The 284,141-nt window shown below is 47.7% G+C and overlaps 8 protein-coding genes, 3 long non-coding RNA genes and 1 other non-coding gene across 21 annotated transcripts; 6 read left to right on the top strand and 6 right to left on the bottom strand.

Moving 5' to 3' along the window:
- The first annotated feature begins 22,125 nt into the window (after nt 1-22,125).
- NR2F6 (nuclear receptor subfamily 2 group F member 6) lies at nt 22,126-46,914 on the top strand. The gene is made up of 4 exons (XM_035120605.3): nt 22,126-23,361; nt 36,140-36,234; nt 41,340-41,864; nt 43,656-46,914. The coding sequence occupies exons 1-4, from the start codon at nt 23,087-23,089 to the stop codon at nt 43,928-43,930; spliced, it is 1,170 nt and encodes a 389-aa protein (XP_034976496.1). The 5' UTR covers nt 22,126-23,086; the 3' UTR covers nt 43,931-46,914.
- Nucleotides 46,915-48,245: 1,331 nt separating this feature from the next.
- Nucleotides 48,246-72,358, bottom strand: LOC118087287 (occludin-like). 2 transcript variants are annotated; one of them, XM_035119810.3, is made up of 8 exons: nt 72,065-72,358; nt 64,219-64,973; nt 60,958-61,116; nt 56,291-56,442; nt 54,320-54,529; nt 51,946-52,117; nt 50,846-50,887; nt 48,246-50,168 (listed from the first exon to the last, which is right to left on the bottom strand). In XM_035119810.3, the coding sequence occupies exons 2-8, from the start codon at nt 64,897-64,899 to the stop codon at nt 50,067-50,069; spliced, it is 1,518 nt and encodes a 505-aa protein (XP_034975701.3). In that variant the 5' UTR covers nt 64,900-64,973; nt 72,065-72,358; the 3' UTR covers nt 48,246-50,066. The 2 variants fall into 2 exon arrangements, with proteins under 2 accessions (XP_034975701.3, XP_034975702.3); XM_035119811.3 differs by lacking the exon at nt 72,065-72,358 and adding an exon at nt 66,858-67,142.
- On the top strand, nt 57,814-57,887 carry TRNAS-GGA (transfer RNA serine (anticodon GGA)). The gene has a single exon. It is a non-coding gene; the product is annotated as a tRNA-Ser (tRNA).
- LOC148685514 (uncharacterized) lies at nt 58,850-61,455 on the top strand. Its single transcript, XR_015950752.1, has 2 exons — nt 58,850-59,013; nt 60,822-61,455. It is a non-coding gene; the product is annotated as an uncharacterized LOC148685514 (long non-coding RNA).
- Nucleotides 72,359-74,397: 2,039 nt separating the features above from the next.
- OCEL1 (occludin/ELL domain containing 1) lies at nt 74,398-85,486 on the bottom strand. Its single transcript, XM_035119323.3, has 6 exons — nt 85,258-85,486; nt 83,002-84,242; nt 80,954-81,192; nt 79,832-80,003; nt 78,775-78,825; nt 74,398-77,200 (listed from the first exon to the last, which is right to left on the bottom strand). The coding sequence occupies exons 2-6, from the start codon at nt 84,109-84,111 to the stop codon at nt 77,081-77,083; spliced, it is 1,692 nt and encodes a 563-aa protein (XP_034975214.2). The 5' UTR covers nt 84,112-84,242; nt 85,258-85,486; the 3' UTR covers nt 74,398-77,080.
- Nucleotides 85,487-100,494: 15,008 nt separating this feature from the next.
- KCNN1 (potassium calcium-activated channel subfamily N member 1) lies at nt 100,495-173,718 on the bottom strand. 2 transcript variants are annotated; one of them, XM_035120689.3, is made up of 9 exons: nt 173,587-173,718; nt 140,844-141,293; nt 140,007-140,102; nt 136,240-136,658; nt 117,415-117,556; nt 114,985-115,095; nt 113,930-114,057; nt 105,815-105,884; nt 100,495-103,265 (listed from the first exon to the last, which is right to left on the bottom strand). In XM_035120689.3, exons 2-9 carry the CDS (start codon nt 141,210-141,212, stop codon nt 102,993-102,995), a joined length of 1,608 nt encoding a protein of 535 aa, XP_034976580.1. In that variant the 5' UTR covers nt 141,213-141,293; nt 173,587-173,718; the 3' UTR covers nt 100,495-102,992. The 2 variants fall into 2 exon arrangements, with proteins under 2 accessions (XP_034976580.1, XP_088529070.1); XM_088672944.1 differs by lacking the exons at nt 100,495-103,265; nt 105,815-105,884 and adding an exon at nt 108,481-108,941.
- On the top strand, nt 121,406-126,989 carry LOC148685515 (uncharacterized). Of its 2 annotated transcripts, none has more exons than XR_015950750.1 (2): nt 121,406-121,852; nt 125,498-126,989. It is a non-coding gene; the product is annotated as an uncharacterized LOC148685515 (long non-coding RNA). The 2 variants fall into 2 exon arrangements; XR_015950751.1 differs by lacking the exon at nt 121,406-121,852 and adding an exon at nt 121,855-122,030.
- A 10,098-nt stretch (nt 173,719-183,816) lies between the features above and the next one.
- CCDC124 (coiled-coil domain containing 124) lies at nt 183,817-200,067 on the bottom strand. The gene is made up of 5 exons (XM_035120521.3): nt 200,020-200,067; nt 196,635-196,811; nt 189,132-189,315; nt 188,317-188,431; nt 183,817-186,491 (listed from the first exon to the last, which is right to left on the bottom strand). The coding sequence occupies exons 2-5, from the start codon at nt 196,791-196,793 to the stop codon at nt 186,287-186,289; spliced, it is 663 nt and encodes a 220-aa protein (XP_034976412.2). The 5' UTR covers nt 196,794-196,811; nt 200,020-200,067; the 3' UTR covers nt 183,817-186,286.
- A 35,166-nt stretch (nt 200,068-235,233) lies between these two features.
- Nucleotides 235,234-235,994, top strand: LOC132592270 (uncharacterized). The gene is made up of 3 exons (XR_009557717.2): nt 235,234-235,369; nt 235,487-235,613; nt 235,768-235,994. It is a non-coding gene; the product is annotated as an uncharacterized LOC132592270 (long non-coding RNA).
- A 7,058-nt stretch (nt 235,995-243,052) lies between these two features.
- NDUFA7 (NADH:ubiquinone oxidoreductase subunit A7) lies at nt 243,053-247,346 on the bottom strand. The gene is made up of 4 exons (XM_035121065.3): nt 247,294-247,346; nt 245,801-245,850; nt 244,644-244,793; nt 243,053-243,285 (listed from the first exon to the last, which is right to left on the bottom strand). Exons 1-4 carry the CDS (start codon nt 247,342-247,344, stop codon nt 243,189-243,191), a joined length of 348 nt encoding a protein of 115 aa, XP_034976956.1. The 5' UTR covers nt 247,345-247,346; the 3' UTR covers nt 243,053-243,188.
- Nucleotides 247,347-248,073: 727 nt separating this feature from the next.
- Nucleotides 248,074-252,047, top strand: RPS28 (ribosomal protein S28). Its single transcript, XM_035119489.3, has 3 exons — nt 248,074-248,174; nt 249,390-249,523; nt 251,941-252,047. Exons 1-2 carry the CDS (start codon nt 248,088-248,090, stop codon nt 249,510-249,512), a joined length of 210 nt encoding a protein of 69 aa, XP_034975380.1. The 5' UTR covers nt 248,074-248,087; the 3' UTR covers nt 249,513-249,523; nt 251,941-252,047.
- Nucleotides 252,048-253,956: 1,909 nt separating this feature from the next.
- Nucleotides 253,957-282,770, bottom strand: KANK3 (KN motif and ankyrin repeat domains 3). Of its 7 annotated transcripts, none has more exons than XM_060275388.2 (11): nt 282,638-282,770; nt 271,283-271,366; nt 267,363-269,186; nt 266,260-266,359; nt 263,533-263,802; nt 261,204-261,294; nt 259,703-259,922; nt 258,035-258,177; nt 257,371-257,571; nt 255,386-255,485; nt 253,957-255,177 (listed from the first exon to the last, which is right to left on the bottom strand). In XM_060275388.2, the coding sequence occupies exons 2-11, from the start codon at nt 271,317-271,319 to the stop codon at nt 255,149-255,151; spliced, it is 3,015 nt and encodes a 1,004-aa protein (XP_060131371.2). In that variant the 5' UTR covers nt 271,320-271,366; nt 282,638-282,770; the 3' UTR covers nt 253,957-255,148. The 7 variants fall into 7 exon arrangements, with proteins under 7 accessions (XP_060131371.2, XP_088529072.1, XP_088529071.1 ...); XM_088672946.1 differs by lacking the exon at nt 282,638-282,770 and adding an exon at nt 281,779-281,920 and having other exon boundaries at nt 267,369-269,186; XM_088672945.1 differs by lacking the exon at nt 282,638-282,770 and adding an exon at nt 281,779-281,919.
- Between the last annotated feature and the right edge of the window lie 1,371 nt (nt 282,771-284,141).

Here is a 284,141-nt window from a genome sequence, read left to right on the forward strand (position 1 = left end):
TATTGGGTAGTTGTTTCTGTTTTGATTATATATTTTGTGGTTTTACATTTTGATTTTGTTCTCTGAACCACCCCGAGACCTCCGGGTATAGGGCAGATATAAATTCAAAAAATACTAATAATAATAAAGAGAGGAGGAGGAAGAGGCCAAACCACTGACATCCACCAGGGGGCGCCTTTGCACAAGTGTCAGTGCGCTGCGACTGATATCGTGCCAGTCCTACTCCATGTAGACCTACTGAAGTCAATGGGTTTAAGGATTTTAATGAATGGGCCTTGAATGAATCCTGTCCTCCGATTTCAGTAGGTGGATTCAGAGTGTGAACAACCTTCCACGCGATCCCCAGTTCGGTAGTTAAACCAGGAACCAAAGATTGTTGTTGATGGACATAGAGATTCGGGTTTAATGAGCGTGTGCTTGCTCCCCGCTAAGAGAATCCCGTAGCGATTTGCAATCAAGAGTCGGCAAGCGAAGACACAGAAATAAAACCACACAGACGTTGGCAAAAGCAGGTGAATACAGAAATACCAGTTGGTAGAGCGTGAGATTTTTCATCTCAGGGTTGCGGGTTCGAGCCCCATGTTGGGCAAAAGATTCCTGCATTGTAGGGGGTTGGGCTAGATGACCCTCGGGATCCCTTCAAACACTATGATTCTATGATTTTTTTTAACATCACACAAAACAGTTCTAACAGTTGGTGCCCCCCCTTACCTTCTGCCACTGTTAATTTATTTCTCTGGCAACCATACTGAGAAAAAACAGGCTTAAACACAACACCACACACACACACACACGAAAGCAGGCCTACTTAGAGTAGGCCCTAGAATTCTAGAACCATAGAATTGTGGAGTTGGAAGGGACCCCCAGGGGTCATCTATTCCAACCCCCCGCCATGCAGGAATCTCAACAAAAGCATCCATGACAAACGACTGCCTTAGGTCCATTTTTCTACTGTAAGTCAAGCTTTGCTGGATGAGACCCAATGCAAATAAAACACTGAAGTCAAGAGAAAAAAATAATAATAAATATACAAATAAATCAAACCCCTGGTTTGATTTTTTTCTTCTTGCTTCCTAGGAGTTGACCGACCCTTACCCTCCCTTCATAGCTCCTGACCCTTATCATCTGAATTCTCGGACAACCCCCTTCTCTCTCTCTCCCCACAACCCTCTTTTTTGAAAAAAAAAAAAGTTCACTGCTGTCAGCAAGATCAAAGGTGAGAGCCAGGGGTTTGATAAATATTCGCTAGACAACGGACTCAGTGACCCCCACAAAGGAGAAGTTTTCGAAACCAGACTCCTGGCTGGGTACCAAATCCAGGGGTCGTGGCCATACTGACCCCCCAAAAAAAAACCTAGTCTGCCTTTCTATCCCCTCCTCCCACGCTGCTAGACTCGATTCCCCCCTTCCGGGCTGATTTATCTTATGCTAATTAAAATTCCACGCACGCACCCAAATATAGGGAATCTGATCGCAGAGGTCAAGCTCTCCCCACCCACACCCACCCCAAATCGGGAGGTCAGGCCGAGAGTGAAGGGGTGGGGTGGGGGTTGGAGCAGGATGGAGGTCTTGGGAAAGCGTGTTTAAGATCTCGCAATAGGGACTGCCTTTCACATTCTTAATACACTCCCGATTCACATATTAAGATTTTCGAGGTCTGGAAGCCAAGCCTGATGAGGAACTGTTGAAGGAAGCTGGGTATGTTTAGCCTGGAAAAGAGGAGACTGAATGGAGATAGGAAGGCCACCTTCAAATATCTCAAGGGCTGTCATGTGGAAGGCGGGGGGGGGGGGGACGTGGCTTTATAAATGCAATGGCATGACGTAAATTTTAAAAATGGCACAGAGGATGATTGTGAGAGCATCACTTCAGGAATACCCTTCCCCTCTTTTCGACTGCAAAAGGCTTTCTCCCTCTGACGCTCCTTTTTTGCCCCCCTCCAGCCCCCTCCATCCTGCATTGTGCGGGTTGAGCTAAATGACCCTCAGGGGTCCCTTCCAACTCTACAATTCTCTGCTTCTACCTTCACCCTTGCAGGCAGCCTGAGCCCTGTCTGCCCATCCCCTGCCTTATTAAGGGAGTCGATATGTCTCTCTCCATCTCCCCTGGGTGTGGCGGCGTAACACAGATGTCAGGCAGGCGGGCTCTGCTCTCCCTCCTTGAAGCCCTTGATCGCTCAGGGGCTTTTAGAAATGTAATACTGGCTCCCAGTACGTTTCCGAGCACAGTTCAAAGTGTTGGTGCAGACCTTTAAAGCCCTAAACGGCCTCGGTCCTGTATACCTGAAGGAGCGTCTCCACCCCCATCGTCCAGTCCGGACACTGAGGTCCAGCACCAAGGGCCTTCTGGCGGTTCCCTCATTGCGAGAAGTGAGGTTACAGGGAACCAGACAGAGGGCCTTCTCAGTGGTGGCACCCGCCCTGTGGAACGCCCTCCCGTCAGATGTCAAGACAATATGCAATTATTTTACTTTTAGAAGACAAATGAAGGTGGCCCTGTTTAGGGAAGTTTTTAATGTTTGACACTGTACTGTTTTTAATATTCGATTGGAAGCCGCCCAGAGTGGCTGGGGAAACCCAGCCAGATGGGCGGGGTATAAATAAATTATTATTATTATTATTATTATTATTATTATTATTATTATTATTAACAATAACATATACTTCTTCTTTATTGCAATCTAATTTTAGGGTGTTCCAGTGGCCTACAGGGGTGTCCCTATTTTCTAGGGATAGTCCCGGATTTATAAAAGCCATTCCGGTTCCTGATTTGATCCCGGAATGTCCTGCTTTCCCTTAGGTAGGATGTCCCTAATTTCATCAGAGAAATGTTGGAGGGTCTGGAGCAGGCACCCCCAAACTCAGCCCTCCAGATGTTTTGGGACTACAACTCCCACCATGCCTAGCTAACAGTACCAGTGGTCAGGGATGATGGGAATTGTAGTCACAAAATATCTGGAGGGCCGAGTTTGGGGGTGCCTGGTCTGGAGTTATGCAATCCCCAAGCCAAGGAGATGAGTAACTAGACAACCTTTAGAAGACATCTGAAGACAGGCCTGTATAGAGACATTTTTTAATATTTAGTGTTTTATTTTATTTATATATGTTGGAAGCTGCCCAGAGTGGCTGGGGAAACCCAGTTAGATGGGTGGGGTATTACTATTACTATTATTATTATTATTATTATTATTATTATTATTATTATTATTATATGTTGATGACACAGCTCCCCTTGCCCTGCCTTTCCACCCTCCACATTTCCGCAATTGCAAAACTGTTTCTAGGATTCTGCTTTAATATTAATGCCACGTTTTAAAGGGTTGAAACCTTCCCCCCCCCCCCAGACCTCTGGGTGAAGGGCGGGTGATTATTTTAAATGACGATAAATAATCAATAATGATCAGCAATAATAAAAGTATTGATTATAAAATAAAATTAACCACTTCTTTAAGGAAATGTAAAATTCAACACTCTTTCCCCCGGCTGCTGACGTTAGGAAAAGCTTGATGAGAAATTCTTGGCTGTTGGGCATCACAAATGCTTCGTTTCTGTGCTGTTTTGTCTATGATTTTTTCCAAGGCGTCGCACAATGACATCGGCAAAACTCGTGTGTCTCTCTGGGACATTTCTGTAGGCCGTGAAATACCCTCTCCTCCTTTTTTTTGCATTTGCACATCCTCATTTATTAATCAAAACCAAACAAAGAAAACAAAAAATTAGTTGGCCTTTTCCGCATTCCCATGGCAGTTGCAAACTTTTGCATCGCCTGGGAAGGTAGAATGGTTAGGCAGCTTTTGGGAAAGGAATGCATGAGGAGGAGGAGGAGGAGGAGGAAGAGAAAGGGGGGGAGGGAATTATACATGGATGAACTCTGCATACAGGGAGGAATTGCACACAGACCATCATCCCTGCATGTCAGGATGGAATCTGGCTGCCGGTCATGTTTTCTTGATACTCCCTCTGCTTGGCTAGGGGGCTAGAGAAATCCATCTTCGAGGATAGAAGGGGGGACAGGACAAAAAAAGCTATTAATTTTCCTTCCTGCAAACATTCTTTGAAGCTTTTCATTGTCGCCAGCCAGGGTCCAAGTGTCAAAGGGCAGAGGATCGCGTGGCTTTCAGATGGAAATGTGGGCAGGGAAGCGTGTGTGTGTGTGTGTGTGTGTGTGTGTGTGTGTGTGTGAGAGAGAGAGAGAGAGAGAGAGAGAGAGAGAGAGAGAGAGAGAGAGAGAGAGAGAGAGATGATTGTGTGGTGAAACACACACACACACACACACCCTATCTTGATGGTCTGCAGAGAGTAGGGCAGTGGGTTAAATTTCGTTTCTGAGGGAAGGTGCAAAAATGCCAGCGAGGCTTAACTTTGCCAGTGCGCGAGAGCGGCAAAGAGCACCGGTTCTCCCTCTTCTCTTGGCTCAGGAGAAGCTCAGCTGCAGGGCCTGTATTGGGAACAGCTGCCTGGATCATATCCTTGCAGGCTAAACTGGTTCCAGCGACTTGCAACTGTAACTTAAAGGTAAAGGGGCCCCTGACCATCAGGTCCAGTCGTGTCCGACTCTGGGGTTGCGGCGCTCATCTCGCTCTATAGGCCGAGGGAGCCGGCGTTTGTCCGCAGACAGCTTCCGGGTCATGTGGCCAGCATGACAAAGCTGCTTCTGGCGAACCAGAGTAGTGCACGGAAACGCCGTTTACCTTCCCGCCGGAGCGGTCCCTATTTATCTACTTGCACTTTGATGTGCTTTCGAACTGCTAGGGGGGGAGGAGCTGGGACCGAACAACGGTAGCTCACCCCGTTGCAGGGATTCGAACCGCCGACCTTCTGATCAGCAAGCCCTAGACTCTGTGGTTTAACCCACAGCGCCACCTGGGTCCCTGCAGCGGACTTGCAACTGTAACTTAAAAGCACTTAAACTTGTGTTCCAAGCAGTTATGTGCAGCGCTGCAATCCCGCAGCAACAAGGCACTGCAGGTCCATTATCACTGTTAGGAAATATTATGGGGGGGGGTCACCCAAACGAGGCTTCATTTGGGAATCAAGATTGGCACAAATGCCCTCAAGGGGACCCCGTCTGATCCTACAACACCACTCTAGTATCGCACCAACACAAACCCCTCAAGATCAAGCCCTGTGTAATAAAGGCTCCCTTTCCTACCCTTTCTCTGTTGCCTGAGACTCTCTGTAACCATATTTCTTTATGAATGAATACCGTGTATCTGTATTTCTAAATGAAACCCCCTTTTGCGACTCTGGCCAAGGACTGATCTCATTTTTTGACAGAATTGCAAGCCTGGTAGATGAAGGGAATGCTGTGGATGTAGCCTATCTTGATTTCAGCAAGGCCTTTGACAAGGTGTCCCATGATATTCTTGTAAAGAAGCTGGTAAAATGCGGGCTAGACAATGCTACCATTCAGTGGATTTTTAACTGGCTGACTGACCGAACCCAAAGGGTGCTCGTCAATGGCTCCTTCTCATCCTGGAGAGTAGTGACTAGTGGGGTGCCACAGGGTTCTGTCTTGGGCCCAACCTTATTCAACATCTTTATCAATGACTTGGATGATGAGCTTGAGGGCATCCTGAGCAAGTTTGCAGATGACACCAAATTGGGAGGGGTGGCTAATACCCCAGAGGACAGGATCACACTTCAAAATGACCTTAACAGATTAGACAACTGGGCCAAAGCAAACAAGATGAATTTTAACAAGGAGAAATGTAAAGTACTACACTTGGGCAAAAAAAAATGAAAGGCACGAATACAGGATGGGTGACACCTGGCTTGAGAGCAGTACATGTGAAAAGGATCTAGGAGTCTTGGTAGACCACAAACTTGACATGAGTCAGCAGTGTGATGCAGCAGCTAAAAAATTCAATGCAATTCTGGGCTGCATCAATAGGAGTATAGCATCTAGATCAAGGGAAGTACCGGTAATAGTACCACTGTATTCTGCTCTGGTCAGACCTCACCTGGAGTACTGTGTCCAGTTCTGGGCACCACAGTTCAAGAAGGATACTGACAAGCTGGAACGTGTCCAGAAGAGGGCAACCAAAATGGTCAAAGGCCTGGAAACGATGCCTTATGAGGAACGGCTTAGGAAGCTGGGGAGAAGAGAAGGTTAAGGGGTGATATGATAGCCATGTTCAAATACATAAAAGGATGTCATATAGAGGAGGGAGAAAGGTTGTTTTCTGCTGCTCCAGAGAAGTGGACACGGAGCAATGGATTCAAACTTCAAGAAAAAAGATTCCACCTAAACATTAGGAAGAACTTCCTGACAGTAAGAGCTGTTCGGCAGTGGAATTTGCTACCAAGGAGTGTGGTGGAATCTCCTTCTTTGGAGGTCTTTAAGCAGAGGCTTGACAGGCATATGTCAAGAATGCTTTGATGGTGTTTCCTGCTTGGCAGGGGGTTGGACTGGATGGCCCTTGTGGTCTCTTCCAACTCTATGATTCTATGATTTTATGATTCTATGACTCTCAGGGATGCAGGGAACAGCCATAATCCTTTAAGCAAGAGGTCACGTAGCCAGGATGGTGCTCCTCTGCATATCCATAATGCATTCAGGTACCATCTCCTGCCATTCCCGACCCTCCAAAGCCAGAGGCAATACACACACCTGGACCCATTGTTCCCCCCCCCCCCGCCAGGTACTCAAGGATCCCCTCCCAGATACTTACTGGTACTTGCTTATCAATGTCCTGGGACATCGTGCATTGTTACCTTATGTTAATCCTGTTTACCTCCTGTTTACCTGTATGCTAATGCCCCTTGCACCTTCCCCTTTTCTGACGTTTTACCGTCACAAGTGATGTATGTATGATGCTTTCGATGTGCATTATGGGATGGTGGTGGGAACTTTTAAAAGTTCTTGCAGCCCTGTTCACGGTGTTGAGTCTAGTTACAGGTAAGTAGCCGTGTTTGTCTGAGTCGAAGCAAAATAAAAAAATTCCTTCAGTAGCACCTTAAAGACCAACTAAGTTTTTATTTTGGTATGAGCTTTCGTGTGCATGCACACTTCTTCAGAGGTGTTGAGTCTGGCATTGAACCTGCTGCAGAGTAATAAACCTTGCTGTTTGCTCCGGATCGTGGCTGGACTCCTTCCTTTTATACTCCGCAACGACCACAGGCCCTTGCCTGCTGAGCTGGGTGGCTGAGCATTCTCGCACCCAGAATTTTGCCCTAACAATCCCCGTACTGCAGGTCGGAAGACCGAGGCTGGGAGAGGGAACCTCAGAGCCTGGGGATTGGTGGTGGGACGACGATGAGTAGGCAGAGGGAGGAGACTGGGAAGAGGAGGTGGCAGAAGCTGTGGAGGTAACAGGGCTTAGTGAGTAGGGAGGGTCTGTGGCAGAGAGAAGTCCAGAATCGGAGGCAGAAGCTGAATCAAGAGAGGCCAGGAGGCAGAGAGGAAGTCCGTCTGGTGAAGAGTCATGGATTTCCTCCCCTCCTGCTGCAACCAACTCCCTTCCCGGCTGGTCTCCCAGAACCAGTAGAGACATAAAAAGGGCGGAGGAGAGGTTGGCTGCAGGTAGGCATAGTCTCTGATTGCTTGGGAGGAAACCCCTGGAAAGCAGGGGACTTAGATGGATGTGGGGAGGCGGAGAATTTCATCCTCGGCAACTGATCCATGGGGATGAGCTGCTCTGCGTCTGTGCAGATCGTACTTGCAAGGCGTGATTTACTTCTGGCTGGCTCCTGGCAGGGAGTTCCTGCCACACTGAACTTGAGCTCCTTGAAAACCCCGCCCCCAAACCCTAAATAAATACAAATATATTTTTTTGAGCTATTTTTATTGAAATTCGCCAAAATCAACACTTACGACATGGGTTGCCATACATCCGGATTTTCCGGGACATTTCAGCGATTTCTGCTGGGACACTGTTTCCGACGGTCGAATCCCGGCTATGTCTGGGGAATTCCGGGCATATGGCAACCCTCTTTAGCCCCCACAACAACCCTGTGAGGTAGGTTAGTCTGAAAGGCAGTGACTGGCCCAAGGTGAGATGGCCCATGTCCGAATGGGGGATTCGAACCCTCATCTCCAGGACCTAGCCTGAGGCTCTAACCATGACGCCTTAATCATGGCTCTCTTAGCTATGCTCACGATCCAGCATGGTGCTGTGACCAGAGAGTTGGATTGAGGGTCACTTGCCAGAAGTCATGGAACAGGAGAGGGCTCTTGTGTTCGAATCCTGCTTGCTGTTTTCCTGCAGATATCTCTTTGGGCACTGGGAGAAGAGTTTGCTGGCGATGTCTAGCCTGGGAAAGAGGAGACTGAGAGGAGATATGAGAGCCATCTTCAAATATCTCAAGGGCTGTCATGTAGAAGCGGGAACCAGCTTGTTTTCTCCTGCTCTGGAGGGTAGGACTCGAACCTGCGACAAGGAAGGAGATTCCGACTAAACATTCGGAAGAACTTTCTGGCGGCAAGGGCTGTTTGACAGTGGAACAGTCCTCCTCATAAAGTTGTGGACCCTCCTTCCTTGGAGGTTTTAAAGCAGATGTTGGATGGCCATCTGCCATGGATGCTTGAGCTGAGATTCCTGCATTGCAGGGGGTTGGACTGGATGACCCTCGGGGGTCCCTTCCAACTCTACCATTCTGTGACTAGGTGGGCCATTGGCCTGATCCAACAGCCATGCTTATCGTATGTCTTCCTCTATCTCTTTGGGGGTCTCCGGTCTCTGCCTCCTTCCTTCATGCATTCCCAGCCCCCTCCATTCCCCAGATATCTGCCCCTCCTCTTATTCGCACAGCACTCCTTTGTCTCCTTTCCTCCCCTAGACATCAGCCACATGGGCACACATCGATTGATCCCTGCCCCAAAGGCTATCTGTCTGTCTGTCCCAAACCCCAGTGATCCCTCATTCCACCCCCTCTGCAGAAGCCAGTCTCCCTGCGGACTCCCCAGCTCAGACACCACAGCCACCAATCCTTGAGAGATTGTTGCATCCTGACCCATCCCCATTCGCCACATCCTGGCTTTTGCGGGGGACGGAAGGAGGCGGGGGAGGTCAGTTCCCCATTGCCCTTCCTCCCCCCCAGTTCCCTTTGAGTTGCTTTCTTCCCCCCCTCCCCAAACAACACCCCCCTCTCCACAGTAGGTTTCCCAGGGGAACGTGGCCTGGCTCTCCCCCCCCTGCCCCATCCTGACAGCCGGGATGGAGGGTTTGACCCCCAGGTTGAAGGTCACTGCTCTCTGCTCCAGCTCCCTTTTCTGATTCAAATTGGGGGCAAGAGCTTTGTGTGGGGAGGTCAAGCTTGAGCAAGGAGGGGGGGCGCTGATGAAAAGGGGTTTGCGGTGGAAAAGGGGGAGGGGGACCAGTCCCCCCCCCAGCTTCTGCTCTTTCGTTCAGGCACTTCCCTCGCAAAGGTGGAGGAACCCACAAAATGGCCCCCAGTCCTTGTGTGGGGTGCCCTTTAATTGTGTCCCCCCCCAAAAAAATACAAGCAGCGATGGGTCACCTTGAAGTGCATGGATTTCTCTCTGGTAGGACTGGGAATGCCTCCAACATTTGTCCCAATGAAAATACAGTGGAACCTCGGTTTACGAATTTTCGGTTTATGAACGCCGCGGACCCATCTGGAACGGATTAATTCACTTTCCGTTACTTTCAATGGGAAAGTTCGCTTCAGTTTATGAACGCTTCAGTTTATGAACAGACTTCCGGAACCAATTGTGTTCATAAACCGAGGTACCACTGTAGTACTACTACTACTAATATTTTTATTTATTTATACCCTGCTCATCTGACTGGGTTGCTGCAGCCACTTTGGGCAGCTTCCAACAAATAAAAAAGAAAGAAAAGAAAACATGAAGCATGAAAAAACTTCCCTGTCCAGGGCTGCCTTCAGATGTCTTCTAAAGCAGTGTTTCTCAACTGGTGTTCCGGTTTTAAAAAATGAACAAACATGCAGACAGGCACTCCGATTAGTGGCACCTTCGGAGATTCTGAATCCAACTTTCAAGACATAAGATAAAGTCGGGGGAGAATGGATGTTCTGCTTTGAGCAATAGTCACAGCCGAGCAAAGGTTCTTGGGCCCAAGTTAAGAGCTCAGATCTGGGCAAGCAGATGGTGGCAAGGGAAAATTAGGGGAAAGTCTGCGTTAGAGCAATGAGCGGCAAGGTCTGGGTTGAGGCAAGTCAGCGGCTGAGGTGAAGCAAAGGTTTTCAGGTCCAGTGGTACCTTGGACAGCTCTGTAGAGCGGAGCAGAGCTCAGGTGTTGTTTCAGCACCAGCCAGTCTCAGGCTGAACCTTAAATAGGAGTTGTGGCTCCGCCTTCTGTGGGAGGGGTCTCTTCATTTTAAGAGTCCCACCCTTCTCCATGGACCCCCTCCACAGGAAGGTGGCAACACGAGAACAGGGTCTTTTCATTGGTGGCATCTCCCGCTTGCAGAATGCTCGCTCCAAGGAAGCTGGCCTGGTGCCATCGTTACATATCTTCGGGTGCCAGGCAAAAAGATTTATTTGCAGCCGGGAATATGGTTTTTAATCATCTGCGGCCTCCTTCAGTGGGCAGGATGTTTTCTTCCTGCTTTTAAAAAATAGGTGTGGAGGGCTCCCTGGTCCTGAATAGGGTAACTATGCCCCTGAATAATAATAATAATAATAATAATAATAATAATAATAATAATAATAATATTTACACCCCGCCGGGTCTCCCCCGCCACTCTGGGTGGCTTCCAACACACATGAAAATACATTAAAATATCACAGACTAAAAACTTCCCTAATCAGGACTGCCTTTAGGTATTTTCTAAATGTCAGGTACAGTGGTACCTCGGTTTAAATGCACAATTGGTTCTGGAAGTCTGTACTTAACCTGAAGCGAACTTTCCCATTGAAAGTAATGGAAAGTGGATTAATCCGTTCCAGACAGGTCCGTGGAGTACTTAAACTGAAAGTACTCAAACCGAGGCGTACTTAAACCGAGGTATGACTGTATCTCTCTGACCTCTGATGGGAGGACGTTCCACAGGGCGGGTGCCACTACCGAGAAGGCCCTCTGCCTGGTTCCCTGTAGCTTTGCTTCTCACAGTGATGGAACTGCCAGAAGGCCCTCGGCGCTGGATCTCAGTGTCCGGGCTGAACGATGGGGGTGGAGACTAGGCGTGCAGTCTGGGGGTCTCGCAGCTGTCCATGGAGGTGCAGGTCAGTTCTGCCTCCAGGGCAGATGTCTACCAGCTCCATCTGGTACACTGGCTGAGACCCTATCTGCCCACGGACTGTCTCGCCAGTGTGGCGCATGCTCTAGTTATCTCCCGCTTGGACTACTGCCATTGCGCTCTCCATGGGGCTACCTTTGAAGGTGCCTCAGAAACAACAACTAATCCAGAATGCGGCAGCTAGACTGGGGACTGCAAGAGGCTAAAGGATCTTCATTGGCTCCCAGTATGGTTCCGAGCACCATCCAAAGTGTTGGTGCTGACCTTTAAAGACCTAAACGGCCTCGGCCCTGAGGTCCAGCTCTGAGGGTCTTCTGCTGGTTCCCTCACTGCAAGAAGTGAGGCTACAGGGAACCAGGCAGAGGGCCTTCTCGGTGGTGGCACCTGCCCTGTGGAATGCCCTCCCGTCAGATGTCGAGGAGATGAACAACTATATGACTTTCAGAAGACATCTCAAGGCAGCCCTGTATAGGGAACTTTTTAATGGTTGATATCTTATTGTGTTTTTAATATTTCGTTGGGACCTGCCCCCAGTGGCTGGGGCAACCCAGTCAGATGGGCGGCATATAAATATTATAATCAGTGCTATTTTTCTAGAAAAATAGGTGCTGGAACTCACCATGAACACCTCCCTCATTCTCTTTTAATGGCAATGGCGCCCACCTGAGAGATGCAGGAACCAAGTTCTGGCTGAAAAAAGTTGTTGTTGTTGTTGTTGTTGTTGTTATGATTATCTCTTTTAATACGCATTATAAAATGAAACGGGAAATCTCACCACCCCACCTACACACTCCCTCTCATCCGTCACATTCAGGGGACCCCACAGCACACTCGTCCCCCCCCCCCGCCCCCCAGGCAAGGGAAAAAATCATTTCTGTAGCAAAGCAGAGGATTCAGTCACTCGTGGCTTCCCAGGACGCAAGAATATTTCAGATGCTTGGAGGAGCTGGGAGGAGAGAAAGAAAGAGACTCTCATTCCAGCGGCAATTCCAAAGTTTGAAACACCCCCCCCCACTCGCCTCTTTCTCCATCGCATGTGGCGACCTCTGCCCTCTTGCCTTGCAAGCAGAGTTAGCGTTTGACCTTCCTGGACTCTGGAACGCAGGCGAAGGAAGCGGGTGAGAGGCACCCAACAAAGGGAGGGGGCACCCACCCACCGGACTGGGCAGTTGTTGAGAAACATCTGTTTGGATATTGCCAAGCAGGGGGAAGTTGCTTGGGGGGGTGGGGGTGGACGGACACACCAGGCACTAGGACGAGGAATGGCAAGGAGCCGCCAGCAACCCTCTGCAGAACGAGGCCTGCCAATGCTCAGGTTTCGTTTTGCAAAATGGGCTCTTGGGGAGCAGAAAGAGAGAGTCAAAAGCCCTCTCTGCACGACCAGGCCGCTTTTGACAGCCGTGGCTTCCCCCAAGGAACCACAGGAATTGTAGGGTTCTTAGGAGACCGCTAGTGCCCTCCGACAGCTACAGTTCCCAGAGTGGTTTAATAACTGGATTTGAAGATTGAAAAAATACTGGTTTGCAGAAGATGGAATGGTTGGCTTTTCATACTATATTTAGTATAGTAAATATATAGGGAACCGGACAGGGAACCGGAAATATTTCTCTCTTTTTCTCCTTCTCTTTCACTTCTATGTTTCTTCCTTCTGCTCACATTCCTTTTTAGACTAAGTAGCTGTTTTATTTCAGTGTGATGTTATTATTAGAGACTCTCCTGGTGTCCCCATTTTCCAGGGGCAGTCCCAGATTCACTGAAGCCATCCTGATTTGATCCAGGAATGTCCCTCTTTCCTTTGTTGTTGTTTAGTCGTTTAGTCGTGTCCGACTCTTCGTGACCCCATGAACCAAAGCACGCCAGGCACTGCCTCCCGCACTTTGGTCAGACTCATGTTGGTGGCTTTGAGTACACTGTCCAGCCATCTCGTCCTCTGTCGTCCCCTTCTAATTGTGCCCTCCTTCCTTAGGATGTCCCTATTTTCATTGGGAAAATGTTGGCGGGGCTGGAGTTAGGCGACCCCCCCCCAAGCCAAGGAGATAAGTCACTATATGACCTTTAGAACAGTGTTTCTCAACCTTTTTTGGGCCACGGCACACTTGTTCTATGAAAAAAAAATCCCGCGGCACACCAACTCTGTGCCGCCCTATATTTAGTTTAGTTTGGAGGGGAGACGTAAAGCATGCCACTGAAGAACTGCTGCGCGGTAGCCAGGCGGACCCACCAGGCGCTCTCACCTGGGTTGGGGGGTGGCGAGGGGCCCTCTCCTCCCTATCTTTCCCTTTTTCCCTCACCTGGGGGGGGGCCTCCCTCCTTTTCCCCTTCTCCTGGGGCGGCTGGGGTGGCGACGGCTGCGGCGACGAGGCAGGGCCGTCGCGTGGTGGGAGGTCCTGGGCTTCGGAGCTCTTCCCGGCCGCAGGCGGGCTTGCTGGGGGGCTTTAGCGGCTCCCCTCTTGATCCGCCAGGCGATTCCGACGCCCACGCGGCTGCCGCGGAGCCCAGGGGTCCGTCGATCCTCCAGCCGGGCGCTTTCGGTGTCGCTCCGGTGGGGTCGCGGGGGGGGGGCCCTCCAGCGGCTCCCCGGTCGATCCGCCGGGCTCACTTGGCGCCCGCGTACCGGCGGCGGTGGTTCCGGCGGTCCGGAGGCTAGGCTGGCGGCACGGGCACGCTGGTCGCTCTCAGGAGCTTCGCACTGCCGTGCCGCGCGCCATCTTGCCTCGCCGGAAGTCCGTCAGCAATGCAAAGCGCCCTTTTCCTCGCCGCACGTCGCAGCACACAAGCCGGTGTCTCGCGGCACAGTAGTTGAACTGGCAGACATGAGGTAGTTCAGAACAGCCAATTTCCCTTTCAGTGGTTTGAGGTGGGAGAAGATTTATCTGAGCCACAACAGGACATAAACAAACAAACTGGTAGCAGCTAAGCTTTCATTCTCTGTGAAGATCCCAGGAAGTGGGAGGCAGGAGGTGGCCCACTAGGGCCAGTTTTCCTTAGAGTTGGTGCTAGAAGTGGGATGAAATTTATTGGGGCAACACTGAGACATAAAAGATAACCTGGTTTTCTGTCTGCAATGAGCCTTGAATTCCCAGTGAGAGTCCCAGGAAGTGACAGGCACAAGGTGGTCTGACAAAACCGGATTCCTTTAAATTTGGTGTCAGCAGTGGGATTTACTGGGGCCACACTGAGTCTTAAAAACGACCTGGCTCCCCACCTCTTGTCTTTTCGGATTCCAAAGCAGAAAATAGGCAGGGGCCTGAAGGAGATCCATGAAATCATGTCCTTCCATGCATGAAATGACGAAAGACTGGAGATTGAGGGGACTGGGGTGGGGGTGGGGAGTGAGAGAATGCAGACCTGTTTGAAAGCCAAAATAACAACAAGGACGGAGAGTTGGGGGGGGGGGGAGGGAGAAGGCAGAGGCCTCTTTTGTATTTCTGAATCCAGCCAAGCAGGCCAGGGCAGAAGAGCCCCCAAATTCCTTCAGAGATCAAACGCCCTTCGCCAGCTGGATAAGAGATGTCAAAACAAATAGGGCGTCTGGCTAGAGAGGAGGAGAGTCTTGGGGTGGGGTGGGGTAACTGGGCTCACAGTGGACAGATCCCGTATCCCTCCTTTGTGGCGCAGCTTCTGCGATGATGGGAAAGGAGTAGGAAGGAGAGGGAGAGAGTCATAAATCAGATGCTGGCAATGCTGCGAGGAGAACAGCCAGATGCTGGGGTGGGTGGGGCGGTGGGGTGGGGTGCCCCCAGCCCCCCTTTGCTATGCTCTTCCAGCAGAATTCTCCAGAAAGAAGTGGCCATGGCATTACTGCTGTTGAACCGAATCTCCCCGAGGCTCCTTCAGGAAATATCTGTGGTCACTGTCTTTGGGTGTCCCCCCCCCCAGTGTCTTTCTCCCTCTGTGCATTTTATAGAATTGTAGAATCATATGGGGACCCTGGGGATAATATTATAATAATTTATTATTTATACCCCGCCCATCTGGCCGGGTTCCCCCAGCCACTCTGGGCGGCTTCCAACAAAACATCAAAACACAGAAATCCATCAAACATTAAAAGCTTCCCTAAACAGGGCTGCCTTAAGATGTCTTCTAAAGGTCTGGTAATTGTTGTTCTCTTTGACCTCTGGTGGGAGGGCATTCCACAGGGTGGGCGCCACTACCGAGAAGGCCCTCTGCCTGGTTCCCTGTAACTTAGCTTCTCGTAGCGAGTGAACCGCCAGAAGGCCCTCGGCACTGGACCTCAGTGTCCGGGCAGAACGATGGGGGTGGAGACGCTCATAGAATCATAGAGTGGGAAGAGACCACAAGGGCCATCCAGTCCAACCCCCTGCCAAGCAGGAAACAGCATCAAAGCATTCTTGACATATGCCTGTCAAGCCTCTGCTTAAAGACCTCCAAAGGAGGAGACTCCACCACACTCCTTGGTAGCAAATTCCACTGCCAAACAGCTCTTACTGTCAGGAAGTTCTTCCTAATGTTTAGGTGGAATCTTCTTTCTTGAAGTTTGAATCTATTGCTCCGTGTCCGCTTCTCTGGAGCAGCAGAAAACAATATTTCTCCCTCCTCCATATGACATCCTTTCATATATTTGAACATGGCTATCATATCACCCCTTAACCTTCTCTTCTCCAGGCTAAACATACCCAGCTCCCTAAGCCGTTCCTCATAAGGCATCGTTTCTAGGCCTTTGACCATTTTGGTTGCCCTCTTCTGGACACGTTCCAGCTTGTCAGTATTCTTCTTGAGCTCCTTCAGGTATACTGGACCGAGGCCGTTTAGGGCTTTAAATGTCAGCACCAACACTTTGGATTGTGCTCGGAAACGTACTAGGAGTCAATGTAGGTCTTTCAGGACCGGTGTTATGTGGTCTCGGCGGATCATCTAGTCCAACCCTCTGCCATGCAGGAATATGCCGCTGTCCCGTATGGGGATTGAACCTGCAACCTTGGCATTATCAGCACCATGCACTAACCGATGGAGCTGAAATTAATAATTATGAATTATTCTTAATTAAATTTGCTTATTCTCTGTGAAATTTGCTTATTAATTCAATTTGTACGTTGCCCAATACCCACGGGTATTAGAGCATAAAACCGCAATAGAAAAGAAACACAAATTCCATAATAAAAATATTACGCATGCAGATTATTATTTGCAAGCACAATGTTATCAGGGCGGTTAAACACCATCCTGCTTCCATTTCTGAGCTAGATGGGACTTGGTGGAAGACAGTCCCCTCCATCCCTTCCAACACAGATGCGCAGGATTTCTGCCCGCAGAGGATGGCTGCTGAAACACTCAACTCCCTCCTGAAGGCTGTGCACTGATGGAGACAGGATACGTTGGTCCACTGCAACACAGCTATCTTAGAAGTATTTTGTAGCATGTTCTCTATATTGTAGAGAGTAATAGTCCTGCTCTGTTCTTCCTTGGTCTAACCCCACCTAGAGTCCTGTGTCCATTTCTAGGCGCCACAATCTAAGAAGGATGTTGACAAGGTGGAACATGTGCAGAGGGGAGCGACCGACATGATCAACCAAGAAAGATGATAAAGAGTCTGGAAACCAGCCTTATGAGGAACGGTTGAGGGAGTTGGGTAGGTTTCGCCAGGAGGAGTGATGAGAGCCATCATCAAATATCTCAATGTCTGTCACATGGGTGATGGAGCAAGCTTGTTTTCTCCTGTTTTGGAAGGTGGGACTTGAACCCATGGCTTCAAGTTACAAGAAAGAAGATTTAATATACGGAAAACATTTCTGACAGTAAGAGCTGTTCAGCAGTGGAACGGTCTCCCTCAGAAGGTTGTGTGGTCTGTCTTTCCTTTGAGGTTTTTAAGCAGTGGTTGGATGGCCATCTGTCATGGATGCTGTAGCTGAGATTCCTGCATTGCAGGGGGTTGGACTAGATGACCCCCGGGGGTCTCTTCCAACTCCACGATTCTATGTTTCTATTATGGCTTTTAGCCTCTTAAGAGTGGGTCAAGCAACTGGCAGGGCCATCATGGGTAGGACCATAAAATCAATACAATGTTAACAGCAAGTGGTGGCGAGATTCCTCTCCAGCAATGCGCAAGAATTTGGGAGTTGGTGTGAAAGTCCACAAAAGTATGTGTCATTTTTCTGACTCATCTATACAGCACACACACAGAGAGGGGGGGGAGGAGAGGAGTAGGAGTAGGAGGAATAATTTTGCAGACTTGTGTCCAAATTATTGTTTTAAAGGTGGCACACCAACTCCCAAACTCTGCCAGGTGGGAGCAAGATTCCAAGGGGTTCAAGATGCTTGTGTTTTCGTTGAGAATCAAGACACGGCAGAAACTGTAGTGACTTTAAGATATATGTTTTGTTCGTCAGACCAGGACCTGAGAGAGCCCATGGTTCAAATCCTCCTACTCAGCCATGAAGCTCACTTGGTGTGACTTTGGGCCGGCCAGCCACTCACTCTCAGCCTGGCCAACCTCACAGGGTTGTTAAGAAGATAGAATGGGAAGAGCGATGTATGTATGCCCCCTTTCCTTGGAGGAAAGACAGGATATGCAATCAGTCAAGGGTGAATATCTATGAATCATGAAGGCCTCATTGTGCAGGGCCCTAGAGAAACCACCAACCCACAGGCCTCACCTTTACCTACATTCATAGAATCATAGAATCGTGAGGGTCCCCATTGTCCTCTTTTCCAGGCTAAACATATTTCAGCTCCTTCAACCGTTCCTCATCAGGCTTCCTTTCCAGACCCTTGATCATCTTGGTCGCCCTCCTCTGCACACCTTCCAGCTTGTCAACATCCTTCTTAAATTGTGGTGCCCTGTACTGGACACGGGGCTCCAGGTGTGGTCTGACAGAGTGGGACTAGGACTTCCCTTGATCTGGTCACTCAATGCAGTCTAGAATAGCATTAGCCCCCCCCCCACTTGTTTCCATCCCAGGTCATTAGGAACTTTTTACATGCAAAGTGTGAGCTCTGCAGCCAAGCTCCGGCCATCCCCCTAAAGGCAGAGTAAGATTCTGGTCTTCATGGATCTGCAATAAATAGTTGCTTTAAGTAAGACCTCACCTGGAGTACTGTGTCCAGTTCTGGGCACCACAGTTCAAGAAGGATACTGACAAGCTGGAACGTGTCCAGAAGAGGGCAACCAAAATGGTCAAAGGCCTGGAAACGATGCTTTATGAGGAACGGCTTAGGGAGCTGGGTATGTTTAGCCTGGAGAAGAGAAGGTTAAGGGGTGACATGATAGCCATGTTCAAATATATGAAAGGATGTCATATAGAGGAGGGAGAAAGGTTGTTTTCTGCTGCTCCAGAGAAGCGGACACGGAGCAATGGATTCAAAGTACAAGAAAGAAGATTCCACCTAAACATTAGGAAGAACTTCCTGACAGTAAGAGCTGTTCGGCAGTGGAATTTGCTACCAAGGAGTGTGGTGGAGTCTCCTTCTTTGGAGGTCTTTAAGCAGAGGCTTGACAGGCATATGTCAAGAATGCTTTGATGGCGTTTCCTGCTTGGCAGGGGGTTGGACTGGATGGCCCTTGTGGTCTCTTCCAACTCTATGATTCTATGATTCTAAGAATTCAGGGCACTCCTTTATTCAGAGACCGAACTTTGTTCAATCTAGCTATGCAATGTCTGTAAGAACGTGCCTATAGGAATTTTCTGCCCTCTTTAACTGGAAGCATCAAGGGGTGTCCCCAAGGGCAGGGGGAGGTGTCAATGTCATTTTGCCATGATGCACACACCCTAGAAAAAGTCTGGCCTTTCCTCAAAGGCTACCTTTATATCACCACCTTAAAGTCTTAAGAGACTTCAGGGCTGCCCACATCTCCCTCCAGAATCTGAAGCCAGCACCAAGGTCACTCCCCCTCCTCCCTCTGCAGAAGCAGAGGCTTCTGGGTTGAGCTGACAGGGAATCTACAAAATTTATGTTCTGGAGGCGTTGGGTGCACGGTTGGCCCGGCCCTCCTTTTGTCTGGGCTGCCCACGCCTCCAGATTTATTTATTTTCCCCCTGACTCAGCAGGCTGTTGACCTCGTCTGTTTCCCAGCCGCGGATTTTTCCTCCGAGAGGCGGATGATCAAATACTTATATATGCCAGGGGGGAAGAAATATAGAGTCCAGGAAGTGGCTCAGATGTTTTTGTGGGAAATGGGTGAGCTCAGAAGGAAAAGTGCTTGGGAAAGCAAGGAACACATTCTTGAGTGCACCCAGAGCATGGGGCAAACTGGTTAGGTGCACTCCCCACCCTGAAAACCACCCCTTATTGTCTAGTATGGCTAATTCCATCTTCCTTATACACTTCATAAGTGTCTCCAGATTTTGTTGGGGGTATATCGCAAGAGCGCCTCAACTGCGCAATAATATCGGGGAAGCATTGGGGAAGAATGATGAATCAAGCAGAATTATATGCGGATGGTCCAGAATAAATCTGCCGCTAATGCACTATGGTTGGGTGGAATCATAGAATTGTAGTTGCAAGGGACCCCTGTGGGTCATCTAGTCCAACCCCCTGCAACGCAGGAATCTCAGCTAAAGCATCCGTGACAGATGGCCAACCAACCTCGGCTTAAAATCCTCCAAGGAAGGAGAGTCCTTCACCACCTGAGGAAAACCGTTCCACTGTCAAACAGCTCTCACCATCGGGAAATCCTTTCTGATGTTGAGTCAGAATCTCCTTTTTTGTGTGACTTGAAGTCACTGATTCTCCAGAGCAGGAGAAGACAAGCTTGTTCCTTCTTCCACATGACACCCCTTGAGATAGTTGAAGATGGCTCTCCTATCTCCTCTCAGACTCTTCTTTTCCAGGCTAAACATACTCAGCTCCTTCAACCGTTCTTCATAAGGCTTGGTCTCCAGACCCCTGATCATCTTGGTTGCCCTCCTCTGCACACCTTCCAGCTTGTCAACATCCTTCCTAAATTATGGCACCCAGAACTGGACACAGATGTGGTCTGACCAAGGCAGAGTGGTACTATTACTTCCCTTGATGTGGACACTAGACTTCTGTTGATGCAGCCTAGAATAGCATTCGCTTTTTTTGCTGCTGCATCACACGGTTGGCTCATGTTCAGCTTGTGGTCCACCAAGACCCCTAGATCCTTTTCATATGTACTGCTAGTAAGCCAGGTGTCCCCCCATCTTATATTTGTGCTGCTGAGTCACAGTTCTCATCGGATTATTAATCAATAAGGTGCAACTCTGTACGTTTGTGTATCGGGAAGAGCAGCAGAGTTCTACGGGGGCCTTGTCACCAGGTGGTGGGATGACAGGCCTCTTCCTGCAACCCCACCCTGAGTCCCCAGGGATGCATTTGGCTCGTCTGGCCTTGTCTGGCCTCCTGGAAGGGGGAGACACCTCCAGGCCAATCAATGCAGGCCCTGATTGATCGCCGCAAGAATGGCTGCCGGGAGACAGAGCAATTATACGCACACACTCACAGACGGGGAACCCTTTTTCATCCATGCCAAACGGTGGCCTGGGTGACCTTGTCCAACATCCGTTCTGGCTGCCGGATCTCGCCCCACCTGCCCAGGTGCTTTGTTCCACCTAAGAACATCCTTCCATACCCTCCAATGCCCTCCCGACAGATGTCAAGGAAGTAAATAACTATCTGGCTTTTAGAAGACCTATGCTGGACCGTTCTTAAGGACCCCTTCGGCAAATGAGACCTGAGGCAGGCCTCCCAAACGACGCTCTTAATCTCAGGGCCGTGGGTTTGAGCCCCACGTTGTGCAAAAGGTTTCCTGCACTGCAGGGGGTTGGATTAGATGACCCTCGGGGTCCCTTCCAACACTATGATTCTTTGATTCTAGGTAGGCACTAAAAATGTGCATGCTTGCTCTACGCTAGAAAACATTAAACCTGTGTTTGAAAACATCTGTGGTTGCGGTCCCATTTGTGCTTGCAGGCGTTTTAGAGGCATACAGGGTTGTCTGTGGACTGTCCGTAATGCGGTGTGTGCCAGGTAATGTGTGAAGAGGGGGACAGGCCGTGGCTCAGTGTCGGAGCGTCAACTGGATGCGTGCAGAAGATCCTTGGTTTAATCTCTGGCTTCCCCAGCAAAGACTTGCAGCCCGAAACTTCAGAGGGCCTTGATTTCTTGCTGAGGCTCAGCGGTACAGCCCCTGCTTTGTCTGGTGCTGGGTTCAAGTCTCCCCATCTCCAGGTGAGACTGGGGAGCTATTTTCTATTAAAGAAAGAAACAAACAAAAACATAGAAAGACAGCTTGCATTTTGGTTATACTTTCTTCCAGGCAATCACCAGCGACTATGGGATCATTATTTCCCGTTTCAGATGGGTGGGTGTTGTCTGTGTCCAAAGGTCTTTTTACCAGATTCTCCGGCCTCAGCACTTTCTGCTGAATCACCCAAGCAAGGAAGCAACCAGTTGACCCTTAAAAACCACACAGCTGTGTGAGGGGGAGTAAAGAGCAGAGCTAATTTTTCTGGCCCTCCATTTCAGGAGTGATTTTTCTTTGGGTTTAATTTTTTAGAATTATAGAAATGACACACTTTTCAGACTCTCCGCTTGAGCTTGACACCCTAGAGACCCCGCAGCCGGCTGCAGCAGGCAGTCCTGAGCTCCAGCAACATTTTTAAAAAATGTTGTACATCGCCCTGGGATCTTTTGATAAATTGTAAATAAATTGTAATACAGTAATAATGATGATGATGATGATGATGATGATGATAATGATGCAGCGCAATAACTCCAATTCTGTCGAAGGCAGCTCCTCCAGGCTCTGCCCATCCGTCCTGGCAGGGTTGTTGTTGTTGTTGCGAGGCTGGGAACCGGGAGAGCTAAAAGCCCTCGGCGCGCCCTGTCCGCTGGGTGGCGACGCGGCCCTCTGCGCGCGCTCAGAGACTCTCTGGCGCGCCTCGGGGCTGGGCAGGAAGCGGCGGGCGAGAGGGAGGCGGCCTCGGCAGGCGGGCCGGCCGGCGGAAGGGGAGGGCCGGCGAGGGAGGAGCGAGCCAGCAGCCAGGCACGGAGCGAGCGAGCGCCGCCGCGCCAGCCGCTCCAAGTCCTTCCTCGCCGGGGCCTGAACTTTGCGCGCTGCCGCGATGCGCTAAGGCATTTTTGCGCACGGCGGGCGCCCCCTTGGCAGCCTCCCCGGCCACAAATCGGCGCCCCCCGGCTCTTCGCAGGAAACCAGCCCCCCACCTGGAGCTCCCGAGAAGCCCTCGCACCTCTTCGCGTCGCGCCCGCCCGCCATGGCCGACGGGGAGCCCCGGAGCGCCCCCAACCCTCTCCGGAGCGCGCCAGGCAGGGCCCCCCAACCCTCTCCGCACGGGCGACCCTCCTGAAATCCCGCCCCGGAAAAACTTGCCTGGCTTTTTATTCCCTTTCCCTTTCCTCCCTTCTCCCCTCCTGCGGGAGTTTCTTTCCAGGACCCCCTTTTTAACAAAACCTTTCCAAAACTTGGATACCCCCAACCCCTCTCCAACACTTTTCCCCCCTCGATCTGCAAAACAACTTTGGGGAGGGTGTATTTTTTCAGGGTCCCAGTTCTCCCTCTCCTAAGACTCTCCCCAAACGCCATCCCCTTCTTGCCCCCCCCCATTTTAAGGAATATTTTTTACCAGCCCGAAGTGACCTGGATTTAACTTTTTTATCTCTCCCCCCCCCCGCTTTCCACCTTGAGCCCCCTAACCTGGGGGCCAGGCTGGTGACCGCTGACTCCCTCCTCGCACGAAATTGCCCTCCTGAAATTCCGCTCTGGGAGAAGCCAAGGCTTAATAAAAACAATAATCATAATGCTGTTGGTGATCTATTAAGGAGACATTTTTGTGCCTGACTTCAACGCCGCCGTCTGGAAGGAGAGAGCGCCCCCAACCCGCGGCTGGCGGCCGGAGCCGTGCTTGGCCCCCCCACCTCACCCCTCCGGCCCCCCACCACGGACACCCCCACCGCACCCCTCTCCCCCCCTGCGGGGCGCTATGGCCATGGTGACCGGGGAATGGGGCGACCCTAACGGAGGCGAGGCCAACGGCTTGGAGAAGGGCTACCCACGGCACTCCGAGGACGACTCGGCCTCCCCCCAGGGGGGCACCAGCGACCAGGAACCCCTCGACGACGACAAGCCGGGCATCCAAGTGGACTGCGTGGTGTGCGGGGACAAATCCAGCGGGAAGCACTACGGCGTCTTCACCTGCGAGGGCTGCAAGAGTTTCTTCAAGCGCAGCATCCGCAGAAACCTCAGCTATACTTGCAGGTGGGCCTGGATTATTACTATTTTTAAAATATCTTTTGGGGGTGGGGTGGCGGGGGGGGGGGAAAGGGAGCACACCTGTGCATCACCTCCATTCATCCATTTATTTAACACCGCATTTCTCTCTGAATTGCCCCCAAACCACCCCTTTTTCTCTCCGGCCTGGCCTTCCCTGAGAATTCGAGAAGTAGGGGTGCTCTGCCATGCATCAGACTGGGAGAAGGGGGTGCCCTTTCTGTTTGTGAGAAGGGGGTGCTGTGCCAGTTTGTGAGAAGGGGTTGCTCTCTCTATGGGTGAGGAAGGGAGCTGTGTCTTCCTGTTTATGAGAAGGGCATCCTCTGTCCATTTGCGGGGAGAGGGCGCTGTGCTCTCTGAGAAGGGGTGCTGGCTGACCCCCCGGGCCTCCTCTGGGGAGTCTGGGCCTTCTCTGGCTTTCCAGCCTTGAAGCCGCCTCAAAATCCAGGCCGCCTTTGGGGTCTGTTCCTCTGCCTGCTCCTTCTTGGATTGGGGCTTCTTGCTTTGAGACGGAGTCAGGGACACCTTTCGATTCCCATTGTTGGCATCCCTGGAGAGGTGGGTGCCAGGAAATGTGCCCCCCCATCTCCTGTTCCCAGTGCAGCGCTAGAACCCCCCCCCCACCGCCAACACACACTCCAAATTATTTCGGATTCCCTTTCCCAAGTCTGTATCCTATATCATTTCCTTTGTATGTATCCACTCCTTTTCCTTCAAGGAACTTGATTCCCTCCCTCCCTCTGCAGTCCTCACAACAACCTTACAAGGTTGGGAGATGGCGGGCGCATGGTGGAATTTGAACCTTGGTCTCCCAAGCCCTAGCCTAGCCCGACACTCAAGGCTCTGGTGAACCTGTGTAGTAGTCAGTCCCTGGTGAAAATTGGCCTTCCGCCTTGAGAGCGCAGCTTGGCTCGCTGACTCGAGCAACTTGCTGTCTGGTTTTGCAGTGCCCTGAGGTGTTTTGCTGGTCCAGGCGAGGTGGCCGGGGGGTGGCCCGCTCAAGTGCCACCCCTGCCTCCTTGACACCCCTAAATGCATCATTGCTTCTGGTGGATGTGGCCTTTGCTGGAGCATATAAACGCTTAAGCAGGCGCGTGGTTCAGAGTTGAGGGGGCTCTGTTATACTTTGGGTGTCCCCTTTTGAGAGGAGAGGTGACGAAAAGAACATTTTAACAACGCACGGCGCTTGTGTGTATGCAGGAGACCAAATACGGTTCCTTCTGATGTTATGTAGCAATCATAGAATCGTTGAGTTGGGACCCAAAGGTCATCTAGTCCAACCCCCTGCAGTCATTCCTGTGCTTTATGTTTCTGCAGGCGGATTGGGTTTTATGCAGCAGTCTTGCATTTTAAGGGTCATTGAATCGTAGAATTTTAGAGTTGGAAGGGTTATATAGTATCGTATCCTGGTCATTCTTATTTTTTAAAAATTGATTTTCCATGTGCTCTCACCCAGTGTTAGCAACTCAGATATATAAGCTAGGGGCCAAGTTGCTCCTTAAACCAAAAGTCTTATTTTCCAAAATGATGCACTGGCTGATGGAGGACAACCTTGGGCCTGGTTAAGAGCTTTGAGAATTTAAAAGAAGGAAAGTCATTTGATCCAAAGACAGTCCACACATCTATTGGCCTATTCCGACCCCTTTTTCTTAATGGTGACACGGACCATTCATAACGTAACCGTGAAAAGTGCAGTGGGGGAGAAGTGCAAAGACAAGCAACAACCAATCACTATAACGCTCTTCACTGCTCCTGCTCAGGCTGCACAGAAAAAGCGTTTTGGTTCCCGAAACTTAATTCCGATTGTGCAGATAAAATATAACAGATAGAATTATACAGGATGGGGTATTAGTGTGCGAAAAGAGTTCAGATCCAAGGATCTCCAGATGGAGGCTTTGCTCTCAGGCATCTTCGCTTGGTCAAAAGTGGTCGAAAGCCAGGTGCAAAATGCGCCTGGCTAATTTCTAACACTGGCTGGGGTGTGTCGAATCCCTTGCTTTACCCAAAGAGAGGTTGTGTGTGCGCACGTTTGCGTGTGTAGAAATCAGCAACTTTTTTTGTGGCTTGAGTGCTGTCTCAACAAAGTGAGAGCCCCTTCTGTTGCCCCACTCACTTTTTGCCTCTGGCCCTGCCCACCACGATCCCCCCCCCTCCAGGAGGTCCCCCCACACCTTCCCTCGGCCCCGGGTGTCAGTGAAACCGGCCAGCCGCAGGTTCCCTCTGTCCTCCTTAAGAGATTAAGCTTTGAAATTAAGCCTGGGAATGAGAGCCAGCCGTGGGATAGTGGTTAGAGTGTTTGGACCAATACTTACATGGGAGACCAGGGTTCAAATCTTGCTGCCCACAGCCCATGAAGCTCACTGGGTGACCTCAGGACAGTCACTGCCAAGGACTCTCCTTCCTAGCAGCGGTTGAATGGCCGTCTGTTAGGGATTCTTTACCTGCCATTCCTGCATTGCAGGGGGTTGGACTAGATGACCCTCAGGGGTCTCTTCCAACTCTACAATGCTAGGATTCTGCAATAATGCTAATGGTCTGCCTTGCAGGGCTGTTGTTGCAAAGATTTCAGCAGTCCTTGGAGTGCTGAGGAAGTGTTCGGAATCATAAACAGCATTTATTCTTTTCTCAGCTCCGCTTTCCAGGAATCCTTGGAATGAGATTTATTGCAAGAACTCTGGGACTAATCCTGAACGGTGTGTGTGTGTGTGCCTCGTCATCCCCTTTGTGACATCCATGAGTGGTAGTCAAGTCGGGGCTTGCGTGAATCGCCCATGTTGGGGCCTGTGGCGCTGTTGCGATAACCTTGGATTTTGCTCCATTAAAAACAAACGCTCAAGTTACAAGCCCTCAAGGCGGTTCAGAGTTGGCCGCCGCCACCCGCACTCAGTACTCTGCCCTTCCCCGTGAGTGGGAAAAAGCAGCCGATTTCACTCATGCCGTAGCCAAATCCTTGCCAAATTTCGCTGCAGCCCTCAGGGAAGAGGGTTTGGGTGTGAAATATTGCCTGCCTCCTTTAACACCTGGCCAGCTTTCTGATTTGGGAGTTGGGTTTTTAATCCTGCGGTTTAGGGCTTTCGCGTGTATGTATAAATTCTCCTTTGGGTGTGGACTTCCTGTGATCCGGAGCAGGTGATTCGAATCCAGTACCAGAGATTGACAGGTGCTTTCCCTTAGTTTGTGGCAGCCCATGTGCCCTCAAAAATCTGAATTTGGACTAGATGTCCCTGGGGGTTCCTTCCAACTCTCTACTTCGATGATTCTGTGATTCGGATCTAACATTTCTCTAGCAGTTGCAAATATGCTGCCAGACAGTGTTAGAAACTCAGATATATAATAAGCATGGGGCCAAATGGCTCCTTAAACTAAGGTTGCTGTTGCCAAAACGGAAAGCCTAGTTGCCCTTTTTGGGCCCTAAAGTCTCATTTTCCAAATGATGGACTGAATGTGATGGATTCTCAGTTAAACATCAGGCTAGTTCAGAGGACAACCTTGAGCCAGGTTAAGAACTTTGAGAACTTAAAGAAGAAAAGTCCCTTCATCCAGGGACAGTCCACAAATATTGGCTTATTCCAGCCTCTTTTTTTATCAATGGACCATTTTTTTATCATGGACCATTCATAACGTAGGAATATTCTTCCCAACGCTGAGCAGGGCAGTGGGGGAACAGAAGGCAAGTGACAACAGTTCACTCTAATGCTGTTCCCTGCCGCTGCTCAGACTGCACTGAAAAACCGTTTTGGTTGCTGAAATTCATTCCGATTGTGCCGATAAAATATGGCAGGATGGGGCCTTGGTGTGTGAAAACAGTCCAGATCCAAGGATCCGATCCCCCAGACGGGGGAGACGTCAGGCATCATCCTGGCAGCCAGGCATCTTCACTTGGTTGCAGGTGGCCGATAGCCAGGTGCAAAATGTGCCTGGCACCTGGCAAATTGGAGTCATAAAGAGTCATAGAATTGTAGAGTTGGAAGGGGCCCTGAGGGTCCTCTAGTCCAACCCCCTGCAATGCAAGGTTCTTGCATTAATCCACAAAGCCCAAAGTAACTCTGGCTCACCTTACAATCATACCTCGGTTTACGTATGCTTCGGTTTGAGTATTTTCAGTTTAAGTACTCCGCGGACCCGTCTGGAACGGATTAATCCACTTTCCATTACTTTCAATGGGAAAGTTCGCTTCAGGTTAAGTACGCTTCAGGTTAGGTACAGACTTCCGGAACCAATTGTGAACTTAAACCGAGGTACCACTGTATTTCTTCTGGCCCCCTTTTACAGGCATCTGAGCCTTGTGCCCTGTGTAACTCGCTGCCACTGGAGGCGGGGAAGGAATTGTGCCTGCCTTTTTTTTTTTGTTTTTTTTTTAATCTCCTAAAACGGGGTAGGCAACCTAAGGCCCGAGGGCCGGATGCGGCCCAATCACCGGCTCAATCCGGCCCACGGACGGTCTGGGAATCAGCGTGTTTTTACAGGAGTAGAATGTGTTGTTTTATTTAAAATGCATCTCTGGGTTATTTGTGGGGCATAGGAATTCGTTCACCCCCCCCCAATATATATATATATATATATATATATATATATATATATATATATATATATTCCAGGTGGCGCTGTGCGTTAAACCACAGAGCCTAGGGCTTGCTGATCAGAAGGTCGGCGGTTTGAATCCCTGCGACGGGGTGAGCTCCCATTGCTCAGTCCCAGCTCCTGCCAACCTAGCAGTTCGAAAGCACGTCAAAGTGCAAGTAGATAAATAGGGACCAGTACAGCGGGAAGGTAAACGGCGTTTCCATGTGCTGCTCTGGTTCGCCAGAAGCGGCTTTGTCATGCTGGCCACATGACCTGGAAGCTATACGCCGGCTCCCTCGGCCAATAACGGAAGATGAGCGCCGCAACCCCAGAGTCGGTCACAATTGGACCTAATGGTCAGGGGTCCCTTTACCTTTACCTTATAATCCAGCCCCCCACAAGGTCTGAGGGACGGTGGACCGGCCCCCTGCTGAAAAAGTTTGCTGACCCCTGTAAAAAGCTGTGTGAGTGAGATGGGCCTCCTCACTGTGGATTTTTTTTCTTGCTAACATTTATTTATTTATTTATTGGGGGGGTGGACTTATTTAAGCAAACATATACAGTCGGAATTCGAACAGCTTAGTCCTCGAATGTTTTCACTCCCGAACATCACAAACCCGTAAGTGAGTTCCGTGACTTCCAATTGGTTGCAGAAGCTTCCTGCAGCCAATCAGAAGCCACGCTTTGGTTTTCGAATGTTTCGTAAGTCGAACGGATTTCCGGAACAGATTCCGTTCGACTTCCAAGGTACGACTGCATACACTTGTAACAAAACCTCTTACGTATTGATTTTTTTGGGGGGGGGAACTATAAGCAGAAAGAGTTAAAAGTTAGTATTTTTAAAAATCAAAAAAACAGTTGAAAAATGACAATATATATTAATAATGTTGCTGTTGTTGAAATTTGTATACCACCCTAAACTTGCATGTCTCAGGGCAGTTCACAGGATAAAAAAGCGATCTAAAAACACGGAAAAACAAATTATAAACAAAAAGAAACCAAATAACTCATGGAAAGGTTAAGATTAGCGACAAAAAAGCAGTTTCAAACAGGTACTTAAAAAAGCATTCAGGAGGAGGTATTTAAAAATCGACAGTGTATTTATTTAAAGAACAAAATATCAACATAAAGCAGTTAAAACCTGTATTTTTTTATTTGATCAGATGATAATTACAATTGACCGTGTCTTATTTAGCAAAATTCTAAGCCCTTCACTGATGTTTTTATTGATCTGATTGCGGTTTTATTTGCTGTGCGCTGCATATACCACGCCACAGCCAATCACCGCCACCATCTCATTTTTTGGTTTTTTTTAAGCGCCTAGTCTTTCCATTGTGATGGCCGTAACCCAGGCTTAAGGTTGCCATTTGGCAATTCGCTTATATGCCTGAGTTTCTAACACTGCCTTGGAGAATTCCATCAAGGTCTGACCTTCTGCACTCAAAGCAGATGACCTAACCCCGTGGTTTCCCTAGCTTTCTTTCGGGCCAAGCCACCACCACCTCACCTCCATAAATGTCCTCCCCTACAAAAAGCAATTGTTCCGCTCAGGAAGATAATAACAGTGCGAAGAAAGTGCCGAGCGGCAGCAATTAATTGCGCGCTTATTCCAAATCCAATTAAAACCCCTTCGTTCAATTAATGTAACAAGGCGTAGGGACTCGCACCCGGTCCCCGGCAGCAAGGGCCTTTGTGTGACATTAGGAGGACTCGCGACTGCCTCTCGGGCCTCTCTCTTTGTGGCCGGAGTAATTGAACCCGTAATTTATTTATTTCCCTTGTATAAAACGGGGTGTGTTTGTGTCCCTGCCGTCTCCACAAGGGAGCCTTTCATGCCTTTTTTTCTCCCAACAGTTGGACGGCGCCCAAAGCCGGCCTTATTTGCCTATTTAACGCACGCTCCACTTTGGTGGCAAATGATCTGGCCCCCTAATGACATCATTAGTGGGACCATCGGCCTTGACAAAGCTTGGCCCATCAGAGTTCGTTCACATGGATATTGGTATCCGTACTCAGAAGCTGATTTCTCTGATTTGCAGATTTCTCTGATTTGCTGAAGGTTGAGAGATTCAGGGCAGATTTTTTCTATAATAATAATAATAATAATAATAATAATAATAATAATAATAATAAACCTCCTCTTCATTCGGCACATGGTTAAACTGTGGAACTCCCTCCCACTGGACCACGATGGCTACCCAAGTCCTCAGTTCATTGGCTTCAAATGACAAGGAAGGAAAGTTCCATAGTGAAACGGACTTCCTTGGAAGGTGGCGGAGTCTCCTTCCTTGGAGTTTTTAAAGCAGAGTTCGGATGGCCATTCTTGTCAGGGAACCTTTAGCATTGCAGGGGGGGGGGTTGGATTAGATGAGCCTTAGGGGTCCCTTCCAGCTCCACATTTCTGTGAAAGAAAAGGGGAAAGTGCAGAAGGAAGGGTGGGAGAGGCCTTGCTTAAGGCGCATCTGCGTTGCCAAACTCGAATCTTCAGATTGTACAGCTCTTTTGCCTTTTGCAGGTTTGAGGAGCGCAGCCCATCTTGTATCCATTTTAATTTGTATTGAAGGAATAATGCCAGTTCTTTACTTAATAATAGCAAGGCTCACCTCCTCTACGAACACCCCAACTACTGCTATACTGCCAATTTTACTCCTAGTGCTATCCGCCTGAGAAGCTAGTACAGGCCTTGCCCTTTTAGTCTCCACCTCCCGAACTCATGGAACTGATCACATAAAAACCCTAAACTTACTAAAATGCTAAAAATTATCCGTGGGGCGGGGTGGTTTTGCACCTTCACCTTTGCTCTGCCCCTTCTGTTGCATAGACTTTGGACCCGGCTGTTTACATCCCCCCCCCCGCCCCACTTTGTTCCAACGTGTGTAAAGGAGCCCTCTCCTGCCTCCCTGGTCTTTTTCTGCATATAAAATATATTTCTGTTTTTGCATATTTTTTAAAAAAATACCGTATATTTTTATTGAGAATTTTTTTATAAAGAAAAAGAAAAACAATAACATATCTTACCATGTTCAAACATTCAAGACATGCACACAAGAAAAAAGAAAACAAAAAATATTTACAAATCAAAATAATCTTTGATTCTAACTTAATTTCCCTCATGGACTTCCTCGTGCCCCCTATTTAGCGATTCATTGCATATCCTTTCGCGCAGGTTCTATTCATATTTTATATCCATAATTACCATTATCTCCTTTTCTTTAAACTTTAACATCCATTATATAATTCTATTCTATATTTTAAAAATATCTCCCTTAATTCTCAACCTGCAACATTCTCAACATGCACAATTGCTTATATTTCTCTTCATATATCAATTTTACAATATTTTTTATAATATACCGTATTCCAAATTTCTTCCATTCTTCTTCCGTCTTCTCCTCTCCCCGTTTCTGTCATTTATAGGCATCAAGGGTTCTTGTTTTTGCCCTTCTCTGCAAACCCGGAGTTTGCAGAAGTTTCTTGCTTGTAAGCAAATAAGTAAAAAATAAAGACATGGCATGTGAGGGAAAAGGGAGGGCAAAAGACACTGGAGGTGTTGCTGCTGACCTTGAAAGCCCTAAATGGCCTCGCCAAGGATACCCAAAGCAGCGTCTCCACCCCCATTGTTCAGCCCAGACACAGAGAGCCAGCGCCAAAGGCCTTCTGGCGGTTCCTTCATCGTGAGAAGTGAGGTTACAGGGAACCAGGCAGAGGGTCTTCTTGGTGGTGGCGCCCACCCTGTTGAACGCCCTCCCATCAGATGTCAAGGAAATAAACAACTATCTGGCTTTTAGAAGACACCTGAAGGCAGCCCTGTTTAGGGAGGTTTTTAATGTTTGATGTTTTATTGTGCTTTTAATTGGGAGCCACCCAGAGTAGCTGGGGAAACCCAACCAGATGGGTGGGGTATAAATAATCAATTATTACTACTACTACAGTGGTACCTTGGTTTGCATACATTTTGGGTTGCAAACACGTCAAACCCGGAAGTGTGTGTCCAGGTTTGCAACCTTTTTTGGGATTACAACCCATTTTTTATTTTTTTTATTACGGACAAATTTTTTTTTGGAGGCCCCATTGGCGAAAGCGCACCTTGGGTTACAACCTGTTTTGGTTTACAAACGGACCTCCGGAATTGATTATGCTTGTAAAACAAGGTACCTCTGTACTACTATGGAGGAACAGAATAACCCACATGTAAAATGTGGGTTATTTAAAGAAATTTACGTCCTCTGTCTTTAAAAGAAATTTAAAGAACCTTTTAATGAGGGTGAAAGAGGAGAGCGCAAAATATGGTCTGAAGCTCAACATCAAAAAAACAAAGTTTGTGGCCACTGGTCTCATCACCTCCTGGCAAATAGAAGGGGAAGAAAATGGAGGCAGTGAGAGATTTTACTTTCTTGGGCTCCTTGATCACTGCAGATGGTGACAGCAGTCACGAAATTAAAAGACGCCTGCTTCTTGGGAGAAAAGCAATGACAAACCTAGACAGCATCTTAAAAAGCAGAGACATCACCTTGCCGACAAAGGTCCGGATAGTTAAAGCTATGGTTTTCCCAGGAGTGATGTATGGAAGTGAGAGCTGGACCATAAAGAAGGCTGATCGCTGAAGAATTGATGCTTTTGAATTATGGTGCTGGAGGAGACACTTGAGAAGATCAAACCTATCCATTCTGAAGGAAATCAGCCCTGAGTGCTCACTGGAAGGACAGATCGTGAAGCTGAGGCTCCAATACTTTGGCCACCTCATGAGAAGAGAAGACTCCCTGGAAAAGACCCTGATGTTGGGAAAGATGGAGGGCACAAGGAGAAGGGGACGACAGAGGACAAGATGGTTGGACAGTGTTCTCGAAGCTACGAACATGAGTTTGACCGAACTGCGGGAGGCAGTGGAAGACAGGAGTGCCTGGCGTGCTCTGGTCCATGGGGTCACTAAGAGGCGGACACAACTAAACAACAACAACAGCAACAACAACATAGAATAGTAGAGTCGGAAGGGGCCCCTGAGGGTCATCCAGTCCAACCCCCTGCAATGCAGGAATCTCAGCTCAAGCATCCTTGACAGATGGTCCTCCAACCTCTGCTTAAAAGTCTCCAAGGAAGGAGAGTCCATAGCCTCCTGAGGGAGACTGTTCCCCAGCTCTCAATGTCAGGAAGTTGTTGGCCACCACCCTCCTCTGCACGTGTTCATGTGTACCAGTTTAAAATCATGAGGACTAGATCCCTGCTCCATTTCTAAATGAAAGGACCCTAGCTTAAGGGCTCAGTCCCCAATGGCATGTCCCCAATGCTGTGCCCAGGGTCCTGAAACCTTGGAGAGTCGCTGCCAGTCAGTGCAGGCAGTCTTAAGCTTCAGTGGACCAGCGTTGTGATGCGGTCTAAAGCGTCTTTCCGATGATAGGCCTCTTCCTCTGAGGCGAGGCAGTCTCGCCTGCCTTCCTGCTTTATCCCTCCTGCCCTGGCAACCCTCTCCCCAGAGCCCCTTGTCCGGGGCGGAGGGAATTTTTGGGATTCCTGACTCCTTTGCCTGCTCATGCGCATTGACCTGATGGGCCCCCGAAAGAGAGAAGTTGTCTGTGTGTGCATTTGGAGAAGAGAGAGGGTTGCGATTCTTTGCTAGTTATGGCCTACTTGAAATGAGGCTGCACTTTAAATTTTAATACTGTATTTTAATCTGTATTTTAATTAATTGTTTTTATGTTTTATTGTGGTTCTGTTGGTGTCAGCCGCCCTGAGCCCGGTTTTTGACTGGGGAGGGCCGGGTATAAATAAAAATTATATTATTATTATTATTATTATTATTATTATTATTATTATTATTATTATAGTACAGAAGGCAAGTGTCCAAATGGGATTGGGAGGGGGGCAGGAATTGGCAGGGGTTCATCACAACCAATGCGGAGTCCAGAATTCTCTTCTCCCCGTGGTTAGAAACTCGGATATATAGGCCAATCGCCAAGTGGCACCTTAAACCCAGGTTATAGTTGCCACAATAGAATGGCTAGGCACAATCCCCCCCCCCCCCGAAAAAAAGTGGGACGATGATGATGATGATTTCTATATCACTTTATATTTTAAAGAAAAAAAACATCTCAAAGTTGTTTACAACACATTAAAATATCCAATCAAACAATCCAGAATAAAACAAATTCAGGCTTCCAGGAAAATATTTCTGATTCTTCTCTAAGTGACATTTTGCTTCCAATTTATTTACTTATTTATTTACCTACCAGTGAGAGCTGGACCATAAAGAAGGCTGATCGCCGAAGAATGGATGCTTTTGAATCATGGTGCTGGAGGAGACTCTTGAGAGTCCCATGGACTGCAAGAAGATCAAACCTCTCCATTCTTCAGGAAATCAGCCCTGAGTGCTCACTGGAAGGACAGATCCTGAAGCTGAGGCTCCAAGACTTTGGCCACCTCATGAGAAGAGAAGACTCCCTGGAAAAGACCCTGATGTTGGGAAAGATTGAGGGCACAAGGAGAAGGGGACGACAGAGGACGAGATGGTTGGACAGTGTTCTCGAAGCTACGAACATGAGTCTGACCAAATGCAGGAGGCAGTGGAAGACAGGAGTGCCTGGCGTGCTCTGATCCATGGGGTCACGAAGAGTCCGACACGACTAAACGACTAAACAACAACAACAACCTACCTACTTAATATACAGGCATACCTCTATTACGTCTGCTTCAGCTTGCGTACTTTCAGGTTAAGTACGCAGCAGACCAGGAAGTGTTTACTTCCGGGTTCCGCCACGCGTGCTTGCGCAGAAGCATTATGCGCGCTTCGTGCACATGCGCTATCGCCACTCTGGATACATACTTTTCGGGGTGCTAATGGCACCCCGGAACGGATCAGGTACGTTTCCAGAGGTACCACTGTATACAGTAGAGCCTCCCCCTAGCAGAAGTGCTCTAGGAAGGCAGGGTGGTGTAGTGGTGAGAATGGCAGACTGGGACCCAGGAGACCAGGGTTCACATCCCCACTCAGTGATGGGGCTCACTGGGCGACCTTGGAGTCAGTCGCAGCCTCTTAGCCTACCTCTCAGGGTCGTGGTAGGGATTAACTGAGGGGGGGGGTGAACCATGTACTCCTTGGAGAAAAAGGTGGGAGATAAATGCAATAAATTAGCTCTTCTGCTTATCTGTTTAAGAAAGCTGGAGGGGCCAAGCAGGTGGAGATGTCAGTCGCCAGCCTGGCACCCATGTGGTTGCGATGGGACCCGCGCCAGTTGCAAAACGCGCCTGGCACCTGGCTAATTAATTTGACCATTTAGGTTGCCCTCTTCTGGACACGTTCCAGCTTGTCAGTATCCTTCTTGAACTGTGGTGTCCAGTTCTGGGCACCACAGTTCAAGAAGGATACTGACAAGCTGGAACGTGTCCAGAGGAGGGCAACCAAAATGGTCAAAGGCCTGGAAACGATGCCTTATGAGGAACGGCTTAGGGAGCTGGGTATGTTTAGCCTGGAGAAGAGAAGGTTAAGGGGTGATACGATAGCCATGTTCAAATATATGAAAGGATGTCATATGGAGGAGGGAGAAAGATTGTTTTCTGCTGCTCCAGAGAAGCGGACACGGAGCAATGGATTCAAACTTCAAGAAAGAAGATTCCACCTAAACATTAGGAAGAACTTCCTGACAGTAAGAGCTGTTCGACAGTGGAACTTGCTGCCAAGGAGTGTGGTGAAGTCTCCTTCTTTGGAGGTCTTTAAGCGGAGGCTTGACAGCCATCTGTCAGGAATGCTTTGATGGTGTTTCCTGCTCGGCAGGGGGTTGGACTGGATGGTCCTTGTGGTCTCTTCCAACTCTATGATTCTATGATTCTAATTTCTGATACTGTACCAAGGTAGTAATAGGAGATATTCCCCAAGTCCAAAACCCTGGAGATCCACTTCCACTCAGGGTTTATTTTTCTGTGGCTATTTGGCTAATGTTGTTTTATAGATTATAAATGCTGTATTGATGTGTCAATCATATAACACGACTTTTGCTTGAATGGTAGCACTTAGCTTGTGGTTTTTTTGTAAGCTGCTGCTTTGTTAACAGTTGCAAAATGCGCCTGGGGAATTTCTAGCACTGGGTGCCTTACAGGAGAGGTTTATCTTACTTTTATTTTTTATTTTTTAACAATATGTGCATTTCCTTAAAGGTACAGGACGGCTGTGTGTGTAAAGGCAGCTTATCTGATGATTTTTGTTTCAACCTAGGTCGAACCGCGACTGCCAGATCGACCAGCACCACCGCAATCAATGCCAGTATTGCCGCCTGAAAAAGTGTTTCCGCGTTGGGATGAGGAAAGAAGGTACTCTCCAGTTTTGGGGTGTGTGTGTGTGATATTTGGAGAGATACAAACTCCAAAGAGGAAGGCAGATATGTCTGTTAACCTTGTCGCTTGCAGGACCTTGAAAGCTGCTGAATTTATTTCGCGCTGCATCACACAACTCATGTCATCAGATGTATCACTTATTTTGGGGTTTATTTTCATCCTCATGTTTCTGCATCCCACCTTTCCTCCCAAGAGCTCTAAGTAGCACCCGTTGTTTTCCCCTTCTCCCCGTTTTTATCTTTACTACAACCCTGCGAGGTAGGTTAGGCTGAGAGGCAGCTGCTAGCCCCCAAGGAGAAAGCAAGAGAAAAGGAAAAGAAGGGGAAAAACTGAAGAAAGATAGAGTAGAGTAAAACGACTCCTGGCTCTCTGCAGCTCATACCTATGACAAACTTGTTGTTGTTGTTTAGTTGTTTAGTTGTGTCCGACTCTTCGTGACCCCATGGACCAGAGCACGCCAGGCACTCCTGTCTTCCACTGCCTCCCGCAGTTTGGTCAGACTCATGTTGGTGGCTTCGAGAACACTGTCCAACCATCTCGTCCTCTGTCGTCCCCTTCTCCTTGTGCCCTCTATCTTTCCCAACATCAGGGTCTTTTCCAGGGAGTCTTCTCTTCTCATGAGGTGGCCAAAGTATTGGAGCCTCAGCTTCACGATCTGTCCTTTCAGTGAGCACTCAGGGCTGATTTCCTTCAGATTGGACAGGTTTGATCTTCTTGCAGTCCATGGGACTCTCAAGAGTCTCCTCCAGCACCATAATTCAAAAGCATCCATTCTTCAGCCTTCTTTATGGTCAAGCTCTCACTTCCATACATCACCACTGGGAACAGAAACTTAGTTGGTCTCTAACTTAGTTGGTCTCTAACTTAGTTGGTCTCAAACTTAGTTGACCTCTAAGGTGCTACTAGAAGGATTTTTTTTTTATTTTTTGTTTCCACTACATCAGACCAACACGGCTACCTACCTGTAACATGCAGCTACATATGATATTCATTCTTTAAGTTCCAATCACTCTGTCTTCTGCAAACATGTATTTTGTCATAGAATCATAGAGTTGGAAGAGACCACAAGGGCCATCCAGTCCAACCCCCTGCCAAGCAGGAAACACCATCAAAGCATTCCTGACAGATGGCTGTCAAGCCTCTGCTTAAAGACCTCCAAAGAAGGAGACTCCACCACACTCCTTGGTAGCAAATTCCAGCAGAACAAAATTTAATTTAATTTTGTTCTGCTGAGCGCCTGGCGCAGCTCGCACCCAGTACCCTCTGGATGGCAGAAGGTGACTCCACTGGCAGGACTCTATAGCAGACGCTCTGACCTTTGGTGAAGTCAGCCAGCCACACCAAGACCCGACCTAAAAGAGAGTTGTGTCAGGGAATCGATGCTTAGGAGCTGCCTTACGCCAACAACGCAAAGAGGTCAAAAGCCTGGCACTGGCACGGATAACCCAGGGTCAAAGTGCCTGGCACCACAGGCCCCAGCTGGAACGCAGCAGAACCAGGGTTCAAAATTAGCCAGGAGCCACTTGCAACTGAGTGGAGATGCCCGGGAGCCAGGTTGCATAATCAGAATGAATTCCAGGAACCAAAATGCTTTTTTTCTGTGCAGCAGGAGCACCAAACAGCGTTACAGTGAGTTGTTGTCGCTTGCCTTCGCTTCCCCCACTGCCTTGCTCAGAGTTGTGAAGGATGTTCCTACCTTATGAATGGTCCGTGTCACCATTAAGAAAAAGAGGTCGGAGTAAGCCAATAGTTATGTCGATTGTCCCTGGACCAGGTGACTTTCCTTTTTTAAGCCCTCGAAGTTCTTAACCTGGCTCAAGGTTGTCCTCTGAACTAGGCAGATGCTTAACTGAGAATCCATCACAGTCAGTCCATCATTTGGAAAATGAGACTTGTCCCAAAACGCCAACTAGAAATTCCGTTTTGGCGACTGTAGCCTCAGTTTAAAGAGACATTGGCTTACGTATCCGAGTTTCTCTTTTTAAAAGACATGGTACATTTTACTTTTAATTTTATTTTTCAAATATATATTTCCACAAATTTCACACACACAGGTGAAACTCGGAAAATTAGAATATTGTTGAAAAGTGCATTTATTTCAGTAATGCAACTTATTATTTATTATTTTTATTTTTACAAATGCTTTCTTTTGGAAATTCCACAGTAATAAAACAAATAATTACAAAAATAAACATTGCTGTTATATTTCATTAATTCCATTCCATTTATAATTGACCCGCCTAACGACAAATAATTACAATTACAACAAATAAAGGCTTGACATATCTTGCTTTGCATGTCATGCATCTATCTCATATATTGGTTCCACCTTTTAAGTTGCATTACTAAAATAAATGCACTTTTCGACGATATTCTAATTTTCCGAGTTTCACCTGTATTGGCGACGGAAACCTTGGTTTTAGGAGCCATTTGGTGCCTAGCTCATATATAGTATCTTGTGTTTCTAAAACTGCTTGCGTCCTAGAAAGCCACATCAGTCTGTTTAGGTCAGAGCCAATGGGGGAGGTTGAGGACTAGCAGCGTGAGATGGCTGGGGAGGCAGGTAACCAGGTCCATACCAGTGGGACATGGTGTGGAGTCAAGAGGCCCTAGCTTTTACGGAGTGAGCTGCTTGCCTTCAAGGCTGCCGGAGGGCCCAGCGGGTCGCTGTCAAACCGGTAAAACAGGTGGTGTTTGTTTGGAGAGCGCAGGATTTACAGGCGGGTGAGGAAAGGAGCCTGCAGGCTGGCAGGTCATATGACTCAGTAGCAGTAAAGGTCACAGCTGGAGAGCCAAATACCATCTTGAGAGCGAGCGAGCAAGCACCAAATTATTCCTTTGTTTGGATTTTTGGCCCCGTTTCCACAGGTCTCATGATCGTGCCCCTCGCTCGCCACCCCCTCGGGTTTCTAAGGTCTCTGGGGGAGATCCTGCTTACGAGCTCCTCCCTTCATTGGGAACGGGACAGAGTCATAGAATTGCAGCTTTGGAGGGGCCCCCCCACGGGCCATCTAGTCCAACCCCCCTGCGATGCATTTGGAGAACCTTTAGCTGCCTTTGCTGGATCAGACCCCAGAAAGTTCCCTTTGGCCCAGAGGATCATGCTGAGCCAAAGATTCTGGCATTTGCAGGGGGGTGGGCAAGAAGCCCGTCAAGGTCCCTTCCAACTTTACAATGCTGTGATTCTGTGATTCCTGGGAAGGGAAGCTACTGCTTCAGCAGACAGCTTGTCAACATCCTCCTTCATTTGTGGCGCCCAGAATTGGACACAGTATTCCAGGTGTGGTCTGACCAGGGCAGAAAAGAGTGGGACTATTATTTCCCTTGATCCGGACACTAGACTTCTGCTGATGCAGCCTAGAATAGTGTTAGCTTTTTTTGCTGCTGCATCACCCTCTTGGCTCCTGTTCAGCTTGTGGCCCACCAAGACCCCTAGATCCTTTCCACAGGTACTGCTAGTAAGCCATGTGTCCCCCATCCTATATTTCTGCATCTGGTTCTGCCTGCCTAAGTGCAGAATCGGACATTTGTCCCTATTGAAATTCATTTTGTTAGCTTGCGCCCAGTTCTCCAACCCGCTAAGGTCATTTTGAATCTCATAGAATCATAGAATCATAGAGTTGGAAGAGACCACAAGGGCCATCCAGTCCAACCCCCTGCCAAGCAGGAAACACCATCAAAGCATTCTTGACATATGCCTGTCAAGCATCTGCTTAAAGACCTCCAAAGAAGGAGACTCCACCACACTCCTTGGTAGCAAATTCCACTGCCGAACAGCTCTTACTGTCAGGAAGTTCTTCCTAATGTTTAGGTGGAATCTTCTTTCTTGAAGTTTGAATCCATTGCTCCGTGTCCGCTTCTCTGGAGCAGCAGAAAACAATCTTTCTCCCTCCTCCATATGACATCCTTTCATATATTTGAACATGGCTATCATATCACCCCTTAACCTTCTCTTCTCCAGGCTAAACATACCCAGCTCCCTAAGCCGTTCCTCATAAGGCATCGTTTCCAGGCCTTTGACCATTTTGCTTGCCCTCTTCTGGACACGTTCCAGCTTGTCAGTATCCTTCTTGAACTGTGGTGCCCAGAACTGGACACAGTACTCCAGGTGAGGTCTGACCAGAGCAGAATACAGAGGTACTATTATTACTTCCCTAGATCTAGATGCTATACTCCTATTGATACAGCCCAGAATTGCATTGGCTTTTTTAGCTGCTGCATCACACTGCTGACTCATGTCAAGTTTGTGGTTTACCAAGACTCCTAGATCCTTTTCACATGTACTGCTCTCAAGCCAGGTGTCACCCATCCTGTATTTGTGCCTTTCATTTTTTTTGCCCAAGTGTAGTACCTTACATTTCTCCTTGTTAAAATTCATCTATTTGTGCATCTGGTTCTTCCTGCCTAAGTACAGAACTTGACATTTGTCCCTATTGAAATTCATTTCGTTAGCTTGCGCCCAGTTCTGCAACCCATTAAGGTCATTTTGAATCCCGATTCTGCCTTCTGCGGCATTAGCTACCCTCCCAGTTTGGTGTCATCTGCAAATGGGATGAGCATCACCTCAATTCCTTCATCCAAGTTGTTTATAAAGACGTTGAACAATAGCGGGCACAGGACAGAATCCTGCAGCACCCAACTGGTCACTTTCCCCCAGAATGGCAGGGAACCATTCATGAGTACTCTCTTTTCGGTCCGTCAACCAGCTACAAATCCACCTAACAGTTCCCTCGTTCAATCCACATTTCACCAGCTTCCTCACGAGAATATCACGGGGAACCTCATCAAAAGCCTTGCTGAAATCAAGATACGCTATGTCCGCAGCATTCCCTCGATCCACTAAGCTTGCAACCCCATCAAAAAAAGAAAGAAATGGGATTTGCCTGGCATGACTCTTTTTGATAAACCCATGCTGGGTCTTCGCAGCTTCCGTTCCTAAGTGCTCGCAGACCGACTGTTGAATTACCTGTCCTTTCCTTTTACCGGTCGGCAGGGGCACGTGGCATAGGGCCACCCTGTTGGCGAGCAAAGAACGCCCCCTCTGCCCGCCTTAACCAACTCTCCCTGCTTGCTTCCCGCAGCCGTCCAGAGGGGCCGGATCCCTCCCACCCACTCCAGCGCCAGCCCCAACGCCCTGCCCAGCGGCGAGTACTACAACGGCCAGCCCGTCTCGGAGCTGATTTCGCAGCTCCTCCGTGCCGAGCCCTACCCCACCGCACGCTTCAGCTCCCAGTATGCCCAGCAAGGTAGCGTGATGGGCATTGATAACATCTGTGAGCTGGCGGCGCGGCTCCTCTTCAGCACGGTGGAGTGGGCGCGAAACATCCCCTTCTTCCCTGACCTGCCCGTCTCGGACCAGGTGGCGCTGCTGCGGCTCAGCTGGAGCGAGCTCTTCGTCCTCAACGCCGCGCAGTCTGCCCTGCCGCTGCACATGGCGCCACTGCTGGCCGCCGCCGGCTTCCACGCGGCCCCCATGTCGGCCGACCGCGTGGTCTCCTTCATGGACCAGATCCGCATCTTCCAGGACCAGGTGGAGAAGCTCAACCGGCTGCAGGTGGACCTGGCGGAGTACAGCTGCCTCAAAGCCATCGCCCTCTTCACCCCAGGTGAGCACACCGGCCATTCCCGGCTGTATTGAGGCGGCTCGAGCGAGTGAGCCAAGCTGCATTTTTGGCTCTTGCCAAATTGCTGCTGTTTCTTCCTGGATTTGGAGGTTTTTCCTCTCTCTGAACGGAAATACTTTGTTGAAGTAAATCAAAATGCCATAAAATCACAGTAGTACTAAGAAGTAGAGCAGTAACAGCAACAACAATTTTATTGTATACCATTATTATTATATAATAATTATTATCATATACCATGTCTCATAGGATGGGCGTTGCGACTACTCTAGAGTAACGACTCTGCACGTTCTGGCCTTTTCATGCTTTTATTAAGTGCAGTCTATTTACAGTGATAGAGCTGTACAGGATACATCCTTCTGGTCCGAACCAGAACCCTGGAATAGCGCGCTCCGCGTCTTCTTCCAGCATAAGAGTCTGGGCACGCCAAATCGCCTTCCGCGTTTCCTCCTGCGTAATTCCGAAACCGGAGGGGAAAAGGGCCTCCTTTCCCTGTTTTCCTTCTCCCCCTTTTCCCCCTCCCTCTCTTCCTCTCCCACGTGGAGCAAGGGCTCTCCTATGCTGCCAGAGCCCCGTCCCCTCCCTTCTCTTTCCTCACTTGACTCTTCCCCCTCCCCGCTGGCACTACTGCTGGTGGGGGAGATGCTCCTCAGGATGGGAGGGGGCTCTCTGTACTCTTTGCCCCTTACACCATGTATAAGACAACCCCTATTTTTGGGTAATCCAATTTAAGAAAATGGGGGGAGATGGCCCATAGTTGTTGAGCTTTTTGGAGGGGGGGGGCAATGCTGAAAACCACTCGCCAGACTGACAAACTCTGCCAACCCCAGGCGTCACAAAAGCCAGAGCATCTGCCCGATTGCCACCAGCAGCCGGCAAGCGCATGCATGCACTATTGGCGCAGCAACAGCCAACCCCCAAAGCAGCCCTTGCCGCAGCCACAAATCACCCACCCAGTTGCCTCTGACAACCTCCTGCTTGTGGCAGAAACCAGTCGCGTCCCCCCCCCCGCACTATCCGTGTATAAGACGAGCCCCGATTTAGAACATTATTTTAGAGTAAAAAAAAACAAAAACCCTCGTCTCACACACAGAAAAGTACGGTAATTATTCTCATAATTGTGCAATTATAATTATTTGGTAATAATTATATAATATTATAGGGACGCGGGTGGCGCTGTGGGCTCCCTCTTCACCATTTCTCATCATGCATGGAGGCAGCGCCACCTTGTGGCGAGACAGAGTGCAAGCCTGCATGCCCAATGGCAGTCTATCTGGGTTCCTAAGGGTAATTGTACAGTGTGCAAAAAGGATGCTGGATTAGATGGGCCGCTCTCTTCGGCTTGATCCGGCAGCCAGCCTCTTCTGGTATCTTTGTGGAACCTCCATGTCCAGAGGCAGTCTATCTCGGTTCCTAGTTTCTCAGGGTTATTTAGCCACTGTGAGGACAGGATCGTGGAATTGTAGTGTTGGAAGCGGCTTGAGGGTCATCTAGCCCAGCCCCCGGCAATGCAGGAATCTTTTGCCCAACGTAGGGCTCAAACCCACCACCATGAGAGAGTCTCTACTGTCAGAGCCTATCAGGAGTAGAGGTGTATCTCTATCCCCCCCCCCCTGCAACACACACTTTGGCTTGATCCAGCAGCCAGGCCTGTCTTTGTGGAACCTCCAGGTCTAGAGGCAGTCTATCTGCATTCTTAGGTTCTGAGGGTTATTTGGGAACAGGAGGGGGGCCGGCCCAGGCTCTCACGAACGCTAACCATCTCCTCTGTTTCAGACGCCTGCGGCCTCTCGGACCCTGCGCACGTGGAGAGCCTGCAGGAGAAAGCGCAGGTGGCGCTCACGGAGTACGTCCGCTCGCAGTACCCCTCGCAGCCGCAGCGCTTCGGCAGACTCTTGCTTCGCCTCCCCGCGCTGCGGGCCGTCCCCGCCTCGCTCATCTCGCAGCTCTTCTTCATGAGACTGGTGGGCAAGACGCCCATTGAGACGCTCATCAGGGACATGCTACTCTCGGGAAGCACCTTCAACTGGCCCTACGGGACGGGGCAGTGAGGAGACGACGAGTGCGCGGAGTTGTCGGGAACCTGCTTTCCCGCCCCGCCCCCCCATCTGCCCTGCTGGTTCTTGCGGCCGCCACACCGACAGCCTGGATGTCCTCTGGCACCACCCGATTCCCCCGGATCGAGGCAGCGAACTCTGTGCAATTTTTCCCCGTTTCAGGGGGTGGGCTGGGGGGACCACCCCATCGGCTGTGACTGCCTCTACCCCCAACCCCAGTGCCAAGAGAGGGCCAGGGCGGGTGTCCATTGGGAATTTCTCCATTTCCGTTCCATTGCGGGCGCAGGAAATGTAGCGCCCTTGGTTTTGTTTTCCTGGTTTCGTTTCGTTTATCCACTCCGGCTTCAAGGAGACAGATGGTTCCCCCGGAGGCTTTGCTGGGGGGCTTCTGCCCCCCAACTTCCTTGATTCTTGGGCCTCAGAGAGGGGGGAGCCTGACCCCTCTCCTCTCACCCCCATTTCTCTTGATTCGCCTTCTGCTGCCTGATGCCCCTCCCCAGATGTTGTGGGGCACCCCCCAAGCCAGTGTGTCCAAGGAGTCTGGGGTGATGGGGAGCCCCAAAGCAGCGGTGGACCGTGACTGAGGTGGATTGGGCCCCCAGGGCGAATTTGCAAGCTGTTTAGCCTGGAAGTAAGCCAGATTTTCGCAATCGAAACAGGGAGGTGTTTTGAGAGAAAACCTTTTGTTGCAATGGGGTGAGGTGGGGGGGGGCTGTTACTTTGGGATTCACCTAATGTGCAAATTTCCCAGATGTCTGGGTGCAACCCTGCGTGGAACCAAGGCAGATAGGAGAATTTCCTTTCCCACAAGCAGAGAGCGGCTCTAGGCGCGTGCAGAAGGCCCCAGATCCAGCCTCTGGCATGTTCAGCTTAAAGGACCTGGGGGGGGGGGCAGAAGACCCAAGCAGTTGCTCCCCTAGGTTACGTGGACTCAGTATAACTTTCTGTGCTCCTGTTTAGATCTGCCTGCAATTCAGACGCATGAGGACTAGAGTCTTGATTCACTGCCAGTAACACTAGGACTAGAATCTTGCATTACTGTCGGGGTACTGCCAGCCTTCCAGGGTGAGGGCACAGCTCAGTGATGGGACACCCCCTCTGCACCCTGAATAATAACAATAATTTATTACTTATACCCCGCCCATCTGGCCGGGCCTCCCCAGCCACTCTGGGCGGCTTCTAACAGGATATTAAAAACACAATAAAACATCAAACATTTAAAAACTTCCCTAAACAGGGCTGCCTTCAGATGTCTTCTAAAAGTCAGGTAGTTGCTGTTGACATCTGGTGGGAGGGCGTTCCACAGGGAGGGTGCCAGTACTGAGAAGCCCCTTTGCCTGGTTCCCTGTAACTTCACTTCTTGCAGTGAGGGAACCGCCAGAAAGCGCCCAGAGCTGGACCTCAGTGTCCAGGCAGAATGATGGGAGTAGAGACTGTCCTTCAGGTATACTGGACCGAGGCCATTTAGGGCTTTCAAGGTCAGCACCAACACTTTGAATTGTGCTCGGAAATTTACTGGGAGCCAATCTAGGTCTTTCAGGACCGGTGTTATGTGGTCTTGGCGGCCGCTCCCAGTCACCAGTCTAGCTGCCGCATTCTGGATTAGTTGTAGTTTCCGGGTCACCTTCAAAAGGAGCCCCGCATAGAGCGCATTGCAGTGGTCCAAGTGTGAGATAACCAGAGCATGGAGCACTCTGGCGAGACAATGTGCAGGCAGGAAGGGTCTCATCCTCCGTACCAGATGGAGTTGGTAGACAGCTTCCCTGGACACAGAACTGACCTGCGCCTCCATGGACAGCTGTGAGTCCAAAATGACTCCCAGGCTGCGCACCTGGCCCTTCAGGGGCACAGGTATCCCATTCAGGACCAGGGAGTCCTCCACACCTGCCCGCCTCCTGTCCCCCCAAAACAGTACTTCTTGTCAGGATTCAACCTCAATCTGTTAGCCGCCATCCATCCTCCAACTGCCTCCAGGCACTCACACAGTGCTTGGCGTGCCTGAAGGGCCCCAATAGCTCCTCCAGGTCGTAAACGACCCCTTTGCCCCCGAACCCTGGAGAGAAGCTGCCAGCCAGTGTAAGGCAACATAGAGCTGGGTGTGGCTCGGACAAAGACACCTCCAATTGCTCCTGCTTTTATAAATCGGCTCTTGAATTAGACTCCATGAGGACTAGAATTTTACATTAGGGGCAAGGACCAAAACTCAGAAAGACCCAGGGGTCTCAAATGGGGTTATGCTGTGAGATGCCTCTTCCGGGGTCTCAGGGGCTCCTGGTCAGAGCGTAAAACACTGGGCTGGATAAACAAGCTACTTGGACAACAAGTGTCCTTGGTCGCTGGCAGGTTCCCGTCCGCCACAAAGACGAGCCACATTTTGACATGCTCAGCACCGTTGCCCCCTTACTTGTGATGGAAGCTGCCTGCCCCACTTCCTCCGTCCGCAGTGGGGGAAGTCCGCCTCGCCTGGGTGGCGCTCCCTCCATGTTTGTTGAAGATGCTATGCAAAATAGTTTTGAGCTGCATGCAATTTGAAATATACTGACGACTTTTAAAACACAGCGATCTTCCTCTTTTCGCAACGGGATTCCGGCTTCCTTTGCTGGTCGGATCAGTTTTGACTGAGACACTAAAAAACGAAAACAACCCCCCTGCTGCTGTTTTTCTCATGGATCATTCTCTTTCCTCCAGCCTGCAGACCTGCTCTAAGGATCTCCGCTTGGCCTGTGTGTCCTCTCAGTGACGCCAGTATGAATTGCCCTCAAACCCATTTTCCGGATGGGAAAAACTGAGACCAGAGGACTATTTCCCCCTGAATTATACATGTCCATGGGAGTGATGTGCCTCTAACTCAGGTCTCCCAGATCCAAAGTACCGGTTGTAATCTATGCAAGCTATCCCCACCCCGCCTACAAATTCTGCATCAAGGAAATTCAGATTCTGCGCTTAGAATAAAATTATGTTTTTGTTTTTTTAAAAAATGGTGAAAATCAGATGTGTTTTTTTTAAAATCCCAGTTGTATGATGTGAGGTTCCTGAAGAACATCCCGGGTCAGGAAGGGCACAGGTGAAGGGTAATAGAATTGTAGGGTTGGCAGGGGACCAAAGGGTCATCTAGTCCAACCCCCTGCAATGCAAGAATCACAGCTAACCCGAGCAGAGCCGGCCTGGCTGGGTGTGTTGAATCTGCCACCTGACCCACACTGGCCAATCCCATACCCCCGAGCATCAGAGGTAGACTGCGCTTCAAACTGGAGGCTCCATTGAACTACCATGGCTTAGAGCCGCTGCTACATTGCCCCTCTTATTCTTCAAGCCCCCCCCCCCTGTAAGCAAAGTTCTTAAGAGGAAGTTTTCCCAGGGTCTCCATGCAGAAATGGCCTGGTCCGATCTCCGAAGAGGCTGGACAGAGAACCACTGCCTGCCTGTGTTCAGTTGTGAGCACCTTCCTATATTCATGTCTGTAGCAGCCCTTAGCTCAGAACCATGAGTATAGCAGGAGGTCGTCGTCCCCCGTTCCATTTAATCCCAGGTTTATTCTCTGTCCGAAACTCACGGGCAGTAATGACCTAAGTGGACCCAATTTAAAACTAAAAACTATGCACTTTGAGGTCTCTCTGATTTCCACGGGAGTTTGGGTACCGCTCTTAATTAAAAGCCATAGAGAGAGAAATGTCCCCCAAAAGTTTCGATTCAGTGGGGCCCTTGGATAAAAATCCTACTCATTAATTCCCCCCCCCCGGTTCGTGGAAACCGGATTTGGGTGTCCGGATGGAAGGAGAGGGTGACTTGTGCCAACCAAAATGTCGAAAAGAGGGGAAGGAACGGCTGTCGGGTTTGATTTCGTTGCGGATGCCTCCTTTTCTGATTTGATGCACAGCCAATGAAACAATAAATATTGTTTTTTCTTAGGAAAAAAAAGGCAGGCAGTGGTTGGTTTGTGTTTCTTGGAGGGGAAAGGGTTTGGAGGGGGTGGGGAGAAGTGGCGTCACTGTTTTAAGACGATTCAGCACAGGTAAACTTTGCAGCACAAAGTTAAACTGTGGAACTCCCTCCCACAGGAGGCAGGCCAGGTGGCTTTAAAAGAGGATTGGACAAATTCACGGAGGACAAAGCTATTTGGAGACAGTGATGCTTCTGAACAACCAGCACTCCCACTTGCTAATTTTAATCCAAAGAAAGCCAACATCTTTTGGGGATCCTCTAGCTGTAATTGCAGGGTGGGGGGTTGGTCTGGATGACCCCTGGGGGACCCTTCCAGCTCTGCAAGTTGATCTCAAACGGCTACAAAACACACCTGGATCTCCACAGCCAGCATTCCCCACTTTTATTAAAGGAACTATTAAAAACGCACACATACACACAACTGTTTACCCCCCTCCCCAACCCCTCCGAAACCCCCAGCTTCCCCACACTCAAATGGATAAATCCCCAAACATGCATAAATGGGGGTTGTATATTTACAATGCTGAATGAGTCAGTAGATGGATCACTGGACGGTTCGCTTTGAACCTGCATCAATGGGAGTGAATATTCGGGAGTCTGCCGTCTGATTGCTGGGGGTGTCTCTCTGTTTTGGAATGGGACGCCCCCCCTACCCCCTATTCACACTTTGACTTCGTATTTTTAGTCTTGTGTGTGTCAATCAATTCCCCCAGGTCTGAGAGTTTTTCTCGCCGTTCGCTGCCGTGCCTTGCCAAATTCCCCCACTGAGTTGAAGCTTGGCTAAGCAAAACCTTTCTCTGGATTTTCTGTGCATGTGAAATCGCAATGCCACCCTGCTTTTTCGGACATGTGTCAAGAATGTTCCGTCCCCCCCAAAAAAAAAGTTTTATCAGCAGGTGCATTGGTGTGCGGAGATATGATGAAACTCCCAAGATGCTGGGGAACATTTGGAATTTCCTAAGGAAGGCCGCTGATGGGTTTCTCAGTACACCAGCTTCACTTGGGAAGGGAGAACCAGCTCTTTGAAAACCCGGCAGAAATGCTGGCAAAAGATTTCAGAATTATTCTTGGGTGCTGTTTAACTCCTTGCCGCTCAGGGAAGTGCGAAACACACAATGGCATGAAATCCTATCGTTTGGGGTGGGTGAGAGCTGATTCAAGATTCGCCTAATCATAGGGTTGTTGAGGTGGAAGCCACCCCTAAGGTCATCGAGTCCAACCCCCAGCAATGCAAGGATCTTTTGCCCAACATAGGGCTCGAACCCACGCTCTTATCAATTGATAATCCAGGCATGGGAGATCGGTGAGCCTCCATCTTCATCCCTGGGCTGCGTTCTGCACAAGCAATTCCTCGATGGCTAATTTTGTACAGTGCTTTTTAAAGAGCACAAGTTCAGGGTTGCAACCAACTATGCCTCCTTCGCGAAAGGGATGGGAATGGCCGACGTAGGACCATTGACTTCAGTGGGTCTACTCTGAATACATGGGCGATGGGAAAGGGTTGCGGCTCAAAGTCGGAGCACATGCTTTTCATGCAAAAATGTTTCTCAGCAGGCCTGGAGTAAGACCCCTGGCTGAGATGCTGCAGCATCGCTGCTGCCAGTCGGTGTAGGCTACACTAAACTAGATGGGCTGTAGTGGCTTTGCTCATGTTAAGGTGGCTCCCCCGAGAGCTTAAGTTACAGAGCACCCATTTTGCATGCGGAGGGTCCGGGTTCAATTCCTGGCATCCCCAGGCACCTGCCTAAACCCCTGGAGAGCTGCTGCCAGTCAAAATAGGCAATACTAAACTACATGTACTTCCATGGCCTGTCTTGGGAGTGGGGGGAAGGCAGTGCCCGGTGTTCCTTGGGCTTAGCTGGGAACAACCCACGGTTTTTAAAAAATCTTTGGCACCCAAAATAAGAAAGTGCTCTATCTAAATGAGGATTTGTAAGTTCTTTCTCTTCTTCCTGGCTTCTTTTTGCTATGCATGTTCAGAGTTCCAGGATCCCAAGAAAATGGAGTTGCTTTTTTAAAAAATGGTTTTGCAAAATTGGCACGGGAATGGATCAAAGAGGTCATCTTGACATATGTACAGCTCGAAAGAAAGCATCCCTGCTTGTCTTGTTTTGGGGTTCAAATTCTGCAGAAAACGGGAGCGTTGACCGCGCCCCCTGCAGCCGCCTGCCTCGCTCCCCTCTCCAAGTTACGCCCGACTCTTGTCGTAGTCGCTGACCATCCGCTTGATGTGGAAGAGCTTGTTCCGCAGAGACTTGCTGTCCATTTTCTTGCTCTGGTAGTCGGGAGTCTGCAAGGCGTGAATTTGCAAGGAAAACGCGTTAGAAAACAGAACACAATTCACGGTATTCTCGCTCGGGCCGCAGATTCAAATATATTTCTCAACCCAGCTTTTCACAGGATGGTAGAGTTGGAAGAGACCTTCCAAGTGTCATAGAATTGTAGAGTTGGGAGGGACCCCTGAGGGTCATCTAGTCCAGCCCCCTGCAATGCAGGAATCTCAGCTAAAGCATCTGTAGAACCAAATTCCAGGAGGCCACCAACTTGGGTGGATTCAGTTTCTTAGGAGTATTTGGCCACTGTGGGCGCTGGCCTATTGTGGGTGCTGAATCCAGCAGCCAGCTTTTCTGACGTTCTAATGGAGCCTCCAGGTCCAGATGCAGTCTATCTGGATTCCTAGGTTCTGAGGGGTATTTGGCCACTGTGAGGACAAAAACAAAGGCTCTCTTCTCTCCCCCACATCCTCCTTTAGTGCACAAGGGGCCTGTGGGTGTTTAGGGGCAACACACAAATCTGGATTTGGCCCTAAGAAGCGTAGATCAGGAGTGGTGAACCCACTGTCCTCCTGGCATTGCTGGCCTCCACCTCCACCATTCGCTGACCATTGGGCATGCTGGCCGCTCCAACATCCAGAGAGCCACAGCTCTTTCCCTGGCCCCTTTCGGGAGACAGAAAAACGTCACTTACGCGCTTCAGGTCCTTCAGGCGGTTGTATTCTTCAGCCACCCCCTGCGGGAGAAAGATGTCAAAGTCAGGAGAGTCTTGTATATGGAACCTCCCTGTTCATGAGCAGTTTATCTCAGGGTATTCCTGAGAATGCACTCTCGGTCCCTCTCTGTTTTCACTGTCCTGAGTTCAGCTCTCCACATTTCCACACCAGTCTGCAATCATTATTATTCTTAAGCAGGCATAGGTAAACTCGGCCCTCCAGATGTTTTGAGACTACAATTCCCATCATCCCTGACCACTGGTCCTGTTAGCTAGGGATAATGGGAGTTGTAGTCCCAAAACATCTGGAGTTTGCCTATGCCTGTTCTAAAGGGAGCCCCGGTGGGAAGGTGTCCGGTCCCAGTATCCCTGGTAGAGCACAAGACGGTTCAAGCCCCACGTTGGGCATTACAATTCTTGCATTGCAGGGGGTTAGACTGGATGACCCTTGGGGTCACTTCCAGCTCTACGATTCCTCCCGCTCCACACATTTCCGCAAAGCAATTTCACCCAACAGACCCTGTTTCGCAGGGCATCCTCCCCCTGCATAATCCACCTTTGCCGTTTTCACAAATATACAGGTGAAACCTGGAACATTAGAATATCGTTGAAAAGTGCATTTATTTCAGTAAAGCAACTTATTATTATTTATTTTTCTTTTAATTTTTACAAAGGCTTTCTTTTGGAAATTCCACAGTAATAAAACAAATAGTGACAATAATACAAAAATAAACATCGCTATTAACATTTCATTAATTACATTGCATTTATAATTGACCCGCCTAACAACAAATAATTACAATTACAACAAATAAAGGCTTGACATATCTTACTTTTGCATGCCATGCATCTATCTCATATATTGGTTCCACCTTTTAAGTTGCATTACTGAAATAAATGCACTTTTCGACGATATTCTAATTTTCTGAGTTTCACCTGTACGAATTTAGTCATTGTCTGCATTTATATCCCTACCTTTTCTGTCTCCGCAGAGCTGAGTGCTGCCCATATTGCCTTCCTTCCTTATTTCTACCCACAATCCTTTGCTCCGGGTGCAGTGGGGGGGGGACACAACCCACCTGGTACTGCAGGCTGTCTTCCGGCAGATGGTCCAGCTGTTTGCTCAGCTGGTTGATCTGGTCATTGATGGCGTCCATCTCGGCACACAGCACCTTGTACCGCTTGAGGTCGGCGTCAAACTCTTGCTTGTAGTCCTGGCGGACGCTGTCTGACGTGATTGGGGGATACAGGCTATGGGGAACGGAAGAAAAACCCACACGGTGTGGGAATGGTAAGGAATGCCTTGCTTTTAAAATATACCCTTGGCCATATTGTGGTGTGACGACTAGGGTGACGACTTTTTTACAACCTCATTTCCCTGTATCATAATTTGATGAGCTTTCATTAAAGATTAGATAAAATCTTACTCTCAAAGAGATTTGATAAAAAAAAACTCACGCACAAAATGATTTTAAAATTTTTTTATCAGTTTTTTGACCATTTTTGAAGTCACTGTAAGCAGATATAAAATTGAACCCAAGCTTTAGAGTCACATATATACAACATTATATAGGGTCATCAAACACACAAGGAAGCTTTTTTTAGCTGCAGTAACAGTATAGACGCCGCTAGAGGACGATGTTTTGCTACCTCTCCTGTAGGTTCTTTTCCCAGCATGCCCGGCAGGGTCTGCTGGCTGAGTTTTGAGGTCCCAAAAGGGGGCTTTTACCTTGCGCAGGTGTGACATTTCTATACCCTATGTTGCTAAGAACACTCCCCATTGCGGAATGTGGTGTTGTGTCCAAATTTGATACGAAATATATATAGAATTGTTAATACAATTTTATGAAATGGTAAAACAACATACAAAAATTTTAAAAATGGTTTGTGCGTGACCTTTTTAAATATTTCAATGGAATATACCTCATTTTAGGCATTAATAGGCAAAATTTCATCCATTTGTGCTACAGGAAATAATTTTTGAGGAAATAAAATGAAAAAGTCATCACCCTAGTGGCGACCCTTTTGAGGACAGCAAAGTGTTTGCCAGCACTGAGGAAAACTTTCAATTTAGTTCCTTCCTTCCCTTGAAGGGGACACACTACTACTAATTTTATTATTTGTAGCCCACCCACCTGACTGGGTTGCCCCAGCCACTCTGGGCACCTTCCAACACATATAAAAACATCAAGAATCCAGCTTTATAAGCTTCTCCAGAAGGCCTCAGGGGTAGGGCTGGGAGAGATGCCCCTGTCCATGAAATCCAGGGCAGCTGCTTCCAGTTAGCATAGACCAGGCATCTCCAAACTTCGGCCCTCCAGATGTTTTGGACTACAATTCCCATCTTCCCTGACCACTGGTCCTGTTAGTTAGGGATCATGGGAGTTGTAGGCCAAAACATCTGGAGGGCCGAAGTTTGGGGATGCCTGTGAGAGACAATATTGAGCTGGTTGGACCTGTGCTCCAACAGCTTCCTATGTACATACCCTCCAACTCCCGGTAAGAAAAAGACGGGATCAGCAGCGGCGCGGCACCGGAAGTCACTTCTACGCATGTCTGGAAGTGACTTCTACGCATGTCTGTTCCGGTGCCGCTCTGCCTGATTTCCGGTGCCCAGACATGGGTGGAGCGGCACCCGAAATCGGTTCTGCGCATGTTCTGAGCCTCCCTGGCAGATAGGAAATCTGGGGGATTTACGGGATTTTTCTCTATTCGGGATAACAGCGGGAAACGGGTTTAAATACGGGGGTTTCCCGCGAAAAAACGGGAGACTTGGCAGCTATGCCCATGTTCATCTGAAGAGCAGACGGAGCTCAGCACATCATGGCTAGTACCTGTAACATCACCAGCTCAACCTTCTCTCACCCACCTTGACCTCCAGAGCAATTTTGTCACTGGTGGAAAAGGGGGTTGAAGGTGTGCAATGAACGACTGTTCATATAACCAGTGATAATAATAATAATATTTATACCCCGCCCATCTCCAGGCGGCATACAGCATAATATAAAAACATAAGGAAAACAGCAAGCATAAAAAACCTCCTGATACAGGGCTGCCTTCAGAAGTCTTCTAAAGGTTGTGTAGTTACTCATCTCCTTGACATCTGACGGGAGGGTGTTCCACAGGGAGGGCGCCACCACCGAGAAGGCCCTCTGTCTGGTTCCCTGTAGCTTCACTTCTGCCAGTGAAGGAACCGCCAGAAGGCCCTCAGAGACGGACCCTGGTGTCCGGGGTGGAGACGCTCCTTCAGGTATACAGGGCCGAAGCTGTTTAGGGTTTTAAAAGTCAGCACCAACACTTCGAATTGTGCCTGAGAATGTACTGGGCGCCGGAAACATCACTGGAAGGAGCCTCAACGATGACTTGGAATGGAAGCCCAGTGGCAGGTTAATTTTGGCGTCGTGCTGGGTGCTGCTGAAATTCGAAACCCCCAAATAAGATATTGCGGCTCACCTCTTCCAGTCATCCTGGTCCCGCTCGTCTCCGGACTCCACGGCCGTGGTGTAGTCGGTCTCGTACTGCGATTCCTCGAGTTCGGGGTTCCTCCTCCGCCTACGCCCTTTGCGGCCGGAGGGCTTGCTGGCGCTCTCCCGCGCGTTCTCTTCCAGCGTGCTGGAGCTGAAAGTCCAGGCGGGGTTGGCTGTCTGCGCGTAGGAAGGCGGGCTGGAGAGGAGACCCCCCATGGTTACACGTGGGTAAAGCTGGAGTCAGCTGGGAAACGGCAGCTGCCCTTTGGGGACTCATAGGGCAGAAGGAAGGGAGCTTGACAGCAGGGGGCGCCAGCGCTTACGACAGGCTTGTTAGCAATTTAACTCCTCCGAGGCTGCATTTTGTGATGAGTGGAAATCACATGGTCTGTCTGAGAGGAAGCGTGAGAACTGGATATAGTCCTATCTGTATGTATTATGTGATGTACTTTCAATTTTGCCTGTTCTCTCTCAGAGCTGGATGAGAGAGAGCACCATGATTCTGTGTCTGTGTAATATAGTGTAAATAAATAGTTTAGAAACGGTGGCTGCCTTTGGGGACTCATAGGGCAGAAGGAAGGGAGCTCGACAGCAGGGGGCGCCAGAGCTTACAGAGGCAAAGCCAATTTAACTCTGCTTTCGTTCCCATCCCATACCCTCCAAGTGTCCTGATTTTCCAGGCACTGTAGCAGAATTACAGAAGCTGTTCTGGTATGCGATTTGATCCAGGAATGTCCCGGTTTTCCTTGCTCGTCCCCTCCACATCTCGGAAAGCAATTTAAAGTGGGGGAGAGATCAGATCGCCCCCTCCTGTCCTTTTTGGAAACATGAGTATTTGTGTGTGTGTGTGTGTGTGTGTGTGTGTGTGTGTTTGTGCAGGTGCAGAAACAGAGTCCTATTTATAATGATAATATAATAATAATATAATAATAATTTATTATTTATACCCCACCCATCTGGCTGGGTTTCCCCAGCCACTCTGGGCGGCTTCCAACCAAATATTAAAAACAGTACAGCATCAAACATTGAAAACTTCCCTAAACAGGGCCGCCTTCAGTTGTCTTCCAAAAGTAAAATAATTGAATATATTCAATTGAAAATAATGAAGTTCCTGCACCAAATGAAGGAAATCTTGAAGCTGGCATACGAAGTCCTTCCTATAATTTTGAAGGGACACTGTAACAAATCCACGACACATTTCATTGCAATGCTTCCGCAGCCAGCCAATTATTAGGAAACATGTGGAGTGTTGATCCCTTTATTGTAAATGGAGCCTCACACTGCCTACTCGGAAATAAGTCCCACTGTATTCAATGGAGCTTACTCCCAGGTAACTGGGTAAAGACTGTGCTGCACCCCAAAGCATTTTTACTCAGAACTAAGTCCCACTGAGTTCAAGAGGATTTACTCTCAGGTATGGACATGATCATTTTCACAGTTTCCGTTGTTCTTTGATATCGTAGAATCGTAGAGCCAGAAGGGACCATGAGGGTCATCTATCCCAACCCCCTGCAATGCAGGATTCTTTTGCCCAACGAGAGACTCAAACCCACGACCCTGAGATTAAGAGTCTCGTGCTCTACCCACTGAGCTACCCAGCTAATAATGATAACAAATCCTACAAGTGTTTTTTAAGCGCAGAGTTAAACTGCAAGCGGGACCTGAACCCAAGACCTGAACGCACTCCCTTCCTGTGCCTGCGATTCAGAAGCATCGCAGCTGTGACGGCACAGCCCTCGATAGCCCCCTCCTCCCCCATGACTTTGTCCGATCCTCTTTTACAGCCATCACGATCGGTGGCCGGTTGCTGCCTCCTGCGGCAGAGAGTTCCACAGTTTAACACTGCGTGTTTAAGCCCGTTACTCCGCCACAAATCAAGCATTATGCAAGAGGGAGAAAAACAAATCTCTAATCTTCACAATGCACCACTCAAAGCAACTCCATTTTCTCTGCTCACCTGCTCTGGCTTTCACCTGGGTAGTAGCCATTCCCGGAGACCTTGTAGTTGTAGGGGCTGGCTGGAGCATGTGTGGGGCTCATCGGCTTTTCGGAGTAGTTCAGGGTCGCTGTCTCATCATGGGTGCTGGTCCCGTCGGTGACATTCTTCACCTGCGAAAGGAACGAAAAGCGTTGTTTTGGTGCCAGCTGAAACCTTCCCCTGGACCGGGGACCTTCTGGGACGTGGTTTTGCCTCTTGGGTAAGCACGGGCGAATAATTCCAAATTTCCACATTTCTCTGCCACAACCTGGTTAGAGCGTTGGACTAAGGAGCTGGCAAACCAGGGTTTGAATCCCCACTCGGCCAGGTCTCCCTGGGTGACCTGGGTGGGAGCAGGCCCTGACTCTCATCCTAACCTACCTCACAGGGTTGTTGTGGGGATCAAATGAGGAAGGGGGAAACCATGATATAAAATAAAATTATACTTGCTGCTTCTGGTTTGTTTTTTTAATAAAAAGTTGTCATGAAAATTCACCGCAATTTTGGTGCAGATTCCTCTGTATCCAGACACTTGTTTTTGCAAAGCAAGTTCCCTAATACAATGCATTTTTTAAAAAATTGTTTAAAAATGCACTCTTAGACACACTTCCCCTTCTGTACAGGTTACTTGGCTGTGGAACCGCATGACAAAATCTGGAGAGGTGTGGATTTGCCCCTTGTAATTCTCAACAACCCTGCAAGGTGGGTTAAAGGTGACAGGGACTAGTCTGCATGGTCAAACTCTGTCAGGGATTCTTTAGCTGCAACGCCCGCACTGCAGGGGGTTGGACTGGATGACCCTTGAGGGTCCCCTCCAACTCCACAACCCTGCTTTTTCTTCCTGCTTTTTAGCTGCTTCTTCCGTGCCAGGGTCTGATTGCTCAGCAATGACTTCAACTGGGGGGGAAGAGGGTGCAGCTGCTTCTCCCCGTCCGTCCCCCCCGCCCCTTTTCCTCCTTTCCTTCCGGGCTTTTTTACAGAGCGACGACCCCCTGGGGCTCCAGAGGCTTCAAAGGATCTCCTGCCAGTCTAAGGAAGCCGTCTGTCAAAGCGGAATCATGTTGCAGAGAAGACCCAGTGGGACCAAGGGACATTATTCAGGCCCCATCTGCCCTATTGCATTTAAAGAAGCATTGTGCCACTTTAAACATGGCTCCCCCCCCCACCGCAAACAATCTTGGGAACTGTAGTTTCCTTAAAGGGTGCTAGAAGACTCCTCTTCTGCCTCCCAGAGCTACAGTTTTTAGAGCGGTTCAACCACTGCTTTTTTTCTTTAACAATATATTTAGGGGTTACTCTCATTTTGACTCAAGAAAACCACCATTTTATAGTTCAATTTGGGATAAATTCAGTAAATGGACAAAAGTACAAAGGTTCACCAAAAGTTTTGGGGTCTGCATACTCCTGTGTCCCCCTCCCCCCCCAAGAACAAAAGCCCTCGGTTCAACCGCCAACCCCTCTCCTTAGGGAGCTCTGGGAATTGTCACTCTGTCAGGTGAAGAGGCCCGATAGCTCAGTCGGTCAGAGTGTGGTGCTGGAAACGCCAAGGTTGCAGGTTCGATCCCCGTATGGGACAGCTGCATATTCCTGCCTTGCAGGGGGCTGGACTAGATGTCCCGCAGGGTCCCTTCCAGCTCCACCGTTCTGGGCGAAACCAAGCCAGAGGTACATTTTCAAAGGCCGCAGATCGCCAGATCTTCCAGCAAAGAGCGTGAAAACGAACGACATGTGAAGTCTGTTCTGCCTGCCTGCCCTTGAGTTCTGAAACATCTTTGACACATGCGACCCCTTTCCTTGCATCCCTGACTCCCTGCTTATCTCTGCCCCTGTTGTACAAGGAGTCACAGGATGTCTCGATGCATTCTTTATCTGTTCCTTGTCCCCGTGGGCATCCTTGAACTCCCTTTGCCAGGGAGGAAAGAGTTAACAGGCTCCTTGCCCACTGGACTCTGGGACTGAGGCCCTTCCCCAGAAAATGAGGTGGAATGATCTTAAGGAAGTCCAGGGGACCTGGAACGAAATATCTCAACAACAGTTGCTTTCAATTTCTTTCTTTTGACCCCCAAGTGCTCAGTAGAAGCTGTCAAAATCGGCAGTCATTTGAAAACTAGGAAATTAAATTTAAAAAATCAACATCAGGGAGTACCTTTCATGCGGTTAATGAGTCTATTTTGCAAAATTACAAAGAACGAACCTTTTGCATTTTTTTAAAAAAAATCTAAACTAAAGCAAGTTTTCTTGAAAACTTTTTCAGCACTTCCTTCTCAAATTCCTCCTTTGCCCCCCCCCCATGCACACTCAGTAAGGATAGCCCATCGAGGTCTTTACTCTCTGCAATGTACTGAATGACCGCTCTACGGTACAAGCAGTGCATGGCTGAGAAAGTATTCTGATTATTTCTACTGAGCCTGTGGTAAATTGCAGTCAAACATAGCTATACACAAGCACTAGTTAGTGCATGAAGGGGTTAAGACCACAGAGGTAGACTTCCTAGACTCAGCTTCCTATCCAATGAGGGACGAAGTGAAGCCTTCTCTTCCTGTTCCCCATCTCTCACCGAACTGACCAAGGCAGATGTGCCTAAGCGAGCTCCAAGCTTTGAGCATCCGTTTGAAGCTCTCCTTCTGTATCTTCTACCCAGGAGTATTCTGCCTGTGTTCTCCTTGCTGCTGCTTGGATGAACGCGCAAATCTGACGTTTTTGTAAGTAAAGTGTTTTAAATTTACTTAACTGTTGTGGTCTGTTCATTGCAAGAGGGGTAGAAAGAGAGGAGCGCTGTTTGCATGTATCCAAACATGATATGAAAAGGGTTTAGTATTCCCATGCTATACAGCTTTTGTGAGTTTAAACACTGCTCCTGCTGGTGAGTAAATTGAGCCCTGCGTTATGAATCCAGGCACCTAACTAATCCTTTTGTCATTTACCCCCCCCCCCACTTGTTTCACAAGGATTCACTATTTTCTTCCCCTAGAGCCATTGCGGCCGCTAACCATCAATACCCCTCTCCTCCTCCGATCCTCTTAAAAGCCATCTAGCTTGGTGGCCATTTCAGCCTCCTGTGGCAGGGAGTTCCGCAGTTTAACTATGACCTGCGAGGTTTATTATTGTGCTGTGAACAGTGGGGACAAGGAGGCTTTCCCACCCCTCCATCATGAGGGCCACATTCACTTGAGGAAATCTTTCTGGGGGGGCCACTCAGCAACTCACTGCCTGGAATTATTTCCAAAGGAGATCCCTGGGGGAGAGCAAACTTGTGGCACTCTGCATGCGAGGCGGGGGCTGTACCATTCGAGAGCTATGGTACAGGCCTCTCTGCTTTGGTTTGGCTGATCTACACGCTCAAATCCTGACTCAGTACTCTTGAGGCTGCAGAAGTTTGAGGTCCACCTTGTCCAGCAATTTGCTGCAAGGATCTCAGCAACCCGGGGGGGGGGGTGTCTTCCGTCTCCCCACCCCTCCTGAAATTGGGCAGAGGTTTCTCATACTTGCTCTTTGCTTTGGGGGGGGGGGTACCCCAAACTGCAGGGTGTTTGGCAGACTCGAATTCTCAGAGCATGAAATTGTGTGTCAAATGTGCATCGGGGGCCTGGTTAATCATTGACGCAACCGAAACCAGCGGGTATCGCAAGCAAATAGCGCACAGCGAGAGTCTCTTTCAAACACATACAGATTTCCCTCCCTGTTGAACGTCGCAGGCCAAAATCTCACCTGTTGATGCCTTTGCAAAACAATTTAACAAGAGGTGGTGATGTCCAGCGATTTGCATGGTTTTTTTAAAAAAAGGACTGGCTTTCAAAGAGGGCGTCTCTCCCAGCCCTGCTTGGGGGTTGAACATGGGACCTTGTGCATGATTGACTGTGGAGCTGTAACCCTACCTTAAAATAACATAAGCTTCTAGTCCTCATGTGAGATTTAATAGGAACACAAAAAGCTGCCTTCTGCCAACCCACCCACTGGATCTATCTGGCTCAGCCTCGCTGATGAAAGCTGTTGAATTAGCTTTCCAGCGGTCACATGCCACTGGTGGGTGGGGACAGAAGGGAAAGTGGGCGGAGCAACGAAGCTAAATATCACCTTTGGTTTCTGCAAACACACAACTCTCACTCTCACTCTCTCTCTCTCTCTCTCTCTCTCTCTCTCTCTCTCTCTCTCTCTCTCTCTCCTCCATCCAGGCCAGCAAGGGGAAAGATCAAAGTTCAAGGATGCATTTCTAGCCTGGGAAAGAAACTCAAGAGGGCTGGGGAGGGGTGTGGCTGGAGGAGGTTTCTGAGGGCCAGATGGAGAGATCAGGAGGGCCACATTTTAAAGAGCAAAAGAGCCGCCCGCCTAACAATGCTGCTGTGGCGGAATGGGTCAGTGCATCTTGCTGCTGACCAGAAGGTTGGTGGTTTGAGGCCACCCAGGAACGGCTGTGGGTAGGATTCCTGCATTGCAGAGGGTTGGACTAAATGACCCTTGTGGGTCCCTTCCTCCAAATATACAATTCTCTGGTTCTCTGGTTCCTTTCCAGCTTTTCAGTTCTATGATTCCTGGAGGCCCCCTCAGCAACAGGCCTTGAATTCTCCACTGTCCTTTGGAAGAGGAAGGAGAGAGAGAGAAGGGGGTTGTGGAAGAGCTCCTCGGCCCCGACACAGCCCCACACTCACCCATTCCTCCACGTTGGGTCCTTCCTGGAACGCCAAGGGCTTGTCCCAGTAGATGTTGGGCTTCCCGTACTGCCAGATCTTCTGACGCGTCTTGTGGGCAAAGAAGCAGATGACGCAGAGGAGGATCACAAGGATGAACCCACAGACGATGGCGATCGCCTGGTTTTTTGCGTGGGGTGGGGGGAGAAGCCAGGGAAAAGAGTGTTTATAGCATCAAACATCAAGGTTTTCAGGCCTGGGAGATATAACAGCACATTGGTCTCTGAGCATGTGCAGAGCGCATTTCACCCCCCCCCCATATTTGGGATGCACATAGTTTTTGGAGACGTGACTATTCTTCTACTTGCTAAAATGTATACCCCACTTGATTGTGAAAAAACAAAGCAAATCTCAAAGCAGCGCACAAAAAAGATGCAATTAAAACATCAATAATAATAATAATAATAACCTAAGACTTTCAGGGAGTTAAGATGACAATAAACTAAAAACAGATTAGAACTCGCATCAACTTCTCTGAATATATGGGCAGGCTTTTCTAAGCAAGAATGTTTTCAGGCACCGAAAGGAGCACAGCAAAGACGCTTGCCTGAAATCAATCGGCAGGGAGTTTCAAAGTTAGGCTGCTGCTGTACTCAATAGCCGAGTACTTACAATTGTGAAAGGTATTTTATACGGCACCAGTAATAGGGTTGGTTCCGCAGAATGAAGTGGCCAAGGGGGCAAATATGGGGCGAGGTGACCTCACAGGTAAACGAAACGAGGCGATGACTCATCGGAATGTGAGAAGCTCCGATTGGACCAGAGTGTACCCACTGCGATTGGGAGGATGGAAGGCAAAGGAGCCCAATACTAGGCGGAGCCAGTCAATGAAAGGCGGAGCCAGAGCCTGCGGAGGGCGGAGCCAAATGACACTCATTTTCTCCCACTCTCTCCCAAGTCCTTCCAGGCCGAAGAGGAGGGAGCGGATTGGCTGAGAGCAGACTCGTGGGACACAGCCCCATTCGCCCTAAATGGCTCAGCTCCATCTGGACTGTGCGTAACTACTGGGCGACCCACGAGTCCCCCATGGCCATTCGCCCTGCATTGGGTGAGGATCGCACCCAGGCGCTCTTATCTTATCTGCCCCGCTGGGCAGTTTCTGGGTGTGCCCAATTTAATGGACCGATTGTTTTGCTGCCCAGCCCCGAAACCGACCTCTGCGATTTGTCCTTTTGCTTTGAAACAAAATAGGTCCCTGGTGTTTGCTTTTAAACCAGCCTGCCTCTTTTTCCTGGGGCAGCACCTCTGAGCAATACAGAAAAGCGACAGAGCAGAGGCAGCTGGGGCAGAAGTTATCAAGGCCTCCCCACATACCCAACTCGCCCCCATCCTTTCTCCCTGGGAATCTTCTTCCAGGCAGAAAAATGGGCTTCTGAAATCCTAAAGGTGCCATCCAAGCAGTCATGAGGTCTAGCAACCTGCCTGAATCAAGACGAGCACCAAAAGACTGAGGAGAATGAATGGAGGGGGAACCAGCAGCCCCAGCCAGCTGTCCCCAGTGGTCAGGCATGATGAAAGAAGACCAGGCATATCTGGAGGGCATCAGGGTCAGGGAAGTTTGCTTAGAGCAGGGATGGAGGCTCTCCAAACGTCTTTGGACTACAACTCCCAGAACCCCCTGGGTCCAGCATGGCTTGTAATCCTGGACGAGTTAATCCTCCATGGGCCAAATTGGATCCCCTCTCTGGTCTTTTGCTCACACCAGCTAATAATAATAATAATAATAATAATAATAATAATAATAATAATTTATTATTATTTATACCCCATCTGGCTGGGTTCCGACAAAATATTAAAATACAGAAATCCATCAAACATTAAAAGCTTCCCTAAACAGGGCTGCCTTAAGATGCCTTCTAAAGGTCTGGTAATTGTTGTTCTCTTTGACCTCTGGTGGAAGGGCATTCCACAGGGCGGGTGCCACTACCGAGAAGGCCCTCTGCCTGGTTCCCTGCAACTTGGCTTCTCTCAACGAGGGAACAGCCAGAAGGCCCTCGGCGCTGGACCTCAGTGTCCGGGTAGAACGATGGGGGTGGAGATGCTCCTTCAGGTATACTGGACTGAGGCCGTTTAGGGCTTTAAAGGTCATTCTGCTAGGAACTATAATTACTATTATTACCGTAGCTAATTTTATTGGTTGCTGCTTCTGCTTCTTTTTTTGCCGTGGCGACTCACAGAACGACTTACAAAAAACAACAACACACACACCTTAAAAGCGGGGTCGGGGGGGGGGGAATACATCAAAACAACCCACCCACTCTAAAGGGCCATGTAGATAGCTAAAAGCCCAAGGCCTGTGTGAAATGGAAGGATTTTGTTAGGTCCTTGAAGATACAGTGGTACCTCGGTTTAAGTACACAATTGGTTCCGGAAGTCTGTACTTAACCTGAAGCAAACTTTCCCATTGAAAGTAATGGAAAGTGGATTAATCCGTTCCAGACGGGTCCGCGGAGTACTTAAACTGAAAGTACTCAAACCGAAGCGTACTTAAACCGAGGTATGACTGTATCTAGCATTGTGTCAGGGACTGGCTGGATCCAGAGGAGGGGTGGGAGGCACCAGCTGGGGAACCCCCAAGGGAACCCCCAGGGGAAGAAGGCTCAGAAGCCAGGGGATTTGTGGTGGGACAACAACAAGTGGTCGGAGGGAGAAGCCACAGGGAGAGGAGGTGTCAGAAGCTGTAAGGGGAACAGGGTTTCATGAGCAGGGAGGTTTGGTAGCAGAGAGACGTCCAGAACCAGAAGCAGGTTGGAGAGGACAGGTGCCAAGTGTCAGAGATGAGACAAGCTGTCAAAGAAGTCCGGGGTCTCCCCCTCCTGCTGCAACCAGCTCCCCTCCCCTCTGCTCTCCCAGAACCAGAAGAGGCGTGAAAAGAGCGGAGGAGAGATAAGCAAGGGGAAGAAGTCTCAGATTGCTTCGGAAAGACCCAGGAGGAGAGGAGGAGGAGATGACTTAGACAGCGGTGGGAAGGCGGGGACCTTCAGTTCTTGCAACTGACCTACTGGGAAGAGCTGCTGTGATCACTAGGCCTGCGCCGTTTTGGTTTCTTTGAATGAAAGAGTTCACTTCTCTGAGGGTGGTGTTTTTTAAAATTGCTGGCCTGACTCTGGCTGTTGACGGGATGGCGCCAGGCAAGCCACTCCGGGGAGAGTGTCCCACAAGTGGGGAACCTTCACAGGAAAGGCCCTGTTTCCATGTTGCCGCCCTCGGGACCTCCCTTACCTCCTGAGGGTCCACTATGCAGTAGTGGTAGAGGTATTGGTTGGTGTAGAGCCCCGTGGTGTAGACCGAGTTGCACATGGCCAGCATGGGGTTGACGTAGTAGTTGCTGGACATCTGAGCCCGCGGGTTGACCCCCACGACGTAGACGATAGAGGCAATCAGCATGACGAACGCCATGACAACACACAACACCAACACCACCAGGTAGAACCTCCGGGAGCGAGAGCCGCTGGACTTGGTGAGGCTGGTGATGGCGAGCGCCAGCAGGGCGATGAAGCAGAGGATCGACATGGCGAGCATGAAGCCGTTGGCCGAGCGCGGGTTGGCCATGCCTCCGTAGTACCCCATGCCCATCCCGCTGTAGGTGCCCCCGCCGTAGACTCCCATGCCTCCGCCGTAGTAGCCACCCATCGAGCCCCCGTAGAGATTGCCATAGCCGTAGCCGTACTCCCAGGCCAGGGTGGAGGCCACGCAGCCAAAGATGGTGACACAGAGGAGGGCCCCCACGCCCTCCAGGATCCTCACGATCCCGGGGGGAGAGTTCCACTTGTAGAAGTGCTGCGGGACGTCCTCGATGTAGTAGGAGCCCGGCGGAGGGGAGTGGATGTCGTAGCCGTAGTCCTCACCGGGGGGCCCATAACCGGTGGGCGGGCTGTTGTAGGGCTTCTTGGTGCTATACATGCTTCGGGGTGGGGTGGGGGCTGGCAGCCAGAGCGCCACGGACCTCTGGGAAGGACCTTCGAGCAGGAGGAGACCTGGAGAGGAATGCAAAGGGATATGCTGAGCATCTCTCAGAGCTTTTCATTTGGGCAAGGCGATTACCAAGGCATATTTGAATACATAATAATAATAATAATAATAATGACAATTGATTACAAAAGTGTATTTGAATACACACCCTAAATAATAATAATAATAATAATAGATTATTTTCCAGCAGGAACTCGCTGGAACTCAGGTGGGTGCCATTGCCCTTATAAGAGAAGGAGGCATTCATGGTGAGTTCCGCCATCTCTAGAAAATTATAACTAATAATTATAATTATAATAAATAATAATAATAATAATAACCCATCTGACATGGTTGCCCCAGCCACTCTGGGAGGCTCCCAATGAAATATATACAGTGGTACCTCTACTTACGAATTTAATGCGTTCCGAACGCACATTTGTAAGTCGAAAAAATGTGTAAGTCGAATCCCATAGGAATGCATTGGGAGAAAAAATTCGTAAGTCGAAGCAACCCTATCTAAAAATTCGCAAGTAGAAAAAATCCTATCTAAACTGCATCCAAGATGGCGGACGGAGCTCCATTCGTAAGTAGAAACATTCGTAAGTAGAGTTATTCGTCAGTAGAGGTACCACTGTATATGTATGTATTAAAAGGTGGTGGATTGATTATTTATTATTTGTTCCCTGGCGTAGTGAGGTCAACAAGGTTGGTGGTTTGAGCCCACCCAGGGCAGGATTCCTGCATTGAAGCGGGTTGAGCGAGATGATCCTCTGGACCCCTTGCAACTCTACATTCCTATGTTTCTATTAAGGAAAAAATCGCGAACCGATGTGGAAACGTGGGCAGCTGAACTTTCATGAGGGAGAAATGCCCTTATGGAAATTCACCCGCGTTTTAGCATATGCAATTTTGCTTGGCGGACACGTTTTCTTTCTGCAAAGCAGTTCCCTGCTACTCTAATTCAGGCACGTCCAACAAGTAGATCGTGATCTACCGGTAGATCACTGGACGTCTGTGGTAGATCACTGGTATATCACTGGCTCCCCCCAAAGAAGCTCAACAACTTTGGCTCCCCTAAAAATACTCAACATTTTAGCCCTTCACCCCCCAAAACAGGGCTTTCTTCCCGCCTCAGAAAAGCTCAACAACTCTGACCTGAACCCCTAAAAAACAGGGCTTTCCTCCTCCCTAAACAACTTTGACCTGAACACCCCAAAAGGGGGTAGATCACTGCCAGTTTTTAACTCTGTGAGTAGATCGCAGTCTCTTCGGAGTTGGCCACCCCTGCTAATTCATCTTTTGGTTTCCACACACATACAATGCATTTTTGCACACCTCGCTTTGCTGCAAATTTGGAGAGGTGCATCTTCTAAACGACGGTGGTGTTGCTGTTCACGTATTGTTTCAAAAACGAGGTGAGCTGGTGGCCCTTTGAATGCAAACTGAATCAGGTCCCTCCTCTCATCCCCCAATCCCTGCTTGGAGATGCCAGAGATCAAACTTGGGACCCTTTCCTCCCCCCGAGACCCTTCAGGCACTGGCCATTGCCTCCCCCCACCCCCACAGCATAGAGCATTGGTCAGACTAAGACCTGGGAAGCCAGGGTTCAAATCCTCCCACTTGGCCATGAAGCTCACTGGCCCACAGCTGCAGTGCTAGCCTACCTCACAGGGTTGTTGTGGGGATTAAACGAGGAGAGGGAGAAAACCATGCCCAGGCCAGCCCAACTTCTTGGAGAGAAAGAAAAAGGTGGGAATACACATGCAACAAATAAACGAACGAAAATCCTGATCGCTGAGCCTGATTGTTGCAAGAAGGGGGTCAATTATCCCCTCCTCCTCCTCCTTTCCCTGCGGCAGCTCAGAGCTCCCCAGCCTCACAAAAGAATTGTTTGCAGTTTCTCTTACCCCTGCCAGCCGTCCTGCTGGTGACCTCAGCCCCAGAGCACCAGTTGGGCCGCCCCCTTGGGGTCCCTTTCCTTCCTCTCTCTCCAGCACCTGGATCTCAAAGCCGTTCCTTGCGAACACAAAGCGAGACACTGAAGCCCAGCTCTCGCCTTTCACCTGCTAAATAAATGATCCACTTGCTCTTGTTTGCGTGCCCTGCTGTCGTCCGCCCAGCGCATGGCAGGACAGGAGTAGTCTCTGAATGGGACAAGACTTCCTCCCTAGGGACTAGCAGCCGGCGACACCTCCCAGCATTCAGAAGTTCCTTCCTCTCTCTCTCTCTCTCTCCTCTAACCCTCCACCAATGGAAGGAGGCACAAAAGACTGAATCCTCGAATTCGGCCTCCGGACAATTTGTTTTTTGTCAAGCGAAGCTGTGCAATTAAATGCCGTTTGCAAAATTGTAGCCAAGGCCTTAAGGCTGGTTGTGGCAGCATCCTGTCCAACATTTAAGCAGAGGCTTGACAGCCATATGTCAAGAATGCTTTGATGGTGTTTCCTGCTTGGCAGGGGGTTGGACTGGATGGCCCTTGTGGTCTCTTCCAACTCTATGATTCTATGATTTCTCTGATGGAAATACAGTGGTACCTTGGTTCTCAAATGCCTTGGTACTCAAACAACTTGGAACCCAAACACTGCACTGCAAACCTGTAAGTAAATGTTCCGGTTTGCGAACTTTTTCCAGAAGCCGAACATGCTCTGTTTGGAGTGTTAACACTTCCGTTTTGAGTGTTACGCTTGAGGTCTGTCTGTTTTTGCTATTTATTTTGCATTTTTGTTTTTGAGGCTTTTTTTGTGAATGTGTGGAACCCAGTTTAGCTACTGATTGATGGATTGATTGATTGGAGTACATTGATTATTGCTTTCATTTTATGAATCAATGGTCTAGTTAGATAGTAAAATTCATGTTAAATGGCTGTTTTAGGGGTTGTTTTTAAAAGCCTGGAACGGATTAATCCATTTTGCATTACTTTCTATGGGAAAGCGCACCATGGTTTTAGAACGGACTTCTGGAATGGATTAAGTTTGAGAACCGAGGTACCACTGTAGGGATGTCCTATCTACACCAGGAAGCTCCTCCTGGGTTTGATGTCCTGGCGCACATGGATGTCATCTACACATCAGCCTCGGTCAAGTTGAGCCAATGGCAACCTCTCCACCTCACCTACCTCGCAGGGTTGTTGTAAAGAAAAAAATAACGTGCGAGGGAAGGGATCGTGTGCAACACCTCCCACAGATAAACAGAATTGAAATAAAATTTTAGCAGTAAGCTGGCTTGAGTCCCCGTCAAGGAAAAAGGTGGGTAATAATAATAATAATAATAATAATAATAATAATAATAATAATAATAATGGTGGAAATTGTGGGGATGGTCAGAGAAAGAGAGCAGAGATGAGGGGTGTGCGTGTCTCACTTTGCCTGCCCGAAATGTTAGAGGGTATGTGAATTTGTCTAAAGGTAAAGGGACCCCTGACCATTAGGTCCAGTCGTGACCAACTCTGGGGTTGTGGCGCTCATCTCACGTTATTGGCCGAGGGAGCCGGTGTACAGCTTCCAGGTCATGTGGCCAGTATGACAAAGCTGCTTCTGGCAAACCAGAGCAGCACATGGAAACGCCGTTTACCTTCCCGCCGGAGTGGTACCTATTTATCTACTTGCACTTTGACATGCTTTCAAACTGCTAGGTTGGCAGGAGCTGGGACCGGGCAACGGGAGCTCACCCCATCGTGGGGATTCGAATTGCCGACCTTCTGATCGGCAAGCCATAGGCTCAGTGGTTTCACCCACAGCGCCACCCACACCCGTGTGAATTTGTCTACTCCTCTTTTAATATCGCCCAGGTTGTTGGCCATCACTGCCTCCTGTGGGAGGGAGTTCCACAGTTTAACCGTGCTCTTCATGCACTTTCTTTTACCTAAATAAAAAAATTCCTTCAGTAGCACCTTAAAGACCAACTAAGTTTATATTTTGGTATGAGCTTTCGTGTGCATGCACACTTCTTCAGATACACTAGAAACAGAAGTGTCAGACCCTGCCTTTTACCTGCCTTCATTCTTCCAACATTGGATGCCCACCAGCTCTGGTCTCCTTACTATTCGCTTTCTCCAGGCCCCACACAATTTTGCATACTTCTATCATGTTCCCACTCACCTTTTGTCTAAAACTAAAACACTGCCAACTTTCTTCATAGGGGAGTCTCTCCATTGCTGCCTAAGAACAAGCCCCACTGAATTAAATATGATTTACTCCTGAGTAGACGTGGTTAGGGCTAAGGATGGATCTGTTGCTTTCGGTCCCGGTCCCCCCCGTTCCAAAGGCTACATTTCTCTCCCTGCCTTGAGGCTTCCAATTGACTGGCGTCTGGGATTTTTCAATTTGAGAGAGAGAGCACCGAACATATCCTCCACGAATGCAAACTGGCGATAAGGAATGTTTCTTTTCAGACCTTGCAAGCTGGGCTCTCCCCGACCGCCTGGCCGAGACCAGAGTTCCCAAAAGGCAACAATAATTTATCAGAGAAGGGAGCGATTTGCCAAACAATGGGTGCATTTCTGGGAGCTTGAGATACGCTCCCTGAGCTTGTTTGCAGGCTGCATTCCTTGCTGTTGCACGCTTTACCTTGCGTATGTGCATACATGGGTTTTCTAATTTAACTATTTTTAAAAGATGCCCCCCGTTCTGCTTTGCGGCCCTTGGATTTCTGAGCTGCTTGCAAGCTTTGTGGTTCAGCATCAAGTTTGGCAAAAGCAAACGAGAAAAGGATAAATCAAAACTCCCCACTTTAAAAAGTCGCTCAGAGCGAAGAAGGGGCAAAATCGGATTTTGGGCGGCTGCAACTCAAGAGCGTGGGTGCTCTGTTTAGGGATTGTATAAAGCACTTTCCCTGATTACTTTCAAGCTGGAGTCTCTCCCACTGATCTAGGGTCTTTCGCCCTAAAGAGAAATCAAGATTCTAGTCCTCACTGAGTTTAACTAGGGCTCTTTGCCCTCCTACACTGACTGGCAGCAGCTTTCCAGCATTTCAACTCAGTTTGTGATATATTTTTATAAGTCATTGTGAAAACTCAGTGGCATTTTTTTAAAGCACGAATTGTTCCTAATATACATATTTTGGATGCAATTTCTGCCCCATAGACACATTCCCTTAATTAAGGGAAATGAATTCCCTTAAATACTGTAAGGGAAAGGAATTCCCTTAAATAAGGGAAAGGAATTCCCTTAATACAGGCATCCCCAAACTGCGGCCCTCCAGATGTTTTGGCCTACAACTCCCATGATCCCTAGCTAAGAGGACCAGTGGTCAGGGATGATGGAAATTGTGGTCCAAAACATCTAGAGGGCCGAAGGTTGGGGATGCCTGCCTTAATAGAATGAATTCTAATGCTTTTTTTAAAAAATAAAAAAAATCTTTGGTACATTTTGCCCTCATCATATACACATTTTTACATGCATTAGTCAGCTGGAGAAGGAAAACTCTGGTCCTCAGCCTCTGATGCCTTGCAGGATCACTTCAGAAAAATAAAAGGCAAAGGAGTATACCACCACAAATCCAGAGTGGAGTCCCTAAAGTGTTTAGATGGTGCCAAGGTGGTGCCAAACATCTTGCTCTGCTTTCCTTTGGACCCCATCAGTGAAGCCAAGAGGGGGGTCTTCTCACTGGGGCAGCCCAGGACCTCCAGACACATGGCCCAGACTTGCACCCCAGGGACATCACTTGGGTGGTTTGAATTCACCCCCAGAGGTGCACTCCATTGTCTCTCAGATGCCAACAACAGCAACAATTCAGCTGGAGAAGTGCATTGCAAAATTTGGAGGTGTGAATTTTTCCCCCAAAGCAATTAACCCATATTAATTGCCTTCACATTCGCACAAAATTTTACTCATGTATAACATTCCCTTCATTACTTTCAATGGGTCACAGGAACGTGGGTCCTTGGGCCCATCAACCTCAGTATTGCCTGCCACTGACTGGCAGCAGCTCTCCAGGGTTTCAGACAGAAAGTCTCCCCCAGCCCTATCTGGGGATTTGAACTCCGGACCATGCGAAACAGGTGTTCTGCTTAGTTCCCTCGGATGCCCCCCCGAATTCAGATCAAATCAAATTTATTAAACGGTCACAGACCAGCTTCTGCCCCCCGAATTGTAGCATTATGAGAGGGGCAGGAAACACATCACTCTGACCACTAGGGATCGGTGAGGAATCTCAGTTTGTATTTAAACAGGAACCTACTGAAATTTCGCTTTTTTAAAAAAACGCCTGAACCGAATCACAGCTGCCCTTCAAAATTAAAAACCTATCCAAATTTTGCAATGCGGCTCTCCGGCCAAGGAATGCCCCCCCGCCCCCTGCCCCCCCCCGCCCCAAAGTCACATAGGAGCTTATACATCTACATTCATATATTAGTGAAAGCAATATACCCAAATGCCATTGTCTATGGGTGCCATTTGAATTATGCCATTTGAATTATGGTGCTGGAGGAGACTCTTGAGAGTCCCATGGACTGCAAGAAGATCAAACCTCTCCATTCTTAAGGAAATCAGCCCTGAGTGCTCACTGGAAGGACAGATCCTGAAGCTGAGGCTCCAATACTTTGGCCACCTCATGAGAAGAGAAGAATCCTTGGAAAAGACCCTGATGTTGGGAAAGATGGAGGGCACTAGGAGAAGGGGACGACAGAGGACGAGATGGTTGGACAGTGTTCTCGAAGCTACGAACATGAGTTTGACCAAACTGCGGGAGGCAGTGCAAGACAGGAGTGCCTGGCGTGGCGTGTTCTGGTCCATGGGGTCACCAAGAGTCGGACACGACTAAACAACAACAACAACAACATGTTGGGTGCTCTACCACTGGGTCGATTTCCCTAAAAAATAAAGCAAGGTCCTAGTCCTCACTGTTCTAAGCAAAGGGCTGGTTTGAACAGGAACCTAGGAAGCCTCCTTTTGCTGAGACAGACCCATCTAACCCAGCATTGTCCACACTGACTAAGCTACACCCTTATTGGAAAGCGTCTACTCTTGAGTAGGGCTTAATGGCACGCCCCCTCCGTGCACCAGGACCCGCAAAGTTTTAGCTGCAAAAAGCAAACCCTCCCTTTCTGGATCCTTGCGTCAAGGGTGGGGAGGGCAGGAGGGGCACCCACGAAACAAGTTATTTCTCTTTCTCTTACCTGGATTTTCCTCCCTCCTGGATCCCTGGCCGGCGCCTATTCCCTTGCCTCCGGGAAGCTCATGATTGCAAAGGTTACCTTAATCACCACAACTTCCTGTTACCTTTGGAGCAGTGAGTCATGTGACCCTCTCCCCCCCCCAGAAGGTGTTGGCTGCAGAGGTGCCCCCACCCTGCCCGCAGCTCCCCAAAGCACACACCTTTCTATTTATTTTCTAACCCCTTTCTTCGCTCCGGATTAATCATTGCCAGCTCCGTGCAGTTGTTAATCTGTTCCAGTGTGTGTACAACACCCCCCCCACCCCTTCCCCCTCCCCAGAAACACTCCTTGCCTGCTTTCTCAAGCTCCGAGCCAACTTTTCAGACTCCCGAGTCGTGCTTGGTACAAGACGGGACGCAGGAAGGCCTGCTGCCAAAGGAGAAGGGATTTAAATCTCCACTCCCTCGCCAGACTGTTTTCCAGGGCCCGGTGCCAATTCCAGACCTCACTGGGTTCTGCTTCACCCGCTTAAGGTGACCCTGGCGACCCAATTCCACCTTTCTGTCTCTGCAAATCGGTCATGGCAAAGGTCTGCTATGTTGCCAAACCACTGCCCAGTTGTTATTCTTCCTCCCCCCCCCCCAAAAAAATGTGTTGTCGAATAATGCGACTGGATTCCAGGCTTCTTAATCCCCTGAATGCTTGTTCCTTGCAAGGCGTCAGCACCACGACAGGCCGGTGGGGTCCCGGAAACCTGCGTCAACGGGAGCAATTTGTGCGCTTAACGTTTAAGTGCCCAAAATAATACAATAATTTATTACGGTCAAAGACCAGAAATGCCCCCAAAATGCACCCTAGGATTCGGGAGCCTCCCCAGGTGCAATAAGCACTCTCAGGATTGGATCGGATTTGTTTTCTTTTGTGGTACATTGTTTGTTTGCTTGCTTTTTTAAAAAGTGGTTTACCAAAAGGGATACAGTGGTACCTCGGTTTATGAACACAATTGGTTCCGGAAGTCTGTTCATAAACTGAAGCGTTCATAAACTGAAGCGAACCTTCCCATTGAAAGTAATAGAAAGTGGATTAATCTGTTCCAGACGGTCCGCGGAGTACTTAAACTGAAGCGTCCATAAACTGAAGCGAACTTTCCCATTGAAAGTAATGGAAAGTGGATTAATCCGTTCCACAGAGTACTCAACCTGAAGCGTACTCAACCCGAAGCATGGGTGTAATTGGTTCCGGAAGTCTGTTCATAAACTGAAGCGTTCATAAACTGAAGCGAACTTTCCCATTGAAAGTAATGGAAAGTGGACTCATGACCTCCGGCTGCCGCGGCCATCGTAAAGAAGCACGGGATAGCCTCTCGGGGAAAAGTGAATTAATCCGTTCCAGATGGGTCCACGGCGTTCGTAAACCGAAAATTCGTAAACCGAGGTGTTCATAAACCGAAGTTCCACTGTAAAACTATAAAACTATCACAATAATTTAAAACGAACAATAAAAATTTCATGGCATTTGAAAAGTTACCCTTTGCTTTGATCAGCGGAAACGGCACTTTTAATGTTAATACACACAACTGCATCAGTAAGAACTCAATAGTTTAGTTTAGCAGCAATGTAGAGCATGAGATCTCGGGGTCATGGGTTCGAGCCCCACGGTGGGTGAAAGATTCCTGCACTGCAGGGGTTGGACTAAATGACCCTCAGGGTCCCTTCCAACTCTACAATTCTATAATTCTATGACATCAGGCAAGCACCTTCCCTATATTCCTTTCGGCGCCTGCTGAAGACGTTTTTATATAGACAAGCCTTCCCAGATGTTTAGAAAGTTTGTCAGAGTTTTAATTTGTTATCTTGTTGCGATTTTAAATTAAGATGGTAGATATATATTTTTGGGTATTTTTTTTTGTAAGATGCTTTGAGGTTTCCCCACCCCCCCAAGCAAGTGGTATATAATTTTTATGAAATAAACAGGACCATAGAATTGTTGAGTTGGAAGGGACCCCAGAGGTCATCCAGTCCAACCCCCTGCAATGCAGGAATACGTAAAACAAAATAGCAACAGACTAAAAACAAATTCAGACTCGAATCAACTTCCTAAGCTTCTGTACAGGCCTGTCTTAACAAACATGGCTTTTTTTAAAAGCAGGCACCAAAAGGAGTACAGAGAATGTATCTGACTGATATCAACAGGCAGGGAGTTCCAAAGTGTTATTAATATTATGAAGAATCAAGTACAATCCGGTGCAAGTGTCTGTGACAGCAGATGCTCTGCAAGGAGTCCTCACAGAAAGCAAACCGTGCCCATCACCTTTTGTATTTTTTTGTATTTGTTTTAATAATTTTTTAAAAATGTATTGATTAATTAAAATTTAATACAGTCTCTACAAGAAAAACAGAATAATATACATAGCATTGAATTCATAGCATCATTTTAAGGTAAAGGTAAAGGGACCCCTGACCATTAAGTCCAGTCGTGGACGACTCTGGGGTTGCGGCGCTCATCTTGCTTTACTGGCCGAGGGAGCCGCTGTTTGTCCGCAGACAGTTTCTGAGTCATGTGTCCAGCAGGACTAAGCCGCTTCTGGCGCAACAGGACACCGTGACGGAAACCAGAGCGCACAGAAACGCCGTTTACCTTCCCGCTGGAGCGGTACCTATTTATCTACTTGCACTTTGACGTGCTTTCAAACTGCTAGGTTGGCAGGAGCTGGGACTGACTGAGCAACGGGAGCTCACCCCGTCGCGGGGATTTGAACCGCCAACCTTCTGATTGGCAAGTCCAAGGCTCAGTGGTTTAGACCACAGCGCCACCCGTGTCCCTTAGCATCCTTTTACACAATCTTAAAACGTAGGTTCTCCACAGACACGTTTGCGAAATGGGTTGGAGAAATTTGCCTTTTACTTCCCTTAAGTAAAAAAAGAAAGAGGGGGGAACAGGTTTCTTTAGAACACCTTTTGCGACCCTTCTAAGCCCAGTTAGTCACTCTGAAATAGCCACGTCCCAGATATTGTGGTGCTCAGCCTCAACGCCTTTTGCATGAGAACACGAGCTAAGCTTCGTCTGGGAACCTGGTTTCTACTGAGTCAGAGGCTCAGAGCTGCCCACACTGACTGGAAGCAGATCTCCAGGGTTCTGAGCTCAGGGGTCTCTCCTGGAGATGTTGGTGGGCAGAGGGGCCGTCTTCTCCAGAGGACTGGGGAGGGGGGCACGCAACATCTCGAGGAGCCAAGGAGCAGAGCTGAATGCCCAATAAAAATGGAGGGAGCCCGGCCCCCTCAAAATAGAATCATAGAATCATAGAACTGTAGAGTCGGAAGGGACCCCCAAGGGTCATCTATCCCAACCCCCGGCCATGTGGGAATCCCAGCTAAAAAACAAGAGATATAGAATCCTTCTGAATGGTGCAGGTTGGCAGCTTCTGATACATTAAAGCAGGGGTAGGCAAACTAAGGCCTTCTCAATCCAGCCCGCAGATGGTCCGGGAATCAGTGTGTTTTTACATGAGTAGAATGTGTCCTTTTATTTAAAATGCATCTCTGGGTTATTTGTGGGGCATAGGAATTTGTTCATTCGCCCCCCAAAAAATATAGTCCGGCCCCCCACAAGGTCTGGGGGATGGTGGACCAGCCCACAGCTGAAAAAGGTTTCTGACCCCTGCATTAAAGCGTAATGAAATATTATAATAATAATAATAATAATAATAATAATAATAATAATAATAAATTCAGAGGTCTGAAACTGCAGCGGACTCCCCCCTCCTAATAATGGCGGCTTCACAGCCAACATGGGAACAGGGCTCCACCGACTGAGGCCCCTTGCTCAGGAAGGAGGCCCCCCAGGGCCTTTGTCAAGATCATTCCCTACCCGTAAACTCTGTGACTTCAAGGCTGGAATGTGCCTTCTCTGTGGGGCACCAGCTTTGAAGACGGAGAGAGAATTTTGGCAGGGGAGGAATGGCCCCTGCCAGGGCTCTCTGCCAAGGAAGGTGGCGGCGTTCTGTTTTCCAAAGGCTGGAAAGGTAGCTTTCAGCTTTGAGCTTTTAGCCCTTCCCACGATTCCTGAGACAGCCTCTTTCCTGAACATAACAAATGCCAGCCAAACCTTCCCTTCAAAACTAAGCCCCTACAAATAAAGATGCTAGTCCTCTTGCTTCTTAATCACATACTGCGCCCAGTTCTGAGCGCCATGATTTAAGAAGGATATTGGCAAGCTGGAAGGTGTGCGGAGGAGGCAACCATGCCTGATGAGGAATAGTTGAAGTTGCTGGGGATGTTTAGCTTGGAAGAGAGGAGACTGCGAGGAGATATGAAAGCCACATGGAAGAGGGAGCAAGCTTGTTTTCTCCTGCTCCGGAGGGTAGGACTCGAACCCATGGCTTCAAATTACAAGAATTGAGATTCCCACTAAACATCAGGAAGAACTTTCTGACAGTAAGAGCTGTCTGACAATGGACCAGACTCCCTCAGGAATGGACTCTCTTGTGGAGTCTCCAGTAGCGGTTTAGTCCCGCTAGTTATATGACCCGGAAAGCTTTCTGTGGACAAACGCCGGCTCCCTTTGCCTGAAAAGCAAGATGAGCACCTCACCCCATAGTCACCTTTGACTGGACTTAACCATCCAGGGGTCCTGTACCTTTTACCTTACCTTCCTTGAAGGTTTTTAAGCAGAGCTACGATGGCCATCTGTCATGGATGCTTCGGCGGAGATCCTTGCATTGCAGCGGGTTGGACTGGATGACCCTTGGGGTACCTTCCAAATTCTATGATCCCCAGAAATCGTCATCCTATTTGGAAAACCTCAGAGCAGGTGTTCACTTTTTTATTTTCGAGCAAAAACTTAGGAACGCTAACCAGTTTGGCCCCCATTCCTCCTTGTGGGATGTCCAGGGGTTTTGCAAGAGACCAAGGAGGAGACCTTGACCACCCCTGTAAACAAAAAATGAAACAAAAAACCAGCACCCAAGGGATGCTATCATTTCCTTGCAGCAGAAACTCCAAGTCAAAGATGCAACTAGGAGGCATTTTCACACACTCTTTAGAAGTATACAGAGCCCTCGCTGGTCTTCTGGTCGTAGGCTTGTATCTGTGCCTTGATGTGGGTGAGCTTCCTCTTGAGATATTTGCAGCGCTCCTGCTTCTCCAGGAAAGCCGGTTCCTCAAATTTGCAGGGTGGGCAGAGAGATGGGGAAAACAGAAATGCGTCAACATGCATTTGCAATGTGAATCAAATACCCACCCAATTTTCCAGGGACAGTGCCCGAGTTAAGAAAGCCATCCTGGCTCCAGGTTTGATCCCAGAATGTCCCTATTTCCCCCAGCAGTGCCAGGCTTGGGGAGGAGGATGAGACAGCTACGGCTGCGAGGGGGCACCCCCTTGCCTCTCCGTAGCCACTCCTGCCAGCTCTTACTCATGCTTTCCCCCAAAGAATCCTGGGAACTGTAAAGGTAAAGGTAAAGGGACCCCTGACCATTAGGTCCAGTCGTGACCGACTCTGGGGTTGCGCGCTCATCTTGTGTTATTGGCCGAGGGAGCCGGTGTACAGCTTCCAGGTCATGTGGCCAGCATGACAAAGCCGCTTCTGGGAAACCAGAGCAGCGCACGGAAATGCCGTTTTCCTTCCCGCTGTAGCGGTACCTATTTATCTACTTGCACTTTGACGTGCTTTCGAACTGCTAGGTGGGCAGGAGCTGGGACCGGGCAACGGGAGCTCACCCCATCACGGGGATTCGAACCGCCGACCTTCTGATCGGCAAGCCCTAGGCTCTGTGGTTTAACCCACAGCGCCACCCGCTTTCCCCCCAAAAGAACTGTGGTTAGGTCAGAGTCCTCTCACAGAGCTACATTCCCATCGTTGCCTGGGAAAGTGGGATTGACTGTTAAACCACTATGGGAATCGTAGCTCTGGGAGGAGAAATGAGGGGTCTCCAAGCAAATCTCAGCATCCTTAACAAACTACAGTTCCCACCAGGGCTGCTGGCAGGGAGGAACAGGGAGTACGCATGTACTGGGCCCCATTCCAGCAGGGCCCCCAAACTGATAGCCCCCTACCCCACATTGGGCAAAAGATTCCTGCATTGCAGGGGGTTGGACTTGATGACCCTTGGGGTCCCTTCCAGTTCTACAGTTCTATGATTATTTATCTTTCAATCAAATACCTGAAGGGCTGTCACATGGAAGATGGAACAAGCTTGCTTTCTCTTGCCCTGGAGGGGAGGACCTGAACCAGTGGGTTCAAGTTACAAGAAAGGAGGTTCTGAATAAAAATTTGGAAGAACTTTCTGGTGGTATGAGCTGTTTGGCAATGGAACGGTTTCCCTCAGAAGGTGGCAGACTCTCCCTTCCTTGGAGGTTTTTAAGCAAAGGTTGGATGGTCATCTGTCAGGGATGATTAAGTTGAGGTCCCTGCATTGCAGGGGGTTGGGCTAGATGACCCTTGGAGTCCCTTCCAACTCTACAATTTTATGGCTCTATTAATTAGACATTTCTAAAGAAAGTTATAAAACAAAAGGTGGAGAAAACACTAATGCTTTGGCACTTGGCGGGCAGCACCAATTGGCATACGGTGTGCCGGGCTCAGGAAATCCTGCTGCCACAATTGGTCGTCAGGATTCTTTGAGGGAAGCCATTGCTGTTTAAAATGGTGTGAGACGGCTTTAAATAGGAGTTAGGAATCCATTTGCAGCCTTAGGGAAATCTTGAAATGATGCTCACTTCTGACTTTTATTTACCTCCTTCTTGCTTTGGTAATCTCTCCACACAGTGGAAACCCGGCTTTCCTCCTGCAGAGAGAAGAGAAGCATTAAAAACCCCTCACTGAAACAAGCCAGCAAATCTCAGAATCATTGCTCCAAGCTAAGGAGGGACGGGTCTCTCAATTTGGTTTTTCTTCCCCTCCACAAACTTAAATTCAGCTCTCCTCATTTGCAACAACAAGCTGCATTATATTTATTTTTTTAAAGACTTCATGAAAGTTCACCATCATGTCAGTGCGAATTTTGCATGCAATTTCACCTCCTATGCAATTTTCCACCAATACAACGCATTTGCAGTATGTTATTTTCATTAATAAATTCATGCTTGTGGCCACTTTGCTCCAGTAGATACACTTCTGTCCTCATTATTTGTCTGGAGAACTGCATTGCAAAATTCAAATGGGGGTTGCTGTTCAATGTAGTTTGCTCTTTGCAGTTGCAAACTTAAGGCCTGGTTAAGGCTTGTTGTTTATATAAAGGTAAAGGTAAAGGGACCCCTGACCATTAGGTCCAGTCGTGACCGACTCTGGGGTTGCGCGCTCATCTCGCATTATTGGCCGAGAGAGCCGCTGTTTGTCCGCAGACAGTTTCCAGGTCATGTGGCCAGCAGGACTAAGCCGCTTCTGGCGCAACAAGACACCGTGACGGAAACCGGAGCACACAGAAACGCCGTTTACCTTCTCGCCGGAGCGATACCTATTTATCTACTTGCATTTTTGACGTGCTTTCGAACTGCTAGGTGGCCAGCATGACAAAGCTGCTTCTGGCAAACCAGAGCAGCACATGGAAATGCTGTTTACCTTCCCGCTGTAGCGGTTCCTATTTATCTACTTGCATTTTTGACGTGCTTTCGAACTGCTAGGTTGGCAGGAGCTGGGACCAAGCAACGGGAGCTCACCCCGTCACAGGGATTCGAACCGCCAACCTTCTGATCAGCAAGCCCTAGGCTCAGTGGTTTAACCACTGCGCCACCTGGGTCCCTTGTTGTTTATATATATATATTAAAAATGCATCAATGTGTATTAAGAACTACCTCCTTGTCCTGATAGCGGCGAGGAAGCTTGGAGAGCATCGCCTCCAGTTCCTTGAATTTTCCCAGCGCTGTGCGGACTTCATCGTACAGTTCCTTGTATTCTGCATACTGGTCATTGAAGACGGCTTTGTATTTTTCACGCTCATCCCTGCTTCCGATGGCTGGGTACTTTCTACGCCATGCAGCGAAAAGTCAAGAAGGAGAAAAGAAATGGGGAGGAGAGTCAAAGCCAAACTCAGAGTAGACCCACTGAATGAACACAATTCTCTTTGGCTTGGTTGAAGAGTAACGTTTTTGCCTGGGACCTAAAAATATATAATGAAGGCGCCACATGAACCTCCCTGGGGAGAGCATTCCACAAGTGAGGAGCCACTGCAGAAAAGGCCCTGTTATCGTGTTGCTGCCCTCTAGACCTTTTGTGGGACAGGCACACAAAGAAGGGTCTTGGAGGATCTCAGGGGGTCTGGGTACGTTCATATGGAGAGAGGCACAGGTGGACGAAGACTTTCCACGGCCCGGGGTGGCACCGTGGGCATGCACCCGGGGGGGCGTCGACCCATGCAGCACGCGTGCACAGGAAGCGCATGACACATGGGCAGGAAGCATGCGCTGAATGCAGCGGCTCCACTGGGGATGTTTGCCGGTGGCTCCGCTCCGCTGCGTAGCGGGGCCTCTCTGCGATGGCAGTTGCGCCGCGGCAGCGGCGGATGTCATCGGTGGAGGTGAGGAGGGGGCGCTGCCCCCCCCCTGAGTGGAGCTTGGGGCGCCCCACCTCTATCGCCCCTCCCTTGCTACACCCCTGGAGAGAGGTGATGCTTGAGGAATTGCAGTCCTGAGCTGTTTAAGGCCTTATAGGTCAAAAGCAGCACTTTGAATTGGGCCTGGAAGCTCATTGGGAGCCAGTGCAGTCAGACCAGGATCAAACCGTCTTGGCCAGGTGATCATCCTGGCCACCAAATTCTGCACCAACCGAAGCTTCTGAACCGACTTCAGAGACAGCCCTGTGTTGTAATCTAACCCAGAGGTTCCTAGAACATAGACAACAGAAGTTAAGATATCCCTGTCCAAATAGGGGTGCAGAAAAACCTTCTGTGGATTCCTGGACCATTGCTGCTTACTTACGACACATAGTCTGGGACGATGTGAGGTTTGGGGTGATGGCCTGTCGGAATGGCGAAGTTGAACACCTCTGGGTCCTCGCCCTTCTCCGAGAACTCAACATGTCTTGCAACTTTCTCCGTGGGATTAACTTCATCCTGGTCTATAACTTGCTGAGGCACACCTCGTAAGAGGATGGGCTTTTGCTGAGACGAAGGGAAGGAGACAAGGCGAGAGGGAGGCTCGTAGTTCATTTGCCCAACCTTCAAAGGGGAAAGAGAGCGTTGTGGACATCATTATCGTTGAGGGACTCATCATGTCATGAGCACAAGAAACTGCCTTTTATTTACAAAGTTACTGATTGAACCCCAGCACCAACTCTTTCCAACGGACAGCTCTGAGACACAGCCTGGAACTTTAGAGGACCAAAACTTAAACTCATTAGAAGAAGATGATCAAGAGGAGCTCTATATTTTGAACGAAGTGCAACCGGTGGGAGAGGCTGCACGGGACCTGCGCCATAATAAAAGAGCTGTATTGGACTCAGATTTCCAGGAACTGCTTCTCTCAGTGAGAGAGGGAGAGCGGGTTCCTGGCAACAACAACCAAGCTGTGTCAAAGAATAAAGAGGTGGCCTGGATTCAAACCTCCTTAGTGAGAGAAGGGAGGTGAGATCCAGGCGAAGGACTTGTTAAATGGGGGGATAAGAAAAAGAAAAAAAATAGAGGGGGGTTGGCAGAGGGGGTGCTGGATGGAAGAAGCTGGGCTGGAGTGGGTGAGAGATGGAGTGGGTTGAGACATAGTGCAAATAAGGGATGGATAAAATGGTTTGGAATCGGACTGCATACAGGAGTTGGTTTGGGATTTCCAGGGGCTGGTCACCGGGCGGAGGAGGGGGGATTTTAGAACAGTGGATAAGTGAGATGTTAGAATGTTAACTGTATAAGTTAGAATAATTTTAGTGAACAATTAAGAGGCTAAAGGGAATAATTAGAGTAATAAGAAATTTGTTATGTGGTGTAAGTAATTTTTTGTACAAGGAACATTTCGTACAAAGATTACCATGATAAAGGACAAAAGTGGTAAGGACCTAACAGAAGCAGAAGACATCAAGAAGAGGTGGCAAGAATACACAGAGGAATTATATCAGAAAGATATGGAGGTCTCGTACACCCCAGGTAGTGTGGTTGCTGACCTTGAGCCAGACATCTTGGAGAGTGAAGTCAAATGGGCCTTAGAAAGCACTGCGTAGAAGCAACTTCCAGGGCCGCTCTGACCATGTGTGGGCACCGGAAATAGGGCAGAGCGGCGCCGGAAGTCGCTTCTACGCATGCTGGGTGGCCCTCTTGGTGACGGTCACATGGCGGCAGCCATCTTGGTGACGGCCGCCACCATACGGCCACCACCAAGATGGCCGCCGAGCATGCGTAGAAGCGACTTCCGGTGCCGCTCTGCCCTATTTCCGGTGCCCACACATGGGCAAAGCAGCACCCAAAATGGAGGCTCCCTGGCAGGTAGGATATCCAGGGGATTTCTGGGATTTTTCTCCATTCTGGAGAAAAGCGGGAAACGGATTAAAATCCGGGGGTTTCCCGCGAAAAACGGGGTACTTGGCAGCTAAGGTTCAGTGAATCCTGCCCATTGTGTTTTGCAATACACATACATACATACATACATACATACTTACATACATACGCAGCTGGAGCATAGAACCATAGAATTGTAGAGTTGGAAGGCAACCCAAGGGACATCTAGTCCAACCCCTTGCAATTCAGGATCAACACAAGCATAGGAGCCAACTCCTAGGAGCTGAGTTCCCTTTGCCTCCCCCCCAAAAAATATTTGAGGGGGCAGGACCCCCCAAATTTGATGGGCATTGACATTCAAATGATGTGGGTGTACCGTGTCATGTGATGCATTATGTGGGGTGGGACTTACCTGCCCCCCAATATTTTACAGCTGCCTTTTTTGACTCTCTTGTGGGTCATAACTCTTGACCGTTCTGGAGGCCATGACTATCATAAGGAGCCTCTTCACGCCAACGTTGCCTTCTCCCAATGGTGGGGTCTTACCAGAGCTCTTGCGTTCTTCCGGACAACTTGATGCCTCCACATCCTGAGACAGACGAGGGAGCCGACCAGATAGAGTAGCGTGGTGAGGAAGAGGAAGGCGACGGCAGCCACTTGCCCCCCTTCGACTCGGCACAAGGCGACAATGAGCGGGTTGTTGGCAAACACAGAGTAGCAGAGTCCGCCCCGGTTGACGTCATGGACGTAGGCGATTGCAGCAGCCATGTACAGGAGGGACATGACAAGGTTGAGGCCAAACTCTGCCAAAGGCCACCAGTGGGAATCAAGAAGGATCGTCCTGTAGTACATGGTGACCCCGAGGCCTAGCAAGATCACCGTCACCAGCCACACCAGGCTGACCACCACCAGCACAAATGGGGTCATCGGGCCATAGTAATTGTATCCATACCCTCCGCCCAAGACACCGTTGTAGGGTAGAGAGTTGCCACCATAAAGCGCCGACCACTGGTAGTCCTTCTGGATGTAAGCGGCTGTGCAGGCAAAGACCATCCCTCCCAAGATCAGCTCCAGGCCTGCCATCAGCCTCAGGAGGCCAGGCCACGACTTCATGTAGGAATATTTGTGGTCGTAGGCCTCCAACTTCTCCTTATAGCTGGGTGGACCACTCGACAAAGCACCCTGGCTCACAGCAGTCAGCGTCTTCCCAGGTGCCAAAGGGGTGGCAGAAGCTGAGAGGGGTTCCTTACAATCGTTCCCATTGACAGTGGAGCTCCCCTCACCATCGAAGGTGGCTCTTTGAGGGTGCTCGGAAAACTGGGTGTGCTTGAAGTCTTCTGGAGTGTAGGTCAAGAGAGAAGTCTCAGCCCAGGGCTGTCTCTGCCAGCGGTGGAAGAAGTTCTTCCAAGATGGAGGAATGAAACGTCTAACGGGCTTCAAGGAAGATGGCTCTTGGTCCTGAGGTGAGCCAATGAAAGCCGGTTTGGCTGATGGAGATGAGCAGAAGCCATCTGAAGACCTAGAACCCGATGACTTCCCAGAATCCTCTGACCAGGTTCCCACTGGATGAAGCTGCCTGGAGGTGTTTAGAAGTTCCTCCCCTCCATCCATCTCAACAGGCCTCTTCTCTCTGGCTGGTGTCTCCTCAGAGCTCATGTCCTCCAATGGCCGGCAGAGAAAATCTTATCTGCAGCCTCCTATGGGCACCTCTAGTGTGGGTGGTTGAGGGGCGTCCCCCATTCTCCTCTGTGCCGTTTTGCCAAGTCTGGTGGTTGAAAGTTTGGGAACTGAAGGTGGAAGAGAATCAAGTGTTTCAGAATAAACGGGGTCCTTTTTTTTTTAATAGAGAAAATCGACAGCAGTTTAGTTTTTACAGCAATGTAAGGCGGTGAGAGGAGAGGTCCACAGGACTTCAGGAAGGAACTATACCACGTCAATGAGATCTTTTATGCCCCTCCCACCTTAAGACTCTAACCCAACAGTGCAGAAACTAATCTGTACAAGAAGTGATGTCACCTTCAAGAAATGTTTTGAACAGGTTATTTCCTTCAATGTAACTTAAGAGCTTAACATGGCGGGTACCCCCCCCCAGAATGGTTTGAGGTGGTACAGTCCCTCCCTGAAATGACCACACTCCGTTTTTCCAGCTTCCCTTGATCCTGTCGATTGATGCATAGTTTTCAGACCCACCTCATTCCTGTAGTTCTGAGTTGTTTTAAACTGTCTTTTAACATTGTGTTTTGATTTTTGTAACCCACCCTGGGAATATGGGGTGAAGGGTGGACAACAACAACAACAACAACAACAACAACAACAACAACAACAACAGCTATTTTTCTAGAAAAAAGAGGAGCTGGAACTCACCACGAACCCTTATAAATGGCAATGGTGCCCACCTGAAAGGAGCTGGAACAGAAATCCAGTGAATTCTGGCTGGAAAAAAGCTAGAAGAAGGAGGAGAAGGAGAAGGAGAAGGAGAAGGAGAAGGAGAAGGAGAAGGAGAAGAAGTCTCTCCAGTGGTGAGACTCCATTAGCCAACAAGGGTCATTCTTGTCCATCTCAGGCATTCTCAACACCCAAATCCTGCTTCCGCAAGCAGTCATCTGGTGCCTGGAAAGGTCACCTACTGAATCCCCCAAACCCTTGCATTGTTTTTTTTGCTACCCCTTCTTTTCATCTCCCTTGCGCTTGCTTCCCAACAAACCCCGCACACCCAAGGCGTTGGCCCTTGTCCACAATCTGGATGGAAGTTCTCGATCGTCACACATCTCCCCCCCCCCCCACAGATGCTTTGCACTGTACCTTCAATGGCCACGAAGTCTGCAGCATAGGCTGCCTTCCAGAGAGGGGAATCTGGCTCGGCTGGGTTCAAAGCCTCCGTCAGAGGATGCAGGTCATTTCCTCCGGCTGGGCCCAGCGTGGTCTCCAAAAGATGTGGGGAATGGATCTCGGTCGGCCTCTGCTGGGAAGTTACAAATGACCACGGGTGGGTGGGGGAATTGCTCTGCGGCGTACAGAAAGCTCTAGGCTACAAACCCAGCATGATATCAGCCCCTGGCATGGTTAAATATTAACTGTGGAGCGGGCAGGAGGAGAGAAATCTCACACACGGATCGAGTTATTAGTAAGGCTAGATACCCAGCCGGCTGTCTGTCTTGCGACAGATGTCCAATGGCTCGAGCTACAGGGTCGCCTGGAATAATGGTCGCTGATATCTATCAGGCAGGATATAAAATAGAATAAACAAGGGATTTGCCTATATTTTCACGTGGAAAATGCAGGAATCTTTTGCCCAGCGTGGGGCTCGAACCCATGACCCTGAGATTAAGAGTCTCATGCTCTACTGACTGAGCTGTCCCAGCTGCAAGGTAGGAAGAGGCGGGCCAGGCAAATGAAGGGCCACCCTCTCCTGCACCACTTCTCTCCCAGAACCAGAAGGGGACTGAAAAGGGCGGAGTAGAGGGAGCTGCCATGGGGGCGCAGTTCCCAACGGGGGGGGGGGGGGAGGTACATAAATTGGTGGAGGGAGAGTGGTCCCCACTTGGTGCAACTGCTCCCCAGAACATGGACCTGGGAACAGCTGCCTAGACACTAGATTGGTGTGCTGTAGAAGCAACTGTATATGTTATTTTAGGTAAAAAAAAAAATTCTTAACTATCTGCCGTGTGCATTCCGTTGGCTTGGAAGTTCCCTTGAATTCTAATGATGGGAGGGCTTTTTCAGAATATTTAAAGAAATATGGTCTGTTGAATTCCTGAGCAGGATCTGAACTATCAGCAACAGAAGGAATTAGAATAGAAAAAAATTCCTTCAGTAGCACCTTAAAGACCAACTAAGTTTTTATTTTGGTTTGGTCTTTAAGGTGCTACTGAAGGAATTTTTTTTCTATTTTGTTTCGACTCAGACCAACACGGCTACCTACCTGTAACTAGAAGGAATTAGAGGTTATTGTATGGTGGTTATGATATAAGAGACAGAAAACTGGGTGCAGCAAGGGAGAAAAATTAAAAACGCCACGGAGAACAGGAGGGGAAGTCGGAAAAAACAAAAGGAAAATTTATTATGTTTTGGTGTGTATGTGCGATTTTTTTGGGGGGGGGGGTTTCATAAAATATAAAAACGAAATGAATTCTGATGCCTTCTGCTTGTGAAGATGCAGGATTACAGGTGTTTTGAGTAGAACCCAGTTCACTGTACAAAAGTGAAATTCACCTGTGGTGTCCTGCCCACTTTTTCCTCAGGCCCCACCCACCTCTAACATGTGGCTCCCCAGGCTTCCCATGTGACTCCCCTCTCATGCTTCCCCCACTGGTCAGAGTTAAAGGACACATCCTGGCAAGGCGGCTGCAAGAGGCCAGGCGAAAAGGCTCTGAGGGCCACATTCTGACCCCCAACCCTTGCCTAAGGCTCGCCATCTCTCGGTCTAGAATGGTGTTTCCCAAAGTGGGCGATACCACCCTGTGGTAGTGGGGTGTGTGTGTGCTGGAACCATCCAGGAGGCTGGTAGTCACCTCGGGTGCAATTCGCGGGCGTTGAATAGAAATAATGGGGTGGTGGAAGCATAAAAAAGAGAAGAGAATTTTGAAAAACCGTCCGTACATGTTTCATCTGTTGTGTAACGCTTGCCGATGTAATGTAGAGTTAAAGTCGCAGTAATTCTTTTCCAAAATAAGTTGATGGCTGCACAGCAGGTTCATAATCCTTCTCTTAAGGATTATTTTTAAGGTTATTCATAATGTTCATTTTAAAATGATCCTTTGCTGTCCTAATTTTCGCATGTAATGTGAATGTTGTCAGGGTTGATTTTAATAAATAATTTGATAATTTCAAACTTCAAGGTCTTTCTTTACTGTGTTTTAGGACGTGGGTAGAAAAATAGATGCATAGAAGAACGCAAATTTGTCACTGCATCTTTCTGCTTGTTCTCATAAAGAAGGTAGATTTCGGGGCGGGGGCGGGTGCTGAGTACCAGTAATTCTTTTTTTCCTGAAAATGGGGCTTTTGGAACCTCTCGTCTACAGGAAAAGGCTGTTCTGATATGGTTAGACCACGAGATGGCAGAAAAGAGGCAGGGAAAAGCCTTTCCAACATACTGTACCAGCCTCAATGAAGATCTGGAGGATTAAATTCTACAGCATCCTTTCCCTGGTCTCCCCTCTCTGTGAGTTTGGAGGAATTCCCACTCTTACCACAATAGGCCACAAGGGTGGGGAGAATGTCTGGAGAGACCTCTAAGGTCCCATTCATCAAAATGGCCACCAATTTGGCTTAACCATGTCTGGAAGTAGAGCAAAGTGTTACACATTGCCATCTGTATAGCAGCCTGCATCAGGCTGGTGCCCTCCAGGTGTGGCTGGGCTTAGGAATGGCGGAGTCTTGGAATAAAAGACTCATAGAAGTTGGAAGGACCCCAAGGATCATAGAATTTTACAGAGTCGGAAGGGAACACGAGGGTCACAAAACTGAGAAGATCTATAATTGAGAAGATCCATTGGGGGCTCACCAAATTTTGGGCTAGCACGGGGTGCCATATTTTGAAAGACTGGCAAAGTCCGCCCTTGCCCTGAGTTTTGCTGAAACTCGCCTAAACTAAAAGCGAGACCGGGGAACACTCTACGAGCAAATAAGAGAAATGAATGGAAAGTTTGCAGCCTAAATAAATGACCAACCCTACTTTTCCATTTATCTTTCAAACGTTTTATTTAATTGTCTGCCTAATACAAAAGTATTCATATCCCCACAGCCGAGCCCTTAAAAAGGGGTCCCCAAAATGGCTTACATGAAATATAAAAGACAGAAACAACCCCCCCAAGACACACACAATGACCATGACAACGAAAGTGCTCCATCACACATGTTCTCTTGTTCTAATCATTACAACGGTCCTGCAAGGTAGGCTGGTGCTATCATTCCCATATTATGCTCAGGGGAAACAGAGGCTGAGAGCGCGGCTTGCCGATGTGGCTCCTTTCCAGGTGTTGTAGATCATAGCTCGCATCATCCCCTGCCCAGGTGCCAGGGATGATGGGAATTGTAGTTCAAAGCCTCTGGAAGGGGTAGCAGATCAGACAGCCACCCTAAGCCCCGTTTACCTGGATGTTAGGTAAAGGTAAAGGGACCCCTGACCATTAGGTCCAGTCGTGACCGACTCTGGGGTTGCGCGCTCATCTCGCATTATTGGTCGAGGGAGCCGGCGTATAGCTTCCAGGTCATGTGTCCAGCATGACAAAGCCGCTTCTGGCAAACCAGAGCAGCACATGGAAACGCCGTTTACCTTCCGGCTATAGCGGTTCCTATTTATCTACTTGCATTTTGATGTGCTTTCGAACTGCTAGGTTGGCAGGAGCTGGGACCAAGCAACGGGAGCTCACCCCGTCACAGGGATTCGAACCGCCGACCTTCTGATCAGCAAGCCCTAGGCTCAGTGGTTTAGCCCACAGCGCCACCTGGGTCCTACCTGGATGTTAGCCCCACCAAATTCAGTAGGACGCGCTTCTGACTGAGTCGGCACGGCTAAGATTCAACCGTGAGGCTTTTCTGATCTCTGGCTCATCTAGGGACGCTCCCTTGACATTTGCCTCAGATTTTGGCGTCCCAGATGATCTGGCCTCGTTTCTAAAGTGGAACAGGCCTGGTACTTCCTTTCTTCGCTGTTTCCAGAGTTTCTGTGTGTGCCTTGCTTCCAACCACGTCCGGTAATTTCCTGTCCGGTTCATCCCTCCCTTCTCCATGCACACTGACCGTGAAACACTAACAATGAAGCAATCTTGATGCAATTGTGCGCTGCTCTTTTTTTGGGGGGGGGGTTGATTCTCCTTTTACTGACACGCAGGTGCAGTCTGAGCACACTAGAAAACCGCTGCCCCCAAAACCGTCTCAGTGCAACGGCACTCGCGCCTCCTCTGCATTGCCTTCGGTGGAAGGGATGCAGATAAACTGGGGGTGAGCTCAAAGACGCACTGGTGCCACTTTTGATTCGCTGCATTTCTGAATTGTGGAAGCGCTGAATGCATAGCAGGGCAAACTCTCAAGAACAGCAAAGGGACAAAACAGGCAACTGATTCCCCGCCCCCAATGCTACATCCAGTTTTCAAAATACAGTAACTATTTTGTGACACAGTTTGCAGGAAAGAATAAAAATGTGAAGGAAAATCTCCTTGACGTATCTAAGAATAGCCCTATGAACTAAACCACAGTGGTAAATGCTAAATTCTGTAAAACTCTGGATGGGGCGGCATTTCATATGATTTTTTTTAAAATGTGTGAGGGACAGGGGATATCGCGAAGTCCCTCCCCTCCTGAGTTCAAGCCCATCCCCGAGCACAGGGGAAAGCAGAGAGAGTTCCGATGCCAGTGGGGAAGCAGGAAGTCGGGGCCGAGGCTCAGGCAAGGTAGAGGAGCCAGGGTCCAAGGGGGGACAGGAAGGGGCGAATAAGGGGGGGAGACCCATCCCCCCAACTCCGGAATTACGCAGAAAGAGGAGGGGAAAGAGGATGGGTCTGCCAAAGCTTTTGTGTTGGAGAAAGACGCGCCAAAAGCCATTAGGAGGTTCTGAAACCGACTGACCACATCACTCCGTGTAAATAGCAATGACTTCAGCACTGTAAATATGCAGCACCAATAAAAGGATAAAATGCAGAGCTGCGTAGCGTCGTTACTCTGAAGTAGTCCACTCCGGCCACTGTGACAGCAACCTCCTAATCCTTTTTTGGGCTACTTTGGAGTTGCCGGGATGAGCGTGTCAGAGGCGGAGAGATGGCGGCAGATCGCGGAGCAAGCCCAGCAAGAACTGCAGCAGCTGTCGCTGCAGGCGCAGGGGGAATTGAAGGCAGCTAAAGAAGAGACTAAGAAGGTCCAGGACGACCGGCTACAACTTGCAGAACAGGTGAGAGCGCTACAGGAAAGAGAGCAGGAATTAAGGGCGGTGGCGGTAGACCTCCAAAACAAGCTGGATGCAGAGAAAAACAAGGCGGGAGGGGCACCCCAAGTCCAAGTGCTGCCAGGAAGGAGAGCCGGGACCCTAGTAAGCAAGTTCAATGGAGACCCGAGGGAATATCAGGGCTTTGAGACTGAGATTGTGTATGCTCTTGAGCTGCACCACGATGAGTTCCCTGATGATGAGCACCGGGTAGCGTTTATTGTGGAGCACCTTACCGGGGCAGCCAGGGAGTGGCTAAGACCGTTAATCGCAACAAGGAATCCTTGCATGAAGAATGTCAAACTTTTTCTAGAAGGTTTGAAAACGATGTATTCGTCCGATAGTCATATGGACCAGACTAAGGAGGAACTTCATAATTTACGCCAAGGAAATATGACAGTTCGCGCGTATTGGGCGAAATTCACCATGCTGGTGCACAGATTGGGGTGGGAACTAGAGTCACCCCCAATGCAAGCGGCGTTCTACTTGGGGTTGCATGAGGAGGTGAAGGATGAGCTCTCGAGAGGTCCAAAGCCCAGTAATATGGATCAGCTGAGCAAAGCGGCTCTGGCGGTGGGGGTGAGACAGGAATCCCGGTGGAGCGACAAGCAAGCAACGCGCGCAAAGCGGGCTTGGTTCCCACGGTCGCAGGAGAAGCCACTCCCCCAACAACCCTTTCAAGCCACGCCTGGGGCCAGCCAGGACCAGGAACCCATGCAGATTGATAGCGCGCGCGCGCGGGCTTTTCAAACCCCAGCGGCGCCAAGACGCAAGGAGGGAAGGGGTGGGAATTGCTTTCTCTGCAACTCCCCCCAGCATCTCGTCAGAGACTGCCCACATCGCAGGGAGTGGCAAGGAAAGGCGGGAACGGTTGTGCCCTCCCCCACTGACGCAGTACCACAGCAGGGAAACGGGAAAGCCTGGCTGCAGGAGACAAGGGGCATCAGCCAGGCACAGTCAGCAGACAACAGCCCCAGCCCACCCACCCGCACAGAGAGGAGCAGAGCCAGCCCACCCCTCCCAGAGCAGGAGTGGTTCTAGAAGTGACGCTCACGCTCCCAAATGGCTATCCATTGACGGTCCTCGCCCTAATTGACAGTGGTGCCTCAGCCAACTTCTTCTCGAGAAACTTTGCAGAAGAGCACCAGATCCAGCTTCTGCAGCTGGATTTTCCTCTGCACGTGGCAACCATTGATGGCAGAGAGCTGCTGGGAGGGGCCATCACTCATCAACCCCCCCCATGAGAATGACGGTGGGAAGGCACTCAGAGACACTGGCATTCAACGTCACCACCATCTCAGACCCCCCCATCGTCTTGGGCATGAGCTGGCTGGCGCGCCACGACCCCTCCATCAGTTGGCACCAGAGATGCATCACGTTTGGGTCGGACTTTTGTCTGGAACATTGCATGCAGCACCAACCAGGGGAGGGGCCTCCAATAGCCACGGTGGCCACCATGCACGTCAAAGGGGGTGAGGCGATACCCAAGCCGTACTGGGACCTGCAGGAGGTCTTCAGCGAAGCGGAGTCCGACCACCTACCCCCGCACAGGCCTTTTGACTGCCAGATCAACCTGGTGCCAGGGGCAACTATACCCCCAGCCAAGCTGTACGCCATGTCAGACCAGGAACTGGAGGATCTGCGCGCTTTCATCGACAAGAACCTCAAGCGGGGGTTCATCAGAGAAAGCAAGGCAGCAGGGGGCAGCCCGGTCTTCTGGGTGGACAAGAAAGACACGCAACAGCGCCGTCTTGTGGTGGATTTTAGACGGCTGAATTCAGTGACAGAGCCAGTGGCTTTCCCCATGCCCAGAGTGGATGATCTCCTGACAGCGGCACGCAGGGGCAAGATTTTCACCAAGCTAGACCTGAGGGGGGCGTACAACTTGATCAGGATCCGGGAAGGCGATGAATGGAAAACCACGATGTTCACGCCTCTGGGCTCTTTTGAATATCTGGTGATGCCCTTCGGGTTGCAAGGGGGCTCAGCATGCTTCCAGGCCTTCATGCACCACGTCCTGGGGTCCCTCCTCTTCAGGAAATGCTTGGTCTTCCTGGATGACATCCTTATCTACTCCGATGACCCAGTGCAGCATGTGAAAGATGTCAGGGAGGTGTTGCAGCGCCTGAAGGAGAACCACCTGTATGTGAAGCTGGAGAAGTGCAAGTTTCACACCAAGGAGGTGGACTTCCTGGGCTACAAGCTGTCAGACAAGGGGCTGGCGATGGACAAGGACAAGGTGCAGGCCATCCTGGACTGGCACAGCCCCAGGACGCGCAAAGATGCCCAACGCCTACTAGGCTTCGCCAACTTCTACAGGAAGTTCATCAAGAACTTCTCTCGCGTTACGGCTCCCATCACTGACTGCCTGAGAGGCAAGCAGAAGTTCAGGTGGACACCAGAGGCGCAAGCAGCGTTCGAAAGCCTCAAGAGGGTGTTCGCCTCAGACCAGAACCTGTTCCACGTGGTTCAGGACGCGCCCCTACGCGTGGAGACAGATGCTTCTGATAAAGCTGTGGGCGCCATTTTGTTGCAACTGGACGCCAACAGAGAGTGGAGACCCTGTGCCTTCTTCTCCAGGAAGTTGACCCAGCCAGAGCGAAACTACACGGTGTTTGATCGGGAACTTCTTGCGATCCACGCTGCGTTCCAGCACTGGAGACACTTCCTGGTGGGCGCCAAGCACCCCATCCAGGTGTGCACGGACCACAAAAACCTGGAGTTCTGGAGAACTGCCAGGGTGCTCAACCAGCGGCAGATACGGTGGGCAGAGTTCTTCGCGAACTTCAACTTCTCCATACACTACATCCCGGGAGAGCAGAATGTCAGGGCGGATGCCCTCTCCCGCAAGCCAGAGTACATGGAGGAGGAGGCGCCACCGGCACCCAGGCACATTTCCCCCCCGTCAGCATGGTCCTGCGGAGCAGCAGTGGTGAGCGAGGCAGAACTCACAGCACTGACGGCAGCGGATGAATTTGCCAACCGCATCTTCAGAGAACTGAGAGGGGGGGGGAGCAGGCAAAAGACTTTGCAGCACGCAGGGGGCTGCTTTTCTACAAGGGTGCACTGTACCTGCCCACCACCCAGCTTAGACGTACGGTCCTCAAGCAGATGCACGACAACCCAACGGCGGGTCATTTTGGGAGGGACAAAACCGCTCACCTAGTCATGAGACACTTCTGGTGGCCAGGGGTGCGGGAAGATGTTCGAGACTATGTACGGGGCTGTGACACCTGCCAGCGGGCAAAGGTGGTCAGAGCAGCGCCAGCAGGATTGCTGGAGCCCTTAGCCACACCACACAGGCCGTGGGAAGTGGTGTCCATGGACTTCATCACAGATCTGCCTTCTTCCAGGGGCAAGACCGCAGTGTTGGTGGTGGTGGACCTCATGTCCAAAATGTGCCACTTTATACCGTGTGCCAGGGCGGTCTCTGCAGAAGAGACAGCCAAACTGTTTGTTGACCATGTATTCCGACTGCATGGATTACCTTTAAGGGTTATTTCGGATCGTGGCCGCCAATTTGTTTCCAGGTTCTGGAGGCGGCTCATGAACCTCCTGCAGGTGGAGGTCAGCTTGTCTACGGCTCGGCACCCGCAGACCAATGGACAGGCGGAGAGGGTCAACGCCATTCTGCAGCAGTACCTGAGATGCTACGTCAGCCAGCGGCAAACGGACTGGGTGGATCGCCTGCCACTGGCAGAATTTGCCTACAACAATGCGGTGCACGTCTCCACAGGGGTGTCGCCCTTTAAGGCCAATTACGGGCGCGACCTCAGATCTTTCCCAGAGAGGGAGGGGGAGGAGGAGGAGGAGGGCCCACAGGCTGAGGATTGGGCAGAGGAACTGGAGACGGTGCACCAGCAGCTCAGAGAACACTTGGAGAGAGCCAAGGAAGCGTACAAGAAGGGGGCAGATCGCCACAGGCGACCGGGGGAGGTCATTAGGGTGGGGGACAAAGTTTGGTTGTCCTCGGAGGGCCTTCCCATCAGAGGGAGGTGCAAAAAGCTGGCGCCCAGAAGGTTGGGCCCCTTCACGGTCACGCAACAGGTCAACCCGGTGGCATACAGGCTGGCACTGCCAGAGGACATGAGGGTGCACCCAGTGTTTCATAGATCGCTGCTGTCGCCGTACAGGGAAAGCAGCAGGCTCCGAGGCAGCGAACAAACCCCTGAGGGAGGGGGGGAGAGGGAAGGCAGGGAGCAACTCAATGAGGCCACGGCCATCCTGGACTCAAGGTGGGGGGTAGGGGGCCTGGAGTACCTCATGGCATGGGAGGATGCTCCACCGTCGCAGAATGAATGGGTCCCAGCCACTCAGATACAGGAGGAATTCCTGGTAGAAGAATTTCACGCCCTCTTTCCCCATAGACCCAAGCCCTGGCACATGGAAAGGGAGGGGGAGGGGGAGGAAGCACGGGAGAGCAGTTCACCATGGCGCTGGGAAGCGGAGTTTGAGGAACCAGAGGATGAGGTATGGGTGTCACCGAGATCCACCCAGTCAGAGGAAGGAGCAGATTGGCAGAACATTTTTACCCCTACCAGCTCTGACGCCACGGACTTTTTGGGATTCCCGTCCTCCCAGGCGGAAGGGGGGGGCTCGCAGGACTGGGGGGAGGTGTTCACACCAACGGGCTCGGAAGGTACTGAGTTCTTAGGCTTCCAGTCGTCACCGACACCTGGGGGGGACCTGGGGAGGGGTGAAGGAGAGCTTGGGAGGGGGGTGGATGTGAGGGACAGGGGATATCGCGAAGTCCCTCCCCTCCTGAGTTCAAGCCCATCCCCGAGCACAGGGGAAAGCAGAGAGAGTTCCGATGCCAGTGGGGAAGCAGGAAGTCGGGGCCGAGGCTCAGGCAAGGTAGAGGAGCCAGGGTCCAAGGGGGGACAGGAAGGGGCGAATAAGGGGGGGAGACCCATCCCCCCAACTCCGGAATTACGCAGAAAGAGGAGGGGAAAGAGGATGGGTCTGCCAAAGCTTTTGTGTTGGAGAAAGACGCGCCAAAAGCCATTAGGAGGTTCTGAAACCGACTGACCACATCACTCCGTGTAAATAGCAATGACTTCAGCACTGTAAATATGCAGCACCAATAAAAGGATAAAATGCAGAGCTGCGTAGCGTCGTTACTCTGAAGTAGTCCACTCCGGCCACTGTGACAAAATGTATTTTGTGTTTTCATATTATGGATTTATGTTGTAACCGGCCTGAGACCTGTAGGTATAGGACAGTATACAAGTTTAATAATAATAATAATAATAATAATAATAATAATAATAATAATAATAAATCAGTGCTTTCTTTCTAAAAAAAAAAGTTTAGGGGTACTCTCATTTTCCTACTCATATTGAAATACTGCCCTTCAATGAGGCCAAATTTAGATTCACAAAATGTTTAGGGGTATGCGCACCCCTGCGTATCCCCAGAAAAAAAGCACTGAGGAGAAGAGGAAGAGGAAGAGGAAGAGGAAGAGGAGGAGGAGGAGGAAGAGGAAGAGGAAGAGGAAGAGGAAGAGGAAGAGGAAGAGGAAGAAGAAGAAGAAGAAGAAGAAGAAGAAGAAGAAGAAGAAGAAGAAGAGGAGGAGGAGGAGGAGGAGGAAGAGGAAGAAGAAGAAGAAGTTGGTAGCCCTTAATTGCCAAAACAGCTTTTCACGGTCTCTCTCTCTCTCTCTCTCTCTCTCTCTCTCTCTCTCTCTCTCTCTCTCTCTCTCTCTCTCTCCCCTACCCTCTCTCTCACACACGCAGCCCAAGCAAGCATACAGGTCCAAACAGAATTCTTCCTCTAAGAATCATATCCAAATTCTTCCCAGTTCTTTTTAGAGGACCCTGGTCAGTTTTGACTATTTTTTTTGGAACATCAGTTTATCCGCAGAGCTGGCAAACTCCGAGATGCCAAACGAGTGCAGGGATCGCCAATATGGCATCTTCCCAAAATGGTTCGACTACAACTCCCATCAAATGGCTTTAAAAGAGGATTAGACTACAAATCCACAGAGGAGGAGGAGGAGAGGCCCAAAGAAGGCTCTTGGTCCTGGCCATGATGGCTGTGCTCTGCAATGCTTCTGAAGACCAGGCGCTCTGCACCACACGAGGGGAGAGTTGCTCCTGTGGTCGGATCCTGCTTGTGGGTTTCCTACAGGCATCTGTTTGGCCACTCTGAGAAGAGGATGCTCACCTAGTTCAAAGTGGTGGTTCCCTAGAAACCTGAGGCCTTTCTGTTAGGTATAATTGGACCACAGCTTCTGAAGGAATTGTTTCATTTGTTTATGTATTCCGTGGCGGCGGCAAGAATAGTCTATGCAGAAAAAATGGAAAGAACAGGAAGCCCAACGAAAGAAGAATGGCTTATGAAGATGACGGGATACGCTGAGATGGTTAGACGAAGTGTGAGAATTAAAGAACAGAGCGAAGAAAACATTTCTTGAAGAACGGCAATGTTTTGTGGAATATTTGGGGAGGGAAATCACGGTTATGTTAAAGCGTATGCTTGATGGTTGGATGGGAAGTCAACGGAGATATGTATTCTGATGGTTGTGTAAAAGAATTTGTAAAATTTGAAAAGTTAATTTTAAAAAAATTTTTAATATAGACGGGCCCTTGGCCTGATCCAACAGGCTCTACTCATGTTCGTACAGACTGCACTGATGTGTCTACTCCGGAAAAAATTTGTGCACCTTCAGCCTTGGCGAAAAGCTGTGGATCATTCAGGGCTTCTGTTTCTCAATGGTGTTCTTGTGCTTTAGGAACCTCGGAAACTGGCTTATTCAGAGATGCCCTTGTTGCATCCAGCTCAAGCACCGCCTGCCCTGTCTGAGTGGCTACAGTTTTGGACAAGAGCGTCTCCCAGCCCCAGTGGCGCTCAAGCTCCTTGCACGGAGGGCAACAGGTGGGCTTTGCTGTGCCTCTGCGGCAGTCGCTCCTAATGGAGGTCCATCTGCTGGTTGCCGCGTTCTCCCTCTCAGCCCAGCAAGCATTTCATTATTAGCCTGGCAACGCAGGGCCTTCTTGGTAGTGGCATCCTCCCTGTGGAATGCCCTCCCTTCAGATGCCAAGGAGATAAAAGAGCTACACAACTTTTAGAAGACATCTGAAGGCAGCCCTGTATCAGGAGTTTTCTAATGCTTGATGTTTTTAGATGCTGCAGGCCGCCCAGAGTGGCTGGAGAAACCCAGCCAGATGGGCGGGGAATAATAATAACAATAACAATAATAATAATAACCATCGCCAGTTATATTAATGGTTGTTCATTGCACACCTTCACCCCCTTTTCCACCAGTGGCAAAATTGCTCTGGAGATCAATGGTGGGTGAGAGAAGGTGGGTTGGTGATGTTACAGGTACTAGCCATGATGTGCTGAGCTCTGCCTGCTCTTCAAATGAACACAGGAAGCTGTTAGAGCACAGGTCCAACTAGCTCAATATTGTCTCCCCCACCCCTGTTTGTTTGTTTAGCCGTTTAGTCGTGTCCGACTCTTCGTGACCCCATGGACCATAGCACGCCATGCACTCCTGTCTTGCACTGCCTCCCGCAGTTTGGTCAAACTCATGTTCGTAGCTTCGAGAACACTGTCCAACCATTTAGCATTGGCTAAAAAAGCCAATGCAATTCTGGGCTGTATCAATAGGAGTATAGCATCTAGATCAAGGGAAGTAATAGTACCACTGTATTCTGCTCTGGTCAGACCTCACCTGGAGTACTGTGTCCAGTTCTGGGCACCACAGTTCAAGAAGGATACTGATAAGCTGGAACGTGTCCAGAAGAGGGCAACCAAAATGGTCAAAGGCCTGGAAACGATGCCTTATGAGGAACGGCTTAGGGAGCTGGGTATGTTTAGCCTGGAGAAGAGAAGGTTAAGGGGTGATATGATAACCATGTTCAAATATATAAAAGGATGTCATATAAAGGAGGGAGAAAGGTTGTTTTCTGCTGCTCCAGAGAAGCGGACACGGAGCAACGGATTCAAACTACAAGAAAGAAAATTCCACCTAAACATTAGGAAGAACTTCCTGACAGCAAGAGCTGTTCGGCAGTGGAATTTGCTGCCAAGGAGTGTGGTGGAGTCTCCTTCTTTGGAGGTCTTTAAGCAGAGGCTTGACAGCCATCTGTCAGGAATGCTTTGATGGTGTTTCCTGCTTGGCAGGGGGTTGGACTGGATGGCCCTTGTGGTCTCTTCCAACTCTATGATTCTATGATTCTATGATCTCGTCCTCTGCCGCCCCCTTCTCCTTGTGCCCTCCATCTTTCCCAACATCAGGGTCTTTTCCAAGGATTCTTCTCTTCTCATGAGGTGGCCAAAGTATTGGAGCCTCAGCTTCACGATCTGTCCTTCCAGTGAGCACTCAGGGCTGATTTCCTTCAGAATGGATAAGCTTGATCTTCTTGCAGTCCATGGGACTCTCAAGAGTCTCCTCCAGCACCATAATTCAAAAGCAACCATTCTTCGGCGGTCAGCCTTCTTTATGGTCCAGCTCTCACTTCCATACATCACTACTGGGAAAACCATAGCTTTAACTATACGGACCTTTGTTGGCAAGGTGATGTCTCTGCTTTTTAAGATGCTGTCTAGGTTTGTCACTGCTTTTCTCCCAAGAAGCAGGCGTCTTTTCATTTCTCCCACCCCTACCACTGGGTATTTGAGCCTGAGACCTTCTGCATGTCAAGCGGATGATTTGCCACTGAGCTACGAACCTTTCCCTGAGGGGGGAAGCCTATACTGTAAAGCTGGATCATTCTTTTCCAGGACTCGCACTTGGGGCAGAAAATGGTCCATGTGGTTGGGGGGGATTTTTTTTGTTTAGGTTGGCAAAAGCTCTTTTCAAGGATACTTAAAAAACATGGAAATCTCCAGTCTTCCTTTCCAAGTGGGTCACTGTGTTAGCTCACGACAAAGAATAACAGGGGCTGCTGCAAATATGATGTAGAATAAAAGGCGAGGTGTGTGAGCCCCCTGAACCTTGGTGTCACAAGGGGCAAAACTGAAATTTGAGACCCTAAGTCAGCCACTACTCCCTGTTTATAAGTAGTCTACCACTGACGCTGGAATGAGTTGAGGACAACAGGAAGGGTGGGCTACTGCCTTCATTTCCCCTGAGGCCACTTTGGAAGACAGGATTCTAGAAGCCAAGCCTGATGAGGAACGGTTGAAGGAGCTGGGTATGTTTACCCTGGAAAAGAGAAGGCTGAGAGGAGACATGAGAGCCATCTTAAAATATCTTAAGGCAGGCATCCCCAAACTGCGGCCCTCCAGATGTTTTGGCCTACAACTCCCATGATCCCTAGCTAACAAGACCAGTGGTTGGGGAAGATGGGAATTGTAGTCCAAAACATCTGGAGGGCCGAAGTTTGGGGATGCCTGTCTTAAGGGCTGTCACATGGAAGAGGGAACAAGCTGGATTCTCCTGCTCCAGAGGGTAGGACTTGAACCCATGGCTTCAATAAACAAAGAAAAGAGATTCTGACTAAACATCTGGATGAACTTTCTGACAAGAGCTGTTTGACAGTGGATTTGGACTCCCTTGGGAACATACTCCCTTGTGGACTCTGCTTAGTTGAAGGTTTTAAATCAGATGTTGGATGGCCATCTGTCATGGATGCTTTGGTTGAGAATCCTGCATTGCCGGGGGTTGGATTAGATGACCCTTGGGGGTCTCTTCCAACTCTACCATTCTGTGATTCTATTATTCCAGAGCAAATGGCCCTTTGGTCTGATGCTGCAGGACTTGTCTTTCAAAAAAAAAAAGGGAGTGGGCAATATCACAGAGCAGGAAAGGTCTTGCAATGGTTGCCAGCTGTTTCACCTGAGTGGAGCCTCTGCATCCAGAGAGAGTCTACCTTGAGATAAAAGGGGAGGTCTATCACTTTTGTGAGCCTCCCCAAATCCCACCGGGGGCCTTAAGAAGACTGATGTGGGTGTGCCTTGCCCCACGCCAGGAAGTCTTGCCATATGTTCTCTAGGTAGCTCAGCAGCAGACTCTTAATCTCAGGGTTGTGGGTTCGAGCCCCATGTTGGGCAGGTTTCCTGCATTGCAGGGGGTTGGACTAGATGACCCTCATGGTCCCTTCCAGCTCTGTGATTTCCCTATGATTCTATGTTCTTAAAGCTATCCTTAAAAACCAATCCCAATTTGAAATCAAGAGAACCTTTAATAGAAAAAACAAAACAAAACATCATCCTCCGCGCTTTTCTGATTCTTATAAAATAGGTCGGGTTGCAATCCTCCCCCCCACCAAATTTCGGCCTCTCCCCACCCTCCCCGCAAAACACACACACACTCACTCAAGATCGATCGATCGATCGATTCAAGAGCTAAAGAAAAAGCACAGTGTTTTAAGAAATCGAAACGGAAGTCTTCGAAACGGAAGCAGGAGGAATGTGTTTGTGTGCGTATGAGAGAAGGGGAGGAAACAGGGCGGTTAAGATTACAAAAAGAGGAGGAGAACCCATGTTTGGAAGACCCCAGAAACATTTTGTGCGTCCACTGAGTCACAAAGGCAGAAGGACACCAGAGCCCCACACCCTCTGCTTTCTGCCCAATGACCTTGTATTGGAGACAGGACACATGAGACTCCCCCAGTTCAGATCGGATGGGCTGATTTCCAATGTAACATCGCTTCAACTGCCCACGTGCAAAGTGCTTCTGTCATTCCCCCTTTATATTACATTTGGAATTGCATCAGCGAAAGCTCCCTTTGGTGTGTTGGTACCACAGATTTTATAGGACCTTATAGGAGACAGTGAGCTTGCTTGTGGTGAGTTAAGGAGAGGCCTGTAGCCTTGTTATTTGATTTTACAGCTTTTTCAAACCCAGAAGCCGTTCACTCTATTGCCGGGGGAAAGTGGAATGTTCTGTCTCTCTCCGACATTAGATTCCACCACCACCCCTCTCTTTTCACTGTCTGTCACCTTACTTTTTAAAGAAAGATTTAAGTAATAACAAAAGAACCATTTAAAAGCTGTTAAGAGATCTGCTATTGTGCGGTTGTGAGGATCCGGTTAGGAATTGTGTGCCACTATTGATGACACAGGCACTAGCCAATAGGTGCCTGGTAGGTCATCTCCGTGGTGTAGTGGCAGTTGCCAGTGTCCAGTGCCTGGGGCACATGCAACTGCAACCCCACCCCCGAGCAAACGGGGTCACACTGAGCCGCCTGCCCGCCCATGCAGCGGGGAGCCCAGCCAGCTGACGCAACCCTTGGCAGGCCCAGAGGAGTCCCGGGCCAGGCCACACTGGGGTTGCCTGTGGGGGGGGTGCCTTGTTTGTGCCCCCTCAAAAATTGTGCGCCTGGGGCAAATGCACCCCTGGCACCCCCACGCTACACCCCTGGGTTGGCTCCCACTAAGTTCTAGACCTCTTGAAACGAATGGGCTTGCTCCTTAATTTCCGTGCGTTTACTCTGAGCCGGATTAACATTAGATACAGCCCACAATATTTATTTCTTTATAACAGGGGTGGAGAACCTCTGGTCCAGGGGATGGATGTGGCCCTCCAGGCCTCTCCATTTGGCCCCTGGAACTCTCCCCTCATTGACCCTCGTTCTGCACCTTGCTTGGGTGTGTTTTTTCTGCCTAGGATGCATCCTGATGTCTTGGTGACAGGTGGAGTGTGCGTAGAAACCAGCCAATTGCATAAAAGTAAACTTTGCACCAATTGCTCTATCCACTCCAACCCCCCCCCCCCCGGCCTCACCCAACAGTGGCATGTGGCCCCTGGAAGCCATCCCAGCAGCAAATGGGGCCCTCAGGATGAAGTCTCTGCTCCTACTTTAAAACAGGTCTTAGTCTTTCTTCCAGGAGACAGAATGGGGTTTGGAAGGAGAGCAGCGGGGGGGGGGGGAGCACACACGTGCCACTCAGACCCCCTTGCACTTATGTATGGCTCCAAAACATGTTAAATCCATATATAGTTTTATGAGAAATGGGCATTTGACAGCATTTCTCTCCAGTTTGGGAAGAGAAAAGGCAAACGAGCAAGTGGAGTGGGAGACTGTCGCCTGAGAGGTCCCCATTTGGAATCAAAGGACGATAGAACCGTACAGTTGGAAGGGAACCAAAGGCCCATCTAGTCTCACCCCTTGCCAGGCTGAATGTTGAGACCGTGGCGCAAGATGGCTCCCGTGGAGGGCATGGCTAGGGACCAAACAGCTGACGTTGGAAGGGAGGGAAGGGATTCTATTTTTCTTTCTTTTTTAAGAGATTGTTGTGAATTTGCACAATTTCTACATGGGATTCCCCTCCCACCCAGTGCTATTTTTCAAGAAAAAGAGGTGCCGGAACTCACCATGAACGCCTCCCTTGTTCTTTTAGAATGGCAACGGCGTCCGCCTGAGAGGTGCCGGAACTGAGTTCCAGCAAATTCCGGCTGGGGAAAAAAAAAAGCCCTGCTCCCACCCTCTCCTTATACAAACAAACAAAAGGAACATCCCCAGCTTTGCATAATGTTACATTGGAACCGGGTTCGGAATCCGTTTTCTGTGCCCGACAAGTCTTCCACGGCACGGGCCCATCTCAGCGGACTTGGGGAGGTCTGTGTACAGGGCTTTCCAGAAAAAAGCTCAGAGGGGAATCGGCCACACAATGGCCATATATGAGTCCATGGGTGCCCCCGGTGCGCGAGCCCGCCCCCCCTGGATCACCCGCTGTCCGAGGATGTGTGAGGGGCAGTGGAGGGAGACTTCCGCCGGCGGGTGGGAGTCCAGCAGGAGCGTTCGGAGCTGTTGGAGGTGCCGCAGGTGCGGGGCAGAGCCCGCTGCTGCTGGCGTATGGCTTGGCTGACGAGGCTGGGGAGCGCGTGCAGAGTCAGGCCCAGCATGTCAATCTTCCCCTCCAGGGCACTGATGCGCTTCTCGAGGTCCTCGTTGCGCTCCTGCAGCTCTGACACCATGTCGTACATGACGTTCTGCGTCTGGCGGGAAGGGAGAGGAAAGGGGGAAAGGGTTGGCGGTCGCTGCACCGGAAGAGAGTGGGGCAGCTCCAAACTTCCTCCTTGCCACCACCACCCGGCCCCACTTATTTATAGTAATACAATAGAATAATTTATTATGATGATTATTTATACCCTGCCCATCTGACTGGGTTGCTCCAGCCACTTACAGTATTTCTCTGCACATTCTGGGAGACCAGGGGGAAGGGAGCTGGTCACAGCAGGAGGGGAAGACCACCAGGACTCTTCATCAGCCTGAATCATCTCTGCCTCTTGGCCTCCCTCCTCTCCAGCCTCTGCTTCTGCCTCCGATTCTGGACTTCTCTCTGCCACAGACTCTTCCCCGCTCACCAAGCCCTGTTACCTCTTCTGCTTTTGACACCTCCTCTTCCCAACCTGCTCCTTCTCCATCTGACCACTCATTGTTGTCCCACCACCAGCCCCCTGGCTGGCTCTGAGCCTTCTTCCCCTGAGGGTTCCCTAGGGCGTTCCCCAGCTGGTGCCTCTCATCCAACCAGTCCACGACCCTCCCTCCCTCCCTCCCTCCCTCCCTCCCTCCCTCCCTCCCTTCCTTCCTTCCTTCCTTCCTTCCTTCCTTCCTTCCTTCCTTCCTTCCTTCCTTCCTTCCTTCCTTCCTTCCTTCCTTCCTTCCTCTGTCCTTGTTCTGTCCACTTTGGGAACCAATTCCAGCTCAATAATATTTCCACTGACAGCAGGTAACAGCTCTCCAGGGTTTCAAGCAGGGGGACATTCCCAGACCCTTCCAATATCAGGGATTAAACCTGAGAGCTTTCCCCTGTAGAACAGACTCTGCAACTTCCCCTTATAAATAAAGCAAGAGCCTAGTAGTCATGATTCTGAATAAAGGGGCTGGCTACCTTTGAAATGGATTGCATTGAGCAGGGGTCGGCAACCTATGGCCCATGGGCCACAAGCAGCGCACGGGGGTCGTTTAACCGGCCCACGAGCCACCCCCGAACTGAGCCGCCCGCTTGGCAAGTATAATAATAGTAATAATTTATTATTTATACCCCGCCCATCTGGCTGAGTCTCCCCAGCCACTCTGGGCAGCTCCCAATTGAATATTAATACAGCATTAAATATTAAAAGCTTCCCTAAACAGGGCTGCCTTCAGATGTCTTTTAAAATTAAGATAGTGGCTTATTTCCTTGACATCTGATGGAAGGGTGTTCCACAGGGCGGGTGCTGCTACCGAGAAGGCCCTCTGTCTGGTTCCCTGTAACCTCACTTCTCACAATGAGGGAACCGTCAGAAGGCCCTCGGCGCTGCTCTAAACTGCAGCACCAGAAATTGCGTCTGTGCATGTGCAGACGCCAAAAAACGTGTCTACAATGCGCTCTACGTGGGGCTACCTTTGAAGGTGACTCGGAAACTACAACTAATCCAGAATGCGGCAGCTAGACTGGTGACTGGGCGCGGCCGCCGAGACCACATAACACTGGTCTTGAAAGATCTACATTGGCTCCCAGTACGTTTCCGAGCACAATTCAAAGTGTTGGTGCTGACCTTTAAAACCCTAAATGGCCTCGGTCCAGTATACCTGAAGGAGCGTCTCCACCTCCATCATTCTGCCCGGACACTGAGGTCCAGCACCGAGGGCCTTCTGGCGGTTCCCTCGTTACGAGAAGCCAAGTTGCAGGGAACTAGGCAGAGGGCCTTCTCAGTGGTGGCGCCTGCCCTGTGGAACGCCCTCCCAACAGATGACAAAAAGGAAAACAACTACCAGACTTTTAGAAGACATCTGAAGGCAGCCCTGTTCAGGGAGGCTTTTAATGTTTACTAGATTATTGTGTTTTATTCTTCTGATGGAAGCCGCCCAGAGTGGCTGGGGAGACCCGGCCAGATGGGCGGGGTATAAATATATTATTATTATTATTATTATTATTATTATTATTATTATTATTATTATTATTATTAAGGTAAAAGGTAAAGGGACCCCTGACCATTAGGTCCAGTCGTGACCGACTCTGGGGTTGCGCGCTCATCTCGCATTAGTGGCCGAGGGAGCCGGCGTATAGCTTCCAGGTCATGTGGCCAGCATGACAAAGCCACTTCTGGCAAACCAGAGCAGCACACGGAAACGCCGTTTACCTTCCCGCTGTAGCGGTTCCTATTTATCTACTTGCACTTTGACGTGCTTTTGAACTGCTAGGTTGGCAGGAGCTGGGACCAAGCAACGGGAGCTCACCCCGTCACAGGGATTCGAACCGCCGACCTTCTGATCAGCAAGCCCTAGGCTCAGTGGTTTAACCACAGCGCCACCTGGGTCCCATTACTACTACTACTACTACTACTATTATTATTATTATTATTATTATTATTATTATTATTATTATGCAGACGCTGGACATCGCGGAAATCACAGAGTGAACTGGCCCAGGCGAGGTAAACCTTGCCGACCCCTGGCATTGAGCATCTACCGCAAACCTTGGGTGATAACACCCAAGGTTATTACTTCAAGCAGAGACCCAAACATTGCTTGATGTTTCCATCACCCAGGCGTGGCTCACCTTTGACAAATCCACGAGGGTGTTTGCCTGGTCGTTGAGCTTCCTCTGTTCCATTTTCACGCTCCTCAACCTGGAAAGCAAAAACGATAACGGGAATTAAAGATGAGGGGAGGCGGGCAGGGCATTGGGGTTGCACGAAGCAGCGGTCTGCAGGTGGAACAGACAGGAGATGAGAGAAAGAGATTCCACCACCACCGTAGACAGACATGCACACAATTCCAGATCCCGCCTTGCTGGATCCAAACACACGCACACCCACGCATGCAGGGAGCCAATGACACGAGACCATTGGCTTGGGTGGAGACAGCTTAGAGAAGAGCCCTCTCTCAGCATGGAGTGACCCTCCACCTCTAGGTTTTCGGGGGACTGGCCAAGACCTTCCTGTCTTAGCTGAGCCTTGGAGGTCAGCCACTCAGCTTCTGAGAAACCCTGTTGGGTTTTCATCCCACTAGAAAATTTAGAGACCCCCCTTACCACTTCCAGGGAATTGATGCTGCTTTTAAATATTAGTCTGATTCACCTTGAGAGCTGTCTTCTGGGCTTGCATATTGGTTTGGGGGCATGGATCAGGTCATTAAAATGCAAAGTGGATGGATGTCTCTTCTAAAGCATCTGGAAGGATTCAGGGCAGGGCAGGTTCTGCAACCACATCTCCTCCCGGCTTGTCTCCCAGAACCAGGAGAGGCATGAAAAGGGTGGAGAAGAGGTTGGCTGATGACAGGAGCAGTCTCTGATTGCTTGGGGGTGGAAGCCCTGGAGAGGAGGGGGTGGGAACTTTCAGTCTTGGCAGCTGAATTTTATGGAGGAGGACCACCGGAGATGAGCTGCTCTCCTCATCAGGCCTGGAACTCAGCCAGGTCTGTGGAGATGGTGTTTTTGCTAATTGAGGTGTTTGGGGATAACATCCATAAAGAATTGCAGAAACTACTAAAAATCTCTTTTAATAAAAAACCAGAAGCTTATCTTCTGGGGATTACAGGTCTGGATTTTACTCAAGAAACGAAGGATATCTTCTTATACAGGTGAAACTCGAAAAAATTAGAATATCGTCGAAAAGTGCATTTATTTCAATAATGCAACTTAAAAGGTGAAACCAATATATGAGATAGATGTATGACATGCAAAGCAAGATATGTCAAGCCTTGATTTGTTGTAACGGTAATTATTTGTCATTAGGCGGGTTAATTATAAATGGAATGTAATTAATGAAATGTAATAGCGGTGTTTATTTTTGTTTATCTTTGTATTATTGTAACTATTTGTTTTATTTCTGTGGAATTTCCAAAAGAAAGCATTTGTGAAAATTAAAGGAAAAATAAAAAATAGTAAGTTGCATTACTGAAATAAATGCACTTTTCGACGATATTCTAATTTTCCCAAGTTTCACCTGTAAATCCACCTTTGAACTGTGTGGTTACTGACCGGCACATTCCTGTGACAGTCTGAAGGATGGATTCAATGGACCTTTCCCAGCCTGGCTTATCAGGAAATTGGGAAGGCAAGGGTGGGGCGGGAGAGAGAATCATCTCACATTCCCTGAGTCATTTGAAGATGCTCACGCTAGTGTTTACAGTCCTTAAACGACTCAGGTCCCAAATATTTGAGAGACTGTGGACTCTCATGTGTTAAGAACATAGTAAGAGGCCATAGGGGACCATAGAGACCAACCAAATGCCCATTATGGGAGACTCTCAACCAGGACTCAAACACAGAACCAACTTTCCCTTCTCGTGGGTTTCCAGTATTACTGTCTAGTATTACTGTCTAGGCCAGTGGTTCCCAACAGGGGGTCCGCGAGCTATGCCAGAGGGGTCCGCCAGATGCTATTAGAATAAAAAATATATTAAATATATTTCGTATGATAACAGATTTTTTTGTTTGGGCCGCTTCCTGCATGAGCAGAGTCTAGCGCAAAACTAGAATTAGATGAGGCAGTAGTTCTGCTGTATGCTGTTAGGTGGCGCTTTACAAACACTACTGTTTTGCAAAGAGGCAGCGCGCACATTCTACTAACGCTCACCTCCCCAAGATGCTTTGTGCACGTCGGCTTCATTTGTGCGCTACTGCGCAGGCACCCTGTCTTCTCCATTCCCCTCCTTCCTCCCTGGACTCTTATAAAAAGACTCTTAATTTGGCTCTCACTTTTTAATTTTAGGATTAGGAATTAATGGGGGTCCTTGTCACAATAGCAGCTCGATGAGGGGTCCTCGAGAAAATTTTCTTGGGAACCCCTGGTCTAGGCAGTGCATAGCCATTGATGCTAGTGGAAAACACAGCAGGGGTTGCCCTTTGGCCTGCAGAAGTTTTTTTTTGGAGGGGGTGGCAGTTTGGGGAGGAAGATTGCCTTCTCTGTGGCAGCCCCTACACTGCGTAGCTCCCTCCCCACAGAGATCTACAAGGCACCTTCATTGCCCAGCTTTTGTCACATGCGGAAAATGTGCTGCATTATCCAGGCACCCCAGTTGCAGTTTTGATTGGGGTTTTTTAATGTCGCGTTTACATGGTTGTGGCCTGCGGAAGGGAGGGCTACAATAATAATAATAATAATAATAATAATAGCAATAGCTAAAGGTAAAGGACCCCTGGGTGGTTAAGTCCAGTCAAATTCGACTATGGGGTTCAACGCTCATCTCCGCTTTCAGGCCGAGGGAACTGGCATTTGCCCACAGATAGTTTTTCCAGGTCATGTGGCGAGCAGGATTAAACTGCTTCCGGCACAACGGGACACTGTGACAAGTGCCAGGGTGCACGGAAATGCTGTTTACCTTCAGAATAATAATAATAATAATAATAATTCAGATGGGATCTGCCAGGCTGTGATGGGCAGAGCAACGATGACATTGGCTGGAGCAGTTTAATAATAATAACAATAATTTTATTATTTAGACCCTGCCAAGCTGGCTGGGTTCCCCCAGTCGCTCTGGGCTGCTTACAGCACTTATGGAAACATAGTAAAACGTCAAACATTAAAAACTTCCCGATACAGGCAGGAGGGTCCATGTGGGTGCTGTGAGATGGAGACATAATGACGCTCCCACTTATGGATGGGTCCAGAAAGCCCTCCCGTTGCTTGGACTCTAAATCAGAGCAACGTCGCGAGACACAGGCAAGATGGAAACAGCTTGTGCTGAGAGATGGGAGGGAAGAGAAACACAGCATTTGCAAGTTGGCAGAGGATTGGCATGCTACGAACCCCCAAATTTCTGACTCTCTCTCTCTCTCTCTCTCTCTCTCTCTCTCTCTCTCTCTCTCTCTCTCTCTCTCTCTCTCTCTCTCCTCTCTCTCTCTCTCCTCTCTCTCTCTCTGTCCACATTTCAAAACGGAGAGAAATTTGGGTTAGCCGAGGGCTGGCCGGAGTGAAGCGAGGTTGGGATGTGCACCTTTGCGTGCGTAACTTGGGCATGCGTGTGTGTCTGAATGGGGCCGACATTGTGGCCTCCCGGAGGAGTGGAGACAAAGACGGGCAAACCATGCATTCAAACAAAAGTTTTGGCGGAACAGTAACTTACTTCTGGGCTCTGCAAGGGCGGGGCAGGGTGGAGGAGGGGGGAGGGAACAGAGACAAAACAACAGCACAGGTTTAAATAAACATGAGAGAGAGGAAAGCGGGGGGGGGGGGTTCACACCGCCAGACAGATACCGCCGTCTCTGCTCCCCAGAACCCACAGATACCCACCCCGGAGTGGTCAAATTGTGGGTCGAAGTTATGAAGATAGCCAAAAGCCCAGCACACACCTGGCATATACAAATGGGGGGGGGGCATTGCCAGCGACTCCCTGTTATGCACAGGAACATAGGAATTCATCTTATACAGAGCCAGACCCGCTTCCCCAGTCTATCTAGTTCAATATTGCCTGCACTGACTGACAGCAGCAGTGGCTCGCCAGAGATTTCCATCTCTTACATGGAGACGACATGCAGACCCTCCAAGTGTCCCTATTTTCCAAGGACAGTCCTGGGTTTACAGAAGCCGTCCCGGTTTCTGATTTGACCCTGGAACATAGCTGTCAAGTTTTTCCTTTACTCGCGAGGAAGCCTATTCAGCAGAAGGGAATTTCCCTTAAAAAGGGGGAGAACATGACAGCTAGGCCCTGGAATGTCCCGCTTTTCCTTAGGATGCCCCTGTTTTCATCGGGGAAATGTTGGAAGGCATGAGATTGAACTTGCATCCTACTGTATGGAAGACTGCTGAGCTTGGGGGACCAAGTAAGATTCTGGTCCTTTGTTCAGAAAGGAAGTTGCGTTGCCTTCCACCGAGCCGTCTAGGTCAGTATCATCGGCACTGGCTGGCTGAGCTGGGAAAAGCACAGAACTCTTGAGAGCGCCACCCATCCCGGTTCTGTCAGTTTGGTGACACCTCTATCTCTCTCTCTCTCTCCCTCACCCACCCACCCAATGGCCCGACATTACTGATAACACACTGCATGTAAAAACACTGTAAAAGAAAGCCAGGGACCCACAATTTTGTCGCCTCAAGTTTATTTTGACGGCACAACCCCCTGCAAGTTCACACACTCTGGTTGGCTGACAAACCATCTCGTCGTAGATCGCCTTCGACGCAAGGGGAGGCGAGGGAACCTCAACGTGCAAGGAGTATTTTGGTGCAATTGTGCGTGCCGTCACACCAGAACATCTCCCTCTCCTCCCTATGTTGCATCGATGCACACAAGCAGATGGTTAACACGGATATGGGAGGGGGATTTGAAAAACACAAATGATTTGAAACACATGGAAGTCTGTTTGGCCAAGGCGGCAGCTGCCCATGACCGAAAATCTGGCAAAGGTGCTGTCCAGGGTCTTGGAAGGTAAACAGAAGAAGATGCCCTTCTAGACTTGGGATGTTCGGAAATCTAGATATGGGGCATGTTGTTGTTTTTATCAGATCCACTGACCATGATGCAGAGGAAGCTTGCAATCCTTGTCTAATGTCACTCAACCACCAGCAATATTGCCTTACCCCAGATACAGCTATACTTTTCCAAACCAAGTCTGAAGTCTCCTATGTATATTTTGCTCTGAGAGGCTTTGTTTGGTCAGAATCGAGGACAGTATATAGTTCCAAAGTTAACACTAAATACTAGACCCTCGAAGTCCCCCTGTTTTCCAGGGACAGTCCCAGATTTACAGAAGCCGTCCCGGTTTCTGATTTGATCCCGGAATGCCCCGCTTTCTCTTAGGACGTCCCTATTTTCACGGGAGAAATGTTTGGAGCGTGTGAAATGCATAACTTCTGGTAAATGAGCCACCATAACCACTAGAGAGCCGTGAAAAATTGTGTCCCGGATTTCTTAGATTCGTCTTCTCGTGTACTATCTGTGGGATGTAAAACTAGGTGCAGTCAAGTCACAATATTTCCTAGAGTGACCACATGGAGGGACACCTGACCTTCCTGCCTGACTTCCTGCCACTGATCTGGGACGGACTTCCTCTGCATGTAATAGAGATGGGCGTTACCTGTCCAGGTAAAATATAAGGAAAGGGCAGCGGCCATGTTCTCTCTCTTCTGACTACACACTCAAGCTGACCACATCTTAGTGAGAGATTCTCTCTTGGCTTCCAGCCAAGAGAGGAGAAAATGGAGTCTCAATCCATATGATTGGACTCCACATGTATATATATTACTTTTCTAAGCAAGCCTGCCTTCTGAGATTGTGCTGTTAACTCAGGATGTCTCATGAGTAAACTATTTCATACTTTTAAAGAGCACTGTGTTGTGTCTTTTCTTTTAAGAGGGATCCAAGGGAAAAGTACCAGGAATATATATATTATTCTAGAGGCTTTAGCAAGCCTGAGCAACCGTTTCTGCTGTGTCTCAAAGGGGAATGTAACTCTGCTAAGTTTGAAGCTTGCTAACACAAGCTAGGATAGGATATATTAAACAATATCTCCTCATCCACATCCCTGAAGATTCCCAAACTATCTGAAACCAAAGGGACACATTGCTTACCCAGATGTGATTTTACTTTTTTTAAACTCTCCCACCCCACTATTAGTGGTTCATGCAAACCACTCTTCTGCTTTTTGTATCGTAGAGGTAGGGGGCCCTGGGGGTGCATTTGTGGAAGCAAGTAGGTGAGCCCCCCCAAAAAAGTTTGGGAACCGTTGCTCTACATTGTTATATTTGGATGAACCTAACATTTCCCAATTCCCATGAAAGTTATGGTTTCTCGAGTCTTCTCCAAGGGAGCGATAGGAATACCTAGATGTGGACAAGGCCAGTATGTGGCTCCAAATCAAAGTGGCGCAGACTGTGGGGTGTAAAATCACAGAAAGCAGTCAAATACAACACTTCCTGTTTGCCCAGAGTGGACACTCCAACCAGGAGGACTTCCTGTGACACCTGGTCTGGAGCCTCCCCCCCCCCCTGTGTGTGACCAGGTAGATGGGTGTGACCCTAAAAAGGTAAAGGACCCCTGACAGTTAAATCCAGTTGCAGATGACTCTGGGGTTGTGCTCATCTTGCTTTACAAGCCAAGGGAGCCGGCGTTTGTCCGCAGAGTTTTTTCCAGCAGGACTAAGCTGCTTCTGGCGCAACGGAACACTGAAACCAGAGCAGCGCACGGAAACGTTTACCTTCCTGCCGGAGTGGTACCTATTTATCTACTTGCACTTTTTGGCGTACTTTCGAACTGCTAGGTTGGCAGGAACCGGGACCAAGCAATGGGAGCTCACCCCGTCACGGGGATTCGAACCGCCGACCTTCTGATCGGCAAGCCCAAGACGCTCAGTGGTTTAGACCACAGTGCCACCCGCATCCTAGGTCCTAGGCATGACCCTAGGAGACCCCATAAAAGGGCTGGTCACGCAGCCATCTTCCTTCTCTTGCTTCTCTTGATGCTGTTCTTGTGATGTATTTTTGCTGTCTGCTGGCTCTCAGCCAGCAGCACGTGGGCTCAATCCCCATATGAGATAAACTCACACTCTCTTCTGTAACTACAAGCTAAAGCCTGCCTTCAGGATCATACTGTGAACTGAATGTAAGTAAACATCTTATCATTACAGTCATACCTCGGTTTAAGTACGCCTCAGTTTGAGTATTTTCAGTTTAAGTACTCCGTGGACCCGTCTAGAATGGATTAATCCACTTTCCATTACTTTCAATGGGAAAGCTCGCTTCAGGTTAAGTACGCTTCAGGTTAAGTACGGACTTCCGGAACCAATTACTGTACACTCATACCTCAGGTTAAGTACGCTTCAGGTTGAGTACTCCGTGGACCTGTCTGGAACGGATTAATCCTCTTTCCATTACTTTCAATGGGAAAGTTCGCTTCAGGTTAAGTATGCTTCAGTTTACGTACTCCATGGACCATCTGGAACGGATTAATCCACTTTCCATTACTTTCAATGGGAAAGTTTGCTTCAGGTTAAGTACGCTTCAGTTTACATACTCCACGGACCATCTGGAACAGATTAATCCTCTTTCCATTACTTTCAATGGGAAAGTTCGCTTCAGGTTAAGTACGCATCAGTTTACGTACTCCACGGACCATCTGGAACAGATTAATCCACTTTCCATTACTTTCAATGGGAAAGTTCACTTCAGGTTAAGTACGCTTCAGGTTAAGTACAGACTTCCGGAACCAATTGTGTTTGTAAACCGAGGTACCACTGTACTTTTAAAAGAAGTCTGTTGTGTCCTTATTGTTTTAAGAGCGAATAAAGGGGAATTTACCAGGATCAAACCCAATCTGGACAAGCCAGATTGGACTGCTTAAGTAAAGAGATTCGAAGGAATCTACCAGCTAGTTTCCTGCCGTATACCGGGGAATGTACTCTGCTACTGACTCACTAGCGTGAGTGAGGAAGGGAATTATTTAATCAATATATCCTCTCCTACTATCCACAACATTCCCACACAGACCTCCGATATGGGTAGGTATCTTATAACAACCCAATGCCTCTCCCTTCTTGCCACCCCCAGCTAGCAGCAAATTTTTGCAACGATTGAACAGTGCATCGTATTTAGTGGGGCAGATTCTCCTCCTTTCGGGCAGGGACCCCCAAGTCAGGGAGAGACCTGGACAACGGAACAGGGGGATGGAGGGTGGGTGGGTGGGAGCAGGAAGCAGCAGGCACTGGGGGGGGGATTGAAGCAGGTAAACATGTTTGACTTACTGATGGATGGCTTGGAGGAACTTACGCTGGTGTTTCCGTACTTTGGCATGGTCAATCTTCCTCACCAGCTTGGTGTGCTTGTAGATCAGCCACGTTTCCCTGAGTACGTTGGCGGCAGAATTCTTCACCTGGGGCGGTTGAGGAGGGGAAGGGGTTAAGGAGGAAAGAAAAGGAGATGAGCATCAGACAGGCGGGAGAAGCCTGAGGAGGTGAGCGGCGCTCTTCCAAAGAAGAGGCTCTCTGGAGTTCGTGACGCCACAGTCTCTTACCAATCCTACCTTGCTCCCATTGTGATAGCTCTCGATTATCACCAACCAATCCAACTTTGACCCCATGGAGGTTTGTTTGTGATGATGCTAAGTTGCACCCCTGTCTTAAGAAAGCTTAACTATTCGGTCTTTTAGTGTGGCAGCATCTACACTTTGGAACTCCCTGCCTTTGGATATCCCTGTACCCATTTTGGAGCCTGCTAAAGAGATTTTTGCCATCCAGATATTTAGAAAGGTGGTGCAAGTTTTAATCTCTTTTTAGTTTATTTATAACTTTTTGAAAGTCTTAAATCATTGCTATTAATTTTCCTTATCGGACAAGTGTGTGTGTGTGTGTGTGTGTGTGTGTGTGTGTGTGTGTGTAAACCGCTGTGAGGTTTTTTTTTAAAAAAAAAACAAGCGGTGTGTGCATATTATGAAATAAATAAATATTACTGTTTTCACAGTAATTCTTGATTCTCTGAATGGCCGCTACAAGGAATTACCTTTGGAACAGCAATCCTGTGAGTTTTATAAAACGGTTGTTCCTTGCATTATCCTCTAAGTAAAGATCTTCCGTGTAGAGACCCATTGAAATTCGTGGTCCTCAGGTTCTCATGCCCATTGAATTCAATGGGTCTACTCTGAGTATGACCAGCGTTGGAGATGACCCGCGGAAAATGGATTGGGCCAAGTTATTCATGTCCATGACCTTCGATGGGTTTACTCTTGAGCAGGACAAGGGCTGACTACCACCCACACTCTGCCTATGTTGAGGATCGGGGCCGAGGGCGCTGCACTTCTTACCCGCTTTGATAGCTGCGTATCCATCATGAAGTTGTGGACGTGCTTTTCCGCTTTGGTCAGTTCGAGCTTCCGGGCGACGACGGCAACCACGAGAGCTGTACAGCCCGCCCCCTGCAAGACGAGGAAGAGGGTGGGTTAGAATAGGGACAGCCAAACCGGTTGGATGCCTGCCTGTCGAAGGAGAAGGAAGAAGTGAGCCATATGCAAGGTGTGGGATGGAACACTGGGGCAGACAAGTCACAAGAGTTCCTAGAGTGTCCACTAACAGGAACTTACCTGGAGGGACACCTGATTAAGTTCCTGTTCCTAAAGGCATGCAAATGAGGTGGTTTAGCTGGGACAAAGCCTCTGACCAGCAGCCACACTCTCTCTTAGCTACTTCCTCCTTCGATGGGAACACATCTCCAGAGAATCTCCAGTTAGGATGGTTCTCCCTCTTGGCCTGCAGCCAAGAGTGAGACCAAATGGAGCCTTACTTTACTAAGTAGTCTCCGCATGTATATACTTGTAACTTTTCTAAGCAAGCCTGCCTTTCTGAGATTATGCTGTTAACTCAGGATGAAACTGTAAGTAAACTCTATCTTATTTTATAAACACTGTGCTGTGTATTTCTTTTAAGAGGGACAAAGGGGAACTTTGCCAGGAAGTGTAATATTGAAGTATAAAGTATAATATTGTTATAGAGGTTCTAGCGAACCTAACGCACACACTTTGCTGCGCACAAAAGGGGAATGTCACTCTGCTGATATTGGAAGCTTGCTAACACAAGCTTGGATAGGATCTATCTAATAATATATCCCAATCCACATCCCTAACATTCCCACACAAGGACACTGCAGTGTGCTCCATATTTTCATTTAAGTTAGTAACACGCCACTCAATTACCAAAATCTCTAAGGGGTGGACTTGTATTTCTAAGCAGTGGTTCATAGTCTGGGAACAATTCTGGCTTCTAGCAGAGGAGGAGGCAGGAGAGGAGGGGGCCCAAGAGGCAGCAATGAGTTCGGCTGCTGAAGAATCCAGGGGGTCTCCCCCTCCTGCTGCGACCAGCTCTCCTTCCCCCGGTCTCCCAGGGCACTCCATAAAATGAACAGAGCGCGTTAGAGCTCGGATGTACACCAGATCCAGGGCAGATCTACACGCATGGTTTTTAATGTTAAGGAAGCGTTATGGAATGGTTTTGATACCTATATGGAGACATGACGTCCTACTTTTAACATTCATAGGGCGTTATTAAAATGTGACACTAGAGGGTGTTGGAGAGCAAACAGCAATGACATTTGGGAAACAGCGTTTTGAGGAAGGAAGGAAGGAAGGAAGGAAGGAAGGAAGGAAGGAAGGAAGGAAGGAAGGAAGGAAGGAAGGTTTTAAAAAATAATCCAATTTACAAGTATGCCCTGTGATGTTCTTTATGCATGCCACTACTGTTGCCCATGTTTTGTTAGCCCAAAAATGGAAAACGAGCGAGGTCCCAACCAAAGAAGAAGAATGGCAACTAAAACTGATGGAATATGCGCAGCTTGCAGACCTAACGTATAGAAAAAGAGAACAAGAAGAACATTCATTTAAAGAAGATTGGGAAATGTTTATTGAATATATGGGGGGAAATTGTGTACACTTGAAGACGCTGGCAGCATTAAGAGAAATCCAACAGTGTAAATACGTTTTGATGGAAGTAATAATGGAATACTGAATGGTTTAGTTTATATAATATATGCAGGGATTTATGCTATGCAAAATGAACCATGGAAAGAGAAGAAGGGAAGTCATTGGTATTTTAAGGTTGTTTAAATGAATATTCTATATTGTAAAACAGAAAATTTAATAAAAATTATATAAACAAAAACAATCCATTTTACAAGTATGCCCTGTGACGTTTTAGAACGGTATATCTAATGACAGGTCAGTGTCAATCCAGCCTCAGTTTGCAACTGCTTGAGAAAAACCCTGGAGAGGGTTTAGATCAGGCATCCCCAAACTTCGGCCCTCCAGATGTTTTGGACTACAATTCCCATCATCCCTGACTACTGGTCCGGTTAGCTAGGGATCATGGGAGTTGTAGGCCAAAACATCTGGAGGGCCGCAGGTTGGGGTGCCTGGTTTAGATGGTTGTGGGAAGGTGGGGGCCTTCATTTCTTGCAACTGCCCCATTGGGGCAAGACCTACTGGGGAGAGCTGCTTGGATCATCAAGCCTGCGCTTTTTTGAATAAAGAGTTAACTTCACAGACACCATGTTGTTGTTCTTTAAATCGCTGGCCTACACCTGAAATTAAAGCAAGGCAGTCTCTGAAAGGCAATCTGAAAGGCATGGCATGAAAGGAAAGAGGTACAGGGAGGGAAGAGGAAAAAAGAAGACTTACAAGCTGAAAGGCAGAACACACAGGGAAGGAAGAGCAGGGAAAGATACAGGTGGCAGAGTTGTACCTTACCATAATCCCAGTGAGCAGGCAGACTCCTTTCCCGCAGTAAGTGTGCGGGACCATGTCCCCGTAGCCGATGGAGAGGAAGGTGATGGAGATCAGCCACATGGCCCCCAGGAAATTGCTGGTCACGTCTTGCTTGTCATGGTATCTGGGCCGAAAAAGAGTAAAAGGAGAGGGGGGGGAAGTCTCCATCAAAACCTTCTTGGCTTCTTCCCTTCCGCCCTTGGCTTGCCCCACACATAACCGGAGTGGGTGAGCGTGGGGCTACAGTAGGATCCCCCCCCCCTTACACAAGTGCCCAATCTCTGCCCACTGCAGGCTGCCACAGAGGATGGAAGAGTTTTGCATTGGACTGGGTGCATTTCAGTTGTAATTGGATGGGAACTTGTTGATTTTGGTTTCTCATTTTAAATTCAGCTCTCCTCATCTGCCCAGCGATATATGTATATCCTCGTGAAAGCTGGTCAGCATTTCTGTTGCAAACTTCTCCTAATATACAAATGTTTGCATGGGGTTTGACTAACAGACACGTTTTCTTACAAAGCAACGTTTTGTAATATGATCGGACCTCAGGTTATTTTCACCCAAAGCACACACTGCCCTAATTTTTCTGCACAGAATATTCAGTCGGGCAACTGCATTGCAAAATCAGATAAGTGCAATTCCTGCCCTGCCCCCCTTTGACGGATAGCTGTTATTTCACATTGCGTATTTGCTCCAGGACTGTGAATGAAGCGTTGGTCTTAGCCAACAGTGGTTTGGAAGTTCAGTTTTGCAGACCCGGGGAACCCCCCCTCCCCCCCTTCCCGCCCATATTTTGCATTGATTCTAAATATGGCTTCTCATTCCATCCCTGTGGCAGCCTCGGAGCATTAGCAGCAGAATTCAAAGTGTCCATTCCTGCATTCTCAAAGCTGTGGTTGCGAGATAGCTCTCTGGGTTTCCAAGCAGAGAACTCCATTGGATGAACACCCGCTAACTTCTTCTTTTTTTGCAGCTCAAAGACTGAAGGGTTTTGTTTGTTTCGTAAAAAAAAAAATAAGTCAAGATTCCTCTTTGGGTACAACACTACTTCCCCCCCCCCAACCAGTATGTTTGATTCTTTTACTTCCACTCTCTTTGAAGCTGGATCCTAGGCAAGTTTACTCGAAAGAAAGTCCTACTGTTCCTTCTCCTCCTCCTCAAATTACTGTTTCAATCTGGGTCATCATACGCAAGGGAATATTCCATAAGAAACATTTCAGCTAGGAATAATAATAATAATAGGTAAAGGTAAAGGGACCCCTGACCATTAGGTCCAGTCATGACCGACGCTGGGGTTGCGCGCTCATCTCGCATTATTGGCCAAGGGAGCCGGCGTATAGCTTCCAGGTCATGTGGCCAGCATGACAAAGCCACTTCTGGCAAACCAGAGCAGCACACGGAAATGCCGTTTACCTTCCCGCTATAGCGGTTCCTATTTATCTACTTGCATTTTGATGTGCTTTTGAACTGCTAGGTTGGCAGGAGCTGGGACCAAGCAACGGGATCTCACCCCGTCACAGCGATTCGAACCGCTGACCTTCTGATCAGCAAGCCCTAGGCTCAGTGGTTTAGCCCACAGCGCCACCTGGGTCCCATAATAATAATAATAATAATAATAATAATAATAATAATAATAGCCTGTTGGATCAGGCCAGTGGCCCAACAGCATCCTGTTCTCACAGTGGCCAACCAGATGCCCCAATGAGAAGCCTGCAAGCAGGATCCGAGCACCAGATCTGTCTCCCCTCCTGCAGTTTCCAGCAATTGGCATTCAGAAGCATTGCTGCCTGCAGAGCGGTCCTGGCTAGTACAGCCCTCGATAGCCCCCCTCCTCCATGAATCTGTCCAATATTCTTTTAAAGCCATCCAAGTTGATGGCCGTCACCGCCTCCTGTGGCAGGGAGTTCCACAGGTTAACTGCACTGCGTGAATAAGTTCTCCATCGTTCCTGTCCTGGATCTCCCGACATTCAGCTCCGTCGCGTCCCCACAAGGTCAAGTGACCTTTACAGATGTCGTCTCATATATTGTCATCACAATCAAGCCAGGATTGCTGGTGGGGTTGTGAGCTTTGAGGAACATTCTCCCCATCTTTAGCGGAAATTCCCTCAAGTCTCATTATTCTGCCCCCCCCCCCCAAAAAAATACCAAGAAATCTCTAAAGGTTTCAGACCAGCTGCTCAGGCTTTCCCTCAACTGAACATGTCACAGAACAGCGGAATCATAGAGATGGAAGGAAGCGCGAGGGTCAACGGCTGGCAATGCAGGAATCTTTTTGCCCAATGTGGGGCTCGAACTCATGACCCGAGATAAAGGTGGCATGAACGCTTGTCACTTTGAAGAGGTTTTGACACGGCTGCAGCTAGGATTTTAGGAGCCCGGCAATGGAAAACCTCGAAAAATCGGCATTCTGCTGTGTGGTAAATAAGAACTTATGGGCTTTAGCTAGGCGGGGGGGGGGAGAGGAATACATGCAAACTGTGTGTTTCTTTTGGAAGATCCAGAATGCTTTTAGGTCAAGCTGATAGGTGTGCAAAGGAGGGCAACCAAGGGTCTGGAAACCATACCTTATGAGGAACGGTTGAAGGAGCTGGGGATGTTTAGCCTGGAAAAGAGGAGACTGAGAGGAGATAGGAGAGCCATCTTTAAATATCTGAAGGGCTGTCACATGGATGATGGAGCAGGCTCGTTTTCTCCTGCTCCAGAGGGTAGGACTCGAACCCATGGCTTCAAGTTACAAGAAAGGAGATTCTGACTAAACATCAGGAAGAACTTTCCGGCAGTAAGAGCCATTTTACAGCGGAATGGTCTCCCTCAGGAGGTTTTGAACTCTCCTTCCTTGGATGTTTTTAAGCAGAAGTTGGATGGCCATCTGTCAGGGATCATAGAATCATAGAGTTGGAAGAGACCACAAGGGTCATCCAGTCCAACCCCCTGCCAAGCAGGAAACACCATCAAAGCATTCTTGACATATGCCTGTCAAGCCTCTGCTTAAAGACCTCCAAAGAAGGAGACTCCACCACACCCCTTGGGAGCAAATTCCACTGCCGAACAGCTCTTACTGTCAGGAAATTCTTCCTAATGTTTAGGTGGAATCTTCTTTCTTGTAGTTTGAATCCATTGCTCCGTTTCCGCTTCTCTGGAGCAGCAGAAAACAATCTTTCTCCCTCCTCCATATGACATCCTTTCATATATTTGAACATGGCTATCATATCACCCCTTAACCTTCTCTTCTCCAGGCTAAACATAAGCTGAGATTCCTGTATTGCAGGGGGTTGGCCTAGATGACCCTCGGGGGTCCCTTCCAACATTACAATTTTAAGATTCTGTGATGTAACACTTCTGGGTTGTTAAGAAAGGCTGCTTTGTTTTGTTTCAACCAGCGGCTGTTGAGTGCCAATCCTGAGCAAACAGACCTACAAGCCAGAAAGGAAAATGGAGAGAAAAAAAAACCCTGTGAATATTTGTAGGGTCCTGGGGGAGCAGGGAAATGTCAACAACGCTTTGCAAAAAAAAAGAAATAGAAAGAAAAGGGCCTTGCAATTTAACGCCCGACTCAAACGCACACAGCAAATTAGCGCTAATGTGAGATGAGTGGAGTGATACTCGCCAAGGGATTTATTCTGCCGAGCTGAGCGTCACTCCTCTCCGGAGACTGGAGAAAAGCAAAGGAGCGTTTAAAGCTGCGCAGAATAGTTTTGAAGCGCTATGGGGGTGTGAGAAAGACTAAGACAGGATGTGCCTCAAACTCAGTAGAATAAAACAGGATGCCTGTCAGCTCAGTAGAATAAAACAGGATGCCTGTCAGCTAAGTAGAATAAAACAGGATGCTGTGTCAGCTAAATTAGAGTAAAAATAAGGAAGTATAGCCCATGCTTCCTAATAAGGTTAACTTAGAATAGCGAGTGTAGATTGGTTAATGTATAGAAATGTGTCTTACTCTGATAAGATAGATTGTAAGCCAAGCCTCTAAGGAGGGGCGGCAGAAGTAGGGATATAAGCTATGTTTGTGCATTGCCCTGGGCTCTTCGCACCACTCAGGTCGTGGAGCCCGCCTTTGCAAACGCGTTACAATAAAAAGGAAGTGGTAAGACTTATCTCGGTGTCTCCTTGTCTGATTGCAAGTCCACGTAAGGGACTTCTCACAATTTTGGCGCCCAACGTGGGGCCCTCGACGGTCTGCACGGCGGGAATCTCGGAAGAGGGTCAGCCGGCACTCCGTTCTTTTCGGAGAGACCCACTGTCCGGACCCCGTGGTGACAGATCCCGAGGGCTGAACGACGGAGAACCGATTTAAGTGGGTCTAAGGGAAGTAAGAGAAAGGAAACGGTCAGGGACCGTTGCAGTAAGCGACTGCCTTGCCCTGCAGGGACGCCTGCCAGTTCACCAGCCACCGAGAAGGAGGCACTGGACTGAAGGGGGTGAGTATTGTGTGATTTCCTGAGAAGGGAAAGAGAAGGGAGAAGGGTGTATTGCATTTGGAGTACATGTGTTTTTGTAGTTAAGGAAATAAGGTGTTGGCCTGTTTTCGCGGATGAGCGGAGTGACAAGGAATGGAGCCGGCTGAAGGAAAGAGACTGTCTCAACCCCGCAGGATGGGTGAGTAAGGGACCCCGCAGCAGAGGTAGGGGCAAGAGGCCTGATCAGCCTCGTGGAAGTGGTCTAGTAGGCACGCAGTAGAGGTAAGATGTGACCGAACCATCCTTCCATAGGGTAAAGGTAAAACGCGTAAGGTAAAAATAAAAATAAAATAAAAAAATAAAATGAAAATGAAAATGGGAAGGTAAAAGGGAACCAGGTTAGGTTGGGAGGCTGTTTGTGTGAGGCGCCTATATGCATGCAGTGTGAAAGAGTGGGGGACCGTAGAGGAAACCCAAAACTGAGTGTGGGTCTCTGCCTTGGCAGAGACCGGACTGGGCAGTAGTGCGTTTCCTGCGTGTGGGCGACCACCCAGGCCACGAAACCCAGGTGCGAGTGTGTGAGTGCAGTGAATAATTGAGGTGAAGGGAAAATGGGGGGAGGCTCATCAACCCCAGTGTATAAGAGTTTAATGGAACAAGCAAATTCCTTAAAATGAAGAAAAGATATATATATATATGGTTATATGTTACATGTTGTCTGTTATGTGTGTTTGTTAAGTATATGTGAGTCTGTTCTTTGTGTCTCTGTCAAAAGGCCAGACAGAAACCCATAAATAATTAGAGAAAAATCCAGCCTGAGAGTCTGTATGTTAGAGATCTCTGTTTTTCTTGAAGTAAATAAGAGCTGTACTCAAGACTGAAAATGTTCAAGGGATTTGTTTAAATTTGGCCATAATATCCACAGATAGTTATAATTGCAAGCTTGCTCTAAAATTTTTAGTTTAAAGAAGCCATGTTGGACCTGATCAATCTTAAACATGGCAATGTGAGAATGAGGTGTGCAAATGTTTTGTTATTTGAAAAGGGCTCCAAAATAGAGTCTTCCTCTAAGTGGTAGAAAGGAAAGGAAAGAATTCCTGTATGTGTTAAACTGTATTCTGAGAGGGGGATTGCCGCCCTTGCAATTAAAGAGGAAATAAATTTGGAGCTTATGGGGAATGTTTAGTTGGAATTGAGTTTATGAGAGAGCTAATTTACTGTCATGTTCTATTCTACTTTGAAATGTGCTGTGAATTTAGCCTAATGTTTTCAATATGGCGTGCCTTCTAGGAAAATATTATTAAAGGTAGAGGTTCCATAGCCAGCAATTGTCTACCTGAGTTCGTTTGGGCAGAAGGGCTCCTACAGTCTCTGTGAGAGCAGCCAGGATTTACTAATAAGTAAACTTACTCCCAAGTAAGTTTCCTTTCATGGGAAAGCTGAAAGGGAGGGGGGGGGAAAGTATTGCTAGGAATTCCATTTAGTGTGAAAAGTACTCACCCCTTCTCAGTTTCTGTATGTGCTTATTTAACCCTTAAGTTACTCCTATCCTTTACGTTAGGCATACCATGCAAATGAGGATGATTCTTCTCTAGAAAATTCACCCAACTTGGGTATCTTATGTGTTATAAGCATCCCTTAGACTTTTTAGTTTAAGGAAGTAATTTCTGTCTTGAACTGTTTATCTTAAGGGTTGTTAAAGGCTTCTATATAAATATTGGTATTTTTATCTTCCCCTTCTTCTTTTTCCTAGTACACTTGTGTGTTTGCATGATAGGGCATAGCCTGGGATTCCTTTCCCAGTTTTATGTCTGTATTTAAATGTATGTGTCTCTCTGGTAGCACAAATCTTGCTGTGAACCCTGTATTTTAGAGCAGTGGTTCCCAATTAGCTAATTACTGAGGACCCCCTATTTTTCAAAAGCCAAGCCACGGACCCCCTACTTTTGAAATTTTTGATAACTCTATGGTAGTTACCTCTGCAAAGCAAGTTTTTGAACAAAATGTGGGGTAGCTCCTAATAAGCAATGGATTTTAGGGATACTAAAAAAAACAGACTAGGGCTGGGTGATAGCTGGTTTTCAACATCATGGTATATCAGCAGCTTAGCATCATGATATCCTGATAAACCATGATGTGTGCTCCCCCCAAATATGGACCAGGCGGTGGTAGAGGGTGGGGGGAAGTCTAACAGAGACCTCACCCCCCCCTCTTCACCCATGATACACCGCTGAGTGAAGCCGTAGTTGCAGTCTGTCCCTCATGCTGGTCCTGGGCAATGTATCAGCCAGGCCTAGTGGGGTTGAGGGAAGGAGCAGCCACAGAGGTCGGATGAAGGAGGTCAGGATATGCAGTGGTAAAGGAAGATGGGGAGGCTATAGAAAGCGGGGCGCTCCCCAACACTTGGTCAGCTCAAAAATGTGAAGTGATGGCATTGACTCGTGCCCTAGAATTAGCAAAAGGATTGGATGTAACCATATGGACAGATTCAAGATACGCGTGGGGAGTAGTTTATACTTTTGGCAGGACATGGAGGGAGAGAGGTTTTATTAAGGCGGATGGGAAACAGATTGAGCACGTAGCCTTGTTAGAACGGTTGCTAGAATCTCTGATGGGGCCTCGAAGGATAGGCATTGTACACATATTAGCTCATACCAAAGGAAACAGGCCGGAGGAACAGGGAAATGCTTGAGCAGACCTCAGGGCCAGGGAGGCAGCAGAAGGGGTACCGAGGAAAGAAGTGATTCAGCAGTGTATTTTGCGGATACCAGTTGTGGATCCGCAGGATTTAAAGAATCTCGCCTTCACCCCGAAGGAAAAGGGATACATGGAAAAGGAAGGATGGGAAAGGAAAGGAGATGGATGGGAAACCCCAGAGAGGCAGATAGTCCTTCCAAAATCGGCTATGTTGAATATATTGGAGAAAATACATGAGGGAAGCCATTTGGGCACTGAGGGAATGATTAATCTGGTAAAACCTTTATATTGGAGCAGGGACATGTGGCCCATGGCGCACACTATTGCATGGAAATGTTTAATATGTCAGAAGGTTAATAAGGCCCGAGCCAGAAAGACAGAAAGGGGCGGGCGACCGTTAGCGGTGTGGCCATTCCAAAGAATACAAGTAGATTTTACTGAGTTACCAGAAAGGGGGGGGCAAAAGTATTTATTGGTGTTCAAAGATCACCTAACTGGATGGGTTGAAGCCTTCCCTAGCCGCAGAGCCACGGCTCAGGTGGTCAGCAAAGCTATTTTAGAGCATATCCTTCCCCGCTATGGAGTAGTGGAAGCAATGGATTCAGATAGGGGAACTCATTTCACCCAATTGGCAATGCAAGTAGTGATGAGGGCGGTAGGAATCACGTGGAACTTTCACACCCCCTGGCATCCTGAGAGTAGTGGGAAAGTGGAACGGGCAAATGGAGAAATCAAGAAACACTTGACCAAGCTGTATCTAGAGAATGGGTTGCCCTGGACAAAGAATCTCCCCCTGGCCTTATTGAGAATGAGGGTGGCACCTCGGAAGGATACTGGCTTGTCCCCGTTTGAAATGATGATGGGCCACCCCTATCTAGCTCTCCTAGGAAACCCTCAGATTGAATTTAGGGATCAGTTCACCCAGAAATACCTGCAGTCACTGTCCCAGTCTTTGTTATCCTTTCACAGGCAAGGCATACTAGCACAGAGGCCCCCACTTTTGGAGCAACAGCACAGCTTCCAACCTGGAGACCTGGTCCTGATAAAAGCGTGGCGAACGGAGAAACTCACCCCGAGCTGGGAGGGCCCATACCAAGTCCTACTTACCACTGAGTCAGCAGTACGGACCAGAGAACATGGATGGACCCATTACCACCGGGTAAAAGAGCTCCACCTGAAAGTTGGACGGCAACGACTAGTCCAGATGACCCGCTGAAAGTGACACTCACTAAATCAGGAACCAGGATCCAGCAGGACACACCGAGACTGTAAAGCAAATGTGTTTGTTCTGTACTTGTGTGTGCTTTTTCGAATGTTGTTGTTGTGCTCATTATGAGGGGTGCGTGCAATGTGTGCATTGTTCAGAGGAATGTAATGTTATTTTCATGGAAGACATAATCCTTCAACACTGTAAGATAGCATTAGGAGGAAAGGTCCAGTGTGAGCTGGCAGAGAGTCCAACAGTGCGGCAGGCATTGGAATATCTGTCCCCCGAAAGGGCCCCATTCTTTCTGAGTAAGAGGGCAAGGTTGTGGTTTGCTTTGATGCCTGTGCTGCCATAGATAAGGGCCAGGGACCTAACGGGAGAGCTGGAGTTTGGTGTGGGAATCACGGATGGGAACAGTCCTATCTGCAGGAACGGAAATATCTGTTCAAGCGCATCCAGGGCAGCAATATGGGAGGGAGTCCACACACAGCCCACCTATAAGAGACCTAGCGGATAAAATAAAAAAAAAAACAGCACATGTCCCAGTACAGACCTGGGAAGGGTGGGACATGTCCTGGTTGGAGAAGTTTTTACCCAGTGGATGGTTGCGAGGAATCCTTTTTGCATTAGCAGGACCCCTTGTGATTTTAATCCTTTTCTGCTTTTGTATGCCCTGCTTGCTACAATGCTTACAGTCAATGATGGAAAGAATGATGGATAGGACAGTTCCCCCTCGCATAATGATGCTAATGCAGGCTTATAAGTCCCTCCCAACAGGTGCGCCAGAAGGAAGTCTAGAGGAAGATGAGGAAAGTGGACTAGGCCACGAACTACTCTGTGAGTTTGAGACAAGATACAAAAAGAGGGGGGATTGTGAGAAAGACTAAGACAGGATGTGCCTCAAACTCAGTAGAATAAAACAGGATGCCTGTCAGCTCAGTAGAATAAAACAGGATGCCTGTCAGCTAAGTAGAATAAAACAGGATGCTGTGTCAGCTAAATTAGAGTAAAAATAAGGAAGTATAGCCCATGCTTCCTAATAAGGTTAACTTAGAATAGCGAGTGTAGATTGGTTAATGTATAGAAATGTGTCTTACTCTGATAAGATAGATTGTAAGCCAAGCCTCTAAGGAGGGGCGGCAGAAGTAGGGATATAAGCTATGTTTGTGCATTGCCCTGGGCTCTTCGCACCACTCAGGTCGTGGAGCCCGCCTTTGCAAACGCGTTACAATAAAAAGGAAGTGGTAAGACTTATCTCGGTGTCTCCTTGTCTGATTGCAAGTCCACGTAAGGGACTTCTCACAGGGGGGATGGGGGAAAGTGTGACTTAATTGCTCGTGGTGCTAATTAGGATTGCTATTGATTCGCTTGAAGGTGGCAACCCCATCAGGGCAGGAGCCCAGGGCTCCTCTCACCAGAGTGGGCAAGGAATGTGCCGGCCTTCCAATGTTGCAGAAATGGGGTTGGTATATTCAGAAGAAATGGGAAATAATGTATCTGTCCTGACCAGACAGAAGTACAGTACTGTTTGTGGGGGACAGGAGGCGGGCAGGTGTGGGGGACTCCCTGGTCCTGAGTGGGGTAATTGTGTCCCTGAAGGATCAGGTGTGCAGCCTGGGGGGCATTTGGGACTCACAGGTCCATGGAAGCACACAGGTCAATTCTGCGTCTGGGGCAGCTGTCTGCCAGCTCCATCTGAAACCCTCCCGGCCTGCTCCGTGTCTTGCCAGAGTGTCCCATGCTCTGGTTGTCTCCCGCTTGGACCACTGCAATGCAAACTCTGTGGGGCTACCTTTGAAGGTGACTCGGAAACAACAGCTACGGTAATCCACAATGCGGCAGCTAGACTGGTGACTGGGAATGGCCGCCAGGACCATATAACACGGGTCCTAAAGGATCTTCACTGGCTCCCAGCACGTTTCTGAGCACAATTCAAAGTGTTGGTGCTGACCTTTAAAGCCCTGAACAGCCTTGGCCCTGTAAATCTGAAGGAGCGTATCCACCCCCATCGTCCAGCCCAGACATGGAGGTCCAGCTCCGAGGGCCGTCTGGTGGTTTCCTCTCTGCAAGAAGTGATGCTACAGGGAACCAGGCAGAGGGCCTTCTCAGTAGTGGCACCCGCCCTGTGGAACGCCCTCCCATCAGATGTCAAGGAAATAAACAACTAAATGACTTTTAGAAGACATCAGAAGGCAGCCCTCTATCGGGAAGTTTTAAATCAGGCATCCCCAAACTTCAGCGCTCCAGATGTTTTGGACTACAATTCCCATCATCCCTGACCACTGGTCCTGTTAGCTAGGGATCATGGGAGTTGTAGGCCAAAACATCTGGAGAGCCGCAGTTTGGGGATGCCTGTTTTAAATGTTTGAACTGCTTTGGCCCCATATGCCTGAAGGAGCGTCTCCACCCACATTTTTGATGACTACCCTATCTGCTCTCAGTCTCGTCTTTTCCAGGCTAAACATACCCAGCTCCTTCAACTGTTCCTCACAAGGCTTAATTTCTGCACTCCTGATCATCTTGGTTGCCCTCCTCTGTACACCTTCCTGCTCAAACGAATTTTTTGGGGTGCGTGGAAGCCATGAATGTTTAAAGTGGTGCTTTAAAAGGATTGTATGAATGTGGCCTAAATCAGAAAGGTTCATTCAGTTCAATGAGTGTGACGAGTCTTTAATACAAGGGATCCCTGCTGGATCAAACCACCTGGCAATCCAATATTGTAAATAACTTCTGATACCCTTGAGCTTGCATGCGAGACCTGCTTGTTCCAGCGATTACTATTTGGAGATAGACTGTTCCTGAACAAGGAGGTTCTATTTAGACACCATGGCAACCAGCATTAGACTCCTCCTCTTCAAAAGTCTACCAATTTCCACTAAAATAAGGCCCACAACTATGCTCTCTGAGTTTTGAATTGTTAAATTGTACGGCTTTTCCGAAGAGATCAATTCAGCTTGGCAAAATTTTATCCGATCACTTGTGTCTGTAATCAATGCACAAATTGCAGTGTCCCCTTGCAAATACCTATCTGCCTGCTGCCCGCCCCGGCACTTCTATAGCTGACTAATACAGTGGCCACAGCCACATCTTGTGGCACTGAGTTCCGCAGGTGAACTGCGTGGCCTGAGTAAAGAAAGTTCACGGTTTTCAGCAAAACCCTTCAGTGCAAATCTCTGCAGGCAAAAAAGGAAGGGGGTGGGGAGAGAAGGAAAGGAAAAGAAAGAGAATAACCTCCTCCCCGACCTTGGAAAAGAGCTGGCATGGAGCATGGTGGATTTCAGAAGATGCACTGGAAGTTAGCGGATAAGAAAGTGCTCTGGAGTGGCATGCAGGGAGTAAAACTGGGATAGAGGAATGCGAAAATTTGCCCCCGGAAGGGGAAAAAACTAAAGGAACAGAGAGAGACCCAGACAAGCCTGACTACGCCAAGCAATGTTAGGAGGAGGAATTTAGGATTGCTGCTTTTTCTTTCTTTCCATGCACCCTGCACAGCTCGAGCTAGTGGACCCCCCAGCCCTTCTCCCTCCCCAGCTCTGCCCCATAGGTGTATCCAGCTCTCCTTGCCCAGGGAAGGGTAGCGGCGGTTGTGAACCCTTGAACATTTTGCTTGGAACATTGGGAAAGGATGCGAGGGGGTGGCGGGGGAATCTGTAGAGTTGGAAGGGGGACCCCCAGAGGCATCTAGTCCAACCCCCCAACTGCAATGCAGAATGTGCATTGTGGGAAAGCTGGCTGCTTCCCAGGAAAGGACTTTCAACGGCGCTATGTTGCTTTCACTAGATCGCTTTTGCTAGCTTGCAAAGATTCAGTTTAATATCGTTCTCAGTTCCATTATAGTTTAATTGCTTTTTTTCCCCCAACTGCTATCTTCGATAGATATTTAGCTCTCTGCATTTTCTCTGTGTTGGTTTTAATTTCCGTGCGCTAACTAGAGTCCCGGTCCCAGGGGAAAAGGTGGGCTATAAATAATGATGATGATGCTTTAGTTGCGATTCCTGCATTGCAGGCGGTTGGACTAGATTACCATTGGGGGTCCCCCTTCCAATTCTATGATTTGATGATGATGATGATGATAAACAGGGGTGGCATGATTTAATTCCTGCATTGCCGGGGGTTGGACTAGATGACCCTTGGGGGTCCCCCTTCCAATTCTATGATTTGATGATGATGATGATGATGATAAACAGGGGTGGCATGATTTAATTCCTGCATTGCCGGGGGCTGGACTAGATGACCCTTGGGGGTCCCCCTTCCAATTCTATGATTCGATGATGATGATGATAAACAGGAGTGCCAAAATTTAGCCGCCTGGCAGTTCTGTCTCTCCCCCCAACCCCCGAAATCTGTGATTCCTGCATGGCAGGGGTTGGACTAGATGACCCTAAGGGTCCCTTCCGACCCTGCAGCTCTATGATTCTGTGAAAAGCGGGCATCACTGGGCCAGGAAGGGATCGAAGTCTCCTCTGGCTCTCCTCTGGCAGTGGGTGTGCATGTGTGCTTGAATCACGCAGCCTTCTCGGTTCCCTTCATGGGTGAGTGTGGCCTGACTCACTGCTTCCTCGTGCAGAGAAAACCAGCAGCCCCGAAAAAAATCCATGGCACGGCTGAGCTCCTGAAGCCCAGGGGCGCTTCTCCATCTTGGCATCTAAGGGGGTTCTTCCTCAGCCACCAGCCACCCATCCTGCTGCACCAAGAAGAGAACGAGGGTGCAGGAGACAGGCTCCCCCCCCCTCCTCGCTCCCCTCTCAAGGTTGAACGCCGGCCTGGCAGTGTGATAAATTTCCAGGAAATGACATCGACGCCTCGGGACAGCTTAAAGGCTGAGGATTTATGGGGGCACCAGCTTCTGTGGACGAAAGGCCACTTTGTCGGAGGTGGGATGGGTTTGGAGGAGGTGGGCAGGAAGGGGGAACTGGGTTTTAGCCAAGGTTTGCCATGCTCAGAGTAGGCCCATTGAAATTGAGGGATGTGACTACTCTTCCCCTCCTGCAGTTTCCAGCATCTGGTATTCAGGGCTCAGACGCTGGGCATAGCATTGCCATCATGGCAAGGAGCCAGCAATTGCCATCTCCTGCTCTGTGATTCCCCCCCCCCCTAATCCTCTTTTCATAGACTCGTAGAGTTGGAAAGGATCCCAAGGGCCTTCTAGTCCAGGCATCCCCAAACTTCGGCCCTCCAGATGTTTTGGACTACAATTCCCATCATCCCTGACCGCCGAGACCACATAACACTGGTCCTGAAAGACCTACATTGGCTCCGAGCACAATTCAAAGTGTTGGTGCTGACCTTTAAAGCCCTAAATGGCCTCGGTACAGTATACCTGAAGGAGCGTCTCCATCCCCATTGTTCTGCCTGGACACTGAGGTCCAGCGCCAAGGGCCTTCTGGCGGTTCCCTCACTGCGAGAAGCAAAGCTACAGGGAACCAGGCAGAGGGCCTTCTCGGTAGTGGCACCCACCCTGTGGAACGCCCTCCCACCAGAGGTCAAAGAGAACAACAATTACCAGACCTTTAGAAGGCATCTCAAGGCAGCCTTGTTTGGGGAAGCTTTTAATCATAGAATCATATAATCATAGAGTTGGAAGAGACCACAAGGGCCATCCAGTCCAACCCCCTGCCGAGCAGGAAACAGCATCAAAGCATTCTTGACATATGCCTGTCAAGCCTCTGCTTAAAGACCTCCAAAGAAGGAGACTCCACCACACTCCTTGGTAGCAAATTCCACTGCCGAACAGCTCTTACTGTCAGGAAGTTCTTTCTAATGTTTAGGTGGAATGTTTAGGTGGAATGTTTGATGGATTTCTGTATTTTAATATTTTGTTGGAAGCCGCCCAAAGTGGCTGGGGGAACCCGGCCAGATGGGCGGGTTATAAATAATAAATTATTATTATTATTATTATTATTATTATTATTATTATTATTAGTCCTCTTAGCTAGGGATCATGGGAGTTGTAGGCCAAAACATCTGGAGGGCCGCAGTTTGGGAATGCCTGTTCTAGTCCAACCCCCTTGCAATGCTGGAATCTCAGCAAAAAGCATCCGCGACAGATGGCCGTCCCACCTCTGCCTATAAACCTTCAAAGGAGGAGAGCCGAACACCTCCCAATGGCAACCGTTCCACTGTTGTACAGCCCTTGCAGTCAGAAAGTTCTCCCTGATGTTTAGCTGGAATGTCTTTTCTTGTAACACGAATCCCTTGCTTTGGTCCTGCCCTCCAGAGCAGGGGAAAAGAAGCTTGCTCCCTCTTCCATGTAACAGCCCTGCAGATATTTGAAGATGGCCATTGTATCTCCTCCCAGCCTCCTCTTTATTGGGCTACCTTGGGTATCATTCCCTCAACCGTTCCTCATAAGGCTTGGTCTCCAGACCCTTGATCATCTTAGAATCATAGAATCATAGAGTTGGAAGAGACCACAAGGGCCATCCAGTCCAACCCCCTGCCAAGCAGGAAACACCATCAAAGCATTCCTGACATATGGCTGTCAAGCCTCTGCTTAAAGACCTCCAAAGAAGGAGACTCCACCACACTCCTTGGCAGCAAATTCCACTGCCGAACAGCTCTTACTGTCAGGAAGTTCTTCCTAAAGTTTAGGTGGAATCTTCTTTCTTGAAGTTTGAATCCATTGCTCCGTGTCCGCTTCTCTGGAGCAGCAGCCACCCTCCTCTGCACACCTACCAGTTTGCCAACATCCTTCTTAAATGGTGGCGCCCAAAATTGCACCCAGGATTCTAGGTGTGGTCTGACCAAGGCAGAATAGAGCAGTACTGTTCTTTCCTTGGTCTGGAGACTTGACTTCTTGTTATACAGCCCAGAATAGCATTCACTTTTTTTGCTGCTGCATCACACTGTTCACTCATATTCAGCTTGTGGCCCACTAAGACCCCAGATCCTTTTCACAGGTACAGCCAGGAATCCCCCATCCTGTATTTGTGCACCTGGTTCTTCCAGATGGATAAGACCGAAGAAATATATCCTCTCTTAGCTTCTATACACATCCCTACAGCCAGCCAGGCAAGAACACCGGAGGGAGGGAGCGAAGCAGTGGTGAGTGATTAGAGCGGTCCGAGGAGAGGAGGATGTGGCCTGGAGGGAGTCCTGAGGGTCAGACAGAGAGGCACTTGTCCCCCAGGCCTAAGGTTCTCTGCCCTTGCAGTAAGGTTTCCTAAGCTGATGGAAATCTATCATTATCTAGTGTTCTGAAAGGTTTCATCATGATGCAGTTTTGAAGGGAGAGGGTCCGGGACAGATCCTTCAATGCACACTTGCACACATCACAAATGAGGGAGATGGGGCCGTGCAAAATTTAGACGCGAAGGCCAACAAGGGCAAGATCTTGCATGCATGCGTTGTTTCCTCTTGAGAAAGAAAGACAGGTCTTCTAGGAATGCAAACATCTTAAGATGGGAGGGGGTGGCTGGTGAGAATTTTGGAAGATATAAAGCTTTGGGGAGGAGTAGATTTTCTGGACGGGAAGGTTGAGGTGGTGAAGTGAAAAGGAAGGAAGGAAGGAAGGAAGGAAGGAAGGAAGGAAGGAAGGAAGGAAGGAAGGAAGGAAGGAAGGAAGGATAGACAGACATATGGATGGATGGATGGATGGATGAATGGATAGATCAGGCACCCCCAAACTGCGGCCTTCCAGATGTTTTGGCCTACAACTCCCATGATCCCTAGCTAACAGGACCAGTGGTCAGGGAAGATGGGGATTGTAGTCCAAAACATCTGGAGGGCCAAAGTTTGGGGGTGCCTGGGATAGATGGACAAAGTTTCCTTCCGAAAGCTAGATTAGCTTTGGGATTCTGTTCAAAGTTCGCAACCACCACCAGCGCCCAGGGTTTCCTCTACCCCTGACCCCCCCCCCACAGCCGACAACCCCAAACTGCCAATCCCGCGAGCTGCAGCTAATCTTAAATTCTGAGCAAGTCTTGGCCTCCGTGCAAGGGTTGCATCTACCCGGCTGCTAGCCAATCGGAACTCACAGTTTGTCCCTATGAGAAGCGCACAGCGGTTTCGAGAGGAGGGAAAACAACAACAACAACAACAGCACGTTATTGAGCAGTTTCCAGCCCGGAGGAAAAAACAGGGCAAAAGGTCCAGAAAGCAAACAACACACACGAATGGCACAGAGACGAACGCGGGGGGGGGGGCTGCTGGAAAGTGTGGGGTGCCCCCCTGGGTCCAACACAGCCGAGGGAAAAGCCCAGATCTGGCACAACGAGGGAGGGATGAATCTGTTTCTGTTTTCCCTCGATTTCTCCCAAGTCTTAAGCTCAGTTCTCCAAGCATTTGATGCCTGAGTTGCGTGCTTCCAGGACCTTATTCCTGTGACCATAATCAGATTTAACTGTTTTTAATCAGATGTCAAACAGATAAACAATATATGACTTTTGGAAGACATCTGAAGACAGCCCTGCACAGGGAAGATTTTAATGATTGAGCTTTTATTGTGTTTCTAATATTTTGTTGGGAGCTGCCCAGAGTGGCTGGAGAAATCCACTCAGATGGGTGGCTAATAATAATAATAATAATAATAATAATAATAATAATAATAATAAATATAAATTTCTGAATATTAAATGGCTGGCACCTGCCCTGGAACCTGCTGGTGAGGGGCAGGAAAATAAATAAATACTACTAATATACTGCTAGTAGTAATAGTTTTTTTAAATCTTGTTTTTAATGCCCTCATGGCAATTTGCCAATACCCTAGGGCAAATTTCTCCTCATGCGCATTTTCTTAAATGCCATTTTTGCCTGATCCAGAAACGTTTTTGAGAGGACTTTCCTGCAATATTAATGCATCTTATTTATTATTTTCATTAACTTTTTCTTTCCCCCCTTTTGCAGGCATTACTTGGCTGGAGAGCTTCGCTGCAAAACTGCGATATGTGCAAATTTTGAAGGATAGTTCTGTGCTCATGTTTGCTTACTGTTTCCAAAAGGGTGAATTAGATATAGGCTTGCATTAAAATCCTAACAGCACCAAAATTCCTCCCCTGACCCACTCTGCAACATGGGCTGGCTGTTCATTTGAAAATAGGCTGAATATACTGTATTGAAATGTGCCAATTCACCTCAGCTTCCATCTGACAGCTTTGCCTGCTATTTTTGAACAGCATCAAAAAAATTAATCTATGGGACAAACTTGGGGGGGGGGCTTTCCTGTAATTGCATTGCTTTAAACTGTTTTTAATATTGCATTTTAATATTACTGTTGTGTGTTAATTGTTATAACCTGCCCTGGGACCTTTGGGAGAAGGGTGGTAATAAATTGATATATGATGAAATAATAATAATAATAAGTTTGATTATACCAAAACAACAGCAACTCTGAAGCTGGGATTATGGGGACAGAACCCCCCCCCCCCCAAAAAAAAGAAGATTGTTGATTTTTTAATGTATGTAACTACAGCAGCTAGGATTCTTTCTGCACAGAAATGGAAAGAGGAAGAAGTTCCCACCGTAGAAAAGTGGATAAAATAAGTGATTGACTGTGCTGAACTAGAAAAGCCAACAACTAAAATAATAGAACTTAAGGCCGGCTGCTTTATGGAATTATGGAAGCATTTTTCCAGGATATTCAAAGAAATATTATAATTCAATGAATTCGCAATCAGGATTTGAACTAGGAGCAACAGAAATAATTAGGCATTATTGTATTGTGGTTATGATATAAAAGATGCAGCAATGAGATAGAATGAAAACCCCCTACAGAAAATGGAATGCAATGTTGATAAAACAAAAGAAGAAATTAATATGCATTGGAACTTTACGTGAAATTTGTGGACATTTAATTTTATTGCAGGCATCCCCAAACTGTGGCCCTCCAGATGTTTTGGCCTACAACTCCCATGATCCCTAGCTAACAGGACCAATGGTCAGGGATGATGGGAACTGTAGTGCAAAACATCTGGAGGGCCGAAGTTTGGGGATGCCTGGATTAGATAGATGATTAGATAGATAGATAGATAGATAGATAGATAGATGATAGATAGATAGATAGATAGATAGATAGATAGATAGATAGATAGATAGATAGATAGATAGATATACTGCGTCTACTCCTACTACTAATGATAGTGGTATTATTATTATATTTTGCTTGTGAAAATGCAGGTCTTTGAGTGAATTAATGCCTTATTATCCCTTTGCAGCCACGCTGCATCTTTGTACTTCCAGGCTGTGATACTTTCTGGTTTGCATTTTTAAGTCTTCATTATTCCACACGGCCTTTTTTTCTTTTTCGTTATGCTTGCATTTGGATTTTTGGGTTAACAAATCAGTAAAAAGCAAAAGGAAGCGGGTGGGGGGGATGATGGGATTTCTCCATCCTGGAGAAAGCGTAGAGACTCGAACTCAGCACCAAGGAAACCCAACGAGCTCAATGGGTGCAGGAACCTGGTTTTCCCCTCGGCTGCGGCAGGGGGCACCAAAGACCCCCCTTGGCGAGTGCCATCCTTTCCCCTGCTCTGCCCTCCTCGGCGGGAGTAGAAGAACCGGGACTTACCTCTCGCACACACGGACGGTCCAAGCGGCGATGATCCAGGAGGAGATGCTGAAGACCAGGAGGACCGTCCCGGGGCAGATGGTCATGAGGGTCTTCATGACGAAGCGGGTGTTGAAGTTGATCTTGTTGAGGGCCCCGATGCTCCGCGAAGAGGCGTCGGTGAAGAGCTTGCTGTGGAGGAGCATGACCCGCCCGATCAGGTAGAGGCGGAGGAACATGGGGATGGAGAGGATGATGTCCACGTCGGTGTTGGCCTCCGAGGTGGCGTACGTGAACGCCAGGCGAGTCGTCCACGTGAAGAAGTATTGGCCCGGGATGGGGTGGATGGCGCAGACGAGGAGTTCCAACGTGATGAAGAAGATGCGCTCGTAGGTCATGGCGATGCGCCAGTCGTCCGCTCCGTTGTCCACCATGAACAGCTGCGAAAAGGGAGTGACGGCGTTCAGGCCAGGTTTGCGGGGTACACCCGTCATGGTCCAAAACAAGGAAGGTGGGCACTTGGCAAGGGCTCTTCCCAGCCAAAGAAATGCACATGGCAGGTAGCCAATTCTGGATCTTACTTAATGGTGGCTCTTGAGTCTTTTATACCTTTTATGTGTTTAATATAGATATTGATTAGCAAAGTTTTATGGATGATTGCTTCCCCCTCTTATGGTTCTATTGTCTAAAAAAAGAAAAAAGAAAAGGACCCCTGGACGGTTAAGTCCAAAGGCGACTATGGGGTTGCAGTGCTCATCTCGCTTTCAGGCCAAGGGAACTGGCGTTTGTCCACAGACAGCTTTCCGGGTCATGTGTACAGCAGGACTAAACAGCTTCTGGCGCAATGGGACACCGTGATGGAAACCAGAGCACACGGGAATGCTGTTTATCTTCCCACCGGAGCGGTACCTATTTATCTACTTGCACTGACGTGCTTTTGAACTGCTAGGTTGGCAGGAGCTGGGACCGGGCAACGGGAGCTCACCCCGTTGCGGGGATTCAAACTGCCAACCTTCCGATCAGCAAGCCCAAGAGGTTCAGTAGTTTAGACCACACCACCACCCACGTCTAAATTTTCTAAATTGTCTAAATTATGCCAATAAAGGCTGAATTAACAAACAACAACAACAACAACAACAACAGATGATTGATAGGTGTTAAATAGATATCCCCCCCACCAAGAGTGACACTTACAATTTTGTGATTCAGATTGAGGGGCATTGGCATTCCTCAACCTTTACCTGCTACTCCCCCCAAATAATAATAACTGCAAGACACCATGCTCTTCTTTCTATGTGTTTGAGACGCTCGCATTCATCACAATCCCATTGATTCGTTTGCTAAGGGCAGAATCCTTCCACCACTCACCCGGGAGTGAGACCCATTGAATTCCGAGGGATGTACAACTAAACAGGTGTGGAAAGGATGGAGCCGTAAATCAGGGTGGGACCAGGAAGGGATGGATGATCAGCTCATTAAAAAAAAAACCTTTAACAGGTCTGGTCGTGCAAATTTTGGGCACACACAAGCATGAAACTCAAGGGATCTTAAGAACACAGAAACTGGGATGGAATAATATTGTTTAGTGTAATGTGGTTTTCAAGGTCTGCTTGGCACCTAAGAATGTTGAGTTTCGTCGAGTGCAGAGTTGTGCTCTCTCCATCTATCAGTGAAGGGCAGAGCAAGGTCAAAGACCCTCTCAGCCCTTGAGCCAGGATCTGTTCGTTTCAGGGCCCACCTGCTTCCCCTTGAAAATGTCCTCCTCTTCCGCCTCACCTCTGCGGGGCTGAGGGCCAGTTCCTCCGTCCTCTGACGCAGCCCATAAAAACATTTTAATGGGAAAACTCTCCCTGCTGTTCAACGGCGGGTGCTAGATGCCTGTGAGGTGTCGCGAGCGGGCGCCTCTCTGTTCGGCGACGGCACTGGCGCCAGCTGGGGCTGCTCGACTGAGTAATGGCTCCAGGCTCCAGCAGCCCCAAAGTCAGGCCTGCCCCATCTGTTCCTCGTTCAGAGGAAACAGCGGCGGCACCCAAAGCAAACCCTCCCAGATTGCTCCCACTACCTATAGATGAGCAAATCCGTCTATGCTACAACTTCTCAGTTTCTCCCATTCAAGACCCTCCCAGTGTCCCTATTTTCTAGGGACAGTCCTGGATTTTCAGAAGCCATCCCGGTTTCTGATTTGATCCCGGAAAGTCCCAGTGATGTCCCTATTTTTATTGGAGAAATGTGGGAGGGTATACTGTTTTGCTCGCTCCATTTTAGCATCCTTGAAAACCACCGCCACCTTTCTCCTAATACAGGCAGGTTCCTGTTGCCATTTTGCTTAGTATATTGTTTCATAGAACTATAGAGCTGGAAGGGTCCCCAGAGGGTCATCTAGCTCAACCCCCTGCAATGAAGGAAAGACAGAGATTGTTGTTGTTGTTGCAAATGACTGTCGCAGACAGCTTTCCTCCATCATGTTACTAGAGTTCTACGGTGTTGTCCAAGGAAGAGCTGGGTGTTGGACAATTCAGGGTAGGAGGAAGAAAATGCTTCTTCACACAGACACAGGGCATAGTTAAACTGTGGAACTCCTTCCTGCAGGAGGCAGTGATGGCTGCCAACCTGGATTGTTTTAAAAGAGGATTAGAGAAATTCACAGAGGAGAAGACTACCAATGGCAAGCCATGATGTTTGCTGTGTTGCTGTCTCCATTACGTTGGGCAAAAGATTTCTGCATTGCAGAGTGTTGGACTAGATGACCCCCGTGGTCCCTTCTAACTCTGCAATTTAAGAACCCTGGGTTATACATATTCAATGCCAACCATACTCATGGTAGACCCGTTGAAATGTCTAACAATTGGGTGAGGCCACCAGGCATCAACTCCAGCTAAGTTTTCCTGTGATTTCATGATTCTCCCAAGCGTGGCATACATAAAGGTAAAGGTAAAGGGATCCCCGACTATTAGGTCCAGTCGCAGACGACTCTGGGGTTGCGGCGCTCATCTCGCTTTATTGGCCGGGGGAGCCAGCATACACCTTCCGGGTCATGTGGCCAGCATGACTAAGCCGCTTCTGGCGAACCAGAGCAGCACATGGAAACGCCGTTTACCTTCCCGCTTGGAGTGGTACCTATTTATCTACTTGCACTTTGACGTGCTTTCGAACTGCTAGGTTGACAGGAGCAGGGACCGAGCAACAGGAGCTCACCCCGTCTCGGGGATTCGAACCGCCGACCTGATTTCATGATTCTCCCAAGCGAGGTATACATACAAAACCCTAAATGTCTCAGGCCCCTTCCTGGCAGATCAGCAGAGGAGGCCCTCTTGGAAGTTCCTCCGCCCTCAGAGGTTTGGGGGGTGGCAGCCCAAGAGAGGGCCTTCTTTGTGGCGGCCCTAAGGTGTGGGACTCCCCATCCCACCCCTGGTGTTTCTGGTGTCTACATTGCACAGCTTCCAAAGAATCCTGAAGACACACCTCTTTAACCCTGGCTTTTGACATTTGAGGCTCAATCAGCAGAGCATGGCACTCCTGATCTCAGGGTTGTGGGTTCGAGCCCCATGTTGGGCAAAGGATTCCTGCATTTCACGGGGTTGCACTAGATGACCCTTGTGGTCCTTTCCAACTCTACAGTTTGTGATTCTGTTTTTAGGACCCATCTTATTCCTGGGATAGCAAGTTGTTTCGATCCATTTTTAACATCGCGTTTCAATTGCTCTTGGACTACAGGGAGGAGGGCAAGTAAACAACAATAAGATATTTTCAGCCTTCGTACAAAACCTGCTCGGCGGTTGGATTCTCACCTGGATCTCTCTCGCATGATACATGATGATGAGCCCCAGGAGGATCATCGTGGACAGGCTGATGAGGCATTTGAGGGCGAATGAATATGAAGACTCCTAGAGGAGCGAACGGAGAAGAGACATGGTGCATTGTTAAACTGTGGAACTCACTGACACAGGATGTGGGGATAGCCACCAACTTGGATGGCTTTAGAAGATGATGCAGGGCGGCAGGGGAGGGGGAATCTACAAGGGAGAGGGCTATCAACAGCAGCTATGTTCCACCCCCTACATTGGAATAATACCAGTTTCTGGGAATCACATGTGAAGAGAGTTGTGCTAATTTTGTGGCTTCCCTCCTAGGCTAGGCCAGATGAGCCATTTTGAATTCTGATTCTGCCTTCTGCAGCATTAGCTACTCCTCCCGGACTGGTGTCATCTGCAAACTGGATAACCAACCCTCCTCATCAAATTTTAATTAAATCTTTTAATTATGTATATTAAATCATATTATAAATATATTGCAAACACTTTAATTCATGATGTGAAATTTTAATTCAGAGGCATGGACCAACGGGTTCTGTGTTGGAAGTTCACCTGCAGACCACTCGGTATGAAAAGTTGGACTACCCTGGACTAGAATTCCAGCTTGTCGATATCTACATTAAAGTGGGGTGCCCAGAACCGAAGATGCGTCTCTTTATCCTTTGACACCTGGTATGCATATCATTAGGATCTACCTGGTTTCTGTAAGTTGTTTTGAATTGCTTTATTGTTGCAGCCTGCCCTGGGACATTAGGCCAGGTTGCAAGTTGTAAGAATAATAATTCACAATAATAGGAATCTGGAGCCCCTTACCTTGGTGTAGACCCCCCACGATAGCTCCGTCTCTGTCACCATGACCACGATCCCAAACATCCCAAAGATCAGGGCGTAGTCGCTCAGCCGCTTCCTCTTCTCGAACAGCGCCCTCCGGTGGCCCAGCCGGTAGCCAATGTTCTGGTTCTTCTTGTGGCTGCGTGGCCTCTCCTCGGCCTCGGGGTCGTCGTCCAGGTGGGGGTCCGACCCCTTGCTGCGCTCGGACTTGGAGACCACCACCTCCAGGCCGGAGTCGTGGAAGGTCTGCAGGGGCTGGGTCTCGGCGTCTAGGTCGTGGAGGTTGTGGCGGGAGGAACTCAGGCTGCTGAGGGGCCGAATGACGCCGCCGTTGTATTTGCAGCTGTTCATGGCTATCTCGGCGAAAGGGCTGGGCTCGCTGACCGTGCTCCTGGACCCAGCATGGCTCAGAATTTGGGAATCAGCATTCACCTGGAGAGAGGAGGTGCCAGCAGTGAATCGCACTGTGCAAGTTGGAGTCAATCCTTTACTGGCAAAAACACAATCTGCAGAGGGGCGTCAGGCCTAATGAGCACAGCAACCCGTCTCTGATAGGTCTTAGCTCTATGAAGCAGTTGCTGAGAGTGAAGGTCCCTGTCTCCCCTCAGCTGCCTAAGCCCCTTCTTCTCCAGGGCTTTCCCCAAGCAATCGGGGACTGTGCCTGCATGCAGCCAACCTCTCCTCTGCTCTTTTCATGCCTCTCCTGGTTCTGGGAGACAATGGGTGAGGGGAGCTGGTTGCAGCAGGAGGGGGAGAAATCCATGACTCTTCCCCAGCCAGATCCATCTCTGCCTCTTGGCCTGCCTCCTCTCCTGCTTCAGGTTCTGCCTCTGATTCTGGACTGCTCTCTGCCACGAACTCTCGCTGCACACTAAGCCCTGTTACCTCTCCAGCTTCTGACACCTTCTCCCCACAGGCCTCTCCCTCTGGCCACTCACTGTTGTCCCACCACCACTCCCTGGGCTCTGAGCCTTCTTTCCTTGGAGTTCCCCCAGTTGGTTCCCCCCCCCAATTCCTCTGGCTCCAACCAGCCAGTGGCATTGGGGTTACTGGTTCCTATTAACCTTATGAAACCTGGAGACCTGATAATATATAGGAGAATTTTCCCCGAGCAATTGGAGCCTGTGCCTGTTTGCAGACCATAGCCATTGTGATCAGCAGCCATCGATAGTCCTCTCCTCCATCATGAATTTGTCCAATCCTCTTCTAAAGCCATCCAAGTTGGCGGATGTCACTGCCTCCTTTCCCCCCAACTCCATTTTATTAAGTTTCAACATTTTTAACACAGACAGTCAAAACACAGTTTCGCCTCTTCTCTTATTTTTGTCCCCTTCCCTGTTTTCCACTGAGTTGTTTTTTCTCCCCTTCTGCTGCTTATATCTACCAAATCAGACCCACAATATTATACTCGAATCACTTCGGCTGCTCATAGCTCAAATCCTGCTTGTGAGTTCATCATACTACAAAATTTCTTTAAGTAGTCCAATAGAGAGAGAGGGAGGGAGGGAGGGAGGGAGAGGGGGGGCACCAGTTCTTCCATAAAACACTCATCATTAGATTCTCTTAATTTTGTTGTTGGTTTTGCCAGTTCTGCAGGTGGCTGCCACTGCCTCCTGTGGCAGGGAGTTCCACATCTCAACTCTAATGACCTTAACAGATTAGACAATTGGGCCAAAGCAAACAAGATGAATTTTAACAAGGAGAAATGTAAAGTACTACACTTGGGCAAAAAAAATGAAAGGCACAAATACAGGATGGGAGACACCTGGCTTGAGAGCAGTACATGTGAAAAGGATCTAGGAGTCTTGGTAGACCACAAACTTGACATGAGTCAGCAGTGTGATGCAGCAGCTAAAAAAGCCAATGCAATTCTGGGCTGCATCAATAGGAGTATAGCATCTAGATCAAGGGAAGTAATAGTACCACTGTATTCTGCTCTGGTCAGACCTCACCTGGAGTACTGTGTCCATTTCTGGGCACCACAGTTCAAGAAGGATATTGACAAGCTGGAATGTGTCCAGAAGAGGGCAACCAAAATGGTCAAAGGCCTGGAAACGATGCCTTATGAGGAACAGCTTAGGGAGCTGGGTATGTTTAGCCTGGAGAAGAGAAGGTTAAGGGGTGATATGATAGCCATGTTCAAATCTATAAAAGGATGTCACATAGAGGAGGGAGAAAGGTTGTTTTCTGCTGCTTCAGAGAAGCGGACATGGAGCAATGGATTCAAACTACAAGAAAGAAGATTCCACCTAAACATTAGGAAGAACTTCCTGACAGTAAGAGCTGTTCGGCAGTGGAATTTGCTACCAAGGAGTGTGGTGGAGTCTCCTTCTTTGGAGGTCTTTAAGCAGAGGCTTGACAGGCATATGTCAAGAATGCTTTGGTGGTGTTTCCTGCTCGGCAGGGGGTTGGACTGGATGGCCCTTGTGGTCTCTTCCAACTCTACGATTCTATGATTCTGTGCTCTGTGAAGAAGGTCTTCCTTTTATCTGCCGCAAATTTTCCAATGCTCACCTTCATTGGATGTCCTCGAGTTCTAGAGTTATGACAGAGGGAGCAAAAACGGTCCTCTACAAATATTCTGCCTTCCATGTGTTATTTCCTCTATCCAGCATGAGCGATGTAGCTGGTTCAGTCAATGCACTGGCCCAATGGACTGACTCAGTGTACTACCTTCTTATGTTCGCTTTGGGCAGGCACCCAATTTACCCATCCATGGACGCCCTTACCCAACCCCTTCCCCCAGTCGTGAGCATTTAGCGGCTATGGGAGGGTCCAGTGTGCCAATCAGCCATCGCACCCGCTCTGCCAGGCTGCAATTGTACCTGCCGCGTCCTGCTTTTGTGATGGCCCCCCTCTCCCCTGAGATGGCGGCTTTGTTCCCCTGCCAAGAGGTTCCTTACAGCTTCGGCGCAATGTTCCCGGTGTGGCTAATTACACCCTGCGGGGCTCAAAAGCTTTGGCACCAATATTTTCCCGTCCTGACGCCCTCCGAGATGTTCCCAGGACTGGCAGGCTAATTGCAAGGCAAGGTGACTCAGTGGCTCCCAAGGAAGGGAAGAGAGGGAAGGAATAAGTGTGTGATCTGAGAGATGGAGCCGGCTTGTTTTCCTCCTGCTCTGGAGGGTAGGGCTCGAACCAATGGCTTCAAGTTGCAAGAATGTAGATTCCAACTAAGGACCAGGAAGAACCTCCTGACAGTAAGAGCTGTTCAACAGTGGAACAGGACTCCCTCGGGAGGTGGTGGACTCTCCTTCCTTGGAGGTTTTTAAGCAGAGGTTGGATGGCCATCTGTCAAGACTGGGGCCTTGCAAGAAACGACCAGCTCATTCCTGAGTTATGACTAGAGGTGGAAGGATCAGAATGAAAGAACACCATTATTACTTATTCCTTTTTTATATATGCCCTTCTCCTCCGAGGAGTTCAAGGTGCTGTAGATGTTTCTCCCCTGCCTGCTTTGCAAAATGTTGCTGCTGTGGTCGACCACTGAGCCTAGGACTTGCTGATCAGAAGGTCGGCGGTTCGAATCCCTGTGACGGGGTGAGCTCCCGTTGCTTGGTCCCAGCTCCTGCCAACCTAGCAGTTCGAAAGCACATCAAAATGCAAGTAGATAAATAGGAACCGCTACAGCGGGAAGGTAAACGGCGTTTCCATGTGCTGCTCTGGTTTGCCAGAAGCGGCTTTGTCATGCTGGCCACATGACCTGGAAGCTATACGCCGGCTCTCTCGGCCAATAATGCGAGATGAGAGCGCAACCCCAGAGTAGGTCACGACTGGACCTAATGGTCAGGGGTCCCTTTACCTTAGCATCGGAAAAGGTTCAAGAAAGGACAACCCAAATGATTGAGGGGATGGTGGAGTTTAGATGGTACATGATAGAGGATTACAAAATCATACATCACATGGGGAAAGCAGATAGAGGGGTTCTCTCTCTCTCTCGCTCTCTCTCTCTCTCTCTCTCTCTCGTGTAACTTTAGAACTCATGGCCATACAATGAAGCTGAATGTTGGAGGATTTGGGGCAGATAAAAGAAAACACTTCTTCACACAGTGCATAGTTAAACTATGGAACTCAGTCCTGCATCAGGCAATGATGAGCAGCAGCAGCAACAACAACAACAACAACAACAATAATAATTCTACCCCACCCATTTGACTGGGTTGACCCAGCCACTCTAGGTGGCTTCCAACATATATACAAACATAATAAAACCTTTAAAAGTTTCCCAATACAAGGCTGCCCTTGTATGTCTTCTAAAGGTTCTATAGCTCCTTGACATCTGATGGGAAGGCATTCCACAGGGAGGGTGCCACCACCGAGAAGGCCCTCTGCCTGGTTCCTTGTAACCTCACTCCTCGCAGTGAGGGAACCACTAGAAGACCCTCGGAGCTGGAACTCAGTGTCTGGGCTGGAAGATGAAGGTGGAGACGCTCCTTCGGGCATACAAGACAGAGGCTGTTTATAGGGCTTTAAAGGTCAGCACCAACACTTTGAATTGTGCTCGGAAATGTACTGGGAGCCAAAGTAGGCCTTTTAGGACCGGTGTTCTATGGTCCTGGTGGCTGCTCCCAGTCACCAGACTGGCAGCCACATTCTGGATTAGTTGCAGTTTCCGAATCACCTTCAAAGGTAGCCCCACATAGAGAGCATGGCAGTAGTCCAAGTAGGAGATAACGAGGGCATGCACCACTCTGGTGAGACAGGGAGCAGGCAGGCAGCGTCACTACCACAGTTCCAGATGGAGCAGGATCCTCGTAGAGCAAGAAAATGGTAGGCACATTGACTACCATGCTTGCAAAGTTCTCCCCCCCCCCCCAATGCATCTTTCACAGGCTGGTTTGGAAGTTGTTTCATCTACTTCAGTATTGTCTACAGACCGGCAGACATTGAATGTGGCTTATTCTGCATGCAAGGCAAATGCTTTGCTGCTGAGTTATGACCCTTCCCTCAAAGAAAGATGCTAGTCCTCAATGTTCGGGGGTGGGGCAGACCTATATTTTGGGGGGCCCTGAAGCTCAAACTGTCATCGGGTCCTCTCCTCAACCGGCAATGAAATCTGGGCAACTACTGAAACCATCTTCTTCAAGGGGGTTGTTCCATAACATTACCACAGCTTTACAACATCTAGGCTACTGACGCCAGACTGTTGAAATATATGCAGCAAAAAAAATCAATACATTTGACTCAAACCAACGTGGCTCTAATTGGGTCTATGAGGGCCCCCCAAATTAACCCTTTACCTTGTGGGGGGCGAGCCCCATGTTGGGCGAAAGACTCCTGCAGCACAGAGGGTTGAGCTAGAGATGGCCCTTGTAGTCCCTTCCCAACTCTACAGTTCTATGATCCTATGGCCCTGAGCTCCCCAGAAATACTGCAGAACTTTCACCCTTCCTAGACTTAATTCCTTCCATCATTTCTAGACTAATTCCTTCCTTAATTCTCAGCTTGTAGGTGCCAAGCTAAATCCGTCTGGCTCAGGGGTGTTTCTGAATCCTTCTGATTTATCAATAGATCTTCTTCTTCTTCTTCTTCTTCTTCTTCTTCTTCTTCTTCTTCTTCTTCTTCTTCTTCTTCATTGTTAAAACAGAAGATCACAGAATTGTGGAGTTGGAAGGGATCCCTGAGGGTCATCTAGTTCAACCCCCTGCATTTCAGGAATTTCCCCCCAAGGTGGGGCTTGAAACCACGACCCTGAGATTAATAGTCTCACGCTCCTGCCGACATAGCTGTCCTAAATGTTAGGCCCATTGAAATTAAAAGACAGAAGTCAAACCTGCTGGATCAGGCCAATAGCCCATGTGGCCCAACATCCTATTCTAACAGTGGTTAACCAGTTGCCCCCATGGGAAACCCAACGAGCAGGACCTGAACCCAATACCTGCTCTTTCTCCCCTCCTGTGGCTTCTAGCAGCTGCTATTCAGAAGCATTACTCTCCTCTGGCCGTGGAGACAGAGCAGAACCATTGTGGCTGGTAGCTATCAAAAGCCTTCTCCTCTTCTACAAATTTCTCCAATGCTCTTTTAAAGCCATCCAGTTTGGCGGCAGTCCTTGGCCCCTGCAGGAGTGAGTTCCATAGTTTAACCTTGCCTAATTGATCACAAGACACAGCACATGCATGTGATGTAGCCAGGATTTATGTTAGGGGGCAGGCCTTATTTTTTGGGGGGCAGAACCTCAGTTAAGTATTTTTAATGATTTACTTGATTTAGGGGGGCAGTTGCCACCTTCCCTCCTTGACTACGCCCATGGGAACACGCACATCATTTGAATGGCAATGGCCATCAATTTGGAGGGCCCTGACCCCTCAATTTTTTTTTTGGAGGGGGCGTTGACCTTGGCCCCTAGGAGTTGGTTCCTACCAGAGGCAGAGAGCCTCCTGTCTCCTCTCCTCTTCTCACGTAGAGACTGGGGGCTGCAACAGAAGACTCTCCTGCTCCCCATCTCCCAGGGAGAACAAGAGGAGAGAAGGAACCTTTCCAAGAGAACTCTCTGCTCTGAAATCCTCTCCTTGGCCTCACCCCCTTCTTCCGTATCAATGAAATCATCTACGGATCCCTGGTAGGCAAAGTTCTGGTCTGAATGGGATGGATCACGTGCGCGCGCACAGAGTGCCTGGGGGTCGTTTTCCCCACCCCACAAATTGCGGGTTTCTCGCAGGTGTTGGGACTCGGTGGGTGGGTCATTGGCCTGGTTCCTTCTGAGCTTCTTAAATAACAGGACCCCTGTCGCAGCACTCCTTCCAAGGAACGGAGCCTTGCTATGCATACTTTTTAAAATAATACTAAAGCAATGGCACCCGACTATTAAGGCTGATAGGGTTTCTAGAGTGGAAAGGACTCTGCAGTTACTAAACAAAATGAGGTGGGTGGTGGTATGAAACCCAAATATGCCGCCCGCCCCCCCTCTCTCCGCACACGCACACACGGAGGCAGAACTTGGACATCAATGAAATTGCAGCGAAAGGAATCGCTGAGGTGAGATCCTCCTTTTCTCAACCCCCTCCTCAAATTCTGCAGCAGTCTCCACACAGGTGCCAGAGACACCGAGATGGTGTTGTATGTTGTGTTGCGTGTGTGTGTTTTTAAAAAACACAAATAGTACCCCCCCCTTTAAAAACACAAATTGGCTGACCTTCCACCGATGGATGGATTATTATTATTTTTTGTGATGTTGGTGTTTGGGGGTTGGATGATGCCTTGGTTTATTTATTTCTCTCATGGCTATCGATCCACTTTCCTAGGATGCTACAACACCGCACGAGGACGGAGGGAGTCGGTCCCCTATCCCCACCCTACAGATATACAGTATGTAGGTGCCCAGAAAATGGATAAAGGCAATTTAAAAAGAAGAAACGCATCAGAGGAAGCAATGAAACCGAACGCGCCATCTGCAAAGGAACGATTCATTAAAATATGGACATGTTGGACAATATATATATATATATATATATATATATATATATATATATATATATATATATATATATATATATATGCAATTGCAAATTATTGCTTAGGGGCCGGTGAGGTCGGGTCTTGAAGTTGGGATTCTGACCAGCTACAAAGGGAGAATTCAATAGTGTCTGTACCTATGCATATATCGAAGGCGAGCATCAGATGAGGCAGAACGATTAAACAGAATAAATACGCATGGAGAGAGAGAGAGAGAGAGACAGAGAGAGACAGAGAGACAGAGAAGGATCATGCATATTAATTGGTTAGGAGCAAATGGGATTGGGTCTTGAAGTTGTGCACCAGGTTACAGAGAACACACAGGCTGCAAGGGGACAATTGAACAGCATAAACATGCATTCGGGGAGAGAGAGAATGAATGCATTTTAATGTCTAGGGGCAAATGAGTCTTGGAGCTTGGCTACGGTCTTATGCGGGGGGGGGGCGGGGGGGCGGGCAGGGGTGCTCAGCTACTTATAACGATGGGGACTCACTTACTGGGGGGGGGAGCTGCCCATCCCTCCTCACAGCCTGCAGCCGTGACTCTTGGATGCGTGGCTAAGAACGTAGATCCCCCCCCCAAAAAAACTGCCACCTTCTTCCATACCACCAACACCAAAGGAGAGGTTTCTTTTTCGGGGGAGGGCTGGTTTTACCTTCTGCGAGCCGAGTGTTCCTGGCGGCTGCTTCCCGGAGCGGCTGTGGCCAAGGCTGCCTCCAGGAGCCAACTTTCCCTGCAGAGGCGAGCGCCCAGGCAGAGCCCGCTCCTCGCCCGTCGGCGGGCACCAGCGGCACCCGGGCGCGCTCCGGCGCTGCCCTGCGTTTCCCGGCGCTGCGGACGAGCACGGCTGGCGGGGGGGAGGCGGCGGCGGCAGTAGCCGGGGGGCTGCCCAGTGCCCGGGCCCCGATCCGGGCCCCGATCCGGGCCAAGCGCCGCCCTCCTCGTGGGGGCAGGGGGAGTGCCAGCCGGAGGACACGCGGCCGGGGTCCCGGGCCCTCTGGAGCAAGGGGTAGAGCGAGAGGAAGACCAGCTGGCTGGGCGAGGGCCGCCCGGGGGCCAGAAGACGCGGGTCCGGGGCCGCGCCGGGCCGTACAGCGTCAAGGGAGCTGTCCGGGTGCTGAAACGAGGGAGCAGCAGCCCGGACCGCAGAGCGGCCGCCGCCTCTGCCGCTAGCGCGCTGCTGCTGCGGCGGCGGCGGGTGGTGCTGAAGGACAGCTCCCGGCGCCTGCCAAGGCATCTCCCGGGCGCCGAGTCAAGCCCCTCTCGCCCGCCTTCCGCGCCACCCGCGGCTCCCCTCGCCCGGCTCTCCGGCGGAATCCGGGAAAGGAACCCTCTCCTCCCATTGGTGGGCTCCCTCCCCCAGCCCCTCCCCACCCTTCGCGGCGCAGACCACCCGCCTCCCCTCCACTGCGCCGCCCCTTCGACTCCTCGCCCTCCCTCCCTCCCCCTCCTCTTTCTTTCTCTCTCTTTCTAGGTTCATACACGCCGGTAATCCGGGGTAATTACTCTTGGCGCAGGACGGCGGCTTTCTCCGCTCAGCACGGAGGGAGAAGGATTCGTCTGCCGTCGTCCCTTTCTAGACTTCCAATGGGGAGGTTTTAGGCTCCAAGGGGGCAGAGCGCCTTATCCCTCAGGTTCGTGAGGACTGGGTTTGTCCTCTGTTTTTAAGGGGAGGTTCCCCGACTCGCCGGTACAGGCAGTGGCGTGGCGTAGCAGAAAGGTTCCAGGTTCAATAATAGGAATCCTAGAATTGTAGAGTTGGGAGGGACCTCGAGGGTCATCCAGGCCAACCCTCTGCAATGCAGGAATCTCAGCTCAAGCATCCATGACAGATAATGCCATCCAACCTCTTCTCAAAAGCCTCCAAGGAAGGAGAGTCCACTATCTTTTGAGAAAGTCCGTTCCACTGTTGAAAAGCTCTCACTGTCAGAAAGTCCTGCCTGATGTTTAGTCAGAGTCTCCTTTCTCGCAATTTAAAGCAATGAGTTCCAGTCTTACCGTCCAGAGCAGGAGAAAATAAGCTTGCTCCATCTTCCATGTGGCAGCCCTTGAGATATTTGAAGGTGGTATCTTCTCTCAGTCTCAGGCTAAACATACCCAGCTTCTTCAACCGTTCCTCATAAGGCTTGGTTTCCAGACCCTTGATCATCTTGGTCTCCCTCTTCTGCACACCTTCCAGCTTGTCAACATCCTTCTTAAATTGTGGTGCCCAGAACTGGACGCAGTATTTGAGGTGCTAGATTTGAGGCAATCTCAAAGGTTACACTTGCACCGTGTATGGAAAATGAAAGAGTCTGGGTTCACAAACACAAACACACAAGCCTAGCTCTTTCTTCGTGGAACCTGTGGCTGGGGGTTTGCCGTATTTTCCTGGATATGACTGAGTACACCTCCAAACCACACACACACACACACACACACACACCCCTTTAGAAATGTAGCATGTCAAGGAAAATAAGTTTCCAGTTGGCTTTTTCTGGGTGAGGAATATATAGTTAAATACAGGAGCGTTCAAATTCTCTACCCGCATGCAGACAGACCTAGCATGCCGGAGAAAAGAGGTCTTGCCTATTCATCACCTCCCTGACATGCTAGCTTTCTATGTTGCAAGGGTTATACATGGACAAGCATGCAAACTCCCTGGCAGGTGTCAAGCAGGTGGGTTATAGTCTAGCTTTCCAAAGAATGTAGGAATGAAAAAAGAACTCTTGGTGAGGCATTTCGCTACTGCACGCCAAAGCCAACGTTTCTTTGTTTTTGGGGGGGGGGGCATTAATGTGTCAAAACGAAGCAAAGAGAGTGTTGTGTCAGAAGAAGGGAACATATTCCTGCTTCTCTGGGTAGATTTTTGTGGGGTTTGGTGGTGCTGATGGAAAACCAACGTGACATTCTGTACCCAATGCTTTCCATTAAACACCAGAACATCAGAAGAGCTTGGCTGCAGGATCAGGCCATTGGCCCATCTTGTCTAGCATCCTCACAGTGACCAGCCAGATTCCCAGTGGGAAACCTGCCAGCGGCACCACAGCACAACAACAAACACAGGACACGCTGCCACCAAGGCCGGGATCAGTTAATTAAACTAATGGGATACTGTTAATCTTCCTAGGCTTGTTTTGAGTTTTCAGGATTGATTGAAACAAATACAGAAAATATTTATATTTAAATTTTTCTTTGTCCCCCCCCCCCAAAATTTTCAATGAACGGATTATGGATAAACAAGGTAGACAAAAATACCTATATTAGGTAATCATGTTAGAAAGTTATGTTAAAGTAATCAAGATAAGATAAAGCAGGATAAGATAAAATCTAAAAAAGGAAAGTGATGTTTAAACAATAGGAAGTCAATTTTTAAAAATTTTCTTTTTGCGTTTTTTCCTTTCCTTTTTGTATTTTTGATATATTTGCACCATATTCTTTCTTTGTATTTGATTTCCTTTGTAATTTTGTATTTTTAGTTTCCTTTGCATTCCTTTCTTTGTATTATTTCTGGACTTATTTTGTAATTTTTAAAGTATGCAAATAAAGACTTACATAAGAAGAAGAAGAAGAAGAAGAAGAAGAAGAAGAAGAAGAAGAAGAAGAAGAAGAAGAAGAAGAAGAAGAGGAAGAAGAAGAAGCAGCAGCAGCTGTGGTGGAGTCTCCTTCTTTGGAGGTCTTTAAGCAGAGGCTTGACAGGCATATGTCAAGAATGCTTTGATGGTGCTTCCTGCTTGGCAGGGGGTTGGACTGGATGGCCCTTGTGGTCTCATCCAACTCTATGATTCTATTATTCCATGATTCTAAGCTGCCAGCAGGTGACAGCAGCCACAATCCTGGAAACGGTTTTGCCTCGCCAGTTAAAGCAGGTGAGGGGAGCCGAAGGGTCTGAACCCCTCGGTGAGTTAGGGGCTTCCCTGTGTGTGAAGACAGGCTGTGGCAGACAGAGCAGACAAGACCAAGAGTGGCCCAATGGTCAAGAAGGTGGTTTCTGCCCTTGCTGTAGAGGGGAGTGAGGGGCAGTTGGGGCTCATCCACCTGGGAAGGGAGCCCACCTAGGCATAGCTGTCAACCCTCCCTTTTTTTGCAGGAAACTCCCTTATTCCAAGCCACAGCTGTCAATCTTCCCTTTTTTTTGCTGGAAATTCCCTTATTGCAGTGCCGTTTCCCACTGCTATCCTGGATTGTTAGATATACCATAGACTGTCCCCAGGACAGGTGAGGCTGCTGAGCCCTTATTTTCAAATCCGAAAGTTGACAGCTATGCACCTAGGAGAAGGAAAACTCTGGCCCTAAACCTCCGCTGCCCTGTGAGATCTCTCCAGGGAAGCAAAGGCTCAGGAGTAAACCCTACACAAATCTGGAGCGGAGTCCCTAAGGCGGTTGGACCGCGTCTTGTATGCATCCTTCTGGCAACTCCTGCAGCCCAGCTGGTGCCAAACGTCTGGCTCTGCTTTCCTTTGGGCCAAGAAGGGGGTCTTGTCATCTGGGCAACCCAGGACCTCCATGCACACTGCCCGGGCTTGCGCCCTGGGGAGGTCACTTCCATGCTGCTAATGCAGGCAGAGGCACACCCCACCATCTCTCAAGGCAGACAGATGCCACCTGAATATTGCATGCTCATGACTGGCGGGCAAGCTGGGATGGCATTTGTGGACTTTGCAAATCTCCTTTCGGATCTGTCTAGCCACTGGTGTTCTGAAGACAACTCATGCTATAGGAGTATAGCATCTAGATCAAGGGAAGTAATAGTACCGCTGTATTCTGCTCTGGTCAGACCTCACCTGGAGTACTGTGTCCAGTTCTGGGCACCACAGTTCAAGAAGGATACGGACACGCTGGAACGTGTCCAGAAGAGGGCAACCAAAATGGTCAAAGGCCTGGAAACGATGCCTTATGAGGAACGGCTTAGGGAGATGGGTATGTTTAGCCTGGAGAAGAGAAGGTTAAGGGGTGATATGATAGCCATGTTCAAATATATAAAAGGATGTCACATAGAGGAGGAAGAAAGGTTGTTTTCTGCTGCTCCAGAGAAGCGGACATGGAGCAATGGATTCAAACTACAAGAAAGAAGATTCCACCTAAACATTAGGAAGAACTTCCTGACAGTAAGAGCTGTTCGGCAGTGGAATTTGCTACCAAGGAGTGTGGTCGAGTCTCCTTCTTTGGAGGTCTTTAAGCAGAGGCTTGACAGGCATATGTCAAGAATGCTTTGATGGTGTTTCCTGCTCGGCAGGGGGTTGGACTGGATGGCCCTTGTGGTCTCTTCCAACTCTAGGATTCTATGATTCAGCCTTCTTGCGGATATAACAGAAGGCTGCCCATGACACAGTCTGCCCAATTCCAAATCTGGAAACTGAAGTGGGCCACCCTTAGTCCAGTGGCTGCCTCCCTTGCTCTGCCAATACGTGTGGGTTTCTTCTTCTTCTCCCATGCAAAAAGAAACAATGGACTTTTGGGGGGTGGGAGGGGGCATGGAAAGTCTGTGGCCTAGAGATAAGAAACCTTAAAGTCCGTCCAGCAAGTGCAAAGTCAGAACGCGTTATTAGGACCGAAGCACCTGGAAATGCAGGGTGGGTTTTTGACAAGGGGAGGGGGGAGTTCCTGGAAAAATTGTGCACACAACAAAACACCCTGCTTTGTGGGCAATAAAACAAGGAAGGAAGGAAACCGCCCATTCTCCCTTGTGGGTTTGATGATAATATCTGGCTGACCTTACTTCTATGGGTCACACCAGGTTCCTGGACTAGAAGGATGTTGACAAGCTGGAAGGTGTGCAGAGGAGGGAGACCAAGATGATCAAGGGTCTGGAAACCAAGCCTGATGAGGAACGATTGAAGGAGCTGGGTATGTTTAGCCTGGAAAAGAGGAGACTGAGAGGAGATATGAGAGCCACCTTCAAATATCTCAAGGGCTGCCGCATGAAAGAGGAAGCAAGTTTGTTTTCTCCTGCTCTGGAGGGTAGGACTTGAACCCATGGCTCCGAGTTACAAGAAATGAGATTCCGACTAAACATCAGGAAGAACTTTGCAGCAGTAAGAGCCATTTGACAGTCTCCCTTGGGAGGAGGTGGGCTCTCCTTCCTGGGAGGTTTTTAAGCAGGGGGTTAGACGGTCACCTGTCATGGATGCTTCAGCTGAGATTCCTGCATTGCAGGGGGTTGGACTAGATGGGCCTTGAGGTCCCTTCCAGCTTTACAATTCTATGATATAACTCTCTGCTACTGCTTCTGAGTTTCCTTTCGGGGCATCTGTGACAACAACGTCCATGAGCCCTCTATGGCCTGATCCTGTGGCCAAGCTCTGACAGTCTTGTATGGAGCCTTCAGCAGCAGAGGCAGTCTACCTCGATCCCTGCATTGTTGTTGTTTTGTTGCGCTTCAATCCTGTGAGAACAGGACCACTGGGCTGATCCAGCCAAGCTTTCCTTATAAGCTCTTACTACAAACAATCAACCAAATGCAAAGACAACTGGTCAACAACAACAAAAGCATTCATGAGCAGCAGCAGCAGTTTCAAAAGCTGGTTTTTTTGTGTTGTTGTTTCAATAACGTGTTCAATTGCCAGCAGAATGCAAATAAAGAGGGAGCTGAACTCTTGCCGCAGTGAGTTCCACAGGCTGGGTGCCACCTCAGAGAAAGCCCTCTCTTGCTCATTGCCACCAACTGTACAGTTGACCAGAGCTGAGGCCAACAGCTAGGACCAACTTGGGGTGAGCTGTCCCTGAAGGTCTCCACAAAACACATATCCCTGTCTCCTCTCGGGGTCTGCCCCAATATCCAAAACCCATCCTTTGACATTCAGCAAGGTACGGTTTCAGTTTCGGGGCAGCTGGCATGGGACAGCATTGGGGAGCTGGAGCAGCGTGACAGACGGCAAATTTCTGGGCTCCGCCTTTCACCCCAAAATAAATTAGCAAATAGGCAGCAAACTGCCAGTGCAGAGAGAAAAAGTCCACCTCACTAGGCCAAAATCCTGGTTTTCTGCCTGCAGTCAACCCTTTTCCCCCAGGAAGCCAACAAGCCCTTCTTAGCTCTTCCCCCTTGCCATTCCTTCCCTAGCACCTGCTGTTCTCTGACAGACTCCCATCGCAGTGGGAGAAAAACTCCAGAGTTCTTTAAACCTATGCACTGCGTGTGTGAGGAAATATTTCCCCTTCGCTGGGTGATCCCTGAAGAAGAAGAAGAAAACCACTTTCTCTGATCATTGCTTTGTCCTCCTAACTTGCCTTTTTTCTTTCCTTCTGCAAACAAAAAAAGCCCTCATCTCCTCACAGGGAGTTTGTTTCCAACGCCTTTGAGCATTTTCACCTGCCCTTTCCTGAACCGACTCTGTGGCTCTGCAATATCAGATCAGGACTGCAGAACATAGCATTATGAGCGCAGTGAGACCACAGATTTATAGAAATGCTTTGCAATATTGGCTGTTCGGTTGTTCGGCCTCTTTCCTAGCAAACCCTAACATGGAACTGGCTTCTCTCCCCCCCCATCCTTAAATTTGGAAATCTCCCCCCCATTCCATTTTTATGATTTGCTAAATACCCATAAAAAGCATTAATAATGTTACATCAGGTTGAAAGCAGCATAAGGTTGAACATTAGCAGTAAAGGTACGGTTCCAAAAGCATTGCAAAACAAAACAAAACCCACTTCCCCAGAAACCTGTTAGGTTTATTTATGTGCATTATTGTGTAATAGGTTTACTGTACTTAATCATTGTTCCCATAGACCAGTGATGGGCAACCTTTTGAGCTTGGTGTGTCAAAATTCGCCAAAAAACTGAGCATAATTCGGGTGGTGTGTCACTTGGAGGAAAAAAACCATAATTTCACGATATTTATAGTTTAAATAACAAAGATGTATAATTGTAATACAGAACTGTATTTAATAAACCAAAAACTAATTACTTAACCAAACCAAACCAAAAAAACCTTATTTATCACAAAGTGCCCAGAGTTGTTGAGCTATTGGGGGGAGCTGCTGACCAAAGTTTTGGAGGGTTTTTTTGGGGGATGCAAAAGTTGCTTTGCTTTTGGGGGGGGGAAAGAGAACAGAAATAAATGACGAATAATACCTTCGCTGGAACTAACAAGCAGCACCGACATAGTCTGCCAAAGGGCCAAAAAACCCAGCACAGAACAGGTTAAAAAACGAACGCTGTTACACCCAATCGTCGTCTGCCAAAGCGCCAGAAAAAACAGCACAGAAAGGGTTAAAAAACCAATCTCTGGCTACCAGCAACAACAACAACAAAAGGATCCAGGTTTTAACAGCGGAGACAAGCTGTAGCGTGAGGAGGAGGGGGAGAACAAATGGGGGAAAACAACAACAACAACAACAACAACAACAACAACAACAACAACAACAACAGCGCAAATGGGCCGATGGGGCGCGTGCCAGCAGTGAGGGCTCTGCGTGTCACGTCTGACACACGTGTCATAGGTTCTCAATCACTGCCATAGACCATATCCCACCCCACCCCCAAACCCATTAGCATACAGATATACTCTGCACACATCCTCCCAATTGTTACTTATCTGGGATGGCTCAGTTCGTAAAGCATGAGAATTAATCCCAGGGTATTAATCTCAGGGTTGTGGGTCTGAGCTCCACGTTGGGCAGAAGATTCCTGCATTACAGGGGGTTGGACTAGATGAGCCTTGGAATCCCTTCCAAATCTGAATCTAACCAAGGCCTTTGGCTAACCAAGTAAGTTAAACAAAAGATCAACAAAGCCAGACTGATACCCAGAGAGAACTTGCTGCAAGACAGACCCAAAAGAGAAAATAACAGAACACCACTAGTAGTCACATACAGCTCCCAAGTTAAAACAGTTCAATGCATCATCAGAGATTACAACCTCTCCTAGACAACAACAGTTCTCTTTCTCAAGCTCTGGGAGGAAGACCTTTCATTGCCTACAGACAGCCGCCCAATCTTAAACAACTCCTCACCCACAATAATACCACCACCAGACTTAACATAAACACTGTTACCAGAGCCTGCAATAAACTCAGATGCCAACTTTGTTGCCATATACCCCCATACAACACCATCACTGGACCCAACAACATCAAACATAGCATCTCAGGCCTATTTAATTGCTCATCTTCTAACATTGTGTATGCCATCAAATGCCAACAGTGCCCTTCAGCTCTCTGTATTGGACAAACAGGACAAACTCTACGCCAAAAGGATAAATGGACATAAATCTGACATCAGGAATCACAAGACAGAGAAGCCAGTAGGAGAACACTTCAATCTCCCAGGATCTCAAAGCAGCTGTCTTATTACAAAAGAATATCAGAAATAGACTTGGTTACAGGTAGGTAGCCGTGTTGGTCTGGATCGAAGTAAAATAAAAAAATTCCTTCAGTAGCACCTTAAAGACCAACTAAGTTTTTATTTTGGTATGAGCTTTCGTGTGCGTGCACACTTCTTCAGATAAATAGAAATAGACTTGAAAGAGAAGTTGCTGAATTACAACTTATTGCTAAACTGAAAACTATGGAGAGACCTGGTCTGAATAGAGATATTGGATTATGCATACTATCCCATGCTTTTTCCTGTAGGACTAATTGAGTCAATCACCCATCTCCTAATACCCTTCTGAGAACCTGGAAGGAAAACAAGCGAGGGGGAGAGCGGATATTAGGGTTCCTCAAGGGTATGCGATATCCCAACACATCAGAAATAGTAGCCTAGAGAGATTTCCAAAGTATTTGTACCCCCGAGCAGTTGCAATGATTCTCAGCACTCTGAAAGAACTACACATCCCAGGATTCTTTGGGGGGAAGCCATCGCTAGGATACTTATTCAGATGCAGAGTGCAGACGAGGCCTCAGTTTTCCCCCTTGTAGAGCAGGAGTATGGGCACAAACCTACAATGGGTTGGCTCCTCCTGTCAATGGTTCTGGCACCCCTGCCATCTAAGAATGCCTTGGCTAGTAGCTCAGCTGGTTAGCGCGTGGTGCCGATAACACCAAAGCTGCAGGTTTGATCCAGCTGCATATTCCTGCATTGCAGGGGGTTGGACTAGAGGACCCTCAGGGACCCTTCCAGCTCTACCATACATTTCTATGGTTCTTGCCCTGAAATGTCTGACAGGGCACAAGCCAACCTGGAGCAAAATTATAGGATTATAAGATTCTGCATCCACAAATGGAGAGAGCCAGGTGGTCATTTGTGCCCCCACCCCACCTTGCTTTCTCGTTTCCTCTCTGCTGTGATGCTTAATTACTTTTCCTTAATTTATTGTTACGGCGGCACAGGCTTGAATATTTCATGGGGTCGCTTCCCTGCTCTCCCGGCTGCTGCACCGCTGGATAAATTACTCTTATTAGCCTGATTAATCTGCTTGTCCCTGGGGAACGAAAAGGGTTAAGGCCGCTAAAGGAACTCTGGTTCCTTTCCATTCCACTCGTAGGAACAAAGGAGAGCCTGCTGGTTCAGGCCAATGGCCCGTCTAGTCCAGCATCCTATTCTCTCAGTGGCTAACGGAAACCCACAAGCAGGATTCGAACACAAGAGCAGCTCTCCCCTCCTGTGGTTTCCAGCAACTGGGATTCACTGACTGTGATGGCAGAGCAGAGCCATCTGGGCTGGTAGCCATCGATAGCCCTCTCCTCCCCCACAAATTAGCCCAACCCCCTTCCAAAGCCATCAAGATCGGTGGCCGTCGCTGCCTCCTGTGGCAGTGAGTTCCACAGTTTAACGATGCACTGCATGAAGAAGGACTTCTCTTTACCCGGTGGCAGACCTACATTTGGGGGGACCCCTTCGCAACAAGCAACAAGGTCTGGGTAACCACCGTTACTTTCTTAATGGGGTTGTTCCATGACAGACTGCCATGTACTACTAGTAGTAATATCCTGTTTCTCCTAAAATAAGACATACCCATAAAATAAGCCATAGCAGGATTTCTAAGCATTTGTGCAATATAAGCCATACCCAGAAAATAAGACATAGTGGTAGGCGCAGTTCTGGAGGGCCCCAAGGAAGAGGCGAGGCCGGACGCGTAATAAAAAATAAGACATTCTCTGAAAATAAGCCACTGTGGGGGTTTTTAAGGAAAAATAAATATAAGACTGTGTCTTATTTTCGGAGAAACACGGGTAGTAGTAATCTACAGTGGTGCCTCGGTTTAAGTACACAATTGGTTCCGGAAGTCTGTACTTAACTTGAAGTGTCCTTAACCTGAAGCGAACTTTCCCATTGAAAGTAATGGAAAGTGGATTAATCCGTTCCAGACAGGTCCGCAGAGTACTTAAAGTGAAAATACTCAAACCGAGGCAGACTTAAACCGAGGTATGACTGTACATCATTTCAGATTTTGATTTAAATTGCTGCACTGGGTTATCTCACATGTCAAGGTGTTAATGAAAAAATTCTTATGCCTTATATTTTTCAAGTTATTGGGGGGGTGGGGTGGATGAAAATCAGGGGAAATGCACTTTTTAAAGTAAAATTTTAAAGCCCTGAAGCTTAAATTACATTCTTTTCATAGCAGATCCACCCCTGATTTTACCTGTCCTGAATCTTCCAACATTCAGCTTGCCCACGAATTCTGGAGCTATGAGAGATGGGGGGGGGACACTTTTCCCTGTCTGCTTTCTCCTTGCCGTGCGAGTTGGAAGTTGACCCAGCAGGCTTTCTCGCGTTCTTACGGCCTCTCAGCACTCTCAGCAAACTACAACTCCCAGGATCCTGGTGGGGTAGGGGAGCCATGCCTGCTTCAAGCAACGCCAAAGCACTTGAAATGGAAGTTGTGGATCTGGTCGAAGTTTCAGCCTCATAGGATTGCAGATGTTGCTCATTTTGCTGGGCAAAAGATTCCTACATGGCAGGGGGGGTTGGACTAGATGACCCTTGGGGGGTCTCTCCCAACTCTATGATTCTGTGGCTGTATAACCCAAGAGCATGGAAAAGGGGTCAGCAAGGCCTTTCTGGTGGGGCTGCTTTGGCCCATGGCCCCCACACACTCCAGAAACCAGGTCACCCCAACCTCGGCTGGTTCCCTCTCTGCTCTGTGACTAGGTAAATATTTCATTCACCAGCACTTAAGGAGTCGTTCCCCCTAATAGGTTATATTGATGCCAACACAAAAGGAGGTGCCTTAAATCTTTTGCTCTCTCTGGGAACGCCAATAAACATATCTGTCTCTCCGGGAGAATTTACGCCCGCCCCCTGGGCAATGGAGGGCGATTAAGGGGAGAAGGTATAGGTGCCAGGGAGACTCAGAGCCTGAGTTTCATCAGACGAAAACGGGGACCTCCTTGTAACACCCAACACCGTTGCTCGAGAATCCTGGACCAACATTCAGATTTGCTGGATGCCCAGCAGTTCTAGTGTTAGGGGACACCCAGGGTGTGGATGGCGCTGTGGTCTAAACCACTGAGCCTCTTGGGCTTGCCGATCAGAAGGTCGGCGGTTTGAATCCCGTTGATGGGGTGAACTCCCTTTGCTCTGTCCCAGCTCCTGCCAACCTAGCAGTTCGAAAGCACGCCAGTGCAAGTAGATAAATAGGTACCGCTGCGGCGGGAAGGTCAGTGGTGTTTCTGTGCATTCTGGCACTCGCCACAGTGTCCCGTTGCGCCAGAAGTGGTTTAGTCATGCTGGCTACGTGACCCGGAAAACTGCCTGTGGACAAACGCTGGCTCCCTCGGCCTGAAGCAAGATGAGCGCTGCACTCTATCAGGGCCGGCTCTAAGGCAAGGCTGGGTGGCGCAATGCGCCAGGGCGCCGGGCCGCCAGGGGGCGCTGCGCTGCTGTGCCCGCCAGACAGCCACGCTGGGAAACGGGGGGGCGCCGGAGGGATCTTCGCGCCACAGCGCCAGATATGCTTAAGACGGCCCTGCACCTCATAGTCACCTTTGACCGTCCAGGGGTCCTTTACCTTTACCTAGTGTTAGAGGAGAGAGGGGAGAGGTCTGTGTCCTCTCTCTGTGTCCACAGACACACAGCTGCACAACCTTTGTGGCAGTCACAACTAGCACACACCCTCCAACATTTCTCCAATGAAAATAGGGAGGTCTTATTCAATATAATAATGATAATAGTAGTATCAACAACAAACAACAACAACAACAAGTTTTATTTATACCCAACCCCTCTGACTTGGTTTGCCCAGCCACTCCGGGTGGCTTCCAACATACAGTGGTGCCTCGCTTAACGAATGCCCTGCTTAACGAAATTTTCGCTTAACGAAAGGTTTTTTCTAGCAGAGGTTGCCTCGCTAGACGAATTCGTTTTCATAGGAATGCATTGAAATTCAATTAATACGTTCCTATGGGCAAAAAAAATTCAAAAAAAATTCAATGCATTCCTATGGGATTCGCTAGACGAATTTTTTCGTTATAAGAAAAGACCCATGGAACGAATTAAATTCGTCTAGCGAGGCACCACTGTATATAAAAACATAAACATGAAACAGGGCTGTCTTCAGATATCTTCTAAAAAGGTTGTCTAGTTACATATCTCCTTGGCTCAGAGGTCGGATAACTCCAGACCCTCCCACATTTCTCTGAGGAAAACAGGGACATCTTAAGGAAAAGCAGGACGTTCCAGGATCAAATCAGAAACTGGGACGGCCTCTGAGAATCTGGGACTGTCCCTGGAAAATAGGGACACTTGGAGAGTTTGCCAGGGGTTGCCAGGTCAGGAACATACCAGACGCTCAGATTACAGGACCTAAACAGGAGCATTTAAAATTCTGAATTTTTAAACGCTTGCAACCCTCCCTGGGACCCGCTCGCGAAGGGCATGTAAAAGATTTAACAAGGGGGGTGAGGATAAAATGCTAAAATATGTTTTTTAAAATGCAATTTGGAAATGCATGTGATATTGGGCAGAAAATGAGGGTGGGTAGGGAAGCAGTGGGGCAGGGAGTCGGCTTTTAAATTTGATGTCAATGTGGTAATTTTTTTTTAAAGTAATAAAAATATAATTGGCCAAACAACAACAACAACCAAGAAGAACAAGAAACAAAACAGTTTAATAATAATCGGACTTTCCCTGATGCCACCTGCCCCCAGGAGGAAATACTTGTTTTTCAAGAGACACACACATCGCAATCTGCCGTGTGCTGCAACACTTTGGGACAGCTTTCCCTCTGCAACCCTCCTTCCCAGGGTATGCACAGAAAGGTCAAATGTTCTTTAAATAGGAACTCAGAACAGGATGAGCTTCACCAGAGTATGGCTGACTAAGAAGGAATTAATTCCACATGGGGTCCTCGATCCTCCCCTCCGGGAATGGCCAGGCCAGACAGAGAAAAGACACCATGCAAGACGCAACGGCAAGCCAGAGTCTGCCTGGCCTGGCCTTGTGCTCAAAGGAGGTGGTAGAGTCCTGAACCAGGAAGGAGGACTCTACCACTTTTTTTAAAAAAAAATGTTTCATTTCTCATCTTGAGGCATTGCACTGTTTTGTTTTGTGATGTCGGCGGGCTCAAGGTCACACCTGGTGAGCTTGAGGGCAGAGTGGGGGGATTTGAACCCTGGTCTCTCCCAGGTTCTAGATTGACACACTAACCACTACACCACTACTGGAGAAGTCCAGAAATAAGCGGCAGAAGCTGAAGCATGAGAGGAGGGAGGCCAAGAGGCAGAGATGAGTCCACCTGGTGAAGAGCCACGGGTGTCTCCCCCTCCTGCTGCGACCAGCTCCCTTCCCATCTTGTCCCCCAGAACCAGGAGAGGCATGAAAAAGGCGGAGTAAAGGATGGCTGCATGCAGGCACAGTCTCTGGTGGATTGGGAAAGACGTGGGAGAAGTGGAGACAGGCAGTTGTCATGGACTGGCTGGATGCAGAAGATTGGTGGGAGGCACCAGCTGGGGAACCCCCAAGGGAACCCCCAGGTGAAGAAGGCTCGGAGCCAGGGGACTGGTGGTGGGATGACAATGAGTAGTCAGAGGCATAGCTGCCAAGTTTTCCCTTTTCTTGCGAGGTAGCCTATTCAGCATAATGGAATTTCCCTTTAAAAAGGGGATAACTTGGCAGCTATGGTCAGAGGGAGAAGACTGGGAGGAGGAGGTGTTGAAAGCTGAAACGTAACAGAGTTTAGGGAGCAGGGAGAGTCTGTGGCAGAGATTCAGAGGTGGGGGGGGCAAGAAGCAGAGATGAGGCAGGCTGCTTCAGAAGCCGGGGGTCTCCCCCTCCTCCTGTTTCCTGCTCTCCCCCCCCCCCCCGGTCTCCCAGAACCAGAAGAGGTGTGAAGAGGTGTGAGGAGCAAAGGCAGATGCGACGGCAAAGTCTCAGATTGCTTGGAAAGGAGGAAAATTGAGGAGCTGTGGGAAGGCAGGGACGGACCTCCAGTCCTTGCAACTGCCCCATTGGGGCAAGATCTACCAAGAAGAGTTGCTGGGCCCACTAGGCCTGGCCTCCAGAACTGTTTTATTTCTGGGAATAAAGAGAGTTAACTGGCGCTGTGTGAGTTATTGCTGACATGCTCTGACACCGAACCTGACTGTTTCGTGGGGGAGCATACCTCGAAATAGGCAGGGGTAAGGGGGGAGGAATAGTGGGACAGGTGACGGGGTGGTCACTTTTCGGCCTTCCTGTTGTCACTTTTGTCACTCCTGATGTCACTTTTCGGCCTTCCTGTTGGAGCAGCTGATTGGCTGCGTCTCAAAACAGGATGCTGGGCTCAAGGGCTGGAGGAGCTGATCCCAGAGGGCTCTGCCAATGCCCTGGTAAAAATAGTTCGCCGAGGTACCACCATCCAAAGTCACCTGTTTGACAGCCTCAAGCTTCTCTCCTGTTGAGCCTGCCAGACGTATGACTCCGGGCTGCGTTTATCGAGTCATAGAGCTGGACGGGACCCCCCAGGGTCATCTAGTCCAGCCCCCTCAAATGCAGGAATCGAGGCCAAAGAATCCCTGACAGGTGGCCTTTAAAAAAAAACAAAGGTTGGAAGGGACCCCAAGGATCATCTCTAGCCCATTCATTAACTCCCACCAACACTGGCAAAGCATGTCTTTATAATGACCCTGGGACTGTTGGGAGTTGTAGCACAAAACCTCTAGCTGGCGCCCAGTTTGGAAGCCTCCTTTGGGAGTCTGGCCTTCCCGTTCATTTTAACCAGATTTACATGCTGCCTGATTGCGACTAAAGCTCAAAGCAGTTTGCAAGAAACACTCGAAATTAGTAACAAAAACCTGTAATTAAAACAATTAGAATCAGCTAAGGATAGCAAGACAGGTTGAGTTTGGGAGTTTGTGTTATGAGTTATCACGGATTGTGGCCAGCTACATTTTACGCAGAGTAAGCCCACTGAAATTAATGGATCTAAGCGAGTCAAGAATGTTAAAAAAAAAAAAACCAACAGGTTAAGAGCAGACAGAGACTGAAAGAAAATGAAACTGCACACAAGTTGGAAAGAAGAATGAAAGATTTAAATTACTATAACCTCACTTGCTGTCATTTGATATAATTTTGTTTCATCTATTTGCAGGAGTTCGTAAAGGGACAGCCGAAGGACGAGGAATTTGCTTTTAAAAACAAAAGACTGTCAATTGGAGATAAATCTGTAAAAGAAGCAGCACGTAGAGAGGGATAAATTGGAACACATCTGAGAGAGTGAGAAACCAGTTTTGAACGAATTGTACTAAATTAATTTTAATTTGGTTTCGACGTGTTATAAATTTGAAAATGAATAAAAAAAAATATTGGCAGGGGAAAAGGGGCCTGAGTTCACTGCTTTCCTCTTCCCTCCCTGTCCATTTTTCTTGTGTGTTGCGTCAGTTTTAGATTGTACGCCTGTGGGGGCAGGGACTTCCTTGTTCTAATTGATTGCATGTGAGCTGTTCTGGGAGCCTTTCTTGATGAAAGAGGGTAAAAATGCTCCAAATATAAATAGTAATAGCCTGCGTGGGTGTAGCACAACCAGGTCTGGTCTGGCCCCACCAGATAAACCCACAGACAAAGGTCACCTTTCTCGGGGGGGGGGGCAGGCGGAGATTGCTGCCCAACACTCCCACCCCAATGCTAGGAGTGGGTCCCGGCTGGGAGTCCCCGTCCCCGTCAGCTTTCCAGAGCCTCTGCCAAATCCTGCATGGCTCTGATCTAAACCATCTGCCAGCCATTCATTCCCAAAACAAAGGAGCGCGCTATTAATAAACCCCTCCGAGGAACGTATTGTAGGGCACAAACCCTAGGAAAACACACCCAGCCTGCATTAAGTTTTTTCTTTGCAAATGCATTTCTGTTGTTGTGGTGGTGGTGGTGGTGGTGGTGGTGTTTTTAAAAATCTTGTACGCTTTCAATATACAGTAGCAGGGCAGCAAGTACAGTAGCTGTTTCTCAACTCAACACCAGGTTTGAATCTCCTCCTTCAAGCATTCGCTGGGGTTTTTGTTTGTTTGCTTCTCAAGCTGGCCAGGGAACGGAAGCTCTGAGGCATGTACAAAGTGCTTTCCGTCTCTTATGACCATTGGCTGCTGCTCCATACTGAGTCACAACTGTTTTGACCATCAGGATAATCTACAGTTCATAGAATCACAGAATCCTAGAATTGGAAGGGACCCCCATGGTCATCCGGTCCAGCTCCCTGCAATGCAGTCCGTCCGTCCGTCCCCCCCATGTGGGGCTCAAACCCATGACCCTGAGATTACGAGTCGCATGCTCTACCGAGTTCACATCCAAAAAGGCCCTTGAAGCCAGCTTCCCAGGAACTTCCACCTTATAACTGAGTCAGACTAATGAGTCTATCGAGCCCAATATTGCCTACTCTGACTAGCAGCATCTCTCCAGGGTTTCAGGCAAGGGGTATTCACAGTTTTACCTGGAGAGAGTGCAGGGCATTGAACCTGAGGTTGCCCTACCACTGGGCTACAGCTCTTCCCTTAGAAAGTAACATTCTAGTCCTCATTGTTAAACAGGAAGCTGCCTCAGGGTGAGTCAGACTGTTGGTCTGCCCAGATCAGCACTCTTTACATCGACTGTGGTTGGAAGCCTAGCTGGACAGCTCAGTCCGTGGATCGTGAGGCTCTTAAACTCAGGGTTGTGGGTTCAAGCCCCACATTGGGTAAAAACATACCTGCATTGCAAGGGGCTGGACTAGATGGCCCTCGTGTTTCCTTCCAACTCTACGATTCTCTGCAGGTTTTTAGGCAAGGGAGTCCTTTCTCATCCCAGGCTGGAGATGCCACCCAACCGATGTGCAAAGCAGGTGCTCCGTCACTGAGATATTAAGCTTCCCCTAAAAAACTAGAGTAAGTTTCTAGTCCTCATTGTTGTGAACTATATATGGGAATGCAGGAAATGGGCCTACACCACAGCCAGACTTCCTGGCCTACCTAGCTGAGGAGCGTCCGCACTTTCAGACTCAGAGGCCACTCCCAGCACAAGCTGGAGACACCGGGAACCAAACCCTGGGCTTTTTGCATGCTAAGTGCTCCGTCCCTGAGCTACAGCTCAGAAGCTTCCCTGTGAATTTGGACCTCGGCAACCTCACATTCCGGTGCTAAAAGACCCCAGCCGTGTCCCGAGCGAAAAGACCACAAAAGCAGGCGGCAACAAGCACCCCAGGGCCCACCCTCCAAATCTGCTGTTTGCAAGAGGCGCGTTGCCACCCACAAGCCTTGAATTCCTACTCCCCACCCCCCCACCCCCCGCAGAAGAATCCTGCTCCTCAACTTAGGACTATCACGTTTCTCGACTTGCTCAAATGCCTTATGCATTTGGATATAGGGTTCCCTTGCCCTTTGGTGAGGCCGGATGACAGAGTAGTTTCTCCAAAATAAATAAATGTCACCCGATTAGTATGTGTTCGTGTGAAATGAAATGGGGGAGGGGGAGGGGGAGGAAAGCCACAAGGCAAATCCCCCCCCCCCGATAGTCCCTCTTGCCAAACCTGCAAGCTCTGGCACGCTTGGGAGGTGCGGAGGTGGGAGTCTGGGTCCCCGCAGAAAGAAGAGCATTGTCAGGTGACGCTTCCTCTGTCCTTAGATGGAGAGAGAGAATTCATGCCAAAATGCCATCTTTTGGCAGGGTGGCCCAGGCATGGCAATGGCCCAGGCCTCTCCAGCCCAACACTGGCCTCCTATCTTCAGGGAAGAGGTGCAGTGCCGTCGCCAGGATCGGGGCCAGTGGGGGGGGCAACAAGCCTCCCAGATAACACTGATTTGCCCCACGTAGGACCTCTGGCTTTCAAGCTTGCAGAAGGCCACAGAATTGCAGGTGTCAAGAAGGTTGCTAAAATTATCAAACTTAGCTGAGATGGCAAGGCTGGCGTTTTTAATCAGAGTAATAATAGTAATAATTTTATCATTTGCACCCCACCCATCTGCCCGGTTTGCCCCAGCCACTCTGGGCAGCTTCCAACATATATAAAAACACCATTACACATCACACCTTTAAAAGCTTCCCTATGCAGTAAAATCACTGTCAAATGTTTACTAAAGATTGGGAACTCCTTATAGACTTCTTGCGTGAAAAGGAAAAGGAATTTACAGTGCCTAGGCTTGCGGATTGAAGAAAATATTGGTTTATAGAAAGTGGAATTGTTGGAGTGGATGTTTTGAATACTTTTCTATACATAGCTGACAGACAAAGAATCAGAAGTTCATTATCTTTTTTTATTATCTCTTTCTTCTTCTTTCCCGCTCCCCTTTTCCTCTTTTGGTTTGATCAGTGTTTTAACTGATTTCTTAAGAAATGGATATTTGATATATAAACCTTCGTATGTTTTCTTTCAAACTTTAGTAAAATTGGTTGGCGGAAAAATGTAGATGGACTCCCAAGTCTAACTTCCATAGAATCATGGAATTGTAGAGTTGGAAGGGACCCTGAGGGTCATTTAGTCCAACCCCCTGAAACTTAGGAATCTTTCACCCAACGTGGGATTTGAACCAATTACCTTGAGAATAGGAAAGGTGGAAAGAAGAAACAGCTCAAACAAAAAAGGATTGGCAATTAAAATTGATGGAATATGCAGGAATGGCGAAACTTACTGGAAGAATAAGAAATCAAAAAGAGAGACTTTTTTATGACCGAGTGGAGAAAATATATTGACTATTTGAATATATAAAACGTTAGCAGGGTTGACACAAACTGGTGCAGCCAGAGATAAATAAAAAGAATAATAATGAGATATTAGTATTTGGATATAAATTTGATATGCAGTAGAGGAAAGATATAAAATATGTAATGGGGAAGGAAGCTGAAAGAAATGTAGATTGTTTTCGTATACATTTGCTTTTCTTTGTTAAAACGTACATAAAATGAGAGACTGAGAAAGAAAATTTTTAAAAAAGAGAGAGAGAATAAGAGCTCATGCTCTACCAACCGAGCTATCCATTGTTTCCAAGAGAGCTGAGATGACCCTGGGTAGAAACTAATTGTTGGAGTATATAACATCTCCCTAATTTTCACCCTCTACACAATTTTCATCCCTACTCATACCCCGTGCTTGAACCGACAGCCCTGAGATTAAGAGTCTCGAGCTCTACCGACTGAGCTATGAGTATTATGCCCCTTGCCTGAAGCCCTAGAAATCCACAGCTACCTGTCAGGGTAAACAACAGTGAGCAAGATAGGCCCGTGGGACCCAGGTGGCGCTGTGGTTAAACCACTGAGCCTAGGGCTTGCTGATCAGAAGGTCGGCGGTTCGAATCCCTGTGACGGGGTGAGCTCCCGTTGCTCAGTCCCAGCTCCTGCCAACCTAGCAGTTCGAAAGCACATCAAAATGCAAGTAGATAAATAGGAACCGCTACAGCGGGAAGGTAAACGGCGTTTCCGTGTGCTGCTCTGGTTCGCCAGAAGTGGCTTTGTCATGCTGGCCACATGACCTGGAAGCTATACGCCGGCTCCCTCGGCCAATAATGCGAGATGAGCGCGCAACCCCAGAGTCGGTCACGACTGGACCTAATGGTCAGGGGCCCCTTTACCTTTTTAGATAGGCCCACAATCTGACTCGGGGTAGGGAAACGCTCCTGTTTAAACAAGCCCTGTTTGGGAATAATGAGGACTGGAACTTTATTTTCAGTGGGCTGTAACTCAACAACAGAGCTGCTGCAATCTACGAACTGCCCTACAGATGAAGGGTGACATACAAATTTAACAAATAATAATGATTATATCAACAACCTCAGATATGCTGATGACACAACCTTGATGGCAGAAAGTGAGGAGGAATTAAAGAACCTTTTTAATGAGGGTGAAAGAGGAGAGCGCAAAATATGGTCTGAAGCTCAACATCAAAAAAAAAAAACTAAGATCCTGGCCACTGGTCCCGTCACCTCCTGGCAAATAGAAGGGGAAGAAATGGAGGCAGTGAGAGATTTTACTTTCTTGGGCTCCATGATCACTGCAGATGGTGACAGCAGTCACAAAATTAAAAGACGCCTGCTTCTTGGGAGAAAAGCAATGACAAACCTAGACAGCATCTTAAAAAGCAGAGACATCACCTTGCCAACAAAGGTCCGTATAGTTAAAGCTATGGTTTTCCCAGTAGTGATGTATGGAAGTGAGAGCTGGACCATAAAGAAGGCTGATCGCCGAAGAATTGATGCTTTTGAATTATGGTGCTGGAGGAGACTCTTGAGAGTCCCATGGACTGCAAGAAGATCAAACCTCTCCATTCTGAAGGAAATCAGCCCTGAGTGCTCACTGGAAGGACAGATCGTGAAGCTGAGGCTTCAATACTTTGGCCACCTCATGAGAAGAGAAGACTCCCTGGAAAAGACCCTGATGTTGGGAAAGATTGAGGGCACTAGGAGAAAGGGACGACAGAGGACGAGATGGTTGGACAGTGTTCTCAAAGCTACCAACATGAGCCTGACCAAACTGCAGGAGGCAGTGCAAGACAAGGAGTGCCTGGTGTGCTCTGGTCCATGGGGTCACGAAGAGTCGGATACGACTAAACGACTAAACAACAACAACAATGATTATGATGGTACATGCAGAACATCCCAGCTTCCATCTCCACGTAGGACTGGCTGGGTGGGCTTGTCCATGTATCAACAAATGGTCTGATTCAGCATAATAAAGCTATTCCTATTTTCCTACGTTTCACTGGGACTACAGAGAAACTTAGCCATCCCAGATGCGTTCAGGTGCCAGGCCATACCTTTAAATGGTGCATCAACAGAATACTTTAGCATTGCCTGTGTGTGTGTGTGTGTGTGTGTGTGTGTGTGTGTGTATACACATAGTCAAAATAGTTGGTCTTCTTATATATGATCTTGGCAGCTCACATAGTAATTGCAATTCAGGGGCAGACAGCCCCAAATCTTGAGGCCTTGGGAATTTGCACTACTCTGAATTTTGCAACCCAGTTCTCCAGCCAAGTAGTGTGTTCAGAAATGATGCTTTTGTCTATACTAAAAGGCTGGCGAATTTTCACAGGGAGTTTTTAAATAATAATGGTGATGTGGAAATGAGGAGAACCAAGACTGGGGGAAATGAGAAACTGAGAGTTACGGATATCAACGTTCTCTTTAAAAACAATCATTTTGGAGTGGGCTCCCCCTCCCCAATATCCTATCAGTTTAGGGAGCTGTAAAACTCACACTGAGGGCTGACAGCTTTTTTGGAGAGAGCGATAAAATGCTTTTGATGGTTCTGAAGACGTCATGGAAGATGCTTTCCATTTGCCTTTGCAGGGTCTGTGTGTGACGTGGAAATAATGATTATTTATAATGATTTTATTGTTTATACCCTGCCCAAATGTGACCACCCAAACTCCTGCCACTAAGGTTGGCTGGTGCGACATCTATCTTGCACAATCCACTCTTGTGTTTTAGGGAAGCATCTAGATAGAAATTTATAAAAAGCAAGAGCCGCTCGACCTTGGGCTCTCTGCAGAGAGCTTTTTCTGCCTGTGTGAGTCAGGGTGGGGCCACCCAGGAGGCCCAAGAATGGTTGCCTGCGACGCCATGGGGCAGCCTTGCACCCTAGGGTGCCAATGACATCAAGAAGCAGCCATGCCTCTCCACAGAGCAGTTTTCCAACTTAAATATCTGTTGTTGCTTTCTTTTTTAAAAAAATAAATAAATAGGTGCTGTATTGACTGAATAAGAGAGGGCTTGGATAATCTTACACATGGTGCCGGGAAAAACAGGAAAAAGAGACAGAGAACTCCTCAGATGTATTGGGGGGCAAGTAATTATTAGACAAAGAAATCAAGACTTGGTGCGTGCAGCAGCGGTTGGATGCCCCAACAGAGCTAAGATGGACCAATTTTCTGCATCTAAGCATCTAACCCTTTAACCTTACAGTGCAAGAAGGAAGATCTTGCAATAGTTAAGGCGTTTCTAATGTATGTGAACTGATCCTGGTAAAGGAAAACATGTTCAAGGACAGACGCCTGCTAACCGGACCAGGCCCACTGCAGAGTTGGAAGGGACCCTGAGGGTCATCTAGTCCAACCCCCTACAATGCAGGAATCTGCAGCTGTCCCATACAGGGATCGAACCTGCAACCTTGGCGTTATGAGCACCATACTCTAACCAACTGAACTCTGTCCAGGGCAGAGCCAAAGCAGATTGACAGCTGCATAAAATTCAGCTTGGGGAGGTGGGAGAGAGGCAGTCAGGCAGACCGCAGGCAGCAGGGCCAGCTCCCCTGCCTTTAAAGGGATGCATGTGACCTGGCAGCCGTTCCTGAACCAAAGGAGGCCTGGGAAGTGGTCCATTGGCCAGAGGCGCAGGCATCCAGCCCCCTCCAATTCTAACTCCCCCAGCCATTTTTCCTCCTTCGCACTGCATCCCGAACTCTCTCTCCCCACACTACTTCACAAGCCCCCAAAGCAGCTTCTCCCCTTCATATCAGGTGCAGAAACAGAGACGGCCTGGAGATCTGAGGTGCCTGCATGGAATGAGAATACGGGTCTTGGATAGGCAAGGAGATGGGGGATGGGCTTTGGGGCCGAGGTGACAATATTTTCCCAGGTATTTGCCCAAGCCTTCCAGGGAACCACGTGCCTGAGTGGCAGGACACCCGCTCTGCATGCAGAAGGTCATAGGTTTGCTCTCCACTGGAACCTCTCCAGGCAGGAAAGAGCTTTTCCCCCTGAAACCCTGGAGAGCTTATGCCAGTCAGTGCCAGCAACATGGAGCTAGGCCAATGCGTCTGACTTGGGCCAAGCCTGCATCTTACATTCCTTGGAATCGGGACCTTCCGATTCCAAGGCCACTGAGCCATGGGCCCTTCCTCCAAAACCAAAATGGCAGGAACACAGGAAGCTGCAAAAATCTTGAGTCTGTCTCAGTTATTGTCGTCACCGGCTGGCCAGGTTTCAGATGCGGGTTTTCTGCCACTGGGAACTGAACCTGAGACCTTCTTCAAGCAAAGCAGGGGCTCTATCTGCTGAGCCACAGCCCCATTTCCTCCTAAAACTTACTGTTATATTCAGATCAATGAGGACTAGACCTTCTGATTTGTGATTTGGATACACACCACACCATATCTCCTGTGGCAGAGAACACACATTGCATGCACAAGTCCTGGGAAGAATCTTCAAACAGCAACCCACCCCCCCTCCTTAAATCAGCCTTGTATTCAAATTCATGAGGACTAGCTCCTTTTTTTCTGTGCTTGGGAAATGAACTGCGGCTCAGTGGCAGAGCACGCGCGATGCACACAGATGGGTTCATAGAATCACAGAATGATTGAGTTGGAAGGGAACCCCAAGGGTCCTCTAGCCCAGCCCCCTGCAATGCAGGAATCTGGACTGAAGCCTCAGTGACAGATGGCCATCCAACCTCTGCTTAGAAACCTCCAAGGAAGGAGAGCAGGCAACATCCTGAGGGAGGGAGACCTTTGCGCTCCAGGGTTCAAGGAGATGGGTAACTATATAACCCCAGATGTCAAGGAGGAGACAAGAAGATATCTGAAGTCAGCCCTGTATAAGAACGCTTCTTAAGGTTTAATGTGAAGAAGAAGAAGAAGAAGAAGAAGAAGAAGAAGAAGAAGAAGAAGAAGAAGAAGAAGAAGAAGAAGAAGAAGAAGAAGAAGAAGAAGAGATCTCCAAAAAGGGCGAGGTGCCCATCCCCTCCTTAAGCCAGCCTTATCTTCGGATCCCATAAGGACTACAACCTTAGGAAACGGACCCTCGAGCCATGCCACTTTTGCGCGCAGGAGACCCAGTCCTGGACATCTTCAAGCAAAGACGCAAACACACCACCTAAAACACGCCACCTGAGCTGGAGGGAGCCACGGCAGACCTCCCCGGTTTGCTAAACCAGAACTACTGGACTTTTCGGAGACGTCCAGGCTGCCACACCGAGGCTTCCCCATCCCTGCAGGGAGGGCGCAACTGCCACACCGGAGGGGGGAATAGAGGCGCGCACTTACCCGGAGGAGGAGAAGGGAAGGCGAGCTGCTCCATCTCTCTTCGTGTCCTTTTTGGAAGGAGAGACCGAGGCGCACCTGCCTGGGCGCCTGGTTCCTGAATAACTGCACCTCTCTCCTCCTCCCTCTGGGTCCAAAAAGAGCCCTTCTATAAATACACAGACAATATAGCTCCTGGGAGGGTGGACTGGGGTGGGGGGTGTCCGCCTGACACCGCCCTGCCTGGCGCTCCCTTCGCCAGCGAAGGACAAAAGCTGCCAGCCCGCCTCTCTCTCTTAATTGGAGCAGCGCGGCTCCCTGGCAGAGAGGGGGATCCCTAGATGATGGAAGAGGAAGGGAATCCGCTCCTGGAAGACGGGGAGAGGCGCGGGGGGGGGGGGGAGAACCAGGCGGAGCTGCTGGTGCGGCTGTCTCCCCCCCTCCCCCCAAACACACTCCAGTCACCTTCCCAAACGGAGACACCCGAAGCTGGGTGGATTTTATGTTTTAATTTCGGGGAAGGAAGGACACCGCGGGCGCCTTCGCTCGCCAACCCCCCAAAAAACCAAAGCGATAGCAACTCTTTGCAACATGTTTGAGGTCTCTTTGTTTGCTGTCTGCCCCCAATAAAATATTTGAGGGGGGCAGACCCTGTGCAATGCCCTCCCGTGTCGGATGTCAAAGAGATGAGTAACTATACAACCTTTAGAAGACATCTGAAAGCAGCCCCGTCTAGGGACTCCTTTTTAATGTGTAATGTTTTGTTATGTTTTTATACATGTTGGAAGCAGCCCAGAGTGGCTGGGGCAACACTTGGGAGGGGTACAAATTCTAAAATTACTACTACTACTACCATCAAATAGGCAGAGTTTATTAAAATTGTTGGTTTGTAAAATAAAAAATGTTTTGGGAGATGATTTGCGAGCACACACACACACACACGCCAAGATTTCTGTTTCCCTCCCCCTGCTGCACCCAGTCTTCTATCTCTTAAACCTTAACAAAGCTGCTGTAATCTTTACTCCCTTTATGTTGCTCATGGTTCGAATCCTGCTTGCGGGTTCATGGTATAATAACACTTCTTTGAATTTTCCGGAAAGGGTTTCCATTCTTCCACAAAGCCTTGGTCATTAGGTTCTCTTATGTTAGCTGTTGTTAACTGTGTCAGTTCTGCAAAACCCATCACCTTGCTTATCCATTCTTCTTCAGTGGGCGTTTCTGCTTCTTTCCATATCGTTGCGCGTAGAGAATCCTAGCTGCAGTTGTAACATACATAAACAACCATCTTTTGGAGGGACTTCTTTTTTGGAAGAACATTCTCTTCCTATCAGTGCTGGATTAAACCCTGTGGAGGCCCCTGGGCAGTCGAGGTCTGGGGAGGGGGGGGACCTCGCAAATTATCTCCTAATGCGTTTTTTTTTATTTTACCAACCAATAATTTTAATAAGTACATTTGATGACACATTATTATTTTGATGCGTTTTCGCAGGGCCCCGAAAAGGCATGGGGCCAATAGGCCGTTGCCTCCTGTGCCTATCTGGTAACCTGGCATTGTTCCTTATACTCTTAATTTTCTCCCTGTGGCCTGGCACGGTGGGTTGGTTCGAGGCCGACGGGCGGCTGTGCCAGGACGCGCTCACAAAGCCGATCACATTACAGCCACTTGCAAGCGCCTTTCGACAAAGGACGGTTTCTCAAATTTAAGCCCTGGTGAATGGCTTTTTGGGGGACGCCCTTTGATGCCCCCCTTCTCCCTCCCCTTGCAAGCCACTGACCGCTTTGGAGAGAAAAACAGGAGCCACCCTCGCCACGGCGCGCCGTGCCAACGTGGCACCAGTCCTTTTCCGATGCCCCGCAGTGCCAAGGTCTCCAAAGGTCGGGAAACATATCACAGGGCGTTTGATGGCAAGGCGACGAGACATGTTTGTGTATGTGTGTGCGTGTCTGTTGAAAGAAGGAACATCCGTTCTGCTCGACGGGGATAAAATGTTCCAGATTCAAAAAAAGGGCAACCTTGTCAACAGACGGAAGTCCCTGGGAATAAAAGAATGACATCGCCACCCTCTAGTTCCTGGAACTGGGGGGGGGAGAGAAAAGGCAAATCTTAGGTGCTTGCAATCTAACCAGGGTTCTTTTGGGGGTGGGGGGGCGGGGGACAGGCAGTTGAAGAAGGGGATCTGCACAAATTCATGCCCAAGTCCAAAAATAATAAACCTAAGAATATCCTTCCTTCCTTCTTTTTTGGTTGAGGAAACTGCATCACAAGATCCGGAGAAGCGTGAATTTCAAAGGACAGGTGCATGAATTATCGTCTCTTGCGTATTGGGGTAGAACCACGCTAAAACGCGACTGGAGCCGAAACAGGGCCGCCAACTTGAATAAAATATAGATGAGGGCAGGTAAGCCTCACCCTGCACAATCGATCACAGGATCACATGTACATCATTGGAATGGCAACGCTCATCAACTTTGGGGTCGCCCGGCACCCTCAAATACTTCATTGGGGGAGCTGAAGGGACCTCGGCGGCTAGTGAGTTGGCTCCTATGGAGCCGAAGACGCATCCACAACCCTATGATGGGAATAAGTGTCACTAGAGATGGGAAAGGCAAGGAAAGAAACCTAGAAAAAAAAAACACTGTGGAAGCGGGGGAGAAGAGCAAAGATGCAAAATCACACCTAAGGTACGGTATCTCTATCTTGCGCTTTGCACGCTTCTCGTTCGCTGGAAATGTTGCATTCCGCAGAAGAGGCTGTCTGGAGAAGCTGTTGGCAGGTCTGGCTGCGTGAGGCATGGATCAACGAGTGCCGCCCCCCCCCCCCAGCCTTCCTCCAAACCAAACCTTCCCTCTTTCCTTTCCTTCTGCAATTCGTCTTGGATGTTGAGAACAAAGCCAACCTTCGGCACTGCGGTTCTGTCCCTTCACACGCGCGCACACACACCCCACCCCACCCCACCCCCCAAAAAAATTGCCTCGCTTAGCATAGAAGCCATTGGAAAACACCTGAAGTGGAACGGAAACAGCTGCCGGGGTTTTTTTTTGGGGGGGGGGAAATAGGAGGAGGAGAGAGAAAGGCAGATTTTTCAAGGCCAGTTTCCCCCCCCTTCCCCCAAGCTGGTGACCTCCAGATATCTGGGGCTATAACTCCCACAGCTCTTGCGGGTGTGTGTGGGGGGGGGGGGTGCGCCACCCAACAAAAGACCAGCTCATGGAGGAAAGGCCTGGCTGTGCAATTCTGCTTCATTTTGCTTTGACACATGAGATCATAGCACCGTGGAGCCGCAAGGGAACACAAGGATCATCAAGTCCAACCCCCTGCAATGCGGGAAATCTTTTGCCCTACGTGGGACTCGAACCCGTGACCCTGAGATTAAGAGTCTCATGCTTAACCAACTGAGCTATCCTAGCTGTTGCTTTAAACCCAACTTGCTAGAAACTCCAGGAAGGGAAAGTGTTGCCACAAACGTCAGTGGCTTTATGTTGTTGTTGTTGTTGTTGTTGTTGTTGTTGTTGTTGATGATGATGAAATACTAAACTTTATTTTCACATTTAAGTTTCCCCCATTTCCACTTTTGACCACCACTGCTATGCATTATCAAAACATCCCCTTCATATTAGAAATTAAAAGGGTGGGGGTTCTGGTCTTTAAAAACTGAACAGGCATTTTAAGACAACTCATGGGGGCGGCTATTGAAGATTATTACCCCAAAGAGGGATGTGGACATAGGTGTAGCCAGGATTTATGTGGGGGGGGGGCACCTGTCATCAGGTTCGGAATAAAATGTCTAACAACAGTTGTTTTCAATTGCTTTTTTTAAAAATCCCAAGTGCTCAGAAAAATCTGTCCGGATATTCAGTCATATGAAAACTTGAAAGTTAAATGGAAAATTAACATCAGGGAGTACCTTTCATGTGGTTAACGATTTGCAAAATCTCAAAGAGCACTCCGCATTTGTCAGCAGTTCCTTCTTAAACACCCCCCCATGCAGCTTTCCTGTGCAAACACAGTAAGCAGAGCCCATTGAGGCAACCGGTCATGGATGCTTTAGCTGAGATTCCTTCATTGCAGGGGGTTGGACTAGATGACCCTTGGGTTCCCTTCCAACTCTGCGATTCTTTGATTTTATGAGATGCTTCCCTGCCATCGTCGACCTTTGCCAGGTCTTTACTCTATGCAAAGTACAGTACTGAATGACTAGTCCACGGTGCAAGTTAGACCCACGGCTGCAGCATCTTAAATTCTGATGTTCTGCACAGAATGCCTCGCACATTTCAATAAAGGATGAAATTATATGCTACATGCAGAAGCGTAAAAAAAAAAGCAGGCACTGACTGAAATGCTAGCCAGAGAGGAAGATTGTGTATCTCAGCGAGCATTCCCGTTTCAAATATTCAGATTATATCTACTTGTAGTTCTTTTATTTACTTGATTTGAGTGAGGGGCAGCTCCCCCTCCCCCTATGGCCCTAGGGATCCATCGCGCTTGAGCTCTAGGGGGTGCGGTCCTCTGCCTGCCGCGACTTTTCTCCACCCCACCCCCCAAAGCCACCCTGTTCTAACAAACCCAGAACCCTTTTCCTGATAATTCTGCCCATCTGCTTAGCCTCCTGCCGAACATTTTTCAGGGGTGTCCCCGGGAACGCCGGCGTGAACACTCCCCCCCCCCCCGGGCGGGAGAAAAAAGAGGTGTTGAAAGATGGCCTCTCTCCTCCTCTTTTGTGCCTTCCTTCCTTCTTTTCCTTCTCCTCCCCACCCCTTCCTCAGTTTAGCTCTTCCTCTCGCCTGCGTTTCGGGAACGCCTGAGCTCAGCCCAGCCAGCAAACGCCCCCGCAGCAAATGGTTCGGGGGAAGCCCGGCTAAGCGGAGGATTCCTCGTAGGCAGAGAGCCTCGTGACTCGAATCCCTAACACGGATTCCCCCCCCTCTCCCCCCTCTCCCTTTGCTCTTTTCTCTCTCTCTCTTTCTCTTCCCACCCCTCTCCTCCCGGCCCACGCTTCATCTCCTGCGCCCCCCTCGCTCCAGGGGCTCTGCAGAGAGATGCCCCGTCGCCATGGCAACGAGGCAGGCCTGGACCACGACGTCCCCCTCTCCCCTCCTTGGATGATTGCAATAAAATAAAATAAAATAAAATATATATCTAAAAAGAGGCAGCATCAGCAACAAACAACAGCCCAGATGCAGCGAATCTATAATTCATTGGCGATGCCTCCTGCCTTTTCCTCCCCTCCCTTTGGTGCATAGGGAGGAGGAGGGAATCCCCTGCTCCAAAAATAACCTGCATTAGCTCGGGGGAGGGAGGGAAACCCCTCCCTCTGCACACATATACATGTATATATAGCCGCAGATGTACAGATAAAATGAGAGGGTATGGTTTTTGCATGCAAAGCGCGCCGTGCGCCCACCCCGGGAAAAGCGGACCCAGGCTGGGGGGGGGTGTCAAGAGGGTTTCCCCGCCCCCGCCAGCGCCTGGCCGCCCCCGCACAGCTCCCTGCATGCTTGACTGCATCTGGGGGAGGGTGGGGAGGGAGGGAGCGCCGCAGGGCGTCTGGAGGAAGCGCAGGTGGAGAGGAGCTGCGCTATGAATAGCCTGGCGCACGTGCGGGGACTCCGTAATAGGGTCTCCCCCTAGCCAAAGGGCACCGAGGCGGCTCGGGAGGCAGGATCCAGCCGTGGAAGAGCCGCTGCGCTGGAGAAATGAAATGAAGGGGGAAGAAGGAGGCAGCCCAGGAAGAACCACTATGAAACAGATGAAGCGACTGCAGTCCACACTGCTTTAAAAATGGGTCTAGTTGAGTGTCACGCATGGGCATGGCGGGAGGCAGGGGGAGCTGCCCCCCCCAAAAAATCAAGTAAATAAGTAGAAATACAAAAAGTAGAAATAATCAGAATATTTGAAATTGATATGCTCGCTGAGATACCAGTCTCCGTCCCCAGCGAGCATTTCCCTAGAAAGTCAGTGCCTGCTTTTTTTGAGCTGATACATGTAGGAAATAATTTCATCCCTCATCGAAATGTGTGAGCCATTCTCTGCAGAACACCAGAATTTAGGATCCTACAGCAGAGAGTCTAACTAGCCATCTCTCTTACTCAATCAGGCACCACTTAATAAATAATAATAATAATAATAATAATAATAATAATAATAATAATAATTTTATTCTTTGTACCCACCCATCTGACTTGGTCGCCCCAGCCCCTCTGGGCAGCTTCCAACAGATATAAAAACATAATAAAACATCAAGCATCAACACAGTTCTGCAGCCAGGTGAGGTGAGCAAAATGCATATACCGTAGTAGGGGCAGGCATGTGTATAAATGCAGACTTGGGGGGGGGGGTTGCAGTCTGCAAAGAAAAGTGAAATTGAAATACCCCAAAACAATGTGCACATTAAAGAGAAATTTGCGCTAAGAGGCTAACAAATTTCCTTGGCGACTTACAGAAATAAAAATGAGGCGGATGTGAACAGCAGAACTCAGGATGCAAAAAATAAGCCCAACCCAAACAAAAGATATCCACCCATCCTTTTGTCCTTCTCAGCTCTCTTGCAAGGACTCCCAAATATAAATTTCCCTGCAGTCTTCCAACGCCAGCTTTTTACTATGTAGCCTCACATGGCGGCAAACAGTTTGCCATGGGGCAGCGTGATATTCAAAATCGCCTAAATGTGTGACACCAAGGAAGGAGTGTGCGCTTGTTTTTATTCTGGGTGAGTCAGGATGGCGTTACTCATAATCTGGATTTTTAGCACTCTGCAGGGTTTCAGATGAAATAATCTGACATCTGATGATGATGATCAAGTCAGCTCTAATTAACCTGTCCAGAATTTAGCAACAGGGAAAATACAGATGGGAGCTAATGCTGATTTCAGCATGCATTTAAGTTTTAGGAGGTAAGGAGAGCCTGCTGGATCAGGCCCAAGGAGGTCCATCTCACCAGGCATCCTGTTTTTGCAGCAACCAACTAGAAGCCTGTGGGATATTTGCAAATCAGCAATGCATGTTTGCTGCAAGTTTGCTGGAGAGAACTCTGTGGGACACGCCCCATGTGTCCTGACAGGGGTCGGCCTGACTCATCTCATCACCAAGCCAGAAATGTGTTCCATTGCTCAGAAACCACCCTAGGCTAGACTTAAGAGGGAACGGTCTCCCTGGGGAGGTTGTGGGTTCTCCTTACTTGGGGGCTTTTAAGCAGAGTTTGGATGGCCATCTGTCATGGATGCTTGAGCTGTCGATTCCTGCATTGCAGGGGGTTGGACTAGACCCGCAGGAATCCCCAAACTTTGGCCCTCCAGATGTTTTGGACTATAATTCCTATCTGGTCCTGTTAGCTAGGGATCATGGGAGTTGTAGGCCAAAACATCTGGAGGGTCGCAGTTTGGGGATGCCTGGACTAGAGGACCTGGGGGGGGGGGGCGGGAAGGTTCCCTTCCAACTCTACAATTCTATGATTCTGTGTCTTTGCAACCAAATTACTATTTTAAGCCTGCCTGAACAAAGCTGCTGTGATCTGTTATTCTGCAACAGAAAACTCTTATAGAGTGAGCAAATGCTATTTTCACCTTTTACAAGATTGTTTGTGTGTGATTATTATTTTAAAGGGGGGAGGCAAGGGGAGAAATATCAGGAAATATCAGGTCTGCCTTAAAGCACCCCAGATTACTTAAACTAAACTCACAAACTCCTTTCCCCCAATTCTATTTTATTAAGTTTCAATATTTTATTAAGTTCCAACAGTTTCATCTCTTCTCTTATTTCTGTCAACCTCCTACCCAAGATCGGTGGCCATCACTGCCTCCTGTGAGATGGAGTTCCTTAGTTTCCCAACAGCTGGTAAGCAAAAAAATTGCAGGGGGTTGGACTAGATGACTCTTGGGGTCCCATTCCAACACTACAGTCTATGAAAAGCATGGCTGCCTTGGCAGCTGGTAGGCTGGGACAGCCCTCTCTACAAATTTGTCTAATCCTCTTTTGAAGCTATCTTGGGTTTTGTAGAAAGATTTTGTTTTCCAGAAAGATTTTGTAGAAAGATTTGGGTTTTCCAGAAATATTTTGTTTTGCTGTTCTAATGGGAGGCAGGTTGCTGTAATCTTTGCAGTGCTCAGGTCCTCAGAAGGCCATGCACTGGTTTTCAAACCTCCCTTTCTAATTTATTTATTTTAAACCAGGAAATTAAAAGGAGAACGGAACCAGTGTCCTTCAGGCGACCTTGGAAGGGTTGGCGCTTCTGCGGCACGGCGGACCGTTATCGCTCATGCATCAGCCTCTGCTTTGGTTATCTCAGTCCCCGCAGAGGTGGGGAGCGATGCTAAGACACGCCGTATCTTCTGAGAGGATACAGGAGCATCGCGGCAGGAGGGGAGAGATAACAGAAGACACTCTGGCTGGATGGTGGCCAGTAAAAGGAGATCAATGCCAGAGACAAAAGGGAAAAACAATGGAGGTCGCGATGGTCACCTGCTGGGGATTCTTTAGCTGTGATTCCTGCATTGCAGGGGGTCGGACTAGATGGCCATTGGGGGTCCCTTGCGATTCCTCAATTCTATGTGCTCAATGCCGCCCCCGCCCCAAACGAGGCAGCCTAGCCCTGTTCAGTCCCCTTGGCTCCCTCCTCTTGGCGGAATTAGGACACTGGGTTGTCTTCAGGGCTAGCCCTACTCAGAGTTGCTGTTGTTGTTGGAAACTGTCAGTCTCGAGAGGCAACGGAGTGTGCCTCTCGAGGTGAAGGCAAACGGCTGTGTTAACAGCACCCAAGTGACCTCCCAGGGGTGCAAGCCTGGGCAGTGTGCATGGAGGTCCTGGGCTGCCCGGACGACAAGACCTGCCTCTTGGGCTCATTGATAGGGTCCAAAGGAAAGCAAAGCAAGATGCTTGGCACCAGCTCGGCTGCAGGAGTTGCTGGAAGGAGGTGTACAAGGCGCCACCCAACCGCCTTAGGGACTCCGCTCCATTTTTGCAGAGGGTCTACTCCAGAGCCTTTTCTTCTCTCAACAATATCCCGGCCGCAAGGCAGTGGAGGTTTAGGGTCAGAGTTCTCCTTCTCCTAGACTGGCTCCTTTCCCAGGTGGACGAGCCCCGTTTTACCCCTCTACAACAAGGGCAGAAACTGCCTTCTTGACCGCTGGACCCACTCTTGGTCTCGTCCACTCAGTCGGTGGGAGCCTGTCTTTGCATGCAGGGGAAGCAGCAGGTTTTAACCCGGCTCTCCGTTGCTTTCGTTGAAATCTAGGAATGGGTGAATATGGCTTTTTGAAGTGTTCTTGGCGCACCTGGGAGTTGGGGGGCTGCTTCCAGATAGGGAGATCCAGCTCCCCCAAACTACTAGGAATGTGATACATTTGGCTTCTAAAGGGTTAACCATCCCCTTTCCAAGGCTTGCTGTTTTCCTGCTTTCTGTAAATGCTGCAATTACGGCTCCAGACCCCACCTAATTAGGAGGCCTTGTTTCCCCCCCAGGAAAGGCTCAGCAGAGCTAATGATAATTTGAAAGAGGCATCTGGGGGAAGTCTCTAGATAGGATCCTCTGACTAAGCCTTTTGCTGCAGGGCTGAGGACCCCAGTTCATCTGTGGTGGGGGAGAGGGCGTTGGTCAAGGTGGGCTTTTGTGTGTGCAAGGGGCTTATTTTTATCACTAGGGTTGCCACATCCATTTACAGGATGTTCAAAAGAACACGGAGTCATTTTGGACTCATCGCTGTCCATGGAGGCACAGGTCAATTCTGCGTCCAGGGCTACTGTCTACCAGCTGCATTTAAGACCCTACCTGCCTACATGCTTTCTCCCACCTGGAATACTGCCATGCACTCTCCGTGGGGCTGCCTTTGAAGGTGACTCAGAAACTAATCCAGAATGCAGCAGCTAGACGGGTGACTGGGAGCGACCACTGGGACCATATAATACTGGTCGTCAAAGACCTACGTTGGCTCCCAGTATGTTTCTGAGCAGAATTCAAAGTGTTGGTGCTGACCTTGAAAGCCCTAAACAGCCTCGGCCCAGTATACCTGAAGGAGCATCTCCCCCCCCCCCCATTGTTCTGCCCGGACACTGAGAGCCAGCGCAGAGGGCATTTAGGCAGTTCCCCTCACTGAGAGAAGTGAAGTTACAGGGAACCAGGCAGAGGGCCTTCTCGATGGTGGCACCCTCCCATTAGATGTCAAGGAGATAAACAACTATATGACTTTTAGAAGACGTCAAAGAGATATACAATTACACCACCTTTTGAAGAAGAAGAAGAAGAAGCAACAGAGGAAAATCAGATGATGGCACAGTTCAAACATTTTATTCCTTTTGGGAAGTTGGGTTTACAAATTTGGGGCAAAATGTATTTATTTTTTGGTGTTTTTTTAAAATGCTGAAACTTCTCTCTGCAGAGAAAAGCAGCAACACTGGGGTATGTCCGGCAAATTGGGGTGGGGCTCATAATTGTCCTTGGGGGCCAGATGGGATCACATTGAGCAAAAAGGGAAGGCCCTGGTGCTAAAAACTGGGGAGAGGAAGACGATACCAAATTAGTAGCCCAGTTTGCGTACACACACACACACACACACACACACACAGAGAGAGAGAGAGAGAGAGAGAGAGAGAGAGAGAGAGAGAGATGGGTGTCCTCCGCTGCTTTGAAACCCCATCTGAAACTCAGCAAGCATTCTTGGATTCGGCAGAGGAAAGTGGGGAAAGGAACACGCTGGTTTTCGAGCAGTCAGTTTGTGCCTTGGCAAGGCAGAGCTCTGCTGCCGCTGACCTGTGGCACAACGAGGGAGGCTGTTCCTCATCGTGCAAAGCCCTCCTCAACAACAGGAAGTTGCACCTTCTTCCAAATTCACCGGAGCAAGGAAAAAACCCATGCCAGAAGTGGGGCAGTGGTAAGGGGAGGTGAGATGAGAGGTGTGTGCACCCTGCAGATTTTTAAAGACCCCCCCCCCAAAGAAACCCTCTGTTGTTAAGAGAGTCAAGCATGGGCATACCCAGCGCGGGGCAGGGGGGCAGCTGCCCCCCTCTAGAAGCAGGGCCGGCGCAGCCGTGGACGAGAGCGGCGCTGCTGGCGGGGCTGGTGGGCAGAGGCGGACAGCCCGGCGGAGCGTGAGTTTGGCGTTCCCGCCCACTGCGCCGTGCCCTCCAGCTTCCCGAGAGGTGGCCGAGCTCCGGCCGGGTCCCCCGCCGCCGCCCAACCCAGCCCCTGGCTCATGCTGCCCCAACAAGCCGGCAAGGCGCTCAGCGTCCGCTCCACCACGTCGCTCATGCCCGGGCTGATGCCACGGCTGCCCAGGGCCGCTGCCACATTCCGGAAGAGGAGGCCCCAAGCCTGATGCCCCAGAAGAGGGAGAAGGGAGATCGGCCTGCTAGCCGCCTCTGCCACCTCAGCGCTCACTTCCGGGCCGCCTCTGTCGGCGGAGAAGGCTGATCGCCGCCCCCAGGAGGGCTTCCTCTCGAGGAGGAGGAGGAGGAGGAGGAGGAGGAGGAGGCCGGGCTGGGATCTAGGAGGAGAGCCAGGCGCTGCGAGAAGTTATTTTTATTATTTTCATTTTTATTCTTACATCACCACCGTTCTCCGTAGCCCCGCCCACGTTCCCACATTGTGGCCCCTCCCCTCCCGTGCCTTGGCCCCCCCCTTGCCCCCCCCGGTTTTGATCCTGGGTACGCCGCTGGAGTCAAGAGATGGGCGCCGATCACACCCAAGAAGAAGCATATTGCTGACAATGAAGTGCTACCAGATGAATCGGAGATGGAGGGACATTTGCGGCCTTCCAGACACCACTGGACCCCCAGCAGCCAGCAGGGTCAATGGTCATGGACAACAGTGGCAAGAGATGGAGTGCAGCAGTATCTGGAGGGATGCAGGCACTCAATAAACAAGCAGCAGAGCAAGAACTAAGTGGGGACAGAGAGTCCTGGCAAGGGACAGCCTTGGCCTCCTCCTTACAGAAGGGGGGACCCTACTTTGGGTCGCAAGTAGAGGCTTGCAGGATTGCCCCAAACCACCCTCCACAAACAGTTTGGAAAACTGGAAGGCTAAGGAAGAACTCCTCTCCCTAAGGTGGCTGCTTTAATTTTGCATGGCTTCCCTGCACCCAGAAAGCTAGCATGGCAAAGTGATCTGCCCTCGCTTTTTCTTGTTTCTGCAATGCTGGGGGGTGGCATTTCTTTGTTGTTTCACCTGGAAGGGCTTTCACGCCTGCCCCACAACCCAATCTTGGAAGACTTAATGACCTCTAAAGAAGAACTAGCTCCCGTCTTGAGACGCGACCTGCAGAGAAAAGTGTTGCGCTCTGGGGTTAGGAACAGAAGGGGGTGGCACAGATTTTTGCTACGCCTGAGTCTCTCTCCCCCCCCCCCCATCCAAAGCACAAAGAGGCAGGTGAAGACGACACCATCCCAAGAGAGAGAAAGAAGGTTAGGTACCCGGGGCAATCCCATCTGGCCCCGCAGGAAAAGTTTCGGAGCCAATTTGAACCTGCTTCCGCAGGAGATCAGGAAACCCAAATTTAAGGGGTGTGTCTGGGGAGGGGGGAGGTTTTCGAGTCCAACAGGGGAAGTCAACGGAAGCAAGGGGGGATATTAGTTGCACCTTTTTTTAATCCGTAGAGCGGAGCTTGGAGGGAACCACCGTGGCCTTGGCTGTTCTTGAAAGGCTGTTCAGTGTTGGGGGGTGGGAAAAGGTGGTGGTTTCTCTCTCTCTCTTTCTCCTTGCACCGCTTCCCACACCCACACATGGGGGGCTTCACCAGTCTCATTTCTGGCTGTTGTAAGCCATGTGCCGCTGGTTCATGGGGTTCTCAGGCGACTTCATCCACTCTTTCTTGAGGAGCTGCTTCAGCTGCGAGAGGCGCATGTTGGGGTTTTCCTGCTTCAGCCGCGGCAGCTGGACCTCCTCGAAAGCCGTGAAGGCGGCCTTCATCCGGCGCTCAGGGTGGCGGTCCAGGTCATCGGCAACGCTGGAGGTGGGGGAAAGAAATGAGAATCATAGAAATGGCAGAACTGCAGAGCTAGAAGGGACCACCAAGGGTTGTCTCATTACAAGCTTGGTGGATCAGGGGAATGCTGCGGACATAGTATAACTTGATTTCAATAAGGCTTTTGACAAAGTCCCCTCTGATATTCTTGCGAGGAAGCTGGTGAAATGTGGATGGAACGAGGGGACTGCTAGGTGGGTTTGTAGCTGGTTGCCGGACCGAACCTAGAGAGTACTCATTAATGGTTCCCCGTCATTCTGGGGGAAAGTGACCAGTTGGGTGCCGCAGGATTCTGTCCTGGGCCCATTGTTGTTCAACATCTTTATAAACGACTTGGATGAAAGAACTGAGGTGATGCTCATCCAATTTGCAGGCGGCACCAAACTGGGAGAGGGAGATAATGCCGCAGAAAACAGAATCGGGATTCGAAATGACCTTAACAGTTCTATGATTCTATGACTTTAATGCAAGAAAGGAGATTCTGACTAAAATCAGGAAGAACTTTCTGAAAACAAGAGCTGTTTGACTATGGAATGGATTCCCTTGGGCGGTTGTGGACTCTCCTTCATTGAAGGGATTTAAGCAGAGGTTGGGTGGTCATCTGTCAGGGATACCTTGGCTGTGGTTCCTGCATTCATAGAATAGTAGCGTTCGAAGGGATCCCAAGGGTCATCTAGTACAACCCCCTGCAATGCAGGAATCTTAGCTAAAGCATCCATGACAGTTGGCCAGCCAACCTCTGCTTAAAAACCTCCAAGGAAGGGGAATCCACAACTATCCAAGGGAGTCCATTCCACAGTCAAACTCCCAATGTTTTGCCAGAAACTTCTTTTTTGTCATTTGAATCCATCACTTCAGACCCTACCCTCCGGAGCAGCAGGTAACAAACTTGCTCAATCTTCCATGGGGCAGCCCTTTCAATATTAGAAGATGGCTGACATATCACCTCTCAGCCTTTTCTTTCTCTGAATAAATTTAGTGACTCTTTACCAGCCAGCCGGACTAATCTCTGCCTCCTGCCTCCCTCCTCTCCTGCTTCAGTTTCCACCTCTGATTCTGGACTTCCCTTGGGGGTTCCCCCAGCAGATTCCTCCCACCACTCTTCTGCATCCAGTCAGTCCATGAGAACTGCCTAGGTCTCCACCTCTCGTGGGCTTTCTCCCAAGCAATCAGAGACTGCACCTGCACAAAACCAACCTCTCCTCCGCCCTTTTTATGCCTCTCCTGGTTCTGGGAGACTAGCAGGGAGGGGAGCTGGTTGCAACAGGAGGGGGAAGACATCCGTGGCTCTTTATCAGCTGGACTCATCTCTGCCTCTTGGCCCCCTTCCTATCCTGCTTCAGCTTCTGCCTCTGATTCTGGACTTCTCTCTGCCACAGACTCTCCCTGCTCACTAAGGCATGCTGCCTCTTCAGCTTCCACCACCACCTCCTCCTCCCAGTCTCGTCCCTCTTCTCCTTGACCACTCAGCATCACCCTACCACCCCTCTCTGGACTCTGAGCCTTCTTCCCTTGTGGGTTCCCCAGCTGCTTCCTCTCACCATTCCTCTGTGTCCAACCCGTTTGTGACAGTGGGCTTCTCTTTGGGTAAACGTCAATCCTAAAAAAAGCTCAACAACTTTAGTCCGCCTTCATGCATGTTCACTTCAGGAAATCTGGCCCTCTTTGAATAAAGTTTGGGCACCCCTGCTTTGGAGCATCCAACTGGCCCCTATGAGTGCAGGATGCTGGACTAGATGGGCCCCGCTTTGTCCTCATCCAGCTACTGCAGGACTCCTCCTGGGCTCTTAGCTCTCACGTGGATTACCTGAGCACCGCAATGGCATCCTCGATGGTCCGTGCCTCTACAGCGCCTTCCTCCAGGACCCTGCGGTTGATGTTCTCTTCCAAGGGCATCTCAAGGTGACTCTTCAGCTTCTCTCCTGGCAGAGAAGGGGGCAAATGGGAGCACAGGTTAGCAGGAGGCCAGACCTTTTTTTTAAAAAAAATTGCAGCAATACATTGCAGGGGACTGGACTGGACCATCCTCAGGGTCCCTTCCAACTCCATCATTCTAACGCCCTGCATTCTGTGAGTCACCCTCTGCTCTGGATGTGGCTGCGATCTAAACCACTGAGCCTCTTGGGCTCGCTCATCGGAAGGTCAGAGGTTCGAATCCCAGCGACGGGGTGAGCTCCTGTTGCTCTGTCCCAGTTCCTGCCAACCTAGCAGTTCGAAAGCACACCAGCGCAAGTAGATAAATAGGTACCGCTGCGACGGGAAGGTAAGCAGCATTTCCGTGTGCTCTGGCTTCTGTTACGGTGTCCTGTTGTGCCAGAAGCGGTTTAGTCTTGCTGGCCACATGACCCGGAAAGCTGTCTGTGGACAAACGCCGGCTCCCTCGGCCTGAAAGCGAGATGAGCGCCGCAACCCCAGAGTCGCCTCTGACTGCACTTAACCGTCCACCCAGCACCCACTAGCCCAGGCATAGACAAACTCCAGCCCTCCAGATGTTTGGAACTACAATTCCCATCATCCCTAGCTAACAGGACCAGTGGTCAGGGATGGTGGGAATTGTAGTCCCAAACATCTGGAGGGCTGGAGTTTGCAGATGCCTATGCTAGCCCATCAGCTCCCGCTCACCGGGTTCCCCGTTCTCCTTCTGCTGCTCTTTCCGGAGTGCCTCGTCAATCTGCGCGCGGGTGACTTTGCCCGGGGGCAGCGGCTTGGGCGTCTTCCCCTTCAGCTTGGCATCCTCTTCTTCCAGGAGGCGCTGCAGCTCCTTCTTGCGCTCCACCTGCTCCAGGCGCCGTTTCTCACGCTCTTCCTAAAGCAGGAGGGAGAGAGAAAAAGAGTCTAGACCTCATGATTCTGAATGAAGGATGGAGTTGAATAGAAGCACCGTGTTCTGCCTCATATGGAGCCAGACACTTGAGCTCAGCATGGTCTACACTGGTTGGCAGCAATGGCTCTCTGGGGTTTCCGACTCAGGGGTCTCTCACACCCCCAATCTGGTGATGCCTTTGGGGGACTGTGCCTGGGACAATCAGAATGCAAAGTCCAGTGTTAGAAACTCCGATATATCGCTTAACCTTAAGCCTAGGTTACCATCGCCGCCGCAATGGAATGTCTAGGACCTCTTTTTTTTTGGCAATGGATTTTATTTTATTATTACTCATTTCATTTCTATACTGCTTTCTATTTGAAAGAAAGGGGGGGGGACCCAAAGCAGGTTTTCAACACATATAAACTTCCAATAAAACAATCCAGAATAAAACAAATTCAGGCTTCCAGGAAAGTATTTCAGATCCTTCAGCAGGTGACATTTTGCTTTTCCTGTATTTATTTACCTACTTAATTTATAGAGCTGCCCCATAGCAGAAGAGCTCTAGGAAGGCAGGGTGGTTGAGAGTGCTGGACCTGGGAGATCAGGGTTCAAGTCCCCACTCAGTCATGAAAATAACCATGTGACCTTGGAGGCAGTCACAGACTCTTGCCCACCTCACAGGGTCGTCGTAGGGATTAACGGAGGAATGCGGTGAACCATGTACTCTTTGGAGAAAAAGGTGGGAGATAAATAATAGAATCATAGAGTTGGAAGAGACCACAAGGGCCATCCAGTCCAACCCCCTGCCAAGCAGGAAACACCATCAAAGCATTCTTGACATATGCCTGTCAAGCCTCTGCTTAAAGAGCTCCAAGGAAGGAGACTCCACCACACTCCTTGGCAGCAAATTCCACTGCCAAACAGCTCTTACTGTCAGGAAGTTCTTCCCAATGTTTAGGTGGAATCTTCTTTCTTGTAGTTTGAATCCATTGCTCCGTGTCCGCTTCTCTGGAGCAGCAGAAAACAACCTTTCTCCCTCCTCTATATGACATCCCTTTGTATATATTGAACATGGCTATCATATCACCCCTTAACCTTCTCTTCTCCAGGCTAAACATACCCAGCTCCTTAAGCCGTTCCTCATAAGGCATCATTTCCAGGCCTTTGACCATTTTGGTTGCCCTCTTCTGGACACGTTCAAGCTTGTCAGTATCCTTCTTGAACTGTGGTGCTGAGAACTACACACAGTATTCCAGGTGAGGTCTGACCAGAGAATACAGTGGTACTATTACTTCCCTTGATCTAGATCAGGCATCCCCAAACATCTGGCCCTCCAGATGTTTTGGACTACAATTCCCATCCTCCCCGACCACTGGTCCTCTTAGCTAGTGATCATGGGAGTTGTAGGCCAAAACATCTGGAGGGCCGCAGTTTGGGGATGCCTGATCTAGATGCTATACTCCTATTGATGCAGCCCAGAATTGCATTGGCTTTTTTAGCTGCTGCATCACACTGTTGACTCATGTCAAGTTTGTGGTCTACCAAGACTCCTAGATCCTTTTCACATGTACTGCTCTCAAGCCAGGTGTCTCCCATCCTGTATTTGTGCCTTTCATCTTTTTTGCCCAAGTGTAGTACTTTACATTTCTCCTTGTTAAAATTCATCCTGTTTGCTTTGGCCCAGTTGTCTAATCTGTTAAAGTCATTTTGAAGTGTGATCCTGTCCTCTGGGGTATTAGCCACCCCTCCCAATTTGGTGTCATCTGCAAACTTGCTCAGGATGCCCACAAGCCCATGTCATTGATAAAGATGTTGAATAAGACTGGGCCCAAGACAGAACCCTGTGGCACCCCACTAGTCACTACTCTCCAGGATGAGGAGGAGCCATTGATGAGCACCCTTTGGGTTCGGTCAGCCAGCCAGTTACAAATCCACTGAATGGTAGCATTGTCTAGCCCGCATTTTACCAGCTTCTTTACAAGAATATAATGGGGCACCTTGTCAAAGGCCTTGCTGAAATCAAGATAGGCTACATCCACAGCGTTCCCTTCATCTACCAGGCTTGTAATTCTGTCAAAAAATGAGATCAGATTAGCCTGACATGACTTATTTTTCAGAAACCCATGCTGACTTTGCTAACAATGCTAACCTGCTTAAGAAAGCTGGAGGCGCCAGCCAGGTGGAGATGCCAGTCGCAAACCTGGCACCTGGGGATCTCCACGTGGCTGTAACTGGACCCGCGCCAGTCGCAAAACGCGCCTGGCACCTAAGGAATTTTGAGCACCACCACTGAGCTATGGCCCTTCCCCTGTGCATGGACTACAATTCCCATAACTCCCAGCCAGCCTGGCTGCATGATACCAGGGAGGATGGTATCTGTAGCCCAAAACATCTGAAGTTTGGGGAAAGTTGGCCTGCAATACAAGCCTTCCTAAATAATCAAAGACAGCAATCCATTCAACGATTCGTCAAGAAATGCAGCTAAGCCCAAGATCAACGGCGCAAAAAGCCCAACATGCCCATTAACACCTCCCAACTGGCCAAGGTGGTACAGAAAGCAATTTGTGCTTTGGATCTGGTCAATAGCAATCAACAAATCCAAAAGCCCAGGAGATGCAGTAAGACCAGGAGTCAATAAGACCAGAAACTCTTTCGAAATGGAAAAGCTGTGCACGTCGCCCAGATGAGCCATCAGATCATTTAATATTTGAAGATTCAGAGCAGATGAAAGGTCTTCCCCTCTGTGGCAGAGAGTTGAACTGCGGAACTCCTCACCACAGGAGGAAGTGATGCCCAGAAAACAATAGCTGTGTCATATTATTATTACTATTATTATTAAAATAATTCTAAACCTGCAGGTCTCAGGGAGGTTCACAATATAAAATCACATACAAAATCATATCTGTATCTATGCTATAATACAAACAATTTGATCGCTTTACATGGTTTTGTGTGCTTTTGTGGTATTTGTAGTTTTGTATTTTTATGCATTTTATGCATTGCGATTCGCCATTATTTTTTATTGATTATGGTTTAGCAATTCTTTATTGCAACTGTTAGGTGCAAATTGCTTAAGCATTATTTATTAATACGTATTTAATTTTACTGCTTACTATTATATTCTAATGGATGATGGAATAGTGCTTAATTTGATACACAGTAAGTTGTTTATTTTGAAGTTATGTTTTTATTATGACTTTCTTTTTGTATTAGATCTATGGTCTGCCTGAACCCCTGGAAAGCTGCTGGCAGTCAGTGTGGGCAATACTAGGCTAGACAGACCCCCCAACGGATCTGGCTCAAGGTAAGGCAGCTGGCCTTATAGGTTCGCAACCCATTAAAGATTTGAGTGTCTCAAAACGGCATTATGCTCAAACTTAATGGCAGAGGAGAAATTGGCCATTCCGGCCGAGGCTGAATCCTCACCAAAAAGAGGAAGATGCTCTTGCAAGAGTCTAGGAAGCAGAGAGAGAGAGAGAGAGAGAGAGAGAGAGAGAGAGAGAGAGAGAGAGAGAGAGAGAGAGAGAGAGAGAGATCACGGAATCATAGAGCTGGGAGGGACCCCCAAAGCCATTTAGCCCAACCTCCTGCCACACAGGAGATAGAAGTGTTGGGGGCAGGAAGGGAGAGAGAGGATGGAAACAGACAACACTCTGCACTCCCTGGAGCCAGCAGGTTTGTGTCACCATGGAAGCATTATAAAATTAACCCAGGTGGTCTGATCCAAAGGACACGTCCCGCCCCAGGGGACAGGTCGATGTCACGGAGATGCAGGGCTGAAACCGGAACCTCGCCGAAACGGGAGCAACGCTGCCCTTGGTCTGGCGCAGTTTCAAGGCTCCCGAATTACGGAGGTTGCCTTTAATTAAGCTCTCTGCTCCTCCCCCTGGAACCTTCTGCATGCAAAGCAAGCGTCCTTGCCGCCCCACAAAAGGGAAATGAGACACTACAGGATTCATCCAGAGAGACAGAAGAGAGGAACAAACCTGCTCTGTGATTTCAAAAGCTCCCAAACCAGTTAGAGAGATCTATCCATTGCTGCCGCCTCCTGGGCAGAAGGGAGAAGTGCCCCTTCACTGAATGGAACGTGAAAGTCTTGTTTGCCTGCTTCAGAAGACTCAGGATCTACCCAAGTAATACAGACCGCTGGGTCACCTGGATCAGCTATTGGCTAGAATTGGTTGGCAGCAGTTTGGGAGGGGGGTTCTGACTGGGGGGGGGGGTCTTCCCCAGCCCTTCCAGGAGACGCCACTGCAGAATAAACCTGGGGGTTCCTGCTGGTTCTCTGCCCCTGAGCTCTGTCCCATCCCCAAAAGTTAAAACGAGACTCTATCTAGTCATCATGGTTATAATAATAATAATTTATTATTTATACCCACCCATCTGGCTGGGTTTCCCCAGGCACTCTGGGCAGCTCCCAACAGATCACGATAAAATCACGATAAAACATCAAAAAATTCCCTATGCAGGGCTGCCTTCAGGTGACTTCTAAAAGTCAGATAGTTGTTTATTTCCTTGACATCTGACGGGAGGGCGTTCCACAGGGCGGGTGCCACCACTGAGAAGACGCCCTCTGCCTGGTTCCCTGTAACCTCGCTTCTCACAGGGAGGGAACCGCCAGAAGGCCCTTGGAGCTGGACCCCAGTGTCCAGGCTGAACAATGGGGGTGGAGATGCTCCTTCAGGTATACTGGACCGAGGCCGTTTAGGGCTTTAAAGGTCAGCACCAACACTTTGAATTGTGCTTGGAAATGTACTGGGAGCCAATGTCGGTCTTTCGGAACCGGTGTTATATGGTCCCGGCAGCTGCTCCCAGTCACCAATCTAGCTGCCGCATTTTGGATTAGTTGTAGTTTCCAGGTCACCTTCAAAGGTATAAACAAAGGGCCTGGATTAAATTGGGATCGTAGCAAGTTGCGGGACACTAGTGAGGCTATCAGTGCATCTAGGCATGTATTGGTTACACTGGCTGGCAGCCGCTCTCCAGGGTTTTTTGCAGGGGCAACCCAGCCAGATGGGCTGGGTATAAGTATATTATTATTATTATTAGTAGTAGTAGTAGTAGTGGTAGTGGTATTATTATACCTGGGGATTATAGCAGGAACCTTTCACACACACACACACCTGTGAGCTACAGGCCTTGGCTGGGGCGTTAGGGAAGGGACAGTACTTCTGGCAGGGGACATGTGCTCCTTCTGGGGTCGTTTGCCCACCTGCACTCAGCATTCACCTGCAGCTCTGAGAAACTATCAGCAGGCGACAGCGGCCACAATCCCAGAATGGCTTCGACTGTCCGGCTGAACCAGGTGAGGGGAGCCAATGGGCCACAGACCCTTGGTGAGTTAGGGGCTTCCCCTGCATGCGAAGACAGGCTCCGGCGGATGGAATGGACGAGACCAAGAGTGGGCCCGATGGTCAAGAAGGCAGTTTCTGCCCGTGCTGTAGAGGGAAGTGACAGGAAGGTGCGGCTTGTCTCCTATTTAGGAGAAGGAAAACTGTGACCCCAAATCTCTGCTGCCTTTCGGGATAGATTTGGAATAAGAAATCCAGAGTGGAGTCCCTAAGACAGTTGGATGGCACCTTGCATGCCTCCTTCTGGCAACTCCTGCAGCCAAGCTGGCGCCCAACGTCTTGCTCTGTTTTCCTTTGGACCCCCTCAGCGAGGCCGAGAGGGGGGTCTCAATGTCTGGGCAGCCCAGGACACACACACACACACCCCACCAGCCCAGGCTTTGTCGCCCCAGGAAGGCCACTTCAGTGCGGCTAGCCCGGCAAAAACAACACAGGAGGCAGAAGTCACAGGCTTCAGTTCAAGAAAGGGTGACACACCCCAGACCGGATCCTGCCCTTCCAGATTCCAGGGAGGTGATTAAGCCCTGAAAGGCTCAGAAGGAGGAAGTCAGCCCGGTCAGAGAGTCACAAAAGCACATTATTTGTCTCAGGTTGGGCAATTCAAAGAGTGTCTGATCTGCTGGAGAATGCCAGAAGATGCCCACCGACTCCAAGGTTGCCCAGTGAGCTTCATGATGGAGTGGGGATTCGAACCCTGATCTCCCAGGTCCTACTCCAGCACTCTCACTACCCCACTTCTGCTATGGGGCAGCTTTAAAAATCTAGTCGGTTAGGGGAAGGCAAAATGCCACTTAAAGAAGGATCTAAAACAGGGGTCAGCAAACTTTTTCAGCAGGGGGCCGGTCCACTGTTCCTCAGACTATATTTTGAAGAAAAATATGAACGAATTCCTAAGCCCCACAAATAACCCAGAGATGCATTTTAAATAAAAGGACACAATCTACTCATGTAAAAACACCAGGCAGGCCCCACAAATAACCCAGAGATGCATTTTAAATAAAAGGACACATTCTACTCAAGTAAAAACATGCTGATTTCTGGACCGTCTGCGGGCCAGATTTAGAAGGTGATTGGGCCTTAGTTTGGTGCCCCCTGATCTAAAAGATTCTTGAAGCCTGAATTTGTTTTATTCTGGATTTGTTGTTTTAATGCGCTGTCAACTGCTTTGAGCTCCCCCCCCCCAATTTAAAACATAAAAGCAGTATAGAAATGAATAATAATAAGCACAATCATTATAAAGCTCAATGTAAAAAAAGAAGAACTTGGGTTTGTTGTGGGCTCTTGAGTTGTTATTGGGTTCGTTTTTATGACGTATTGTGTGTTTTCATTTTGCATTTTACTGTTGCAGCCGCTTTGAGAACCGCAGGTACAGGGCAGCATACAGATTTAATAAAGAATAACAAAACAATAACGAACATTTTCATTTCTATGCCGCTTTGTATTTTAAAGAAAAACAATAACCCCCGAAGCATCTGACAACACTTGAAACCATCAAATCCAACAATTTGGAACGAAATGAATTAAAGCTTCTGGGCAAGAATATTTCAGAGCCTTCTCTCAGTGGTGTTTTGCTTTGCCCGTATTTATTTCCCGACTTAATTCATATAGCTAATTTATTAAATAAAATTAATAAACAAATTAAAAAGGTGCCTAGACATTCTGCTTGGCGGCCGCAACCTCGGTTTAAAGTGCCATTTGGAGATTAGCGTACAGTGGTTCCTCGACTTCCGAAGTCAAAGCGCCCATTTTGCGCATGTGCAGAATGCACACGCAGCGAAAATACTTCCGGGTTTGCGGACTTCGGAAGTCGAAACCTTCGGAAGTCGGGGCATTTGGAAGTCGAGGTACCACTGTATATGTTTGAGTTTCTAAGGCAGTTCGCTCTGCTCCTCTTCCCTTTGCAACCTGGCAGAGCATTTTGGGGGACCCCCCGTTCCCCTCCCAGCCCCAGCCCCCCCCCCCGCTCACCTTCCTCTGCTCCTTCCTCATGACGTGTTTGTCCTCGTCTTTCCATAAGGCATCCTCCAGCTCTTTCTGCTTCTTGGCATCAGCTGCTGCCTTGGCCTCCGCCTTCCTTGCCCGGGCGGCTGCCGACTTGGTGTTCTCCCCTTGGAACTTTTTGGGCATCCCTCAGGGTCCTCTGGCCTGGCCGGGGGGTGGAGGGCAAAAAAGAGGGGTTCGCAAACGTGATTTTGTTTTATTTGCAATTTTGTACTCAGAGTGACCTGCGCCGTAAAAGCAAAGCCACGGAGACATTACAGGCAGACTAAAGCAGCCGTACCCCCAGAACTAAAAGGCTCATAGCTCAGTCAGTAGAGCATAAGACTCTTAGGCAATCATAGAGTTGGAGAGCTGGAAGGGACCCTGAGGGTCATCCAGTCCAACCCCCTGCAAGGCAGGAACCTTTTTGCCCAACGTGGATCTCAAACCCACGACCCTGAGATTAAGAGGTCTACTAACTGAGCTACCCAGAGTTTTGGGTTCAAGCCCCATGTTAGACTAGATGGTCCTTGGAGGTCCCTTCCAACTCTACAGATCTATGGTTCTACATGGAGGTTTCTGGGCGCCAGGTTGGAAGACACAGTTTAAAAACCTCTGCCTTAGTCCACACTGTGTGTGTTTCTTCTTCTTGCTTACTGGGACAATTGAATTGCTGTAAGAGCAAGCAACATAGTTGAGATCATAGAATTATAGCGTGGGAAGGGACCCCAAGAGTCATCTAGCCCACCCACCCCTGGATTGTAGGTGTCGTTTGGAGCCTAGCTTATACATCTGAGTTTCTAAGACTGCTTCTAGCCCTACAATCCTATGATATAGATACAGGCTGCATACACACCCCATATTTGAAGCACTGGATCCTGCACTCCCCCCTCCCCAAATCATTTGAAAATAGCTGGTGGTCTTTGGGAAGTGGAACCACTTAATGGTTTTCTGTTATTTTTTAAATTTCTATCTTTTAAATCAGAACCAGTGAAGGCGGTGAAGGTCCGGCGTGAGTGCCTGGAGGCGGTTGGAGGGTGGATGGCGGCTAACAGATTGAGGTTGAATCCTGACAAGTCAGAAGTACTGTTTTTGGGGGACAGGGGGCGGGTGGGTGTGGGGGACTCCCTGGTCCTGAATGGAGTAACTGTGCCCCTGAAGGACCAGGTGCGTAGCCTGGGAGTCATTTTGGACTCACAGCTGTCCATGGAGGCACAGGTTAATTCTGTGTCCAGGTATACAAGCTGAGACCCTACCTGCCTGCAGACTGTCTCGCCAGAGTGGTGCATGCTCTGGTTATCTCCTGCTTAGACTACTGCAATGCATTCTATGTGGGGCTACCTTTGAAGGTGATCCGGAAACTGCAATTAATCCAGAATGCGGCAGCTAGACTAGTGACTGGAAGTGGCCGCCGGGCCCACGTAACACCGGTCCTGAGAGATCTACACTGGCTCCCAGTACATTTCTGAGCACAATTCAAAGTGTTGGTGCTGACCTTTAAAGCCCTAAACGGCCTCGGTCCTGTATACCTGAAGGAGCATCTTCACCCCCATCGTTCACCTCGGACACTGAGATCCAGCACCGAGGGCCTTCTGGCGGTTCCCTCACTGCGAGAAGTGAGGTTACAGGGAACCAGACAGAGGGCCTTCTCGGTAGTTGCACCCGCCCTGTGGAATGCCCTCCCAGCAGATGTCAAGGCAATAAGCAACAAGACAACTGAAGGCGGCCCTGTTTAGGGAAGTTTTTAATGTTTGATGCTGTATTGTTTTTAATATTTAGTTGGAAGCCGCCCAGAGTGGCTGGGGAAACCCAGCCAGATGGGCAGGGGATTATTATTATTATTAATCCTTGTGGCAGCCGTTGTAACCATCAAATCAGAGGGTTGGGTCCCCCGAGAATCATCCAGTCCAACCCCCCCTGCAATGCAGGAATCTCAGCTCATGCCTCCATGACAGGTGTCTGTCCAACCTCTGCTTTAAAACCTCTGAGGAAGGTAATGTGCTGTGCGGTTTTAAATTTTATTTTTACAGACACGCCACCGGCGATCTCCAAACCACAATTTTGGGACCTTTGATTTAAAGTACACAACTTCGCTCCAAGGATCTCGGGAACCGTAATTTGCTGAGAATGCTGTGGGTTGTAGCTCCGTGAGGGGGCAAAGTACAGTTCCCAGGATTCTGAGGTGGGGGTGGTGGAATAATATGCTTGAAATTATTTATTATATATTATATATTATATTTATTAAATATATACCGTACTTCATCAAAAGATATCAGGGCAGTTCACAGTATAAAATGCAAGATAAAACACAAGTAAATAATTAAACCCAAACAATTTTATGGTGTGTCTGTGTGCAGCTACAGTTTGTGTGCAATAATGCTAAAAAATCTTGCAACACCGCTATATATACAGTTCAGGGGCATGCAAACTATTGTCCCGGATGACCTGCATGCAAACACGGTAAAGCAACTTATTTCTATAGACTAGACAACGGAAAGTGACCACCAGGCAATTGAAAATAAAACTAAAAAACTCTCTAAATCACAATTAGGGGATTAAAAACAAAATTAAGGTGAGGTGGGCAGACTGTTAGAATTAAAGAAAAAATGAGAAAAAATTCTTGAAGAATGGAAATATTTTGTGGATTATTTGAAAAGTACCGTGTTTCTCCGAAAATAAGACACCGTCTTATATTTATTTTACCTCAAATAAACACACTATGGCTTATTTTCGGGGTATGGCTTATATTCCTTGAAAGCTTAAAAATCCTGCTACGGATTGAAGCATAGCAACAGATGAGAAATGGTAGTTTAATAAAATTGAATTAATGTATATAACGGGTAAAATATAAGTAATACAGCAGCTTTATACAGTAAGGAAAGAACACCATGGAAAGGTGGCTGGGAAGTCAACGGAGAGGAGAGATTGTTCTGAGTGTTGCCTAAAAGAATTTGGAAAATCTGATAATTTAGTAACCTAATCTAATAATCAAAATTTAAGAGCTGTATTCAAAAGTATGCTAAAACGAAGAATGCAAAAGCCAAACGCACAAGAGCACTTTCACAATTAATAATAATAATAATAATATGATTTGAGGATACAGAAGAAGCCGGCCCGAAGTAAACAAAGGGCTTGATTTTTTTTTTAAGGGTACATTTTATTCAATGGGAGATTAATAATAAGAGATAATTTTGCAAGGCTGGAGCTATTTCCTTCTCTCTCCTCCTTCCCCTTTCTCTCTCTTTCCACCCCACGGCTTTTTGGAGGTCTCCCCCACCCAACTTCCCCCCCCCCCATGAAGGCAGCCCCTTGCCCCATAAGACGGGGGTCTCGCAATCCATTGCCATCCTGCCCCACCCAACCCTTCCCTTACCTGCCGCCTCCACCTCCGGCCGTCGCAGCCTTTGTCCGTCACGCCCCCGCCTCCCTTTTTGAAAGCCACCCCTCCATGGGGTGCGGAAAAGGGGAGATAGTCTCGTGGTCGCCGCCTCTTTTGACGCCACGTTTGTGGAGGGCGGTTTCCATGTTTGTTGAGGGCAAAGCCAACATTCTTTTTTTTCCGCCCCAAATTTTTGTTCCCCTGCCTTTTCTTCCCTTCCTCACGGCAGACCGGAGGGCCAGAGATGTGTGGAGAAGGAAAAGAAAGAAACGACCCCCTCCCCGATTTCCCCACTTCTTCAGCAGCATTTCGAATGTTGCCCAATACAAAGATGGCGTCGGCCACGACACGGAAGTGCCCGGTTGTGGGAGCAAAAGGGAGCAGCCTGCCCACTACTAAGATGGCCGCCGGCTCCTTACGTGAAAGCGTGACCTGCTCTGAAATGGCGCGTGGGACTTCGCCCGATGCAAACATGGCGGCAACCGCCTTCACGCTGCCCTTTGCCATGAAGGCCGACCCGTCGCCTTGGAAACGGCTGTACCAGCTGTCTTAGGGCCTAAGAAGCTTTGTGTAAGGGCAGCGACCGCCACAAAGATGGCGGATTCGGCTTCAAAAAGACATTGGTTTATTATTATTTTCAAAAGTTTCGTTTTTTGTTTGCTTTTTAATGGCAAACCCGAGACCATAGGAAAAAGAAAACAAAAAAGGTTTGGGGGCTCAGTAATGGAAAGCAGCCCCCAGCATTGGCAATACATACGGTACTAACACTCTGCAATCCTGCATGTTGCAGCTGGACCCAAATGGGTCTTCTTTCTGAGTAGACACACACAGGGATTGCATTGTAAGGCTGCAACCTTCAATGCACTTTTGGTTGCAATCTTAGGACAGCTAATGAAGTTTAGCTAATTGGTTCCCCCTTTTTTAAAAAAAGTATTTCCCCCACCCAAACATCTAAATTTATGAAGGCGGGGAAAGGTCTGAGAGACCAGTCTAATTTCAGGTGCTTTTTCCTCCGTCACATCCCCACAAATTTCAGCACGTTTGCGAGAATAATAAAACAACGAAGTTCAAATATCAAATTATCCTAATTTGCAAACCGAAACCACATACACATCTCCATTCACCACTCGCCTAGAACCCCAATTCCAAACTACGGATCTTCAGGTCGCAATCCTTAATAATAAAATGATGGTGGTGATGGTGATTGTCGTTGTTATTTTATTTGTACCCCTCCCATGTGACTGCGTTGCCCCAGGAACTTTGGGCGGCTTCTAACATATATAAAAGCATAATTAAAAAGCTTCCCTATACATATTTACTGAAACAGGCAGTTACCCGGGTTAGTGGATCTTGCTCCATTAAGGATCCACCAAATAAATAAGTGAGGTGGTAGGTTTCTGCCTCCCCAACAAATCCACCTCCTCATTCTGGCTAATAATAACAGTTTTAATAATAATTTTATTATTTCTATGCCGCTTGTCTGCCTGAGTTGCCCCAATGGAATGTTCTGTCTTGCTCATGTATTTGAATTGCTGACCAGTTAGCAGTTTCCCACAATTCCTTGCAACACTCCTGCCAGCAGCAATTTTCTGCCCTCCTGTTCCAGCCCAAGACATTTTGGCACCTGAGGCACGCCACAAAATATGTGTGGAAAGATCTACACCAGGAACAAGGCAGCAGGGGATAGAGATCTTCTGTTGCCCCTATGGATCCTGCCGCCCGAAGCAGTCGCCTTGCCTTGCCTCATGAGAGGGCCGGCACTGAGCCATGCAATAGGAACAAAGCCTGCTGCAATGTTTCATCCTTCTTCCTGCCTGGCTATTTCTTTTCAAGAGAGGAATTAGCCCAAGTGCCTGGAGCAGTGTGCCGATAACACCGAGGTTGTGAGTTCGATCCCCATATGGGACAGCTGCATTGCAAGAGGTTGGGCTGGATGACCCTTGAGGTCCCTTCCAATTCTACCATTCTAGGATTCTAGGACTGCCCTCCTATTGATGCACAATGGTGGGCTGGGTCTAAAAATATTGATTGTCAGGAGTCAAAAGGGGCTCACCCACAACTATGAGGATCAGTTAATTTTTATAAAAAATAAATATAAAATTTCAAAAACCATATAAGTGGGAAAAGGTACAATTTAAATTTGTGCAAAATGAATGTATTTTTTTAAAGTAATCAAAATGTATATATCTTCTTCCTCTTTCTTCTTTGGCGATCACTTGTAGCCGAGTAAGATTGTCTTCCATAAACATGGTTTTAACAATGGGTCCGTAAGTGACTGTGGAGGCCAATTCTGGTTCCAGTGGGGACATTGTTTTCCACATGTCCACCACATATGATATAGGTCACCATTACTCCCCCCCCACCTCCAACATACATTTGATAAGTTTTTATATATACATATTTGACAGTCTAGAGGGAGTTAGGTACCATCGGTGTTGCATTTTCATCATGTTTTCTCTAATATTGTAGGTTGCGGTACATTTCATATTTATTTTCCATAGGTGTTCCCAGTCGGCCATCATGATGGGGCGTCCAATATCTTGCTCCCATCTTATCATATTAACTTTAACCTCTTCTTCCATCACCTCGAAGTTCAGAAGGAGCCAATACATTCTCGAAATTATTTTTGTTTTAATATTTACAAATTCAATTTCCAATTTTGAAGGTTCTTTCTCGAATCCTTTTTTTAAAATCTTCTTTAAATATATCGTGTATTTGATAATATTCCAACCAACTTGAAAAATAATTCCTCACTTCATATTTTTTAATTTTTATTTGGCCATCGATTTCCATCAATAAATTGTTATATGTTGTCCAACACCCTTTCATATTTATTTATTTTTTTACCGCGATTGCTTCTAGGAGGGTTATCCATCTCGGCGTCTTAGGTTCTAATAATAGTCTATATTTACCCCATACTTTAAACATACTTTAAACATGGTGTTACATATTATGTGGTTGGTAAAACCTTTATGAACCTTGCTTTCCCCATAGTTTAGGTATGCATGCCACCCGAATCGGGTGCCATGCCCCTCTAAATCAAGCAGCTCGGTGTTATTTAGGAGGAGCCATTCCCTCAGCCAGGATAGGCATGCAGCCTCATAATATATCTTTAGGTCAGAGAGACCAAACCCTCCTCTTATCTTTGATGTCAATTAACACCTTGTGTTTTATTCTTGGTCTTTTCCCTGCCCATATGAATTTAGAAATTTCTTTCTGCCAATTATCTATACGTTCTAACTTTCTTATAATTGGAATGGTTTGGAACAGGAAAAGTAATTCAGGTAAAAAAATTTACCGCTGATATTCGGCCTAAGAATGATAAGTGTAGCCTATGTTATGTATTATGTATTAAGTTTGACTGCAGTACTCATTCTGGCCACCGTGGCTGCAGTTCTCACTCAGGTCCACAACATACAAATGAAGGATTGAGACGGATTGGGTAACTTGGGGAAGTTTGTTACTGTTGCAAGTTACTCAGTACTGTACTATATAAGCCAGCCGGCTAAGCTATTGTGCACTCCAGGACTCAAAGCTGAAATAAAGAGCTGGTTGTTTTAAGAGCTGTGTCTTCATCCGTCTTTCCCACGAGTCAACAGCCTATTCCACATTTCCATGTCCCTTTTTATTTCTCCAAATACTTTCATATAATTATCTTCATAAAGATTTATGTTATTTGGAGTAAACCAGATTCCCAAATACTTTATTTTTGAGTATATTTTTAGTTTTTGGGTATACAAATCCAGGTTTCTACCTGTCCTAGGTGTGTGTATGGACAATGTAAGTGGATAGAGACACTCTCACATGCGATCCCTATGTTGTGGGCAAATTTGAGGACGATCGGGTAAGCGGTTGTGGGGAAAGGTTCGTTGGAACAAAATGTACCCTCCACATTTTTATTATTGATTTTATCAAAACAAAACAAAGGAAACAGAAAACAAAACACACAAAATATACATAACAATACAGCATATCAAACATTGCAACAAAGAAATATCCACTCAATCTTATATCACTAATCTTTATCGACTTCCTCCAATCCCTCCTAGATGTGTTTCATTATATTCCTTCCTTAGTACTTTCCAAATCTTGATTCCAATCATTTTGATGATTATCTAAACCTATTAATACTCTTAATTACTTAACAATACTAAAAATCTCTTATACTTATCTCAAAGATACAATTCTATTCTAACTAAATCTTAAAATTTCACTGCAATAATGACACTTAACTAAATCTTAATACATAATAAACTTATTGAACAGAGTGCAGGGCTCTGGGAAGAGAAACCCTGCAGGACTTTGTAAATATAAAGGAGCAGGGACCCAATCAGCTCAGCAGAGCTTTGTGACGTCACAGTGACGTCACAAAGGAATAGAGGTTGTGAACTTTTGTTTCCTTTTGGCTGCCTTTGAAGTATATGCTGCACTTCTGAGCTGGAGGAAATGATTAAGGGGAATTGCAACATTATACCCTTCTTCGGGCAATAAAGCATAAATTACATTGTATAAAAGGCTGGAAATATACTGGATACAATACAGCAGCGTTTCTCAACCGCTGTTCCGCGGCACACTAGTGTGCCGCGAGACGCTGGCTGGTGTGCCGCGACGTGCGGCGACGAGAAGGGCGATTTTGCAGCTGCAAACTCCACCTCCCTGGGCGTCCTATTTCTTTGCCCCTTATAGTTTCCACAGACCAATCAGCTTTCATTATTTCCATTTTCCCCATGCCTCACGTGACAGGATCATCCCAGAATCCTTTAGCCAAGATGGCAGCCCCCAGCAGCTAATAGTGCCGCACGTGTGTCTCTTTTTTGGAAAATCGAGCGGACTTCAAGTAGCTACTTTTAAAATATTCAATCTCCATCATTCAAAAGGTAGTTTGTTGCTAATTCACGGAGGCATGAAGACCAAATCGTCCTCTCACAAGTCCGAGAACACGCACAGGGTAAGATACGGGACGGCGGGGTCAGGTGGGGTGGATCAGAAACCCGGATCTTTTAAGAACTCGGCAGTGCTGACCCGCCGGAAAGCAATATTTGGCAAGTGTTTCTTACAGTCATAATTATAATATAGGGTGGCACAGAGTTAATTTTTTAAACTTTTTTTAATGGTGGTGTGCCTCGTGATTTTTTTCACGGAACAAGTGTGCCGTGGCCCAAAAAAGGTTGAGAAACACTGCAATACAGGACTGTGTATTTCTCATTGGCTGTGGCTGTTCCTGGCTGGGAAAGGAATTGAGATAAGCCTGACCTTGAGGCTCCTGAGACAGAGAAAATTTTTGTTTATAACAACAGCATGTCAGGCACTGATACAGCAGCACCTGCCTCAACAAGAGCAAGGAGGAAAGGGTCAATATCACCATCATTTGAAGACCAAGTGTTGCAGGCGCTTGCTGGTCTCACAGAAGGGCAGGACCGGAATTCAGAAGAATTAAAGAGGACTATGGAGGAATTAAAACAGATTAAAGGTGAACTTGGCTCCTTGAACAAAGAAATTAAACAGGTGAAGACACAGGTGGCAGGAGTGGATGAAAGAGTCACTCAATTGGAGACAGGGAAAGTCCAAGACCTGGAAAAGCAGACATACCAGGAGCAAGTGGCGATCGCATTTCTGCAGATGACAGAGGGAGACAAATATAAGGATCCGTGCTTTTCCATTGGTTTAAAAGGATAATCTGAAGGCAACAATAATTCAAGAATTCAAGTCAACCTGGGATCTGACAGAAGAGGATTTGGAGGGCCAAATTGTTAAAGCATTTAGGTTTGGCACAAGAACAAAGAAGGAAACAAAATTTGTGAGTGATTGTATGGTGACATTCCAAGTAAAGAGATAAAATCCTCGGATTGCATTATCAGAAAACTTTGAAGGTTCAAGACACCCAGATTGTGCTTTTTAAAGACATTCCGAAATTCTTTTTGGACTTAAGAAGTAATTACACAGATTTGACAATTGCCTTAAGGAGAAAATGAATCTTTTTCAGGTGGGACTTTCCTAAAGGAATTAATTTCCAATTCCAACAAGAGAGGATCAAGATTAGATCGGTGGAGGAAAAGAGGAATTTTTTACTGAAAAACGCGAAAGAATTCCAAGGAGTAGGTGGTGCTACCCCAGACCTGGGTTATCAGGCTTGGATTTGGATTTGGACTTGGGAGCAGGGGCTGGAGCAGCAAAATAATTACAAACATGTCACTGAGAATTTTATCTTGGAACATTAATGGTTTGAATTCCCGCCGTAAAAGAAACCAGGTTCACCACATGTTAGCAAAACAAAATTTGGATGTACTGTAGTTTGCCTCCAAGAGACTCATGTTACGAGATTGCATAGAAGAATTCTTCAAAATAAAAAGTTGGGAGAAGAATTTATATCATCTGACAAAGTCAAAAAACAAGGAGTGGTAATTTATGTGAAAGAAAAACTGAATCCAACTGTTGTTCAAGGATGAAGAAGGGAGATATGTTGCTGTATAAATAATGTCGCAAGGCAAAAAAAAATTAATTCTGGGAATTTATGCACCAAATGATAGAAAGGCTGACTTCTTTAAAAGACTCCATGAGATTTTATTGGAATATTTGGACTACAAAATATGTTTGATGGGCGATTTGAATGGGGTTGTTTCAACATTAATGGACAGGTCACAAAGACAGAAAATTACAAATGAGGGAAGACTTCCAAACTCTTTTTTTTTTGATATGATGAACAATTTCGACATGATTGATACCTGGAGGTTGAAAAACCCATTGGAAAAAGACCAAACTTTTTTTTCAGATGCTAATGATTCCTGGAGTCGTATCGATTATATCTGGATTATATCTGGATTACGAGAGAGTTAGCACCGAGAATAAACAACGCGGAAATCTGCCCAAAGACTTGTTTGGATCATAATGCTGTATTATTGGACTTAAAGTTATATTTTCAGGGTGCTTTCAGATGGAGGATGAATGATGCACTGTTAAGAAATTAGAAGATTGTAGAGAAGGCCCAGAAAACCTTGAAAGATTATTTTGAAATAAATATGAATTCAACAATTGAAAAAAGGACAATTTGGGATGCAAGCAAGGCGGTTATGAGAGGCTTCTTGATTCAACAAAATGCAATAAAGAAAAAAGCACAAAATGCAAGAAAAGAGACTATTTTAAATCGAATAAAAGAAAGAGAAAAGAAATTGAGACGCAATCCTAAGAATAAACAGATACAAAAGGAAATCAAAGCATTACAGATACAGTTCTCTCAACTGGTTAATCAGGAGATCAAATGGAAGATCAAATGGATGAAGCAAATAACGTTTGAATCAGCAAATAAATGTGATAAATTGCTTGCTTGGCAACTGAGAAAGAGACAGAAACAGAACACGATTACGAATCTAGTGCAAGAAGGAAAGAATGTGGAGCACCCAGCGGAGATTAGAAAATGCTTTCAAAAATATTATAAGCAGCTGTACAAAAAAGAAAAAGAAGATGAAGATAACATTTAGCAGTTTCTGGACAAGAATGGTCTGCATAAAGTCCCTAAAGATAAAAAAATCCCTACTCGGTCTACCAATTTCAAGCACCAGGACCTGATGGACTGACAGCTAAATATTACAAAACGTTAAAAGACTTGCTGATTCAGCCTTTAACTGATTTATGCAACCAAATATTGGGAGGAGGGGAGGCACCGGAGACCTGGAGAGATGCTTACATTACTCTGATACCGAAACCTGACACACACAGAGCTCAAGTGAAGAACTATCGTCCGATTTCCCTGTTGAATGTGGATTACAAAATTTATGCAAATATTTTGGCTTCAAGATTGAAAAAAGTTTTAAAGGATTATATACATCATGACCAAGCGGGTTTTTTTACCTGGAAGACATATGAAAGACAACATCAGGAATATAGTGGACATTTTGGAGATGCTTGAACAAAAGAAAAACACAAAAGCTATATGTTTATAGACGCTGAGAAAGCCTTTTATAATGTTTCTTGGATATTTTTAAAGAAGAATCTAGAGAAGATGGAGATCGGCCAGATTTATTCTGAGCAGAGAGCAAAGATAATTGTTAATAATGTGGTGTCAGAGAAAATAAGAATTGAAAAAGGAACAAGGCAAGGGTGCCCCCTCTCCCCTCTATTGTTTATATCTGTCCTGGAGGTTTTGCTCTCCATGATTAGGAAAGAAGATGAGATTAAAGGTATGAGAGTAGGAAGAAAGCAGTTTAAACTCAAAGCCTTTGCAGATGATTTGGTATTGACCTACAAGATCCTGAATCCAGTGCAATTAAAGCACTGAATTTGATATATGAATTTGGAAGTGTAGCAGGATTCAAACTGAATAAGAGTAAAACCAAAGTTTTAGATAAAAATTTAAATATTAATGAGAGAAAGGAGTTACAGGAAGCAACTGGTTTGTTATTTGTTTAAAAAGTGAAATACCTTGGTGTAAATATGACAGCAAAAAAATTGAACTTATTTAAAGATAATTATGATAAATTATGGAATGAAATCAAGAGAGACCTAGAAATATGGTCAAATTTGAAATTGTATTTGTTGGGCCGTATTGCAGTTGTTAAGATGAATGTACTGCCAAAGACGTTATTTTTGTTTCAATCATTGCCAATAATTGATAAGATGGATTGTTTTAAAGAATGGCAAAAGGCGCTCTCGAAATTTATATGGCAGGTGAAAAAAACCAGAATTAAATATAATATTTTATCTGATAGTAAAGACAGAGGGGTTTTTTCCCTGCTGGACCTAAAGATATATTATGAAGCGGCTGCATTTTGCTGGATGAAATAATGGTTTATGTTGGAAAATACTGATGTTTTATATTTGGAAGGCTATGACAATGCATTTGGCTGGCATGCATATCTGTGGTATGATAAGATGAAGGTTCACAAAGGTTTTAAAGGTAAAAGTAAAGGTAAAGGGACCCCTGACCATTAGGTCCAGTCGTGACCGACTCTGGGGTTGCGCGCTCATCTCGCATTATTGGCCGAGGGAGCCGGCGTATAGCTTCCAGGTCATGTGGCCAGCATGACAAAGCCGCTTCTGGCAAACCAGAGCAGCACATGGAAACGCCGTTTACCTGCCCTTTGTAGCGGTTCCTATTTATCTACTTGCATTTTGACGTGCTTTCGAACTGCTAGGTTGGCAGGAGCTGGGACCAAGCAACGGGAGCTCACCCTGTCACAGGGATTCGAACCGCCGACCTTCTGATCAGCAAGCGTAGGCTCAGTGGTTTAACCACAGCGCCACCTGGGTCCCTGGGTCACCTGAGTCACAAACCACAGCGCCACCTGGGTCACAAAGGTTTTAAGAATCATATAATTAGAAAATAATTGTATAATTTTGGAATAGATATAAAGATCTGTTAGAAAGAAAAACACCTAAATGGATTTCACCTTTGGAGGCTAAAGCTCATAATAGATTGAATATGGAAACCAGTTGGTTAAAATATAGGGATATTTTGACAGAAGAAGGAGACCAAATCAAGTTAAAAACATACAAACAGCTGAATAATAAGCTTGATGATTGGCTCCAATATTATCAGAACAATTAAGTATTGAAACTGGATAGGAAAATTGGTTTTCAAGTAGAGAAATCAAAGTTGGAAACAGAATTGTTAGAACCAAAAACAAAAATACTTTGCAGAATGTATAAGTTATTGCTTGAGTGGCATACGAAAGATGAACAAACAAAAAATGTTATGATACTTTGGGCAAAGGATGTGAGATATAATATCTTGATGGAAGATTGGAAAAGATTATGGAAACAGAATTTGAAATTTACTGTGTGTAATCTTTTAAGAGAAAATATAATGAAGATGATGTATAGATGGTATCTTACACCAGTAAAACTAGCTAAGATTTATCATAATCATGATAACAAATGTTGGAAATGTAAGAAAGAGGAAGGATCTTTTTATCATATGTGGTGGACTTGCCCACTAGTGAGGGATTTCTGGGAGAAGATTTATAATGAATTAAAGAGAGTGTTGAAAAACACACTTATTAAGAAACCAGAATCCTTTCTATTGGGTATAGTTGGAAAAGAGATTCCCAAGAAAGACGTAAACTTTTTTCTGTATGCTACAACGGCGGCGAGAGTACTATTAGCTAAGAACTGGAAGACTCAAGAATTACCAACAGTGGAAGATTGGCAAAATAAAATGATGGAGTACATGGAACTGGCTGAAATGACCGGGAGACTATGTGACCGGGGAGAAGAAGTGATAGAAGAAGAGTGGAAAGATTTTAAAGTTTATTTTAAAAAATATGCTAAATTTGCATATTAGATTTGATTTAGAAGTTTATAGAAACTGCGGGTTCGAGAATTATGTTAAATAAATAGATGTATGAGAGATTTGAAATTGGAAGGAGTTTTAAATAATGAATTGGAAATTGCTAAAGATGAATGAGAAATGAACCGCAGACAGGGGGAACTCGAGGAAGTCCCTTCTTACAATGTTAATGGAAAAGGATTATGGTATTTTGATTTTTGTGTTTTTACTGTGATTTTTGTATTGTTATATTTTTCTTGTTATTTTTGTTTGTATTTGTTGTGTTTAAACTGTTGTGTTTATATGTAAAACCAATAAAAATTATTTTTTAAAAAATACATAATAAACTTAACTAACACTCTTCTACAACCTCCTTATACTTCCAAATCTTTTGCTAAAACCTACTAATCTTACAATTCTTCTCTAAATAAACTTTAAATTTCTTCCAATCCTCTTCCACCGATTCTTCCCCCTGGTCCCGGAGTCTCCCAGTCAGCTCGGACAGTTCCATGAATTCTATCAGCTTCATCTGCCAAACATCCACTATGGGTATATCTTCAGTTTTCCAATTCCTTGCTGATACAATTCTAGCTGTTGTTGTGGCATACAAAAAAACGTAATATCTTTCTTGGGTAATTCCTCTCTAATTATCCCAAGTAAAAAAGCTTCTGGTTTCTTAACAAACGTGTTTTTCAACACTTTCTTCAATTCATTATAAATCTTATCCCAGAAACTCTTTACTTGAGGACATGTCCACCACATATGGTAATAGGTTCCTTCCACATTCTTACATTTCCAACATTTATTATCCTGTTTATGATCAATCTTAGTTAGCTTTACCGGTGTAAGATACCACCTTTGAAAACCAACTTTTTAATCCATCTGATACAATTCATTTATTTGATGATACTGCAACCAATCATTCAAATGAATCTTCAACTGATCAAATGTTTTTAACTTGAACTGGTCTTTCTCTTCCACCAATAATTCCTTATACGTCAGCCACCTGGTCTCCATATTTAACTTTTTATGTACTTAAGCCTCTAAAGGTGACATCCACCTGGGGTGGTTTTTCTTTCTAACAAATCTTTATATCTATCCCAAACATTAAACAATTATTTTTTTATAATATGACATTTAAAACCTTAGTGAACTTCCGGCGAAGCACTCTCACGAAGCAGGTCAGGGACGGATCGTCCGCTCTCAGCCGAGAGTCAAGGGGGGGTCGAAAAGGCGATTTGACCCCTCATAAAAGGTCTAAGAGGACAGTTTAGACCTGAGGTGGCCAAGCAGCGCGAAAACGGGGGTCTCCGAGGCTTCCAGCACTGAAAAGTGGAGGAAGAAGGGAGAGATCCCCAGCGCACAGAAGAAAAGCGCCATCTTAGCTGAGAGACGCCGCAAGAACCTGGTGAGTGGTGCTAAATTCCCCGATACTAAAGCCGCTTCCCTGCCCCCTAAAATATACGGACCTTGCAAGTTTGAGCTAAAATAACAGAAGATTAGAAAGAACTATTAGAGAAGTAAGTAAGAAAAAGTGCAAGGATTAAGAACCAGATATAATATGAGCGCAACGAGAAGGGGGGGCAGGAGGAGGAGAATGATAAAAGAACTAACAGCGGCATATGCACAAATCATCTAGATACCGGGGCTCCGCGCAAGATAGATGTGTTGAGTGCAGTGAGAACTTCATACCTTGAGCAATTTTAGAGAGGAGAAACACGAGAGCTAAGCCTATTATAAAAGGAACCGCTGGAGGATTTGCGAAGGGAGAGAGGAGGGGCTGTAAACTCCCACCGCCACCCCCAGTCGAAAGCAAAATAACTAATCTCAGGCGGGTGACGAGAAATTGCCTCGAAAAAGACTGTGAAAGGAGATTATCAGCTGAGAAAGACTGAGAAAGACTGAGAAAAGCAAGCCCAAAAACAGTATACGCAGAAAGTGGAGAGGGAGAGCGAGGAGGAGGAGGAACACAGCGAGCAAAAGGCAGAGGGGGAAGCGAGAGAAGTGAAGAGAACAGGAGGAAGCAGGAAATCGAGGGAGAGCGCAACTTGGAAAAGACTACAGGGAATTTGAGGATTTTTTTAAAAATCTGGCACTTTTAAAGCCTTAAAAGTGGAATTAAAAATGGCGACAGATAAAAGCTGAATCATCTTCCGTCTTCTTCACCGGGGAAATTTACAAAGTCGCGCGAGAAAACGCTAAGTAAAGGACAAGGGAGAGTGACACCTCCTGGTTAAAGCAGAAATAGAGTAAGGTTAAAGTGACAACGGGGCTGCAGACTCTTTGATTTCAACTGTAACCTTCACAGAGACAGGAATTGAAGGAAGCAGCGATATAGTGATACAGAGAAGACCACTTGTGCTGTTGGATTGGGAAAATCAGGTTGATTATAAACTTCTCAAGAGGACAGGATAATACATGAAATGGGAATAAAAGAGATGAATTAAGACAACCCCAATTTCCCCATGTGCTCCCAGGTTTAACGGGGGGAGATTGAGTTAAAAATAAAGCCTGATAAAAATAGGAATTTAGAAAGGGGGGCATCAGAGTGTATTGGGTACTATCTATTTCTTTTTGATATAATGAACTTCTCTTTGTATAATTGATTCTTTCCGCATAATTAATTTTGTATAATTGATTGTTCAGAAACAATTAAGAATTATTAACTAAGAAGAAGTGGTTATAGCAAATTATTAGATATTAAAATTGTAAAATTGATAAATTTGGGATTGTTGTTGTTTAGTCGTTTAGTCGTGTCCAACTCTTCGTGACCCCATGGACCATAGCACGCCAGGCACTCCTGTCTTGCACTGCCTCCCGCAGTTTGGTCAAACTCATGTTGGTGGCTTCAAGAACACTGTCCAACCATCTTGTCCTCTGTCGTCCCCTTCTCCTAGTGCCCTCCATCTTTCCCAACATCAGGGTCTTTTCCAGGGAGTCTTCTCTTCTCATGAGGTGACCAAAGTATTGGAGCCTCAGCTTCACAATCTGTCCTTCCAGGGAGCACTCAGGGCTGATTTCCTTAAGAATGGAGAGGTTTGATCTTCTTGCAGTCCATGGGACTCTCAAGAGTCTCCTCCAGCACCATAATTCAAATTTGGGATAGTGATTCTAAATAAGGGGAATATTGGTTCTGAGGTATTCTAAAACATAAATTGGGCGCTTTTCTTTTCCCTTCACTGTTAAATTTTGGGAATATTAGCAGGAAAGATTGATTATACACTGGGACAGCAATTTATTAATTTTCTATATTGCAAAAATAGAACAAGAAAAATGACATCTACAAAGAAAACATCATCTCAGACAACAATCAAAGCGTCATTGACAGGAAGAAGACAGTCAACGGCTGAATTGGACCCCAATGCAGACCTTCGGGAGCTAATAGTAAATATGAACAAAACAATCAATGAAAAATTAGACAATATGGGTCTGAAGATAGAGCAGAATTCAAAGATGATCCAAGAGTTGTCGGGTCAAATGAAGGACTTAACAACAAAGAATATGGCAATAGAAAAGACAGTGACAGAACTGGACACTAGAGTGATCAAACAAGAAGATTCATTGAAAGAAATGACAAAAAAATTGCAGCAAGAGAACAGAGACTTTAAGAAAACCCAGGAAAGTTCAAGTGCACAGATGAGTGAAATAAAAAAGGCGCACGAGGAGATGCTAGACCAAATTGCTGTATTAGAAATGTATCAAAAAGAAATGGTTTTGAGGTTCCGCGGCGTTCCTGAAACGCCGGGAGAGAATATAACAGAAAAAATAGTTAAGGAATTAGCTGATGGTCTAGATGTAAAGGAGGAAGATCTGCTGCTAGATGTAGATAAGGTGTTCAGAGTAAGACCCGACCCAAAAAAGCAGTTTAAGGGTCCCGGAGATTGTCTGGTTTATTTTAATTCGAGACTTCTGAGAGATAAGATAGTGCAGAAAAGGAGAATGACAATGGAGGGACATAATGTGTTTGTGTATAAAGAAATACCCAAAAGAATTCTGAAAAAGAGGGAAAAGTACAAAGAACTAACTGATGCCCTAAAAATGAAAAACATTAGGTTTAAGTGGCTTTTCCCTGAAGGTCTGACTTTTACAATCAAAGATAGGAAAAAGTTTATCAGGATGGTAGACGAAATGGATAAATGCAGAAGGACTTATAGAAAGGAACTGGGAGGTGAGGGGAACCTGGATAGGGAAGAACAGGGGGAGGAGGAGGGTAGTATTGCTAGCTGAAGGGAAAGTAAAACTGATATTTTAATTCTATGAATTTTTGTAGATGATTTTGTAAGGATATCAATAAAATTTGTTGAATATTTCTGTTTTCAATTAGTAAAATGAATCTAAATATAATTTCATGGAATATTAACGGCCTCAACGATAAGAAAAAAAGAAATAAAATAGAGCATATCTTAAAGAAAAAAAGATGGGACGTGATTTGTCTGCAAGAGACGCACATTGCCCCAAAACACGAGCGTGTGCTAATAAACAAGAGATTAGGGAACGAATTCATTGCGTCTGACAAAGTAAAGAAGAGAGGAATAGTAATGTACATCAACCCCAAGTATGAGACGGAAGTTAAATTCAGGGATGCAGAGGGAAGAATATTGGGGGTGCAAATAGTCAAGAATAACAAAAAACTATTGTTGGTTGGCATTTATGCCCCAAACAATAACCAAGGATCCTTTTTTAAAAAATTACAAACGATATTATTAAATTATATAAACGATGATTTGGTGTTAATGGGAGATTGGAACGGAGTGGTATCGGTGGAAAAAGACAGATCAAAAGGAAAGAAAAGATTAAGATCGGGCAGACTACCAATTTTTTTTTTTTGAGCTTATAGAGGAATTTGACTTAGTGGACGCGTGGAGGGATAAAAACGATAGGGAGGAACAATTCACGTTCTATTCGGATTCTAATAAATCCTTCAGTAGAATAGATGCTATATGGGTCTCGAGACAATTAATAACAAAAATAGCGGAAATAGAAATCATGACAAAATCAATAACCGACCACAACCCAGTGAGAATGGAAATTAAAGAGATTAAACAAAAAAACAAAGGCTGGCGAATGAATGAATGGCTGCTAAACGATGAGAAAATAATTAAAGAAGCACAAAAAGTAATGAAAGAATTCTTTGACTTAAATATGAGAGATGGGATAGATAATAGAACAGTCTGGGATGCGGGCAAAGCATACATAAGAGGCTTCTATATACAGCAGAATGCAACCCAGAGAAAATTAAGAGAAGCTAAATTAAAGAAAATACAAAAAGAAATAGCAGAAAATGAAAAATTGTTAATAAAATCACCAAAAGATAAGCTATTAAGCCAGAAAACCAAATTGCTTCAAGCACAATTATCCACATTATTAGCTGAAGAATTGGAAAACAAATTAAAATGGATGAAGCAAAAAGCATTTGAATGGGGAAATAAAACAGGGAGAATTTTGGCGTGGCAAATCAAAGAGAGACAGAAAGAGAGGTATGTCAATAAAATAAAACATCAAGGGAAAGTATTAGAGACAGAAGAGGATATAAAAGAAGAATTCCTTAGATATTTTAAGAACTTATATATAAAAGGATTGGAGACGGAAAAGGATGTTGAGAGTTATTTCAAGGGGAAAAACATCCCCAGGGTAAGTGAGAGCCACATTAAAATACTAAACGACCCAATCACAATGATGGAGGTGCATCAAGCAATTAATAAGATGAAGATTGGCAAAGCACCCGGGCCGGATGGCTTGGCAGCAATTCATTATAAAAAATTAGAGGAATCATTGGCTATACCATTAAAACGATTAATGAATGAAATAATGAAAGATGGCAAAATACCAGATTCCTGGCAAGAAGCAACAATTTCATTAATTCATAAACAAGATACAGATAGAGAGCTAGTACAAAATTATAGGCCCATCTCCCTTTTGAATAATGATTATAAAATTTATGCGGGCATTCTGGCCAATAGATTAAAAGGAGTGTTGAAGGATATTTTAAACGAAGACCAAGCGGGATTTTTGCCAGATAGATATATTAAAACAAATATGAGATTAATTATAGATTTGATTGAATATTTAGATCTCCAGCCGGGTAAAAAAGCAGGTTTTATGCTAGTTGACGCCGAAAAGGCTTTTGATAGTATTTCCAGATGTTTTTTAAACAAAGCTTTAGAGAAGGCCAGCATGGGGGCGGATTTCTGCAGAGCGATAAATGCCATATATGTATGGGAATGTTAGGGATGTGGATTAGGATATATTATTAGATAGATCCTATCCAAGCTTGTGTTAGCAAGCTTCCAATATTAGCAGAGTGACATTCCCCTTTTGTGCGCAGCAAAGCATGTGCGTTAGATTCGCTAGAATCTCTATAACAATATTACACTTTATAGTTCAATATTACACTTCCTGGCAAAGGTCCCCTTTGTCCCTCTTAAAAGAAATACACAACACAGTGTTTATAAAATAAGATAGAGTTTACTTACAGTTTCATCCTGAGTTACAGCATAATCTCAGAAAGGCAGGCTTGCTTAGAAAAGTTACAAGTATATATACATCTAGAGACTACTTTGTAAAGTAAGACTCCATTTGGTCTCACTCTTGGCTGCAGGCCTAGAGTGAGAACCATGCTAACTAGAGATTCTCTGAAGATGTGTTCCCATCGAAGGAGGAAGTAGCTAAGAGAGAGAGTGATTGCAGGCTAGGGCTTTTGTCTAATCCAACTCATTTGCATGTCTGAGGGAACAGGAACTGACCTGTAGTCAGGTGTCCCTCCAGGTGAGTTCCTGTTAGTGGACACTCTAGGAACTGTTGTGACTTGTCTGCCCCAGTGTTCCATCCCACAAACCCCTTCTCAGGCAATTCACAACATTCATTACATACAAAACAAAACATAAGCAACTTTATTCAACCACCCAAGAGTCCCAGCTTGACACGCAGGTTCTGGAAACTCTGTCTTGGCAGGGGTTTTGTTAGGATGTCTGCTGTCATCTCCGATGTGCAGCAGTACGACAGTTCGACAAGTCCATCTTGTATCATCTGGCGAACGTAGTGGTACCTGACCCCAATGTGTTTTGAGCGTGCTAGGAACTTCTCATTCTGCGCCAGCTTTAGACAGCTTTGGTTGTCCTCCAGCAGGCTTATAGGTTCCTTTCTCTCCACGCCAAAGTCTGTTAGGAGTTGGTCCAGCCAGGAAATCTCTCTGCACGCTTCTGTAGCCGCAACATATTCCGATTCTGTAGACGATAAAGCTATACATTTCTGTTTATAACTGCCCCATGTGATAGCTCCGCCCCCATACATAAAAACATGCCCGCTTGTGGATTTATAATCAGAATTATCACCCGCCCAGTCAGCATCAGTGTACCCAATGAGCTTAGGGTCACTGACAGCTGGTAACTTTAATTTACAATCCATTGTACCCTTAAGATATCGAACCACCCTCTTCACACCAACCCAATCATGCTCAGTGGGACTACTCACTTTCCTGCTGAGAATCCCTACTGCATTGGCTAAATCAGGTCTGCACGTGGTAACTAAATACAAAAGTTTACCAATCGCTGAACGATACTCTGTGTTGTTTGGCAGCAGCTTCGAATCCTCTTGGTTCTTTAAGAAGTCTGTAGCCATCGGGGTGTCGACGGGTTTTGCATCCTGCAATTGCATACTCTCCAACAGTTCAATTATCTTTTGCTTCTGATTGAGTAGAAATGAACCATCCTGTTCTCTTTCCACTTGAATCCCGAGGTAATACTCAACTGGTCCTAATTCCTTCACTTGCACTTCCTTGTTGAGGTGCTGGACTACATTTTTATAATCCCTGTCATTTGACGTTGCGATTAAAAGGTCGTCAACGAAGGCAAGAATATAAGAAAATTGTCCATTACTCTGCTTAGTGTACAAACACTTGTCAGCTTCACCTTGCTTGTACCCAAGTTTCACCAGCATTCCATGCAATTTCAAGTTCCAGGCTCTGGCTGCTTGTTTTAAACCATACAGTCCCTTTTGAAGCTTGCAAACCAAATGTGCCTCATTTGGCTTTATAAAACCTTTAGGCTGCTTCATGTAAATTTCTTCAGAAATTTCCCCATGCAAAAACGCAGTAGCTATATCGATGTGTTTCACCTCCATCCCTTTAGATGCTGCGATGCTGCGATGCTGCGATGCTTAAAAGTAATCTTACGCTACTGTATCTCACTGTCGGTGCAAAGACTTGGTCATAGTCGTGGCCATATTGCTGTGAAAAACCTTGTGCCACTAGTCTTGCTTTGTAACGTTGCTCTGGAGTCAAGCTTGTGTCTGCGCTCTTTGGGCACGTGGTAATAACAGACACTTCCAAACACACGTATGTGCTGCAGACTTGGGACTCTCCCGTGCCAAAGTTCAAATGGTGTGCGTTCTGCACCCTTTGTAGGCAATCTGTTTTGCAAATAAATCGCCGTATTCGCCGCTTCACCCCATAGCTTCTGTGACAAGTTGGCCTCTTTTAACATGCACCTTGTCATCTCCATAATAGACCTAAACTTTCTCTCAGCAATGGAGTTCTGTTGAGGCGTGTAAGCAACTGTAGTTACATGTGCTATGCCTTCTTGTGCCATGATGGCCTTCATCTGCCGTGAGCAAAACTCTCCACCATTATCCGAAATTAAGGTGGAAGGAGCTCTCTGGAATTTGTTCTTCACCATGTTTAAGTACAGTTTGAACAATTCCGGTGTCTGACTCTTTTCTTCTAGAAAATATCCAACACAATATCTTGAGAAGTCATCTATAAATATCAGAATGTACTTATTGTTTCCTAGGGAAGGTACATTCAGCGGACCACATAGGTCAGTATGAACAGTGTCCATGACTTTTGTGCTTCTCTTCTCTGTACAACGTGGGAAGGAAGGCTTGACTGCCTTTTCAGTTATGCAAGTTGTACAGTTTGGCATTGGTGTACTGCAATTCTTTACCTGTAGACCTTTTACCAGATTTTCCTTCTGCATTTTCAGGATAAGGTTGGTATCCCTGTGTCCAAGCCTTTTGTGCCAGAGTTCCAGATCTGGTTGATCCTTTCTGCTGGGTTGTGCAACCCTTGCAGACTCATTCTCTGAAATATCAATCTCATACACATCATTGATTAGTTTGGCTTGAATAAACACTTCACCATCTTTTATCACATTGCATTGTCCATTTTTAAATATAATTTCAAAACCTTTCTTGTCCAAGCTAGACACACTTATTAGATTACAGTTCAGCTTTGGTGCATACTTAACATTACTCACTGTAGTATCAAAAGACTCATTGTTCACTTTGAAATTCAAGTTCAAAGATCCTGCACCTATTGACTTTATAACATTTCCATCAGCAATTTCAATCTCAGACTGTTTATTATTGTCTATTTCATTGAAATATTCCCTTTTATAACAGAAATGGCTGCTTGCTGCACTGTCCAGAAGCCACTTATTGCGCTTTCCTTCACAGCTCTGGAAAGCTACATTTCTTTCTTGCAATATCATTGCACGCCCACGACCCCCCTTCTTTTCGCCTTTTGGTGGAAAGGGGCGGGATTTATTCCTAGGTGCCCGGTATTCCTTCGCCATGTGCCCTTTTAAATTGCAGTTAAAGCAAATTATTTCCTTTGGCATTTGTCTGGACCTTTGAAAATGCTTGGAAGCATAATTAGTGTCCTTTCTCCCTGTATTCCTTTCTGAATAATCAAGGTAATCTCTACATTCCTCTCTCAAATGATCAATCAGTTCTTCAAAAGTCAGATCCTTTTTGTGATCCATGCAACTCTTGAATGAACTGAAGCTTGGTCCTAGAGATGCTATCAAAAATGAAACCTTTGTTTCTTCATCAAGGGCTTTAGTAGTAAGATCAATCCTCTGAACAATTTCACTAAATTTGCTGATATGGTCAGTGAATTCTTCTCTTGAATTCATCCTCAGCGCAGTTAATTTGCTCATCAAATTCCTGTAGGAGTTCTTAGTAGATGCTCCATACCTGCGCTCAATATCTTTTAAGATTTTAGCTGCATCATCTTTGCTATTAACTGATGTTAGATGCCTGTTGCGAAGTCCACTCAAAATTATGTATCTGGCCTCGCTGTTCATGCGTTTCCAATTTGCTATCTTGGCTAAATCCTCTGCTGTTGTGCCAGTAGGCATAGGTTTTTCAATGGCATCCAAAACATTCCTTGCATCTAAAAATGCTATCAGGCGTTGTTTCCAAAATACATAATTGTCATCATCTAGAGCCATGAATCCTGGCTTAACTCCACTATCAAAATCTGCAAAAGCCATCTTGGAATCTCAAAATTCTAAAAATTTCTCAAAATTCAAAAATTTGCCAAAAATTCCAAAATCAAAATCTCTAAAAAATATCTCAAAATGCAAAATAATCTTCACTGGCTCTGAGTTCTCAGTGCTGTAAACTCTGAGGGAGGGGAGGGGTAGCTAATCCCCTAGGCACACTGGAGAACAATAGACCATGTGCTCACCAGGAAGTTCTAACTGAAAAAATCCTACTCAGTTCAAAATCACAATCCAAAGCAATCCTTCAAAAATACACAAAAATACGCAGTCCTGGGCCGTAATAACCCTTTATGGGAATGTTAGGGATGTGGATTAGGATATATTATTAGATAGATCCTATCCAAGCTTGTGTTAGCAAGCTTCCAATATTAGCAGAGTGACATTCCCCTTTTGTGCGCAGCAAAGCATGTGCGTTAGATTCGCTAGAATCTCTATAACAATATTACACTTTATAGTTCAATATTACACTTCCTGGCAAAGGTCCCCTTTGTCCCTCTTAAAAGAAATACACAACACAGTGTTTATAAAATAAGATAGAGTTTACTTACAGTTTCATCCTGAGTTACAGCATAATCTCAGAAAGGCAGGCTTGCTTAGAAAAGTTACAAGTATATATACATCTAGAGACTACTTTGTAAAGTAAGACTCCATTTGGTCTCACTCTTGGCTGCAGGCCTAGAGTGAGAACCATGCTAACTAGAGATTCTCTGAAGATGTGTTCCCATCGAAGGAGGAAGTAGCTAAGAGAGAGTGTGATTGCAGGCTAGGGCTTTTGTCTAATCCAACTCATTTGCATGTCTGAGGGAACAGGAACTGACCTGTAGTCAGGTGTCCCTCCAGGTGAGTTCCTGTTAGTGGACACTCTAGGAACTGTTGTGACTTGTCTGCCCCAGTGTTCCATCCCACAATATGAGAGACAAAGGGCCAATATAGTAATCAACGGAGATAGGACAGACTGGTTTCAAGTTGAGAGGGGTACGAGGCAGGGTTGCCCGCTATCTCCGTTGTTGTTTATATTTATACTTGAGATATTACTGAATAAAATAAGAGAAGAGGAAGGAATCAAAGGCATAAAGGTGGGAAAGGAAATCTTCAAAACGAGAGCCTTCGCAGATGGTATTATAATAACGATGGAAGACCCTGAGAAAAGTATAAGCAAGGCATTGGAAATAATCAACGAATTTGGGGAAGTATCAGGGTTCAAATTAAACAAAGAAAAAACAAAGTTATTAGTGAAAAATATGCAAGAAAAAGAGCAAAAGGAATTAGAAACAAAAATTGGATTAAAAATTGTGAATAAAGCCAAATACTTAGGTATAAATATAACGATGAAAAATATAAATTTGTATAAAAATAATTATGAGAAAGTGTGGAGTGAAATTAGAAGGGATTTACAAAAGTGGGAGAAATTGCAATTATCAATATTAGGGAGGGTCTCAATAATTAAAATGAACATTCTGCCAAGGATGCTGTATTTATTCCAAACAATCCCCATTATTATAGAGGAAGAATGCTTCGAAGTCTGGCGAAAGGACATCACGAAATTCATATGGCAAGGAAAAAGACCACGGATAAAATATAAGTTATTAACAGAAAGAAGGGATAGGGGAGGGTTTTCATTGCCAAATTTGAAATTATATTATGAGGCAGAATGTCTAATTTGGATAAAAGATTGGATTAAATTGGGTGAAAATAGAATTTTAGATCTGGAAAGCTACAATTGCAGATTCGGCTGGCACGCGTATCTAAATTATGAAAAAGAGAAAGTAAATAAAGAGTTTTTAAATCACATATTAAGAGGGGCATTATATAAAGTGTGGAGGAGATATAAGAGATTTGTGGAACCGCTGACGCCTTGGTGGATCTCACCAATCGAGGCATATGCCATTAAAAGATTATACAATGAAAAGAATTGGCCTAGGTATAGAGACCTAATAAAAGAAGAACAAGGTAATTACAAACTGAAGGAATATGAAGAATTTAAAAAGTTAGGAATCAGCAATTGGCAATATATACAGTTAATTAGTGTTTTCCAAAAAGATAAAAAATTAGGATTTGCAAAAGAAAGTACTAAATTTGAATTAGAGGTTATCCAAAACAAAAAGAAAGTATTATCTAAAACATACAGCTTACTTTTAAATTGGGATCTTATGGAAGAGAGTACGAAAGAGGCAATGATAAAATGGTCAAAAGATCTTGGCCATACAATCACTATCGAACAATGGGACAAGCTGTGGGGTCAGGACATCAAATTTACAGCTGCTAACAATTTAAAAGATTTTTTTTTGAAAATTTACTATAGATGGTATTTAACACCTGTGAAACTAGTGAAGATTTATAAAATCAAATCCAATTTGTGCTGGAGATGCAGTAAAGAACCGGGAACTTTTATTCACATATGGTGGAAATGTGAGGAGATAGCAAAATTTTGGAATACTATACATGAAGAAATGAAAAAAATGATGAAACGATCAATATCAAAAAAACCAGAAATGTATCTATTAGGTTTGTTAAATGAGGAAATCCCCAAAGAAAATATAAATGTTTTCCTATATGCAAGTACAGCAGCAAGAATGCTAATAGCAGCAAATTGGAAATCTGCTAGGATACCATCAGTAGTAGAATGGATTAATAAATTGAGCGAGTATCTATTGATGGCAAGACTAACAGCAGCTGTAAGGAATCAGTCGAAGCAGAAATTAAGAAAAGAGTGGGAAAGTTATGATGAGTATATGAGGAAACATTGTTCGAAAGAAGATATGTTAATATGTGTAGACTAGGGGATATGAAGGGAATAAAAACAAAAATAATTAATTAGAAATCTTAATAGTAAAGTGGAATTATATTGAAGTAAATGCACGGGTGAACACAAGAGTGGAAAAGGAAGTCGAAAAAGCGTGGTGGGAAGTACAGAGGGGAGGGGGAGGGAAAGGGTGGGTAAAGGGGATTGTATTTATGCATATGATTGATTTTACCTCATTTAAGTTTGTTACCTCTTTTGTTGTATATTTTGAAATTTGAAATAAAGTTTTTTTAACAACAAAAAAGAAAGAAAGAAAAATAAAAAATAAAACCTTAGTGAACCTTAGTCTTGTCATACTACAAATATGCATGCCAGCCAAATGCATTATCATAACCTTCTAAATCTAAAACATCAGTGTTATCAAGCACGAACCATTATTTCATCCAACAAAACGCTGCAGCTTCAAAATATAACTTTAAATCTGGCAGTGAGAAACCTCCTATTTCTTTCGCATCTGTTAACAATTTTTATTTGATTGTAGGCTTTCCCCCTGCCAGATAAATCCGGTTTATTTTAGGCTGGGAATTCAGCCCGTTAACGTTCCAACTCAATATTCTTAGAGCCATGATTATTTACAGCCCTGCACCTGCTCCTGGGTCTGGTAGTGCTGCTGCTGCTCCCAATAGTTCTTCACCTCTTGGTCCCAGTTCTGGTCCAAAATCTTTCTCGTACTTTTCTAGAAATTTTCTCTTCTCTTCTGGGTTTGTAATTTTAACTTTATTGCTTTTATATTCGAAGAACAGGCCTTGTGGGAACTCCCAGTGAAATGAAATACCTTGTTTCGTCAATGCGTTGGCCAAATCTGTGTATCTGCTTCTGTACTCTAAGAACAGTTTTGGAATGTCTTCAAAAAGCACCACTTGTTTTATCACCAACTTGTTGTTGAAATGTAATCCTAGAATGCAATCTCTCTGTTGTCTATTCTGGAATTCCACCATGCAGTCTCCAACTGTTCTTGATCCTTACTTACCTCTTGGTCCAAATCTATACACTTGCTCAATGGTCTTCTCAAGTTCTTCCTTATCCAGGTTCCACTGTGCGACAAATTCTTCGATTATTACTTCTCTTAAATTGCTTTTTTCAACTTCTGGAAAATTTCTTAAACACAAATATGAATCACGCTGTTTCATCTGCAAAAAAGCAATCGCAATTTGTGTCGCTTCCTCTTGCTTCTCCAGTTGTTGTCTATGAGCTTCTAAATCTGCGACCCTCTCAGTCACACCTTGGATCTGGACTTTGTTGGTCTGTACGTCTTGCCTCAAAGAGGTAAGCTCCTGATTTATATCTTGTATTCCAGCTGCATTAGAAATAACCACTGCATCTACCTTGTCCAAACGTTGTGTGATTGATGCTTTAAAGTCACTAAAAGCGGCCAGTATCTGTTCTGTATGTAATGATGTTGGTTGCTGAGGTGTTGATACTAAGGCTTTTCTTAATTGCTCTTGTGATGTTGGAGTTAATGCTGATGGTACAGAAGGTTTTTTGGACTGTTCCAGTAAAGCTGAAATAGTTTGTATATTTGGCACTGAGTTTCCTGTGACTTGACATAGTCGAAATATCCTGGCTGCAGCTGTGTTCAAGGTTACTTAATAATAAGTATCTCTATCCAGCAGGGGTGGCAGTGCACTTAAGCTATTCACAATAGCTATTCACAAATGGCTCAGTCTTTGCAATTTTCCAGCAGTAATTTATGCTTGAAATCCTCAAAGATCAATAGGAGACAAATAGTTTTAATTTAGATCAAACAAAATATCTTTTCCCAGCAGCTCAGACTGCTGCAGGGAACTTCAAAAAGACAAATAGGAAACAAGAGTTCAATAATTCAGCAGTTCAGCAAATCCCCATTGTGATGTCACAATGCCTGTCTGACCCCCGGGGCTCCATTCTCAGGGCATTTAACAAAGAAAAGTCCTTCTTCCCTTTGCCCTGCCTCGGGAGGATTTTTAAAGTTCAGATTTGGAAGTTATATTTTGTTTAGACTTGCTTCCAGCTGTAGCCGCTTACAGAACTTCCGCTGTTAGTGCAGCGGAAAGGACGGACTTCCTATTTATTTTAAATCCTCTCTGCGGTCCAAATACTTCAGCCAAATTTAATTTCAAGATGTTACTCACGAAGATCCAATTGTTGCAATCTTGGATAGGAAGAATCCACCGCTCTGTTTACAGCCGGCTCGGAGCTGCACACGGAAAAGGTAGCAGTCAGTTCATGAGCCCACGTCTTCCACTTCGCCCACTCTCGTCACCTCAGAAAGGGGCTTGCTGGGGGGCAAACGAGACGTGTCTGGGCTCCGCTGAATCCACACCCCCAGAACGCTCTATCTGGGGCTTCTGGCAGGGGTTCGTGGCGCTCTCACCCCCCTCCTTTTCCGTGAAGGGATTATTGGAGCTCGAGAAATCCCCGCCGTCCCGAAATGGCGGTAGACCGGAAGTCCTGAATTGTTTACTTTTCACACAGGTCTGCGGGGAAAAGAACCCCCCGAAGACCCCCACTTGCCTCAGGCTCCGTACCGTTGTCTCCTGGGTCCGCAATGTCTTCAAAAAAACGCCACCAAGAAACAGCACCTGCAGCGGGGTGCAGGTGGAGAGGAAGCCGCTCGGCATGTGGCTCAGGCGGTGGATTCGCCAGCACCGCAGCTGTGTTCACCCTGAACCAAGGTGAGGAGTTGGGAGGCTTGCACCGATCCACCGGGGGGGGGGATTTGATTGATTAATGATCATGGCAGTTTCCCAGAATCTGGAGGTGAATTGTTTACTTTTCTCAAAGATCTGCGGGGAAAAGAGGCCCCCAACTTGCCTCAGGCTACGTACCATTGTCTCCTGGGTCCGCAATGTCTTAAAAAAAAAAACACCACCAAGAACAAGCACCTGCAGCGGGGTGCAGGCAGAGAGGAAGCCACTCGGCATGTGGCTCAGGCGGTAGATTTGCCAGCACCGCAGCTGTGATTAATGATCATGGCAGTTTCCCAGAATCTGGAGGTGAATTGTTTACTTTTCTCACAGGTCTGCGGGGGGAAAGAGGCCCCCGAGGACCCCCACTTGCCTCAGGCTCCGTTTCATTGTCACCTGGGTCCGCAATGTCTTCAAAAAAACACCACCACCACTTCCGGCAAGATGCACTCATAGAACGGGTCGTGGAAAGTGCTCCTGAAGTAATCGGAGACACTTTTCGTCGCTGTTAGAGGGGAGAGAGGTGGTAAAGGCGAAGAAACCCCCTCCCAGAAAAAGCTGAGAAATAGGTTCTCAGTGAAAAGCCCGAGCAGCGCAAAAAGGGGTTTTTTGTTGCCCTTAACAGAACCTGAGCAGCATGTGGACTCTATAACGAAAGAGGAAAGCAGCAAAACCCAGGGCTAAGAGGCTGTGCCCTCAACAGCGAGATGCCTCAGGACCCAGTAAGAGCTGCACCAAGTTCTTCAATAATTAAACTGTTGTTAAAGCAGCCACTCCAGAGACTTGGATAACAAAACAAAGTAACTCAAGAAAAGGAAAATACACCCATTTGCAGCTTGTTATCTAGTAGCCATAAATCTCAGTGACAGCTTTACTGCCAGCCATTAACTGCTTGGCTGCACAGACATCAAAGGCTCAAGAAAGAGTGTGGAGTGGCGATTTTATTTAAAACCTTACAGTTGTATCAACATAAACAGAAAGAGGCTCAACGCATGGCGATTTAAGAAAGTTGTGAAGGGAAACCTTGTGAGCTTGTGGAGATGAGCAAAGGGGGCACAGAAATTGAAAATTCTGTACTGCCTGTACGATATTGCTTGCATAGCCCTTTGTTTTTCCTGCCCTTTTCTCTTCCCTGCTCCTGTTTGTGAAGAGCGGTGATCGTTAGAAGAGATAGCCGAGGAAGGAAGGGAGAGAACATGAAGGGCAGAAGAGGACTGGGAAAAGGAGGGAGGTGAGGACGACGGGGGAGAAGCAGGAATACGTGGGATCGCATAAAGAATCCAGGTGACAGAAAAGAAGGGAAACAGCTCTGAAAGGAACAAGCCGAAGGTAGGAAAGAGGAGAAAATGGTGGCAAACTGCTGATTCAGAGGGACAATAACAGACCGGAAAAGAAAGACAAGGAGAGGAGAGCTAGGAGGAGCAAGAAAAGAGCTCCTCTAGCATATACAGAGGACAGAGTGACACCTAGAGGTTGGAGGGAATAGTGCAATTTACTTTTATGAGCTATACCCTCTGGAAAAATAGATACCTTCCTTGCCATTGAACTACGATCCGACTAAGAAATAATAGAAGAACATCTTATGACTTATATGGTGTAAAAACTTGAATGTGAAAGGGAAATCCAACAAGGGGGATCCCACCATTGAGGAATAAAAGAGGAATAAAAATAAAGAGCTTGTATAATAAAGTCTGAGTGGGAATAAAAGTGAGGGAGTGTCACAAACTTAGTCCTAATATAAGGAACAAAATGACCTCAGATTTGAATAATGGAACAAAGATGGCGACAAGAAGTAAACAACCAACCATTACAGCCATGGGCGTAGACAGGGGGGCAGGAGGGGGCAGCTGCCCCCCTAGAAGCAGGGCCTGCAAAGCAGTCGTCAGAGGCGTCACGTTCTGGAGGGCGCCAAAGAAGAGGCGGAGGCTGGAGGCGGCGCTCTTGTCCACCTCCGCCATGCCGCGCCAGGGCTGGAGCCTCTTCCCTGCCGGAGCACCGCCCTCCAGAGCCTCGCCAGCAGCACCGCCTCCACCATGCCGCCCTGCGCTGCGGCCAGAGTCTCCGTTCTGCTGGAGCCACCCCCCAGTTGCTCCCTGTGGCAATTCGCCCTGAGTCAGGACCCAGAGTGTAAGGGGTTAAGCTGTGGACAGTTAGAACCCTCAGGGGCGGGCTTAGCCAAGGGATAAAACCCCTCCCGAGTGGCAGTTGCAGTTGGAGTTGAGTGAGTTAGTGAAGTCAGAGTTGGTTGGGGAGTGAGAGTCAGAGAGCTAGGTGGAGTATTGGGGGGAAGGAACAGACAGACAGGATAGCAGATTGATATAAAACTAGTTCTATTGTATAACTTAGAAGGTATAGGCCAGTATAGGCAACAGTTTTAAGTTCATGTACAATATTATCAATCCAGTAACCGCACACATATGTACCAATAAATAAACTAAACTTGTTGTTTTTAAATCATATCCTGGTCTGTGTCATCTGAAAAGGGAAATAGCAAGTATCCAGCTGGCAGTCTGAGGGGAGCTGCAGTCTGGGATACAAAGTGTCATTGGTGCAGCATCAATTGATCTTGAAAACATCCAGTGGTGCTGTACAGGTCCAGGCAGGACCGTGACATAAAAGTGGTGGCAGCGTCGGGATAAGGAATTATTAAAGCAGAGATAAACGGAAAGTGAGGCAAGCTTACAATCCTGTCAGGGAGAGGAACACAAACACCTGGAAGGGGAAAGGGTGAATTCTGTGGAGAGTTACCCAGCCCTAGGGTGTGAAGTGTTGCTCCTGTCGTGAGAGATTGTGAGAGGAAGCTGGACTTACGTTTTATTTTAAACTATTTTGGGCAAGAGGGTTTACGTTTAGAGGTCAGTAGAAAGTACGCTGGATAAAGTTCTGAGGTAACTTTAGGCGTGACTTTGGGACCTGAGTGTGAAAACCCAGCCTAACAAAATAGTTGAAACACCCACCAATAAATAAATAAACAAACAAAAAAATGCCACCTAAAAAAGCTAAAACCACTCTGAGAGAGGCTCACGTTGAAAGCTCTGAGGAGGAAAATGGGGTGTCACAGGTAGAGGAGACCTGTGCTGAAGAGATTATTACAGATCCTTCTGTAGGAAGGAGTGTTAACATCTCAGAAGATTTTGAGAGATGGAAACTAGAAAAAGAATATAGTTTAAAATTGGAATTAGCATGATTAGAAGCTGAGAGAGAGAAAGAAAAACTACAATTTGCGATGAAAGAGAGAGAAATGAAATTACAACTTGAGAGGGAGCGAGAAAGAGAAGAAAAAGAATACAATTTGGAGATGAAAAGGCTGGAAATAACAGCTTTCAATAATCAGAATAATAGTAATAATAGTGCCACCCAGAGCATTAACAAGGTAGATCTAAAACAATTCCCAGAATACAGGGAACATGACAACCCTGAATCATTTATAATATCATTTGAAAGGGCTTGTCAGGATTTTAAGGTACTTCCTAAGGAACAGATGCAAATAGTAAGGGCACGTATCAGTGGGACTCTGACTGAAATTTACTCTCAAATGCCCTGTGGCGATTCGCCACCTAGACAAGACCCAGCATGTGAGGGGTTAAGCTTGGAGCAGATAGAACCCTTGGGGGCGGGCTCAGCCCAGGGATAAAAACCCCTCCTGAGTGGCAGTTAGTCAGTTGAGGTGGAGGTTGAGTTGAGGTTGAGCTAGGAGTGGTTGGTTATATGCAAAGAGAGCTGGTTTAATATATTGAGGAAGGAGAATAGGTGGTGATTTAGTCAGACGGGATACAAAGTTGTGAGATTATTAATAAATATTTACTTAGTTGACTTTAGCGGTAATAGGCCGGTAATTTATAATTAGAGGTAATAGGCCGGTATAGGAACCATCTGAAATTTAGAACAACCTAAGATTTGTACTGCAACCATTAAGCATATGAACACACAATAAAGCAACTTCGTTTTATTTTATCTGTATCCTGGTCTGTGGTGTTTTGGTGGAGGTGTTTATTTTGTAGTTGGCACATCACCAATCGACCGTAAAACGTCCAGTGGTGATGTGCAGGTCAGAGTGACCGCTACATGCCCTTAGATCAATCCCGAGATTTTCAAACATTCAAAAAGATGGTATTCGTTAGATTCGGGATAACGAGTGAGCAACTGAGGCATAAGTTTCGGACTGTATGTAAAGTTCGTGAGGAAACATTTGCTCAGTTGGGAACTAAAACCAGCAACTATTTAAATAAATGGTTAGAGCAAGAAGGGGCTGATTCAGTAGAGAAGATTAAAGAAGTATTTGCAGTAGAGCAGTTTTATGAGACAATAAAAAGCCATCTCAAATATTTAATAAAAGAAAAACATCCAACTACATTACAGGAGGCTGCAAATTTGGCTGATGAAATTAATGAGATCAGAGAACATGTGTTTGATGCACCTAAACAGAGGGACAAACATTGGGAACAAAATAAAGCAAAACAAAGTTATTCACCCACAAAATTTACCACAGAAGTGGGGAAAAAGAAATTTACCTCAAGTGCGCCAGTACACCATAAAGAGATCAATACCCCCAGGACCCCTGAGGGAAAAATAAATAAATATGGAGGGCAAAATAGGCCCGAGTTGACCTGTTGGCAATGTGGATTAAGGGGACATCGACAGGCGCAGTGTACCTTTAGTCTAAAGACCCCAAGCCAAAAAACTAATTTACCACAAAAGCAGACATTTTGTGCGCAGAAGGTGGAGAATCTACCAACTGCCACAGTTGCTATGGTAACAACAGAAAGGCCGAGTATGCCACAGCCTGTCTTAACAGAAGAGCAACATGGGGACCAGGAACCCTTACCAGTGGCACGGGTTGTTCAATGTTATGTAATTAGACAAAATGATATATTATTAGCTAAAACTGGAGAGGAAATTTGGGTAAATGATAAATCGTATATCGCTCTAAAGGACACCGGTTCTCAAATAAGTATCGTTCATTCTGATCTTGTAACTGAGACCAATATTCTTTAAGGAAAAAATGTCACCCTGAAGGGAATTTCAAAGAATCCGTAGTTTTACCTTTAGTGACAGTTCATTTAAGATATAGATTGGACTGGAGATTGGGAAGTGGCGGTGTCATCAGAAATTCCAACCGCTATGTTGATAGGGTGGGACATTCTGGACCATGTGCAGAGTGTTTTAGTACTGACTAGGTCACAAAAGCAGAGTCAGGCAGATAAAGACGGAGACAATGTTACAAGTGCTGCACAGCCTGAAGAAGCAAGACTTGTGCCAGTTACAGATAGGCAAGCAGTATGTTTCTCTAACAAGCAGAAAAATGATACAGAGTTGCAAGTCTATTTTCAAGCTGCAGATCCTAGTAAAATATTAACCGCAGAATGCCCAGAAAGATTTGTAGTTGTAAATGGTTTACTATACAGAGAAATACTTTTAAAACCCACTAGAGGGGACGGGGGACAAATTCATAGACAACTCATGGTACCTCAGGTATATAGACACAAAATTATGCAACATGCCCATGGAAGTATATTTGGGGGTCATTTAGGGATAACACGCACCAAGCAAAGAATCTCACAAAATTTCTTTTGGCCCAGGATGGGTAAACAAATAAAAATGTTCTGTCAGACCTGTCATATTTGTCAGTTACAGGGTCATGGGCAAGATAAGATAAAAGCCACATTATGCCCTTTACCTATAATAGCTACTCCTTTCCAAAGGCTAGGAATTGATATAGTGGGGCCACTGCCAAAAGCCAGTCGCAGGGGTCAAATATTTATTGACCATAATGGACTATATCAATCTGCTATCCTGTGTTTTGTTTATTTTATATTGTCATTATACCAGAAAGATATGGAGGTCTCGTACACCCCAGGTAGTGTGGTTGCTGACCTTGAGCCAGACATCTTGGAGAGTGAAGTCAAATGGGCCTTAGAAAGCACTGCTAATAACAAGGCCAGTGGAAGTGATGATATTCCAGCTGAACTATTTAAAATTTTAAAAGATGATGCTGTTAAGGTGCTACACCCAATATGCCAGCAAGTTTGGAAAACTCAGCAATGGCCAGAGGATTGGAGAAGATCAGTCTACATCCCAATTCCAAAGAAGGGCAGTGCCAAAGAATGCTCCAACTACCGCACAATTGCGCTCATTTCACACGCTAGCAAGGTTATGCTTAAAATTCTACAAGGCAGGCTTAAGCAGTATGTGGACCGAGAACTCCCAGAAGTGCAAGCTGGATTTCGAAAGGGCAGAGGAACCAGAGACCAAATAGCAAACATGCGCTGGATTATGGAGAAAGCTAGAGAGTTCCAGAAAAACGTCTACTTCTGCTTCATTGACTATGCAAAAGCCTTTGACTGTGTCGACCACAGCAAACTATGGCAAGTTCTTAAAGAAATGGGAGTGCCTGATCACCTCATCTGTCTCCTGAGAAATCTCTATGTGGGACAAGAAGCTACAGTTAGAACTGGATATGGAACAACTGAGTGGTTCAAAATTGGGAAAGGAGTACGACAAGGTTGTATATTGTCTCCCTGCTTATTTAACTTATATGCAGAATTCATCATGCGAAAGGCTGGACTAGATGAATCCCAAGCCGGAATTAAGATTGCCGGAAGAAATATCAACAACCTCAGATATGCAGATGACACAACCTTGATGGCAGAAAGCGAGGAGGAATTAAAGAACCTTTTAATGAGGGTGAAAGAGGAGAGCGCAAAATATGGTCTGAAGCTCAACATCAAAAAAACCAAGATCATGGCCACTGGTCCCATCACCTCCTGGCAAATAGAAGGGGAAGAAATGGAGGCAGTGAGAGATTTCACCTTCTTGTGCTCCTTGATCACTGCAGATGGTGACAGCAGTCACGAAATTAAAAGACGCCTGCTTCTTGGGAGAAAAGCAATGACAAACCTAGACAGCATCTTAAAAAGCAGAGACATCACCTTGCCGACAAAGGTCCGTATAGTTAAAGCTATGGTTTTCCCAGTAGTGATGTATGGAAGTGAGAGCTGGACCATAAAGAAGGCTGATCGCCGAAGAATTGATGCTTTTGAATTGTGGTGCTGGAGGAGACTCTTGAGAGTCCCATGGACTGCAAGAAGATCAAACCTATCCATTCTTAAGGAAATCAGCCCTGAGTGCTCCCTGGAAGGACAGATCGTGAAGCTGAGGCTCCAATACTTTGGCCACCTCATGAGAAGAGAAGAATCCTTGGAAAAGACCTTGATGTTGGGAAAGATTGAGGGCACTAGGAGAAGGGGACGACAAAGGACGAGGTGGTTGGACAGTGTTCTCGAAGCTACGAACATGAGTTTGACCAAACTGCGGGAGGCAGTGCAAGACAGGAGTGCCTGGCATGCTATGGTCCATGGGGTCACGAAGAGTCGGGCACGACTAAACGACTAAACAACAACAACATATTGTCATTTTGGGATATTTTGCTATGTTTTGTAAAAACAAAAATGTAATAAAGAGTTGACTTTTTTAAAAAAAAACATCACAAAGAAAAAGCACCTGCTGCGGGGTGCAGGCGGAGAGGAAGCCGCTCGGCACATGGCTCAGGCAGTGCATTCGCCAGCACCACAACTGTGTCCACCACCCTGAACCAAGGTGAGGAGGAGTTGGGAGGCTGAATGATCCGCCGGGGGGGGGGGCGGCGGTATGATTGATGAATGATCATGGCAGTTTCCCAGAATCTGGAGGTGAATTGTTTACGTTTCTCACAGGTCTGCAGGGAAAAGAGGCCCCCAAAGACCCCCACTTGCCTCAGGCTCCGTACCATTGTCTCCTGGGTCTGCAATGTCTTCCAAGCACCTGCAGCGGGGTGCTGGCGGAGAGGAAGCCGCTCAGCACTTGGCTCAAGCGGTGGATTCGCCAGCACCGCAGCTGTGTCCACACTGAATGAAGGTGAGGAGGAGTTGGGAGGCTTGCACTGATCCGCCACGGGGGGGGGGGGATTTGATTGACTAATGATCATGGCAGTTCCCCAGAATCTGGAGGTGAACTGTTTACTTTTGTCACAGGTCTGCGGGGAAAACAGGCCCCCAAAGACCCCCACTTGCCTCAGGCTCCGTACCATTGTCCCCTGGGTCCACAATGTCTTCGAAAAAAACACCGTCAAGAACAAGCACCTGCAGCGGGGTGCAGGTGGAGAGGAAGCCACTCAGCACGTGGCTCAGGCGGTGGATTCGCCAGCACCGCAACTGTGTCCACCCTGAACCAAGGTGAGGAGGAGTTGGGAGGCTGAATGAAGGTGAGAAGGAGTTGGGAGGCTTGCACTGATCCGCCGGGGGTGGGGGTGGGGTGGAATTTGATTGATTAATGAGCATGGCAGTTTCTCAGAATCTGGAGGTGAGTTGTTCACTTTTGTCACAGGTCTGCGGGGAAAATAACCCCCAGAAGACCCCCACTTGCCTCAGGCTCCGTACCGTTGTCTCCTGGGTCCGCAATGTCTTCGAAAAAACACCATCAAAAACAAGCACCTGCAGCGGGGTGCAGGCAGAGAGGAAGCCGCTTGGCACGTGGCTCAGGTGGTGCATTCGCCAGCACCGCAACTGTGTCCACCCTGAACCAAGGTGAGGAGGAGTTGGGAGGCTGAATGAAGGTGAGGAGGAGTTGTGAGGCTTGCACTGATCCACTGGGGGTGGGGGTGGGGTGGAATTTGATTGATTAATGAGCATGGCAGTTTCTCAGAATCTGGAGGTGAGTTGTTCACTTTTGTCACAGGTCTGCGGGGAAAATAACCCCCAGAAGACCCCCACTTGCCTCAGGCTCCGTACCGTTGTCTCCTGGGTCCGCAATGTCTTCGAAAAAACACCATCAAAAACAAGCACCTGCAACGGGGTACAGGCAGAGAGGAAGCCGCTTGGCACGTGGCTCAGGTGGTGCATTCGCCAGCACTGCAACTGTGTCCACCCTGAACCAAGGTGAGGAGGAGTTGGGAGGCTGAATGAAGGTGAGGAGGAGTTGAGAGGCTTGCACCAATCCGCCGGGGTGGGGGGATATTTGATTGATTAATGATCATTGCAGTTTCTCATAATCTGGAGGTGAATTGTTTATTTTTCTCACAGGTCTAAGGGGAAAAGAGGCCCCCGAGGACCCCCCACTTGCCTCAGGCTCCGTACCATTGTCTCCTGGGTCTGCAATGTCTTCAAAAATACACCACCAAGAACAAGCACCTGCTGCGGGGTGCAGGCGGAGAGGAGGCCGCTCGGCACGCGGCTCAGGCCTGAGAGCTTCAGATGAAGGACGGCATACGGAATTAACTTATTAATCAACGATTGATTGATTGATGATCATGGCAGTTTCCTAGAATCTGGAGGTGAATTGTTTCCTTTTCTCACAGGTCAGTGTGAAAAAGAATCCCCACAAGACCCCCTTGTGCCTTGGCCTCCGTTCCATCATGGTTTTATTTGCACAAGTAAAACCTGACCTGACCCTGCTTTTCCCTCTTCCTCCGCAGTTGCTCGAAAGCGATATCGGGGACAATCAGGTCCCTTTCTTGAGGACCCAAAGCGGCAGGAACCCCCTTGACCCTCAGAGATGCCGGCTTTGACTCCTGGGGGGACTCCGGAGACCTAACAGCTGTGGTACGTAGCAGACAGAGGAGGAGGGAAGCCCAGGCAGGGAAGCCAGAGTGGCCAAAGAGATCCTTGTAGAGTCAGGCCAGGTTGCAGAGGATTCTGGGAAGTCTGTCCCCTCTTCCCAGCATTGCTGACAGGGCTTCTCCCTCTTCCTCTGCAGTTCCCCAAAATGGATATCGGCTCATGAAGCAGAAAAGAGCGACACCTTCTGGGACTCTGTAGACCTCAAGGAGGTACGTGGTAGACAGGGGAGGCAACCTGTAAAGAGACGGGAACATTTATACATGCGTGGTGGCACTGTGGGGAAATAAATAATTTTTGGAATCAAGTATTTGAAGAAATCAAAAAAATACTCAAATATAATATAAAGAAAAACCCTGAATCTTTCCTATTGGGGATAACTTATATATATATATATATAAATGTAAAAATCGTGAAAGTGTGTGTTCCACTTTTCTCCGTAACCGCTTGACCGATCGTCCTGAAATTTTGACACAACGATCCAGGCCACTCCCCGAGAGTTGTTAGAAAAAAAAAACCCTCAAATTTCACACCTGGGCAGGTATAAACCTGCTTTTCCACAAAGTAAAACAGTGCCCTCAAGTGGAATTCCTCCCTTCCTGTGAAATCTACACTACACCCACAAACCAAATAATGACATCATCAACCAAGCAACTGAAACCACCAAGGCGGCCATTATCAGACCCCTAGGCCCCTGCGAGGCTGCTAGGCTCGCAGGTCGCAGCACGGCCTTTGTTTTATGTAGCCCCCTGCCAGGCCCCCCACTAGGCCCAGGGGGGAGAGGGGGAGTGCCCAGATCGCAGGCTGCAGCACGGCCTTTGTTTTATGTAGCCCCCTGCCAGTCTGCCAGGCCCCCACTAGGCCCGGGGGGGAAGGGTGACCGCCCGGGTCGCAGGCCGCAGCACGGCCTTTGTTTTATGTAGGCCCCTGCCAGGCCGCCAGGCCCCCACTAGGCCTGGGGTGGGGAGAGGACAAGCACATTGTTTTATGTAGGCCCCTGCCATGCCCCCACTAGGCCCGAGGGGGGGAACCCACAGCAACGCACTTGGGGGCACGGCAAGGGGTTTTTACTTTAAAATTTAGCACCACTACCCCCCACCAAATAACCACAACACAAAAATAAATACCATCCTTCAAAACGTCATGAGATACGCCGGTCACGGAGGGGGGGGGACAAACAGAATAGATCATGGATCGGGACACGTGGGGGCAGTCACAACAATGTGCCACACCCACAAACCCTGCCTCTGCCATGAGATCCTGAAAAACAGGGGGAATCTGAGGCTCAGGGGGATCTGAAGGGGGCCTATTACCCTCCATTTGACAGACTAACGCACAGCAACGCGTGCAGGGCCAGCTAGTAGGATATATACCGTGTTTCTCATATTATAAGACATGTCTTATATTTATTTTTTCCTCAAAAAAACAACACTATGGCTTATTTTCAAGGGATGTCTTATTTTTTTTCCTCCTCCTCCTGCCGCGGCCAGCATTGCTGCTGTGCCTATCACTATGTCTTATTTTCGGGGTATGGCTTATATTCCTTGAATGCTTAAAAATCCTGCTATGGCTTATTTTATGGGTATGTCTTAAAATATGAGAAACAGGGTATATATATATATATATATATATATATATATATATATATATATATATAGGATTGAGGGGAAGCAGTACCAGATTACAGTAATTAAAGAACCTGAGAGGGAGATAAGTGGCAGTCTAACAAGGGGGGGGACCCAGGTGGCGCTGTGGGTTAAAACACTGAGCCTAGGGCTTGCTGATCAGAAGGTCGGCAGTTCAAATCCCTGTGCTGTGATGGGGTGAGCTCCCGTTGCTTGGTCCCAGCTCCTGCCAACCTAGCAGTTCGAAAGCACGTCAAAATGCAAGTAGATAAATAGGAACCGCTACAGCGGGAAGGTAAACGGCGTTTCCATGTGCTGCTCTGGTTTGCCAGAAGCGGCTTTGTCATGCTGGCCACATGACCTGGAAGCTATATGCCGGCTCCCTCAGCCAATAATGCGAGATGAGCGCGCAATCCCAGAGTCGGTCACGACTGGACCTTATGGTCAGGGGTCCCTTTACCTTTTAACAGGGGGGGGGGAGGAGGAGATATAGGGGAATAAATAAAGGTGTAAGGCAAATAGAAAATTAAGAATATAGTTGAAATGTATTTTGATTATTTTGCTTTTGGATATGAATGAATATCTGAATGTATGATTTTTGGGTTTTTTGTTTGTTTGTGATTTCTTTATTATTATTATTATTATTATTATTATTATTATTATTATTTATATTTGAAGTTGTATGATATTATTTTTTATGTTTTATTATCATTATTATTTATATATGATTTTGTATGTTATTATTTCTGTCTTATTGTTTCTTTAGTGTGTTTGTTAATTTGAATCCCAATAAAGTTTATTTTAATTTTTAAAAAAGTTGAAGAAGTTTGAAGATATCAGAGATTTACTAACAGATTGGTTTTCGTATTATCAATTAAATGATGTTTTGAAACTTGATTAAAAATATGGCTTTAGTACAGAGATATCAAAATTCAAAAAAGATATGTTGGAAAATAATGTGAAATTACTATCTAAAATGTATAAATTGATTTTAGAATGGTATACTAAAGATGAAGAAGTTAAATCTGTAATGATACACTGGGCAAGAGATTTTGGTTATAATATATACAGTTTTCACAATGGGAAAAGTTATGGAAGGAAATTTTAAAATTTACAGCTTGCTGTATGTTGAAGGAAAATTACATGAAAAATTTGTATCATTGGGACCTGACACCCGGCAAACTAGCAAAAATGTACAGAACAGGTTGAAACATGTATTGGAAATGTAAGAAGGAGGAAGGTACATTTTATTACATGTGGTGGATATGTGGGGTGGTAAAGAAATTATGGGAAATGATATATAACGAAATGAAAAAAAAGTTTAAGAAGAAGTTTGTTAAAATACCAGAAGATTTTTTTATTAGGAATGACAAGTGCTGAACTACCAAGAGATAACAAGAGACTGTTTATGCATGGAACATGGATGCTCCTAGCCCAGAGGTGGAAAGAAGACAAAGGACCGACCAGAGAAGAAGTGCAGACCAAGTTGATGGAGCATGCGGAAATGGCTAAGCTGGCGGGACGGATCAGCAATCAGGAAGACCATATTTCTACAAGAGACTGGAATGATTTTGTAACCTATTTGGGAGACCACAGTAAGCAGCTGAAAACAGTAGCAGAAATATAACCAACATTTGCAAAGTAATGTGAACTTTGGAAATTATGGATATACACTAGATAGATTACAGTGAAAGATGCAGGAATGACTCAACAGCAGAGGTATTAACAGTTAAGAAAGTAAATATGGAGAAGAGGCGGGCCACGTATGAGGAAATCTTGACGAAAACGGAAAAAGGATGGAGTTTAAAACCTTTTGATGACATTAAAGGAGTATTAACAGGACGGATAGAATACCATCAAATAAATGATGTGCTTAAAGAAGATAGAAAAATAGGTTTTGAGGATAAAAGATCCAAATTTCAAATAGAAGTGCTAGAAGGCAAAACAAAGCTTTTGGCAAAGATGTATGATTTGTTGTTGGAGTGGTATACAAAAGATGAGTTGACAAAAGAAGTGATGATTAAATGGGCAAAAGATTTGGGGCATAATATTGAATATGATGCGTGGTTGAAACTATGGAATCAAACTTTAAGATTTACAGCATGTACTGCCTTGAAAGAAAATGTATATAAGATGATGTATAGATGGTATTTAACTCCAGTTAAATTAGCTAAAATGTATAGAATGAGTGACAAAAGTTGCTGGAAATGTAAAGAGAAAGATGGTGAATTTTATCATATGTGGTGGACATGCGAAAAAGTTAAAAGATTTTGGGAAAGTTTATATAACAAATTGAAAAAGATGTTTAGATATACTTTTCCAAAAAAACCAGAAGCATTTTTGTTAGGAATAATGGGAGGAGAGATTAGAAAAGAAGATCAAACACTGTTTATGTATGCAACAACCGCGGCTAGGACTTTGTTAGCCCAAAAATGGAAATTACAGGAATTACCTACAATTGTGGAGTGGCAGACAAAAATGATGGACTATGCTGAACTTGCTAGATTGACATGCAAGATTCGTGACCAGGGGGAGACAAGGTTTCAAAAGGACTGGAGTAAATATGTGGACTATATGGAGAAAAACTGTAGATCGTTAACAACTCTCGCAGGATTAAAATAAACCTTGCGAATTGACCAATATGACAAAAAAGGAACTGCAAAAAAAGGAATTAATAAGAAACCCGCATGAAGGGAGGGGGGGAAGTCATAGCTCGGCGGAGCAAGGTAAAAGATGTGAATATAAGATTTTGTATAAAAGATTGGTTTTGTTAATTTGTTGAATTTGGAAAATGGAATAAAATGTATTTTAAAAAAGAAAGAAAGATGCAGGAATGAAATATAGGAATTTTTTAAAAAAAGAATCCAGGGAGGGAGGGAGGGAGGGAGGGAGGTCTGAAGGTTTGTTTTATCTTGTTTTCAATTGAACTGAATAATTGTTATGTATACATATTGTGTAAAATATTGTTTTTTAAAAATGTACCACCCACAGAAGGCCCCCCCTCTCCCAGGCTTACCTAGGGGCCCTGTCCCTGCCAGCCTCTCTGGCCTCTGAGAGCGTACAAAGTGCAGCTGGACGGGCTGCACACGGCTGGTGTCCCTGGCGGAGGGCAGAGGGCCACGTGGCTGGGCCTTGAGATGCCCTCGAAGGGGAAGGAGCCACCTTCAAAAGGCGCTGTAACTCCCGCCAGCCTCTGCCGGGACATTCAAGGCTGGTGAGCAGTGGCAGTCTAGTTCCCAGCATGCACTGCTAGCTCTGTCAGGCCAACGGTCGATTCCCAGCATGCCCCACTGAGGGGTTTCGGATTAAATTGAAATTTAACATTTTTTCCCAGTGTATAACCAAATAAAGAAATCCCAAGTTGTCTTTTGTTAGGTTTCACTTATTAGCTTTATTGATAAATTATCCTTCATTAGGTTGGATTTCAATTCCCTCATGTCCTTCTACCCAGCATGCTATGATGTCCCTTTTTATCACAAACAAGGATCCAGTTTCCTGTAAGTGAAATTTACCCATCTTCCAGTGTATAACTGAATAAATAAATCTGAAGGTGTCTTTTGTTAGGTTTCACTTATTAGCTTTATTAATAAATTATCCTCTATTAGTTTAATTTCATTTCCCTCACATCCTTCTTCCCAGCATGCTTTGCAGCCCATTCTTTTCACAAACAAGGATCCTGTTTCCTATAATTGAAATATACCTGTTTTCCAATGTATAACTAAATGAATAAAGCCAAGGTTTCTTTGGTTAGGTTTAACATATTAGCTTTATTGATAAATTATCCTTTATTGGGTTTGATTTCACTTCCCTCACGTCCTTCTTCCCAGCATGCTTTGCTGTCCATTTTTCTCACAAAAAAGGATCCAGTTTCCTATAATTTGAAATTTACTCGGTTTTCCACTGTACTGTATCACTAAACAAACAAACAAACAAACAAACAAACAAACCCCAAGGTGTCTTCTGTTAGGTTTCACTTATTAGCTTTCTTGATAAATTATCCTTCATTAGGTTGGATTTCATTTCCCTCATGTCCTTCTTCCCAGCATGCTATGCTATCCCTTTTTCTCACGAACAAGGATCCAGTTTTCTATAATTGAAATTTACCCGTTTTCCAATGTATAAATGAATAAATAAATCTAAAGGTGTCTTTTGTTAGGTTTCACTTATTTGCTTTATTAATAAATTATCCTTTATTAGTTTCATTTCCCTCACATCCTTCTTCCCAGCATGCTTTGCAGCCAATTCTTTTCACAAACAAGGATCCCGTTTCCTATAATTGAAATTTACCCGTTTTCCAATGTATAACTAAATAAATAAAGCCAATGTGTCTTTTGTTAGGTTTAACCTATTAGCTTTATTGATAAATTATCCTTTATTGGGTTGGATTTCATTTCCCTCACATCCTTCTTCCCAGCATGCTTTGCTGTCCCTTTTTCTCACAAAAAAAGATCCAGTTTCCTATAATTTGAAATTTACTCGTTTTTCCAGTGTACTGTATCACTAAACCAACCAACCAACCAACCCCAAGGTGTCTTCTGTTAGGTTTCACTTATTAGCTTTCTTGATAAATTATCCTTCATTAGGTTGGATTTCATTTCCCTCATGTCCTTCTTCCCAGCATGCTGTCCCTTTTTCTCACAAACAAGGATCCAGTTTCCTATAATTGAAATTTAACCGTTTTCCCAATATATAACCAAATAAATAAATCCCAAATTGTCTTTTGTTAGATTTCACTTATTAGCTTTCTGGATAAATTATCCATTATTAGTTTCATTTCATTTCCCTCACATCCTTCTTCCCAGCATGCATTGCTGTTTCCTATCATTTTATTTTTCTCTAGGCGTATTTGGATTCTTCCATTTAGACTTGATGGAGGGGCAAAATCTGTGAATCCCTGCAAATGATTACAACAAGAGATTCAGATTATGTTTATTGTATGTCAAATCATTCATAGGGGTGGCACGTCCCAGTGAAACATGGCTTCATTTGTTGGTATTAACAACCTTTGTTTTGTATTCTCTTTATTTCAGGTCAGTTCTGTTGGAGCATATTCTAATTCATCGTGTAGTCTCTTGAGAATCTATTTTATGTGATGAATCCCTTAAACTAGACTTTGACTTTAGACTTGGTGCATTTTTTTCTTTTTGGTCATTTTATATTTTTTACTGGAATGTTATTTTAGCTTTACAACGATGTTTTAAATTTATATATCTATATATATATATAAATGTAAACTGGGCATGTGGGTGGGTGTCCTTTTCTCCGAAACCGCTTGACCGATTACGTTCAAATTTTGACACAACGTCCCAAGCGAATATGAGAGTGACCTCATACCGTTTACATAGACAGATGTCACACCTGGGCCACGTAAACCCCCCAAAAAACCCGTGTTCCAGAACTCAGAAATCACCCTCAAGTGCATGCTGGGAGCACAGGAGAGGTTGCAAAACAGCACCCTCTAGCGACGGCTACACTGGTACTGCAGCTAGGAAAGCTTCCCTCTCCACAGCATCTCGGCTAGCCTTCGCAGACTGGGCCGAGTGGAGGTGGGGGCTCGCCTGGGTGGGGGATGGACAGGGTGGGCCCAATCACAGGGATGAGACGGGGGTGGGGGGAGGGGGGACGGAATAGCTCATGGGTGGGGGCAGTCACAGGGATGAGCCAGAGGGGAAGGAGGGGGCAGAATACATAATGGGACGGAACAGGATGTGGGCAGTCATAGGGATGAGCCACAGCAACGCGTGGCAGGGCCAGCTAGTGTGTGTGTGTGTGTGTGTAACCAATAGCAAGAGATTCAGATGACGTTTGGGATTGAGTTTAATCAATCAGGTACCCATCAGAACAATGTGAATGGTAAGAAATAATGTCCACACACGAAAATACTTCCACAGAGTTTTGCACCATTGCCCATTCTCCTCCCCATCTGCCTGGCAGCTCACAAATAGGGCTCGTCTTTCGACAGTTCCCATTTCCGTGGTGCAGTGCCAGGTCTCACTGGCTTTCTCTCCATTGGTGCAATAGAAGATTCTGAGCTGGAGGGGAAGAGAAACAGGAGATGGTTACATTTCCAAATCCTCAAAGGGTACAAGAATGTAGGGGGGACCCCTGAAAAACAACAGAAAAATAAAACTGATTTTTTTTTTAATGATTTCATATTAGTTTTGAAAACAGAATGTTAAGTTTAATCAATAAGGCTGCCAGCTTTGGTGGAAAGATTAGCAGAGCAAATATTAGCACTGCTCGATCAAAGGAATGCTGAGGCTTTTAAGCCAAGCCCACTCAGAGAGCAGATACTGTATGGTGTAAAAATCCCTATGAAGATTTGAAGGAAAAGGTTAAAGGTTAGAGCTCTATCCATTTGGAGAGAGCAGGAAAACAAAGGGATGAGGATCACTAGAGATTCACAAAATTATACATAAAGTGGAAAAATACACATTTCTCTCTCTGTAATACTACAGGGTCAGGGTGTTAGTATTAATTTAAAAGCCTCTGGATAATTTGGGTCCAAGATCCCTCAAGGAGCAGATCCCTTATACCCCCTGCCTGGTCACAGGTTTCAGGGGGTCCCTGTTAGTGGTCCCCCATGCCTCAGATCCACCAGGAGCTGTATGTTTAGTATTGTGGGTACAGTTTTATGGGAAATCCTTCCAGTTGACAGGCCTTCCTAAATGTCTGGTGCCTGCTACAGACCTTTTCTTTATTCCCGCAGGCATTTTAGTTGATGTTTTATTTTATAGTTTTAACTGGGGAATCTATTAGAACCATACAGTAGAATCACAGAATTGTAAAGCTGGAAGGAAGCCCAAAGGTCATCCAATCCAACCCCTTGCAATGCAGGAATCGCACCTCAACAACCCATGACTGATGGCCAGCCAAGCTCTGCTTAAAAACCTCCAAGGAAGGAGAGTCCCATCAAATTCCGAGGGAGTCCGTTCCCCTGTCAAACCGCTCTTACTATCAGGAAGTTCCTCTTAAATGTTTCACTAAGAAGACTGACTGAGATTAAGGGACGCCAAATTAGCAATGCCCATTAATTTAAATAATTCTACTCTGTTATTAAATGTGGTAAATTTAAAATGTGGTCAAAAACCAACAATTCACGCCTTGCTAGACAGGCACATGATAGCAGCTGAAGTTCACAGAGTTTTCCACCAAAATACTTCATTAAATCTGAAACATCCCAAGCTGGCCAGAGAGTTTTAATCCTTTGACAGCTCAAAATGAAACTAAAGGAGGCATTGAGATGAAACTGTGCCAGCTGTCTGTCTACAGTTTTACCTTGGCTGCGCCAGTCAAGTAGGCGTTTTCTGCAGGTTCTTAAATAAGAACCAGGCTTGGCCTCATTTAGCTTCCAAGATTGCTAGACTGAAGTGGCAAACGCAAAACCTACCTGGCATCATGCTGCCCTGGAGCCAACCTTTTCCGAGCTGATACAATGACAATGGGAGGGAAATGCTCCCTGCGTCCGTCACGGGTACAGTAGTAATTGTCTGCCAGTTTATGGCTGGGACCGACAGGGAGGCGTGGAGGTGGCTGAGTCCTAAAGAACAAGACGTTTTAAAAGGTTAAACAATAGAAAGGGGAAATCTAACAGGTTTAGTTCAGTTAACTGACAAGTCATTAGCAAAGAACAGGAATGATCTCCCAAAAATTGAAAGTATCTAAAGGGATGAGCTCAAATGACATTTCCCCCCATAATATGGCAAGATTATATTTCTTACACAGATATTGAGGCACATGACCACCCAAGCACCATCGGCATATGCAAATGTCTGGCTTGTTTTAAGATGATATAGATAGAGCCTTTATTCACAGTAATAATGGAACTCTCAGGTGGAGGGTGCGAATCCTCCCACCCAGCCTGGAAGCTCACTGGGTGCTTCTCGGGATGGTTACTCACTCTCAGCCTGGCCTACTTCACAGGGTTGCTGTGAGGATAGAATGAGGAGGAAAACTACCTTACATGACCTCATGACCTTGAGCTCCTTGGAGGAAAGGTGAGATATAATGTACTAAATAAATATTTTTTCTCAATAAATTTACTCAATACTCTAAATTTCTTCTCCATTATTTGATTTATAATCCCACCCTTCCACATGAACGAGCCCCGGACAGCAGTAATAAAACATGCTAGGTGTTTTTCTTTTTTTAAAGCCAAACAGACCATTATCTCAGGGTTATTGGGAACAGTGTCTTTCAGCCTCAAATGCCTGGGCAAAGAGAAACATTTTAGGATTTCACAGAATTGTAGGGTTGGAGGGGACCTCAAAGGTCATCTCGCCGTCCAACCCTCTTCAATGGAAGAATCTGTTTGCCCGACGTAGGGCTCGAACCCATGAATTTGAGATGGAAAGTCTCGCGCTCTGCTGAGCGAGCTGTCCTAGCTACGACTTTCTCCTGAAAGTCCATCATGTGTGCAGTTCAAAACTTGTTTCACTGGGATAGAGAGGCCTGCGGCTGAGATCTGAACCCAGGGCTTTGGTTCCCTTCAAGGGAAAGGCAGCGAAGGAACCCCTCCCACACTTGACATCCCCCCTCCTCAATTACCTCTTGGCAATCTCTGTGTAACGAAGCTGAAGTTTCGCTTGGAGATCTCGCTGTTTAAAAAAAAGAGAAAGACAAAAGTGGGGCAAGGCTCAGGTCAAGTGTGCCATCTGGAGGGCAGGAAGCCGGTGTTTTCTTAAAAGCTAAACTGCAACAAGAACTGGCAAGAAGAATGAATACCTGTTGGTTCGTATCAATCTGAAACCAAGTTAATGGATTCAAACTACAAGAAAGAAGATTCCACCTAAACATTAGGAAGAACTTCCTGACAGTAAGAGCTGTTCGGCAGTGGAACTTGCTACCAAGGAGTGTGGTGGAGTCTCCTTCTTTGGAGGTCTTTAAGCAGAGGCTTGACAGGCATATGTCAAGAATGTTTTGATGGTGTTTCCTGCTTGGCAGGAGGTTGGACTGGATGGCCCTTGTGGTCTCTTCCAACTCTATGATTCTATGATTCTATGATAATACAGTGGTACCTCAGTTTTTGAATGTAATCCATTCCGGAAGACCGTTTGACTTCCGAAAAGCGTTCAAAAATGCAAGAAATTACTTCTAGGTATTTGGTGTTCGAAAACCAAAACATTCGGTTTCTGAGATGCTTAAAAACCGAGGTACAGTACCACTTTAATAGCATTTCAATGAGCAGAAATCATGTTACTTGCCCAAAAAATGGAAAGAAGCAGAAATCCCAGCAAAGGAAGAATGGATACAAAAATTAACAGAATATGCAGAAATGGCGAAACTTACCGAAAGTATAAGAAATCAAGATAACTTTTTTTTTAAATTAAAGGAATGGAAGTGGTTTATTGAATATTTACAGATAAATTATAAATAGATAAAACCATTGTCAGGATTGTAATTACCTGCAGTCTTAGAAGAGTATATATTTAAAGAAGATGAATAAATAAGCAAATTAAGTTACTTTGGATATGTAGGAGATATTAAAAACGAATTTAAGGAACCGCAGAAAGAGGGGGAAGGAAGTCAAGTTTTGAAATGTCAAAATGATTGTAAAATTAGTGGAATGTATAAAATTAGTGAAATGTATAAACTTGAAATGAATGAATTATCCCCATTTTAATCCAGGAGCAGGAATACAACCCCCATAATCCCTTGCGCAGAAAAGGGGCGGGGCTAGGCTTTGTTGTTGTTGTTTAGTCGTGTCCGACTCTTCGTGACCCCATTACGCCAGGCACTCCTGTCTTCCACTGCCTCCCGCAGTTTGGTCATTGGCTAGGCTATCGGATGGAAATACGTGCGGGGGGACGGGACCTAAATCCACCCGGCATAATTTCCTGCCACTGTTGCCACGAGGATCCGTTACAGCAGGCACAAGCAAACTCGACCCTCCAGATGTGTTGGGACTACAACTCCCATGATCCCTAGCTAACAGGACCAGTGGTCAGGGATGATGGGAATTGTAGTCCCAAAACATCTGGAGTTTGCCTATGCCTGCGTTAGGGTCTGCCCGCCGCTCCCCAGCCCGGATCGGTTCTTACCCCGGCCGCAAAGTTGCGGATCTTCTGGATGAGGCGGGTGGCCGACGCCATTTTGGCCTGCGTTGTCAAGGGCACAGGAGCCGCGGGGCACCTCGGGAAAACGGGGAAAGGACGATTCGGAAAGTCTCCTCGGGGCTTCCGTAGTTATGTGCGTTTCATTAGTGTCGCGTGGCACGCAGGGAGGAAGGGAGTCCCGTGCGGCAGGAAGCAGGTCGCGCAGTGCACCCTGGGAGTGGTGAGGGAAACGCTGTGAGGAAAGGCCTGCTGTCTCTCTCTTTTCCCCCCTCTCTCTCCATTAAGTCTAAATGGAAGAATCCAAACACGTCTAGAGAAAAATAAAATTATAGGAAACAGAATACTTCTTTGTGAGAAAGCGTAGCAAAGCATGCTGGGAAGAAGGACTTGAGGGACCGGGTGTGCGTTTGTGAAAATAAATGAAACCTAATAGATAATTTATTAATAAAGTTAAGAAGTGAAACCTAACCAAAGACAACCTATGATTTATTTATTTAAACGAGTAAATTTCAAATTAATCCGAAACCCCTCAACGCGGGGCATGCCGGGAATCGACTCTTGACCTGAATGAGCTCGCTGTGCATGCTGGGAAGCAGCCCCCCCTTTGGACTACAACTCCAGCCATCCCCGAGCGCTGATTGCGTCGGCGGAGGCTGACGGGAGTTGAAGTCTTTTCGTCACACACCCCTTCCGGAGCGGGTAGGCGTGGCCCTCCGAGGGTATATAAAGGCCCGGCCCGGGCCACGTGACCCTTTCTGCCTCCTGCCTTCGCCTCCGCCATGGACACGAGCCGCGTGCAGCCCATCAAGCTGGCTAGAGTCACCAAAGTGCTGGGCCGGACAGGCTCGCAGGGGCAGTGCACCCAGGTAAGCCCGGGAGAGAGGTGCCGGGTGTGGGTGTGGGTGGACAAGGACTCCCCCGATCCTGCTCCTCCACTTCCGGGGGGGATTGCACTCTGCACGCCCTCAGAGGCTAGCCACCCCCTTTCGCCTCGTCTCGGTGCCTGAGTCTGGGCCTCTTCAAGGCGAAGGAGGGGCCTCGACGACGCCACCAGACACACACTACCTCGCCATCAAATTTCTTGAGTCAGGGCATCTGGCTGTTAACCAGAAGCGGTTGGTGGTTCGAGCTCGCTCGGGATTGGACTAGATGACCCTCGGGGCTCCCTTCCCACTCTACAACTCTTGGGGTAAAAATATTTCGTAAAAAGTTTACAGGCACGAAACCCTTGGAAACTGCCTTACTCGTTTCGCAAAGTTTATACAGGGTTGCGCACGGGGAGCGCAGACCTCAAAGCGCTCCCCTGTAAACTGCAATCGAGAAAAAAGTTTGCAGCTGCACTCAAAATGCTAATAATAATAATTTATTATTTCTACCCCGCCGTTTGGCTGGGTTTTCCCAGACACTCTGGACGGCTCCCAACAGCGTATTAAAAACATGATAAGACATCAAACATTAAAAGCTTCCCAAAACTGATTAATGCCACCTTGACTTTCCTAGAAGCATCTGGGTAGGTTTGTAAACCTCCCTGTGACTGACTGTTATTATTAATTAAATGTGTGTATACTGCCCATCTATAGATCTCAGGGCAGTTCACAACATAAAAATAAATAATGATAAAATAATAACAAAAATAAAAATGAACAAAAGCAAACCAATAACACCCCCCTTCAAATGTGAGTTGTTGTTATGAAAATAGGTTGCCCTCACTTGCAGAATGGTTAGTGTAGTGCCCACACATTCTAAACAGCTCCTAACACCTTGATCCTTGGATGAAGTGCAGTGTATAAATTAAAATAAATAGTGATGACTAAGCGGTATAAAAATCCAATAAACTTAGCAACACTAGTATCTTTTGCAGGTGACATTTGCAGCAGCGTTGGGTAGCTCTCTAATGAGGACGATGTAGTCCCACAGTAGAAAGGAAAATCTATTCTGTGCATGCTCAGGGGAGCCCTGCCATAAATATTTGAAGCCTTGCTTTCAGAACAGGTTCAGTTTTTGGTTGTCTGTTGTTGCAACCCAGCTCCTCTGCCTTGGTTCCATTTCATCCTGCTAATGCCTCACTGTCTCCTTTGTAGGTCCGTGTGGAATTCATGGATGACACCAGCCGTTCGATTATCCGCAACGTGAAAGGCCCAGTTCGGGAAGGGGATGTGCTCACACTGTTGGAGTCTGAACGTGAGGCCCGGCGGTTGCGCTGAGCTGTAGCCAAGTGAGTGTTCTTCTAATTACCCATCCCTGTCGAGCAGTGTGCAGTTCAGCCTTGCTCAACCCTGACATCTTCCTCACGTGTTTGAAAAAAGCAGTGCATGAAATACAATAAAAATCAGCTGAAGGCAATACTGGTGGGAGCGAAAGCAGCAGATACATGTAAAATCCATGGGGAAGACAGGAGGAGAATGTTCCGTTGTGCAAGGAGAAATATATAATCTAATAATAATTTATTATTTCTTCCCCAGCCACTCTCAGCGGCTCTTAACAGAACATTAAAACAGAATAAAACTTCAAACATTAAAACTTCCCTAAACAGGGCTGCCTTCAGATCTCTTTTAAAGTCAGATAGTTGTTTTTTCCCTTGATATCTGATGGGAGGGCGTTCCACAGGGCGGGTGCCTCCACCAAGAAGGCCCTCTGCCTGGTTTCCTTTAACCTCACTTCTCGCAATGAGGGAACCACCAGAAGACCCTTGGTGCTGGACATCAGTGTTTGTGTTGATGCTTCTTTGACTATAACCCAGTGGTTGCATCCATCTGAGTTGCACTGGGATTAGACCCACTGAAATTAAGGAGTCTCTGAATAGGAGTAAAATTGGATAAAATCTACTACAACGCTCATGGCAGAAACCGATTCACCTGGGAAAAGCCCCTAGGAACAGAAATGTCTCCAGTTGGTTCTCCAGAGAGTGGACACCTGCCATATCTTAACAGGAATGCTATTTCACAGAACAGGCTGCCAAATTAAAAGCCGTGCTCCGAGTTAACGTGGAATGGGCCTCAGATCTTTGGAACTTGCAGGAGAAGGATGTTTTTTAAATCCCAACTCCCATACTTCGGTCCATTGAACCCATCACCAATTTTACAGGTGCTACCATTCTAGTTTCAGTCTGCTTTCCTGGCCAGGATTTTGGCAGGTCTTCCCTTTCTATCCACCTAGCCTTAAACAAAGCCTTTTTAAAGAATCTTCCTGGGACATCCTCATGCCTGCAGTTGTCTGATCAATATTTGGTGGTCCATAGGCATGCTGAAAGATTGAAACTGGGATGGTGGTTCTCTTCACTAGCAACTGGCTTCGAATTATTGCAGTTCAGAAAATATTCCCTGGGCGTAAGGAAAAACCTTTGCATTCAAACATGCTCAGAACCTCAGTTGCCCCCCAAATGGAAAACCTTGCAGGATGTGCAACTTTTGCTTTGGAGTAAAAATAACAACTTGTAAATTGTGTCTTGTCAAAGGCATGGAGGACCCAGTGCTGTTTGGTGGGATTTTATCTTATCTGCAACCAATACAGACACACAGGACTCTCTCTCCACAATGTTGTTGTTGTTTAGTCGTTTAGTCGTGTCCGACTCTTCGTGACCCCATGGACCATAGCACGCCAGGCACTCCTGTCTTGCACTGCCTCCCGCAGTTTGGTCAAACTCATGTTCGTAGCTTCGAGAACACTGTCCAACCATCTCGTCCTCTGTCGTCCCCTTCTCCTAGTGCCCTCCATCTTTCCCAACATCAGGGTCTTTTCCAAGGATTCTTCTCTTCTCATGAGGTGGCCAAAGTATTGGAGCCTCAGCTTCACGATCTGTCCTTCCAGGGAGCACTCAGGGCTGATTTCCTTAAGAATGGATAGGTTTGATCTTCTAGCAGTCCATGGGACTCTCAAGAGTCTCCTCCAGCACCATAATTCAAAAGCATCAATTCTTCGACGATCAGCCTTCTTTATGGTCCAGCTCTCACTTCCATACATCACTACTGGGAAAACCATAGCTTTAACTATACGGACCTTTGTCGGCAAAGTGATGTCTCTGCTTTTTAAGATGCTGTCTAGGTTTGTCATTGCTTTTCTCCCAAGAAGCAGGCGTCTTTTAATTTCGTGACTGCTGTCACCATCTGCAGTGATCAAGGAGCCCAAGAAAGTAAAATCTCTCACTGCCTCCATTTCTTCCCCTTCTATTTGCCAGGAGGTGATGGGACCAGTGGCCATGATCTTGGTTTTTTTGATGTTGAGCTTCAGACCATATTTTGCGCTCTCCTCTTTCACCCTCATTAAAAGGTTCTTTAATTCCTCCTCGCTTTCTGCCATCAAGGTTGTGTCATCTGCATATCTGAGGTTGTTGATATTTCTTCCGGCAATCTTAATTCCGGCTTTTCACTCTCCACAATACAGAGTGAAAATTTGTTTTCCTAATGGTTTTGAAGGAATTGGTTTTGAATTGAAATTAAATATGCTCAGAATTCCAATTCCTGTTCACCCCAGACACCAGTTGGGGGAGTCCTGCCCCACTTGCAGGTCCAGATTGTACAGTGCTGATCATTCTCCTAAACTTTCTGGCTGAAATTCAGCTGCCCGTTTATAAAAACCTGTTGTTATCGATAGAGTTGAGCATGCAACTAAATCCCAGTTTGTTTTGTTTTCTAGGTTGGGTCAAAACTCTCCCGTGTGATGTGTTTGTACAAGCCTGGTCGAAGAGTGATGAGCTACCCTCAGTCCTTCCAATAAACTTCCTTTGCCCTCCACCACTTAAACTTGTGTGCAGTGCTTTCAAATTACCAATATTTCGTAATAATTCAAAATAGTTGTATGGTGTTACGGTACGTACGCAGCCCTTTCTCCACGCCTGTCCCATTTACGCCCAATCCCTATTGCAACTATATCTGAGGGGCAGGTGGGGCTTGTCCACTGGGAAGGTAGCCCATCTAGGAGAAGGAAAACACTGATCCTAAACCTGCTGCCTTGTGGGATAATTTCTGGGAGAAGAAAAGGCAGTGCACCCTACACTGGAGGGGAGCGAGTCCCTCAGATGGTTGGATGGCGCCTTGTACAGCTCCTTCCGGCAACTCCTGCATCGAAGCCAGCGCCAAACGTCTTGCTCTGCTTTCCTCTGGACTGTATCCGCAAGGCCACGAGGGCGGTCTTGTTGTCTCGGGACCTCCAGCCACGCTGCCCGGGCTTGTGCCCTGGGGAGGTCACATCTGTGCTGCTCGTACAGTGGTTTGACCTCACCCCCGGAGGCACGCTCCATTATCTCACGGTGGCATTGGAGCCTGCAAGCTTTCTTCAGCCCTCCCCATTTTCTTTGCACACACACCCCGCCCCCCAGCCCTTAGGTCACCTCCACGCCATACATTTAAAGCATGCGGCTTCCCACAAATAACCCTGAGAACTAGCTCTTTGCAGAGCTACAATTCCCAGCACCCTTTAACACACCACAGTCCCTAAAGTTTCTTGTGGGATGGGACACTAGGAGTATGCTGTCGGTGTGCCTGTAGCCTCTGCTTTATCCATGCATCTTTCTCTTCTCTGCTGGTTCCTGCAGCAGCTTGAATCCTCTTCCTTGGCTCCTTGTGTATTATTCGAAGGTCCCAGTTTCAGTGCCTGAAGCCCTGCCCAGCTATTCCCAGTTGGTGCATACACATGGAGGCATGGATGCAGCTCTCCAGGCCCCTCTTATCTTTCCAAGGTCATGCTCCATTCCTAACTACTTTTGCCTGTCTAGAATGTGCCATTGGAAACCTCTGCCCACCAAGGAACATGTGGCCTCTGGAAAGTTGCCCATGAGGAAATGCGGATAAAAAAGTTTCTCTGCCTCATGTAGATGACATGGATATAGACTGGACAGTGGCCTGACTCTGCAGACGTCACATCTGAAGCCCGTGTCTTTCCCCCCACCCAATAATAATAATAATATTGGGAACTGCAGTTTGTCCCTATATTTCCCAGCATTCTTACACTACAGTTCACAGGAGTCTTTGCTAGAAGTCCTCTGCATTAAATAGATGGGGTGTGCGCACAGATTCTCTGTATGGCAGTTTTTTAAAATGTGTTCTTCGACTGATGTCAAGGCACCTGGGCCTGGGAAGATTTTCCCAAGCTGCTCTGTTATTCAGATGCTGTAAAGTTCTGTTACTGATTCATTTTACTTCCCCAACAGGGGAGGGGGTGCATCTCGGCTGCTTAGCTAGGAACTTCGTAGAGAGGCTGGTGCATTTTTCGTATATAAGGTCAGGCTGAATATTTGAAACCGGCATTGTGGTATGTAAGGTGGGCAATGGTGTTTCTTGGTTGAATGGCTGTAGCTCAGAGGTAAGAGCATCTGTTTTGCATGCAGAAGGCTTCAGGGTCAATTCCTGGCATCTCAGAGAGTTGGAAGGGGCCCCTGCGGGTCATCCAGTCCAACCCCCTGCAATGACGGAATCTCAACTAGATCATACAGTACACATGACTCCAACCTAAACACACCCAGTTCCCTCAACTGTTCCTCATACGGCTCGTTGATGGGGAAACAACTGGGGAGGCTGGTTGGTGCAATTCCCAGGGTTTATAAGACTTTATTAACAGTAAAAGAGGTTAACTATTCCTGCACTATGCCATCAAAATTCTACAACTCCCCCCCCCCTTTTAACCCTGCCTGCTGGAATTTCAAAAGACAAATGCTGTGGGTTAGTGGCTCTTTATTCTGGTGAATAACATTTGAAGGCATAAAAAATAATAATGGAGCTTTGCATATGAAACGATGTGCTGGATCTTTGGAGTGGCTCTTTAAAAAGAAAAACCAGCAGTCTGGAGCATCACAAGATTAGATCCATCACTTCTGATTCAGAGAACCTCCATCCTTCACAGAGGAAACCGTCTGTTGCAAAAAGCAGGAAGGTATGCTGGATAAAAAATGTGCTTTCGGGCATCTGATGTTTCGACCACTTAAAAATCTGTTGCTTTTGAGAAACAGGCATGATGGGAAGAAGGGTTCTTAAGCTAGCTTGCCCTTCGGAAACTGGGTGCTCTTCCAATGTTTTGCACTCTACAACTCCCATCATCCCTAATCATGGGCCAGGCTGATGGTGGCAAACAACAGCCAGAGGACACCAGGTTGGGGAATTGAAGTTGAGTCACCTACATATTTTGGAAAGTTGGTTGTCTGTCAGTCCTCTTCAGGGTCCCTGCCTCTTGAGATACTGTCACCAGCCTTGGCATGACAGATCCTGAGGTTTGAGCAGCGGCCGTCGACAAATATTTGAATGCCGGGTGCCATTTTGATTCAAGGGGGTGGACCGACTTCGGCGTCACTTCAACTGGGTTTTTTTTTTTTTTTTGCATAGTTTCGGCCTCCTCGCGAGCTGGGGAGAGCAGCCTTTGTCGGCATTTAGACGCCATTTTAAACCAAGGTGGCGGACCAAAACGTGGCTTTGGCGTAGCAGGTTCAACTCACAAATTACACTAAAAAAACCACAATATTTTGGGGTTTCTTCACATTCCCGGGCAATGCCAGGTCCCGTACGGTATATATCGATTATTTTGCAGGAAGCAACATAAAAATCCCCTTCCTCACAGAAAACAGGCAACAAGAAGAAGAAGTAGGGATCGAACTGCTCCCACCACGCAGTCTATAAAGTACAGTAATGCTTAAACAGGTTGACCACCTCACTGAGGACTAGGGCCCCACCCAGGAGAAGGGAGTGGCAGATTCCTCCTGGCAGCCATAGCTGTGGATTCTTAACTCCTGCGACCTCCTCCATGTGGAAAACAAAGGCTGGGCAGCCCCCAAGCAAGGCTGTTTTAAAAAAGTGACGGGAAGGGCAGTGTTCGTTTGGTTTTTTTTTGGTCAGTGAATTACGCCAGAGGTAGCATGTCACTGCTGGGAATCTTCTTGTTCCTGTCCTGTAGAAACAGAATCAAATCAAATCAATCTGTATGCAGAAAAAAAAAGAAAAAGGGGAAAAACACAGCAGTTACGGAAACATTAATTATGACTTACTTACATGCCGCCCATCTGACTGGGTTGCAGTCAAAATCGCAAACTTTAAATTGTCAAACAGAAAATTTAATAAAATTATGAAGTGTGGGGGGAGGGGCAGGGCTGACTCACCAGGTGAGCAGGCCGCTGACTGGGCGAGATGGGTAGATATCGACGCCGCTATGTCACTATGACCAGCCTCTAGAGCGATGGAAACAGCGTCGTTTCCTTCCTACAGATGGGAGGGGAGGCAAAACACAACATAAAACAAGTGCTGGAAGATGCCCTGTTTAGCTACACAGAAACAGAGAAGGCAAAATGTGGCAGGTCCACTCTCCCCGCAACTAACTGCCACTAGAGATGGCCGCCTCAGAGATAGGAAGCAGCACAACCTCATTCCTTCAGGTTTTGGGGTTGCCCGGCTCCACCAGGAATCCCCAGCTCCTGAACTGGGCCAGCTGGTCATGATGGGAACAACTCTTTAAGAAATTGGTGCCTGAGTTTTCCTCTTCCCTCCTTGTCCCTTTCCCCTTGCGTGCTGTGTGTGGGTTTTTTTCTGAGGTGCTGCGTCATTTTTTATTTGTTGCACATAAGCCTCTTTGGGCAGCCTTTTTGGAGGCACAAATGCTCTAATCCCCGGCTGAATGGCGGTATAGAAATTCAGTAAATAATTTTAAAAACGAATGAAGCCTCCCAGAGCAAAATACAGTGGCACCTCGGTTCAAGAACAGTCCAGTTTAAGAACGATTTGGTTTACAAACTCTGCAAAACCGGAAATAGTGTCTTGGTTTGCAAACTTTACCTCAGTCTAAGAACAGAATCCGAATGGTGGAAGGGCACCGGCGGCAGGAGGCCACATTAGGGAAAGCATGCCTCGGTTTAAGAACAGTTTCGGTTTAAGAACGGACTTCCAGAACGGATTAAGTTCGTAAACTGAGGTACCACTGTACACATCAAGTGGCTTAGTTTGGTTCGAATCAAGTACAGTCATACATTGTAAGTCAAACGGAATCCATTCTGGAAGTCCGTTCGACTTCCAAAACGTTCGGAAACCGAGGCGCGGCTTCCGACTGGCTGCAGGAAGCTCCTGCAGGCAGTCGGAAGCCCCGCTGGAGGTTCGGCTTCCAAAAACAGTTCGCAAACCGGAACAGTTGCTTCTGGGTTTGCGGCATTCGGGAGCCAAAACGTTCGAGAACTAAGCTGTTCAAAAACCAAGGTACGGCTGTATACACTTTCAGAGTTAACGCTAAATACACTACTTCTGGTCACTGAGCCCACCCTAGCCGCTGGAGGGCCGTGGAAATTTGTGAGCCGGGCTTTTAAAACTTGCGACTAAGACGACTAACTAACAACCCATGTACTGCTGTCTGAAACCAAATGGGTGCATTGGGTTTCCAGATATATTGGTGTTACAGTGGTACCTCGGTTTACAAACACAATTGGTTCCGGAAGTCTGTACTTAACCTGAAGCGAACTTTCCCATTGAAAGTAATGGAAAGTGGATTAATCCGTTCCAGACAGGTCCGCGGAGTACTTAAACTGAAAATACTCAAACCGAGGCGTACATAAACCGAGGTATGACTGTATTTCCAGTTCTCCAGCTCGCTAGAAGGGTGGTGGCTGTGTTAAGATCAAAAGGGACAATGAGAAAAGGAAGGGATCTTCTACCACAAGTGGTGGACTTGTAAAAAGGTAAAGGCTTCCTGGGAAATGGTATATAATGTGTTAAAGAAAATAGGACTGGCGTAAACCTATACGATATTTGAAAGATCATTATAAGCAATTAACATCCCTTAGCAGGGTTGTCTGAAGACTTGTAATGAGGAATTTTCTTCCCTTTCTATATTTATTTAAATCTTGAAGTATCTTGCAATGAGTGTAATCAGAATTGGAAAAAGTATAAAATGCAACGATATAAAGGTTATGGTAATTTTGAAAGCCAAGAGGCGGGAGGGAAGGAAGGAAGGTGACAGGCTCTAAAAAGAGGTAAAGTGAATACCAATGATGTGATTGTATATTATTAAATGGAAAACTAATAAAAATTATTTTTAAAAAATATTTATCAAAAGGGACAATGAGGACTAGGAGCTTGAAGCAGGGGGAACCCAACTGCTTACGTTATCCACGATGGAAGCGTCGCAATCCGGCTGAGTCAGCAGCAGCCTCACGGTGCCTGCCCGCCCGTGTTCGCAGGCGCACATGAGTGCCGTGGACCCCTCCTCATCTTGAAGGTTGATGTCCGCCCCGCAAGACAGCAGGGCCTCCACCATCTCCTGCCTCCCGTGGCTGACGGCAAGCATCAGGGCCGTCTGGCCGGCCTAGAGCGATACAGACAAAGAATGTTGAAAAGCACTTTCTTATCGTTCTCAAACCTTCCGTTTCATTAGCTCAAATGCAGGATTTCCCCGATGTCTAGTGAGATTCCTCCTATCTTGTTTAATTTTATTCTCAACCCCCAAAGCACTAGTAATATTTATTTACAGTATAAATAGTGTACGGTATAAATATTGCCTAGCTGGCAGGACCAGTGGTCAGGGATGATGGGAGTTGTAGTCCCAAAACATCTGGAGGGCCAAGTTTGCCCATGTCTGATTTTAGGTTTTTTTAAAAAGGAGATAAAATGGAATAGGAAAATGTAATGATGATCATGTGCAATATTCCAGTGTGCCTCTGAGCATGCGCCAACTGCCTAGGCTTCTCAGTTCCCTGCTGCCCAATAGCAGGGGGGCTGGTTGCTGCTCCCCGCTCCCCTCTCCCCTCCCTGAAAAACCCCATACATACCTGGCTAGCTTTGGCATTGACATTCCCCATGCCGAAAAGTCTCCGGACAACAGCCATTTCCTCTTCCTGCTCTACAGTTGCTAGTGCAGTTAACATCAGAGCTGTGTAGCCAGCCTTGTTCTGGTAGTTAACATTACAGATCCCTGGGGAGACAAAGAGAAAAAATGCAAGAAACTGGCGCAAGTACTCTACTCAAGGCTGTCTAAGTTATGGGTAGGCAAACTAAGCCCAGGGGCCAGATGCGGCCCAATCGCCTTCTCAATCCGCCCCGTGGACAGTCCGGGAATCAACAAAGGTCCGTATAGTTAAAGCTATGCAATATATCTTCCACAATGTCCAAATCAAAGGATGTTGAGAGGCAAAACATTGTGGCAGCTGCAAATAGAGTTTGCTTCCCCATGTTCTATGATTTAAATATCTTAGATAATAGGGTCAACTATGTTACAAAGCTAATAATCCCAGACCAACGTAGGGCCTTTATGCTGGCCCGACTGAATGTCTTTCCCTCTGCATTTGTCAGGGGTAGATATCGGAACACTCCCAGACACAAGAGATACTGTAGTAGATGTTCTCTGAATGTGCCAGAACATATTAGGTGTGCTGTCCCCCCCTTCTGGGTGCTCTGACACTGCAGCATGTTGGAAATGTTGGATTCTGCCTGTCTGACACTGACCAAAAGGTGACTGTGGGAGTAGCTGAGTTCTTGGCAGCAGTGTCTCAAGGAGCAGTTTAACAGCAAGAAATCTCAGGAATATATATATATATATATATATATATATATATATATATATATATGCAGTTTACTGTTGCCTCTTTGTATGCATTTTAAATACTTTTGTATGTGACTCTTTTTCTCGCGGTTCTATTTGTAAAATGCCTAATAAAGGTTTGATAGTCGAGTCGAGTTAAAGCTATGGTTTTCCCAGTAGTGATGTATGGAAGTGAGAGCTGGACCATCAAGAAGGCTGATCCCGGAAGAATGGATGCTTTTGAATTATGGTGCTGGAGGAGACTCTTGAGAGTCCCATGGACTGCAAGAAGATCAAACCTCTCCATTCTGAAGGAAATCAGCCCTAAGTGCCCACTGGAAGGACAGATCCTGAAGCTGAGGCTCCAATACTTTGGCCACCTCATGAGAAGAGAAGAATCCTTGGAAAAGACCTTGATGTTGGGAAAGATTGAGGGCACTAGGAGAAGGGGACGACAAAGGACGAGATGGTTGAACAGTGTTCTCAAAGCCACCAACATGAGTCTGACCAAACTGTGGGCAGGGCCGGCTCTAGGTAGAGTCCCGGTGGTGCGGGGCGCCAGGGCTCCGGGCCGGCAGGTGGGGCGCTGCGCAGCAAAGCCGTGTGAAAGCCACGCTACATGCTGCGAGGGCGGGGGCACCGGAGCAATCTCCGCGCCTCAGTGCCAGGGCGCCCGTCCTGCTCAAGACTGCCCTGACTGCAGGAGGCAGTGGAAGACAGGAGTGCCTGGCATGCTCTGGTCCATGGGGTCACAAAGAGTCGGACATGACTAAACGACTAAACAACTATACAAAATAGAGGTACCAATTAGACAAATTCTCCTTTAAATGCAAACAGAACAGGATTTCTCCTCCATTCCTGGCCGCTGGAGGTGCTAACAGAGACTATGCTGGCGACCCCTGACCTTAGGGCCACTCACCTGTGTCCAGCAAAAGCTGGACAATGTCAAAGTTGGAATGAGAGACGCTGTAGTGAAGAGCGGTGTTGCCATTGCCGTCGGAGAGGTTGATGACGTGCGACAGCAGCGCAGGCGAGATTTCGGCAAACGCCATCAGGTGCTCGGCCACCTCTCCAGCCAGAGAGGCCTTTTGGCTGGACAGGCGAAACCATTCCTGGAGGATGAGGCTGGTGCTGGAAAGCTGGAAGCCAAAGCAGAGGAGCGATTTCGATCCCTTTCCCCCCAAAAAATCCTCGCTGCAAACCTGTGAGGTAGACTAGGCCCAGCAAGACTTGCAGTCGAGAAGGGATCTGGACCCCCATCTTGGCTGGACACTTGTGTGGGTTTCTGGGAGTGCGCACTGCTCTTAAGTGGCCCCGATCCTTTGAAAAATACAAGTGGAAAAAGCCCTCCCTTCCAATAATAGTATTATTATTATTATTATTATTATTATTATTATTATTATTATTACCCTGCCCATCTGGCTGGGTTTCCCCAGCCACATAACCCTTTGGAGCAGGTTTTAAAGGGTGCAATTTTTGGGGAAGGGGGGCACTTTGATGCAGAGGAGAGAGAGATCCTGTCCTCATTCTACAGTCAGCTGACAGGCACTAATGGATATAACCCAGGATTTAATTGTTGTTGTATAAAACTGATTAAAACGACAATAAACAAATCATTCCACCTTTCCTCTAAGGGGCGAAAGGTGGCATACGGTACTGTGAGGGACAGGGGATATCTCGAAGTCCCTCCCCTCCTGAGTTCAAGCCCATCCCCGAGCACAGGGGAAAGCAGAGAGAGTTCCGATTCCAGTGGGGAAGCAGGAAGTCGTGTCCGAGGCTCAGGCAAGGTAGAGGAGCCAGGGTCCCAGGTGGGACAGGAAGGGGCGAATAAGGGGGGGAGACCCATCCCCCCAACTCCGGAATTGCGCAGAAAGAGGAGGGGAAAGAGGATGGGTCTGCCAAAGCTTTTGTGTTGGAGAAAGACGCGCCAAAAGCCATTCGGAGGTTCTGAACCCGACTGAACACAAAGCTCCGTGTAAATAGCAATGACTTCAGCACTGTAAATACGCAGCACCAATAAAAGAATAAAATGCAGAGCTGTGTAGAGTCGTTACTCTGAAGTAGCCCGCTCCGGCCACTGTGACAGGTACCTAGCTCGTCCGCTCTCCATTTTATCCTCACAACGACCCTGTGAGGTAGGTGGAAAGATGCAGCAAATGGCACCCAAGGGGTTACCCAGTGAGCTTAATGGCTGAGGGAGGATTCGAACTCGGCTCCTAGCCCCCGCACTCTGACCACCACACCACACTAGCTTATAGAAGCCTTATGAAGCTCCGTACACCACCTTCAGAGGGTGATTGTGTTATTTAATGCAAATAATAATAATAATACCGTGTTTCTCATATTGTAATAATAATAATAATAATAATAATAAGTTAGTGTCAATGCTTCCTCCGAGTGATCAATCTGCCCCAACTCACCACCTCTTTGCTCTTCGCAGCGGTGCCATCTCTGGTCAGGTGGCTCCTCACCAGGAGACAAGCGTCCCTCAGCCGGGGACTCAGCTCAAACCTGTCAAAGGAAAGAGCTTTTGAGCTTTCAATGAGTTGGAAGAGACCCCCAAGGGTCATCTAGCCCAACCCCCTGCAATGCAGGATTCTCAGCTGAAGCATCCATGACAGATGGCCATCCATCATCTGCTTGAAAACCTCCAAGGAAGGAGAGTCCGCCACCTCCCAAGGGTGACAGTAAGAGCTGTTCGGCAGTGGAATTTGCTACCAAGGAGTGTGGTGGAGTCTCCTTCTTTGGAGGTCTTTAAGCAGAGGCTTGACAGGCATATGTCAAGAATGCTTTGATGGTGTTTCCTGCTCGGCAGGGGGTTGGACTGGATGGCCCTTGTGGTCTCTTCCAACTCTACGATTCTATGATTTGATTCTATGATTCTATGAGTCTTCTCGCAACGGTCATGTTTTATAATCCCCTATGCGATCGAATCCTATAGGAATTTTCGGAGCATAGGGCATCCCTGGATTAAGGGAGAAGAAAGCATGGACGAGAGCATTCGTTGAAGGATCAGTGCCACACAGGGCGCAAAAATGGGAAGACCCATCATTGAGAAGATACACAACCCAAGTCCGCCCCTGGTAGTATGAATGAGAGGGGATTAAAAGAGGCGCGAGGGAAAGACAAAAAAGTAGAATATTCTTATATGCTACAAAGGCAGCAAGAATATGAATAGCTAGAAATTGGAAAAGCGAAATAGTACCAACAATAAAAGGAACGGCAGGATAAATTATTCGAATATCTCGAATTGGCAAAAATGACGGATGCGATTAGGAAACGGCCTAACCAAAAATTCCAAAAGGAACGGGAAATTACAGAGATTATCTTAAAAAACAACGACAACAACCAGTGTCCCCAAGTCAAAAGCTGGATTTGCTTTGATTAATTTTCGCAAACCACAACATGGATTACAAGTATAGCATGTGGAAAACAGCAGAAATGAAGAAAGGATTAGTCTAACAAATAGACAAAATAGACCCGTGTTGAGGAGCACAGAAGTCTGTTAGAGAAGAAAAGGAATTGGAATTAAGGAATAGGGTGACGTACGTAAGAATTTATGGATTTATGGTTGTATGCATGCTTTTTGTATATATATTTTTCCCTTTTGGTTGTTGTTGTCATTTTATTATTTTGGTTATTTTATTGTGTGTGTTTCTTCATCAAGAAAGAAAACTAATAAAAAGCACCCAAAAAAACCCCAGAGGTGTGAGGGGTTTGCAATTTACATTAAGAAAACTCATGCCTCCCCCAGCCTCTTTCTCAGTTGTGTGTCAGGAGTTATGATGATGATTATATATTTATTTGTGCCCTGGATTTTTCCCTGACAGGAACTCCAAGGCAGCTTATGGCTGAAAACAAGAACAGCTAAAACCATAGAAAAACATTGACAGAATTAAAACTCGCACACTTGCTCGCTCGCTCAGTCTATCTATTAACATGTGGCTCATCGGAAGTGGAAACAAATTTGCATGTATTGCTGCACTGCAGATTCTACGAGGATCTACGCTTGACCTTTATCACCCCAGCCTTACAAAAGCTTAAAAATGAACCAGAATCCCAACGTCTGAGAGCCTTGGTAGAAGACAAGGTCCCTGAAATTATGATCAATGTTGCCAAATTCTGTGTCTCTGCTATCAGATGCAGGAAACAAGAGCTTTCCAATGTCAATACGCTGGCGAATGCGAATACCTAATTTTATCTATGTCCTTTAATTTTAAAGTGTTGTTATGGCCTAATTTGTATTGAAATTGTCCTCTGTTTATTTCTGTGTTATCCTTTGTTGAATAGCTGTATGAGTTGATTTGGTCTGTGACCGTTTAATAAATTTTGATTTGATTTGAGTCTATATATTAAAAACATACAGATCAATTACAATAAAAACAGCATGGCACCAACCCTTTCCTTAAAAGCAGCCAGCTCCCAAAAGCCTGTTGGAGAAGAAGGTGCTTCACCTGCCGGTAAAAGGACAGCAAGGAGGGAGCCGGTCTGGCTTTTCAAGGCAGGAAGTTCCAAAGTTGCCTGGGAGGAGCCACCACCGAGAAGGCCCTCTCTCATGTCCCCACCAAGAGGGCCTGTGGGGGTGGAGGGGCCGAGAGCAGAGCCTCCCCAGGAGATCTCAGAGCCCGGGGCAGGTTCGCCTGAAGGAATAGGGTATTTCTGACAGCCTTGTAGGGTGTAACCAGCACTTTTAATGGAGTCCCCGAAACAGGCAAGTGGAGCTGTTGTGTCCTGGATTCTAGGACTTACTTCTCCTTCACTTCCAGGGGAGCTTCTCCCGAGCTGTTTGCATCTTCGGCTTCCTCCAGATCGTGGCTCAGTGTTGCTTCCTCCTGGGTTGCCCCCGAAATGGGAGTCTCTGAATCGCTGCCGCTGCTGTCCACATGGGGAGGCAAGTCGTCATCGTCGTCGGTGGTGCTGGGAGTGTCACTGCCGAAGCCAAGTGGCGAGCCCTTCCTGGGGGACCTCTCCTCCTCCTCTTCTTCCTCCTCCTCCTCCTCACTCGAGGTGCTCTTGTACCTGCCAGGACAGATTGTGGGGGATCAAAACGGGGATCTCGAGGGATCCAACTTGTAGGCAAGCACACAGCCAGGCACTCCTGGTGTTTGGCAGTTGGCTTTCCTGCCTCAGAAGGCAGAAAATCTGTTCAAAAGGTATCTAGGAACGAAAATAAGCGCAGCCCTGCAGGTTCAGGCTGAGGGTCCGTTTCTATCTATCCCCCAGCCCACTCGCTTCAGCAAGGTGTTCCTGGGAAGACCGCAAGGCAGGAGTCAAAGGTCGCAGCCTTCCCTTGCGATTGCAGCTGCTTATCAGAGGTAGACTGCTCTTGAACACTGGAATCCCCATTCCGCTCTCTTGCTTCATAGCGCTTGACAGATTCACACCCACACCCCCCACAGACTTTATCTAACTGGTTGTCAGAAGAGGGTGCCAGGGTCATGTACGTGATAATTCCCAAGGGTTCAGCAAAGCTAACTATCTATTCACAGAAATGAAACAGCTTGGGCCCAGTGAGCACAGCAACTCTTCCCAGTAGGTCTTGCCCCCAATGGGGCAGTTGCAAGGATTAAAGGTCCCCGGCGTCCCAATGCTAAGTCTCCTCCTGCCCCAGGTCCTTCCCAAGCAACTTGAGACTTCTCCGCCTTGTCTGCCTCTGCTCTCTTCATACCTCTGTGGGTTCTGGGAGACCAGGAAGAGGGGAGCTGGTTGCAGCAGGAGGGGGAGACCCCCTGGCTTCTTGAACAGCCTGCCTCATCTCTGTTTCCTGGTTCCCCCTCCTCTCCTGCCTCTGATTCCAGACTGCTCTCTGCCACAGACTCTTCCTGCTCACTAAACCCTGTTGGCCCTTCAGCCCTTCCCTGGGGGTTCCTCTGGGGGGTTCCCCAGCTGGTGCTTGCCACCACTCCTCTTTGGTCCCTGACCATTGACCATGCTAACTAGGGGGCTGATGGGAATCCAAGAACATGCAAGATCCTAAGGACAGGTTTTTGGGTCTGGGGCAGGTGATCTTGTGCCCTTGGAAGAACCATCCAGATTGCACTCCCTAGCCTTGGACAAATTAGTTCTTCTTTCTGCCTCTCCTTCAACACCCCCCCCCTTCCACCCACTCAATGCACCCCCTATTAAAAACATTTTCTTATAAGGCAGTAATTTATATTTTTATTTATAGACATATTTATGGACATATTTTAAAGCCGATTTTGCCCCCTCCCCCGCCTGCACCCCTGGCGGGGGCCCACCTCACCACCTCCTAGCTACGGCCTGGGGGCACATTTGAAAATATGTCACAAGCACCACCAAAAAAACACACCATTTCACAGAATGAAAGATGGTGAAGCTCAGAAATACCCATGGCACAAAAAAGAGGCAAAAAAATTCCCACACCCTTTAATACAAAGCACTGATTAAAGAAAGCAGGTGACATTTGCAAAGCAAGCTTCCTCAATTTTTGTTTTTGAATGGTAAAAGCAAATGCTAAATGCCAAGGTGGGCATTTGAGGGCAATGTGGTGTCTGAGTCTTAAGGAGAAATCATCATAGAAGGATCACATCGGTCCTGAGTGTCTCTTGCTGTGGTTTTGCACTATGACAGTGTTCAGTCTACATCAGGGGTGGCCAACTCCCAAGAGACTCTGATCTACTCACAGAGTTAAAAACTGGGAGTGATCTTACCCCCTTTTGGGGGGTTCAGGTCAAAGCTGTTGAGTTTTTTTTAAGGAAGGGAAGCCCTGTTTTTTGGGGTTTAGGTCAAACTTGTTGAGCTTCTTTTAGGAGGGAGGGAGGCCCATTTTTGTTTAGGGCTTCAGGTCATAGTTCAGCTTTTTTTTAGGGAGGAGGAAAATTTTGGTGAGGTTTTTTTAGGGGTGCCAGTGATCTAGCAGTGATCTACCACAGACATCCAGTGATCTACTGGTAGATCACAATCTACCTGTGGGACGTGCCTGGTCTACATTATGTAGTAGTTTGTGGCTTTTAATTCAGATATGTTTTCTGAAGCATGTTTTTTTTATGACAGAGACTTAGAGTTTTGACTTGTAGGGTATTGCTGGGAAGTTTTTAAGGTTTGATGTTTTATCGTGTTTTAAATATTCTGCTGGGAGCTGCCCACAGTGGCTGGGGAAGCCCAGTCAAATGGGTGGGGCATAAATAATAAAATTATTATTATTATTATTATTATTATTATTATTATTATTATGGAACAGGCTGAGGATTCACTCAGTCTCTTTGTGAACCACTTTGAGGCTTTTTTAAAGCCACCACCACCACCATAAAGCAGTGTTAAAACTTTATGAACTCACTAAATAAATAACATCTGTAGAGCTTATAGATTCCCCACCTCTGCTATAATCCCACAGCCACCTCTCCGGGCTCCAAATAGTTGAAACTTCAGCATCGAAGACACCTGGGTCTCCTCTGCCATCCTGACTCCCCCACGCACCCCTCACCCCCAAAGAAAGGAATAAAAAAAGACTCGTACTCGCCATTCAGAAAGCCCACAAACTGGAGGCTCTTCTTCCCACTACCTGCCTCCGTCTTGGCAGGGCTGCCTCGCTTCTTCATGATGGATTTGAGGGCTCCTAGGCGGGAGGAAGCAGAAGTAGGAACGTTCTTTACGTTTTGAGCAGCTGGCCGGGGGGCGGGGCAGTACCTATCCAGACCCAATGGTGGTTTTTAAGCTGCAGGGTGAGATCTAGCCATGGGACCAGTGGGAGAACCTTGAGGGTACTTCCTCGGGGCAGCTGCAGTTATTGTTTGGCTCAAGTCTTGCTGGTAAAAGATCTGCACATGAGGCTATACTTAAGGCTCCCTCAACAACCACACCCCTCTTCCCTCTAGCTCAGGGGTCAGCAAACTTTTTCGGCATGGGGCCGGTCCACTGTCCCTGAGACCTTGTGGGGGGCAGGACTATATTTGGTTTTTTGGGGGGGGGGAATGAACAAATTCCTATGCCCCACAAATAACCCAGAGATGCATTTTAAATAAAAGCACACATTCTACTCATGTAAAAACATGCTGATTCCCAGACTGTCCGCGAGCCGGATTTAGAAGGCGATTGGGCCAGATCTGGACCCCGGGCCTGAGTTTGCCTACCCATGTTCTAGCTCAGGCACCCCCAAACTTTGGCCCTCCAGATGTTCTGGACTACAATTCCCATCTTCCCTGACCACTGGTCCTTCTAGCTAGGGATCATGGGAGTTGCAGCCCAAAACATCTGGAGGGCCACAGTTTGGGGATGCCTGCTCTAGCTGTTCTTCGCAGGCAGGGACGAAATGCACTAGAATTAACTGAACCACGCTGAAGCACATTGAAGTGCATGAGTGGTGTGGAATGGATGCTTTACTGAAAAACACAGGGAAGCGCCCCCCCCCCAAATCTCCAGATCTCCAGCTGCGGTCTCCCAGTGTGGATGGAAGCACACTTTGCACATACTCAGAGGTCCGAAATAAATAAATAAATAAACCCCAGCCCAAGCTCCAGGTATGCCTGGATGCAAAAGCAGTGGAAATGGGAACATTTAGATTTCGGGCAGGTTGCAAATAGACTTGGGCTTTGAGCCATGTTTAACTGAAGGAGGCTCACCAGCACCTGTGGAATTTTCCCCGGACTCCCTTTGCGCACACACATCCTCCTGGTCCCTCGTCACGGAATGAGGGAGCAAGTCCAGATCAATAGCCAAACTCTCTGTTTGCAGGGACGCTTCAGAAACTCTGCATTCCTCATGGCCCGGCAGCTTTCCGGGTTTTGCATCTTCCGGCACAGACGCGTCTGCAGCGGTGCCTCGGTCCGGCTCTGCCGGAGCAGATCTGCCGTCCTCCCTCGGGGCTTTGCTTACTGCCTCAGGAATAATCTGGGCAGCTTTACCCCCACATTGCACAGGGGCAAGATCTGGAGATTGCGGGCTGCAGCCAACTCCGACACTGGTCACTTGCGGGCAGCAGTGGACGGACTTGTCTGCCATTTCTATGTGGCTGCCCACGGCTTGGCACCGCATGGCTGGAGCAGCTTCCACGCTCGCCTCCACTGTCAGCGGCCGGGCCATCGTCTCCTTGCTGGTCAAACCCTTTGGCAACCTTGAACACACTTCCACCCTCAGCTCCTCGAGCTCATCACTGGCCTCCTGCAGGTGTCCCTCCAACATGGAGATGACCTCTCGTTGATGCTGGACAGTCTCCTGAAGCAGCTGGATTTCCTTCTCAGCCTCCGACGAAACCCCGAGTAAGGACTCCATGACCCACACCTCTGCGTCCTTGGTGTCAGGTTCTCGGCCAACGGCCACCTCTCGGCTCGGCTTATGGCACCGGTAGTAGAAGACCGCCTCGTTCATGTCCACCTCCTCTCCGACGCCAACAGATCGGCACGTGGGCTCTCCGGTTTTGGAAGGGCGAACTGCTCCTCTGCTCGTCTTCCTGGCTCTTTCCGAACCGGACAGTTTCTCCGTCAGTTTCTTCAACTCGGTGATTTTACTTGTCCTTGCTTTCGAAGGTTCACCGTCGTTTTCGACCTCAGCACTGACCCGAGAGCCTTCCTTGCCCACATCGGGAGCCCCTGCATTCGGAGACTTGGGGGGGAAGTTGAAGACACAAGTCTCGCCTCCGTCCATCTCCAGCTTCTCCCACAGCCCGGCCAGAAGCTGCTCCTTTTCCTCCTTCAACCTGCAAACCTCCTTTTCTAGAATGGGGATGATCTTCACTTGCTCCTCCAGCTCCTTCAGCTGCTTGAGGGCTGTTGCCATCTGCTCACGGACATGTTGGAGGTGCGCAGGACCGACGGCCGTGGCTGGAGTGCTCCTTCCTGAATTGGAGGGGCTTAACTTTACGGAGCCTGGAAGGCTTTCCCCCGTCAGAGAGTGATCTTGAGGAGACACAACCCTAGCAGGACTACCTGGCACCCCGATGGTGGCAGAGAGCCCCCTTGCCAGCAGACCCAGCTGTTCTTCTTCCAACCGCTTGCTCGTCTCCTGCAAGGTTTCTTCCACGCGTGTGTTCCTCGTCAGCGATTTGGGAGGAGGAGGAGGCAGGAGATGGATGATGGGAGATGGAGACGCAGGGAGTGAGGCCTGTTTGCTCACGGGCTCCTTGATGTCGGAGGAACTAGCCCACAGCCTGTGGCGTGGGGAGAAGGCTGATTTCCGATCCGCGCTGGTGGTCGACGAAAGAGACTCCGTGGAGATCCAGCCGCTGGTTTGGCTCCGGGAAGAGTTTGGGGCCTGCTTGGACCCCTTAGACTTGCGCTGCGGCAGAAGCTTCCGGAAGCTTTGGCCTTTCTCGATATCGTCGACGTACTTGAGGAAGTCGAGATCCAGCAGGAAGCCGTAGGGGGTCTCCAGCGAGTAGGACGCCTTGTCTCCATCCTCCTCCTCCTCCTCCTCCTCCTGGTCGCGGTACAAGAAAGGTCCCCCAAGATCTGAAAGCAAGCATGGAAACAAACATGTATCAAAAGAAGAGCCTCAGGGCAGTATGAATTCTTCAGTGCAGCCTAGGACAAGAGTTCCCCAACCTTTCCGCATCCGTGTGCCCATTTGGAATTTCCTAAACATATTGGGGGAGCCAGCACAAGAGGGCTGCCATGGAGGGGGGAGGGGCTTGGCCAGTTGCAAATCAATTTGTTGCTCGTTCACTTTGAGTGTATGTTGCTCAGTGTTGGAAGGAACTAGATCAGGTTAATGAAGTTTGCAGAATTTGTGGGGTTTTTTAAAACTCTGAACGACACCAGAAAGTAATTCCCGTAATTGCCGGGTGAACTGAACGTGAGTTAAGTTCATTTTGGCAGTCGAATGTGGATTGGTTCCTAGTTAATATGCAAGCTCATTCAATTATAAGTGTTTTTGAATCTTCAGACTCAGATTTCTATTGCGGACCGCCTCTTTCTGTGATGCTTTTGGGTGGCCTTTCGATAAGAGGCTGGGCAATTTTGAAAGTCTTTAAAAATTATTGCACGTCTTCGTTCTGGGACCTCACCCCCTACCAAAGGGTGGGGGGGGGTAGGCGGAGATGACTGTTGCAACAGAAAAATAAAGATCTGCCTTGCTTGGACTGGTTCCTGCCTCCATCCATTCTTTTCTGGACCGATCACGGACTTAGGGCAAGGGTCGGCAACCTACGGCCCATGGGCCACAAGCGGCCCACGAGGGTCGTTTAACCGGCCCACGAGCCCAGCCCCGAACCGAGCCACCCGCTCGGCGAGTCCCCACGTCCTACGCTAAACCGGCACAGCGTGGCGCAGGGACTCGCTTCCGCGGCACTGGAAATTGCGTCTGTGCAGACGCAGATGCCGGAAATCGCAGGTGCGGGCGCTCACGCACATGCACAATCCAGCCCACGGAGGGATCTCTGCTGGAGTGAACCGGCCCAGGTGAAGTAAACCTTGCCGACCCCTGACTTAGGGGGACACTTAGGAGTCCCTCGGATGGAGAATTGGGCTGTAAATGCCAAACCCAGTTTTTTTCTATAACAATTTGCCATAGAGGGGAAATTGTAGGTTTCTGTAGTTTCATGTACAGGCTTCCTTCCTCTGGCCAGGGGTGGAGTCGTACACACAAACACACACACAGAGAGAGAAGGGATAAAGTCTTCCACCCCATTGCGTCCCAGAGAGGCTTCCTCCTCTTGGCTGCAGGGACAGATATACAGTATAGGATCCTGGAATCACAGAATCGTCCTTTCCAAAGTGAGAATGTGGTGCTGGCAATGCCAAGGTTGCAGGTTCGATCGATGCAGCTGCATATTCCTGCGTTTCATTGGGTTGGGCTAGATGATCCTCAGGGTCCCTTCCAACTCCGTGATTTTATGAGACTGAGATTCTAATCATGCTTTACGTGCAAAAGACCCCAGGGTCCATCATCAGGAAACCCAGGCAGGGATAGAGAAAGGTCTGTTCCAAGCCCCCACAGAGATGCCGTCACTCTAGAATCTAGACGATATACTGAGCTAGATGGATTAATGGTATGATTTGGCAGAAGGCAGCTAGCACCCTATGGGATAAAAAGGTAAAAGGACCCCTGACCATTAGGTCCAGTCGTGACCGACTCTGGGGTTGCGGCGCTCATCTCGCGTTATTGGCCGAGGGAGCCGGCGTACAGCTTCCAGGTCATGTGGCTCCTTCTGGCGAACCAGAGCAGCACATGGAAACGCCATTTACCTTCCCGCTGTAGTGGTACCTATTTATCTACTTGCATTTTGACGTGCTTTTGAACTGCTAGGTTGGCAGGAGCTGGGACCGAGCAACAGGAGCTCACCCCGTCACAGGGATTCGAACCGCCGACCTTCTGATCAGCAAGCCCTAGGCTCAGTGGTTTAACCCACAGCGCCACCTGGGTCCCGCCTACCCTATGGGATACATCCCACTAAATTCTGCTCAAGAGTAGACCCATTGTAGTTAAAGGCCAGGATGAACTTAGAACCATTTCTTTCAGAGGATCTGCTCTGGGAACGCCTAGCATGGCATGCGACCCAAGGTCCTTACCGCAAGCAGGGTGAAATAAACTGCAAATTTCTCATTACCTGGGAGATTTTGATTCAGGTGTGCGGGCTGGGCCATTTTCTTCTGCTGGACCCTCCCGAAGTTTCTGACAAGGCAATGCGAACCTAGAAGAGATGGGGAGGAGTAACACTTGAGAGTTAAGATTCATATATTATTTTTCTGTGCAGCAGCCGCTGCAAGATGCGCTACTAAACACTGTGGGAGTTACTGGAGTACGCAAGCATTGGGCTCCCCTGCATGGCTGGCAATGTCGTGCACCCTTACCTGCAAGTAAGCCCCATTGAATTGGTGGGGTTTACTTCTGAATAAACATTCTGAGGCTTGCCCCACCACAATATGTCTTAAAACAGGTCATGAGCCCTTGGCAGCCCCCGTCGGCTTCTGAGATCCCAAGCCATATCTCTGCAACAAGGGGGACTAGGAACTTAATTTTTTTTAAGTGACAGCTGAAATTGTCAAGAAACTGAATCCAGAGCCCAATAAAACATTCTCATGCCCCCCCACGACCCACCCAACACACACACACACATTGTGCAGAATCACAGAAGGTGCACCACCTAATTTATAAACCCATCTCCACCACCCAAACCCCTTGTTTTGCTCTCAACAAATCAGCAAAGTCACAGGGGGAGGGCTCTCCCCATTGCAGCTATCCCCAAGCGACAACAAGCCTCTGAGCACGTGCAGACTACCTCCACCCCGGGAGAGAAGCGACAAGCGCGAGCCACCTGGGATTTAGAAGCATGCGTCTTCCAGGCCTCCAGGCTGATAAATTGAAAAATCCCTCCTTGTTAGGACTTGCCTGCCTGGGATCAGCACACATTCTTCTTTCCCTCCTCTGGCAGCAGCAGCATCTCTGCATTGGCTCGTGTCCTAGACGCCTGCCTTTCGGAGCACAGCTTCATTCCTGCCCCAAGGACCATGCGAGTTTCCTCAACAGCAAACCCCACCCCACCCCACCGTAACACCCACAAGTCCAGCTCTGCAGCTTCTGCCTTGGCTGAATTGCTTGCTCATCCCAAATGGCTGCAGATGTTCGGCTTGTTGTTGCTTTCTTCCACAAGCGTCGGAGACGCAAATCAAGAGTCCAGCAGCTATTTTAATGTGGCCAAAGGGTGGAGTGTTTTTAGTTTAGTGCAGAGAACACAGACGTGAATTAATACGTGTGTGTGTGTGTGTTTAAAGTACGCCTTGCATGCTTGCATGAGTCAGGACAGCGGACGTGTTTGGGACACCAGCACAAACCGGGGATGGCATGCTCCAAAACAGTCTCTGGGACCATTTCCTGCCACTTTGGAGCGCTTTCAGAGGCTGCTGCTTCTCGGCTGGGCAGCATCAATCAATCACACGTTCTAAAATTAGCTCCCCTTGCGGAGATGAAGGGCCCTTAGAAAACAGCACTCCCTGCCTCTTCCCCTCGAAATGCCAGGAATGAGGCCTTTTCAAAAATCCCCAGACCAGGGGAAACAGCGAAAGGAAAATAATAAGAGGGACAGGACAGGACAGAGAACCATCTCTCAGCTGGGGAACTTCCTTGGGGCAGAGACCATTCTGCCTAAATTGATATTCTCCAAGTGTCCCGATTTTCCAGGGACAGTCCGGAAATTACAAGAGCCATCCCAGATTCCGATTTGATCCCTGAATGTACATTTTCCTCCACGTCTCGGAGAACAATTAAAAGTGGCGCTTGTCTGTGTAGGGGCAAAAACGGAGCCCTGTTTATCCTGAAAATAAAATCCCTGCACCAAATGAAGGGGACGATGAAGCTGGCATATGAAGCCATTCCTATAATTTTGAAGGGGAAAAAAATCACCCATCCACCTTAAATTATTTCATTGCAATGTTTCTGTTTCTTAGGAAATGCATGGAATGCTGATTCCTTTATTGCAAATGGAGCTTGGCATTGTCTACTCAGAAATAAGTCCCACTGTATTCAATGGAGCTGACTCCCAGGTGATTGGGCCAAGCCTGGGCAGCCTCACACCGCAATCCTACGCATTTTTACTCAGAACTAAGTCCTACTGAGTTCAATAGGATTTACTCTCTGGTATGTCCCTGATCATTCTCAGAGTTTCCATAATATTAATATTAACGTCCCACCTTTTTTTCCATGACATGGCAGCTTGCTGCCTGTTAGTGTTTTATTTAATTCCATTCCATTTATCTGTGGAAGGTGTTGCCCATGGCGGAAAGGTTGCAATTTGCTCAAGGTGACCGATGTTGATGTGTTGATGGCCTCTGTGCATGGGAGAAGCTTTCTGATGTGGAAAAGGATGTCCCTATTTTCACCGGAGAAATGTCGGAGGGTGTGCAAGTTCCATTGCAAGGCAAACAGGAATGGCACTGTCCAGAGAGGAAAAGTCACACGGCCCCCTCCCCGTTTATGTGACGAAAGCCACTGGCAGGTATTTTGACGCACCCATTTTTATCTGTATACCTTGTGCCCTGTTGAGACATCGTGCCTTCCCGCTGACCTTATTTACAGGGAAATTGAGTATTATCTGTTTTCCGGTACCCCTAGCCTCTGGTCAGACCTCACCTGGAGTACTGTGTCCAGTTCTGGGCACCACAGTTCAAGAAGGATACTGACAAGCTGGAACATGTCCAGAAGAGGGCAACCAAAATGGTCAAAGGCCTGGAAATGATGCCTTATGAGGAACGGCTTAGGGAGCTGGGTATGTTTAGCCTGGAGAAGAGAAGGTTAAGGGGTGATATGATAGCCATGTTCAAATATATGAAAGGATGTCATATAGAAGAGGGTGAAAGGTTGTTTTCTGCTGCTCCAGAGAAGCGGACACGGAGCAATGGATTCAAACTACAAGAAAGAAGATTCCACCTAAACATTAGGAAGAACTTCCTGACAGTAAGAGCTGTTCGGCAGTGGAATTTACTACCAAGGACCTCCTTCTTTGCAGGTCTTTAAGCAGAGGCTTGACAGGCATATGTCAAGAATGCTTTGATGGTGTTTCCTGCTTGGCAGGGGGTTGGACTGGATGGCCCTTGTGGTCTCTTCCAACTCTATGATTCTATGGGTTCGGAGGCATTTTGAGGGCCAGATGCTTTAATTAATTAACCTGTCAATTAAATTCCTATGCAGGTGGAACGGGAGCCAGTGACAGCCACCAGCCTAGATGGCTTTAAAAGAGGATTAGACAAATTCATGGGGGCTGTCGAGGGCCACCAGCCACAACTATGCCCTGCCTCCATGGTGGAACAAGACTGTTTTCTGGTGTTCCAGAGGGCAGGACCTTAACAGGTGGGTCCAAGTTACAAGACAGGAGTTTCCAACTCAACATTAGCAAGAGCTTTCTGATGGTAAGAGCTGTTCACCAGTGGAACGGCCTCCCTCGGAAGGTGGTGGGCTCTCCTTGCTTGGGGGCTTTTAAGCAGAGGTTGGGTGGTCATCTGTCAGGGATGCTTTCGCTGAGATTCCAGCATTGCAGGGGGTTGGACTGGATGGAACCCCTTCCAACAATTCTAAACTCCTGCCCCCCCAATTTTCGGCATCATTAGCCTCCAACATGCCAGCAAATTGGGCAAGACGTCTCACTTGGCATTGTACCGGATTTGGAATTCTCCCCGTTGTAAAACAACAACAACGTTGAGTCGGGTTGTCAGTGCAGAATTCAAAATGGTTTTAGAAACACGGAGACCCTGGGAAACACTCAAAGTAGCAGAGCTCTCTGGGAATGACAGGAAGTTGCAGGGAGCAGGATTCTGGGACTGGATCTGGGCCAGGAAGTGATCTCATTGTCTGACGGAGCTGCAAGCATTGAGGCCAGATGCAGCAGGACCTCCCCCCCCCCCCAAAAAAAACCAAAAAGCGGTGTGGGTAGGAAAATAATTGTCCCCGGTGCTGTGAGCCAAAAGAAACGGGTAGTGAGAAGCCAGCCGAGAGCTAGTCCCACCTTATCAGGTCAAAAGCAGGTTACTTTCTAGATAACTCCTGGGCCAATGAAAACACAAGCCGGGTCCACATCCCATGTCGCCCAGAGAGCCCCACACAAAGCAGAAGATTTCACTGAGCATCACGGGATACAAATCACAGGTTTGGAAGTGACCCATAACGATATAATGGGCTGTTTCCACCTTTAGTCGGAATCAGCTGAATTGATCGGTGGGGGAGCACGCTTTGCTCCAGCAAAAGAATTGGGAGTTCCCCAAGTCAAACTGATACTGGTACCTGACCCATACCTGACCCATCACCTACAATGGCAGATAGGACCAGGGCAGGCATCCCCAAACTCGGCCCTCCAGCTGTTTTGGGACTACAACTCCCATCATCCCTAGCTAACAGGACCAGTGGTCAGGGATGATGGGAATTGTAGTCCCAAAACATCTGGAGGGGACCGAGTTTGGGGGTGCCTGGCCTAGGAGGTGAGTGGGGGGGGAAGCAGCCCTTTGAGTTGAAGCTCCGGGGCATATTGTGTCCATTGGTTGGGGACAGGGGCTGCAGACTTTCAGAGTTCTGTCTGGAATGGAAACTATCTTGGTTTGAAGATTGGTCGGACGCAGAGGAGTGGTGGGAGGCACCAGCCGGCAGGCCCGGTGCGTACATTTAGGTGGACTAGGCCATTGCCTAGGGCGCGAAAATGGAGGGGGTGCTGCTGAGCCTGCCCCGCAAAACCCCCACTGCCCTTCTAAGGCGCACGCTCGCGCTCCTCCCGCCTATGGAGGGGACGCCGAGAGCTCCCCAGCGGCGGCGGCGGCCGCAGCGAGTGAGCGAGCAGCGGCGGTAGTGGTGGCAAGCGGCCGCAGCTGAAGCCTTCAGCTATGGGCGCTGCCACCGCCGCCGCCCGCTCGCTCACCGAGGAGCCCCCCAGCGTCCCCTCCATAGGCGGGAGGACTGTGAGCCAAAAGGAGAGCTCAGCGCCCTCCCGCCCACGGAGGGGACGCTGTGAGCTCTCCAGCAGCTGTAGCGAGCAAGCGGCGGCAGCGCCCGCAGCTGAAGCCTTCAACTATGGGTGCTGCTGCCGCCGCTGCCACTCGCTAGCTTCCGCCGCCGCCGCCGCGGAGCTCAAAGCGTCCCCTCCACAGGCGGGAGGGCACTGAGCTCCCCCCTTGGCCCACGCTCCTCCCGCCAATGGAGGGGACGCAGGGGCATCAGCGGCACGCATGCGTCATGACGCATGCGCCCGTGGGAGGAACCAGAAAGTGTTTTGCTTAGGGCGCAAAAAGCCCTAGCACCGTGCCTGCCAGCCGGGGTGCCAAGGGAAGAAGATTCAGAGCCTGGGGGTTGGTGGTGGGACAATGAGTGGGCAGAGGGAGCAGACTGGGAAGAGGAGATGTTGGCAGCTGAAGGGGTAACAGGGTTTAGTGAGCAGGGGGAGTCTGTGGCAGAGAGCAGTCCAGAGGCATAAGCAGGAGAGGAGGGCGGCAAAGAGGCTGAGATGAGTCAGGCTGGTGAAGAGTCACAGGTGCCCACCATTGTCTCCCAGAACCAGGAGAGGGATTAAAAGGGTGCAAGAGAGGTTGGCTTCACACAGGCGCAGTCTCAGATTGCTTGGGGAAAACATTGGAGAGGAGGAGACTTAGGCAGCTGTGGGGAGGCATGGCCTCAGCAACTGCTTCATGGCGGCAAGACCTGCCGGAGATGAGTTGCTCTGCTCATTTAGGTCTGGCCCTCCTGTGCAGATCCTTTTTTTTTTTTTTTTTTTGCTAATAAAGCATTAACTCCAACTTGCACAGTGTGATTTGCTGCTGGCTCAATTAATCCCAGGTCAGTAATGGAAATCACGAAAACAAACGGCTGGCCACCTGTCAGGGATTCTTTAGCTGTGTTTCCTGCATTGCAAGGGGGCTGAACTAGATGGGGTGCCTCCCAACTCTGCAATCATGTGAGTCTATCCCTTATCCTTTCTTCACTAGGTCCTCAAATATTAAGCAAATAATTATATATTTTCCCGCATGGCTTCTGATGGTTCCCTTCCATCGAAATGTTAGTTTCGGCCATGGCAAATAGCAACTGCAGCAGAAAAGAAACAGTGCAGATTGCGGTCAACACAGAACCACATCTGGATTCATTAGAGCAGTGGTTGTTACCATTTTTTTAGCCTGAGGGCCACATTGCCGCTGCTCCAGGCAGGGGCCACATTCTGGCAGTGTGCATGTGTGGGGGGGGGGATGAAGATTGCCAGATTGGGTGGCCACCCCAGGAGATCATGGGGCTCCAACTTCAGGATCTTAAGCAGACAGATATATTCACCCATCACCCTTTTGCAACCCAGTTCATGTTTCCGCCACGAGTAGGCCGTTTCCTATGGAAGCTTATATCTCCAGGGACCAGCTCATCTCTTGCACCAGTTTTGAAACTGCATTGCTTCTCCGAACCAAAGTGGCATAGTGGTTAGAGTGACACAATTCCAAGCACAATTCAAAGTATTGGTGCTGACCTTTAAAGCGCTAAATGGCCCTGTAGACCTGAAGGAGCGTCTCCACTCCACTGAGGTCCAGCTCCAAGGGCCTTCTGGTGGTTCCCTCACTGTGAGAAGAGAGGTTATAGGGGGACCAGGCGGAGGACCTTCTCAGTGGTGGTGCCATAGCTGCCAAGTTATCCCTTTTTTTAAGGGATTTTCCCTTATGCTGAATAGGCTTCCTCGCGAGAAAAGGGAAAACTTGGCAGCTATGGGTGGTGCCCGCTCTGTGGAGCAGCCTCCCATCAGATGTCAAGGAGATAAATAACTATCTGACTTTTAGAAGACATCTGAAAGCAGCCCTGTTTAGGGAAGTTTTTAATGCTTGATGTTTTATCGTGTTTTTAATATTTTGTGGGGAGCTGCCCGGAGTGGCTGGGGAAACGCAGCCAGATGGTATAAATAAAGATGTTGTTGCTGCTGTTGTTGTTGTTGTTGTTGTTACTGGGACAGACCAGGTGTAATAATTAATAATAATTTATTATTTATACCCCGCCCATCTGGCCGGGTTCCCCCAGCCACTCTGGGCGGCTTCCAACAAAACAGAAATTCTAAAATACAGAAGGTGTATTAGGGGCCAGTCACTGCCTCTCTGCCTAAACCTACCTCGCAGGGTTTTCTGTGGGGATTAAACAAGGAGGTGGAAGAACCATGCCTTGGGCTCCCTGGAGAAAAGTGGTGGGGTCTAATATGTCAGGAATAAAAACAAACGGGGGGAAAATAAGGAGCACGGCTCCCGTGAAACCCTCCAGGCAGGATGGGCTCCCCAGAAGAGGGAGGGAGGAGTGGGGGAGATGGAAAATAAATCCCATGAAAGGAAGTGGGACAGGGGTGGGAAGAATCCTAGCTTCCGCAAGAGAAGGGAAATTACAGAGGGCCTCCATCCGTTGTGGGAAGAAAACCATTGTCTTGCTCGGCATGACTGCCAAGAACAGCGGCCGGGCGACATCACAGGCTTCCTGGAGAGCAAACAGACAGCAGACTAACCACCGGCTGGGCCATGTTCATAATCGGTAGCAGCACACCCTTACTGAAAAGCACGGATGTGAGCAGAAAGCTGCCACATATATTTGCTTTCCCCCCATTTTGCAGGTCCACATCTTCCCATCTTTAAGGGTGTAGCACAGGTGTAAGGGGGGAGAGCCTTAGACCCTCCAGTTTCTGGCTGAACTACAACTTCCAACAGCCCCAGCCAGCATGGCCAATGGCCAGGGGCAGGGAGGATTGAAATTGTGAGTTTTAGCGTGGCAGCAGCTACACTTCGGAACTCCCTGCCGATTGAGATGGGCCATGGATTCCTCATTTGAGATTCCTGCATTGCAGGGGGTTGGACTAGATGACTCTCAGAGGTCCCTTCCAACTCTGCAATTCTACAGTTCTCTGACATTAGAGTACACAAGCCGTTGTTGGACACTTTCCGGGGTCTGCTTAAAACATTTTTGTTTGTTTAGGCAAATCTACCCTGATCACAGGGACTTGGGTGGTGCTGTGGTCTAAACCCACTGAGCCTAGGGCTTGCCGATCAGAAGGTCGGCCGTTCGAATCCCCGTGATGGGGTGAGCTCCCGTTGTTCGGTCCCAGCTCCTGCCAACCTAGCAGTTCGAAAGTACATCAACAATAAATAGGTACCGCTCCGGCGGGAAGGTAAACGGTGTTTCCGTGTTCTTGCTGGCCACAAGACCCGGAAAAACTGTCTGCAGACAAACGCCGGCTCCCTCGGCCTCCTATAGATAGAGATGAGCACGCAACCCCAGAGTCGTCTGCGACTGGACCTAACGGTCAGGGGTACCTTTACCTTTACCGTTACCCTGACGCACAGAAGTTACAAACTTCTAGCTTATTGTTGGTTTTAATTAGTTTTGAATGTTTTAAAGACACTTGTTTTTAACTGTCTTTTATTGATAATTTTAATGGGGTATTGTTTTTGGTAAAGAGCTTTAAATAAGATAAATGTAGCAGATCATTTATTTATTTATACTAAAATTGTTAAGTGTTATCTTACAACAAATTGGAAGCTTTTGCAAAGCATTGTGCTCATTAGAAGCTGCAAAGGAAACTCATTCCAGAGATGTCCATCACCTCAGCTTTTCATAGAATTGTAGAGTTGAAAGGGACCCTAAGGGTCTTCTAGTCCAACCCCCTGCAATGCATTTTATCCAAGGTAGGGCTCAGACCCCAACCCCCCCCCTCTCCTTGCAGTCTCCTCTTTCCCAGGCTAAACATACCCAGCTCCTTCAACCATTCCTCATAAGGCTTGGTTTCCAGAGCCCAGATCATCTTGGTCACCCTCCTTTGCACAACTTCCAACTTGTCAATATCCTTCTTAAATTGTGGCACCCAGAACTGGACACAGGACTCTCGGTGTGGTCTGACCACACCTTGATCTGTGCACTCATTACCTAGAATAGCCTTAGCCTTTTTTGCTGCTGCATCACACAGCTATTCAGGAATGATAAAATGTTAGTAAAATCTTCCTGCTGAGAGGAGGAGCTCTTTGAAAATGGAACAGGCTCCCTTGGAAGGTAGTGAGCTCTCCTTTGCTGGATGATTCTAAACAGATGTTGGACAGCTGTCTGTCGGGGATTTTTTGTAGCTGTGATTCCTGCATTGTTGGACTAGATGACACTTGGGGTCCCTTCCAACGCTACCATCCCACAATTACAGTCATTCCTAAATGTTAAACTGCTTCATCTCTGCACAATTGTCATCGGAAGGTCTGACACCAATGCGTTCTAGCGTGGGAAGCATCACAAAGAATGTGGGAAAGTTATACGTTGAAAGAAAATGTCATGAAAATGATGTACTGGTGGTATTTAACTCCTCGTTCTGCCCGGACACTGAGGTCCAGTACCGAGGGCCTTCTGGCGGTTCCCTCGCTGCGAGAAGTCAAGTTGCAGGGAACCAGGCAGAGGGCCTTCTCGGTGGTGGCGCCCGCCCTGTGGAACGCCCTCCCATCAGATGTCAAAGGAAAAAACAGCTACCAGATTTTTAGAAGACATCTGAAGGCAGCCCTGTTTAGGGAGGCTTTCAATGTTTAATAAATTATTTTATTTCATTTATCTGTTGTAAGCTGCCCAGAGTGGCAGAGTTATTATTATTATTATTATTATTGGAAATTAGCAAAAATGTATAAAACATGCTCAAATGTATGCTATAAATGTAAGGAAAAAGAAGGCACCTTTTCTCATATGTGGTAGAATTGTAAGGTAGTAAAAGGATTTTGGGAAATGATATATAATAAGTTGAAAAAAAATGTTTAAAACAACCTTTGTTAAAAAGCCTGAAGCCTTCCTTTTAGGAATTCTAGGTGCCGAAATCTCAAGGGAGCAGAAAAGACTATTTATCTATGTGACCACGGCTGTGCAGATGTTATTGGCCCAGAGGTGGAAAGAAGATAAAGTCTTGACCAGAGAAGAATGACAGATGAAATTGATGGACTATGCTGAAATGGCTAAAACGACTGGAAGAATCAGAAATCAGGAAGACCAAAATTTTAATAAGGAATGGGGAAAATTTATAACTTACCTTAGAGACCATTGTAAACAGTTAAAATCGTTAGTAGGATTGGAATAGCACTTGTCGTTTAAGAGTGAATTCTCATTCTCGACACAGTGGAGATGCAAAAGATTTGCAGCATCATAAAAGATTCAGGAAAAGGAAATGATTAACAATAGGACCCATAAAGCGGGAAGGATGGAGATTCCTTGGAATCTTGTTTTTTTATTATTTATGTTGGGTATATCTCTGTAAAAATTTAATTTGAAAAACCAAATAAATAAATTTCTTTTAAAAAGAGAGAATGTGAGAAATTGACACCCCAACCCTGAGATCACATTTCAGCTTTTCTCTTTGGACAAGTTCTCCTGCCTCCCTGCAAACACTTTCCCCTGCGTGGTAAAACTCTTGATTTATCAGCCTTTGGGACCGGGGCTGAGTCCAAGGGGACAGGAAACCTGCTTCCTTTTCTAGTGAGCGGTCAGGAACCAGAGTGGAAAGCTGCCAAGGCAATTAAACCATCTGGTGCCAGAGAGAAAGAAGGAAAAACGGAATAATTTAAAGCTCTCTCACACACTCCCGTGTGACCCACAGCTTGATTCCCTTACCCGAGTTCACGGCTGGCTGGATCATGGAACTGTGGAGTTGGAAGGGACCCCCAAGGGCCATCTAGTCCGACCCCCTGAAATGTCGGACTAACTCTAACCTTCAGGTGCTCTTCCAAGACTCCAGCCACTCAACGCAGCTATCCTGGTTTGGTCCTATTCCCAGAATCACTTGAGGAGTCCAGAATCCTCCTCTCTTCAACTCAGAAGTGAAAAGGTGGTTTAAGTGCTGCTTCTAAAACGCCACTGGCAAAAATACCAGGGTGATTATTGGTGGTAGCATCAAAGTCCCACATCAGAGTCCTACAGGGGATTTAAGAAGGCAGTCCAATCATAGACGCTCAGAACCAAGTCTCAGGGTGTGAGATTCCTGCATTGCAAGGAATCCCTTGGGCCCCTTCCAACGCTACAGATGAGCTTACTCCCAAAGTAAGTGCGCACAGAATTTTGTCTACTACACAGCCCGGCTCGGTTCTATATAGAATTACCCAGAATCAAAACCCTCGACGTTCAACGCGCTCAGAAAAGTTTCAAGTTCCACCGAGCTCAGCCTTGCTCAGAGGAGACCCGCTGGAACTGACAGGTCGGGAAGGAAGCCGTGTCTGTCGTTGAACCAGCTTTGCGCAGGGCAAACTCAACGGCTTTGCTCCCAAGTCAACACACAGAGCGCAACAGCTTTAAGGCTGGAAAACCACGCTTTGTCCGGCGGGAGCAAGCCCCACTGGAGACAGTGGGGGTGGGCTTCCGAGTAGAACAACACTGGCTGACCCGGCGCCAGGATCCCAGGACCAGATACACCCAGAAGACCCATCCACACCGGAGTTGCGCACGTGCGCCTTTTCCCCTTCCGCATTCCCCTTACCTGCTGCCTCGGGCTCACCGCATCGCAGCGTCGCGCAGCTGCTCTGGGAGCCACCCGGGACGAAAGACGCGCAGAAGGCAGCGACTGGGCTGCGAGAACATCTGGCCAATTAACAATGGAGGGCGGAGACTGCCTGGCCCGAAGGGGACTTTTTGGAGAAAGGTGGAGGGTTTCAGCCTAAGGCACTGGCTCTCTTTTCCCCCTCCCTCTGGGCCACACTTCAGAATAAAAATTGGCTCTCGCCACACCGACTTTTTTTTTTTAAATGAACACATTGCCAAAACAAACTCTTACTCTTGAGAGTCCCATGGACTGCAAGAAGATCAAACCTATCCATTCTGAAGGAAATCAGCCCTGAGTGCTCACTGGAAGGACAGAGCTGAGGCTCCAAGACTTTGGCCACCTCATGAGAAGAGAGGACTCCCTGGAAAAGACCCTGATGTTGGGAAAGATGGAGGGCACAAGGAGAAGGGGAGGACAGAAGACGATAGAGGACGAGATGTGTTCTCGAAGCTACAAACATGAGTCTGAGGCAGGGGCAGGGCTGGCTCTAGGTAGACCCCCGGTGGTGCAGGGCACCACGGCGCCGGCCCGCCAGAAGGGCGCCGCGAGCTGCGCCTGCCCGCTGGCTGGTCTGCCGGTTTGACACGCTGTGCCTGCCTGCCCGCCCACCCACCGCGCTGGGAAACGGGGCGGGGGGGGGCGCCGGAGGGATCCGTCGCTCCACGGCACCAGGGGCGCTTAAGACCTTGTGGTGGGCCGGACTATATTTTGAAAAAAAAAATGAACAAATTCCTATGCCCCACAAATAACCCAGAGATGCATTTTAAATAAAAGGACACATTCTAGTCATGTAAAAACACCAGGCAGGCCCCACAAATAACCCAGAGATGCATTTTAAATAAAAGGATACAATCTACTCGTGTAAAAACATGCTGATTCCCGGACTGTCCGCTGGCCGGATTTAGAAGGTGATTGGGCCGCATCTGGCCCCCAGGCCTTTGTCTGGGGAACTGTTATGTACTGAGCTGAATCCTAGAACAATAGGATTCAGAATCAGCGGGAGCTACCCAATCCAACTCCAGGTGGAAGTGAATCCGCAACCTGATTGGCCTGCTGGAGCAGCCAATCAGGCGGCTGGCAGAAGTGAATCTGCTACCTGATTGGCCTGTAGGAGCAGCCAATCAGGCTGCAGGCAGAAGTCAATCCATAATATAATTGGCCCACAGGTGTAGCCCTGAAGTAGCCAATCACGCAAGGCCCATTGTGTAAATAATGTATATAAGCAGATGGTTTGGGGAAAAGAGCCATTCGTCTTCTCTTCTCCTCCTTGATGACTATGAGCTGAATAAAGAGCATGAAATTCACTCTTGACTCCGAGTATATTTCACTGGCGACGAAGGTGGGATCCTGCTGAGCTGACCGCCACCACGCACTGCACCGCAGCACCGCCACCTGCTGCACCGCTGCATCGCACCGTGCATCCAGGCTTCAGCTCCAGGAC

Source organism: Zootoca vivipara, chromosome 6 (genome assembly GCF_965207765.1).
Source record: "Zootoca vivipara chromosome 6, rZooViv2.hap1.1, whole genome shotgun sequence".
NCBI classification, from domain to species: domain Eukaryota; kingdom Metazoa; phylum Chordata; class Lepidosauria; order Squamata; family Lacertidae; genus Zootoca; species Zootoca vivipara.

Bases quoted from the DNA above. Each gene is read 5' to 3' on its own strand.
- NR2F6 (XM_035120605.3), top strand. From the start codon at position 23,087: ATGGCCATGGTGACCGGGGAATGGGGCGACCCTAACGGAGGCGAGGCC. The intron at 23,362-36,139 runs GTGGGCCTGGAT...GTTTCAACCTAG, and splicing joins AACCTCAGCTATACTTGCAG to GTCGAACCGCGACTGCCAGA. The intron at 36,235-41,339 runs GTACTCTCCAGT...TGCTTCCCGCAG, and splicing joins CGTTGGGATGAGGAAAGAAG to CCGTCCAGAGGGGCCGGATC.
- LOC118087287 (XM_035119810.3), bottom strand. From the start codon at position 64,899: ATGTATAGCACCAAGAAGCCCTACAACAGCCCGCCCACCGGTTATGGG. The intron at 56,443-60,957 runs GTGAGTGTGGGG...TTCCTTTCGCAG, and splicing joins GACCCAACGTGGAGGAATGG to GTGAAGAATGTCACCGACGG. The intron at 52,118-54,319 runs GTGAGCCGCAAT...CGTTCCCCATAG, and splicing joins GACCAGGATGACTGGAAGAG to CCTGTATCCCCCAATCACGT.
- OCEL1 (XM_035119323.3), bottom strand. From the start codon at position 84,111: ATGAGCTCTGAGGAGACACCAGCCAGAGAGAAGAGGCCTGTTGAGATG. The intron at 78,826-79,831 runs GTAGTTCTTAAT...TTCTCTCTGCAG, and splicing joins GCCGCTATCAGGACAAGGAG to GAGGAAAGCCGGGTTTCCAC. The intron at 77,201-78,774 runs GTAAATAAAAGT...TGCAAATTTGAG, and splicing joins ATTACCAAAGCAAGAAGGAG to GAACCGGCTTTCCTGGAGAA.
- KCNN1 (XM_088672944.1), bottom strand. From the start codon at position 141,212: ATGAACAGCTGCAAATACAACGGCGGCGTCATTCGGCCCCTCAGCAGC. The intron at 136,659-140,006 runs GTGAGAATCCAA...CCCTTTTCGCAG, and splicing joins ATCATGCGAGAGAGATCCAG to CTGTTCATGGTGGACAACGG. The intron at 117,557-136,239 runs GTAAGTCCCGGT...TTTTCGGCCCAG, and splicing joins ACCGTCCGTGTGTGCGAGAG to ATACCATGACAAGCAAGACG.
- CCDC124 (XM_035120521.3), bottom strand. From the start codon at position 196,793: ATGCCCAAAAAGTTCCAAGGGGAGAACACCAAGTCGGCAGCCGCCCGG. The intron at 188,432-189,131 runs GTGAGCGGGAGC...CTTCTCTGCCAG, and splicing joins GAAGGAGAACGGGGAACCCG to GAGAGAAGCTGAAGAGTCAC. The intron at 186,492-188,316 runs GTAATCCACGTG...CCCCACCTCCAG, and splicing joins GATGCCATTGCGGTGCTCAG to CGTTGCCGATGACCTGGACC.
- NDUFA7 (XM_035121065.3), bottom strand. From the start codon at position 247,344: ATGGCGTCGGCCACCCGCCTCATCCAGAAGATCCGCAACTTTGCGGCC. The intron at 245,851-247,293 runs GTAAGAACCGAT...TTTTTTAAACAG, and splicing joins TCCGCAACTTTGCGGCCGGG to CGAGATCTCCAAGCGAAACT. The intron at 244,794-245,800 runs GTAATTGAGGAG...CTTGTTCTTTAG, and splicing joins TACACAGAGATTGCCAAGAG to GACTCAGCCACCTCCACGCC.
- RPS28 (XM_035119489.3), top strand. From the start codon at position 248,088: ATGGACACGAGCCGCGTGCAGCCCATCAAGCTGGCTAGAGTCACCAAA. The intron at 248,175-249,389 runs GTAAGCCCGGGA...TCTCCTTTGTAG, and splicing joins CGCAGGGGCAGTGCACCCAG to GTCCGTGTGGAATTCATGGA.
- KANK3 (XM_088672945.1), bottom strand. From the start codon at position 281,839: ATGGCCCTTGGGGGTCCCTTCCAACTCCACAGTTCCATGATCCAGCCA. The intron at 269,187-271,282 runs GTAATGAGAAAT...GCTTGCTTTCAG, and splicing joins CCTGAATCAAAATCTCCCAG to ATCTTGGGGGACCTTTCTTG. The intron at 259,923-261,203 runs GTGAGTTGGGGC...TTTGGCTTCCAG, and splicing joins CTGCGAAGAGCAAAGAGGTG to CTTTCCAGCACCAGCCTCAT.